The sequence below is a fragment of the Typopeltis vanoorti genome, chromosome 17 (assembly GCF_054136105.1).
Source record: "Typopeltis vanoorti isolate ZY-2024b chromosome 17, IOZ_Tvanoo_1.0, whole genome shotgun sequence".
Classification (NCBI taxonomy): domain Eukaryota; kingdom Metazoa; phylum Arthropoda; class Arachnida; order Uropygi; family Thelyphonidae; genus Typopeltis; species Typopeltis vanoorti.
In genome coordinates, this window is record NC_143565.1 from 20,412,828 (window position 1) to 20,701,185 (window position 288,358).

Genomic DNA, 288,358 nt, shown 5'->3' on the forward strand with positions numbered 1-288,358 from the left:
TCAGGTGCTGTTCTATAAACAGTATGGCAAGATTTCTTAAACGCAAAGTGCCGCCCGGAGCGACCCCCCCCCCCCCATCTAGCTACTACGCCCCTGAACCGACTGTCTTCTTTGGCACTGAACAACCGGCTTCTTTCCACTATTTTGACTACTGTTTAGATTCTGGTGTTTTATGGTGAATCCAGTCTCATTCACAGTGATAAATCGAACACAAAATCTGTTTTATTCTTGTTAAACGCTTCAAGCACTGTTCAGAGATTTTCATCTGTTGTGAGCAAGCGTGGCACCCATCTTGCGAAACTTTTTCATGCAAAATATATCCACACGTTCTTTTAAAATGCCTATAGTCTCACAATTTCACGCAGTTTGACTCACTGGTCATCCAATACAATACTGTGCACTTGATCAATGATTTCTGGTATTGTTACACTTTCTGGACGTCCTTCACGTGGATCATCTTCAAGGCAGGTATGGCCACATTTAAACTCGGTAGCCCATTTCTGAATTGTCGAAAACGAAGGAGAAGAGTGCCCATAAACTTTTATGAACTTCGAATGAATTTCTTTTGGCGTTAAACCTTCTTTTACAAACAATTTTATAACCGTACGATACTCAATTTTATCCATTTCAAGGGATACAGACAACACTGCTTCTGACAGCTGCATAAAACAAACTACTTGATAGAATGACTTGCAATTTCACATGGATTCTTATGACAGATATACCAACTTAAAAAAAAAAACTCTGATAGTGTTGCCACCTATGGTCGAAGAGGAGCACCTTTCAGATCACCCTCGTATGCTAAAAGCTAGTACTTCCCTGGAATAAAGGAACGACAGACACCAAGGTGACTACCAGTTAATATAGTTTAAATATGGAAGCTATGCTTCACGCATGCCACTTTTCTGAGAAACAAAGGGTTTACACTTCTTGGTGAGGTTAGATTATCATTGGCATATACTTGAGAAACGGATAATTTGAATTTTGATAAGATTTTTAAATACAGCTATGCATAATTCACACAGAAATCGGAAAAAGTATTCACTTGGGAAATTATCATTGTTCTGGACTTAATAAAAGAAAGGTTGAAATAACTTGTTTTATTACTTTATTTTTACACAAGTTCCAATCTTCTGTTTTTCTTTAGGAATTGTGTTAGCACATCGTCATCATAAAATGGTCTTTCCTTCAGTTCCATCATCGTCTTTTCAAGCGATTAAACTCAGCCCACACATCCTTTCCTGTGTTGTGTTCCTCTATAATACGTATGCATTCTCTTCATAGCCGAAAAAGAACGCTCGTCTGTAGCGGTAGAGCATGGAATCAACAAGTTCTGCTAACTTATAAATTTTCAGGTTGCATGAATGCAACCTGAAGTTGATTTTCTTGGATGAATTTTAATAGGTGATGCACTGATTTCCTGGCAAATTCTTCAGAAGAAAATAGTACTTTCAGTTCATTTTTCAAGCGAATGTAGTCAAAAACTTTGGTCAAAATTTCTGTTTTAAGTTTTTGAACTTAAAACATAGAAATGCTTTAAGTTTTCTAAAATACCATCAGGAAACGTCTTCGCATACTGACCATATCTTTCACTACAAAGGAGTCGAAAAAATTCAAGTTTCGAAAGTGAAGAGTATTTTTCTTCCATCTCCAGGCACATGCAGTCGACTTTCTTTTATCGAAGAGCATAATCGAAAAGGCACATGCTCTTCTCCGTCTCTTCCGGTCCTTTTCGTCTCTTAGGTCTAGACTCATCAACTGTATGCTTCTCCTTTGATACAGAAACCCAAATATCATCAAATCAATGTCCGCTGCCATTCCTAAGCTGCTTTATAGTGTCATGCACTTTTTCCACAGCAGTACAATATATCATAGGATGAAGTATTATTCATGACATCAGTATAGCCAAATAAAATAGAAAAAATTTATACCAGCAAAATTACTTGAATATCTTGCAAGAAATAAAAAAAGAAAAAACACCACGAGCTTTGATTACAGCATCCATGTCCCATTCCCAAGAATTCTCAACTGTGTTCAGCAAATTCAATGAGTTGATTTCTGTGACGTTTTACTGTGCTTGGTAAACGGGAGGTGAAGTTCCATGTGGCCGGTGCGACAGAGGGTAATTTTTTAGCAACAGAATCTTGCAAAGCATCTATTCTTTTCGATCATTTAGAAAAATATGCCGCCAATGCACTGATTGTTTGGAAAAACAATCTACATTCGAGTGGCTTTGCTTCCAAACTAAAGCTAAAACGTGGGCATAGCAATGTGTAAATATTGCTAAAGGATATGCCTCGATAACTTTCCTCTGTAATCCACAGGGGGACCATCATAAGTTTCGCCGACTAACTTGTGATATTAAATTCAACTCTATTTACATGTTATCATCATTAATGTCTGTAAATCCGATGAACTTTTCGTGTATTTGCCCATTACGGACAAAACGAAAAAGTCGATAACTGCAATTTTGACATGACATCAGATGTTTCATAAAGAATAATAGCCACAAATGGCACAGCGGCAGCAATTTCTTTTTTTATAGCATCTTCAGCCACATCAGATATAGCACTCATAATATCATTTTGTACTGTGGAAGAAGTTCCTTGAAATACAGTCGAACCTTTACATGACTGTCTAAAAGAGAATCATACTCACAGAGCACATTTAAAAATTCTATATAATTTCCTCGATTAGCTGAATCTTCAGACTCATCATGACCTCTGAAAGGAAGCCCTTGCTTAACCAAATAGCATCAATTAATCTTTTTAAAATGTCTCTATTTTTGTTTGCCTGTTCATTATGATGAGTAACTTCAATTTTCTTTGTTTTTCAATGAGAGTCAATTTTGTTTTCCAAACATCTTGAGATTTCAAAATGATTGAACGTGAGTGAGAGTGCTCATGCACTGCTGCTATTAAATGGTTAAGGTCAGAATATCCATGCTTATTCCAAATGCCTTTCTCTCTGGAGAATAAACAAGGCCAACAAAAGAGTCCGACTGCACTTCACATCCAGTTAACCATTCTACTGTACTATATTGTGAAATAGAGAAGTGTCTCATATACTCAGTTTTTGCATCTTTGTGTATGCTCTGTAAACATGAAAGAGGAGGAGGCTTACTTTCTTCGAGTACAGTCATACAATCCGCAAAAGTTCTGGCAGAAAACGGGACATTCAGTAGATCATCAACACAGTTTCCCATTGCAAAAAAAAAGTTCTACATTTAAGGAAAATTATATATTAAAAACTTGTCTATATTATATATAAAAACTTGGCTACTACATCAGTTCACACTTCACGCACACAAAACAGATGAAACTCAGACAACAAAAAACAGCAACTCATGACAAATGACAACGTTCGATTGGATTAGTTGACACAATAACCAATCACAGCCTCTAGGTGCTATTGTCTTGGCACCCAGCCTCACCTTCTCAGCGGTTTAAAACTACTAGAATGCTAAAAATTTAAACTCCTATGCCCTCTTTGCATTAGGGCTATTAACACGAATGGGATGCAATGTTTACGCGTCAAAAAGTGCCCTCTTCATGAAGCATTAGTATATTGGGTTTAATTTTAGGAATCATGTGAAGCCAGGAGACAATTAGGGGTCTTTAATGGGAATAAGTGCAAAAATATAATATCAGTAATACTGATATTTCATGGATGAGCACTGCATGCCTAGCACACCAGGAATATTCTTTGCCTCTGATATATATATATATATATATATATATATTGTTTTTGTTTTTCTGTATTATAGTCTTGCTTTAACTTTTTTTTAGCCTAGTTGTTACAAAACGGACTGCTCCATTACCAAAATAGTTGCTTTTTTTTTTTTAATCCATTTACATCCAAAATCACACTCACGTATTTTTTGAAAATCTCAATGGTATAAATTTGACAGCATAGAGCACTAACACTATTATCTGCTTCTGTCATTAATATTTCAAAAATAACTTAATACAATTTTAGATGTCTGAAAACTGATTCCATGTACCTCCAAAGTACATGGAACAATATGAAAAAAGCCTACGCCATTCCCAACTACTTTTTCTTGCATGGTATTAGTAGAAAATTTTAAAAAAAATAATAATAATAATTGACAGTAACGTACTGTTCAAAGCATCTTTCACACAGATGAAATTTAAATAAAAAATCACCTGAATGTCAGAATGAAAATCAATAATTCTGGTCCTGGAGGTATCTTTCCTATAGTGTTACAGAATTACAACCTTTCTTACTTGTCCAGCATCTCCTCTACAGCATGGAAGCAAGCCTATATATTCAATCCATTCCTAACAAGAAAACTATCACCCAACTGCTCTCAAAAATTGTAGCAAAATTCCTTATCACATTCGGCAACATGAATTTGGGCACTCCTGATTCACAGGAGACCTGTGAACACAAGTAATGGAAATGTCTGGAGAAACTCATAGACACTTTTCACATATTCAAGGACATATGATCAAGTCTGGCACCACCATTCTACCTTCTTATGGATCTGCCTTCTATTTTTGCAACTGGGATCACCAGCTTCCTTTTTGGCATGTTATGAGATGGCTTTTTCTTCTCAGATTTTCCCCATCAATGCTATAGTACCCTAGGGCTCTGTACTTTCATCCACCCTCTTCCTCTGATATACAAATGATCTCTCACTTTAAACTCTGATCTTCAGTGGAACAATGATAACTTTTGCAAATTTTGATCTAACAAAAATGTAGTTTTGTCTTATTTCTTAAAAGAAAGATCACAGATAAGGAGAATATAATTGAGATCACACTCAGATTTAAAACAGGATCAGATATCTCTTTTTGGGTTCACTTACACATTTAGTCTCTAATGACACAAGCACGTCTATTATAGTCTCTTCAGCTTCAAAAAAACCAGATTTTTTTTCTACTCAAAACATTACTTGTCATCTGAACAACTGTCACTGCATAAATCCAAAATCATCTACCTGTTCAAAGCATCTTTCACACAGATGTAATTTAAATTTAAAAAAAAAAAAGTCCACCTTTGGTATGCTGCTCATCCATTTGGAGTAGTGCACCAAAAACTTCCCTAAGTAAATTGAACCAGAAGAAGGCAACACAAATTAAGAAAATTTATTAAAAGTGTTCTTCTTAGAAACTTGCTTCAATCATGTTCTCAGATTCTATTTCTATCTCTCCTATAGTTATTTTCATGATACTGTTCTGCTGAACTAGCCACCATCATTCCATTTAAGATAAGAGCATAGCAACTGCTAATTAAAATCCATTCTATCAAGCTGCTCCCAAACAAACTTTTCTTCATTCTTTTTCATTCCATCTACCCCTGTTCTTCAGAACAGTCCCTCCTCACGTTCTCTTCCCTAAAGACAACAACCAAGAAACACATCAAAGAATTCCTTCTTTATCATAATGCTGCCTACACATGGCATTGACTGATAGTTTTGCAACCTTTTACGTGTGAAGTTGATTAAAAAAAAATAATGTACATATAACCCCCCCCCCACATACATCTACACTCTTCAGAGAGCATAGTAAAAGTCTTATCATCATTGTAAAAGCTTATGTAGTGTAATGAATTTTAACTATGAACATTTTACCTCTCTTGTACTTAATTACAAAGGTATAATTACAGAGTTATAGAGGTAAGAGACAGCAAACTGCAAGTACAAATTATCACAAGTATAGCACCAGAATTTTTAACATTTACAAAATAATGACCTTGTTTTCAGGAATTATTAATAATAACATATGGCATCTACTTAAATAATAAGATTCTGAAGGATTTATGTTGCTTTCTAGTCAGAGAAATACTGTATATTCATATGTCCGAATTCAAGCAAAGGATTCAATAATTTTACAGCTCAGAAATTTAAGTTCCAATTTTTTTTGTAATATAGTGTTGTATGTTAGAGCATAACAGATTATCTTTAAATCATCCCACTCTTGGGAAAGAGGAAGGCAGGCATCCTTCAGTACTGTTAAAAGTAACTTTTGTCTGTGTTACTTTCAACAGGTGAATTGATAAATACTATGAAAATGTGCACTGCTGATGTACAATGAAGAAAATGCTTTAAAATATTAGTTCAAGTACATAGCAAAAATAAAATTTAGACTTCACAAATGCCAAATAAATAATTTTAATACATTACATTATAGCTTACATTTCAGTATTCTGAAGTTTAAGGTATCAATTTTGTATATAAAACAACATTTAACATAAAAACAAATAAAAAAAGATACTGGCATAACTTATGATCATAAACTGAAAACACAGCAGCCATATAAATATATGAACACTATTTAGTGTGGAATTTGTTTACAGAAATGGAAAGTTATACTGTGAATTTTATTTTAGCATTTAAAAAATATTAAATAAAAGTAGCAAACATAAAAATCCATAAATAGGAACAAATTCAATTTTAACGAGAAAGGATGTTACAAAGATGGAATGAACAGCAACTAATTACATAGAGTAAGTTGGGACTTTAGTGCTACTAAGTGAACCCGAAGTCCCAGGTAAGTCATCGTCCTGTATACCAGTGCTCTAGAGAAATATATAAAAAAGAACAATTTAAATATTTATTTAGAGAAAAATATAATTTATAACTACATATGATCCATAAAAATAATAAAATATTTGATTTGGGATAGCTTAATTTTGACACTTAAAGCCATTATGAATAATTCTGACAAACAGTGAACAACTAAAAATATCAAATGCATTTCTGAACAAAAACAGAAAATGTTTTTGTTCAGTTTCACATACTGGAGACATTGCCAAGTATAATTAATGCCTTAAATTTTGAAACAGAACCTCCAGGACAATTAAGTGTTGTATACTTGCTATGCTTCCCTCATCAGTTGTTCACATAGACATTTCCAGGTGAACAACAACTGAGGGAAGCACAATAAGTATAAAACACTTAATTGTCCTGGAGGCTCTGTTTTAAAATTTAAAGTAAGGCATTAATTATACTTAACAAGGAATTGTATGCTTGTTCTTCATTCATATTTTAGCTTGGCATAAGCAAACAAACTGGTTGTGAAACTGGTTCAAACAGGTTTTTTTAATATGCTGGAAACAGTTGAGTTCACCACAAGTTGCCAAATCTTAGTGTACTAAACAATTTCCAAAAAAGTGTATAATGTCTTATACTATAATGAGTCGCTTTCCAGACGTGTTTCAACTTTAATTTATGCAAGGGAATTAAGTTAGAAATCTATTACATAAAGGCTGAGCTCTATTCTCATCAAACGAACATTTATCAAAACAAGTGCAATATATCATGATCACAGGAATTCCTTGTTAATTTAAAAGAAAAAGACAAATCAGCAGATTTATTTTTGAAGGGGAAAAGGATACTTAAACAACAGCATCCTTTCCTCATTTTATTTATATATGAAAATAATTTTCCTAATTTATCATGTACTACATAGAATTATTTTTTGATAATGAGTACTTAAATGGCTGCATTATCGCCAGAAGTTTCTCTCTCTCTCATACCCATCACATTCTTAATCCTGTAATTGAGTCAACTAGGTGTACCTAGTTGATTCAAAGAGAACTATCTTGTTCTCTTAGTGATGGTTATGCTCTTGAAAAACACCACAAGAGACAAATCAGTAATGCTAAATTAAAGAGAGGAGGGTGCTCATAAATTATAAGTATAGTTATTCTTGCATCTGATGTTTAGAAAATTATCAATGTAATGTTTGGAAAGAGCCTCCATAGCTCGGTCGATATGCTACCTTTTGGTCAGAAAGACCTGGGTTCGATTCCCCATCTATAATGTGAGGAACCTTTATCTGGTCTCTTTCGACTAAAGATGAGTTAACCAGTCTCATATGGAGGTGAAGGGTTTTTTCTCACAGTAACCTGGGTTTTTCATCCCTCAAAACAGGAAAAAAACCGGTCCTGTGAACACACACATGGCTGTAGTTATAAATACTTACAGCAAGGAAGGCAACGGGAAACCACCTTACTTCATAATCATCTTCCTGGTATAGGAGCACATTTGCTACCCCACCAGCCTAAGGCTGAAGGGAAAAAATCTTAATATTTTGCAATCTCCAATTTTCTCAGTATTTTATTTGCATACTGCAGAATGATCCGCTATCAAGTTATTTCAGAAAAATGCAGCTTCGGTAAAAGTGAGGTCCTGTTATAAATATATTTTCTGAATCTGTGTGTTTAGGCTTAAGTCCTGGGAGGACATCATGTTGGAGGTTTAACCATCCAACCGGCCAAGACGTATATATACATCCAGGTTACCATGGATGTGAAGTGCATATTAAAATTGTAATACCATTGATATTACATTGAAATATATGATGGATACGAAGTGTAGAGGACTGATGTATTTTATCCATATTGACAGCGACGTGGTTAATGAAGTAATGACAGCATTAAGAAAGGATTAACAACTATTTTAATGATTCCAATAGTTCATTTCAGTCACTGAGACAACTTCAAGGAGTACAGCTAACACTTGTTACACACACACACACACACATATATAAAAGCAACACAATACTAAATGAAGCACATAGAGATTACTCTAGATGGTGTGCCATCTATGGGCATTTGTGGGAGGCCTAGGATGTAAATTGGGAATTCTGAGAATTATTATTTCCTAAATTTTAGGAAGTTTCTTGTAACCATACTTGTTTAAATTAGTTGATTTCTGGGTGCTACTGCAAGTTCCAAAAGGGAAAAAAAGATTGCTTTTGGAATCTGCAGAACCTGCAGCAGCACTCCAAAATCAACCAAATTTAAACAAATATATTATAAGATATTAATATTTTTATTGTAAAATTTTCAGTTAAGTTTCATAGCCACTGTCAATACAGTTATAGGAAAATTCAAAAAATAATATTTTAATTGAAAGCACGTGATATTATGTGCAATATCAGCCACAGGAGAATAGCTCCATCTGCATCAATAGATATTCAAAATAAATTACAATAAATTGATTTTTTTAATTAATTATTTTTAAATTATAAATAATATTTATGTACAATTATGGAACACATGAATGATGAGTATTGGTTAATATAACCTCCCAAAATTGAGAAAGGTTTAGTTAGCTTCACAGCTTTCTTTGTTTGAGTCTTTCTAGAAGAAAGTAACACTTTGGTTTTGTTCCACTGAATTCTGTTTTGTAGATAAAGCATGGCTTGCTAATCTAGATTTCTTGGGTTCGTTAACAGAAATGTATTCTTGATGTTCTCCAGACTAATTTGTGCAGATCCACCATAATTAAGTTTACAAACTGGACAGAAAGCAATGAAATAATGGAAGAATTAAAATAGTTTTTAATCCTGTTTTAGTGCTGTCAATATTCCAAACTACTGAGAAAGTTTGGTTTTTTTTTTGCTTTGCTACAAATTCCAAAATACTGGTAGGAGCCCCCCCCCCCCCAAAAAAAAAAAAAAAAACACAAGTAATGAAAGACACTTCCATGATCCACAAAACAAAGACTCAAAAAACTATCCACACATAAGAAAATTCAAATCAGCAAGATTTTACTGTATTTATAAGTGTAAATCAAAAGGTTCTTGCTAACATTTTTTTAGTTGATATACTGCAGTATTATGAATATTTCAAAACATACAAATGACAAATGAATTGTTAATGTGTTTTCCATAACTTTTCTGACAGGTAGTGCTGTTGCAGTGAAGATTTAATCATAACATTTTTTTCTGTGTGGCCACACCAGAGGAGCAATAATGTGTTGTGTAATTTTTGTAATCTCAAACTTCTACAGTGACCTTCATAACTGTTGACTGTGAATAATGAAGGTGATCTAAAATGTCCTGTACCTAGTAACTGAGGTAGTATCGAACCAGAGTGGCTACATAACTGCCATGCAAATCCCCACACTGCTAAATTATATGAACCACAAATTATTTGCTTTCTGCCATACACATAATTTGATGGTTGAGACCGTGTTCAAAAACTTATGGTAAAATTAGAAAAATAACAAAGGTGATATAATTTTAATGCTTCACCAGAATCATTTGAGCCACTAAAATTATACCATCTTTATGTAATGTTTGGGAAACGGATAAACTGCTCTATACAAAATGAATTTTAAGATGTATAACATATTTAATAACTATGCTTTTTAATATTGCAACAGAACTTTTTTTTGTTATACTAGAATGAAAATACAAGTATGTTATTAATTATATTAATACAACTAACATTTATAAGCATCTCTAGAAATGAAATTAAACATAACTGAATGAAATGTGAGACTTGCTGCATAACTGAAATCACAATGCCCCCCCCCCCCCACTCAAAAAAGGTTTTGTCACGTATTTCTACTTAAGATTTCTACATCTGACATTGACATTTGTGAAACTGCATTTTTTTAGTAGATCTTTAACAGGCCATCTTAAAATGCTGTCATATTTTAAGAAGCAGTGATGCAACAGAAACATTCTTTTCAGATTATCTGATGAGGTTGTTTTCCAACAGATTTTTGTGTTCTTGATGAGAAAGCACGTATTTCATATGTTCACTTCATATAATCTCTGCCAATCAGCATGTTTATCACTGTTATTTGGCATTTACATGCAAAGAATTCTATATATGTTGGGGGGGGGAGACCAAGGACACCATTTTTCCTGGAAAGAAATGAGTATGGTAATGAAATGAAATTTCCTGAAGATATGTGCAATTTTTTTTATGGAATTCAGCTATGGTAAACCTTTGTTGTTAGAATTTGTGTTCTATCATAATAATTTATTTTTATTTATGGATATGGGCTTGAAACCATTTAGCACAAAGTTTGAAGCCATACAATGATATTCTTGGGAAACTAGGTTTAAAGATGAACAAACTATCAGAATGGTGGAATTTTATAAATAGACCTTCCAGCAAATGTGCGTTCTGTAAAAAGAATAAAGAACCATTAGAATACTTGATGATGGGAAGTCAAGAAACAATAATGCCTTACCCACTTAAATTTCTAGAATAAAATTTACGACAATGAACTTTTGTTCATTTTGTTTAGAAATTCATAAAATTGAGGTCTGATATTAATTCTATTAATTATAATAGAAGACAAACTCTGAAAATAGTGGTCTGCCAGATCTCATATGGAAAAGGTATATCAGAAAACAATGTATTGAAGCAAGCAGAAAAAAAAAAAAAAATAGCATCAACCCTTCCAACTCCCACCCTTAAAAACTAAAAAAACACTTCATTATTGATTTTACCAACATCTGGGTCTCAGTACAATTATTAATCATGTGCATCACTTGAAGGTATCAAAAGCTGATTTGTTATTTCTTACTAAACTTTAGCTGGCATCCCCTACATTCTAGGCTGTGAAGTAGAAAGAAAATTTTTCATAATTTCATCTTTGGTTCCTATTTAATTTATTAAAATCATAATTTAGTTTTGAACAGTTGAAGTGAATAACGATAATATCCAACTGACAAATGAAATGCTGCTGAAATGATGTTTACATTATAGGCTAAAAATACACAGTTAATTTGACCTTTAGTTTAATGAAAACAAAAGGAACAACAATTATTATTATTATAAAGACGGTTTTAGGACTATACAAGGTTAGTTATGAGGAATGATTGAGGGAATGTGGGCTGCAGAGTTTGGTAGATGGAAGAAGGAGAGGTGATATGATTGAGACTTTTAAACTGTTGAGAGGTAGTTACAAGGTTGACACTGGGAAGTTCTTTTGCTTGTTCTTTTGTTTTGGAACAGGGGAAGGAGCGATGACAAGGGGAAGTTACAAAAGGAAGTGGTGAGCAAGTGGGTGAGGATGATTTCTTTGCATGGAGGGTGGTTGAACCATGGAATGCATTGTGTGATAGTGGTGATAGCACAAACGGTCAATGAGTTCAAGGAGTGGTATGATAGTCTTTGTGTTTTCTAGGAAGGACCTCCCACGATGAGTCTTTTGACTCCATGGAGGCCTGAATCATAATAATAATAGTTATTATGATTATTACTGTATAGGCACCTCCATGGAGTCTGAAGACTCATCACTTTAGACCCAAACTATCCACACAGTATTTTTCAATACCTCTTCCTGAACCCATTAACAGACAAAGCACTGACAACTGTCTCTCGTAATCCATTCCATTTCTTCACCACTCTCCAAGTGAAAAATCTAGTCCTCACACCAATACTAACTACACTCTTACTTGAATTCTAGGGATGGCCTCTTGTTCTAACCCCCCTGTAGCCAAGTGCTGAAACATTTCTCTTGCATTTACCCTATAAAACCCTTTAAGTAACTTAAATGCTTCTATCACATTCCTTCTTTTTTGCCTATATAGCTCCAGGTTCTGACTACAGAGCACTGCCTACAACTACAGCTCACTTCACTTCAACTATCCTAAGTACATCATACATGCTGTTTCCAAAAGAAAGGTAAGACTTGTGCTTTTTGTCAGGTCAGATATTCCATACTAAAGGTTAGTAAACCTTGCATTTCCTCTATTCTGGCTTAGGATTTCTGCAGGTGCTTACATTGGATATGTAGACAGTAGGTAAATGATGCTGAAGCCTCATTTACCTAGTGCCTACATGCGCACATCATTGTTCTGTGTTCCCTGATAATGTTAATTTGATTCCGCTGAAACATTGGAAGCATCAATTAAAGTTATTAGAATTAATATTCAGTATATGTCCCCATGGGGCTTGTGACTTGTAGGCACGGGCATGGCTAACCCAGGGTCCCAGAGCTAAGTATGATCTATTTCAAAGCTTTTGGTCATACTTTTCTCTAACTCTTCCACTTTCTGCTTCTACTCTCATACTAATATTCTTCCTAATGAAGATTCTTTACTTAAAACTTTCTGTCTGTCTCTTTTCTTGCTTACTAACCTCAGGAGGAGGTCCTCCATTCTCCCTGAAGCTATTAGAGTACTCGAGGGCTAGGGGTGTTTCCTCCTCTTTTAACTAACCACTAATAGTTATAGTAGTGGGCAGCTGCGCTACTTGTATTAACCTCCTGTAGCATACATGTTACAATACTGCGATGTGGAAGGCAAGGGGAAACCACCACATTACATTTCCAAGTAAAAGCAGCAATGGAAGTTAAAATGAAATCAAGATTGGCGATGGAGCCTTCACTGAAGGAGTCATGCCCGGCAGGAGAAGTAACTGGGCTTCTCAGGTCGACAGCCAATGAAATCCTGGTACTTATTCAAAAATGAAGACAAGAAATAAGCTGAATATTGGAACATGGAATGCAAGAACACTGCTAGAACCAGGTAAAATAGAAAATGTGAAAAAAGAAATGGAAAGACTTGAAATACGACGAGATGGGAGGAACAGGATGATTTCTGGCATGGAGAATTTCGGATAATATATTCAGGACAAAAGAAAGATGAGTCAGGTGTTGTAATAATGCTTCATAAAAAAGTTGGAAAGTTAATCACTACAATAATCAACTATAATGACAGAATCATGGCGATAAGCATTCAAAATGAACCAGTAAACCTCAATATTATAATGGTCTACGTGCCAACATCACAACATAATGATGAAAAAATAGAAGAAATTTATGAACAAATAGAAGAAATCTGGAGCAGCTTTAAAGACAGAGACAATACAATAATAATGGGAGATTGGAATGCTATAGTGGGAGAAGAGAGTAATGATAATATTTCAGGAAGATTTGGTCTTGGACGTAGGAAAGCAATTAATAGAATTTTGTACACAAAAACAGTTAGTTATAGCAAATACACTATTTCAAGCTCCAAAAAGAAGAAGAAGATACACCTCGAAAGCACCTGGGGATTCAAATAGATTATATATTGGTCAAGAAAAGATACAGAAACCAAATAAAAAATTGCAAAAGCTATCCAGGTGCCGACATTAGTAGTGACCATAACCTTGTCTTAATGAAAACAGAACTGAAACATAGGAAACAAATCCAAAGATACAAACCAATAAGATGGAACCTTGAAAAATTAAAGAGTAAAGAAATAAAGAGAGGATACCAAGAGGCAACTGATCATAACATTCCAGAAAACATAAATAGTCAGAATAATATTGAAAACCAATGGAATAAGATTAAAGAGTTAATTACAAATTCATCAAATCAATTATTGAAATATGCAGAAAAAGAAAACATTGGATAACAGATGAAATACTTGGCCTTATGGATGAAAGAAGAAAATATAAAAATGCTGTTAAAGAAGAAGATGTGGCCAAATACAAATATCTTAAAAATCAAATTACAAGAAAATGTAGACAAGCTAAAAAAGAATACCTGGAAGAACAGTGTAATAACATAGATGAATTATTTAAAAAAGAAAACATAGAGAAAGCCTATAAAGAAATTAACAAACTGACGTTCAAATTTAATAAGAACAGTAAAAACAATGCCATCAAAGATGAAAATGGAAAATTACTAATAGAATCTGAGGATATATTAATGGAATGGAAGAATTATCTTGAAAATCTCTATAATGACGACGAACTTGATGTTGATATCAGCATAGAAAATCAAAATGAAGATAATTCTAGGACCCCCAATAATGCGAGAAGAATTTGATAAAGCACCGTCCGAAATGAGTAATGGAAAAAGTCCAGGTGTAGACAATATTCCTATAGAACTGCTACAAAATCTAGGTGATGAGGCAAAACCTTACTCTATCAATTAATAGCCCAAATCTATGATAGAGGAGAAATACCAAAGGAGTTTATGAAATCAACCATAATACCAATACCAAAAAAGAATAATGCAAACAAATGCAGCCAATTTAGAACAATAGCTTTAATCCCACATGTTAGCAAAATTCTGCTAAAAATTATTCAAAATAGAATTTATTCAAAAATAGATTGTCTATTGGATGAAGACCAATTTGGATTCAGAAAGAATAAAGGAACAAGAGAGGCAATACTCTGTTTAAGAACAATAATAGAGAGAGGATTAGACCTTAGTAAAAATACTTACATTTGCTTCCTTGATTTAAAGAAAGCGTTTGATAAAGTAAACCAGCAAATACTCCTAAATTGTCTAACTAATATCAGCATAGATTTGAGGGATAGGAAAATAATTTATCAAATTTACAAAAATCAAAATGGACGGATTAAAATCGATGATAAGGAGAAAATAATAAATATCAGGAGTGGAGTAAGACAAGGATGTATACTTCCACCACTTTTATTTAATTTATATATTGAAAAGGCCATTCAGGAAACCAAAGATAAAATAAATAGTGGCATAAAGATAAATGGTGAGCAAGTCATATGTATAAGATTTGCTGATGACATAGCCTTTGTAGCAGAAAACAGAAGAACGTTAAAAACAATGCTAGAATTACTAAATAATAACCTTGAAAAATATAAAATTAAAATTAACACAGATAAGACTAAAATCATTGTTATAGGCAAAATCCCTATCAATACAGAGCATACAGACATCAGCAGGGAACAAATAAAACAAGTGAAAAGCTTTAAATATTTAGGGAAGCCTAATAACAGAAGATGGCAGAAGAACAAGAGAAGACATAAGATCAGGAATAAACAATGAAAAGCACAATTCTCCAAGATGAAAAGCATTTTAACAGGAAACCTCAACCTATGGAGCACTGCACTGTATGGATGTGAAACCTGGATTCTAGGCAGAGAAGATGTGAGAAGATTGGAGGCTTTTGAAATGTGGTGCTGGCATAGCATGAACAAAATAAAATGGACAGAAAAAAAATCAAACCAACAAGTCCTGAGAGAGATAAACGAAACAAGAACTCTAATAAAATCGATCAAAATTAGAAGTGATAGGTGGTTTGGACATATACATCAACATGATGGACTTGTGAAAAGAATAACTGAAGGCAAAATAGAGGGGGAAAGAAGAAGAGGCAGACCAAGGAAAAGCTTTCTTGACGAAGTAAAAACAGCACGGGTTTGAGGAGTTACCAGGAGGTTAAAGAAGAAAGCAAATGACAGAGCAGAATGGAGGAAATTGCTGCTGAGCTATCATAATACCATAATACCAATACCAAAAATCATAATACCAACCAATACCAATATCAGTTGCATCAGTCCCAAGACTGATGCAACTGATGATGATGATATGTTGTAATTTCCTCAAAAATAATAGTTATGAATAGCCAGCACACTGTTGAAAAGCCAGCGTTTCAACAGTGATCCTAAATACTATTTTTTGTAAAAGTTTTTAGCATCAGTATAATTACATAAGCTCTGTATTACTCAACCTTGGTATTTCTAAGCCTGGCTCCCACTGATGAGACCTCAATAAAGGTCGAAACCGGTCTGGGTAGTGGCCCCTTGCCTTTAATGCATAGCATCATACATCTCCTCAAGGAGATGGGCTTTGCATTAAGGGTAAATATTAAGAATAGTGATCTGAGCTTATTCCACCTTTATCACGAGTTGCCTAGACTTGCACTACGTGCAGGCGCAAACTTGACTTATTTGTCTGTTTGCTTACTTGGGAAATGGAGTAAAACCAGGTTTAAAATAGCTTGGCATCTTTAACATATATTATACCCAAGGTAAAAAACTTTCTACACACACATATATATATATACACAAACACATATATATATGAGGATTGTCTGAAAAGTTTAGTAAATTTCCAATAGACGGCAACATAGTTTGTTCATGCATACCAGTGTCAGCATGTATCACCTTTTCATGACCACTAGCAAAATTGTAGCGATGTGCAATGCGTAGTTCTCGTTTGGCAAACATTTAAAATGTCCGTGTCCACATTTTTCATAAAAATGGAGAAAAATGAGTTTCATGCAGTGATAAAATGCTTTTATTTGAAGAATTGGGTAGCCACGCAGATCAATACCAAGTTAGATGCAGTTCATGGGGACTCTGCACAGCATTAAAGGATATTTATTTTTAGATAAATGAGTTTAAACATGGTCGTAAGTCTATCGAAGATGACGAATGCTCCATACATGCGACTGAGGTCATTACGAAGGAAATGATTGACAAAATCCATGGTATCATTATGGAAGACCACCGAGTGAAAGTGCGTATGATTGCTGAGATTTCAATTAACCCATTTAGTTAGGCATCTCAACTGAATGGGTTATCCTGCATGAAAAATTGCATATGAAAAAGCTGTGCGTGTGACTGGTGCCACAATTGTTGACTATTGATCAAAAACACATTTCGAAGCAGTGTTTGACAATGTTTAATCACAATTCACAGGATTTTTTGTGTCGATTTGTGTCTGTAGACAAAACTTGGATCCATCACTACACACCTGAGTTCAATCAGCAGTCAAAATAGTGGACAATGCCCAGTGAACAAGCACCAAAAAAAGCGAAGACCGTTTTGTCAGCTCGGAAGGTGATGGCAACTGTTTTTTGGGATTCCCAGGAATTATCATGAGAGACTATTTGGAAAGGATAAGACAATAACAGGAGTCTATTATTATGCGTCATTGTTGGACCATTTAAAAGAAGAACTGACGGAAAAACGGCCAAGATTGGTGCACAAAAAAGTGCTCTTTCATTAAGACAATGAACCATCCTATGCATTGACCATCACAATGGCAAAATTGCACAAATTGAGGTTTGAACTGGTTCCACATCCACCGTATTCTTGGGACTTGGCCCCATATGACTTCTTGTTCCCAAACTTAAAAATTTGGCTCGGCAGGAAAAAATTTTCTTTGAATGTCATCAAGATTGTCAATAACTATTTTACACAATTTAACAAATCCCACTTTTTAGATGGAATGAAAAAATTGGAAACTCACTAGACCAAATGCGTAGACCTCAACGGAGACTATGTTGAGAAATAAAAGTGATTTTTTCCAAAACAATGTGTTCATTTTTTTACCAAACTTTTCGAACAACCCTCGTGTGTGTATTGTATTTTTCCCTTCAGCCTATTGGCTGGTGGATAGCGAATACGCTACTATACCAGGGAGATGATTGTGAAGCAAGGTAGTTTCCCATTGCCTGCCTAGCCATAAGTATTTATGACTGTAGCCATGTGTATTCACAGGACGGTTTGCCTGTGATGAAAAACTCAACTTACTGGGAGAAAAACCTTACAGCTCCATATGAGACTGGTTAATTCACCTTTAGTCAAAAGAGACCAGATAAAGGCTCCTCACATCACAGACGGGAATCAAACCCAGGTCTTTCAAACCAAAGGGCTTTGTCTATACCAACTGAGCTATTGGAGGCTACACATTTTACCATGTAAGAATTTGGAACCGAAATCCTATGGAATACGTTTGTTACTCTTTATTCCTGGAGGTGTCCTATGTCTGTAGAAGTATATGTTCACGGGGCCGGTTTGCCTGTTCTGGGGGAGAAAATTCCGAGTTTCCAGGTGAAAAAAACCCCTTACCTCCATATAAGACCAGCTAACTCACCTTTAGTTCAAAGAGACCAGATAAAAGTTCCTCACATCACTGACAGGAATCAAACCCAGGTCTTTCCGACCAAAGGGTTTTGTCTATATTGACTGAACTATGGAGGCTCATATGTGTGTGTGTGTGTGTATATAAATATACATAATTACACACTTACACGTATAGTAGTAACACTTCAAACTGACTAATCAATAAAATCAGCATTATAATCGTTTTTTTTTTTTTTTATCAACAATCTTGAACCAATACTACATGCCAACAGAAACTATTGCACTGGATCATACTGAGTAATTACTTATAAATACTTATAAATTCAAAGTATTTTGTAAACATTAGCAGTCCAGTTTGGTATATAAATAAATAAATAATAGATGTGTGTGTACACATGACCGTGCACACACACACACACACACACACACACACACACACACACACACACACACACACACACACACACACACACACAGTGATCAAAATTAAAGTATCCCTGTTTAAGGCCTTGTGGAGCACCATCCACTGATCCAAATGCTGTGAAACTTTGCAGGAATACATTGTGCATCATGTGGAAGAAAAACAAGGAAAAAAAATAGTTCCAAAATTCATCACCACAGGGCATTGCAAACACCAAAATTTGCATATCATGCAACTCGGCAAGTGCCAGGATGGTTCAAAAAGATGGACATAAGATTTTTCCCTTCATTCTGGTTGTTAATACCATCCACAGTGATAGCACTAACCTTGCCCCAATGTGCTTTGCTCGTGAAGCTGTATTACCTAAAGAACTGCAATGCTGTTGCTACACTCCGCGAATTTCATCGCCTGAAAAAATGTCGATGAGGTCCACTATCTCCATGTGCTCTGCAACAAATGATTAGTCATTCTGAAGAAACGAGATCATTGGGAGTTGGACCTGGCAGAGGTTGCAAACCAATCAGTTCACAAGTTAATGAAGTTGATACTACCATTGTGAAGCAAGCCATGAAGAACAGAGTTGGCTCCTGCAATGCATGTGCTGTATAGATATAAAGATATGCCTTACACAAATGTCTGGAAAATTCTACAGAAGAGTCTATCATTTCTACCCATTCAAGGTAACTCTGACACAGGATGCACCTGTAGGACTTTCAAGTCAACCAACATTCGCTTTAACATTCCTTGCTCAAGTGGCGTTGGATGCTGCATGGACGTGGATGATTTTGCGGGAAGATGAGGCTCACTTTCACCTGAATAGAGCTGTACTCACAGCTCTGCTCAGGTGAAAGTGAGTCAACTGCCCACAGTTGCCAGGTATGAACTGTGCAAAACCCCGTGCAATCCAACAAATTCCTTTGCATTCACTCAAAGTTATGTCTGATGTGGGTTTACAGCATCATTTACTGTTGGACCATTCTTCTTTGATGACATTCAACAGTAAGTCCTATTGACCTACTCAGTTACTGCAGAGAAATTGTGATATGATAAACAATTTTGTTGTGCCACAGCAGCACCTGTGCAAGGATTCAGTCATTTTCATACAAGACAGGGGCCCCTCCACACATCAGTCAATCCATACGGAGGTTTTTCGAGAGCATTTCACAGAAAACAGAGTGATCAGCCATGCATTTCTCACTGCATGGCCATCCCATTCACCTGATCTGAACCCCTGTGATGACTTCTGGCTCTGGGAATTTCTCAAAGACAAGGTTTATTGGGATCATCCTGATAGCTTGCCAGTGCTGAAATAAAACATAATGCAGCACGTGCACAACATCAGCCCCCAACAAGCTGTGTTCTGCTTGAACACACTGTACAAAGGAAGCAGTTTGTGGGGTATAGTGGGAAGGGCAACAAATTGAACAGTACAGCCTGTGAATGCATAATGAAAGTGAATAAATATGTGTTATTTATGCTTGTGTCACTTTTCTTTTTCTTTCACACAAAGAAAAATTATTACATCTACATTTGGTACACTATACAGCACCCTTAGTGAATTTTCAACTTTTTTTTTCTTCTCCCCAGATATCGCTTCTGCATGACACATTGTGTGTAATGCAAAGTTTCATAGCATTTTGATCACTGATCACTGATTATGCTCCACAAAGGCATTAAAAACAGGAATACTTTAATTTTGTTCACCCTATATATAGCCAAGAAAAAATGAAATTATAACAAGGGGAAAAAATCTTATAAAGCATTCTTTAAACTAAGAACTAAATTTTGTAGTTAAATAGTTTTCACTTAACAACAAAACTAATGTTCTATGCTCTAAACATCACATAAATAATAATTAGAGCTAGCAGGCTCTTATTAACTGTTTAGATAGAATACTGACTTCAAAGTCAAAATTTCAATTGTTGATATTTCTTGCTGTTTTCATAAGAACTATCATGATTCCTGTGACAAAGGTACATTATTTAAAGCACTGTATCTAGTAGTGGTACTTTTGTAAAAATCCAACAAGTTGGTCAAGAGTTAGAATGCATTTATTAAATTTCAAACTGTTTTTGGCATACATACTCTAGACCAGGTTTTCTCAAACTGGGATTTCTGCAAGAGATCATGATTGGAAAAAAAATAAAATAAAATAAACATCATATAAATAATACATATAAATATATATATGTCATGTAAGATATAAATAAATAAACATATAGTTATAATTTTTATGCAAGGGTACACTGAGACCTGAAAATTATTTCAAGAGGTTCCCCAGGTAAAAAATTTGAGAATGAGTGCTCTAGACATAATTTTCTTTTTCCTAATTTTGTCACAAGAAATGGTCAGATGGAAAAATGCAGAAATTGAATCCAAAACTGAACTATACAGTTAAATATTTTCAGAAAGGTTTTTTAATACACCTTTTTTTTCTTTTCTTTTGCTACTTATATATATGAGAAATATATGATTTCTGCATTAATTCTACCTTGCTATCTTCCTGAGTCTGACTCCCACTGATGAGACCTCAATAAAGGTTGAAACCAGTCTTGGTAGTGACCTTCCCTTAATTCATAGCATTATGCACTTCTGAAAGGAAGTGTACTTTGCATTATGGGATACTAAGGCAACTGATGTGAAATCATCAGGCTCCATATACAGGCAGCCTAGTTGTGAAGATACTTCAGGCACAAACTTTGTTTGCTTACACTTGGTAAAGGATTAAACGAGCATATAACTTTTTGGCAAGTATAAATTCTATTACATATTTACATATTACAAAATTACATATTGCAGTACTCTGCTCTGGCAGAGTACTGCAATATGTAATTTTGATACATTGTAATCTTGTCTGATTAAAACAAAAATTGGAATGGCCAGACAAATTTTTGAAAGGATTCAAAATATCAAATATGAGTAAAATAATCCAGCAGAAATAAAAACTCTTATAGGCATTTACACATTTAACAGTCAATTTTTTCATTACCTAGAGACCCAAGAGTTAATAATCAGTGACCACTAGTGTGGATGCTATCATTCGAGATGCACAGCTGATAACCTAACTTATAATCACCTATCTCTGGACACATGTCAGAGGTAGGTATTATGTTCTATGATCTGCTATCTATTCCTCGCAACTGGATGATTTGTTTCCTCTCTGATTTTCCTACCAATGCAGGAAGGCCCTAGGACTTTCTTTTGCCTATCCACTTTCTCTTATACATAAATGACCTCTCATTCCTCAAATTTTAGCCACAGTTTTGTTGACAACAGCGCATTTCATTCCTTCTACCAATTTATTCAATAGAAAGGCTTATAGGGTGACTGTTATTTTGGAGGAAATTACAATTTATACTGAATGTTAATTACAATACCTTTAACTAATACTCCCAATATTTTGGTAAAGTCAAATTGCTATCATCAGGGAACACAAAACAATGAGATGAACACACAGGCACTAATGCTGGGCAAATGAGGCTGAAGAAAGGAACCAAAGTTGGACCTAGAGTCCTAAATGCTGTCCCCTAGTGGTCTAAATAGGGTCATTTGGCAGTTGGGCCAGATATCTGAGGATATTTTGGGCAGTTTCATATATTCAAATATTTTGAGGTTTGGAAAGTTTCTTTCCAAAGTCTTTCAGGTGAGGTAGATTCAAGGAATAACCTCTCATATTTGTATTTGCTACAGAAGAGTAGAGTGGCCTTCTTCTGGTATATCCTGTGGTAGATATCCAAAGCATGATCAGCAAGTCCAGAGTTGCCATATTGGTGAAACCAGATGTAGTCCATGTGATCAGAAATTCTGATATTGGCAGTCCTGCCTGTTTGGCCGTAGCAGGAGAGCTTGCAACTGCAAGAAACCTGGTAATACCTGGTAAGTCTAGAGAATGTGGCTGGTCTTTGGTGGAGCAGATAAGGAATGCCAATTTTTATGTGGTCTGTAAGTGGTTGCAAGGTGCATTTCTTTAGGATTTTTGTTAATTTTTCAGATATGTTTTGGATATATGGAATGGTGACAGATTTTGTGCAGTCTCTGTTCTAGAGGGGAGGAGTAGGTTGCAATTTTGGGGTTTTAATATTTTTGGATTTGATGGGGATTGTAACTATTGGTTAAGAAAGTGTTGAGAATGTGGTCAAGTTCAATAGTTAGAGGGCACTGTTAGCAGAACTGATTAATTTTGTCCAGTTATATAGGGTTTTTATAATCCCATATTGAGGGAGGGGGAAGGGTAACTGTTGGTCAATTAACTTTCCAAACCTCATCCTCAGATTTTCAGGCCATATGGCCAAGACCACATAATTTAGTCTGGTGGGATGGTGGATGCCATTTAGGACTATAGGCCAACATGGTTGCCTCTCTTCAGCCTCATTTACTCAGTGTTACTGTCTGTGTGCACATATCATTGTTCTGTGCTCCTTGATGATGGGAATTTGATTTTGCTGAAATATCAAAAGAGTTTAACTAAAGTTATTGTAATTAATATTCAATATTGCATTGTAATTTTCTCAAAAATAATAGTTATCCTACTCATTTAGTAAATCACATCGTGCCCAAGTATTCCAAGCACCACAACCAGTGCCTAAATACTGTTCTCCATGCTGCCATTTTTCAATGGAAGAGGACAATCTAGTAAACTTCAATATAACTAAAACATAGTCCTGGTACCTTTCCCACAAAATCTCCATTCATCTCTGTTTACTTTTAATCATAACTAGATCTCTCTTTTTGGGCATTAACCTCCATATTTTCCTAGTACAGCACATCACATCCACTATCTTTTCACTCCTACCACCCCCACACACCTCCAATAAAAAAATAAAAATTGATCTTTTCTGCTAAAGACACTATTTTTCATCTGTCCAGCTGCTACGTCTATACAAATCACAAATTTTATTTTTATATGAATTCTAATGCACACAAAAAACTGCAAAACTTATAGCACATCAGTGCTACATGAGGGCACACAGTAGAGAAGAAGAGGAAACAAGGAGCTCAGTATATTTTTGAACAGCTGGAGAATGTGGTTCTTGGGGGGAAAAGGTATGGAAGAGTGCTCCAAAAAAATGGAATGAAGGAAGAGGATGCAAAATTGGTTTGGTTGGTAGGAAGCTGGAAAATAAACAGATGTTGACCACAGTTTATGGTATGCTTATAAGTTAAAAGGAAAATATAGGAATGGTATTGATTCAGCTGAACAGCACATGAAAGCATATACAGAAGAGGCAGAGAGCAGAAACAGAACATCTGCGAGAAAGTGTCATCAATTAATCAGCTTGTGATATTCATTTTATGGATATCACAAGCATTTTTAAGGAAGGATTTTGGTGTGCCACACTAAATGTGAAATGCAGGCAGCCCTCGGTTTACAACGGTTCAATTTACGCCGATTCACAATAATGGCAGATGTCTGCGCATGCTTTCTTATTGTATTGTGGTCTGACTGAGAAACGACACTAGCAGGCACTCTAGTGTTTGAATGTTTACCGAGCTACTACGACGTATATGTATCAAACCTAGTTTTATTGTTGAATCTACCTAATTGTTCTATTTAATTTTTTTTACATACATACGTATTTAAATTGATAAAGTACATAATTACATACCATGTCTGATAAAAGAAGTGCAGAAAATTTAGCAGAACTTGGTGTTAAGAAGGCGCAGAAATCAATCACACTTGAAAAGAAGATGGAGGTGATTCGAAGAATGGAAGATGGGCAGACACGTACTAATGTCTGTAGAAGTATGAACTTACCTCCATCGACTGATACTACAATTATGAAAAATGCAGATAGAATAAAACAGTCTGTGCAACAATTTACAGCAGTACTAAATGTGAAACATGTAAGTTATAGCAGGGGTAAACTTCATGAAAAACTGGAAAAATTAATATCATAACTGAGAAAGCAAAAACAATTTTTCAGGATCTTAAAAAGACAGATGGAGGGAAAGAAACATTTTTAGGAAGCAAAGGTTGATTCATGAGATTTAAGTCTCGAAGTAAGTGCCATAGTGTCAAAAAATTATGTGGTGAGGCGGCAAGTGCAGATGTTGCAGCAGCAGCTGCTTTTCCTAAAGAATTTCAAGACTGTGTAGAACAAGGAAGTTATCCTCATGATCTCATTTTTAATGTTGATGAGACTGGGCTCTACTGGAAAAAATTGCCATCATGCACCTTCATTTCCTGTGAAGAACGTTCTGTGCCAGGTTTTAAAGCTGCAAAAGATAGATGTGCTTTTGTTGGGTGCAAAATGTCTCCGGAACTTTCAAGCTTAAACCGATGTTGGCATACACAGGCACCATGTGCCTTCAAGAGTCTAAAAGCCATGCTGCCAGTCTATTGGAAATGGAACAAGAAAGCTTGGGTTACACAAGGCATTTTTATAGATTGGTACACAAATTATTTTTGTCCTACCGTGCTTCGGTTCTGTAAAGAAAATGATTGGCCAGCCAAGGCATTGCTTCTCTTGGATAATGCCCCTGGACATCCTCAAAACCTTGCTGAAGTAAGTACACCATTTGATGTCAAGGTTGTTTATTTACATGCCCCCAAACACAACATCGCTTTTGAAACCGATGGATCAGGGGATTATATCAATCTTCAAAGTCTATTACCTCCGTATAACATTTATGTAAATGGTAAGAGTCTTGGACACTTCAGGAAAAACTATTAAAGACTATTGGCGGTCATTCGATATATTTTGAAGGGCATTAACAACATCAAGGCAGCTTGGAATGAAGTGTCAGCAAAGTGTTTAAAAGGAGCATGGTGAAAACTTCTTTCAGCATTTATGCACGACTTCGAGGAATTAGAGCAAGAGGAGAATGTTATTGAAGACGTTACCAAGCTTGCGCGAGAAGTGGGATTGGACGATATTACAACTGAAGATGCGAAAGAAGTCTTAGAGAGCCATGATAAACCGCTTTCCAATGAAGACTTAAAAGAATTAGCCAAACAATTAAGTCAACATCCAAAGGAGGAGAAGAAAATGAAGAAGGTCCTCTGAGAGATATAAAAACGACCGATTTACAGCGTATCCTTGCAAGCATAGAGACATTGGCTGATGAACTCTGCGAAATGGACCACGATTGGGAATGGAGTGCGAACATAAAAAGGAGTGTAATCACATCTATTCGATCATACACTGAACTCCTTAAAGAAAGGAAAAGAAAATCTAGGCAGTTAACACTGGATACTTTTTTAAAAAAAAATGCAGGTGATCCAAAACCAGGAACTGCAACATAGAAATATGTAATATCTTTTCGAAGTTTCATATTTTTTGTATATAATTTTTTGTTTTCATTATTAATAATTTTATTTTAATAAATATATATGTATGTATTATCAAAGCTTTAAATATAATAACGTTACATACTTCATGTGCATATTTTTTGACTGTGCGGAACATAACTTTGTACCTCCCATTAAAATTGGGTTCGTTTTACGCTAATTTGGTTTACACCCGTTTGTTTCAGGAACAGAAGCGAGGTGTAAACTGAGGGCTGCCTGTAGTATTTATTCCAAGAGTCATTCCAACTGGTATCTCTGAGATACCAGTTGGAATGACTCTTGGAATGAAATGGAATGAAAGAATATGGTCTGATTCTACCTTCTGTCTTTTCTACGGGTACTTCCATGGGCACTATTCTACAGACCTGGCATCCATCATTCCTCAAACCTTACAACATGCAAAGTACCAGCTGCTCAACATCCATTCACAGTTGATTTGCAAATGAAATGAAACAGCATCACTTCTGCTTTTTCATTGAGCACAATGTGCTTATATAGGTTTTGCAGTATTTGTGGAACTGATATATTCATATGTTAAACTTATAGCAACTAGTGATGAAGTCAACTGCTCTCAGTATACAAAAGCATGTAATGAATGCAATTTCATATGAAAACTGTTTATATATACTTGGATATAATATGGATGTAAATAATATAATATAATATAGTTTCAAGTCCATGCAAATAAGCCAAAAAAAAAAAAAAACTTTCTACATCTACCTCAGAAGACTAGTATATTACTTATTTGGCAGTGAATACTGTACCAACAATTAGCTTTATGGATTTGAATGCCATGGTAGTCATGGATGTTTGTGAGTGTCTTTAGGTGGTAGATAAATTTCACTGCCTAGTGTGAGTACTATCTTATCTACTGAAGATGGTAGGCTCACACTAAACAATGTGACCCTTGGGGGAAATTATACATTGCAGTCAGGATAGTGTAGGTCTCTTGAAAGCTATTATTGGTATATCCAGACTATTCCACTGGAGGAAAGAATGCTTTTCCATCTCTCTCTTTCTTCCAGCTTCTATAGACCACAGCTCATTAATGCAATGATTCTAATGGCAAGAATTCCCTTCTTACAATATTATATATATATTTATGTGAATCCCACCCATGAAAAGTTGTGAGCCTGTAATACATTAGTATTGCCAGTGAGCAATGGATCAGATGATATGGGAACTATTCTGAAGTTCCATGTTTGACCTCTAGAGCAGTTTCCAGATCTAATCCTTAGCTCACTGGCAATACTAATGTACTCTAATGTATTACAGGCTTACAACTTTTCATGGGTGGGATTCATATAATATAATAGTCTCACAAGGGAATTCTTGCATTCAAAGCATTTCATTAATGAGCTGTTGCATGAAAAATGTGTTAGCCGAAGGATGCTTTTCCTGGTATGGAATGTCACTACTAGTTGGCTTTGTCAAAAATGAAGTGTAATACTGCAGTATTGTAAAGTAACATTCTCTAATGATGAAATTACATGGAAATAAGGTCTTACATATTTAAACAAGATAATGACTTGTCACAAGTCCAGACGCATAAGGACCAGATCTGAAGACAGCAATGTCACATTGGAATTATCGAAACTGGACATTTGTGGAATGAGTTGGAAAGGCATATGATAAAATATTAATGGAGACTTTTTCAGGATTTCATTGAAAGATGTTCTACACTGTTTCAGCAAAGAATATGCCATCATTTGGTGTGATGTACAGGTTTATTAAGATACAGGTTTTATTAAGATACTCAATTTCTGCTGCAAAGATTTCAGATTTACTTCCAAATCTCATATTAATAGAAAACACATAACATATGAGTTATTATATGATGGCACAAATTCCCCATTAAGTATTCTGAGGTTCTTTGTGGCCTGTGCTGAATATTAAAATATTGAGTATCAATATTAGCTCAGTATCATGCTAACTTAAAAAAATTATTGTGATGAGAACCATATTTATATTTGTTACAAGGAATATGAAGACTTAAAGAACAACTCTCAAAGTTCTATTTGCTCATATTCACTCCTTACCATTAGGCATTCTGTAAATTGACACTATGGGATTTCTTCTACACAAGTAACATTTGCAATAAACATATTAACAGTTAACTTGATGTTTTCTTTTGGTTCATCAAGACTGCATGGCATCAGAAGCATAAACAGAATTTCCGACAAAGCCCAGGAAATTTGGGGGACACTACATGCTTATCGAAACTACTCCACCGATGAGGTAGTTTTTCATTTGTTGGTCTGGCTGGCTGAATGGTTATCACATCTGCTCTTCAACCAACAGGTTGCAGATTCGAATCCTGCAGTGCTCATGGATGTTTGTGATTGTCCTAAGGTAGGAGATTAATTTCTTTGCACAGTATGAGACTGCCATCCTGCTTATTGGAAGCCTGAAGTGGCTTGAAAAAGTTTTATGTTTAGTTCTCTAGAGCAAGGTTTCCAGATTGTTAAAAATAAAAAATTAATTAAAAATAGAAAACACCCTTATCCCCTTTATTTTTTATTTTAGTTGAAGATCCAATGTACTGGTTCATGATAGGCATATTTACAGTAATCTTAACACATGCATCAATAAGATGTGAATTTCATCTTTAGGAAGCAGATAAGAAAGACTAGGTTGAATACTATTTTATGGATGTTGCATACTTGGTATGAAACATCCATAAATTACCTATTTTTTAATTCTTTCAGAAGTCCACCCAGTGTAAGGGATTAATGCTGTTTTGGAATGGTCTCTGACCAGACCACATTCATAAAATACTTAAATATTCATACCCTTAATTATTTCTGAATTGTGTCTTTGTGAATGTTCTAGAATTGAGAACACCTAGGAACTAGAAGTCAAAATACTGATGATAAAGCACTTGATTCTTTTTACCTATTGTGATAAACCATTAAATCTTAAAGGTAATAATAAATAAGTAACAAAATACAGGATATCTTTGTCTGAACAACTTTGTGCTTATTGTTCTTAACACTTCAAAATTTGAGATAGTTTACCTTACAAGATTTTGTAAGAGCTATCTCAATTGTTATTTATCATCTATAATGAATGATGATGATGTTCATATTAGGAAATGGTATTAAAACTAATCAAAATCAGATATTAAATTGGATACTTTACTCTATGCAGATGATGCTAAATAAATCTACTGCAAGTCATTTGGACTCAATTTAAATTGAATACTTGCTGTGACGTGTATGAAAATCAGCAATAATAATAAACATAAAATTGGTAGAAAAACAGAAAATATCAACTGCATTGTCAGGGAACCTGAAGAACAGGTTAGCTGTTATTAAAGATGGTAAATGAAATAAGTAAATGGACAGCAGAATAAGCAAGGATGGTGTGGTGAGGAGTCAACTCGAATAAATTTATATTGAACAGGATTGAAATCAGCATAAAGAATGTGTGTGTGTGTGTGTGTGTGTGTGTGTGTGTGTGTGTGTGTGTGTGTGTGTGTGTGTGTGTGTGTGTGTGTGTGTGTGTAACAGAGTTCAAACAAATATTAACACATCAGGCTAGTAAATAGGCATAGCAAATTAGGGGAACAGACTGACCAGAACTTCACATTATTAGTATTTAAGAATGTGTAAGCAAGAGAGGAAAAGTTAATGTTTGACACAATCATGGCAGGAAAAGACCAGTCGAAGAACAGGTTCTAGATGGATTGATGCAGTTAGCATTGCTTTAAATGACTAAAATGTAAGAAGAAAAGGACAAGACCGAAAGTTAGTATACAATAAAAATTTAATCATGTTTAACTATTACAGCATCCTGTAAATCACCTGGAGGTACTTAGAAAATTATGATGATTCTTTCTCCAAGGCAAGCAATGCATGATAAAACCACTCAGTTAAGGAGACAAAATCATCGCTATAATACTACATCAATATTTTTAAAGTTTTTTTATTCAGGTAAAGAATTTTGTTTCATTTAAACTTTGACAGAATAATACTATTTAATTATAATGAGTGTACTGATAATGAATAATAAATAAACTTTATCTACTCAAAGAGAGCAGCATAGTTTACTATCAATGATATACTGTATTACAAAAATTATATGGGCATTCCTATTTTTGTGAATACCACAACAAGGAATAAAGATATAAGAATGCATGCTAAAATGACTCCAGTTGTGTACAATACAGGAAATGTGGATGCAATTTAAAGTTATCACCTAACTTCCAGCAGGGCATTAGTCATCAGATCAATTCATGCAATTGCAACATTAGTATCTCTGAACTTCTAGTTGGATTCTCTCAACTAGAAGTTCAGAGCATCCATAGCTATAGAAGTTTGTGCCAGAATATTACTTTCTCAAAGCTACAGCCTTAGTTTCTATGGAGGAACTGATGTGTACAAAATGAATATTACTCCAAATAATGCCCTGTTTCAACTTATGTGATGCAGAGCTTGCCATGATTGAACAGCAGACTGTCAGCTGTAGTATGGAGTGATGAATTACAATATTCACTTTTAAAATTGGATGGATGTATTTAAGGTATGATGAGTGCCAGAAGAGCATTTATTAGAATGTATCATCACATAGTAAGTGTAGGGGCAGTAATCTTATGATGTGTGTGATCATCGTTTCTCTTGGTTTGGCTTAGAATTCTTTGTTGTGATGCCTAGAAAAATTAATGCCAAATATTATATTGATGCTCCATATTATATGTGATATGTTCGTGATAATGACTCAGTTTCGCATCAAAAATGAAGCATGTAATATGCAAAGGCTGTGCAATAAGGCCTGAAGACATGGGAGTACAAAAGCAAGTCTGGCCAGCACAGAACATCAGCTAAGAGTGACATCGACATGTCCAATTTCACCACATTATGTGAATTCCATTTTGATGCAGGAATGGACCAAAATGAACCTGTTCTTTTATAAACATTTAATATAAGGTCTACTCAGGGGAGTGGCATATTCAATCCTTAGGTAGAGGTTATGGAATACTGAGGTCTGAGAAAATAAAGGGCTGACACATTTAGGTCTCTGTTAATTTTTGCACCATCATGTAGTTTTCTTCAAATATTATTTGCATGAATTATTAATGTAACCTGAATTAGTATTATTTAGGTTACAGTCCAGCTGATTTTATCATCATCTGAAAAAAAAATTAAATTAAAAAATTACAAGTGAATAAAGTTATACATTTTTTTCTTCTTCTTCAATATTACACAAGGAGAAGAAGAGAAAGAAGAACAAGAAATTTTTTTAAATTGTACAAATGCACTTTACTCCTGAAATAAACATTCCTATTCACTTGAGGAATGTGAAGTAAAGCTCCTAAAGTCTACAACTATTCCACAAACATGAGTGGAACAAGTTACACATATTACAGGCTAAGGAGAATATTATTAACATAGTATTTATATTATATACAAACTTCTGACTGTTCACTGTATGAAAAATAAAGTGTTATTCTGTTCATGTTGGACCACCTTTAATTTGCTGCAATAATAGTTATAGCATTTCATGAAATATTATTATTATACGGGCACCTCCATGGAGTCTGAAGACTCATCTTGGGAGACCCAATCTATTGTACCTCTCCTTGAACCCATTAACTGAAAAAGCACTCGCAACTGACTATGACAACTCACTCCACTCATTCACCACTCTCCAAGCAAAAAATCTAGCTCTCACACCCCCTACTGACCACACCTTTATTCAACTTCCAGGGATGACCTCTTGTTCTGGTCCTTCTAGCCAAATGCTGAAACATTTCTCCTGCATCTATCCTATAAAACTCTTTAAGCAATTTAAATGTTTCTATCATATCTCCTCTTTTCCCCCTATCAACAAACTTCTGCAATCCACACACCTTCAATCTATCCTCATAGGGCACATTCAACAGGCCACTTGCCTCTGAATCCTCTCCACTGTTTCAACATCCCCAAGAAACTCAGGGGACCAGACTTGAGCACAATAATCCAGATGTGGGTGTATCAAGGCTTTATAAAGAGGTTGTTAATGTGTTCTTCACTAGCCGAGTAATATTATGTGCTACCTTAGCAATATGTCCTCTAAACTTTAACTCTCTGTATACCACCACCCCTAAATCTCTAGCTCCATCTATTTCCTGGACTACAGTGCCATCAATGTGATAAACGGCTTGTAATCTATTTATCCCAAAGTGCATAACTTTACATTTCTCAACATTAAACTGACACCCATTAACTTTTGTCCATACTGATAGCCTATTTAAATCGTCCTGCAAGCTTCTACATCGCCTTAATTAACTATTACTCGATCTAATTTCACATCATCAGCAAACAACTGAATATTTCCTTTCAGGTTATTTCCTATATCATTTATGTACAAATTAAACAGCAATGGTCCCATAGCACTGAACCTTGTGCACACCACTAGTCACCTGTTTTCACCCCAATTCTGCCTCTCCATATACCACGTTTTGATATCTGTCTAGCAACCACCCTCTTATCCACTTAACCAGTGTCATATTCATCCCCACTTGGTGTAATCTGCATAACAGTGTTCCATATGGTATTCTGTCAAATGGCTTTGCAAAATCCAGCAAAATCATCATGTAACCATTTCCTTTATCCAACTCAACTGTTACTCCATTATAAAAAGTTAGTAAAATACTAAGGCATGACCAACATTTCACAAAGCCATGTTTACCCTCATACAGTATCATATTTTTATGTACCCATTCTTGAATTCTCTTTTTTACCAATGTTTCTAGTATGCCACAACGCCAGAGATACTGATTGGTCCATAATTTGCTACTGTAGTCTTAGAACTTCCCTTATGCAAAGGAATAATTTTGTCCTCTTTCCACTCCCTTGGAACTCTACCAGAGCTGAGAATTAAATTAAACAGCTTAGTCAAAGTCATTACCAGTTCTCTTGCACATTTTTGCACAACCCTAGCTGATATCCCATCTAATCCTGATATCCCATCTAATGGGAAAGGGGTTCGAGTTATATGGTGAGTGGTCGGTGTAATTTAGCGCTCGTGTAAAATTGGTGATTTTTGGTGTTTTTCCTTAGAAAACTGGTTTTATAGTATATTAGAACGATTTTCGTGTTTTTAGAGTATTTTGTGTGTCTTTATAACATATTTTATTGGGGCTGTCACCGCTAGAGGGATTCGTAGTGCGTAGTGTTCGTGAAAGCTCCGGATAAGATAAGTATTATTTTCAGTTATCGTTGATAAATTTATTTAATATTGCACAGTTTTGTTTGCCTTACGTCTCTTAGTGCATCTTTTTGTGTGTTTTTGGTGTGTTATAATTTATAATTTGATAAAATACATTGCAAGTAAGTATGGCTCCAGTACGAAGGAAAATGGCGGCCAGTAATGATGGTTCGCCATCTTTATCAAAGAACAGTAGTATAAAAGAGATGATTCAGTGTACTAGCTGCGAAATGTACGCTTTACGGAGTGCGGTCGGAGTGTGGTTAGATGATAATAAAGGAGTGAATGTGTGTAGAAAATGTAGGAAGAATGAGCAATTGAAGAGTATTTTGGATCGTGAGTGTGATATTTTTGTCAAACTTCAGAATGAAGAAAATAGGGATATGACAAGAAACGGCGAGGTTGTACCAGAGAATTGTGAGAGTGTGAATGTAGAAAGTGTGAATGATAGTATTAATGGTTTTACTGAGAATAAAAAAGATGAGATAGATGCAATGAGTGAGATTGCGTTGTTGAATGGTGCGATACAAGGGGCAAAACAGCAGCTAGAGCGTATGAGCAAAAGTCGACTGAATGAACCAGCCAATAATAAAAAGTATGACAGGAAAAATAGACGTATGAGTGTGAACATGAACAAAATGAAGAATAGAGTACTGTATGGAGACTCGTTAGTATGAGGTGTGATAGTAGAGGATTTGACAAAATCGTACCAACCTGGTGCAACCATAAAGGATGTAACTGAGTCTATTAGAGAGCAAAAGGAAAGGGTGAAAGAAATGATTGCTGTGGCAGGTACGAATGATTTGAAAGGAGACAAAATGGAAATGATACAAGACCTGAATGAATTGTTTGAGGTAGCAAAAGAAAAGAGTGAGAGAGTTAGAATGATTAGTCTTTTGCCACGGTATGACAGTGAAATGTTTAAAAGGAGGGCCATAATTGCGAAAGACTTTATGCGTGGGTTATGTATGACGAGTGGTGTGGAATTTGTGGACTTGTGGAGTGAGTTCGATGGGCGAAAGGATCTATATAAGATGGATGGCTTGCATTTGAATGGTTACGGTGTAAGAAGACTTGAGAAAGTGTTGCTGAATGTGGTGGATGTGCAAATTCAGGGAAACTAGATTTATTTAGGGGGGGAGTAGATATACAGTCCTTAGGGAGGCAGTTGAATGTAAGAATGAATATAATATGCCCGAGCAAATAAGGACAACAAATCAGAGTGGGATAGTTAATATAAGGCATCAAGGTAGGGTTGGGGCTAATGGGGGTCTTAAATTCATGTATACTAATGCTAGGAGTATTAGGAACAAGAAGGAAGAGTTTTTGGCCATGATTGGCACTTCCAGACCACAGGTTATTGGTATTAGTGAAACATGGCTGACTGTAGATGATATAGCTAGTGGGATTGAATGTGATGGGTATAGTGTGTTCAGGAATGACAGGGAGAATAAAATGGGGGGAGGAGTATTGTTGATGATAGTTGATGAGCTGCAGCCAAGGAGAATAGAAGTTGAATTGCAGGATAGAGAAAAGAGCACATTTGAGGCCATTTGGTGTGAGATTGTAGCTAGCAGAACTAAATATACAATTGGGTGCTGCTATAGACCAGGTGATGGAAAAGATGGTGGTGACAGTATGCACAAGCAAACAGAAGAAATGAGTGGAAGGAGGTGATTATTATGGGAGATTTCAACTATGGTCGCATTGATTGGAGTGAGGAGAGGACACACGGGAGGAAGGAATTGGATTTTATGCGGTTATTAAGGGATAACTATCTGCGACAGCATGTAATGGAAAATACTAGTGGTCAGAGAGTGCTTGACCTAGTAACTACATCTGAGGATTTGGCTGTAACACATTGCCACCAATCGGTGAGAGGAATCATAGGGTCTTGACTTGGGAGGTGGCTAAAGGTGTAGAATTTTCAATTAAGACAGGGTACATGTGGAATTATTGGGCTGGAAAGTATGACAAGCTTAGGAGTTTGATTGGGTCAGTGCCATGGCATGTACAACTGCAAGGACTAGAAGTCGATAGTGCATGGGAGGTAGTTAAGAAGTGTTTGCATGAAGCAATGGCTGACTGTATACCTAGAGTCCGAATAATAAATCAACTAGGGGTTAAATGGATGAATAAAACCATTAAGCTTGAGCTGTAAAAAAAAGAAACAACTATGGAGGGAATTTAAGGAGAAAGGTGACCGGCAGGCACACGAACAGTATAAAGCGCAGGCCAGAAGGGTAACGAGTGTGGTAAGAAAAGCAAAAAAGGATTATGAAAGAACATTGGCCATGCAGGCTAAAGAGAATCCTAAACAGTTTTTTAGATATGTAGCAAGTAAAAGGAAAAATGTACATGGCAGAATGATTTTAAAGAATGCCGATGGTAGGGAGGTAACTGAATCAGTTGATATAGTTGAGTTACTGAGTGAGCACTTTGCAAGAATATATCATCCAGGTGGTGACATTGCAGAAACGAATGTACCAGTAGATTTTACGGGAATTGTGGTGAATGAAGTGGAGGTGAGTAGTCTATTGCATAACCTCAATGTCAATACATCTATGGGATTGGATGGTATACCAGCTCATGTTGTATGAGAAGCAGCTAAAGAATTGTCAGTACCCTTGACCATTTTGTTTAATTTGAGTCTTGGGTCTGGGTTAGTCCCGAGGGGGTGGAAAGAGGGGAAAATAGTTCCACTGCATAAATGTGGTTCCAAGACTGCTGTTGTAAATTACTGACCGATTAGCATATCGGGAATCATTGTCAAGGTCTTAGAGAAATTAGTCAAGAAAAGAATACAGGATTGGATAGATGAAAATGGGATATTGCATGGTTTTGTGAAGGGTAGATCATGCCTCAGTAACTTGCTCACGTTTTATAACACAGTGACGGCTGAACTGGATAGGGGTAATGGGTTTACAGTAATACTACTGGACCTTGCCAAGGCTTTTAATAGGATACCACATAGAACCCTAATCAGTAAACTGGAGCAGATGGGTATAGATATAGGGTTGGTAAGATGGATAGGAGGGTAGTTGAAGGAGAGATACCAGAGAGTGGTTCATTCAGGAGTGGAGTCTAAAAGACGCTTGTGACTAGTGGAGTGCCACAGGGCTCTGTTCTTGGACCACTGCTTTTCAATTTGTTCATCAATGATATAGGAAAGGATTTGAGAGGAAGTGTTCACTTGTTTGCTGATGATGCAAAGTTGGGTAGAGCAATTATGAGTGCACAGGATGTCAAAATTTTACAGGATGATTTGGATAGTTTGGAGGACTGGGCTAGGAAAAATGGATGTCAATTTGATGTGCCAAAGTGTAAGGTTATGCACTTTGGGGTGAAAAGAATAGCAGCAGTATATCGCATTGGTGGAACCATACTCCAGGAGATTGATGAGGCCAGGGATTTCGGAGTGTTGGTGGAAAGGGAATTGAAGTTTAGGGGGCACATTGCAAAAGTGACTAAAACAGCTCACCAAATCACTTGGCTTCTGAAAAATACTTTAACATGCAGAGACAAACAAGTTGTTGTTCCTCTGTATCGAGCCTTGATAAGACCCCATCTGGACTACTGTGCCCAGTTATGGGCACCAGGTTTCTTCGTGATGGGGAGGAAGTGGAGAGGATCCAGAGACCAGTGACCAAGATGATAGCAGGTCTGTGGAATGAACCTTATGAGAATAGGTTGAAGATTTGTGGGTTGCAGAAATTGGTCGATAGGCAAAGGAGGGGTGATGTGATTGAGACATTCAAATTACTGAAGGGTTTCTATAAGATTGATCCAAAAGATATTTTTGAAAATATGACTGGTGGTGGGAGGACTAGGGGCCATGAATGGAAGCTGGGCAAGAGCGTGGTTGACAAGGGTGTTAGAGCTAGGTTTTTTACTTGGAGAGTAGTGAATGAGTGGAATAAGCTTCCAGAGTCTGTTGTGGGTGCTACGACCGTGAATGAGTTCAAGGCAAGGTATGATAGATACTGTGTCAATGTTGAATAGTTGTTCTTGACATGATGTTAGGGCCTCCCTCGATGAGTCTGTCGACTCCTTGGAGTTGCCCGGAACAATAATAATAATAATAATCCCACAGCTGTATTTACATTGAGATTCAGCAATATCGTAAGGACCTCTAATTCATTCACCTCTATTCCCGCATTAGTGTCTGTCACAGAGGTTAAAGCAGTAACCTCATAACTCATTACGATTAATCTTCCATGGTCATTCTTCTTCTTACTTGCCACATAATGAAAGACCTCTTTGGGATCTCCTTTGGCCTTCTCGACTAAATTCTTCTCATTATCTGATTTTGCCTTCCTAGCCATGCTGGTCACCTTTTTCTTTATATACCTTCCACAGCATTTTCTTCTTCTACAGCTCGTGCTTAATGATATTACTCATCCATCTAACTCCTACCCGATTAACAATCCTTATCCTAGGTATACAATTTAATACTGCTTCCTCTAGATGACCCTTAACTATATCCCATGCACTACTAACAGCCTTACCCTGTAAGTAAGTATAATTGTGCAAGTATATATATACTATACTACTTATTAGAATCTTGATTGATCAGATAATTAACTGATTTTATTGTCATAACAGAGGGAGGAAATAAAAATAAAACCACGTTTCATTACCCAAGTATCTGGATACCTCATCAGGATTACGGGAAACTGGTACAAAAAATTAACATGAAGGTTGATGTACAATAAAATGCATTAAAAGAACTGTTAACAATATAAACTATGGAAAACTCAAGTCACATATGGCAAATGTTATTTTTGCAATACCTTCCAATGACTGTTAGTATAAAATGCAAAAAAAAAAAAAAAAACTGAGGGAATACATAACATTTGCAACATGAATTGTTGACAGGTTTTTTAATGCAACTCACTGTATATCAAATTGAGCATTTTATATTAGTAGTTAATTTTTTTGTAATCCTGAATAAAGCTACTAAATATTTGGATAATGAAATTCATTAGTCATATTTTTATAATGTTTTGTTTATTATACAATAAACCCAGTTAATTTTTAAAGCCTTTAAGTTCTGTCATATAGAATCACTAAACATCCATACTTATTGCAGATCTGCTAACCTCTAGCAATGTGTGTGTATATATATATATATATATATATATATATATATATGCACACACGCAAGCACGCGCACACACACTTTCAATGTATATTAAACTGATAGAGTGTCAATGTGAAAAAAATGTAGTCTCAAATACTTTCTCCTGCTCTAATCACAGATCTGATGTCATTTTATTATGCACTGTATGCCTACAAACAGTTCAAAATATCAGAATTCAGGTTATACATAAATAATAATAATAATAAAAATAAATAATAATAATTAAAAAAACAAAACCTGGCATGATACAGTTTTTCATTCTCAAATCAGCTTCTTTCAACAGAGAAGCAGATAAATTTAAATTTGATTAGGATAGGATAATCACAGCAATTTAAATATAATGATGGCTATGAAAAAAGAATCATACATATTTAATATCATATTTTCTCTGATAATTCTTGCCTTTCTTTCTACTTTTGTGTCCAAGATTATGCATTTAAAAAATATGTAAAATATACCTCAAACCCACAATCAAAAATGGACAAAACTAAATGAGATCAAATAACTATCTAATACAATGGTTCTTAACATGAGGATGGGGAAATGCAAAAAAAAAAAAAAAAAAAAAACAATCTAGACTGAAATCAGCCTCGCTCACAAACTTAGCTCCACTCAGATAAGAAATGCAGAACTCGTATTATAAAATTTAGCGCCTGTGTTTCCAATGAGTGCTTCCATAGATAGAAGAAAAGCAGCATAGTTTCAAATCCTGTTTAGAATAAGGAATATTTATAAGGATCTTTCAACTGAACCTGAGCTAGCTGGCAGATTTTCCCTCCTATTATGAAACAGACAAATCAGCCAAAGAACACATGCCACTGACAGACTTTGGCTACAGGATTAACTGTTCTAACGAAATACAGGTTTTGTAAAAAGCCAAGTTACTTGACTATAAACAGTCATCTTGCCTTCCTATTAATACTGGATCAGCCTAATACATTAACATAAACAGCACAAAGTGAATGGATATGTTACTTGTTGCTCTCAAAATAGTGACAATATAGGAACGTTAGCAACAACAACAACAACAGGTCAGACACCTACCATGCTTTCTTTTTCTCTGTAAGATAAAACCAAGATTTGGTATATTAAAAAAAAAAAACTGAAATATCTTTCAGCAATTTTAACTTCTTTATCATTACTATGATTTTCTACACTGACAGGAAACTGTAAGTTGAAACACATCATGGTAATGATTATTTTTCTAAGTTTTTTTTGTCATTCATGTTATTATTATTATTATTATGAAGACTGAGATTCTTCCATAGCAATAAATCTTTTTCAAATGAAATAAACAACTTTAAAATTGTTCATTTATTTTAATGATGTAATAAAACTGCTTATTTAATGATAATATACTTTTAATGCAATTTTTCTTCTTTTTTTATTTTTAACTTTTTGTGGGCAGTGCTTTGAATAATGCAACGTTTTTTAAAAATATATTATACTTGACAAGATTGTTTTAATCCTTTACTCCAGTATAAGCAAAGTTTTCTGGTGAAGTATCCACACAACTAGCTTACTTGTATATAGAGGCTGCTGACTTCACATTAATTGCCTCAGTATCCCATAATGCAAAAATATTACAGGAATGGTTACTTACCCAGCCTGGTATCAACCTTTACAACGTTTCATCAGCAGGAGCTAGACCCATGAAGATACTGAGGCTAAATCAATGCAAATGTCACATATTTTCCATATACTAGTAGTAGGTATATCACCATATTATTAAAAATACTTTAAATAGTTATGATGCTTTAATTATAATATTGCCAATGATATGAGAGGAACTAACCACTATCACGAGCTCTCTCCTGGCATAAACTATCATGCAATCATTTAATATTTGATTTTTTAATCAACAACTTGTGCATTTTTAGGTTTAGAAAATTTTTATCATTTCAACATAATTTTCCATAAAAAATCAGAGGATCTTGAAGTTAAAGTTCATGAATGTCATCAATCTGTAAGCATCATGCCACACGCACACACCATTCAATAAAATATAATGAAGATAGAAGGCAGCGATAGAACTAAGTTTTTCTATGTGATACAAAAACAGGGTATATCAAAGTTTTTTATTTTTTGTAACTGACAAAAAAATAATTCAGGATAATCTAGCAAGCACTACATTGCATTCCTATTTATAATAAAGTCATATTAGCATTAAATTTGTATGATTCTTACACAAAACCCTATTATTAAAAAATGTGAGAAATACTGTATAACCATTCTACAATGATGGGTCCATCCCCCCCCCAAGAGACAAGAGACATATATATATATATATATATATATATATATATGTAGAAAGTATTTTACCTTGGGTATAATATATATACCCAAGGTAATATATATATATATATATATATATATAATATATATTAATATTTATTTAAGGACTAGTATTCCTTTTCACCCATAACATATTTTATAAGCCTTCATTTATATGAAAGTGCTTCATCAGATTTTGATTTTTTTTAAAAGAATAATTATTACTTTTTGTGTAATAATTATATAGCAATAATATAGAACATTTATAATTTATTGAATAACAGCAAATAAACATAGTGAGTTTCTAAAATTGCAAACTATAAAGAATCCAACTCCTTCTGAGTTAATTAATAGGAGCAAGAACAGTTCTTTTCATACATGGTTCAGAATGCATCTCTGTATGGGACGTGTCATGCTGTAAAGTCAAGGCAGCTTCAGTAACATATGAGGGTTCATGTACCTCCATACTCTAGAATGAGGAGTAAAGAGTACTGTGAGTGTGAGCTTTATTTAAGATGACGTCATGCAAGTGATTATAAAGAATGACTACTCTACCATTATTAAATATACTGTTGGTAGAACTCTTTTTTTTTTCTAATTTGTAATTTGTTCTGTTACTAATACACAAATAGAAGTTATAAATTCAATTTACACTGATATTTTATAGATCAAATGCCTCTAAAGTTAGTAACTTTTATTAACTTTTTTTTTAATTTCTCAAATAAATGTTGATTACAGAAAATTCAAAACATCAAAGAATGATTCCATTAGTATACTAATGCAATCAATATAATGCTAAATATATACATATATATATATATAAATTATATGCTTTATTTTAGCAGCTGTCTATCAAGGACATTTGAAATTTTGATTTTAAATCCATCCAGAACTTCTTTTTGTTATATATTTCAGTTTCTTTATTATATACTAAAGTGTGTTTGCTGTAGCTGTCATCATTTTCTAACCTCAAAGGGTATACAGAATACTATAATAGATCATACACCTGCTTATATAACTCCAATATTAGCAGATTTTACATTTCAGATTTTTATGGGACTTATTAAATTCATTAATCATCCCACATCATGATCTTCCTCTAGGTCATTTTTAGCTCCATCCTAAAAGATTAGCAAAAAAGTTTTTCTAACCTTTCCTCTCCTTTCCCATTCTGTTTAAGTGACATCACCTTACATTAGCTCTGTTTACACATTTTTGAATGCTAATAATCAAGTTCCTTTCTGACATTTCCATCTTTAATGTGATACTGCCACTGATGCAATCAGTGCACGTCTCTAATTTTCCTCATATCTTTACATTTGTGTTATCTAGACTTTGATCAACTGTTTTATTTCTAACTTAACTTGCCAAAATATATATATATAAATCAAAACTAGTTTTGGACTTTGTCCTGTATACAGGTCATTTCATGTTTTGGCTGATTTCTTTCTTGTTCATTATATCATTTTTTGAATATTTAAATTTGAATAATATAAATTTTATATAAATAATAATAATAATAATAATGAATATAATAATATTTAAATTAAAATTTTAAATGCAAATTCCTTGATGTCGCCAAGTGGCATTTTACTGGAAGTTTGTGTGAAGAAAGCTCCTGTTACAGATAATTTTTTAAAATAATTAACTGTAAATAAGTGTGTGGTTATGAGTAAGAGTTGCAGTAAGTGCACTTGCAGTGTTTCTAGTTTAAGCTTGTTTACAAAATCATTAAACTTAGAGCGGAGTATAGTAACTAGCGAAGGAAAGATGGTACTGGGTTTGTCTTTGCAGAAATTTAATTTTGATTTCAGTCATTTCGTGAAATGTGAAGTGTGCTATATGTATTCGTTCAATTATGTAGATAAATAACTTGATGAGCTGTAACATATCAGTAACTAAAAGTGTTAGTAGCGAGAATATCATGAGGAGAACGAGTGCTCATCTGATAGCAAAGAGGGACAATATAAAAGAGCAGCAAAAAATTGGTAAAAAAAAAGTTTTGAAAAAGTGAATGAGTGATTTGATGAACTTAACAATTAATCGTAGTAAGAATGATGAAAGCAATATAAATGTAGCAGAAGTTGAAAAACAGAGTGCAATTAATGGTAAGATGGCAGGAGGCACTGAAAGCAAACAAGCGCATATGTCTAGTGACAAAATTGAGAGATGCCAAGAAATGATATTCTTGGTTTAATTCTTTATCCGAGTGTAAGAAAACAAAGGTTGTGCATGAAGTAACTTGACAACTAGGCTACTTGTATATAGAGGCTAATGACTTCACATCACTTGGCTTAGTTACTTCAAACAGAAATTTGTTTGCTTACACTTGGATAAAGGATTAAAACAAGAATATAATTTCTTGGCATCTTTAATTTATGGTATAACCAAGTGAAAAAACTTTCAACAAAACTGAGTGTGAATGAAAGCAAAAAAGTGATGCAAGATTTGAAAGCTGGGTTGGTTAAGATGAAGCAAAAGATGAAATGGATGAGGAGTGAAATGAAAAGAATTGGAGATATGTATGGAAGAGTGAAGACAAAAACAAATGATGTCAGTATGAAAGAGAGGTAACGAAAGTCCTGTGAGTATGGGAATTCGATTATTAGAGGTGTGGTAAGCAAACAAGAAGATGTACAAGGTTTGTTTTCCTGGAGGTAAAATGAATAGAGTGATTGAGTGAACAAGGAGCATCGGATATCAGGAGGTTGTTGAGAAGGATAAAAGATAATAATGTGAAAGGAAAGGTAGTCAGTGTATGCACAGGTATAACAGTGATGAAATGAGGCAGAGAGATTGTAAACGATATGATAGTGGAAATGTGTGAAGAGAAAAGAGTGCAGTTTGTTAATGATTGGAATGAGTTTGAAGGAAGAATTGACCTATATAAGAGGATGGACTACATTTGAATGGTTTTGGTGTGAGTCATTTAGAGAGACTGCTGCTGAAAGGTAGAGAAATGAGTGCAGAGAATGAATCTGATCAAGTAAGAAACGATGTGAAAGAGTGGGAGAGTAAGGAAGGAGAGACTGAAGTGGTGGTGGTTATGAATGAAGAATTGGGTAGCATGAGTATAGAAAATCAGAGAAAAGTGTGCAAGACAAACAGGGAAACGGGGAGACTCAGGGTGTTAAGGGGAACACGGCATGAGAAAGATTGATGCTCCAAGAGGATGCGAATGCATGTATAGACAAAAAGGAAAAGGGATGACCTGGGATCAAGGAAAAACAGCTGGATTTGAAGAATGTTCTAAGATGAATAAGGAGAAAAAGAAATGGCTAAGTATGGAGAAATCACATCTAATGAGGTACCAGTGCAGCTTGTTATAGATCCAGGAATGAACTGCTAGAAGTGTAGAAACAAGGCAATGAAATGGTTGCATTGATTGAGTCTGTTCACCGAAGAATTGTTGGAATAAGTGAGACATGGTTGGATGAGGATGACATCCTGACAGGAATAGAGATGGAAGGGTATGATGTGTTTCGTGAAAATAAAAAGGGTAAAACGGGAGGGGGGGTGCTACTGATGATAGAGAAAGAGTTATGTCCATACAAGGTAACGATGCAAGAGGGAATACTTAGTCAGATGTTGTTATAGAGAACATCTGACTAAGAACATCACTACCATCCACCTGGTAACGTGGATGATAGTGACCATGAAATGTATTATCAAATTAGCCAAGCAAAAAAGAAAAGGTTGATCATTGGTGGTTTTGGGTGATTTTAATTATGGCAATATAGACGGATGATGAGATAGCAACTGGAAGTTTCTAGAGTTTATGAGGGACAACTACCTCAGGCAATATGTAATAGAGGGCACACAAGAATTGAGTGTCTTGGATTTGATAATTTCATCAGAAGATGTTATTATAAATGAGGCATCAAATCTCCCTCCAGTTGATGAGCGTGCCCATGAAGTGATAACTGGGTGGTTGTCAGCCAGCTATATGAGGACTTCTGTGAGGACAGAGTATATAAGGCTGGTGATTATGAGAAGCTCAGGAAACAGCTTGCAAGTGTAGCATGGAATAAGAAGTTGGCTGGAAAGGAGATCAATGCTGCTTGGTGATATTCAAGAACTATCTAGTAGAAGCAATGTCTAAATGTATTCCAAGGGTGAGAAAGTTAAATAAGGCAGGTGTGAAATGGATTAATAAGGATATTAAACATGCAAAAGAGAGGAAAAAGGCATTATGGAGGCAACGTAAGAGGTGTGGTAATAATCAGTTCCATGATGATTACAAAGAACTGGCAATGAGGGTGACTTGGTTAGTAAGGGTAGCAAAAGTTCAGTATGAGCAGCAGTAAGCTAATGAAGCCACAAAAAATCTTAGGGAGTTCTTTCAATATACAGCCAGCAAAAAAAAAAGAAAGAAAAAAAGAATGATTATGAAAAGACGACATTGATTGGAGAAAATGGAAAATGGTATAAGAACAGCTGCTGCAGAGGATATACTTGAGATATTTAATGAGTAGTTCATAAAAATAAAAGTCTTTCATTCTTGTGAATGTCATATCATGGAGATTTTGAGAGCAGTTGATGGCAAGGAGGAGGAGAGAGACTAACTGTGAGTAAGAGGTATATGGGGGGAATTGAGCAACCTTGATGTTAATAAGGCTGTGGACTTGATAATATATCACCACATATTTTGAAGGAATGTGCCAGGGAGTTGGCATCTGCCTTGACATATTTGTGTAATATGAGTCTTCCATTGGGTCAAGTTCCAAAGGAGCAGAAGGAAGGCAAGATTGTGCCGGTTCATAAGGGAAGTGACAGAACTCAAGCATCAAATTACAAGCCTATCTGTGTGTCAGTTGTTACAGTTAAAGTGTTGGAGAGGCTGGTGAGAACAAAGTTTCAGAATTGGGTTGACAACAGTGGCATTATCTTTGATGAACAGCATGGATTTGCTAAAGTGAGGTCATGTTTTAGTAATCTACTTACTTATTACAATAAGGTGATGGCTTCGTTGGACAAAGGAGATGGATACACAATAGTACACTTTGATTTTGTAAACGCTTTTGATAGATTATGAACGATAAGTTGATAGTCAAACTAGAGTGGATGGGTCAAATATTAGACTAATGCATTAGATTGAAGATTGGCTATTTGATAAGTATCAGCAAGTTGTGTATGGGGGGTATGGGGGGAACAATATCCCAGAAGAAGAAAATGTGCCTGAGGGGTCTGTTTTAGGGTAATTGCTGTTTAACCTGTATATGGTAATAATATTGGGGAAGTTTTAATGGGGATATTCAGTTGTTTGCAGATGATGCAAAGTTGGGACGAACTATGAGGAGTAGAGCAGATGTTCTGGGTTTAAAAGAAGACTTGAATAGATTGAGTGAGTGTGGGAGTGGGAATATCAATTTAATGTTGCAAAATGTAAGGTTTTAAAAATGGTATGTAGAATTTACATTTGGTGGAGATATATTGTTGGAGGTGGAGAAAATAAGAGTTCCTGGGGAGATGACAGAGAAGGATCTACAATTTAGAAGAGACACATTGCCAAAATTGTGAGGACAACACAACAAATTCCGGGAATGACGTGGAGGACACTGACTTGTAGAAGGAGATTCTTGTTCCATTGTAAGGCCTCAATTAAGCCACATGGACTACTGTGCACAGATTTGGTCCCCAGTTTTCAAAAGGATGAAGAGATGTTGGAAAGGATCCAGAGGCAATTGTCTATGGTAGTTTCTGGATCTTTCTGAAAGGTTGAGAAAATGCAATTTACAGAGTCTAGTGGATTGGAGGAAGGGGGGGGGGTGATATGACAGAGACGTGCAAGTTGGTTATAGGATCAACGTTGAAGAGGTTTCATAAAATGGTGGGAAATCAGAGCAGTAACTAGAGGTCATCCCTGGAAGCTGTATAAATAGGGTGCGAACAAGGGAGTGAGAAGCAAGTTTTTTGCATGGAGAGTTGTAAATGACTGGAATGTCTTCCGTGAGAGTGTGGTGTATGCAGAGAATTTGAATGTGTTTAAGGCAAGGTATGATGAGCTGTGTGTATGACAAAGAGACATCCTAGATGAGTCTTTGACTCCATGGGGTCTTGGGATGATAATCTATATATATATAAAACAAAGTCTATTTTCGATGTTTGCTTATAACTCGAGAACAAATTGACTGAGTTTGATATGTCTTTTTTGGAACATCCAGTAGATACAGGATGTTCCAAAGATCGTTTGTGTGCATTTTCATCAATGTACATCTCCAGATTATGCAGCAGCGATTATTTTTTTTTACCTCCACGGCAATATCTGGCCATTATTTTGTGGTCAGATATTGTTAAATTTTTTATATATTGTTAGAGTCTAAAAAAAGGGGTTTGCCACACATGTGCTCACATATTCATTTGGCTCAAAAATAAAATTAGGAGCCATGAAATCAATTCCATTAGAAATGCTGAGATACCTTCTCTTCAATGTGACAAAGAACTGTTTGATATCATAACAAAACATGTGGTGCACAGTTCATGCAGACCTGTTAATCCAAACTCACTGTACATGAAGTCAAAAGGGATATCCAAGATCATTTATCAATGAAACTCAAACAGGTGAGGATGAATATCTACAATATCAATAGTCAATATCTGGTGTCGAGGCTAGCAGGTGAAAAGACGTACTCTCAGAGAGCTCCTGAAAGATTTGTGATTTTTGTTGATTTTATTAAGTGTTTTCTTAGATTTAATTGTATATTTTTAGTACTTAAACCTCTTTTTACGTGATAGATACGTTCCTAAAAATTACGCATAAAAAAGAACTACTGACTCCATAGAAAAAGTGAAGATTGGTTCCAAAAATATAGACAAAATAATGAAAAAAACAAACATTAAATTTGTAGGATCATAAGATTTTTATTTACATTTCATGGAGACCACACATACATGTAATGAATTTTAATAAATTAAAAAAAAAAACATATTCATTTCAGTTGTTTGCTAAGGATTCTATAAAAAAATTATGTTATTCGCTATCAGTTTCTGACAATAAACACAAAAGCTTTCCTTTTCGTGAGACTGTAATATCACTAGAACTACTAGATATGATATTATCGTCATTGACTTCCACCTCAACTTGTGGAATTCTTCTTGTCATGTCTTGAATAAAAGTACCGCTGGTTGTTTCAGTAGTTTTAGGCATGAACTCAGTTATTAATCGCTGTGTTGATGCTTTAGATAAGTCGCGATATAATTCTCTATATGAAGACATTAACAACTTAAGCTCACGTGAAAACTTCCCAGCACTTTCTTCATTTGGATCGTGTCGGGGCAAAATAATTGCCTAAATTACTGGCCAGTTTAAGACCTTCTTTAATTATACCAGCAGTAAAAGTAGGATTATCTTGATCATTATCATTAACTTCTTCACTTTCAGGAGTCTCAGAAACTCCACTATTTCGTCTTCGCTAAGAGGTTTATCAATTAACAATTCTTCAATATCAGCCAACGCAAGATCATCAAATCCTTCTCCGCCAATTTCACATGCCAAACTTATTATATTGGGGAATTCTGCAGTATGATTGAAGGGAACAGGAGCATTCTCTTTAACACATGCGGGCCAAATAGCTTTCCAGTATGCATTCATAGTTTCTGGTCTCAATTCAGATAATGATAATCGAACCTGATCAATACAATCCATAATTGAAAATTTTTTTGTTTCATCATTATTTTAGCTTGTTCAAAACGTACTGAAATGTTCGCCTGACATAATATGTTTTAAAAGTCGTAATTATACCCTGATCTAGAGGTTGTAGCAATGATGTGGTACTGGGTGGCAGAAAAAAAAAATTGCACATTTGGGTGTTCTATGGCAGGATGACCGGGTGCATTATCAAGAATCAAAAGCACTTTAAATTCGCGACCCTTGTCATTCAAATAGCATCTAACTTCTGGCACAAAATGTTTGTGGAACCACTCAGTGAAAATATCAATGGTCACCCAAGCTTTTTTGTTGGCCATCCAATGAACTGGCAATTTTTGAAAATCTACGCCTTTCATTGGCCGTGGTCTTAATGATCGATTTATGAGCAGTGGTTTTAACAATCTCTTAAAGTGTTCAAAGAAAATAGGAGTGTTATGCGATCCTTCACTGCTTTGAACCCACCAACAGTTTTTTGCATTTTTGATACGTAAGTTCTGTTTGGCATTTTTTTCCAGAAAAGGCCTGTTTCATCCATATTCCAAACTTGTTCATGAGTGTAACCTCCATCTTCAATTATTTTAGCAAGTTTTTGTGGAAATGCTTTAGCAGCTGTTTCATCAGCAGAAGCCGTTTCACCTTCAATTTTTATGTTATGAAGAGCATGTCTTTTAATAAACTTAGCCAGTCAACCATTGCAACCATTGATTGCATGAAATTCATATTTTTTCCTCACTTGAGATGAAGTATCTGGCTGCAGTTTTTTAATCTGTTCATGAAATCTCAATGCTGAGTGCTTGATGGAATTTCCGTCAACTGGCATTCTTTTTTGTACATTATCTTCTATCCACATCACTAAAGCTTTTTTGGCCTTTTCTAGAACAACATCTCTTGTGTATGATGCTAATTTCACCCTCAATTTTGTACCAGAACATACTGCTTTTCTAATAGCCTCTTCATTTTTCTTTATAGATCTAACAGTTGATTCACAGACTCCAAAATGCTTACCCACAGCCATCGCACCTTCCCAAGTTTGAGATCTAATATTTGAATTTTTATATCCAAGGAAACAGCTTTCCTCTTTTTTTTTGGTTATCGGCAACATCATGTGAGGGCTGGATTAAAATCTTCGGTTAATGAAATGAAAGTTTGAAAATTACATATAGCTTACCATTTATTATTTCTTAATTTTATAACGGGATTTTTATTTTGATTTCACTTAAAAAATGCAAATGCAAAAATGCGGTAACTGTGTTGTCTACTCAAACACCAAATTCAAACTGCTAAGAACTGCTTTTTTATGCACAGTTATGTACTGTAATTCGGGTAATTCCCAATAAACGAAATTCGTAAGAATTTAGAATTTCCTTAATTGAAACAAGAATGCAATTCTACAAAATTATCAGAATTTTCTTGAATTACGGATTTTTTCCTAACTTAGACTTTAGGTTGGTCGCGTAAAAGTGAATAAAAATCGAGTAAAAAAAAAAATTTTTTTTTGATATCCAATTCGCATAAAAAGAGGTTTGGGAGTATATTATTGTAGTTTTTTTAGTAGTTATTGTACTAAAGCATTTATAACATAATTTCAGGAATATTATTAGTTTTTACTACTCTTCAAAATGGCACCAAAATCTCATTGTAACAAGGTAGTGACTAAAGCTAAATTTGTTGCTACTGAGGAGAGCATTTGTCCTAAACAAAAGCATTGATGCACTGATGATAATAATTTATCTGAGAATACGTTGACATTAGAAATTACTCGGTTAAAAGAAATTATTAGGAAATTGACCAGGGAATTGGAAAAGGAGGAAAAATGTTTGTCTAAACTTTGACAGGATAAGAAAAAGGATGAGAACAAGAACAGACAGGAAAATACTGAACATGGAAATCAAAATATTAATAACAACAAGGTAAGTCAGTTAATATCTAAGAAAAAAGAGGTAATATGGTATGGTGACTCAATTTTAAAATTTGCGCTTGTCAAGGGATTCATCACTTCTAGTTTCCTGGGAGTGAAAATTAAAAATATGACAAACGTAATTAAAAACCAAAAAAAAAAGAAATGTAAAAGAAATGGTAGTGTTGGTAGGTACTAATAATTTAAGTGGTGACAAACATAGTATGAGAGAAGACATGAAAGGTCTGTTGGAAGAAGCGAAAAAGAAATGTGAAAGAGTAAAAATTGTAGGATTACTACCAAGATATGATAGTACTGAGTTAAGGAGGAGGGAGATGATAGCAAATGATTTCACGCACAGGCTATGTAGAAGACATGGATGTGAGTTTTTAGATGTGTGGGATGTGTTTGATAGCAGAAAAGATTTGTATAAGAATGATGGCGTGCACTTGAATTCATTTGGCATCAGAAACCTGAAGAAATTACTTCTTGGTATGAGACCCAATGTAGAGTCAGGGAAACTAGATCATCAGGGAAAAATGTGTGTGAAAGTTCAGCTATGATATACAAATGTGATAAAGATATGAATGCCTTTGAACATGGTTATGTATGTGGCAAAGGCGTGGAAAAATATGCTTTGGATTCAGACCTTTTAAGTATGTCTGGGGAGGGAAAAGAGAAAATTCTAGAACAAGACCAAATAGATTACATATCTAATTATAAGAATAGGCTAGGTCGTAATTTATTATGTCTATACACAAATGCCAGGAGCATTAGAAACAAAAGAGTTGAGTTTGTTGCTTTATTGAATACGATGTGGCCTAAGATTGTTGGCATTAGTGAAACCTGGCTATCAGATATGGTAAGTGGGATTGAGTGTAACGGATATACTATTTTTAGGAATGACAGAAGAGGAGGAGTGCTACTAATGATATCAGATGACTTAAGTCCAGTTAGGATAGAAATACAAGATAACAATGATGGTAACAATGTCCCATTCAGCGATAAGTTTGAGTCTATCTGGTGTGAAGTGGAGGTTAACAGAATGAAATATGGTGGGATGTTGATACAGACCTGGGGCTCAGTTGCAGGGCATGAAGAAATGCATCGCCAATTTAGACTTATGGATACCAAGCGAATGATCATTATGGGTGACTTTAATTTTTCAAACATTGATTGGGTAGAAGAGAAATCTCATAATAAGAAAGAACAGAAATTTATTGAATTGTTGTGAGACAACTTTCTCAAGCAGCATGTGAAAGAAGGAACTCAAGGTCAAAGAGTGCTGGATTTGCTCGAAGTGTCAGAAGGGATCTCTGTCAGGAATATGGCTATTTTACCACCAATTGGTGACAGTGATCATGCTGTTCCTTCTTGGGAAGTATCTACTTAGAAGAATGCTATCTTTGGTCCCATGGTATCATATCAGTTATTGAATGGAAAAAATGTCAGCAATGCATAGGAATCTTTGAAAAAGTGCTTAAATAAGACGGTATCTCAATGTATCCCTAGTGTTCGAAGAATAAATAGGTTGAGAGTGAAATGGATGTGCAGCCTTATTAAGCAAGAGATCCACAAGAAGATGATGATGTTCTTGATGAAAGAATATGGTGAGAATAAGCGTGAGAGGGGTTATGAAATATATAAAGCTCAGGCCAGAAAAGTAACGAGTATTGTGAGAAAAGCTAAAACGGAGTATGAAAAGAAATTGGCCATGCAAGCTAAAGAAAGAATGAATGTGGAAGAATAACTTTATTGAATGCAGATGATACAAGAGTGTCGGAAGCTAAGAAGATGGTTCAGTTAATGAGTGCTCACTTTGCTAAGATATATCAACCAAGTGTATGTAGCATGTTGCACAGTGCTACTGCTACGTTGGATGAAGAGTTAGAGGTTCATGAAAATGAGGTTGAAGAGCTCTTGCATAACCTGGATAAGAATTTGTCAATAGAGACAGATGGAATATTAGCCCGTTTGCTAAAGGAATGTTCAGCTGAACTGGCTAGGTCTTTCACACATTTGTATAACTTGAGTCTCAGGTCAAGAATGATACCACAGGAATGTATGATAGTTCCATTGCACAAGGGTGATGCAAAAACTGATGTGTCTAACTACCGATTTATTAGTATCTCTGGTGTGGTCGTGAAGATTTTAGAAAAGTTGGTAAGAACTCACATACAGAAATGGGTAGACAAGCGTTCTATACTCTGCAGGGAACAGCATGGGTTTACTAAAGCTAGGTCATGTTTTAGCAATTTCTTCATATTTTATAACAATGTTATGGCCGAGTTGGATAAAGGGAATGGATACACTATGATAATGTTGGATTTTTCTAAGGCATTTGATAGGATACCACACGATAGGCTGTTGCGTAAACTGCCTATCGTGTGGGATTGGAATATAATTGGGATTGAAATATAATCTATTAACTTGGATCAGGAGATGGTTGACAGATAGATATCAAAAAGTGGTATACAGTGGGTGTGAATCTGCCAGATTTAAGGTAACCAGTGGTGTACCTCAGGGTTCAGTCCTTGGGCCATTATTGTTCAATCTGTACATTAATGACATCAAGCAGGATCTATCATCAGATTTGCAATTGTTTGCTGATGATGCAAAGATAGGCAGGGCAATCAGGGCAAATGAAAATGGCTATCAGTTTAATGTTAGTAAGTGTAAAGTTAAGTACTTTGGTGTGATTAGAGTTCCATATTATATTAGTGGGGTTATGCTACAAGAAACTGAAAAGGCAAGGGATCTTGGTGTATTGGTGGATAAGAATTTAAAGTTCAAAGGTCACATAGCAAAAGTTGCAAATACAACTCAGAGGATAATTGCTATGTTGAAATGAACATGTAAGGATAAGAAAGTAATTTTACCTCTTTATAAGGCTTTGATACGACCACACCTGGATTATTGTGCGCAGATTTGGTATCCTGGTTTCCAACAGGATAAAGAAGCTGTGGAAAGGGTGCAAAGAAGAGTTACAAAAATTATATCCAGATTATGGGATTTAGATTATGAGGACAGATTGCGAGTATGCTGATTACAGACTCTGGTTAACAGGAGAAAGAGGGGTGATATGATAGAGGTCTATAAACTTTTGAATGGGTGTTATAGCATTTCAAATGATGAAATTTTTCGTTATATGGAAGATGGGGAGAGAACACGGGAGCATCCATGGAAGTTAATGTTGTTCTCAGTAAAGAAAGGGGTAAGAGCTAGGTTTTTCTCCCAGAGAGAGCAGTGAGTGAGTGGAATAATTTGCCCTTAGGGGTAGTGAGTGCATCTAGTGTAAATGAATTTAAGGGAAGGTATGATAGCTGGGTTGGGTAATTTACAGCCTCCCTCGATGAGTCCTTGATTCCCTGGAGGTCTCAGATGATGATCGTGATGATGATGATAATAATATCATCGATGTGCTCCTTCAGAGAGTGGCTGAATTGCTACCATACATAACAGACCAAGGAACTTTTGAAATTGGTAATTGTCATATAGTGCCTTATAATCCAGTTTTGTTGCCAACCTTTAATGCACACATAAATGTTGAAATTTGCATGAAATCTATCAAATATATATGCAAGTATATCAATAAGGGCTCAGACCAAGCTATGTTTTGTTTGAAAAATGAACATAGTGAAGTAGATCTATACCAAACCAGATGATATATCAGTACCTCTGAAGCCATTTGGCAGATTTTATCTTTTGATATTCATAAGCCATAAACCATCCAACCGTAGTTCATCTCGAAAATGGTCAAAGAGTACAGTTCACAGAAAGTAATGCACTCGGCATAGGGAGTCACTAAGGGACACAACATTAACATCTTTTTTTAAGCTATGCATCGAAGATAATTTTTGTCAAAACACTGACCTATAATGAGGCACCTACATGCTATGCCTGGCATCAAAACAAATTTCGAAGAAGATAGGGTGCCAATGTGGACAGTTATCCTAGTGTGAAAAAGAGTGATGCTCTAGGTTGTGTTTATAGTGCATCCCAGTAATGCTGAATGATTTTATTTAGGAATGCTCTTGATGCGTGTTAAAGGACCAAAATCATTCAGCAACCTAAGAACAGTAAATGGTGTAGTACATCTGACATACCAGAATTCACGTAAGGCTTTGAATTTGATAGAAGATGATCCTCACTGGTCCAATTGTCTCAGCGATGCAATAATTTCAAACTCACTATCATCTTTGTGTCTTTTGTTCGCTGTAATGTTGGTTCACTGTAACATGACTGACCCTCTATCACTATGGTCAACTTACAAAAATCATTTTTTGGAAGATACCTTACACCAAGACATTCTACTCATTCTCAAGCAATGAGGTATTATTGAGATTTGAATCAATTGTTAAGTCAATAAGTGACAAAAGTGTTAAAGATTTCGGTCTTCCAATACCGAACAATCCTTTGCCTCTAGATAGAGATTTAATCCTGGAAACCTCATACAATTTCAGTGAACTATGAGATTTATTAAGTCAGCATGAACAATAACTTGAGATTAACCTGAAGTGTTTTTCTCAATGTTTTAACAAGCTGTGAAAATCAATCAGGGAAACTATTTTTCTTGGATGCTCCAGGTGGCACTGGGAAAACATTTTTATTAAATTGTTATTAGCTAAGTTGAGAAGCCAAGATAAAATTACTCTGACTGTGGCATCCTCAGGTATAGCAGCTACTCTATTGCAAGGTGGTCGAACTGCCCATTCTACTTTCAAAGTACTACCATTTACAAATGTGACTAATGATACACCTATGTGCAATACATCAAAACAAAGTAATTTGTCGAAATTATTACAAAAGGTTTCTTTGATTGCTTGGGATGAATGTACAATGACCCATAAAACATCTGTTAAAGCAGTCAACAGAACAATGAGCGATATCAGATCAGATGATTGAAGAATGGGTGGAATAACTATTTTATTTGCTGGTGATTTTCGACAAACACTGCCCATCGTATCCTGCAGAACCAGGGCAGACGAAGTGAATGTCTAGCATGAGAAATCGTGACTATGGCATAATATAGAGAAGTTTTCTCTCAAAACTAGTGGGAGATCAGGGGAGAACAAGAGGTCATCCCTGGAAGCTGTATAAAGAGGGTGTGAACATGGAAATGAGAAGCAGGTTTTTTTGGGTGGAGAGTTGTGAATGATTGGAATGCCTTGCATGAGAGTATGGTGTCTGTAGAGAATTTGAATGTGTTTAAGGCAAGGTATGATGAGTTGTATGACAAAGGGACCTCCTAGATGAGTCTTTGACTCCATGGGGTCTTGAGATGATAATAATAATAATAATAAATGGTCATCTTTAGTACTGTCATAGTTTTTGACTTTGTATTCTAATTCAAATTTGTTACATAGTAGTTATACAGTTCAGAAGACTTGCAGTGGATTTAATTAGAAATATAACACTGTTTGCATTAAGTAAGGAACTGGTTAAGATTTTGATAGCGGATTTAATGCCATTCTCTTTCACAATGTGATCAATATAAATGATGAATAAGTAGCAACAGCGTATTCCCATGGGTCATACCTGATTTTATGAATCAAACCATTTTCTTAAATATATCCTTGGATTCTGAATGTCAACTTACAACTTAAGTATAGCCTAAGCACTGCTCTATTACAATGTTCTATTTGCACAATGTAATTGGAGCATTTTAAATAGCTCTACTGTTGGCACCTAAATATATGCCTTTTTCAAATCTTCAAACCTTAAATATAGCTTCCTTAAGATTAAACAATTTTTTATTATTAGTCATTTATTCAGAAATCAACAACTGACTAGTTTCATTTACACTAAACTTCTCAAATAAGAACAGTACACATTAAACAACATATAGATTCCTAGTTGTATTCCCATGATTTCTTGGCTATTTATCTTAAAGTAAAAATATGGCCTTGAAAATCCCAGAATGTTTGGAATGTTTGAGAGAAATTCGCAAGAAAGAACATATCAAGGACATTGGGAGGGGGGGGGGAAACACAAACCAGGCCCTACTTATTATACTACTAAAGAAAAACATCAGGTAATTTGAAACCTTGTTGAATCTATACCATGCCACATATGTGCTATAATTTGAGCTAAAGGAGTTCAAATATAGTATTAAATAAAAGTTTCTAATTCAGTGGCCAGTACTGTTAAGGCTTTATTGGCCATATCTGTCAGCATTATCCCAAGTATATAAGGGAAGAGCAGTAGATGTGTACGAGTTATAATATTTCAACTAATCGCAAAAACTCACTTTGCTGAAATGCATTCATTGGCGGCTTTTTTAGCCCATTATTAACACTTTTTTGACGTTTTTCCAATAAATAGCATAATAAATTAAAAGAAAAGGCTCAGCAATGGACTTGTCATTCTTATCATCATCATCACACATAATTACGTGGACTCCTTTGAATGACAAGCCTTGGAAGGACACCCTAAAGAAGGACAGCCAAAAAAAGATATACTGATCATACGATCAGGATCCAGAACAGTTTGAATATTTAAACAGCTTATATCTCAAGGTAAGTTTTATTTCATACTTGAAATAGAAGAAAACAGGACCATTCCTTTTCCACAAATATTAATCTGCATCTGCAGTCAAAAAAAAAAAAAAAAAAAGAGACATATGTAGCATACAGAAAATGAACATGGATACATATTTAGTTGCATTACCGCACCACCAGTATTAAACACATCTTCATCAGTGTATATACATAGGTATATACCAATATCAGGTAATGAGGAAGAAAACCAGGGCCTTGAATAATGAACATGACCTTACCTTATATAAAAAATGTAAGGATCAAAGTTAGATAACTGGGAGAGGGACTCCGTATAGCATTTTAAGAAATGCAGAGAAATGATTAGGCTTCTGACCTTGTCTAACCTCACCTCCTTGTGGTTAGTAGGTTATCTACTTAAATAATGAGCAAATGAGGATAGGCTGCAAATCTGGTGTTTAACCAAGCAAACTTTCTTCTGCTTTGACTTAAACCAAAAGACAACGACAGTACAAGATGAAATGCCATATTGACTATGGTGTCACCTGGTTAAACAAGGTCATGCTGTTTTCATCAAGGAACCAGAGAAAAATGGTGAAAAGTTAGCTAATGGAACAAACTTATCATAGAATTCAAGATAGCCAACAGCAACATAAGTATCAACAGAAAAAAAGTGAAACTAGTAGAACTAGAAGACTAAAACAGGTGAGATTCCGCTAAATAATAAATATAGAATTTTATAGTCAGAAAAAGGAAGAAGTTGATATAGTATTCAACACTAAACATGAAGATAAACTTCTTGATTCAAAGGCAAAGTTCAAGTTAAGCAATTTTTAAAATGGGGAATTGGACAATGAAGCTTATTTGTATCTATGGACCTACGGATGATTCTACTAAGGAAGAACTAATTTTTGGTCATTAGAGAAGGCAGTGGACAAAGAAAATGAAAAAGCTGAATTTGTTGGAGAAAGCTAATCATAATGGTAAGTGCTTAATGTTCCAACAAAAAATATGCAGAAATTCACATAAAGAGGAGAAATGAGAAAAGTCTTACTATATTACTTATTTCCTTTAACACTGAAACCAAGCTGAAAATTGGAATTTCGTGTGGTGGCCAAATTTTTTTTTTATTTAGTTAGTGACATCCACGCGATAACGCGTGATGGCTGCTTGGTGAGGACTCGCATCACGCGATATCGCTTGATTGGCAATGAACATGTTAATTACTCCTTTCCTTACTATGTTACTGTTGATAGTGATATTTTACACTGATTCAAGATATAAATATACAGGATGATTCTAAATTATTGTTGGGGTTTCCATAACCTATAATTTTCAAACCGGAAACAACAAAATAAAACTGCTTACAGAATATGAAAGTGCAACTCAAAATGTTTTATTACCTAAGAATCAATACTGCAAAATGCTAAACAACTTCAACATGCATGCTTTTTTGTGGCATAAGATGTCCACGCAATAATCAGTTTCCTTTCAAGTGTTCTCCATCATTTGTAGTGTAACTGTTTCTATACAATACATGTCAAGAAATTCTCAGACAATAAGAACCTAATGTGGCAATACTCCATCTTGCTGGAACACATTTGGCTGATGATCTTCCAACTGGGGTAACAGACACAGCTGTAGCATATCCAGATAGTTCACTGCTGTCACTGTTTTTTCTACAAAGAAAAAAAGGGCCCAAAACTTCTGAACATGAAAAAAGCACACCAGAAATTCACCTTTGGATTATCTCTTTTGAATACTCAAATGGTGTGAGAGTTTCTGATCCCCATATTTTGTGGTTATGACGATTTACCCTCCCTGATATGCAACTGCTTTCAGAGATGGGATGTTATCAGGGATAACATCCCATCTTTGAAAGTAATTGCCTAGAGATTCAATCATAGAAAACAAGATTTTTCATATTCCTGCATATTTTCATAGATTGTGCCATTTTATTGCTAGTTTTCATGCCAAATGTGTTACAGCATTTATTCAATTTAGTTAAGGTAAGTACTTATACTGAAATTATTTAGGAGTATAACATCATCAATATAAAAAGTTGACATTTTCAATTTTTGATAATCAGGTGTATGCCACACTCCTTTATAAAGTGATCCATATAGACAAAGAATAACAGTGCAGATAGCATGAAATCTTGTTTTACATTGTGATTTTACATCAAACCAGTTTCTTGAACCTTCTTCAATTCTAACTTCTGATTTACAACTTAAATATACATTATATATTCCTTTGTGTAATATCCTAAATACACCATGGTGTTTTGTAGCATTTTGAACAGCTTTCTTTTGTCATATGTCTTTTTCGGATCCACTAAACTTAAATGCAGATTCATATTATGTTCCAATGATTGCTCAACTAGAGTAGAAATACATTCCAATTTTGTCTGAACCCAGATTCTTATCTAAGTTTCTCTTACACAATTTTCTTGGCTTCTTCTGAAGTATACTTGCCTAAAACACTCCATAGGGAAATTTCTCTATAATTCTCACAGTGTTTTATTTCTTTTTTCATAGAAGGATACTGTGAGAGCTCTACTCCAGTCATCTTGAATTCGACTTTCTTATCATGCCTTCTGAATCATGCAGTGTGGTCACTGTAAAACTTATGCTGCATATCTGAGTATTTCTGGTCAGATTACTCCAGCAGCCTTTTTACATTTCAAGTTTCTGATGGCTTTTTTTTTTCTATATCAAGTATTGACAAATAATCCTCTTACTATATTTCTCTTGAATATTTTCTACCAGTCTTCTATAACTTTTTTTATTATTATTACCAATCCCATATACAGCAGGCAGAGGATCTTCTAGCACATCTGTGCTGTGCAACACTGATTATCTAGCAATCTTTAAGTAATTACCCCAAATATCCTGAATATCTCTATCCTCAGTCTTTATGTATGTCACTTTTTTAATTTTTCTATCCTTAAAATAACTTCAGAGCATGCCACCTTTGCTAAATCAATCAGTGATTCCTTCAGTCTGCCAATGAGTCCTTGTTTTCACACTCTTTCATTTTTTCTCTAATAGTATTCTATATTTGAATGCACATTTCACCTCTAAAAGCTGGTTCTTTTTAAAACTTTGTGTGTGTGTGTGTATATATATATACACATTTTTTCCCTTTCTTTTTAATGGTCACTTTCTGTTTCAAATTCCTGCATATTTTTGTGTCTTGAATCAGTGTGAAGATACAGCTCTCGACAGTAACACAACCTGGGAGACTTTTTTATTTCTCATGATTTTCTTCCATGTGAATTTGTGCATGTCTTTATTTTGAAACAAGGTATTAGTAACGATTAATCCATGTTCTCAACAGAAATCCAGCAGATACTATTATTATTGGTTTTAGTCTTTTCTCCATATTTTCTCAAGACATTCTCAAACGATTTCTCAAGAAAATCTCAAAAGGAAGAAGAATCTCAAAAGATTCTTCTTCCTTCCTAAAACAGTAAGATGACCTCCACATATTTAGTAAAGAATGCAACCAAGGTTTCTGATCCAATATCCAGTCTTCACCTTCTTCTGGTATGTTCCATTATTAGGCATCCACCTGGATACTGAATGAATGAGCTGGCAGAAGCTGACTAAAGCTTCAGACTAATGTCCAAGTTCTTTGGAATCTTTGCTCATTCAATATACAGGTAAAATTCAGGTAACCTACTAATTGAGTGTGCCAGGAGAAGGTGAAGATGTGCTGTCAATTTGGGATTTAGCTCACTAAATTGTATACTTCTTGGCTTAAACCAAAATAAAAATGATGGTACAACATGATGGAATTTCATGCTGGATGGAACAGCATGAAATGCCATCATATCGATTGCCCAGTTTCACAAAGCACTTACTGTTTTCTTTATGGAAGCAGAAGTGAACAGTGTAAAGTCAGCTACTGAAATAAATTCAACATTAGCAGAATTCGAGATAGGGACCATCAATGGAAAAGTAGAACTTGAAAAAAATTAGAGAAGTAGCAGGTGAACCTAATTGGTGTTACTAAAACAAAGAAGATAAATGATTCAGGCAATAATGATCAGGGAAGGAAAGAGCAGCTGCAGTATTCAATACTAAACATGAAGATAATCGTGAATGGCAGGGAATTCAGTAGATTGATGCGTGCAAACATCAAAATGGAGAATTGGATAATAAGGGTTATTTGTGTTTGCAGTCCCAGAGAAGTTTTACTAAGGAAGAAATGCAGAAAATTTTAAATCATCAAAGAAGGTAGCTAAGAAGAAAAGGAAATGTTGGTCCTTGTTGGAGGTCTAAGGAGTAGCATAGGAAATGAATACCAGACATATACAAATATTTTGAGAAAATTTGGAGAAAAGATGTATGTACCTGATTTCTGTTCAGAACATAGACAAGTCATCATTAACACTATGAAAAAGTCTCACTGACTATTACTGTACACAGTGATATCTTCATAATGGTTCAGGGACACTAGAGCATACACAGTAGATTTGAAATAGGATGTCATCAGTATTTATTTTTGAGTAGCATAAAATTGAGTATTATATTGAAAAAGAAAAATATGTACATATCTGTACAAATGCTTAAAATGAATCAAAGTCAAGCAACTATCAAAACATAATGGAAAAGTAAAATACACAAATATTATTCGATAAAAAAACGAAACAGCTTGAAAATAAGAATCAAACTTGGAAACTTGGTGACAGACTGAAATAATCACAGACTGATTCAGCCAGAGAGGGATATGGCAAAGTTCTTTGCAAAGATAGAAAAATCAGAACTCCATGGTGGACTCAATAAGTTAAAGATTCAGCCCTGAAAAAGAAGTAAGCTTATTGAAATTTTCTTGCAAGTAAGTCAGCATGTACTCTAATAGTGTATAGAGAAACATAAGAAAGCAAAGAAATGTGTAACAGCAGCTAAACACGAGGCACTGATAAACTTTGGAAGAATAGTAAGCCAAATATCAGAAAGGGTGGCAAAATGTTCTGGAGACTACTGAAAAACCTTAGAAATGGAGAAAACCATACATAAAAGGAATCCTTTATCATCTTGGATTCCTTTTACTTTATGGTTTTCTATGGTTACATAAAAACTGAAGATAAAGATATCCTAGATGTTTGGCATACTTGTTTTGAAAGACTTCAATGAAACAAGAAATAACAGAGGAGTGGTAGAAAACATTCAAGAGAAATCTAATCAGGAGTACATATCAACACTTGAGGTAGAAAAAGCAATCAAACACCTGAAATGTGGGAAGGCAATGCCAAGTAGATGATATTCAACAAGAAATGCTGAAGTATGGAGGTATAAAAGTTTTGCAGTGAATGCACTAGCATAATGCAAAAGACATGATCAGAAAGTTGACCATGGTCAACTTTTCAAATATGAGAATTCCAGAGGAATTTCCATATTGAGAGTATTAAGTAATATTTATGCAAACATACTCGAGAAGATAATAAAGGTGTTTTGTCATACTGAAATAAAAAGAATTGCTATGGGAAGAAATGCCATGACATAACTAAAAAAGATATGGAAAGATAGAAATATTTCTAACACTACCAAATATTTGGAAGGAATTGGATTTTATGCGGTTATTAAGGGATAACTATCTGCGACAGCATGTAATGGAAAATACCAGGGGTCAGAGAGTGCTTGACCTAGTAATTACATCTGAGGATTTGGCTGTAACAAATATGACCACATTGTCACCAATTGGTGAGAGTGATCATAGGGTCTTGACTTGGGAGGTGGCTAAAGGTGTAGAATTTTCAATTAAGACAGGGTACGTGTGGAATTATCGGGCTGGAAAGTATGACAAGCTTAGGAGTTTGATTGGTTCAGTGCCATGGCATGTACAACTGCAAGGACTAGAAGTTGATAGTGCATAGGAGGCAGTTAAGAAGTGTTTGCATGAAGCAATGGCTGACTGTATACCTAGAGTCCGAATAATAAATCAACTAGGGGCTAAATGGATGAATAACACCATTAAGCTTGGGCTGCAAAAAAAGAAACAACTATGGAGGGAATTTAAGGAGAAAGATGACAGGCAGGCACATGAACGGTATAAAGCGCAGGCCAGAAGGGTAACAAGTGTGGTAAGAAAAGCAAAAAAGGATTACGAAAGAACATTGGCCATGCAGGCTAAAGAGAATCCTAAACAGTTTTTTAGATATGTAGCAAGTAAAAGGAAAAAATGTACATGGCAGAATGATTTTAAAGAATGCCGATGGTAGGGAGGTGACTGAATCAGTTGATATAGTTGAGTTACTGAGTGAGCACTTTGCAAGTATATATCATCCAGGTGGTGACATTGCAGAAACAAATAAACCAGTAGATTATACGGGAATTGTGGTGAACGAAGTGGAGGTGAGTAGTCTATTGCATGCATAACCTCCATGTCAATACAACTGTGGGATTGGATGGTATACCAGCTCGTGTCATACGAGAAGCAGCTAAAGAATTGTCAGTACCCTTGACCATTTTGTTTAATTTGAGTCTCGGGTCTGGGTTAGTCCCGAGGGGGTGGAAAGAGGGGAAAATAGTTCCACTGCATAAAGGTGGTTCCAAGACTGCTGTTGTAACTTACCGACTGATTAACATATCAGGAATCATTGTCAAGGTCTTAGAGAAATTAGTCAAGAAAAGAATACGGGATTGGATAGATGAAAATGGGATATTGTATGGGGGACAACATGGTTTTGTGAAGGGTAGATCATGCCTCAGTAACTTGCTCACGTTTTATAACACAGTGACGGCTGAACTGAATAAGGGTAATGGGTTTACAGTGATACTACTGGACCTTGCCAAGGCCTTTGACAGGATACCACATGGAACCCTAATCAGTAAACTGGAGCAGATGGGGATAGATATAGGGTTGGTGAGATGGATAGGAGGGTGGTTGAAGGAGAGATACGAGAGAGAGAGTGGTTTATGCAGGAGTGGAGTCTAAAAGACGGCTTGTGACTAGTGGTGTGCTGCAGGGCTCTGTTCTTGGACCACTGCTTTTCAATTTGTTCATCAATGATATAGGAAAGGATCTGAGAGGAAGTGTTCACTTGTTTGCTGATGATGCAAAGTTGGGTAGAGCAATTGTGAGTGCACAGGATGTCAAAATTTTACAGGATGATTTGGATAGTTTGGAGGACTGGGCTAGGAAAAATGGATGTCAATTTAATGTGCCAAAGTGTAAGGTTATGCACTTTGGGGTGAAAAGAATAGCAGCAGTATATCGCATTGGTGGAACCGTACTCCAGGAGATTGATGAGGCTAGGGATTTGGGAGTGTTGGTGAATAGGGAATTGAAGTTTAGGGGGCACATTGCAAAAGTGATTAAATCAGCTCATCAAATCACTTGGCTTGTGAAAAATACTTTAACATGCAGAGACAAACAAGTTGTTGTTCCTCTGTATCAAGCCTTGATAAGACTCCATCTGGACTACTGTGCCCAGTTATGGGCACCACGGTTTCTTCGTGTGGTTTTCCTGAGTGACGGTCAGGAGTTCTCTCCTTCCGCCACGACAAGGAACAAAGTAAGCAGGATTTCGGTCCTAATTCCCTATTATAGAAAGGAGGGATGCCGTACAGCTGAGAAGGTAACTACTGCATGTTATATCGACCGTGTTCTTGATGAAAAAAGAAAATCTGTGGAGAAGTAGGTGGCCACGTAGTGAATCTCACAACTACTGAATCATAGATCCATTGTGTTTCCTTGGAAGAAACTTGATGTGCTGAAGACGTGAAGGCCCACCTTGATCCGAGAAATCTCAGATATGGTCCACTACAGAAGAATTCGTCCTCGGAAATTACAGACAAGTAAGAGCAGAGACTAGCATAGAAGATCCTTATCAAACGGCATCACAAAATCTTATATTATTTCAAATCTTATGTAGCTGTGATTGTAGTTCAGTTACTGATCTATTGAAAGACTTGAACGAGAGTTGAACTAGGACTTTAGTGCATTTAAGAATAGAAAGGGAATAGGCTTGTCAGTGTTAATAGATAAAAAAATCGTGTGTCTGGTAACTTATGCATGTCATCTATATTTTGTATGAGAGCTGTCTGAAGAATTGAATGTGATTACTATTGTAGCAATAGGACTGTTTAACCCATATTATTCTTGTGAGTTAACGTGTATAAACTAATTGTGTTTGATTAAGGTATTGTGCTCAGACAGATGAGAAGTTTTAGTCAATTGTTAACATTTGCGAGGATATCCTTTTATCGTACGTTTGGAACTTTTGTGTCAGCATAATCACCATTCCCACATAGAATTTATAACCTATCATTTGTGATTTGTTAGTATTGCTTTGTATTGCTTCAGCTTAGTATTGAATTAAGTTTTAACAAATTTTAATATATTATTGTATTGTTCTTATGTGTATAATAAACTTTTGCTCATTGAAAACTCAGTTGTTCTGAAATTGTCATTCAATGCACCGCTTGTAATAACGTACGAATCTAGCCATGGTGGGGCGGGGTAGTTGTGAGTTCAAGGTCACGACTGCATAATTGTTTCACACCTAAACATATTTAAGAAATTTCTTCTTGTTTTGATTTTCTTTCATAAACTAAATGTCCTAAATGGTGCAGCTAAAAAATATAAACGTTTTAGGATACTAAGGGGAGCAAGAGCTTAGATATCTTGTATTTGGGTGATATCACGTATAGTAAGAAATTTGTTACAAACAAGAAAAAAAAATAAACTTGTAAGAGGAATTAACAATTATAGGACAGTAAAAAGGGGACACAACAATGTAATGCTGCTCTTGAGGTCCACTAAGTTGGCTATGTGTCCACAGTAGACAATGTCTTTGAGATGTCCCCCACATCCAAAGTTGCAGGGGTTCAGATCCATTGAGAGTGCTGGCCACGTAAATGTCGGCTGATGATTCTATCCTTGGTAAGATGTGTCTGAAGCAACTGCTTGACAGTGGTGGTGATGTGAGGAGGGGCACCATCTGGCATAAAAACTGTTGAATCCAGGCACTGATGCCATTGAAGTGTTGGAATCACCTGACTGGCTAAGAGAGATGCATATCACTCGCTATTAATAGTACAGATAATAAGACTAGTAGGACTAAGCTACTCAAAGAAGAAAAAAAGGTCCGATAATGAATTCCACTGTAAAAACCACAAACCCTGAAGGTCACCATTTGGTGACCTTCAGGGTTTGTGGTTGCTCAGTTGCTCAAATTCTGCAGCTGTGCATATTCACAGCACCATCCAGATGGAAGTAAGCTTCATCAGTCCAGAAAATGTTCCATGGTCAGTCAATATCCAGTTCTGTCCAAGCAAGAAACTGGACAAATGTTTCTCATGCACCCTGGTGTGGATTAAGAAACTGCCGAAGGTAGAAAATCTTGTAAGGATAACAGTACAGAATTTGCCTCACGACTTTGTGAACCGTGCTTACAGGTTTGTCTAAAGACTATGCAATACGCCATATGCTGCTGCTTCCTACAACATTTGCTATCCTTTCTTCCTTTGATACTGTGGCTATTTACTCCACTGTCTGCCAATCAATGGACTTCCATCTTCTGCCAGGTTTGACATATAAGAAACCTGTCTCTTCAAATTTCCAGATCATTCTGCATAAACCACTTGAAATCATAGGACCTGTTTTTAATCCCTTTAATGTTCTAAACTTTCACAATGTAAAGAGATAGAAGTAGATGGAGAAACAGCGTTGCCAAGTCACGATAAACGTGACTTGGCAACGCTGATCCTTCGGTAATGGCGACATTGTGCTTTAACACATTGTCTGCTTACTGGTAATAAATTGATGTATTGCGCAGTTACCTGTTTTTATAGAAGCTTCTTTCAAGGTATATGTAAATGTGGACATTTGTCATTTTGCATAAATGGTATAGTTGCAGTACTTCACTGCATATCAAGAGTATCATACGCAATTTACATGTATTGCAGTGCTATGTATCGTCCTAGTGGCAACTTTTAGATGCAAAATACAATTCCATTGCCACACATATCATCATGTTAAATACTAAATCGTTTCGCTGAGTAGTTACCCAGTTACAGCCTTTCGAAATGTGAACTTAAATTATGATCACCCTGTAGTATAGACTCACAACCTCTCACACAAAATTGAGAAATCATAGGAACATAACAAAAATCTGTATTTAAGTATTCTAGTTTGAAGTTCTGACAATATTGGAAAAGACATATGACAAAGTGCCAAGAGAAAATGTGTTAAGCATGCTACAAATATATTGTAGAAATGGGACAATATATCAAGCATATTGTCTATATTTGAGATATAAGTCAGTAATTAGAATTAACGAAGATGGTTTAACGTAAAATCAGGTATTAAACAAGGGTGCACATTAATTTTGCTGTTATTCACATGGATATATTATGAAGGAAAGTGGCATTAGGTCTAATATCGAAATTGAAGATACTCAAACTCAGCTCTCTGGCATATGCAGTTCGTGTTATGCTCTTAAATAAATCTAGTATATGTTTGCAGTATTCTTTAACCAACGAACGCACTGAGCGTGTTTGTTAGTATCATTTCTTTATTGTTACTAACGCTGAGCAGATTTCCATAAACTTTTTCATTTTATAATTGTTATAACCATGCTGGATGCATTTATGATTTAGTTTTCTTGCTTACACATAGAGGGTGATTGTTCCCTGTAAGCACGTTGAAGGACACATGTGGTGTAAAAGTAAATGGCTTCAACATCAGGTTGGCAGCAGTGCAAGACATTTGCTGCATTATTTGCAATAGATTCTTCTAGTGAATGAGATGAAGAGTATGTTGAAGAATTCTTTTTTAGATGTATGTGATGACAGCGACAATGAAAAGTGAGCATGATGTAATCATACCAATCAAGCCTGTATACAGCACCATCTCCTAGTTTGGGACAAACTGCAACTGTCTTCATCACATTGGAGAATTCTGATAGTGATGAAAACAGTTGTAGTTTGTCCCTAGGAGATGGTGCTATTTACTGGCTGGATTGGTATGATTATATCATCCTCACTTTTCTTTTATGGAAACACCTGGTATTTCTCAAGATATTCCTGTAAGTAATTGCTTATTGGAACTGTTCAATTATATTCTGATGAAGATATAATGAACATTTTAGTTGAGGAAACGAACAAAGCTATGCAGTTCGTTGCTGCTACTATCAAACGTTTCTCTCGTTTTCATTGGAAACACACACAGACAGCAGTGAAGTGAAGTGAAGGTGTTTTAAGCATTATTACTGCTTCAAGGAATAGTTCAGAAATTAGAAATAAAATGGTATTGGTCTAAAAAAAAGGATAATCAAGACACCATTTTTTCAGAAGTGATGTCTGAATGTAGGTATTCCTTGATAATCAAATTTTTACACTTTGCCGACAAGGATTCTGATTATTCCAATCCAAAACTAAAAAAAAATAGGCTTTTTTTTTTTGATTCTTTCAAAAAGAAGTTCCAGAACAAGATATTTCTGTTGATGACAGCCTTATTTTATACAAAGGTCGACTGGGTTGGTACGTGCTGCTGAAGCACTCGTTTTGGTTTGAAATGCTTTGAACTTTGTGAATCATCTAGTGGGCTAGGTATATGAACTGATAATTTATATGAGTAAAGGCACTCAGGTATACAGTTTACTGCCTAACGCTGCTTTTAGTATACAAATTGTTGTTACCTTAGTATCTTCGCTGCTGAATAAGGGATACTGCATTACCTTAGATAATTATTTCAACAGTCCCAAGCTCGTAGACTACTTAGTTACCAAGAAAACTGATTTTTAAAGGACTGCTAAGACAACCCAAAAAGAAATGCCTGAAGAACTCAAATTAAAGAAGTTGAAGAAAGGAGAAATTAAAGAAAAGAAGAAAGGTGTCTTTCAGTGTGGGAAGGTCGTTGCCTTGAAACAGAAAGTTTGTTTAAAAATACTATTATGATAAATAGTACAATGCTTTTGTGTTACACACAAAGTTAGGTGGTAAGCTTGATTACATGGCTTTTAGGCTAGATCTCATAGACAAGATCATTGAAACCTACCACACCTCGAGGACTAACAAGAAAGGCAGAGGACCAGATAAAGGAAGGAACCCAATCAAGAAGAAAATGTGCCATTTGTTGCAGAAGATTAGTTTTAAAAAAGAAGGTTCGCAAAGAAACACGTATGTGGTGCCCTGATTGCCAGGTAGGGTTGTGTGCTTCACCGTGCTTCAAAATCTACCATACTTACTGCATCAGTATGTATGGTAGATTTAGTTTAGATCAGAACTTACTGCATCAATAAGTATGGTAGATTTAGTTTAGATTAGAACTTACTGCATCAGTAACAGATAACAGATTAATTTGGAGATAAATGGTCAAAAGAAGTTAGTAATAATGTAAAATTTTCAAGTGATATTATCATAGCATCCTGTACAAATTTTGAGGTTACAAATCAGGAATTCAATGATGATGATGAATTCCAAGAGACTCTTTTTTTTTTTTTTGTTCCATAAAACAAGTAAACTGGCTTAAAAAAACCATAAGCAATTGAATGACATAAACATGGCCTCAGTCTAGAATTAAACCTTTTCATACACTCTACAATTTTCCTCCAATTCATTTAAAATTTTATTTTATTCAAACATCACTTTAGGCTGAATTATAATTTTTATTTGAAAATTTATTGCTTTAACTTTTAACAAGTTGAAATGTTCCTATTAAAATTCTTAATAGATTTTCTTTAAAAAATAAATTATTCACTCTTTTTGTTCTGAGTTCAACTTTTGAAAGCAAATTTCTAAAATTAATATTACTTTTCAGATATATTTTGGAAATTATGCAAAATCAAAATCAGTTATTTTTCTCTCTCTCTGTTCTCTTTTTGGATTTATTAGATTTTATATCTTATAGTGATATAAAGAATGCTATTCTCTTTTGTTAAGAAAATCAAGATTTAGAAGTTATAAATGTCAAATATTTAAAAATATTATGAAGAATATTGTCAAGGGTAACTTCATGTATTTCTTACCACAAGAACATGAAATAACCAGGAAAAGTTTCTGCTTACTGTTGGTTTAGTGAACCAAACTCACTAAGGGATGGTAGCCATTATTCCACCTTATTCCTGAAGCAAGAAAAGTCTCTAGTACATGCACATACACCAATGAAAACTTGGAGAAATCAACTGCCTTTCATTAGCTAACAGTTGGTTGCCAGAGAAATGAAAATACAGAAAATAAACATTTTGAAATTACATGGGGAGAGGTTTGCTGTAAATATTTGAATTTATGTAGGATCAGAAAATCAAATGTGAATAAAATCAAAACTAAAAAAAAAATTAAAATAAGTTGGGAAAATATCTGAATTTTGCCACTTTTGATGAAATTACATACCCCGCTTTCCTGAAAGAGGGAAAGTACAATAATTTATTTGTGCTCATAACTTATTAGAACAGTATTACAACACTAAACAAACCAAATTATAAAAGATGTTTATTAACTGGCTTATGTTTTGCTGGATTTCAAACCACTATCTTCAGAGCAAACAACACGTTACAGTTTACATGCAACAATAAGTGACACAATTCAAATTGTAACAGACAAAAGATCTAAAGTTTGGCATCCTTTAATGTTGTAAAATAAAAGGAGTATTACACTTGTGTAGAAGCTGATCTTAGAATAATAGTCTCCCAAATGTTTAGCAGCCAGCCAGACTTATTATGTTTAGGAGAATACTTCATAGCCATTGCTGACTCTAAAAATAATTTTTCTGATCTCTAATGACTTCTATATAGCACACTAGTTTTCTTCCATCTAATCCTGTGTGAAAGGGTGTCCAAAGCATAGTCTGCAAGTCCAGACTTGCCACAATAATGGTAGCAAATGTATTTCTTTATGCTCTCCAACGCAGATGTTAACAGCTCTTACTGTCTGTCCATAGTAGGCTAAGGGAACTTCATACACTACAGGTTAGGCTAGAGCAGTGTTTCTCAAACTTCAGATATCTGTGTACTCTTCATAAATTTTCATTATTACCAAGCACCCCTTATCAAATAATAAATAAATAAATAAAGTATATTTCATTGTAAATGTCTATTTTATTTGAATTTATATATTCATGTAAACAAAAAATATGATTTATTTTTAATAGAACAAAATTTGGAATAGGTTCCTCTTCATTTCCCGTACATGAAAATCCACATTTCAAGTAATTCATATCATACTTATGAAGATTTTTCATCTTCTTCCTAGTTGGTTCTCTAGAGATGTCAGACAACACACCCTTATCAATTTCATTTGATACAGATGTAATATCAACGTTTTCTTGTTGATTACAGCTACTTGTATTTGCTATATTGTTCTGTTTTGTAGGTTTTATAAATCCAATCTTTAACCAATGACCCATACTTAAGAATTTGAAAGCTAAAAAAATTACCATATTTACTCGAATATAACTTGCACTTTTTTCCCAAAATAAAAACTATCATGGTGCAAGATGTATGTGGGGATTTTTGGAAACTAAAGTTTTCAGGCAAAAAACTGCAAATGATGTGACTTACCAAGAAGCTCTTATGCGCTATTACTACTTTAGGCATCGAGAATAGTTTCCTTGTGTGCATCATCAACGTCATCAACCCAAATAGCTTCATCTTCTTTCCCATTATTTCAAGCAAAAATTACCAATAATTTAAGAGACTTGAGATACATAGAGCAGCTATGAAGAAGTGCACATGATTGGTGCAGTATTAACAAAAGATCGTGCAAACCAAAGACAAATTAGCATTTCAACAGTTGAGTTGAAATGCTAATTCTCTTCAACCGAATTCCATAATATCTGAACACATTCACTATATATTTCTTGGTTTTAACACGTTCACGACAGGGTGGTGTCAAGCAAAACCATATGTTGCACTGGCAACATATGGTTTTGCTCGAGTCTATACAGCAGTTTCTGTTGGAGGGGAGATGTGATTCATTAGTTAGTGCCGTTTTTATCCCAGTTGTTGAGAAATATAATGATTCCATGCATTAATGATGCATAGCCAAAAAGTGCCACGTACCCCTGAAGACCTTTTGCATACCCTCGAGGGTATGCGTACCACACTTTGAGAAATACTGGGCTAGAGGATGGAGTTTGTCCTTAGGAGAGTGAATCAAAGTTGCTAATTTGACATGTGGTTTGAATGTGGCATGAAGGTTACTTCATGCCACATTCATTTTATTAGTACTTAAGCTAGCTTTCCAAATGTACCTTGGATATATGGAATAGGAATAGTGGCATTTTGTATGATGTAGTATTTTATCTACTTTGTAGGAGCTTTAGCCATTGGGCCAAGAAAGCTGAAGATAGCTCAGTTCTGTGGAAAGAGCTGCATCATCAGAACAAATAGCCTTAGCTCTTTGTGTAAGTAATTTTAGAATTCCACACTCCTGAGCTGGATGATGATGATGTGATTGGTTATGTAGTCATCTTCCCCCCCCCCCTCTCTCTCTCTGTGTGTGTGTGTGTGTGTGTGTGTGTTGATTTTATACAAATGAAAAAAGATAGCAAATCATTTGAAAGATAAGTGATTAATGTATGAAAAAAAGGAGTTTGATTCTCTTTCTACTGTGAAGTGAATTTTGGGGTGTTGGCTGTTAAGGCAAGTTACAAAAGAATCCAAAGTGTCTTGCCCATAGGGCCAAATGGCAAATATATCATCAATAAAGCATAGCCACACTAAGGGTTTGTAAGTTGTAAGTAGCCGTGGTAAGTATTTTGTTCTCAAAGTGTTCCAATACAAAAGTTAGCTAAAAGAGGAAAGAGTGGGGAAACCCATTACAATACCATCATCTGTTTGTAGATCCATCCTTGCCAAGTAACCTACCTATACATAGTAAATTTGAATAATTCAAAGATATCAGGGAGGAAGTAAGACTTTATTAAATCAAGAGTGTCTGTTAGTGGTGCATTAGTAATCCAAAATTTTTTTATAAAAGTAGAGGAGTTACCAGTACAGGATGGCAAGTGACTTAGCTAACTATTGAACAAGTTTATAAGTAGAACTGTCTATACTATCTACAACAGGATGTAGAGGAATATTAGATTTATGGATTTTAGGTACCCCATAAATCTGGTTGGTTAAAGACAAACTCCATCCTCTAGACATATCCCAGAGTGTATGAAGTCACTTGTGATTTACCCTACTATGGACAGACAGGAAGGTCTGTTATGTTCGCTGCTGCTATTATTATGGCAAATCTGAACTGGCAGACCATGCTTTGGACACCCCTTCACACAGGATTAGATTAAAAAAAAGCCAATGTGGTATATAGAAATTATTACAAGTCAGAAAGATTATTTTTAGAGTCAGCAAAAAGTCAGCGATGGCTATGAAGCATTCTTCTAATCTTGACAAGTATGGCCACATTAATTTCCAAAAGTTTGGGAAACTATTATCCTAAGATCAACACCTACACAACTGCAAACTTCACACCATTAGAGGGTGCCAAATTAGGACTTTAGATCTTGTCTGTTACAATTATGAATTGTTTCACTTACTCATTGTTGTGTGTAAACTGTAATATGTAACTCTGAAAGTGAAGTCCAGCAAAATATAAGCCAGTTAATAAACATGTTTTTATGATTTAGTTTGCTTGGTGTTGTAATACTATTAAAATAAGTTATGAATAATGTCTAACTCCTAAGCCTGTCAACTAGATTTATTTGTACTTTTCCATTTAAACTTTATTTTAAGTGGCATGAAAATAAAAAGGTGTGCACAGCCTTCTCTAAAGCTCATTCTGAATTCTTGTATGTGAAACACTATAAAACTATAGTGCTGGCCTGGTGGGCCGAGTGGTTAGCATATTCAATTTCCAGTCAAAAGGCTGTGATTCGAATCCCGCCGTAGGCATGAATGTTTGTGATCGTCTGTGAAAATAGTGGTGGTGGTCGGCAGTAGATGTCGATAGTGTAGATGATGAAGGTAGTTGCAGTTAGTGAAGTGGTGGAGATGTAGAACTGTAGAGCAGGTACCCTTCCTCAATGAGTCTTTGGACTCCCTGGAGGTGTTATATAATAATAATAAGTATTTTGTATATCTCAATAAAATTAATGATTTTTGAATTAAGGTAAGCTTCCAGCACTTAAAGTAGGGCTCATTTTATTTTTTTTTATAATATGCATCTCTGACTGAAAGTGTATGTTTAATTGCAGGGATAAGAAATAAAGAGTGACATCTTAAAACAGTACTGAATTATACTTGCTGAGTTTTTGCAGGGCTATTATGACAACATTTTTTTTTCCCCACTTGACAATGAAATTGGCCTTTTCAAAGTTTATAAACTTTGTCAAGACTTAACGGATTCAGAGAAGCAATACTTTCCTAAGACTTTTTGGAACTTCCTAAGAACTTATATCTCAACAAGGTCTGTCTTTCAAAAACTTATTAACAGCTTATTTCCCATGGTTTGTAATAAAGAAACATGATAGTTTTGTGAGAGGAAAGACACTTTGAATTCTGATGATACATTGTTTTGGACTGTGACTTAAAATTAATTTTCAAAACTTATACAATGATGATCAGGTAAAAATTTTTTTTGTTTCTTTGAATTATTGCTTATATATACTTCTGGTGAGAACAGTTAATTATAAAATGGAGTTGTTATTTTTAAGAGAATTATGTGAATTATGATTTTTATTATGCAGTGCAGAACCATTATTCTCTGAAATAGCTTGACAAAAATTCTCTATTTGGGCTCATGAACAGGAGAATCAGATTGTGTAAATGTAAATTTATTCAGAGAACTATGTATGATAAATTTACGGCCTTTCATGAGTGAAATTCACATTAAACAAAATAAAGAAAAATTTGGAGCATGAAGCCAATATTAATAGATGTTTACTTAAACACAAAGGAGTCTAAATAAAAAAGAAGAAACCCAGTGGGTGAGGTAGTAAAAGTACACAATTTTTTTTTTTAATACAAATATTATACTCAGTAAATGGTTGATAAGTATTTTGTATATACAACTAACATTGAACAACTGGTGGATAGAACCAATGCTACGAATGCATCTTAGCCAATGTGAATACTTACATCTCAAGATGAAAGTGTTAGCTGACTGGTTCAATGAATTCAGTGAAGACATCATGAACAGCTTCACACACACACCTCAAAGACAAAGCATCACTCCTAAGAGTTATTTAGATAAGGAGAGTTTTTTTTTTCTTTCAGTAACAATTCTGCTAATGAATTAATGAATAAATACCTATGACATGCATGTACGCACACATGTACTAGTACAATGGAGTGGCTATAGATACACTGGAAACTCAACTTAGAGATTAAACAAAGTGCTTTTCCAAGTCACTTCAGCCTTTCAATGAGCAATGATGTATTTATACTGGCCATGAAAGTCATCTACTACTTATATATCTTTTACATTTATCATACAAGTTGAATGCAACATACTAGAGTAGTACCAAATTAAATCTCTCAATGTCAACAATTTGCTATCACAACCTCAGAAAACGAAGGTAGTTGATGTCAATTAATATAAATAATAAATAGGGGAAAAAATCAAGAAAAATTTTTAAATGACCATAGATTATTTCTTATGTGAAAGATATTCACACTTAATAGGAAATCTAAACATCGAAAGAAAATTACAGAAATTAATAGAAATGGATATCTCACCTTCTGTACATATTTAGGATTTACTGTAATATCCTGATCCATCTGCCTAAGCTTCTCATCTAGCTGAATACATTTTTTCATCTGACAAGAAAAATTTGGATAATAACATTATTTATATATAAAGCGCACTGAAATACATGTGAATGTGAGCTTAAAATTTTCTAAAATTAAAAAAAAAAAATTACATAAAAGCATTCACACTAATCCAAGAGAAATCTGAAATAAAAATAAAAATGATCCAATCTTAAATAAAAGATGCTGAAGTCACCATGCAACATTTTAAATTTGGTTACCACACTATCTCAGCACATTTTCTTAAATACAGGTGGCCCCCAGATTACAGACAATCCGACTTACAGTGTTCCGTACATATGAACAAGCTCCCGAGGCTCCCCATAAAGATAATTAATAATTAAATGTATAATTTAACTAGTTTCTTCTACGCATGTAAACAAACCCACATGGCTTAAGCGGTTTGTTGGTGCAGCATCTTTACGCTAGCAGCTAGCTTGTTAATATGATCGCTTACACACAGCATCACTTTTGTCTTAACTTGCATTATGCAATTTTAATATTATGCAAATATGCATAATATTAATGGGGTGCTTAAGGGTGGTCAAAGCTGTATAACTGAGAGGAGACCTCCACATAGCCTTTAAAGGAATGCGGAGAACCGACCAGGGCTTCTGACCTAATGTCCAATCCTCACCTTCTCGTGGTGTACCCTGTTGGGTATCTACTTTGATACTGAACGAACGAGGATGGGCTGGCAATTTGGGATTTAGCCGACCAAATTGTATTCTTATTGGTTAAACCAAAATAAAAAATGATGGTACAACATGACAAAATTTCATGCCGGCTGGGGTGTCGCCCGGTTAAACAAGGCCCCCGTTGTTTTCGCCAGGGAACCAGGGCGAACAGCGAAAAGTCAGCTACTGGAACAAATCTGAAAACAAACCCCAACTCAACATCACCAGAGTTAAAGATCGGTACTATCAACGTAAGAAGCCTGAATGGCAAAGAAATGGAGCTAGCTGAGGAATTAGATAAGTACCAGATCGACATAATAGGGGTGACTGAAACAAAAAAGACCAAAACTGGTGAGATCTTTCTGAGCAATAAATACAAAATGTTATATTCAGGCAATGACAATCAAGGAAAAGAAGGAGTAGCCATAGTATTCAACACAAAATACGAGGCTAATCTTCTTGAATGGCAGTCAGTCTCAAGTAAAGTAATGTGGGCAAATATGAGAATGGGGAACTGGACAATGAGACTTATTTGTGCCTATGGTCCCACAGAAGGTTCTACTAAGGTAGAAGTGGAGGAATTTTTTGACGCTTTAGAAAAAGCAACTGACACAATGAAAAAGGAAAAGTTGGTCCTTGTTGGGGATCTAAATAGTAGAGTAGGAAATGATTGTGAGACATATAAAAATATTTTGGGAAAATTTGGAGAAAAGAGCAAAGCTAATAATAATGGCAAATATCTGTTGGATTTCTGCTCAGGACATGGACTGGTTATTACTAACACCATGTTCCAACATAAAAATGTGCACAAATTCACATGGAGAGAAGAGGCTAGGAATAAGAAAAGTCTCATTGACTATGTTATTGTTGATAGTGATGTTTTCTCCCTGGTGCAGGACACCAGAGTGTACAGAGGATTTGAAATTGGAAGTGATCACTATTTAGTCTTGAGCAGGATAAAATTGAATTTCATATTGAAAAGAATAACATGTAAGAAAGTTTTAAAGCGAATAAAAGTTGAGCAGCTCTCAGATGTGAACTGTAGACTAAAATACAGAAATATTATTGAAAAGAAAATGAAAGAGTTTGAGAAGAGCAACCAAACCTTGGAGATTCAGTGGCAAACTCTGAAGGAAACATTGATTGATTCTGCCAGAGAGGCATGTGGTGAGGTTGTGTGCAAGGATAAAAAAATCAGAACTCCCTGGTGGACACAGGAAGTTAAAGAGGCAGTGAAGGAAAAGAAGATAGCATATCAAAAGTTCCTGGCAAATAAGTCAGCTTTTACTCTTACAGAATACAGAGACAAATGTAAGAAAGCTAAACAGTGTGTAAAACTAGCTAAACAAAAGTCATGGGAGGACTTTGGCAAGAATATAGAAAATAAATATCAAGAAGGTGGCAAAATATTCTGGAGGTTGTTGAAGAAGCTTAGGAATGGAGGAAAGAGTGCTGTAAAAGAAATTAGAGATGATAAAGGTGAAATGAAAACAGGAGAAAAAGATATCCTTGAAGTATGGAGTAATTACTTTGAAAAACTGCTAAATGAAACAAGCAGTGATGACAGCACAGTGATAAAAAACACTGACCAGGCATGCAGTCAGGAATACATATCCATACTTGAAGTAGAAAAAGCCATCAAAGGCTTGAAATGTGGAAAGGCAGGCAGGAGTAGATGATATTCGACCAGAAATGCTGAAGTATGGTGGTATAAGAGTCTTACAGTGGCTGCACTGCATAGTTCAGAAAGCCTGGACAGAGGGACGAATTCCCGATGATTGGAGTAGAGCTCTCACAGTACCCATATATAAAAAGGGAAATAAAACTGAATGTGAGAATTACAGAGGTATTTCCCTACTGAGTGTTCCTGGCAAGATCTATGCAAGTATACTTGAGAAACGGTTGAGAAGAATTGTGGAAGAAAAGCTTGGTGAAGAACAAGCTGGATTCAGGCCAAATACAGGCTGTCAGGATCAGATCTTCACTTTACGACAAATAGTCGAGAAAGCATGGGAATATAACAAAGATCTGTATTTAAGTTTTGTCGATTTGGAAAAGGCATATGACAAGGAGCCAAGAGAGAAGCTATTCAATATGCTGCAGTTATATGGTGTCAATGGGGCATTATATCAAGCAATACTTAGTCTTTATTTGAGTTGTGAGTCAGCAGTTAGAATTGAAGGAAGTACAGGAAGATGGTTTAATGTTAAATCTGGTGTGAGACAAGGATGTACATTATCCCCTCTGTTATTCATTATCTATATGGATCACATTATGAAGGAATGTGGTATTAAACCTGATATCAAAATTGGAGATGTTAATGTCAGCTCTTTGCTTTATGCAGATGATGTTATACTTCTAAATAAATCCGCTACAAGTCTGCAAGATTCTCTGACTAAATTGAATAGCTGTTGTAATAGATATGGTATGAAGGTCAGCAATAAAAAGACAAAGACAATGAAAATAGGCAGAATCATTGAAAATGTCAACTGTGTTGTGAATGGAGAACCTGTGGAACAAGTAAAACATTTCAGCTACTTAGGCACAATTTTTACTGAAGATGGTAAACTAAATATAGAAATAGACAACAGAATCAGCAAAGCTGGTATCGTGGGAAGTCAATTGAATAAATTCATATGGAATAAGAAAGAAATTAGTCGGAACACTAAATTAGCTGTATACAAGACTGTGTTCAAACCAATTTTAACTTATGGATCTGAGAGCTGGGTCAGAAGTAAAACACTTGACCAAAGACTAGAGACCGCAGATATGAGAGTCCTGAGAAAGATTAGAGGCGTGAACAGATGGCATCAATGGCAATATCATATTAAAAATGAGGATATTAGGAAAGAACTTGACATTGTCAGCATCCAGGAATGTGTTAGCAGAGCTAATCTCAGATGGTATGGTCACTTAAATAGAATGGGAGAGGAAAGATTAGCAAAACAAGTGTTCTCTGCCAGGTTGGCAGGAAAACGACATAGAGGAAGACCAAGATATAGGTGGATTGATACGGTACAAAGTGCCTTAGACGATAGAAATATAAGATCTGATAATGTTGGAGTCTTGACATAACAGACTGATTTGGAGGAAAATTGTAGATAGGAAGTTGGTAATGATGTAATTTTTTCATGTAGTACTGTCATATCCTGTACACCCCTTGAGGGTACATGGCAGGAATTTGATGATGATGATGATGATGCATAATATTAAAATGCAAGGGGGAAGGGGGGGGGGAAGCCAGTGCTGATGTAGCTGCAGCAACTGAATTTCCTGAAATGTTGAAGAAAATTATTGAGGATGGGGGATTTTTGCCAGAACAAATATTTAACACAGATGAAAGTGAATTGTTCTGGAAAAAAATGTCTGAAAGAACTCACATCTCGAAAGAAGATGTGAGTTCTTTCTTTCATAAAGCAGTAAAGGACAGACTAATCTTATTGCTTAGGGGTAATGGATCTGGAGATTTTAAGCTCAGGCCTTTGCTTGTTTACCGCTCTGAAAATTCAAGAGCACTTCACCGCATTATCAAAGCAGCTGTTCCCATTATATGGAAGTCAAATTTCAGGGCCTGGGTCACACTTACCATGTTTGAAGATTGGTTCTTGAACTATTTTATTCCTGGTGTGGAATGTTGTTGTTCGGAAAAGAAAATTCCCTTTAAAATTCTGTTTGTGCTGGATAATGCTCCTGGACATTCAACATCTTTAGATGACCTTCACATTAATGTAAAGGTCATATTTTTACCACCCAACACTACATCGTTAATACAGCCAATGGACCAGAGAGTCATATCTGTATTTAAGGCTAATTACTTACGGCATACATTCCCGGAAGTAGTCAGGACTACGGAAGATGATGTGATGACCTTGAGAGCGTTCTGGAAGAATTATAACATCTGTGATGCCATCAAAAGCACTGCTGATTCTTGGGAGGAAGTGAAGCAATCAACAATGAAAGTTGTATGGAACAAACTGTGCCTTCAATTCTGTGATGATTTTCATGGAGTCACAGAAGAAGAAATTGCCAAAGCCAGAAAAGTTGAGGTGGATATTGGGAATGCACTGCAATTGGACATCAATGAAAATGATGTCACTGACTTACTCGAGTCCCATTCACAAGAATTAACCAATGAAAACCTTAGGGAGATAGGAAACAGCTGATAGAAACACAAAACACGAAGAATCAGAAGATTCAGAGCCAAGAAAGTTGACAATTAGCTGAAGCCTTTCATCTCATTGAAGCAGGATTTGCTAAGTTTGAGGACCAAGATACTAACATTAAGTAGTTTATAAAGGTTAACCGTGAAGTTAGTGAGAACATTGCAACAAGGCCATTTATGATGAAAAAAAGAAAAAAGCTGTGCAAACAACCCTAGATACCTTTTTCAAGAAACCGACTTCAGTGGTAAGCTCCTCTCCTCTAGCACCAGAATCTGATACCGATTCAAACCCTGATTCTCCAGCACCATCTCCATCATCATCTTCCGATTAATGTTAGCCTACCTTCTTGCCTCAAAAATGCCCCTTCTAGTAGGCAAACATGATGCAACATTAAGTGAGTGTTAAACTTGAATATTCTTTTTTCAAAATTCTCCTATCTAAACCTTTTGCACGAGTTTGTTTTTATGTTCTGTCTGCTTGTATTCAAAGAAAGAGCACAATAGTTTCTGTAACTTATTATTACAGTTCAGGGATATTATTATTATTACTACAGTATTACACTATATTATTATTGCCACATTCTGTAAGTAATGATTTGGCTCGGTGGGCTAAAGTGGAAATAATAGCACATTTTTGTGGGGGATAATGATGGGAGGAAGCATGAAGGTATCTGTCAGTATGAGTAGGCTTTCTAAAAATTGAGATTTTAATGCTCTCAGCACATCTGGTAAGTTTGAGGTCTAAAAAGGGAAGGCAGTCATCTGATTCCAGTTCGAGGGTGAAAGAGATTTTTTCATGGCACTTGTTTAGAAATAAATAGAGGTTATTGACGCCATCTTCCCAGATGAGGAAAATATCATCAATATAGCGGTACCAGACTCTTGGTTTAAAGTGAAAGGAGTTAATAGCTTTTCCTTCAAATTCGTTGAGAAATATATCCGCAAGAATCGGAGAGAGTGGGCTGCCCATAGCCAGACCTGAATTTTGTAAGTAGATCTTGTTATAATATTTGAAGTATCCTGACTTTATGCAATGGAAGAGAAGAGCAAAGAGTTTTTTTGATAATTATTATTATCATTATCCCCCACAAAAATGTGGTATTATTTCCACTTTAGCCCACCGAGCCAAATCATTACTTACAGAAGAAACAGAAATTGAAAATGAACTCCGTTTTCTTAAAAAAACGTTTATTAACAATGGTTTCTCTCCAAAGAAAATTGACAAATTTCTTTCCCCCAGGCACTCAACTACTTCTGAAGATCCCTCTTCCCCAAGAGCCTTCATCTCCTTGCCTTACATCAGCTCTCTTTCACCAAAACTGGCAAAGATTCTCAAGAAATTCAACTTCAGAACGTGCTTCACTATGCTTCCAAAACTTCGTTCATTACTTTGCAAACATAAACAGAAACATCTTCCTACTCAGTTTCCAGGAGTATACAAGATTTTGTGTGATTGCGGAAAGCCATACTATGGACAGACTGCTAAATCCATCCTTCTACGTTTGGATGAACACCGTAGAGATATCTCCTATAACAGGACTAGAGCTAGCGCTCTCTCTAGCCACGTTCTCTTTTCAGCTAACTCAGACGAAGGCCGCCAGCACATTGTAAACTGGACTCAAACTGCTAACATCCATGTGTGCTACGATGAACTCGAAAGAAAGATTGTTGAATCTAGGGAAATTTCTCTAGATTCCTCTCATATCAACAACAGCCTGAGTTACAATCTCTCTGACGCACACGTTGCTTCTGTTCAGTACTGGCGCACTCGCGCGTAGTATTCGTTTGTTTGGAACTCATACTTGCATTTTTTTCAAACACGCTACTGTTTTTTATACTTGTTCTGTTAGTACAATTTTAAGTCTCTGTAATTTTTTTATATAATTCTTTGATTATGATACCTGAGGATGTTCATGTAACGAAACTAGTAAACTAGTAGTATCTTGTTAAATATATCTTGTCATCTTTTCTCTCGGTAATAGTCATTAAACCTTTTTTTATAATATTCCAACCGAGTAAAAATGAATTTTGAAAATATATATATATATATATATATATATATATGAAAATAAGTTTTTTTAACTTGGGTAATGTATATTAGGGTTACCAAGTAATTTTATAAACTTGGTTATTTTACTCCTAATCCCAAGTAAGCAAACAGTTAAGTTTGCGTCTGAACGCAGTTCAAGTCTAAAGGTGGTGCAACCAGGGCAATTCATTGTGAAGGTGGGTAAAGCTCATCTCACTAAGAGATGTATACTGCAATACATTATGGGTGGGTCACTACCCAGACCGGTTTCAAACTTTTTTGAGGTCTCCTCAGTGAGTAGCTAGACCCTAAATACCAAGATTTTAGTAATACAGAGCCTTATTAATTTTACCTATACAAGTTGCTACAAGGTGTTTTTATTTTGAATAAGAATCTCTGGAGGAGATATAGATGTAAATAAGTTTTTTTTAACTTGGGTAATGTATATTAGGGTTACCAAGTAATTTTATAAACTTGGTTATTTTACTCCTAATCCCAAGTAAGCAAACAGTTAAGTTTGCGCCTGAACATAGTTCAAGTCAAAAGGTGGATAGAAATTTTTATTACCCAAGTTAAATTTTTTTTTAACATTACCCAAGTAAAAAAAAACTTATTTACATCTATATCTCCTCCAGAGATTCTTATTCAAAATAAAAACACCTTGTAGCAACTTGTATAGGTAAAGTTGATAAGGCTCTGTATTACTAAAACCTTGGTATTTAGGGTCTAGCTACTAACTGAGGAGACCTCAAAAAAGGTTGAAACCAGTCTGGGTAGTGACCCAACCCATAATGTATTGCAGTATACATCTCTTAGTGAGATGTGCTTTACATTATGGAAAATACTAAGAATAGTGATCAGAGCTTTACCCACCTTTACAATGAGTTGCCCTGGTGTTGCACCACCTTTAGACTTGAACTATGTTCAGGCGCAAACTTAACTGTTTGCTTACTTGGGATTAGGAGTAAAATAACCAAGTTTATAAAATTACTTGGTAACCCTAATATATATATATTTCCTCCCCCCATTTTATGTGTTTGCCTCTCTGTGAAATTTTCATGATCTGGCTTTCTATTCTACATTGCAAATGTCAGAGACATCTGGAGAATCAAAGACACCTGAAAACAAATCTATCATATGTTATTTTTAATATATTTAGTAGTATTCTTACCTCTTCTTCCAACTTTCTAAACATAATATTGCTGTTGTACTTTTCTGGATTGTCAAGGAAAACAACCATCCCATCTTTCTGATTAATGGAAGCAAAAATTTCTCCATCTTCAATCTACATAAAAAATAAAAGTAATCTTCAATTACAAAATAATAATACATGTAAATCAACTCTTATCTTACATAAACTTCTCATGTACAATAAAGAATGCTGCTCCTCATCTTTTTATTATTATTATTTTATGGCATCTCCATAGATTCCAGAGACTCATCATGGGAGACCCAATTCACTATCCATTCAGCATCAGAGAACTCACAACCAATTCTAGCAATCCATTCCACTCACTCACCACTCTCCAACACAAAAAATCTGGTTCACACATCCTACTAAACACAACTTCCACGGATGGTCCCTAGTTCTCTGACTATTTGTCATATACTGAAAAATTTCACTGGCCATCAGTTTTATAAAACCCCTTTAATATCTTAAAAGTTTCTATCATATCCCCTCTTTTCTGCCTATCAAATAACCTCTGTAACTCACAAACATTCAACCTATCCTTGTAGGGAATATTTCCACAGATATGTCATGATCTTGGTCACTCATCTCTGAATCCTCTCAACCACCTCCTCCCCAGGGTGACCAAATCTGTGTGCAGTAGTCAAGATATGGCCGAATCATAGCCTTATAAAGAGGGATAATACTTCTTCATCTTTACTTGTTTGTGTGTTTTTCAACATCCAAGTAATTCTTTGAGCTAGTACCAACTTTTGCAATATGCTCTCTGAACTTCAACTCTTTGTCCACCATTATCCAAGTTCCTAGCCTCATCAATTTCCTGCAGCCCAATACCATCAATATGATATACCATATACAACCTTTTCAACCCGAAGTGCATAACCTTACATTTTGCAACATTAAATTGATAACCATTGCCCTTTGCCCACACTGCCAATTCATTTAAATGATCCTGCAAGATAATCTACATCAGCTTTATCGACTATTGCTCTCCCCAGTTTGTATCATCAGCAAGCAACTGAATATCCCCTCTTCAATCTTTCCCCATGTCATTGATATACAAATTAAAGATTGGTGGCCCTAGTAATGAAATCTAAGGTATTCGACTAGTTACCATCATTCTCCTAGATTCCACTCCACCATATACTACTCTCTGTCTGTCAACCCCCCCCCCATCAATGCTACTAGCCTCATATCCATTCCTATTTGCTCCAGTTTTTGTAATACTTTTCTATGTAGTATTCTGTCAAATGTCTTTGCAAAGTCCAGCAATATTATGGTGTAACTATTCGCATTATCCAATTCTGCTGTCACTTTATTATAAAATGTGAATAAATTACTAACACAAGACCTACCCTTTACAAAGCCATGCTGCCCACTATAGAGTATCTCATCCCTATCTACCCACTGTTGAATTTTAACTTTCACCAACTTTTCCAATACTTGAACAACCATTCCCGATATATTAATTGGTTTGTCATTTGCAATTTCTGTCTTGGAGCCACCTTTATGCTATCTAACCCTCTTTCCACTCCCTTGGAACTCTGCCAGAGCTGAGACTGAACAACTTCATCAGAGGCAATGCCAATTCTCTTGCACATTCATGTAGTACACAGGCTGATATGCCATCCAGTCCCATTGCTCTGTTCACATTCATATTTTTTAATATGCTGAACACCTCCTGTTCATCTACCTCAATGTTGATATGCATCTCTGTAACATCAGCAACTATAAAATCACCACCTGAACGATACAACTTTGCAAAATGATCACTCAGCAACTCAACTATTTCTTTTGGTTCTGTCACCTTCCTACCATAAGCATTGCTTAAATTCATTCTACCATAGTCATTTTTCCTCTTATTTGCTACATAACAAAAATCCACTTTTGGATTTACTTGGGCCTATTTGGCTAAGTCTCTCTCATAGTATTATTTGGCCTTCCTTACCATACTAGTTACCCTTCTTGCTTGCACTTTGTACTGTTGATCACTTATATTTGCAACACTTTCTTTATATTTCCTCTACAATGTTTTCTTTTTTTGCAGTTCTTGCTTCATATCTCTGCTCATCCACTTAATTCCAACCTGCTTTATCCTCCTGACCTTGGGTATACAGTTTGATACTACAACTCTCAAGCAATCTCTGACCACTTGGCATGCACTACTGACAGCCTTTCTGCATAGCTTCTCAAACCACTTCGAATATGAATCCTGAGTCACTCATAATCACCAGCCTTATAGTGTGTATTATATATAGTTTGGAAACTTCCAAGAACAAGAACGCATGGTCACTCCCCCAAATTGGAGGCAGAGCCTACCTTGGTTATGGACACATCTTCTGATGCTATTATCAGATCCAACACCCACAATCCCCTTGTTTCCTCTATAACATGTTGTTTCAATGTACTTTTCCCTCAGCAACTATAAATCCCACTTCCATCTTGCCACACCTCCTTTCCTCTCCAATCAATGTCCCCATAGTTAAAGTCTCCTATAATAATTGTTCGGCCTGCACTCATTGTGCTAATCTGCCAATACATGGCATCTACATCTTCATGTGGAATCCCTGGTCTATAGCAGCACCAACAACATATTTTGTCCTATTTGCCTCTATCTCACGCCAGACAGCCTCAAATGAATCATCTCCCTCAGACCAAAAATCCTCTTTAACTTCTAATTTTGTCGGTTTTAATTCTGCAGCTATCATCAGCAATACCCCACCTCCTGTCCTGTTCCTTCTATCCTCCCTGAAAATAAAATACCCTTTACATTGTATCCCTGTAACTATATTATTTTCAGTCAACCAGGTCTCATTGATTCCTATAAGTTTTGGCCAAATCGAGCTTACCAATGCCAAATATCCTGATACTTCTTGCATTCGTGTGCATGCATTTTAACATCCCTTTATACCCACAGTTACCCTTGTGTAATACAGGGTGTCCCATAAGTCCTGAAATATTTCAATAATTCATAAAAATCAGTATATTAGAATGTGGTTTGCACAGAAATGAATTGCAAGGAGGGGAATTTGGGGGGGGGGGGCAGGGAGAAAAAATTTAGTTCAAATGAGAGTTCTATAAAATGCAGGATGTGCCACTAGCAGCTCATAAGAATGTGTGCAAATTCCCAGTCATTGGGGGGAAGGGGGGGACAGAATTAGTTTTGTGAAAAGAAAAATTTGTTGCTGTGATGCTTACATCAGTGGATAAGACAATGTTAGTGAAATTGTTTTATGTTAGTGGAGAATCTGTAGCGGAAGCTTTACGAAAGTTTTGAACGCAGAAAGGTCAAGGTCCTATCACTCCTGCCAGACTAGTCTTTAATACGACGTTTCAAGGAAACTGGAAATGTGTCAGATTGCCTTCGCACCGGCAGACCAGTGTTATCCGAAGCCCATACCAGCACTGTGGTATCTCAAATGAATGCTCTAGTGGCGCAATCAACAAGCAGTGTAAGCAGTGCACAGGAAGCTGCAAGAATCAGGCATAGCAAAAATGTCCATATTCCGCATTCTTCGTGGTATGTTAAACTTGTATCCATACAAGCTGCAATCTCTTCACCAGCCATTACCAAGTGATACCCCTAAGAGGGAGAAATTCACAACATGGACTTTGACAAAAGTCGCAGAAGATCCACAATGGCTGTACAACATCTTCTGGACAGGTGAAGCACATTTTTCATAGCATGGGACAGTTAATACACATATACAATGTATGCATATTAATATATCAAATTCACTCCATACATCAATAACCTGAACAAAATTTCGCATGTACTATCTTCTCATTGACCATCATGGCCCTTCTCAGTTCTGTCCTATCAAGGTGAAAGACTCACAATCTTTACTTTCTTACTCTTCATTTTTGCTTTCACTAACAACTTTTCATACCTCCTATATCTTATAGGAGAAATGAAAGAAAGTGTCTAAAGAGTGACTTAAATCTAAACAGTGGCAGACAATTAATTTCTTCTTCTGAAATGATATAAGTGAACAAATCAGAAACTTCACCAAGCCAAGATCGATTACCTCCCCTTTTCTTCCTGACTTAGAAACTACTTAATCTGCTATCCAAAGCTCAGGAGTCAATCTGAAACAACCCAGAATTTAGGTGTAAACACCAACTTTTATTTCATTTTTCAAAGAAAAGAAGTGGAGGATAGACTTCAGCAGCACATGCAATTCAAGATGATAAAACTAATGATAAAAAGCTAGTTCTTCAGATCACCTTCCAGGTATCTAATGAAAAGCACTAAAAATACAAAGCATATGTATACCAGTACTGTGAATAGCACAGCAATAAAGGAATGTAATGCATGTAGGTGAATTATAGTTCACCTAAACCATAACAGGTCATTCAGCATTTGACAAACATCACACGAAATACTAATAGACCAAGCCTGGATCAGCTCATAAAAGTTACTACTTGTTTATTGTAAATGCTGCAAATCTGAACTCTGCATAAAGTATGGATGTTGTAAAAGCCTGTTCTTGAAGAACCTTGTATAGCTTCTTGAATTCATAAAACATTTAAAAAAACAAAAAAACAAATTGTGTTCTGCTTAGTACTGGAGAAAGAGTATTTAGAGCCTTGTTAACATTAATGCATCACAAATCATTCACTTTAAGGCAAGTCTTTGAGAAATCTTGGGAATATGCCAAGAATGTCTACACACGTTTTGTGGACTTGGAGAAGGCATACGACCAGGTTCCTCGGGATAAGCTTTGGCAAGTAGTACAGGAGTATGGAGTAGATGGCCAACCATTAGCTGCCATCAAGTCCCTGTAATGAAAGTCCACAGAGTTTTTGTGTCAGGGTAAATAGCACAAAGTCTGAACCTTTCATGGTCTCCGTTGGTCTCTGCCAAGGGCGTGTTCAGTCACCCCTCCTTTTCATAATATTTATGAACTGGATTGATAGACACAGCCGAGGCAGTGAATGTGTCAGAATTGGAAGATGTAGCATTGGACATCTGCTTTCTACAGATGACCTAGTTATGCTTAGCTCTGCCACAGATGACCTCCAGCAGATCATGGATAGGTTTGTAACTGTTTGTGCAGAAGCCAGGATGAAGATCACTGTGGCCAAAACAGAAACATTTGTGGTCTCAAGACAACCATCCCAGTGCACTCTACATGTGAGTGGAGTCCCACTGAGGCAGGTGGAGAAGTTTAAATACCTTGGGTCCATATTCACGAGTGATGGAAAGTGGGACGTAGAGCTAGACACTCAAATTGGATCAGCAAGTGCAATATTGCGGGAGCTTGGCCGTTCGGTAGTATTGAAGCAGGAGTTAAGCCAGAAGGCAAAGCTGGCTGTCTTCAATACAGTCTATCTCCATCCTTACCTATGCTCATGACAGCTGGGTAATGACCGAAAAAATGAGGACACGAATCTAAGTGGCTGAAATGAGGTTCCTTCGAGGGGTTGCAGGGCTGACAAGACTCGATAGGGTCAGAATCTCTGCAATTCGGGAAACCCTCAATACTCAAACGCTGCTTCTCTGTGTTGAGAGATAACAGTTACGATGGTATGGGCACCTGGTCAGAATGCTACAAGAGAGGCTCCCCCAGCAGGCTCTCTTTGCCAAGCCAAAGGGTGGGAGGCCATGTGGAAGGCCAAGGACTCGCTGGATAGACTATATCCAAAACCTTGGGTGGACATGTCTGAGAGTCCCACCAGAACACCTGAGCTTGGTGGCGGAGGATCGTGACCATTGGAAGTCTCTCTTGCAGCTGCTGCCCCCCACAATCCAATTAGGAAAGGGGGGGCCTTGAAGATGGATGGAAATCAAGAAGATTAAGAAATTGTAGTTTTTTTTTAACTGGCACCATTTGCAATGCACAACTTACTTGAAAGACAAAAGTATTCCTATCCCATTTTTATTTTTCTTAATATGAATTCTATGGGGTGTAAATTTTTATTTTTCTAACTTCACACTGAAAACAGTACTAATTATTATGGTGCCACATGTAGGACTAGAAGAGACCTAAGCCCCAACAGTGTTCTGTACTATCCAAGTCCAGACTTGGGGTTTCAAGAGGTCATTCTCTGGAAAGTCCTCCATGCTGCCAGTGTGCCCTACAAGGCACACAAAAAGAGTATCTTGAAATCAGCCTGAGAGAGAGACATAACTGCTGACACCATACACCTTTAAAGAATACAGTTGCAGAGGCAAATTTCAGTACAACCTAGTGATCTTCCTGAAGGTGTCATACCAAGTCTTAATTTTCAAAATGGTAGGCTGCTTTCTCATGATGGAGGATAGTGAGTAGTCACACAGCACTCTCAACTTGAATGCCAATAACAACTCATCTCCTCTCTTTACTACAAAGTCAGGCTTCTTCAATCCAATGTTAGTCCTATAGAGGGGTTCTACTGCTGTTATTCAACCAGTTCTCTATAATCTTTCAATATTGCTTTGTGTTTTCTGACATGCACTTCATGTGTGCAATAACACTGGATAACATGATATACTCTATACTCTCATAGCCTGCTCTACAATTCTTGTCATCACTTCTTCCCTGAGTTGTATGATCTTGAATTGATAGAATCTTGTTTGATTAAAAAATTGATTCACCCACACACCTCTGTTCTAGTGCCACGAATATTGAACTCTGAGAGATATCTGAACATTCTGGAAAATATAATGCTTCCTACTTTGTAACATTTCTACAGAACTGAGCATTGTCCCTTTCAGCAAGACAATGCATCATGTCATAAGGCTGCTGCTGTAACTGCTTGGTTAGTGGACATGAAGGTCACCACACTTGACTGGCCTCCATAGAGCTGTGATCTCTACCCTACTGAACTTCTGTGGGATGAACTGGAGCACAAGGTGAGGCCAAGGGAAGTCCTTTCCACAACAGTCCAGGACGTCATTACATGCCTACAGGAAGAATGGTCAAAAATTCCCACTGATCACTATTATACATTTGTGCAAAGTATGCCTCCATATTGCTGCAGTCACTGCAGTAAAAGGAGGCCCTAGATCTTATTAAGGTGGGTGTCATGGCTGTTTGTTCCTCACATTATGGTGTCCATTGACTTCTTTCCAAGCAGTGTAGATTGGAAGGAGGAAAGGGCACATGGAAAAATGGAAATGGAATTTATACAGTCAGAGCTTCTTAATCTGTGGGTCACGACCCCATTTGGGGTCGCAAAAAATTTGGCAACAGTAAAAGGGTTCTGAACGTGCAACGACCAAAAATTAATTCAAAATCAAACACATAATTTCTGGCAGCGCTCACCCATGTTGCATCAAGCTACTTCACTGCAGCCTTGGTTCTGAACACACAACATGCGCACTTTGCACTCATGCCATCAAACCACACAACACCAACGAACGCTGCCAGAAACACCTCAGCTCAGATTCGAGACTATTGTATTGTAATTCTTTATGCAAATGGTAAAATTATATGTATACCAAAGAGTTGTTTTAAAATAAATTTCTTTATAATTTATTATCAGTAAATGCTTGATTTGTATACCTATTTTTATACATATATACCCAGAGTCAGGTGAAATTTTCTTGGCGAAATGGGGTTGCGAATGGGAAAAGAAAACTTTAAGCAGCTCTGTATACAGTTAGGGATAATTACCTGAAACAGTGGCAAACCAGCCCATAAACACACACAGATCTACAGTCATAAAATCCACACTTAATCCCTCATTAGGAGGGCTCAACCAGTCTTAAGGGACAGTTGAGGAAGGGGGGACCCCCACACAAAATAATAACCTGAAACAGTACATGATGGAGGGGATCAAGGGTTTGAGAGTGTTGGATCTGGTAACAGCATCAGAAGATCTATCTACAGCTACAGTAGCAACTCTACTTCCAGTCAGGGAAAGTGACTATGCAGTCTTGTCCTGGGAGGTTGCTCAATGTGGAATTTTCAGTCAAGAAAGGGTTTATACAGAGCTACAAAGCTAGCAATTATGATAAACTTAGGAGGCAACTTGGAGCAGTGCCATGGCATAAGAAGATACATGGAATAAATGTCATTAATGCATGGGAAGCAGTCAGGGATTGTTGGAGTGAGGCAGTATCTATGGTAAGAGGGTTCAAATCAGATTTTGAGAAAAAAAATTAGCTAAACAGGCAAAAGTAAATAAAAAAGTTTTTTTGTTGTTGTTGTTATGTAGCAAGTAAGAGAAAGAAGGATTATGGAAAGATAACTTTACTCAGTGCTAATGGTAGGAAGGAAAGTTACAGAAGCAGAAGAAATGGTTCAGTTACTAAGTGATCAGTCTGCAAAGGTATATCATCCAGGTGGTGACTTTGCAGTTACTGATGTGAGAACTGAGGTAGATGAACTGGAAGTATTCAGTATATTGAAAAATGTCAATGTGAATACAGCAGTAGGCCTGGACAGTGAAATGGTTATACTGTGATACTGCTGGACTTTGTAAAAGCATTTAACAGAATACCATATGGAAACCATTACATAAGTTGGATAAATGCGAATGAATGTGAAGTTGGTGGAATGGATAGGAGAGTGGCTGATAGACAAACATCAGAGGGTGGTGTATGGTGGAGTGGAATCAAGGCAAATGATGGTGACTAGTGGAGTGCACCAGGGTTGTACTACTGTTTAATTTATGCATTAATGATATTAGCAGAAGATTTCAGGGGAATATTCAGTTGTTTGCTAATGATGCACAACTGGGGAAGGGCAATAGTTGATAAAGGTGATACAGATATCTTGTAGGATGACTTAAATAAATTGGCAGTGTGGGCAAAGGACAATGGGTATCGGTATAATGCTGTAAAATGTAAGGTAATGCACTATCGGATGAAAGTTATATACTTCGTATCATATTGATGGCAGCAGATTACAAAATTGGTGAGGCTAAGGATCCGTGAGTGATGGTGGATAGAGATTTGAAATTCAGAGGACATATTGCAAGAGTTGGCAAAATAGCTGAGAGGATTTCTTGGATATTGAAGAACACATTGACAAATAAAAATAAGAAGGTTATTATCCCTCTTTATAAGGCTATGATTTGACCATATATTAACTATTGTGCACAGATTTGGTCACCTGCATTTCTAGGGAATTGGAAGGTGATGGAGAGGATTCAGAGATGAGTGACCATGCTAGTGATAGGTCTGTGAAATGTACACTATAAGGAGGATGATGATTTATGGTTTTAATGGTAAAGGACAGCAAAGGTCATACCGCACCATATCAAATGTTATATCAGTATACAAGGTAAGATAATCACAAACATCCATGCCTGCAGCAGGATTCAAACACACATGTTGGTCGTAGAGTGGGTATGCTAACCACTCAGCAACCAGGCCAGCTCCCTATTCGGACAGATTAAAGGTGTGTGCATCGTAAATTTAAGCTGACAGGCAGAGGAGATATGATAGAAACTTATAAGTTAATAAAGGGATTACAGTTATAATATTGAGACACAAAATAAAATTATCAATTGGAATTCTTTCTTTTAAGGTTACAAAGTGGTCAGCATTCATATTTAAGAATTTATGGAGACACAACAACAACATCATCATCAAATTCCTCAGGGTGTACAGGATACGATAGTACTACATGAAAAATTTACATCATTACTAACTTCCTAATCACAATTTTCTTCCAAATCAGTCTGCTAAATATCAAGACTCCAATATTATCAGGCCTTATATTTCTGTCTTCAAAGGCACTTTTTACTGTATCAATCCACCTATATCTTGGTCTTCATCTGAGTCTTTTTCCTGACAACCTGGCAGAAAACACTTGTTTTGCTAATCTTTCCTCTCCCACTCTGCTTAAGTGACCATACCACTTGAGATTAGCTCTGCTAATACATTCCTGGATGCCGACAATATCAAGTTCTTTCCTAATATCCTTGTTTTTAATATGATATTGCCATTGATGTCATCTGTTCATGACCTTAATCTTTCTCAGGACAATCATATCTGTGGCCTCTAGTCTTTGGTCAAGTGTTTTACTTCTGACTTAGCTCTCAGATCCATAAGTTAAAACTGGTTTGAACACTATCTTGTATACAGCTAATTTAGTGTGCCGACTAATTTCTCTCTTCTTCCATATGAATTTATTCAATTGACTGCCTACCATACCAGCTTTGTTGATTCTCTTGTCTATTTCCATATTTAATTTACCATCTTCAGTAAAAATCATGCCTAAATAGCTGAAATGTTTTACTTGTTCTATAAGTTCTCCATTCACAATGCAGTTGATATTTTAAATGTTTCTGCCTATTTTCATCGTCTTTGTCTTTTTAATGCTGACCTTCATACCATATATATTACATTAGTTATTCAAATTAGTCAGGGAATCTTGCAGATTTGTAGCAGATTTATTTAGAAGTATAGCATCGTCCACATAAAACAAAGAACTGATATTAACATCTCCAATTTTGATATAATGTTTAATACCACTTTCCTTCATAATGTGATCCATATACATAATGAATAACAGAGGGTATAATGTATATCCTTGTCTGACACCAGATTTAACATTAAACCATCTTCCTGTACTTCCTGTAATTCTAACTGCTGACTTACAACTCAAATAAAGACTAAGTATTGCTTGATATAGTGCTCCATTAACACCATATAACTATAATGTTTGGAATAGCTTCTCTCTTGCACCTTGTCATATGCCTTTTCCAGATCTATAAAACTTAAATAAAGATCTTTGTTATATTCCCATGATTTCTCAACTATTTGTCGTAAAGTGAAAATCTGATCCTGACAGCCTGAATCCAGCTTGTTCTTTACCAAGCTTCTCTTCCACAATCCTTCTCAACTGTTTCTCAAGTATACTTGCATATATCTTACCAGAAATCAGTAATGAAATGCCTCTGTAATTCTCACGTTCAGTTTTATTTCCCTTTTTATATATGTGTACTATGAGAGCTCTACTCCAATCATCTGGAATTCATCCGTCTGTCCCGCCCTTCAGAACAATGCAGTGCAGCCACTGTACGACTTTTATACCTCCATACTTGAGCATTTCTGGTCGAATATCATCTACTCCTGCTGCCTTTCCACATTTCAAGCTTTTGATGGATTTTTCTACATCAAGTATGGATATGTATTCCTGACTGCATGCCTGGTCAGTGTTTTTTACCACTGTGCTATCATCGCTGCTTGTTTCATTTAGCAGTTTTTCAAAGAATTACTCCATACTTCAAGGATATCTTTTTCTCAGATTTTCATGTCACTTTTATCATCTCTAATTTTACAGCACTCCTTCTTCCATTTCTGAGCTTCTTCAACAACCTCCAGAATATCTTGCCACCTTCTTGGTATTTATTTTCTATGTTCTTGCCAAAGTCCTCCCATGACTTTTGTTTAGCTAGTTTTATGCAGTGTTTAGCTTTCTTACATTTGTCTCTGTATTCTATAAGAGTACAAGCTGACTTATTTGCCAGGAACTTTTGATATGTCTTCTTCTTTTCCTTCACTGCCTCTTTAACTTCCTGTGTCCACCTTGGAGTTCTGATTTTTCTATCCTTGCACACAACCTCACCACATGCCTCTCTGGCTGAATCAATCAGGGTTTTCTTTAGGGCTTGCCACTGGATCTCCAAAGTTTGGTTCCTGCTCTCAAACTCGTTCATTTTTTCTTGAATAATATTTGTGTATATTAGTCTACAGTTCACATCTGAGAGTCGCTCAACTTTTATTCTCTTTAAAACTTTCTTACATGTTGTTCTTTTCAATATGAAATTCAATTTTATCCTGCTCAAGACTAAATGGTGATCACTTCTAATTTCATATCCTCTGTACACTATGTCCTGCACCAGTGGAAAAACATCACTATCAAATAACATAGTCAATGAGACTTTTCTTATTCCTTGCCTCTTCTCTGCATGTGAAGTTGTGCACATTTTTATGTTGAAACATGGTGTTAGTAATAACCAGTCCATGTCCCGAGCAGAAATCCAACAGGTATTTGCCATTATTATTAGCTTTGCTCTTTTCTCCAAATTTTCTCAAAATATTTTTGTATGTTTGACAATCATTTGTCAAACCTACTCTGCTATTTAGATCCCCAAACAAGGACTAACTTTTCCTTTTTCATTGTGTCAGTTGCTTTCAGTAAAGCCTCAAAAAATTCCTCCACTTCTACCTTAGTAGAACCTTCTATGGGAACACAGGCACAAATAAGTCTTATTGTCCAGTTCCCCATTCTCATATTTGCCCACATCACTCTACTTGAGACTGCCTGCCATTCAAGAAGATTAGCCTCGCATTTAGTTGAATACTATGGCTACTCCTTCTTTTCCTTGATTGTTATTGCCTGAATATAACATTTCGTATTTATTGCTCAGAAAGATCTTAGGATTGATGCAGTGGAAATGTTTCAGCATTTGGCTGAAACGCTGAAACGCTGATTTTGTCTTTTTTGTTTCAGTCACTCCTATTATGTCGATCTGGTACTTATCCAATTCCTCCGCTAGCTCCATTTCTTTGCCATTCAGGCTCCTTATGTTGATAGTACCGATCTTGAAGTCTGGTGATGTTGAGTTGGAGTAAGTTTTAGGATTTGTTCCAGTAGCTGACTTTTTGCAGTTTGCCCTGGTTCCCTGGAAAAAACAACGAGGACCTTGTTTAACCAGGCGACACCCCAGCCGGCATGAAATTCTGTCATGTTGTACCATCATTTGAAATTTTGGTTTAAGCTAATAAGAATACAATTTGGTCAGTTAATCCCAAATTGCCAGCACATCCCGGTCCATTCAGTATCTAGGTAGATATCTAACAGAGTGCACCACGAGACGGTGAGGATTCGACATTGGGTCAGAAGCCCTGGTCAGTTCTCCGCATTACTTTGAACGCTATGTGGAGATCTCCTCTCAATTATTATAGCTTTGACCCTTTAGCACCCCGGAGGCACAACACACGTGTTAAAATAATTACTTTACTTAATATTAGGAAAGTAACATTCAACGTTTTAACCTCTGTATTGAGGTCATCATCAGGAAAATACATATGTATAAAGATCCAACCTACATGCTACTGCACTTTACAAAGGTAAAATGAATCTAACTGCTTAATAATCTTTTACCTAGCCTGACCTCTTGTGGAAATGTTAAATTAATAATATTAAATTAAAAATATATATCAATAGATTTTTAACACGTTCGCTGCCAACTACGAGTATACTCGTATTTCGTATATGAGCTACCCAAGCCAGCTACGAGTATACTTGTATGACGCTTACCACCGGCAGCGAGATTACCGTACTGACCTTGAAGAAGTGAAAATGCTTGGCTTGAGGAGCTAGCAGCAAAACCGTGTATGCTCATAGAAGGTATGTGCTCTGCACAAGCCAACTACGAGTATACTCGTATTACGCTTACCACTGGCATCGAGATTACTGTACTGACCTTGACGACGTGAAATTGCTCGGCATACGGGAACGAAGTAGCATGACAGCGAACATGTTAAAAAATTTAAATTAAAAAAACTGATAAGTATAAAAATAAATTAAAAATTAAAATCAAATTAAAATTAACACATAAAAAATTTTTAAACAATAAATTAAAAACAGAACTATATTAAACATTTCTAAAGTCCTCTCATATTGAAATTTTCTTCCGGTTGCTATAAGGGTTGCAGATGGGCCCTTCACATTCTTGGAATGATTAATCCATCATTTTTGTTCAGGTTTGGATAGTGCTTTAGCATTTCACAAGCTTCTTTGAATTTTCTCTTAAACCAGGTTTTGGTGCAGTGTAGGGCTTAGTGCCTTTCCACTCAATTTTATGGTATGTTTGGAGTGATTGGTCTGATAGGCCTGTTTTACCATAATAGAGGTATTTAATGTGTCATTTGTATTCGTCTTTTCTGATTAGGATCATGCATCCTGTTTCCCCTATGTAGGGTAGGTTATATGTACATTGGATTTTGTAAACCACTGGCTGCGCCAGGTATGGAAGAGAATCTTTGGAAGAATTGAGTAAATTTTTTAATTTTGTCAGAGGTTTGAAAATAGTCTTGATGTTGTATTTATGTAGTGGTCTGTCTATTTATCTAGTGTTTCTGAAATGCCTCTAACATAGGGTATGGCTATGGCATTCTTGTAATCTTTTTTTTTTAGTGGTATTTTTGTGGAGGATCCTAGTGAACTGTTTTTTTTTATTGTAGCCATTTTTTTGCAAATGAACAGTTAATGATTTCAAATTCTTGGTTTAGAGCTTGTTCATTTGAGCAAATTGTTAATGCTCAGTGTTTGAGGGTGCTTATGACTCCTAGTCTTTGTTTTGGGTAGTGGTATGAATTTTTGTGTATGTATTAGTCCATGTGTGTAAGTTTGCAGTAGACAGAGAAGGAGAGAGCCTGAGGGAAGACGTGTGTGTCTAGAACAGGAAGAGAGTTATTTTTTTTTATTTCAATGGTGAATTGGATACAGCTGTGTTGTTTGTTCGGGTGGCTAAGGAATGTATTTAATGTTTCACGGCCATGAGGCCAAATGGAGAAAATATCATCGACATATCTGAGGGAGACTTTGGACTGGCCAAATCTAGAGCTCATTGCTCAAAGTCTTCCATATAAAAGTTAGCTATTGCGGAGAGAAAGTGGTGAGCCCATGGCCGTACCTTCTTTTTTGTAGGTAAAAATTGTTTTGACACACGAAATACCTGGAGCAGAGTACGTGGGCATAGAGGGCCACGATGTCGGCAGAAATGTGTTCTGCAGGAGAATAATGGTATCATTGATAGGAATTAGTGAAAAGGGCAGTTATGTCAAAGCTGACTAATAAATCTTGGTCATTGAGTGTGATGTTTTTAATTTTGTTTATAAAATGTGTATTTTTTATGTAGGAAGGAGGACCTACCAACTCCTTGAGGGTGGCAGCTAATTTCTTGGCTAATTAAGTGATAATTAGGGCTGTCGAGTCCTTCAACTATCAGACATGGTGGTGTGTTTGTTTTCTGTATTTTTGGCAGGCCATAAATTCTGGGAGTGCGGGCATAATAAGGTATTAGTTTTTTGGTTATTTCTTCTGGCCACGTGATCACAGATTTGATTGATTCTGTTGTTTTCTTTTTTGATGCATTTTGTGGGGTTGTAGTTCACCGTTTGGTACGTGTTGTGGATGTATACCAAATGTTTCATTTTTTTTTCGAGGTATGCTGTCTGATCATAGCATTACCTTTATCTGCTTTCGTGATTATGATGTCTTCGTTATCCTTTAAGCATTTGACGGCCAATTTTTTTGCTTTGGTTAAGTTGCAACATAGTTTTTTATTTGAATTTAATATGTATGATGTTTCCATTCGTATTTTGTCCACAAAATTGGAGGGGAGGGATCTTAGACCTCTTTCAATGTGATAAATGAAATCTAATTTGTTAACCGACCTTGGTACAATGGTGTAGTTCAGACCTTTTTCCAGCAGTGAAAGTTCTCCTTAGTTAAGGTTGTACCTCGATTAGTTAATAACTTGGCCATTTTCTGTTGCTGGTTGGTTGCTCCTTGTATTGTCGGTTTGTAATTGGCTATTCTTCTGAATATGGCGTCCTGATCATCTGTTGCTTTCTTGTTGTTTTAAGGCTTGGAACTTTGCTATTAGTTTTTCTTTGTTCTTAAGTAATATGTGCTTAACCGAGTTGTCTGTAATCTTGTTTACAATATTCCAAATATTCAATGCTCTCTCCTTCTCTGTCTACCTCAAACCTACACACACAGGCCAATACATATACAAAAATTCATACCACCACCCAACAGAAAAACAAGGAGTCATAAGCACCCTCAAACACTGAGCATTAACAATTTGCTCAAATGAACAAGCTCTAAACCAAGAATTTGAAATCATTAACCATACATTTGTAAAAAATGGCTACAATAAAAAAAAAGTTCACTAGATCTTCCACAAAAATACCACTAAAAACAAAAAAGATTACAAGAATGCCATAGCCATACCCTATGTTAGAGGCATTTCAGAAATAGACAGAACATTACATAAATATAACATCAAGACTACTTTCAAATCCCCAACAAAATAAAAAATTTACTCAATTCTTTCAAAGATCCTCTTCCATACCTGGCCCACCCAGTGGTTTACAAAATCCAACATACATGTAGCCTACCCTACATAGGGAAACAGGATGCACGATCCTAATAAAAAAAAACGAATACAAACGACACATTAAATACCTCTATTATGGTAAAACAGGCCTATCAGACCATGCACTCCAAACATACGATAGAATTGAGTGAAAAGGCACCAAGTCCCTACACCGCACCAAAACCTGGTTTTAGAGAAAATTCAAAGAAGCCTGTGAAATGCTAAAACACTATCCAAACCTGAACAAAAATGATGGATTAATCATTCCAAGAATGTGGAGGACCCATCTGCAACCCTTATAGCAACCAGAACAAGCCAAAAGTAAATCTCAATACGAGAGGACTCTAGAAATGTTTAATATAGTTCTGTTTTTAATTTTTTTTTTAATTTTGTGTTTATTTTTATTTATTTTTAATTTTTAATTTATTTTTATACGTATCAGTTTTTTTAAATTTAAAATTTTTAATTTAATATTATTAATTTAGTTTTCCCACAGGAGGTCAAGCTAGGTAAGAGATTAATAAGAGTGTGATTAGCAAGTGTATGCAGACTGGTTTTACTTGTAGAGTGGTGAATGAGTGGAATGGATTGCCAGAGGTGGTTATGAGCACCCCAACAGGAAATAAATTTAAGGAGATGTACGATAGGTACGAATGGTGTGGATCTCCCACAATGTCTTTTGACTCAAGAGTACCCATATAAATTATAACAATAACTAATATCATCATGCTTTTCAATGATTTAGGTCTAGAGTGGCCTGTTCCAACTTAGAAGTCATCATTGAATCCCTTTAGAGGACATCCTGGTTTTCTTTTTCCTAATGATCAATAAATAATATACATTTGGTAAACAGAAGTAGATCAATTAAATATTGCAAGATAGGCAGAGGTATATGTTGAAACTCTGCAGCAGTAAAGCCATCTGGTCCCACAGCTGATGAACTAGCTGAATGTCTTCACTTCCAGCTACTTCATCAGCTGGAAGTGAAGACATTATTTCATCAAAAGAAGATAGATGGAAAAATTCTACTTCTGGAATGGACTCTGAAATAAAAGGAAGAGCTAAATCAGATAGGTATGGTGGCAGAATGGAAAAGACATTCCTCCTCCTTTTGCATCTCACTTGGAGGAGGAACTCTACCCAGTATTCCTCTAGTATAAACACTTGTACTCTTCTTATATAATGTCTTCATTTGGACATAAAGACACTTTCTGCTTTTCCACATGGATCTAACAAATGATGCAGGATGATACTCTACTAACCAGGAAGGAGGATCTTACCAGCAAAATTCCGTCTTCAAATAATGATTCAACTTTGATGTAATAGATACTTAACTGAATGACAATTTAATAATATTCTTTAAATCCTCTGAATGTACTGAGGAAATTCGATACTTCGAGTAAATTCGAGGAAATTGGACTAAGGTAATTCGATAATTGGATGTTGTAGGAACATTGCAAATTGCAGAATGTTCCTCTCTAGTAATCCATCATGCTCTTGTACATTCAATATAAACTTCAGCATTAACAGCATTGGTATGTTTCGCATGGAGGTGAGTGCCAAGACCAATAGAAATCGTTAAGGTTCTCTGATATTCTGAATGACCAAAATATTTTGATAAGTGGGTGTTATAGGAAGATTTAAAGTTGCAGAAGGGTTCACAGAGGCAAAAGAATGTTTTGCTCACATATGCATACTCAGGCCTGCTGGAGCAGTAAAAGTCTTACTGCAAGTGGGACAAATATAGCCATTACAATTCACGTATAGCATTGGTGGTTGGCAGGAATTTTCAAGCGGTGACTGACTTCAATGTCAAAAACAATATCACAGCCAAATGAAATTGTTTCAGAAGTAGGTAGTTCTGTACTTCTATCAATGTCCATTCCTACTGACCACAAACCATCTTGCAGTGTAGTCGTATGCATAACATACAACATCAGAGATTAAAAAAAGAAAAGAAAAAGAATCTCTTGAAGTCCAAAGGAAACTCTCAAAGAGGTCTAAAGCCCAAGTTCCCAACCTGTGGGTCGTGACAACCCCCAAGGGGATCACAAAATGTTTTCTTTGGGTTGTCGTAGTTATTTTTAGCTACAATTATTTTTATAGGAAATTTCACCACGAAGGTTTCTAACACGTATTTATTTTAATATGACTACACTGCAATATTCCAGTAGTGGTTGTAATACTGATTTTTGATAAATAAAGGGACGTGACTTAAGATCCACCACAGCAGATACTTAAAGAATATCAAAAGAACACCCACCATGTTCATATTAAACATTTTATATCATTTTAATTATTTGCTATGGCAGGCATTTAATATTTTTTCAAATTTCTATTGTGGCAGACCTTGATTCACTCCCTAAAAATAAAGTTATAAAAATTATACAAAATATACAAATGCAGTGTTATCATTATAATAAAATTTTATGTTACAAATAGTAAACTGAAATAAAAATATTCACTATGATCCAAAATTCAATATCAAAATTCATTTTTAATTAGGGTCTCGATGTTTGAATAACAGACTGTCAAATAAAGGTGAGTTGCTCTCTTAATGCAATTGAAGATTACCCCCATATGTTTTGCTGATGCTGCTTTGTTTGCAATGATATAATTCAATAATGTCAGTGATGGGCTGCCTAATGCAAACTGGCATAAACTTAGTTCACCTCATTCTCTGCTTCACTGAATGTAGCCAGCATTCCCGATGAAGTACAGGTTGAATTTTTGAATTTGCAGAACAGTTTCTCAGCATGTAATTTGTTTTATGAAAATTTTACTGACTCGATTCTGGTGTGCTTTTGTATCAGTCATATCCAAATGTCGAGTTTTACTTCAATTTGCCTCTACTGTCTCTGCAAGAGTGGATTTTCAATGCTTCTTTATATCAAAACAAAGGCAAGAAACAGACTGAATGTTGAGGATGACATGAGATTGGCTTTAACAAACACTCAGCCGTGAATCTTGAAGCTGGTTGCCCAGATGCAAGTACAACCATCACATTAAATATTAGGTTAAAATTATATTCTTAAAAATTAAAAATGCTTTTTTATGTAAATGTGGCAGGGGTTGCAGGTTACTTGGCTATTATAAAAGGGGGTTGCAACTCAAAAAAGGTTGGGAAACACTAGTCTAAAGGAAGCTTTGAAGTATCTGCAATACTTAAAAAGACATAAGTATTGCAAATATCCAGCTAGTGTACAATGGTTCGGTGTTGATTCACTTTGATTTTATGTTTATTCAAACAGTAGTCAGGTAGACAAAGTCCAAAACTCAAGAGGGTTACGAGAATGAATTAGACATCCTCTTAACCAATGATCTTGCACCAGGCAATAAAATTCACCAACCACAAGCCATCTATGAAACATTCGTACCAATGGTGGAATTTGAATCCACATCCTGTTGCTGGAGGATGAGTATACTATTCAGTCCAGCACATATGATCTCCCGTTGGAAACTATATTTCATATTTGTGACTCAAGAGGTATAACATGTTCTCATGTTGAAGATCAAGCTTCCCTTTTCATTTATGTAAATAGACTTAGTGACTTTTTTTACCTTGATTACATGAAATGCCATCAGATCAGTGAATTAAGTTTCACTGATCTGATGGCATTTCAGATCTTTATAGAACCTCGATCAAGGTACAAAATCCTAGAGCCTTTGTCAACTTCTCTCCCTCCTCCCTCATTTTCAGGTGTATTTAAAGATTATAAGGGTCCAATGTACTTAATATTCCATGACCTGTCTCCCTAATCAATAACTGTTTTACAAATGGGGTATTATTTGTCAGGTCTCTAACATTTATATATATTAATCTTCTCAAGTGCTCGAAATTGCATCAACCTGCCTGCATCTTGTTCTTCCTCTAAGTCCTTTTCATGTTATTAGCTTACAGTACTTGATGAGATAATCTTTAATATTTTATTCTGTTTAAGTGACCATAACATCTGAGATAAGCTTCTTCTTCTTCTCTTGCAAAAGAAATCTCAGCTCACCTACTCTTACCCCCAGTAATACACAAATCACCAGACATAATTAGATCTCTTTGCTCAGACTTACCTCCGGTCTTTCTCTTGGCATAAACACATCACATCAACAGTTCCTTGGTATTTAAAAAACTAGGCATCCTCTTTTGTTCAAGATGCTGTTTTACATCCTACCATCTTCTAACTTCATACAAATTCCAAATCCACCCATGCTTAAAATACTGCTCACATGTTTGGAAGGTACACATAAAACTTCTCTAAAAATTCATGGTACTGAAGAAATTCAGCTCATGGATGATCCCTCTCTTACAGATCCACTTCAACCACCATCTCACAGACACTATGGTTCAGTGTCGATTCACTTTGATTTTACTATTCAAATAGTAGTTAGGTAGACAAAGTCCAAAACTCAAGAGGGTTAAGAGAATGAATTAGACATCCTCTTATCCAATGATCTTGCACCAGGCAATAAAATTCATCTACCACAAGCCATCTATGAACATCCATACCAATGGTGGGATTTGAATCCACAGCCTGTTGTTAGAGGATGAGTATACTATTCAGTCCAGCATATATGATCTCCTGTTGGAAACTATATTTGATATTTGTGACTCGAGAGGTGTAACATGTTCTCATGTTGAAGATCAAGCTTCCCTTTTCATTTATGTAAATAGACTTAGTGACTTTTTTGACCTTGATTACATACACAATTTAGTACTGAATTAGGTTTCACTGATCTGATGGCATTTCAGATCTGTGTTTAATCTATACGTACTTCAATGGTCATTGCTCCATTGAAATGGCAACTATTATTACCTTCTCTTTTTGTTGCATCTGTTCATACAAGAAGAGCAGCAGTTGCCCAACATTCCTTCACTGTGGAACTGTAAACACACCAAACATGCTTCTCCTCTTCCTCTTTTATTCCATATATCCCTATCCTCTTGGAACAACTCTTTTGAAAAAAAAAAAAAAAAAAATTCAATAAATTTCTATCTTAGTCCTCACCTACACCTCATACATGCACTGACATGCTAATAGGTCCTTCAATCTCTCAAGAATGGGATCAATACAATAATAATAATAAAGCTACATCAATCCACCTAGATCTTGAGACCAGGTGGCAGGATAGTATGAAAAGATCAGTCTTTTCTACTATCCTGCCACTTGTTTGCATTTCATTTAAATGATCATACTTCCTAAGTCAGCCTTGCGCACATTCCTGAATGCTAACAATGTCAAGGTTCTTCCTAATATCTCCATTTTTTAGTATGATTCTGTCATTAATGCCATCTGTTCATCCCCCTAATTTTTCTCAGAACTCTCATAAATTAAGCATCTAGTCTTTGAACAAATGTTTTATTTCTAACCTAGCTCCCAGATCAATAAGTTAAAATTGTTTTGAACAATATCTTGTATAAATCTAGTTTAGTGTTTTTCACTAATTTCTCTTGTATTCCAAATAAATTTATTCGACTGGCTCCCCACCATACCAGCTTTGATTATTTAATTTTTGATCTTCACTAAAATAATGTCTAAATAGCTGAAATATTTTGGAGATGTATCCATGCCCATGTCTATTTTTACTTTTAGCTTTTTATTACCAATTTTCATGTTAAATAATATCAAAACTAGGTTAAAGAATCCTGAAGACATCCAATAGATTTATTTAGGAATATAACATCATATGCATAAAGTAGTTCACACTGAATAATATAAGCATAAACACAAGAAAGATATTTAATTAATCAAATATTTCGGTCCGGAAATAGCAGACCATCTTCAGTGGAACTACAAGAACAGTTTTAAAAAAAAATTTTTTTTTTTAAATTTAAAAAAAAAATACAAGATGGAATACTAACAATAGATAATTTAAAAATAGAACAAGCCGCGTGATGTTATATCACTAAGTATTAAAGGGAATATTTTTAAGCAGAGACATGATTGAAATAAAGATATTAATATCTTGGTATTCTTCTGTTCAATTTTTGACACTTCATAAATCTCAAATCCACATGATCTATTGTTAGTATTCCACCTTGCATTTTTTTTTTAAAAAACTGTTCTTGTAGTGCCACTGAAGATGGTCTGCTATTTCCAGACCGAAATATTTGGTTAATTAAATATCTTTCTTGTGTTTACGTGCTTATATTATTCAGTCTTTATATCACAAGTATCCTTAAAACATCATATAAAGTAGTTCAGATTAACATCTCTAAGTTTTTCAGGTTTAATGCCATTTTCCTTTTCAACATAATCCATATAGATGAAAAATAACAGTGGTAATAGTGTCCGCCCTTGGCTTACAACCTGATTTTACATCAAATCATCTTTCTCTACCTCCTGCAATTCAAACTGCTTATTTACAACTTAAATACAAACTATGTACTGTTCTACATAATGTCCAAATTATGTTAAAGAAGATCTGAATAACACCCATTTAAATGTGGATCTCCTTGCTATTCCCAAGTGGGGTGAGGATAAACAATAAATTTTAATGCCAACAAACAAAATTATACATTTCTGTCCCATTTCCTGGAAGAAAGACCATGCTTTTCTCCTTTAATTTTGATAATATTCTGCTCATCAACCACGATCAGTTTACTCTTCTGGGGTTGATCTTCACATCTAGCCTCTTCTGGCACAAAATACATCTTGTTCATAGTCTCTGCAGCCTCCAAATATCTTGGTATTCTTCTGTTCAATTTCTGACACTTCATAAATCTCAAATCAACATGACCTTTGAAATACAGTTCTCACATTTGGGGTAGTGCACCTAAAAACCTCACTCAAGATGCTTGATTGTATTCAGAAGAGAAATATTCATTTATTAGATGGCTGTGCTCTCAATGACTCCTTCCAATTGCTTTATCTCACAGATGCTCTATTGAGGCATTGTGTCTTTTCTATAAGTTCCATGCATGCTGCTCCACTGACCTGATCACCACCATTCCTCCACTTTCCTATAATTACGTATGAGCACAAGGAGCTACTGGTCAACTCCCATATACAGTTTAGCTCCAAACTCATCCACCTAATATTCCATATACCACTGTTCTTTGGAACAGCTTTCCCATTACTGTTTTCTATTACAATCCAGGGCTCTTCAAGAAGAACATCAACAAATTCATATCTTCATTCTAACCACTTGCTCACTTATGGCAATGTTGTGTCAACAAGTCTTGATACCTCTTGTGTGTAGGGCTATTATATTATATAAGTATTAAGAGATATTCATAAATCTCATTTGCATATGAAATAAAATATACTTTCATATATGATTCTCCTGTATGTATCAAAGATAACAGTTTTTGAAAAAATAATGTATTAATTTGTGTGAATCTGTTCTTAAATAGTTTAGTGAAATTCTATATTTCAGTTGATTTTCTTGTAGGAAAAAAAAAAAGGTGAACTTTGTACTGTGAAAATAGAAGAATGTCAGTAATTAAGAAAAAGGATCACGATTTAATTTTTAAGACAACATTAAGCTTGCAATATATAAAATAAATAATAATGACACCTGCCAGAAAAATCAAGCATTAATATCATATAGGAATATTTAAAGTCTTACCATGTGAAGAATATACTTTTCTGCCTCTTTGGGTCCAGAAAGCTGAACTCTGTTTGCCATATCACTCAATGATAAAGTTAAAAATGTCTGAAAGCAAAGAAAAAACTATTGATCCTATTTTGCTGGAAGAAATGTAACATTGTGATAAGCTAAAGATACAGGCAGTTAGTGCAAAACTTCTGTGAGATTTGGCAAATAACCTAAATATATTTCCTCCATCACAGCATTAATGTTTTAAGGTGCTTTATGGTAGTTTGTTATAGTGAGTGAGTTCACAATAACAGTATATAAGAATTCAGTCTTAGTTTATGAATTATTTCACGAGCCTGAATTCTTACCAAAGCACAAAAAAGGAGATGGAAAAAAACAAAACAAAAAAAAAGCATGACTTGCCTTCAGCTTGCAACATATGATTGTAATGCAAAGCAAAATGAAGTCATGGTAAAGTATGACTTCATACTTTATCATGACCTTCACAACTGGTTGTGAAGTCATACTTTATCGTCATCATCATCATCAAATTCCTGATGTGTGTAAGGGGGGAAAATACAATATCATGATAATACTTACTAAATAGCTTAAGGAAATTACAACATACAATAGAATACACATTAAAATAAATTTTAATACACTTCCAATATTTCGGCAACGTCAGGTGCCATTATCATAGGAACTTAAATATATTTAGGAAATTTAAATATATATAATTTTTAATAAAGAAATTTAAATATATTCAGGAACTTAGATAATGGCAACGTGACATTGCCGAAATATTGGAAGTGTATTAAAATTTATTTCAATGTATATTCTATTGTACGTTGTAATTTCCTTAAGCTATTTAATAAGAATGTATAGCCAACGTCTAAGCCTTTCCATGAGAATATCATGACAATAGATGAATATCAATACTAACTTCCTATCAGCAATTTTCCTGAAAATTAATCTGTTATCTGTCAAGACTCCAGCATTGTAACTTACATTTTGGTCTTCCAAGGCACTTCTAATTATCAATCCACCTCTATCTTGTCTTTCCCCTTCCATCCTGGCAACAAATACCTGCTTTGCTAACCTATCTTCTCCACTTCTGTTTAAATCATCACACCCTCCCCTCAGAAATAACTCTGCTCACATGCTTGTGAATGCTAAAATTTCAGGTTCCTTTCTAATATTCTCATTTTTAATATGATTCTGTTGTTGATGCAATCTGTTTGCTCCTGTAATCTTTCTCAGAACTCTCACATCTGTGGTCTAAAGTCTTTGATGAAGTGTTTTATTTCTAACCTAGTTCTCAGTTCCATAAGTTAAAACTGGTTTGAATAGTGTACTGTATACAGCTAGTTTAGTGTTTTACTAATTTCTCTTTTATTCCATATAAATTTATTCAAATGACTTTCTACACTAACCACAGAACTTACTTTTAACAGAGTTAAAACAATGATATTTCCATTATTGATATATGAATGTGAAAGCTGGATCATTAAAAAGAAAGGCAGAAAGTGAACTGATTCATTTGAATTATGGACATGGAGGAGACTATTAGGAATCACATGGATTGCAAGAATGACTAATAAGAAGATTTTGGAGAATATAAAGACAGAATGCTCATTGGTGGGAATGATCATTAAACAGAAATTAATGTACTTTGGACATATTATGCAGGCAGATAAATAATTGGAAAAGACAATTATCTTGATGCTTATGGGGGTGCTTAAGGGTCAAAGCTGTATAACTGAGAGGAGACCTCCACATAGCCTTTAAAGGAATGCGGAGAACCGACCAGGGCTTCTGACCTAATGTCCAATCCTCACCTTCTCGTGGTGCACCCTGTTGGGTATCTACTTTGATACTGAACGAACGAGGATGGGCTGGCAATTTGGGATTTAGCCGACCAAATTGTATTCTTATTGGTTAAACCAAAATAAAAAATGATGGTACAACATGACAAAATTTCATGCCGGCTGGGGTGTCACCCGGTTAAACAAGGCCCCCGTTGTTTTCGCCAGGGAACCAGGGCGAACAGCGAAAAGTCAGCTACTGGAACAAATCTGAAAACAAACCCCAACTCAACATCACCAGAGTTAAAGATCGGTACTATCAACGTAAGAAGCCTGAATGGCAAAGAAATGGAGCTAGCTGAGGAATTAGATAAGTACCAGATCGACATAATAGGGGTGACTGAAACAAAAAAGACCAAAACTGGTGAGATCTTTCTGAGCAATAAATACAAAATGTTATATTCAGGCAATAACAATCAAGGAAAAGAAGGAGTAGCCATAGTATTCAACACAAAATACGAGGCTAATCTTCTTGAATGGCAGTCAGTCTCAAGTAGAGTAATGTGGGCAAATATGAGAATGGGGAACTGGACAATGAGACTTATTTGTGCCTATGGTCCCACAGAAGGTTCTACTAAGGTAGAAGTGGAGGAATTTTTTGAGGCTTTAGAAAAAGCAACTGACACAATGTAAAAGGAAAAGTTGGTCCTTGTTGGGGATCTAAATAGTAGAGTAGGAAATGATTGTGAGACATACAAAAATATTTTGGGAAAATTTGGAGAAAAGAGCAAAGCTAATAATAATGGCAAATATCTGTTGGATTTCTGCTCAGGACATGGACTGGTTATTACTAACACCATGTTCCAACATAAAAATGTGCACAAATTCACATGGAGAGAAGAGGCTAGGAATAAGAAAAGTCTCATTGACTATGTTATTGTTGATAGTGATGTTTTCTCCCTGGTGCAGGACATCAGAGTGTACAGAGGATTTGAAATTGGAAGTGATCACTATTTAGTCTTGAGCAGGATAAAATTGAATTTCATATTGAAAAGAATAACATGTAAGAAAGTTTTAAAGCGAATAAAAGTTGAGCAGCTCTCAGATGTAAACTGTAGACTAAAATACAGAAATATTATTGAAAAGAAAATGAAAGAGTTTGAGAACAGGAATCAAACCTTGGAGATTCAGTGGCAAACTCTGAAGGAAACATTGATTGATTCTGCCAGAGAGGCATGTGGTGAGGTTGTGTGCAAAGATAAAAAAATCAGAACTCCCTGGTGGACATAGGAAGTTAAAGAGGCAGTGAAGGAAAAGAAGAAAGCATATCAAAAGTTCCTGGCAAATAAGTCAGCTTTTACTCTTACAGAATACAGAGACAAATGTAAGAAAGCTAAACAGTGTGTAAAACTAGCTAAACAAAAGTCATGGGAGGACTTTGGCAAGAATATAGAAAATAAATATCAAGAAGGTGGCAAAATATTCTGGAGGTTGTTGAAGAAGCTTAGGAATGGAGGAAAGAGTGCTGTAAAAGGAATTAGAGATGATAAAGGTGAAATGAAAACAGGAGAAAAAGATATCCTTGAAGTATGGAGTAATTACTTTGAAAAACTGCTAAATGAAACAAGCAGTGATGACAGCACGGTGATAAAAAACACTGACCAGGCATGCAGTCAGGAATACATATCCATACTTGAAGTAGAAAAAGCCATCAAAGGCTTGAAATGTGGAAAGGCAGCAGGAGTAGATGATATTCGACCAGAAATGCTGAAGTATGGTGGTATAAGAGTCTTACAGTGGCTGCACTGCATAGTTCAGAAAGCCTGGACAGAGGGACGAATTCCCGATGATTGGAGTAGAGCTCTGATAGTACCCATATATAAAAAGGGAAATAAAACTGAATGTGAGAATTACAGAGGTATTTCCCTACTGAGTGTTCCTGGCAAGATCTATGCAAGTATACTTGAGAAACGGTTGAGAAGAATTGTGGAAGAAAAGCTTGGTGAAGAACAAGCTGGATTCAGGCCAAATAGAGGCTGTCAGGATCAGATCTTCACTTTACGACAAATAGTCGAGAAAGCATGGGAATACAACAAAGATCTGTATTTAAGTTTTGTCGATTTGGAAAAGGCATATGACAAGGTGCCAAGAGAGAAGCTATTCAATACGCTGCAGTTATATGGTGTCAATGGGGCATTATATCAAGCAATACTTAGTCTTTATTTGAGTTGTGAGTCAGCAGTTAGAATTGAAGGAAGTACAGGAAGATGGTTTAATGTTAAATCTGGTGTGAGACAAGGATGTACATTATCCCCTCTGTTATTCATTATCTATATGGATCACATTATGAAGGAATGTGGTATTAAACCTGATATCAAAATTGGAGATGTTAATATCAGCTCTTTGCTTTATGCGGATGATGTTATACTTCTAAATAAATCCGCTACAAGTCTGCAAGATTCTCTGACTAAATTGAATAGCTGTTGTAATAGATATGGTATGAAGGTCAGCAATAAAAAGACAAAGACAATGAAAATAGGCAGAATCATTGAAAATGTCAACTGTGTTGTGAATGGAGAACCTGTGGAACAAGTAAAACATTTCAGCTACTTAGGCACAATTTTTACTGAAGATGGTAAACTAAATATAGAAATAGACAACAGAATCAGCAAAGCTGGTATCGTGGGAAGTCAATTGAATAAATTCATATGGAATAAGAAAGAAATTAGTTGGAACACTAAATTAGCTGTATACAAGACTGTGTTCAAACCAATTTTAACTTATGGATCTGAGAGCTGGGTCAGAAGTAAAACACTTGACCAAAGACTAGAGACCGCAGATATGAGAGTCCTGAGAAAGATTAGAGGCGTGAACAGATGGCATGAATGGCAATATCATATTAAAAATGAGGATATTAGGAAAGAACTTGACATTGTCAGCATCCAGGAATGTGTTAGCAGAGCTAATCTCAGATGGTATGGTCACTTAAATAGAATGGGAGAGGAAAGATTAGCAAAACAAGTGTTCTCTGCCAGGTTGGCAGGAAAACGACCCAGAGGAAGACCAAGATATAGGTGGATTGATACGGTACAAAGTGCCTTAGATGATAGAAATATAAGATCTGATGATGTTGGAGTCTTGACAAGTAACAGACTGATTTGGAGGAAAATTGTAGATAGGAAGTTAGTAATGATGTAATTTTTTCATGTAGTACTGTCATATCCTGTACACCCCTTGAGGGTACATGGCAGGAATTTGATGATGATGATGATGATGAATTATCTTGATTATGTTGCAACGGTGAAGAAGATAGCGAAAGAGTTGAATGGGCAACATAAAGAACTTGCCAACTAAATCTTACATATGCTGAAGGAAAAGACAAGAGACCAAGAAAGATGGAGTCTGTCTGTTTCCATATTTAATTTACAATCCTCTAAAAATTGTGCCTAAATAGCTTAAATATTTAACTTGTTCAATAGGTACTCCATTCAGAATATAGTTAAGTTTTCTATGCTTCTCTATTTTCATAGTTTGATCTTTTTTATTGCTGATTTTCATAACAAATTTAATATGGAAATAGACAACAGAATTATTGAATTATTCAATTTAGTTAGGCAATCCTGCATACTTGTACTGGATTTATTTAGGAGTAAGAAATACTTGCATAAAGTAAAGAGCTTAGATTAACATACCCAATTTTGTGATATTCAAGAACAAAAATAAGCAAATGATGCAACTATCCTTTATCATGTGACTACCAAAGGGAAACATAAACTTACTCAAAAAGGAGAAGAAAGGAAGGGATCTCAGAATTCTCAAGTTTGTGAGAAGGAGAAATCCATCACTAAAAGTTTCTACTTGGCAAGTATGGTCATTTCTCACCAGATTGTAGAAAGAGAATGAAAGAAAATGATTCCTTAAAGATCGAAGTCTCTAGAGACAATGCTTCAAAAGAAGTTTGTTGCTAACATAATCCAGGTAAATAAAGGTTTATTAGATATACATAATATAATATAAGTCATTCAGCTAAATTCAAAGGAATTTTTGAATCACAGCCATGTGTTAGAAGACTTATTAATATCTATATTTCATTTCCTTGTTTTTCCCTTAGAGTTAATCATCAATTCCTAGTATCTCCTGGTACTGCTGATACATCAGTCCAAGTTATTCTGGGATCTGATTTTCTCCAAGCAGAAGCTGTTTAAGCTCTTTTCTTCATTGACATAATACATGTATCTAAATAAAAATCAACAGCTAATGTGCTTGTTTTCTATACAAAAGAAATCCTAAGCTTGTTTTCTATATAAAGAAACAAATCCTAAATGACGTAATGTATTCATTTTAACCTTCTTTATGTGTACAGAGAAGCAAACACACCCTAGGCTAATAAAAACGTAAATAAAAAGTTGCTGAATGGAAATTTTCCAAAGTTTTCTTAGGAATGCTATCTGTGATATGTTTCACGCACAATTTGAAAGAAATTTCATTGAAATTGGTGCGTTTGAATGTAGTAGTAAGGCTTTAAAGGTGCCTGAGGGCTTAACTGTGTACAGGGGTGTATATGCACCCCGATATTCTCCATACAAAAACCAGGTTTTGTAAGCAGCTGTGTTAGTATTTTTCCATAGTTTGTTTTGCATTTACTTTCCTGTTGCCTGAAATATATATTTTTTGCTTTGCTACCATATTCGCTTTGGAACTATGTATGATTCTTGTATGAGCATGTATATTTTTCTTCATTTTTAGTTATTTTTTGTTCAGCTTACTAGTGTACACTGTAGCGTAATTTCATTATCTCTAAAATGATTTGATGCAGTTTCAGTTCAGTCTTTGCTTGTATTTCAAAGAAGAAAGATATGTTTTTTATTGAATTAGTGGTAAGCGTTTATGGTTTTCATATTTGATATTGTCTTGCGAATTATGAATTATTATCTGCTGTTTATTGCTGTTTTTCTTCATTACTGCTTATTTTACTACTACTCATTGCTACTAAGTTTGTTTTGTGATATGTTTATTTTTTTGTTGTAGTTTTTATAGAATTTTTTTTTTTCTGTGGATATTTTAGATAATTATGATAGGAAGAAAAAGACACCATACCAGTTCCAAGTTGAGAGATCTTTTAGAGGAAGTGTTGTCAGTTGCTTCATCAGATATGCCAAGCGATGATGATTCAGATGTGGAATTAGAAAACGATATTTTTGATGGCAATTTCTCAGCTTTTGACAATGTTGCTGAAGAATATATACCACAATAAGACGAAGAACTTCTTCTCCTCTTAGTTCTCGCATTACATTAAATGCAGAATCTATAGCTGCTGTGGACGCTTCGGCTGCTGGTTCTTCTGCTGAGAATATCCTGGAAAATGTTGTTGTGTATCTGAATACAAACTCAAAAATGAACAGAAGATGGACCAATGTTCCTCCTAATGTACATAAGGTTCCTGCCTTTCAGGTATTTCGAGAAAGAGAAGGAATTGCTGCAGCAATACTAACTCAAAATCTATGCTCCGCAAAGGACTGTTTCAAACAAATAATTCCCGAAACAATTATAAATGTGATTGTGTGTGAAACTAACAGAAAAGCCAGAGATCATTATGATACATCCAGAAATCCACAGCAATACAAACAACCTCATATTCGGTATGATACTGATGCTGATGAAATCTATACTATGATTGGAATTCTTATGCCAAAGTTTTTTCTTTACATTTTGCATTAAAAATGCATGGGGTGTAATTACACCCCTGTACATGGTTAACATTAAAATATTTGTACACAGAGAGAAGGTTAAACAAGACACAAAAAGTATCATCATCAAATTCCTGGAATTTACCCTCAAGAGGAGTACAGAAAGCTGTGATAGTATTACATGTAATACAATATTGAGTTTACATTATTAGAGAAAATAAGCTTGAATACCAAAATATGAATCAAATAAAAATTGAAACCTTTATTAGTTGTTGCTAGGTTGGCTGAGTAGATAACATCTCCACTTTTCCAAACTAGAAGACAGAAGTGGCTTGAAAATGTTCTTTGTTTAGCCTCTAGATCTAGTAGGATTCTCAGATTATCTAATACTTGACTAAAGCACAGTGCTATAAGTTTTTCACTTTTTTTTGTGAGTATAATTCTCTCTCTCTCTCACACACACACACACACACACACAAAAAAAAACTTGCTTGCATTACATTAAAACTTAACATTCACTGAGCAATTTGGGGTTTAAGCTAATTATGATTGCTATCTCAAACAGGTCATCAAAGGTTTGTTGCTATGAAACTTGTTTTAAAGATTATTTTAACCTGTACTACTTTTAAAGAATTCCACTGAGTATGACTTTATTTTAACATATGTTACATTGTAGAAGCATTATATTCATTCATTCATTGTAAAATATAGAACAATCTGATGTGCTTGTTTGAAGTTAGCCTTTAATTCAATATTCAAAATTCCTTTTTTTTTGTTGTTGTTTTTTAAATATTAAGTTACTGGAATTGTCAATGTTTCGAATTATGAGACAATTATTGAGATGTATCTGTCAGTAATCTCAACAGCACAGTATTTTGAAAAACATATGACATATCTGAATATTAAAACAAAAACTATCCCTCACTGAAATAACCATTACTTAAATTATTATACATTAATCTGTTATTCCTCAAGGAAGGTAGTTATGAAGGTATAAGATACATGTACGAGGGTTGTTTGAAAAGTTTGGTAAATTTCCAATAGACTGAGACACAATTCGTTCATTCATTCCAGTGTTGGCACGTATCATTTTTTTCGTGACCCCTGGCAAAATTTTAGCCACATGTGATGAGTAGTTATCGTTTGGCAAACATTTAAAATTGTTTGATGGTGTTGGCATTTTTCATAAAAATAGTGAAAAATTAGTTCATGCAGTGATAAAACACTTTTATTTGAAGAAGTGGACGGCCACGCAGATCAAAGCCAAGTTAGATGCAGTTCATGGGGACTCTGCACCAGCATCAAAGACTAGTTATTTTTGGATAAATGAGTTTAAACATGTTTGTAAGTCCATCGAAGATGAAGTGCACTCCAAATGCCTGACTGAGGTCATTATACAAAGGAAATGATCGACAAAATCCATGGTATCATTATGGAAGACTGCCGAGTAAAGCGCATGAGATTGCTGAGATTGTAGGCATCTCAATTGAACGAGTGTATAATATCCTGCACGAAAAATTGCATATGAAAAAGCTATGTGCATGATGGGTGCCACAAAAAACACATTCAAAAAGACATTTCAACACAGTGTTTAATCACAATTCACAGGATTTTTTGCGTCGATTTGTGACTGCAGACAAAACTTGGATCCACCACTACACACCTGAGTCCAAGCAGTGAAAACAGTGGACAATGCCCAGTGAAAGAGCACCAAAAAAAGCGAAGACCATTTCATCAGCTGGGAAAGTGATGGCCACTGTTTTTTGGGATTCACAAGGAATTATCATGATAGACTATTTGGAAAAGGGTAAGACAATAACAGGAGTCTATTATCCGTCATTGTTGGACCATTTAAAAGAAGAACTAAAGAAAAAACAGCCAAGATTGGCAAACAAAAAATTGCTCTTTCATCAAGACAATGTACTGTCCCACACATCGGAAAATTGCAAGAATTGAGGTTTGAATTATTTCCACATCCACCGTATTCTCTGGACTTGGCCCAGTGTGACTACTTCTTGTTCCCAAACTTAAAAATTTGGCTCAGTGGGAAAAAATTTTCTTTGAACGAGGATGTCATCAAGGCTGTCAATGACTATTTTGTACAATTTGACAAATCCTACTTTTTAGATAGGATGAAAAAATTGGAAACTCGTTGGACCAAATGTGTAGACCTCTATGGAGACTATGTTGAGAAATAAAGGTGATTTTTTCCAAAAAAAAAAAAAAAATGTGTTTAACTTTTTTTTTCACAATTTTACAAACATTATAAAAGATATAAAATATGTGTAAAAAGTGAAGATGTGTAATTATCATGAAGGCAGCAAAAATGTTCTGGAAGCTGTTAAAAAAAAAAAAAAAAAAAAAGGGAGGAAAAAAAAAACCTAACAAATGAAAGAAAGAGTCAGCAAAAGAAATCAAAGGTGCTAAATTTAGGTGATTTAAAATCTGAAAAAACACCTGTCCTGAATGGCTGGAGTAATTATTTTGAATGATTATTAACTTGAATTTTGAAGAATATGACAATCATTTTTTATTTTTGGACATTTTTATGGGCTAATGCTCAAAATATTGTTAATGAATTAACTTATCCCATCAACAAGTTGCAGACGTATGAATGCGTCCAGAGTTCTGATTGGTTTATTCAGAATCAGCCATTAATGATGTCAATCAATAGAGTTAACAAAGGCTAGTGACTGGAGGAAGCCTATTCGCAGAGACAAAGTACTGGTAGTTTTGCCACAGCAACAGCGAGTCTCTCAATTCTTCCCCCCCCCCCTTCCCGTGTATAAGATGAACTCACCAATTTTTGGTCTAAAAATTTTAGAAAAAAGAATCGTCATATACGTGGAAAAATACGAAAAAAAGAGTCAGTGGTGCTTTAAAATAGTGTTTTTCAAAGTGTAGGTCATTACCCATTAGTTGATTGCAACTTACATCTCCCTTCTTTGTCAAAGTTTTAATCACTGCTTTCCAAAAGAGAAATTTCGAATACTGAAGAAAAACTTTTGGATAAAAGATTCCCTTGTCTCCTCAGAAATTACTTTTTTCTATATGACTTGAATTCATGCATGAAAGATAGTAAACCTACAGTGTATTAGTACCATATGCATGCTAAGAAATTTTTTCAGTATTTTTTATTTTATTTTGTAATTAAAATTTTTTTTTTGTATACTCCAAAAACCTTGTTATAGAGGGAGGGAAAAAAAAACTTTTTCAGGTCATTACAGACCTCCCTCCAATAAGCAGGGCAGCAGGTCTCACACCATGTGATGAAATGCATCATCCACCTAAAGACATTCTCAAAACTTCCATGCTTACAGTGAAATTTGAATCCACAATCTGTTAGCTGGAGAGCAAGTATGCTAACCATATAGCCAATGAGACTGGCTAAATAACTGAGATAAATCTGGTATCTAAATAAAATAATGAACTTCTGCAGTTAAGTTCTTTATGTACTGAAAAATAATTACAAGACATTAAGTTTGTATCATTTTGAATAAAGATTCAAAAAGAATTTCCAATGCTACACAGAAATACTACTGCCATGTAACGTTGTGTGAATATAAGCATTTTCAATGCTGAGTCAAAAAAGCAAAAGCAACAGGCTTAACAGCATGTCTGATATGCATGTAACATTTTCTAAATGTTTCCAACTAGAATGACTACCAATTATTTTTTTAGTGTTTCTTTCTGGTGCTAGTTAATTAAAAGTCCAAGTGCTCATAGCAGGGATTCAAACCCACAAATAAATCTGATGATTAATAAATTCATTTGTAAGGCTGATGGCTGAGTTGTTAGCTTATCTGCTCTCAAACCAACATGCTATAGGTTTGAATGGCCTTTTCTTCAATTAATATGAAAAAACACAACAGATAAGTAATACTATTTCAGGGGTGGCCAGCTATGTGTCCTTTTGGAGCCAAAATAATTCCAGTAAGACTTAAAAGAGCCGGAACCTTTGACTAATGCGATGGTACGGGAGTGAGTGTGCACATGGTGAGGTTGTAACGAGCTTGTAAGAACTGCTTTGACTAATTACACACTAATTTTAAGGAGCTTACTAAGAAAATGGATACAAGGAAGGCCTCTACTAGTAAATAAGTAACTAAAATTATTATGTTTCGACTTTAAAATTATTCTAATTGTTCAAAGTAAACATCATTTAATGTGTTTCGAATTATATTGCAGTAATTTTAATTAACTCTGTTTTTTTTGTTCCTCTTTTTTGTTGTTTCCTCTTCTCTTTTTGTTTATTTTTTCCTGGTAGATCAAGAAGAGCCGCGAGACGAGAGCTGCATGCGGCTCAAGCCACGTCGTGGCCATCCCTGTACTATTTATTTAAGGTTATATATTCTAGCCTGAATATTACAAGCCATCATCAGTGACAACAATAGTTAATTACAAAGCAAAACGTGAACATTGGACTGATTTGAAAAAGTAAGAACTGCGTAAGGTTTATTGTAAGAGTTTTTCTAATCAATCCATTGTTCGCATTCTACTTTGCAATTAACCACTGTTGACACTGATGATGGCCTGTAATATTCGGGCTGGAATATATAGCCTTAAATAAATAGTAGTATTTATCCATTGTGTTTTTTCATGTTAATTGAAGAAATTTCTCATGGTACAAATATCTCTTAAACAACATATGAACTTTTGTGATTGTCTTTAGGTGCGAGATGAATTTCACTGCCCAATGTGAGAGACCCCCCCCCCTCCTCCCAAACATACACACTTAGTGGAGGCCTCATGGTTTGAAAAAGTTTACATTTGGATCTAGAGCAGAGTTTCCAGACTATGTAATAAATAAACAAACATGCAAAAAAACTATATATAAAATTAATAAAAATATGACAAAAAATTTCTTAGCTCACCCATAGTATGAATGTACTAAAGGTTTACGATAAACCTTTTCTGGATGGGAGCTATATAAAAAAATGACATTAACCTTACATTTGTATATATTATATAAAAAAAAATGAGTCACTGTGTAGAATATATTTCTTATGATAGGTTTGAATTTAAAAAAAAAAAATAAAAAAAAAAGGATAAACATGCCCTGAAAAGAACAAAATGAAGATATTAGTCTTTACAAATCGCAGATTAATCTGAAAGAAAATTGTTGATAGGAGACTAGTGATAACATAAGCTTTATTATGTAATACTATCATGGTATGCCACATGCCATGATAGTATTACATCAAAATCAAATTCAAATAAGTTATGAAAAGGATTAACAGAAATTAAGTTGATTATGAAAAAAAACATAATGAAGGCATTCAAAATACAATAAATTATTCATACCTTTGTTAGCCTTTGTATATTCTTTTTGTAGAGATGTGCTAAACACTGCTTGACTAGACCCATATTATTATCCTAGCAAGAGAAAAGAAAATTATAAAATAAGCTGAAACAATTCTATCACAAAAGCATAATAATAATTCTAAGATTATATAATTGGGTAACACTGACAAGGGAAAGGAATGGGTAACTATTTAACACTAAACATGAACATAAACTTTTGACAGGCAAACAATTTCTTGTACAATGATAAGGGTATATTTCAAAATGAGGAACTGGACAATGAAACTTCTTATTTGCGCTATTATGGTCTTACAGAATGTTCTGCTAAGGAAGAAGTGGAAGAATTTTTTGAAGCATTAAAGAAGGTAGACAACCAAAAAAAGAAAGAAAAAGCTGGTGGTCCTTGTTAGAGATTTGAATAGCAGAGTAGGAAATAAATCCCAGACTTACAGAAAAGTTTTAGCAAAATTTAAAGAAAAGGGAAAAGATGATAATAATAATAATGGTAAGTACCTGCTGGATTTCTGTTCAGGACATGAACCTAGTCATCATTAACAACATGTTCCAAAATAAAATGAGTACAAATTCACACAGGGAGAAGACACAAGATATAGAAAAAGACTTATTAACTATGTTATTGTAGCTAGATGTTTGTGCTGGTTCAGGAAAAAAATATATAGGGAATCTGAAATACAAAGTGGTTACTATGCAGTTGTAAGAAGAATAAAAATGAATATCATAACAAAGAAAAATGCGTATGACAACTTTAAAATAAGAATCAAAGTTGAGCAGCTTTTAGAGGTCAATTGGATACTCAAATATACAATATTATTAAAGAAAACAATGAAAGTTTGGAGACTAGACAGTACTGAAAAGAAGAAATCATATTGAAAGTATCTTACAAATAAAGCAGCAGATGGCTTGAAGGAATATATAGAAAAATGTAACATGAAACAATGTGTAAAAGTGACTAAATAAAAGTCAGGGAAGACTGGCAAGAATACAGAAGAAAATAGGATGAAGGTGGAAAAAAAAAGTTCTGGAAGCTATTTAAAAAACTTAGAAATGGATGAAAATGAACTGTAAAAGGAATCAGGGATGGCAAAGGGGTCACATAACCTGAAGATATTCTTCCTTTTCATATCTGGAGTAAACAGTTGGAGAGAGTGCTAAATAAAATAAGCAGCAACTGGACAGTGATGGCAAATATTCAAGAGGATGTAGTCAGGAGTACAGGTAACCCTTGTATAACATGGATGTTAGGTTCCATAGAAATGTGTTATATAAATCGTGTTATGCAAGACTCAGATCACATAGAAAAAGTAAGGTTACGTTCCGAAATCTTTTTTTTTAATTATATAAACAACGAAATATACAACTAAAATATATGTTTATTTCATTCAGGTAATTCATGTAAGTTAAGAAAACATATAAACTATGAAACAAATACATAGTATAAAATTATAAAATTACAAATTGTACATAAACTTCGTTGCACATAATGCATAAATGTTTTAAGCAAAATAAAATAAAGTGCATAATTTAATCGTAATCACTGTCTTCAAAAACAACATTTCGTAGATGTTCTTTATTTATGAGTGGCCAGACGGTGTCATCACTTGAAATCTCTTGGACGTCTTTTGTATAATTCTCATTGCATACTTCGGCTAGCTTAGTTATCAAGAAGTCAGTAATAAGACCTTGCTTACCACTAAGCTGCAATTTTTTATTAAGTTCATAATATGGAGCTAAACAAATATCCAATTGTCTTGTAAATTTTCCAGTGCGCTCCATTGAAGGTTTATTATCTGTAAAATACCTTCCTAACTTTCTTGCCAAGTTCAATCCTTCTACTAATTTCTTTAACCTGAATTCTTTTAACAGATTCATCACAATCAGAATAAAAAAATAAATTTTTACGTAAAAAAACATTACATATGTATGTAACTCACCAGAAAATAAAGTGCTCAGCTTGAGATTAACACTTTTAATGCACTTTCCTGGCAGAAATGAAGACAATTTTCAACAATAAACACTTTATACAATAAACAATTGACGTACATGCATGCTAAAGGGTATTTCCCCTAATGTAAATTTGCTACTTATAACTACATGTGCGACACAGGCAGACACAAATTTAACGAAGATAAAATTTGATTTTTAAGTCGTACGATGAAAAATATATGAAAAGATAAAGATTACTACAATTTATAGAGTGCATTATATCGAAACCGCGTTGTATAAGTACTGCGTTATACGAGGGTTACCTGTATATATATATATGTGTGTGTGTGTGTGTGTGTGTGTGTGTGTAGTAAGTTTTAACTTGGGTATATATTATGTATTCAAGATACCAAGTGATTTTATATGAACTTGGTTTTTAATCCTGTTTCCCAAGAAAGCAAACAAGAAAGTCAAGTTTGTGCCTGCAAGTACTGCAAGTCTAAGGGCAACTGATCCCTAAGGTAGTGCCAGTCGAGGCAACTCTTTATCACTCTTAGCATTTCAGGTCTGGCTCCAACCGATGAGACCTCAACAAAGGTCGAAACCGGTATGGGTAGTGACCATTGCCTTTAATGTTTAGCATCATACATCTCCGCAAGGGGATGTGCTTTACATTAGAGGAAAAATACTAAGAATAGTGATCAGAACTTTATCCACCTTTACCACGAGTTGCGTCGACTGGCACTACCTTAGGGATTAGTTGCCTTAGACTTGCAGTACTTGCAGGCCCAAACTTGACTTTGTTTGCTTTCTTGGGAAACAGGATTAAAAACCAAGTTCATATAAAATCACTTGGTATCTTGAATACATAATATATATATATGTGATTATATGCTTCAACTCGGTTGTTGTGATACATTTTTAAAAATAGATTTAATGACTTAAAAACCGAGATTACTTATAAAGATTTAATAAGATTAATACAACTAGTTTCGGCTTATAATAGCCTTCATCAGGTATTCTTAAATACAGGTAAAAAATCGCCACATAATTGATACAAAAAAAAAAAAAAAAAAAAAAACATTACTCCTACATTACCAAACTTAACTGTGGGTACAAGATAAAAGATCAGCATTTTTTTTGTGTACCAATTATGTGTGGCGATTTTTTACCTGTATTTTCAAGTTTTTAGATACTTCAATGTTTATTACTATTCTCTTCCTTTAAGAATACCTGATGAAGGTTATTATAAGCCGAAACTAGTTGTATTAATCTTATTAAATCTTTATAAGTAATCTTAGTTTTTAAGTCATTAAATCTATTTTTAAAAAAAAATATATGTATATATATATATCAATGTTTAAGTTTAAACCAGTGGTTTAAACATGCCATATAATGAATGTGCGAGTTCGCCTGCCACCTCAAACGCAAACAAGAAGCCATAAAATTCAACCAAGGATTGAAACACTTGTGTGAGTTGAGCCAGTCAGTAATGAGAAGTTCCATTGGAACGATAAATGACACCCTGTTGTGAATGTGTTAAAACTAATAGTGAATGTTGTTATGACAGTTTCAGATGTTATGGAATTCGATTGAAGAGAATTAGCATTTCAACTCAACATTTGTCAGTTGCTTTTGTCTTTGGGTCGCGCGATCTTTTGTTAATACCGCACCAAAACGTCTTTATAGCTGCTGTATTGTGTAAAACAAAATTCAGCTTGTACGTATTGTAACAATTAAAAAAAAAAACTTGAATAATTTATAAGCGTATAAAAGGATATCACCTGTAAATTGTTGACGTGCCAGCAAAATTCACAGACGTGCCATAGGTTCGCCGTCTAGGGTTTACTGTATAAAGTGTTTATTGTTGAAAATTGTCTTCGTTTTCTGCCAGGAAAGCGTATTTAAAATCATAAGTGTGTTATTCTCAAGCAGAGCAGTTTATTTTCTGGTGAGTTACATACATATGTAATGTTGTTTTTTTTTAATGTAAAAGTTTATTTTTATTGTAATGGCCACTGCAACGAAAGGGAAAAAACCAACATTGAAGAGGAAATTCATTTCTCTCGACGAAAAAATTAAAATAATATTGGATCAGCTGAAAATTGGAGAAAAACCAGGAGTTGTTGCAAGGACTCTGAATTTAAATGAATCAACAATTCGAACAATCAAACAAAATGAACATAAAATCTGAGAAAGTGTTATTGCTGGGTCAACGGTAAGTGCAAAGCGTGTTGCTCGCGTTCGCGATATTCTAATAGAAAAAATGGAGAAATCTCTAATGATTTGGATAGAAGATTACACTCAAAAGAAAATTCCTTTGGATGGACACCTTATTAAGCAAAAAAGCTCTCAAAGTTATAAACATTTAAAAGAACTTAATCAAGATTCTTCAGAAGAAATCTCTCAGCATGGATTTTCTGCCAGTAAGGGTTGGTTCAAAAACTTTAAAAAGGGGTTTTCTTTGTATAATCTTAAAATCCAGGGAGATTCAGCATCAGCATATGTTGAAGCTGCCTGGAAATACCCAGCAGAACTTTTAAAAATCATTAAGAAGGTGGTTACAGTGCAGACCAGGTGTTCAATGTAGATGAATCTGGGTTATATTGGAAAAAAATGCCAAAAAGCACCTATATTTCGAAAAATGAAAGATCAGCTCCTGGATTAAGATTCCAAAGATAGAATTACTCTACTTTGGAATAATGTAGTAATGCATCAGGTGATTACATGACAAAACCAATGTTTATTAACTGATCTGCAAATCCTCGTGCGATGAAAGGGCTCGACAAGTCCATCCTACCTGTTTATTGATGGGCCAACAAAAAGGCATGGGTTACAGCTAGCATGTTTGAAAATTGGCTTTTCAAGTGTTTTGTACCCAATGTAGAAAGTTACACAAAGAAAAAGAATATGGACTTCAAAATTCTACTAATTTTAGATAACGCACCACGCCACCCAACAAATTTAAGCCATCCGAATATTAAAATAACTTTTTTGCTGCCTAATACTACTTCACTTATTCAACCACTCGACCAAGGAATAATATCAACATTTAAGTCATATTATATTCGGCGAACATTTCAATTAATTTTGGAAAAAATGGAATCTAATCCAAACATGACGCTGCCTGAAGCATGGAAAAAGTTTTCAATATTGAATTGTGTAAAAATTATTTCTCTGTCCATTAAGGAATTACAACGCTCTACGCTGAATGCTTGCTGGAAAAAAATATGGCCTGAAGCCGTAATGGAACAAAATTTCGTACCTCCGGTGGATGCCAAGCTACGTCGTATAATAAACGTCACACACATTTCTGATGGAGAGGGCTATTGCGATATGGTTGAAAATGAAATTAGTGAATTAATTGATGGAGAAACAGATTTAAAAAAGGAGGAACTGGTACAATTAATAGATGCCGTCGAACCAAATGGCAGGGCAAGTTCTGCCGAAGATTCTGATTGTGATGAATCCGTTAAAGAATTCAGTTTAAAGAAGTTAGCAGAAGGATTGGACTTGGCAAGAAAGTTAGGAAGTTATTTTATGGATAATGATCCCTCAATGGAGCGCTCGGGAAAATTCACGAGACAATTGGATATTTGTTTAGCGCCATATTATGAACTTAATAAAAAATTGCAACATAGTGGAAAGCAAAGTCTTATTACTGACTTCTTGATGACTAAACCAGCTGAAGTATGCAATGAGAATTATACAAATGATGTCCAAGAGATTTCAAGTGGTGACGACCTCCAACCACTTAAAGAACATCCATGAAATGTTATTTCTGAAGACTGTGATGACGATTAAAATATGCGCTTTATTTTATTGTGTCTAACACATTTATGCATTATATGCAATGAAATTTGTGTACAATTTGTAATTTTTAGAATTTTAACTACGTATTTGTCATAGTTTATGTTTTCTTAACTTACCTGAATTAAATAAAAATATTGTTTTTGTTGGATATGTCGTTGTTTATCATCATCATCAAATTCCTGACATTTACCCTCAAGAGGTGTACATAGAATATGATAGTACTACATGAAAAATTTACATCATTACTAACTTCCTACCTACAATTTTCTGCCAATTCAATCTGTTACCTGTCAAAGCTATAACATTGTCAGATCTTATATTTATATATCTATCTTTTAAGGCACTTAAATATCAATAACACACAATATTAAATGATGGAACAACATGATTGTAGTTTATATAATCTGAAAAAAAAAAAAAAAAAAAAAAACGATTTCGGAACCTAACCCTACTTTTTCTATGTGATCTATGTCTCGTATAACGCGATTTATATAACACAGCATTTCTATGGAACCTAACATCCGTGTTATACGAGGGTTACCTGTGTGTGTGTGTGTGTGTGTGTGTGTGTGTGTGTGTGTGTGTGTGTGTGTGTGTGTGTGTGTGTGTGTGTGTGTAGGGAAAAAAATCCTTAGACTGTCCATGGCACAAAATGTACTATAGCTTTGCAAATAACTTTTCATTGGTAGGAACAACATGAAAAAATAAACAAACATATCATATTAAAAATGGAGATATTAAACAGTAACTTGATATAATTAGCTCTCAAAAATGTGAGGATAATCTTGTGTTTGGGGTTTGATACAAGAATGGCAGTCCCCAGAGAAGACAAAGATCCCAGTGGTCTATTTCAGTCTGGCTTTCTAGTGCTTTAGAAGACTGAAACAAAACATGACAATACTGTAGACCTCACAAATAACAAATTTATTTGGATACATCAACAGGAAACTAGAAATAATATAAATTGGATAATACATTAATATCATGTGCCTTTGAAAGGATATACAAGAAGGGACCATATCATAAAATGATGACGATGATGAAAATGAAAAAGTTTATTACTATCATTATTAGACTTCCGAGGCCTGTGTAGCTCAGTGGAAGTGGCGCTTGGTCGCTTGAAGTCAGACTTAAGTTCGAGTCTAGTCGCTGACTGGAGGAACTTTTTCTAAGCCTTTCTTCGACCGATTCCTGAGTTAGTCAATCTCTGGCATGGGCAAGCGGGTTTTTCCTTCCGGAAACTCGGGTTTTTTATCCTGTAAACTCAAGAAAATCGACGGTAGTACTCACATTATTTCAGACAGGAATATATCTTGTTAGGGTTAGGTACCATCTCTCGGTGTCTGCTATAATTAGTGATAGACATGGGCCAGCTATCTCTGGCTACCGGTGGAGATTGAACTGCCCACTCAGCCTCCAAAAGCTAGATAGAGTATAAAGGCCTCGCTGCCTACTCCCTATAAGGGAATAAAAGGTGTTAGCTGATTTTATTTTTTATTAGACTTCCAAGAAGTCAAGGACTCATAGAGAGAAGCTATAGAACACTCATGCCAGCTGCCATACCTTTTCTTAAACTCATTCACACTAGATGCACTCACTACTTCAACAAGCAAACTTTTCCACTCACTCATGGCTTCATGAGAGAAAAATGTAGCTCTTACCCCCTTCTTAACTGCACACACATACACACTTAACTTTCATGGATGCTCCCTTGTCCTCTCCCCACCTTCCATACTTCCATATAATGAAAATTTTATCAACCAATATCCTATAATGTCCTATAAAAAGTTTATAGATCTCTATCAAATCATCCCTCTTTCTTCAGTCTACCAATGTCTGCAGTCCACATACTCTCAATCTATTCTTGTAATCTACATTTCATAATCCTGATACTATCTTTGTAACTCTTCATTGCAGCATTTCCATAGCTTCTTTATCCCTTTGGAATACAGGAGACCAAATCTCCACATAGTAGTCCTGATGCGGTTGTATCATGGCCTTATTAAAGAGACAAAATGATTTCCACATCCTTACATGTCAATGTTTGTTTCAACATCTCAATTATCCCCTGAATTGTATTTACAATTTTTGTAATGTGACCTTGAACTGCAGCTTTCTATCAACCATAACTGCAAGATCTCTAGCCTCATCAGTTACTCCAAGCATAATCCTACCAATACAATATGCTGTTGAATATTGCTTGTAGAGTATCTGATGAGTTCCATTAAGATAAATCACATTTTTATTATTAAGTGACTTATGTATTAAGCAATCTTAATAAAAAAAAAAAAAAAACTGGAAAGAAATAAGGTTTTAATAAAACACAATTTTCCACCCCATTTACTGTAATGTAATACTCCATCGCAGAATTTATTTAAATTAAATTCACTTGTCTGTGTTTGTTCTTCACAAAGAGAATAAAAATTGCATAATTCATTTTGTAAAATGTTCTTGTTAAAATGAATTGCAACTTTAGTTTATGTTATATGTTTTGCTAACTTCAGCAGCAGTTACGTAATGGTGGCAAAAATATGGACTTGGAAGAATATATTATTATTATACAGGTATCTCCATGGAATCAGAAGACTCATTGTGGAAGATTATTCACACACACCATTATTCATTCATTCACACAATTATTCACACAACACCTATCATGCCTTCTCCTTAAACTCATTCATTGATAAAGTACCCATAAGCACCTCTGACAACTCATTCCACCCATTTACCATCCTCCAAGCAAAAAAAATCTAGTCCTAACATCCTTGCTAAACACACTTTTACACCACTTCTACTGGTGACTGCTTGTTCTCTCCCTTCTTGCCATGTAATGAAAAAAAAAAGTCTTCAGCATCAATGCTTCTACATGTCTCCTTTTTTTTTTTTTGCCTATCAGCTAATTTTTGAAGCCTAAGACTATCAATCTATTTTAATATAGAGCATTCTACAGACCTGCTACAATCTTTGCCACTCTTTATCCCCACGGGCACAGTAATTCAGATTTGGTCTTATTAAAATTCTTTCTTTTAACCCTCTTTGCCCATTCTAGAGAGGATAGAGAAGTTCCAAAGACTGAAACAACAAGAAAGCAACAGACAATCTGGACGCCATGCCTAGAGAAGCAGCCAATCACAAACAAACAAAGTAAAAAGCAAGAACCACCAACAGACCACAAGGCCAAGTTATCAACACTTCCAGCTACAACCTTAACGATGGAGAACTCTTGCTTCTGCAAAAAGGTTTAAACTATGCTATTGCACCAAGGTCAGTAAACAAACTAGACTTCATATACCACACTGAAAGAGGTCTAAAATCCCTCTCCTACAATATAGCTAATAAAATACTGATGGAAACATCAACATACTAAAAACAGCTAAGTTGCAATTTAACTAAAGCAGAAAAACAGCTCTTAAATCTCTAAGAAATAACCAAGGCAATGCTACCGTTGTTCTTGAATGGACAAGCATACCTTGGGTAAAACAAACAAACAAAAACAATTGGTATCTGACCGCAACATGTACCAATTGGCTAACTAACTAAAATCCTACAAACTGCATCAAAAAGAAAACAACAAAATTAATTGTTGGTGTTCATATGGCCAGATGAAACAATTAAAAAGCTATTACTGCATTATGTCTGCACTCCCAGAATTTATGGCCTGCCTAAAATACACAAATCAAACACACCACAATGACAGGTCCATTATCACTTAGCCAAAAAATGAGCAGCTACTCTCAAGAAGTTGGTAGGTCATTCACTCTCCTACATAAAAAATACACAAAATTTCAAAAATATCAAAAACATCATGCTCAACAACAAAGATTTATTAGTCAGCTTTGATATAACTGCTCTTTTCACTAATATCCTGATCGATGATACTATTCTTCTCATACAGAACATATTTCCTCCCAATATCACAGTCCTCTTTGCCCATGTACTTCTCTTCGAGTATTTCGTGTGGCAAAATAATTTCTACCTGAAAAATGAAGGTACGGCCATGGGCTCACCACTTTCGCTGCCTATAGCTAACTTTTATATGGAAGACTTCAAGCAATGTAGATTCAGCAAGCCTAAAGCCCAAAGTCTGGCTCAGATATGTTGATGATATTTTTGCCATTTGGCCCCACGGTTGCAAAACATTAAATACATTCCTCAGCTGCCTGAACAAACAACACAAAGTATCCAATTTACCATCAAGATCGAAAACAATAACTCTCTTCCTTTTTTAGATACATTTGGACAATCGTAATAATAACTATAAAGAGTCAAATAGTCAGTTAAATCATGATTTATACTTAGCAAAGACTGAAGTGAAATTGGAATATATCATTCATATGACAAATTTAAAATGCAATATTGATTAGCAGTCTCTTACTGATGGATGACACCCTGCTGTTACTAATAGTGGCAGTACAGTGTCATTTCTTGTAAGAAATTTTAATTAGCCAGCAAAGGTTGGTCAATTGGTAGAGTCTCTGCTACTAATGGCTCATGCAAAAAAATTAAGCAAGTTTGAGCACGGTTAGTAGTTGGAAGTGGTTCAATCATTCGATGCTGTTGGCACACTCTCCCTCAATGTGTCTTTGGACTCCCTGGAGGTGTCACAATAATAATAATAATAATTACAGTATGAAAATCATATTTTCACACTAATACCTTTTAGATAAATTCCTAATCCTGTTTTTTTTTTTTTTTTTTTGCTTGTAACTAATCTAGTAAACATTTTCTATTATTTGATACATTTTTGTTTGAAACAAAAACATTTAAAAGTTCCAATTTTACTAAAACATAAAAATATGTTTTCAGATGCACAGCTGACTCTCACTACAGTAAACACTATAACAAAGTATTGAAAAGTCCTGACACAATCCCTACAGGTACAGTGCTATGATAAAAAAGAAATTCACTATTGCATACTATCTATTATAAGAAACTATTCCTGTGGTTCCTATAACTGTACTATAGTGTGAGTTGACTGTAAATAAAATACATAGGTTGACATGGAGGAAAAAACTACATTAAAAATATCTATAAACAATACAGCACAACAATTTTCTTTTACCCTGTTAAATGTTTCAGTATGTTTATTAATTATAGTTCGAACTTCATCAGGACTATTAGTAGCATATGCAGTCGCCAAATCATGGTATGCTTGGCTTAAAGGCTAGGGAAAAACAAAATAATGGAACTGAATATTCAGTTATGCACAATTATTTCATACTTTTTTTGAAATTAAATCTAATTAACAGAAAATGTAGGACTATACAGAATATATGGAAATAAACTAAAAATACATTCAAATAGTTTTTATCTTATACATATATGCATAATGGCTAATAAAAGCTTAGTCAACTGCTATAAAACTTGAGATTTATCTGGTAATAAATTAACTAGACAATAATTAAACAGCATCCTTTTCAGTTATATCATCCAGTTACTGTAGCAATTTCTATATCAATCCAGTACTTTAAAAACAGCCGAATTTCTTTTAAAATCTGAAAACAAGAATCTAATTTCATCTTCATCAAATTCCTGACATGTAACCTCAAGGAATGTACAGAATATGATAATACTACATGCAAAATTAACATCATTACTAACTTCCTATCTACAATTTTCCTCCAAATCAGTCTGTTACTTGTCAAGACTCCAACATTATCAGATCTTATATTTCTATTGTCTAAGGCACTTTGTACTGCATCCATCCACCTATATCTTGGTATTCCTCTGAGTCGTTTTCCTGTCAACCTGGCAGAGAAGACTTGTTTTGCTAATCTTTCCTCACCCATTCTGTTTAAGTGACCATACCACCTGAGATTAGCTCTCTAATGCATTCCTGGATGCTGACAATGTCAAGTTCTATCCTAATATCCTTGTTTTTAATATGATATTGCCATTGATGCCACCTGTTCATGCCTCTAATCTTTCTCAGGACTCTCATATCTGCGGTCTCTAATCTTTGGTCAAGTGTTTTACTTCTGACCCAGCTCTCAGATCCATAAGTTAAAACTGGTTTGAACACTGTCTTCTATACAGCTAATTTAGTGATCCGACTAATTTCTCTCTTATTCCATATGAATTTATTCAATTGACTGCCTACCATACCAGCTTTGTTGATTCTGTTGTCTATTTTCATATTTAATTTACCATCTTCATAAAAATCATGCTTAAATAGCTGAAATGTTTTACTTGTTCTATAAGTTCTCCATTCACAATGCAGTTGATAGTTTAAATGTTTCTGCCTATTTTCATTGTCTTTGTCTTTTTAATGCTGACCTTCATACCATATCTATTAAAACAGCCATTCAATTTAGTCAGGGAATCTTGCAGACTTGTAGTGGATTTATTTAGAAGTATAACATCATCTGCATAAAGCAAAGAGCTGAAGCTGACATTAACATCTCCAATTCTGATATCATGTTTAATACCACTTTCCTTCATAATGTGATCCATGTAAATAATGAATAACAGAGGAGATAATATACATTCTTGTCTTACACCAGATTTAACATTAAACCATCTTCCTGTACTTCCTTCAATTCTAACTGCTGACTTACAACTCAAATAAAGACTAAGTACTGCTTGATATAATGCCCCATTGACACTATATAACTGTATCGTATTGAACAGCTTCTCTCTTGGCACCTTGTCATATGCCTTTTCCAGATCGACAAAACTTAAATACAGATCTTTGTTATATTCCCATGCTTTCTCAACTATTTGTCGTAAAGTGAAGATCTGATCCTGACAGCCTCTATTTGGCCTGAATCCAGCTTGTTCCTCACCAATTCAACAATTCTTCTCAACTGTTTCTCAAGTATACTTGCATAGATCTTGCCAGGAACACTCAGTAGGGAAATACCTGTGTAATTCTCACATTCAGTTTTATTTCCCTTTTTATATACGGGTACTATTAGAGCTCTACTCAATCATCGGGAATTCGTCCCTCTGTCCAAGCTTTCTGAACTATGCAGTGCAGGCACTGTAAGACATTTATACCACCATACGTCAGCATTTCTGATCGAATATCATCTACTCCTGCTGCCTTTCCACATTTCAAGCCTTTGATGGCTTTTTCTACTTGAATGATAGATATGTATTCCTGACTGTATGCCTGTTGAGTGTTTTGTACCACTGTTTTCATGTCACCCTTATCATCTGTAATTCCTTTTACAGCACTCTTTCCTCCATTTCTAAACTTCTTCAACAACCTCCAGAATATCTTACCACCTTCTTGATATTTATTTTCTATGTTCTTGCCAAAGTCCTCCCATGACTTTTTTGTTTTGTTTTTTTCTTTAACTAGTTTTACAGTGTTTAGCTTTCTTTCATTTGTCTCTGTATTCTCTAAGAGCACATGCTGACTTATTTGGCAGGAACTTTTGATATGATTTCTTCTTTTCCTTCACTGTCTCTTTAACTTCCTGTGTCTACCATGGAGTTCTGATTTTTCTATCCTTGCAGACAACCTCACCATATGCCTCTCTGGCTGAATAAATCAGGATTTTCTTCAAGGCTTGCCACTGAATCTCAAAGGTTTGGTTCCTATTCTCAAACTCTTTCATTTTTTCTTCAATAATCTTCGTGTATTTTAGTCTACAGTTCACATCTGAGAGCTGCTCAACTTTTATTCGCCTTAAAACTTTCTTACATGTTATTCTTTTCAATATGAAATTCAATTTTATCCTGCTCAATACTAAATAGTGATCGCTTCCAATTTCAAATCCTCTGTACAGTCTGGTGTCCTGCACCAGGGAGAAAAAAATCACTATCAACAATAATATTGTCAATGAGACTTTTCTTATTCCTTGCCTCTTCCCTCCATGTGAATTTGTGCACATTTTTATGTTGGAACATGGTGTTAGTAATAACCAGTCCATGTCTTGAGCAGAAATACAACAGGAATTTGCCATTATTATTAGCTTTGCTCTTTTCTCCAAATTTTCCAAAATATTTTTGTATGTCTGACAATCATTTCCTACTCAGCTATTTAGATCCCCAACAAGGACCAATTTTTCCTTTTTCATTGTGTCAGTTGCTTTTTCTAAAGCATCAAAAAATTCCTCCTTAGTAGAACCTTCTGTGGGACCATAGGCACAAATAAGTCTCATTGTCCAATTCCCCATTCTCATATTTGCCCACATCACTCTACTTGAGACTGCCTGCCATTCAAGAAGATTAGCCCCATATTTTGCGTTGAATACTATGGCTACTCCTTCTTTTACTTGATTGTCATTTCCTAAATATAACATTTTGTATTTATTGCTCAGAAAGATCTCACCAGTTTTTGTCTTGTTTGTTTCAGTCACCCCTATCATGTCGATCTGGTACTTATCTAATTCTTCAGCTAGCTACATTTCTTTGTCATTCAGGCTTCTTATGTTAATAGTACTGATCTTTAACTCTGGGGGTGTTGAGTTGGGGTGTGTTTTAGGATTTGTTCCAGTAGCTGACTTTTCGCTGTTCACCCTCCTGGCGAAAACAACGGGGGCCTTGTTTAACCGGGCGATGCCCCAGCCGGCATGAAATTTTGTCATGTTGTACCATTATTTTCTATATTGGTTTAAGCCAATAAGAATACAATTTGGTTAGCTATATCCCAAATTGCCAGCCCATCCTCGTTCGTTCAGTATCCAGGTAGATACCCAACAGGGCGCACCACGATAAGGTGAGGATTGGACATTAGGTCAGAAGCCCTGGTCGGTTCTCTGCATTCCTTTATAGGCTATGTGGAGGTCTTCTCTCAGGTATACAGCTTTGACTCTTAAGCACCCCAAATCTAATTTCAATCTTGTGCAATCAAGGTCAAGCTTTACTGTTCAATCATATATGAAATAATAATTCATAATTTTATATTGTATTCTATTATGATATTATATTTGGACAAATTTTTTTGCCCAAATGTAACAGAAATACTTTTTTTTTAAAGCCTAACTTCCATATGTATGAAATATCAATAAAATATCACAGTAAAACATTTAAAAAAAATTAATTATTACCTTTATAAACCTTCCCACTACTTGAGATGTATATTTTGGTAGGTTTGGAACCTGAAAAGAAATTATTTGCTATGCATTATCTACAGTAATCTTTGCATTTACACATAACAAATAGCTCCTAAAATGTGTTTATCATAACAAAATGGGAGTTTAACAGAGTTTTCCCAGAAATAATATACATAACAAAATGGTTTTGTTATGACAAACTGTTTCTGTCATCCTTCAAGAAAAGAGAGAGAGAGAGGGAAAGAGAGAGAACACATTTAAAATTACCTTACCTGTACATCCAAGCATATAAGGTGGCCTAATGATAGCCATGTATTGTATATTAAATTGGAAAGATGCATCAGGAATGGTTCAGGAAGCATAATGCAATCCTTCACATTCCTCAGACATCTACACAGCCACAGCATCTATTATTGAATGAATGGGCCAGAATGCTATAAAAGATCTTATAATTAATGGCAGGAAATTTAACAGGTGTCTTGAAGTAGCATAGTAGTGTCTGTAGCTAACTAAACTGCTTTATCTGTTTCTCTCATCTGAACAGCATTATATTCTGATGATTCAATTATATATATATTTTTTTTCATTATTTTTTTTTTAATTTTAAATAAGATAACAAAAGAGAAAAACATTATTGTACTATCAAAAATTTTGGTTGTATGATGATGATGATGATAAATACTGCTTAAGAATTAATTTTTTTTCCATTTCATAATGTAGTTTCTCAAAGTATAGTACACATACCCCCAATGGATATGCGAATGGTCAGTAGGGGTCAATAATTAAAAAATCTAAAGGAAGTTTTAAACAAAACATGTCTCCTAGAATGTATCAACTGACCTCTGTTAAGGTCATGCCTGGTTGACAGCATGACTGCATTCCATCCAAGCAGTTCGAACTGTTTGTATTAAAAGTTTATATTCAAATAGTTCGAATTGCATACTCAGAACTGTCTGCTGAATTTCATTTGTCTCATTAAACTTTTTTATTACTGAAAATTTAAATTTTTATAATTTTCGTCTGTATACATATTGGATTCTTATAACTAAAAATGTATTCAATAATTAGAAAAAAAAATTTCACGTTTGCAATTTACTATAACGTAAATGTTAAAAATAAATTACTTTAGAATTATTCATGTTTGAATGAAACATCATCTTCTCCCTGAGAAGTTATAATAATAACTTTTCCTGAGAGGGTACACCAGGGACATGAAAATTTTAAAAAGGGTACACAATTACTGAAAGTTTGAGTAACACTGGCATAATGTAATGTATTACTTAGTATTTCACCTATAACTCCTGGCAACATAATAAAGATGACTACAGCACACTGTTCATCTCTGAATACTAACTAAAGTCACAGATATATATATGTTTTCTGATTTTTAAAATGTTTGAAGATATGTGAGCTAGTTGGTAAATGATATTTTCTAACTTTTGTAGAACACATAACTTTAATCTCAATGTTATGACTACATTTTTGAAGGAAATATCACAAAGATAAATTGCAAAAGAGTAAAATACCCAGGATATACACTCATTAAAAATTTATCTTTAATGGGATTTAAAAAAAAAACACTTCACTTTTCTTGATTCATCTTCGGGATAAAACACTAGAAATCAAGTAAAAATAAATTCTAAAGACTCCTAATATTTCTAAATGATTCCATCAAAAAATAAAGTTCACCCTCAAAATGGAGAAAAAGAGAATGAATCCCCTTTTTCACTGATAAGAAGAAACAGTTTAAACTTTCTCTACAACCAATCGTGACATCTAAAGACCAAAAGTGAACCTTTTTCAAGCCATTTCAGACCATCTAAAAACATTCACAACACTCTGAAAGTGGCGGGATTCGAAATCACTGGACAGCGGATCACTATCCAGGTTGGAAATGTAAGAAATAAAATATAAAAAATGCAAATGAGATTGTAGGAGTGGAGGGATTCCATCCTTAACAGACAACACCTCTACACATTATTCAACTAATTTCAACCAAATGCGGAATATTTCTGTTTCTGACATTGCTCGAAGTACTCTGAAATTTCAGCCCAGGCTGACTATATGCATTAGTCAGCCTGGGGTGAAATAATGGGTTAGTGCATGTCCCTCTCTAGGATAAACCTCTACAATTCTAATTTCAATCAATACTGGAATATAGTAAGCTGTTTCTTACAATGTAAGAAACAACTTACTATATTCAGCCTAAGTGAACTAAAAGGAATATTTAGAGGATTGTGGTATAGGTGGATGGGGGGGAGGGGGTCTCCTCCTCCTCTGCAGACCTCTACAGGACAAATAGTTCAACCATTTTTAACCGAATTTGGAATGTAGATGTTTCTTATGTTAAAATCATCTAACATATCACAACTGGACCTAAATAGAAATGACCAGTTATTTGTTGACAGTTTTACCAACTTCATTTTAGAAAAATAACTGGTAACTTATTAAAAAAAAGCATCTGATATTTAAAAATGTAAGCCAAGAAGTGAGAAGATAGGTATTTAGAATCAACTGCTTGGCTGATATTATTATTGTAATTATTGTGCTCATCAATCCTTTCTGTAATTTGAGTAGTACTATAATGAGAGCACCACAGCAATACCACAAATTCTTCAAAATAATGATAGTAAAGTAGCCATTTTTAACCTGTAGCCAATTACTAGCTTTTCAATATACCAAGTCCTTGACTTGCATGGATTTGTAGACAAGTGGTTGTGATATTTCAACTTAGGACTAGCAATACCATATATCAAGTACAACTTTGTGAACGTAATAGATGGTTAAAATATGAACCAAAAGGTTCCAGTTTGGCATAGGTAAGATATTAAAATGAAGAATATTATTGATCCAATCATATTTTATAGCCAAATATAGGAAGAAACTTAAAGGTTTTGAAAATTTACCACAGCTTATGAGAATATAATCTTCAGTATCAGAATTACTTCACTTTGCAATACTTAAAAGTCACTTCGATGGTGAAAACTATATTCTCGTAACCTCTCTGGTAAATTTTCAAAACTTTCTTTCTATATCTGGCTATAAAATATGACTGAATCTTAATAGCATGCATTTTAATATAATAGATAGCTTTCCTAGCAAGTTGATAGTCATCACCAGTTTCTATCTTGAGCGCAAGTTGTCTCGTTAGTAAACCTAGGTAGGTATTTATAGTAAACAAAATAAAAGCCTTGAACTATGTGTTTAGAAACATAAAAGTCGTGCAGTGAGAATACATGTATTCATAATGATAAGGTGAGGTACATTATAACTATGGACTAAAAGTAGAAATTATTAAATGACCTGAAAAAAGTAATAATTTCGCAAACATTACATGTGCTTACGAAATGAATGAATTGACTATTAGACGTATTATAAACAAAAGCCTGTTATAGCTTTAATTACCCTTTGAAACAAACATATGGATTTTGTCAAAAATGCATTGTATTTAAGCACCATTCAACTTGAGCAGAAGCATTTGAAACAAATTAACCATGTAAGTCAAAGATTTGCTGTGCTTGGCTAACTTCTATACATACAAGACTTTTTTTTTTTTTGAGACAGAGAAGATCAAAGCATACTATGGAGAGTACCCATCATCACTTATGCAAAAATCTGGTATAATCAAAGCATTACACTACCAGGCTCTAAACCTATTACATGATGAGAATAAGCAAAACTCAGACCTCACCTTTATAGACTACTATTATTACAGGCAAGATTTAAAAAAAAAAACAAGAAAAATCTTGTCTAAAGTATAATAGGCAAAAAAATCATCTTTACATCAATCAGAAAACTACAATCATTAGTGCAATCTCCAGACTTTCAAAATATACTTTAACTGCTGAAAAGTCTACATAGGAGAAATTGGCTGATCCATAGAAATCTGAAGGACACAATTACAATAGCATGCATTATCATATGACATGTGACATTACTGATATACTTTTTAGTATGGAATTTTTAGATTTGACATGGCATGCCTCCACCTCTATAATTCAATCAATATTAATGATGCCCTTTGGTTGCAAAGATCTGGGTTCAAATACCATCTAGGATGCAAAAAAACTTTTATCAGTGCTTTTCATGTGATGGCAAATGTTAGGTTATAATGCAGGTAACATGGTCTTCCTCCCAGACACTCAGGTTTTTATCCTGCAAAACAAGCAAACTGGCAGAAGAGAACATGCAATTCACAAACATACAAGACAATGCAAACAAGATTAACCTATCTACACTGTCTGCTATCATAAGCAATAATCCTAGATGCCAGGTTACTTGGCTGTAACAGGCTATTGGGCCTAATATGCAAAGGAGATGATGATGGTAATGATATGGCAAGGTTTAAAACACATACATCCACATGGTCTTGAAATGGACTGGGAAAACATTCACATTCCATTCAGAATAGACTATTATTATGAGAGCATCTAAAAAGATCTGCAGAGGTCATGTCATCCCATCAAGTATCAGAACCAACTGATCAAACCATGATATTTGGAAAGCCCTAATAAAACATTGCAGGATAGCAGCGAAAAGTGATAGGCAATGAAAAACCATATTTGTAAAATCTACAACTGAATCATGAGATTTGCATGAGTGATATTTATTAATGATGCATTAAGTGTGTCTATCAATTATAACAATTTGGAAAGTCTACTGCAAGGAAAGAAAAATGAGTTTGTGTGTTAAGTTATTCTTATGTGTAAATTTTTACTAATAATTTTTCTATACATTATACATTAGTCCTGTATTTATTTTACTTGTATATCAATTTCTAATTATATTACATTTTATATGTAACATATATATATATATATATATATTACACTATAATACATTACATTTCTTGCCAAAAAGTGTAATGTAGAAAACAGTATTATAAGCTTTAAGAAATATGAGTTATATGAATCACATTATTAAATAATGTGATATTAAACCTTATGTTAAAATATATTATTATTATTGCAATGTGACAACTCCAAAGAATCCAAGTACCCATAATGGGAGGGTACTCTACTTAGCTACATACATCTCACTGTCTCCCCTACTACTTAATTTTCTAATTACAACACAATGACACTACTGACATCTGTCGCCCACCACCAATAACCGTATCTTTTGTCTGTAAACTGCATGTGTTCTCATGGCTGATCTGCAGGATGAAAAACCTGAATTTCCAGGAGAAAAAAAACCATGCTACCTCCATATGAGATCAGCTAACTCACCTTCAACTGAAAAAGTATAAAGATTCCTCTCATCATAAAAATTGAACTTAAGTCTTTTCCAATTGAAGGACACAATGTTCTGGTGTTTTTCCAATTGCACTACAGAGGTGCTTATTGATTATTATTATTAATAATATTATATATGGATGGTATCCATTAAATTATAAATCTGCTACAAATCTTAAAGGCTAACTAAATTAAATAAGTACTTGTAACAATTTGGTATGAAAGTAAGCAATAAAAGATCAAAATTATGTAAATAGAAAATATCAATTGCATTCTCCATAACAAACTCAGGTTGAACAAATATCATATTTCTGCTAATAGTCTTGCTGTCTCCTCTACTACTTAATTTTCTAATTACAACATCTGCTGCCCACCACCAATAACAGCATCAAAAATAACAATCAATAAATAAAAAATACAAGCAAATCTGGTATGCTGGGAAACCAGCTGAAAATATTTATACAGAAGACCAAAATACCAAAACAGTACTCATGTCATCTGCAGCTCATATCTGTCATCTCCAGTCTTTAATCAGCTAGTTCATTCCAGCTGTCAAATACATGTGTTAAAATTGATGTGACTACTGTTTTGGTATTTTAAGAAGATTGGTGAAAAACATGTGATGCAATTGTAAATGAAACAAATATATCTGTTTTTCCAAATTCTGACTGAAATTTGAAGAAAATACCTGCTGCCAAGTGGACTCCACACCAGTTGACAGCAACTGCAAGAGGACCGAAGAACTGTTGTTTCAATTAGGAGGATATATTTTATTATTTTTTATAATACAAAGGTGAATATTTTTTGAAAATTGTTGCTGTAGACAAAATATAGAAATGAGATTTTGAACCAGAACTAAAAAATAAATCCTTGTAATGGAAAAACCCAACCTCCTCCTCATTTAAAACATTTTGGTGTCAACACTGACAGTTAAGTTAATGATGGCAATGGTTTACAACAACACGGAAGTGATAACAACAAAACACTTGCAGGAAGGATGACAGCAGCACAGTATGGGAAATTTCTGCAAGATATTTTGCACCTGAAAAATGCAGCAAAAGACCTAACATATTCATGGCCTTCATTCTGCATGGCAATGTGCTTTTTCACTTCCATACAGTTCTGATGTGAGATGTCCAGAATTTAATCTGTTCTCTAAGTTATAAGAACCACTCAATGGGAAATGCTTCACTCTGACTGACAAGCTTTCTGCTGAAGTGACTCAACTTATTAAAAAATGTCAACAAAAAAAAAAGTTTGTTAACAGAAATGCAAGCCTTATCTAAACATTGGGTAGCACAATAAAACAGAATTGAGATTGTATGGAAGGCCTGTAAGCATATGTTTTTCAAATAAATGTTTATCTTAACAATACAAATACAGTGCATAGAACTTTTGAGATGATCACTGTATTGACCTTCTAAATTCATTTTAAAATCTTCCTGTTACTTTTATTTAACTACACTTTAACACATAACCTGCTTTTTCTACATTTTCAATATATTCTCTAAAAGTATATACTTTTTATGTTTTATTTTTTCTTTTTGTGGACTGTTTTTTAACTTCATGCATCAACCATGGAGTTTCTATGATTCTATCTTTACACATGATTTCACCAACATGTTACCTAGTAAATCAACATTTTCTTAAGATTTTGCCACCCAGTGTCTAAAGTTCAGTTGTTATTTTTTAACCCCTTCTCTTTTTCTACAATATATGTTTATTTACATCTAGAAGTCTGAGAATTGTTTAACTTTGAATATTTTTTAAAAACTTTAAACAGACACTTTTTTTTTTCAATGTTTTCTTGTTCTTATCCTACTCAACAGTGGTGGTCACTTCTTATTTCATATCCCAGACACATTGTTGTATCTTAAACCAATTCAAATCAAACTCACTACTGCAACCTTGATGATAAGCGAAACAGTCTGTTATAGTGCAAGGTTCGCTCAGTATAGTGAATTTAGGAAAAAACGTGTATTATTCCTATTCCATTCCTATGAAACATAGGAAATCATGGGAAATAACAAAAGAGACAGTGGAAATAGAACAAAGGAAATCATGGAAAATTATACGCTGATGATAGAACATAAAGGATTAGCAGAAACCAAAAATAACACAAAACAACATGCAAAAGTACAAATGCAAACAATAATAGAAGACATACATCAAAAAGTATGAAATTATAAAAATTAAGAAATAATGTTTAATTTGAATGTTATATTAATGCCACTTATTTGAAATATTCAGAAATAAACATGTGCAGTCTTAACCAATTAAATCAACTTAGCAATCAGTCAACTTTATAACTGGTCACCACCAGTTACAAAGCAGGAAAGCACACAAGAGTAATGAGCATTAGTCTGCTTATGGGGAGAGGAAAAGTTGAATGGCAAAGCTGGTGAGAACATGTTAGCTTCCTTACTAGACAGAGACTCAATAATGATCAGCTGGCATAAATTCACAGTTCTCTCGGAACTTTAAAGAGAAATATAAGTTTAATTAAAGTCATGAAGTTTGCTGATGATGCAAAATAGGCAGAGCAATCAGATATGCTACTGATACATGACACTTACAGAATGATTTGAATAACCTGGAACAGTGGGCAAATGATAATAGCCGTCAATTCAGTATTAGTAAGTGTAAATGCACTTTGATCTGATGAGATTTCCAACAGCATGTTATATTGGTGGGATTATGCTACAAGAAATTGATGAAGCTAGAGATCTTGGAGTTATGGTGGATAGGAAATTGTTATCAACTGAGTTATATTTGCAGTTTTTGCAACTTGACCTTTGACTTCAATTTCCTATCCACCATAACTCCAAGATCTCTAGTTTCATCAATTTCTTGTAGCATACGTTGAAACAAACACTGACATGTAAGGATAAGGAAGTCAATTTGCTTTTTTACAAGACCTTGATATGACTGCAACTGCATTACTATGCACAGATATGGTCTCTTGAGTTTGAAGGAAATAAAAGCTGTAGAAAGGAGCAAAGAAGAGTAACAAAGATGATATCAGGATTATGGTATACAGATTATGAGAAGAGATTGAGAGTATACAGACTGCAGACACTGGTAAACGGGAGAAAGAGTGGCAATATGATAAGACATCTATAAACTTCTGAAAGGGTGTCATAGGTTATCAACTGATGAAATTTTTCGTTATGGAAGGTGGGGAGAGGACAAGGGGGCATAAGTGGAAGTTAAGTTTGTGTGTGGTAAGGAAATGGGTGAGAGCTAGATTTTTCTCATACAAACCAGTGAGTCAGTGGAACAATTTGCCTGTTGAAGTAGTGAGTGCATCCAGAGAGATCTATAGTTTCCCTCAATGAGTCCTTGATACCCTTGAGCTCTCTGATGATGATAATAATAATAATAAAACAAAAACTATTTCGATTTAATTTTTTTTTTAAATTTTTGAGCTAAACTTTTGATTTCAATGGCACAGTCTGCAGATATTTAGTTCATTATGAAGATTTGTACATGACTAATTTAATGAAATGCAAAAACATTTCAAAATTTAAACACTACTTCTGCATTTTCATTTTCATAATTTTATACTCTTTTAGTTCTTTCTTACATGTTTCATTCCATTATTGTTTCATTTGTACTTTTTAATGTTGTTTTGTGTTTTATATTTGGTTCCAGAAACTTTGGTATTTCCCATGATTTCCTTTGTTTCTTTCCCCTACCACCACTATTTTCTTTGTTAATGCACTGAAATCATACATAAACAAACAAACAAACAAACATTCTTCTGTTGTCAATATACAATTTCCAGCCATTTCTAGTCTTCTGAATGCAATGTTTTGTGTAAATTCAGTTTTCCCATCAATCATGGTCTTGAACTTTTACTGTATAGCGAACACCATTGGTTTTATGGGGCTTGGACTTTACAGTGTGGTTCATTATAGTGCATCATTTTGTTATAGTGCTGTTTGCTATAGATATCATTATTAACAATAACATAAGTTATAAGATTTTTTTTCTTGTTTTGTAAGCGTTCTGTACACATCTATGTGAATCTTTGCATATTTTTATGTTTGAATATGGTGTTAGCAATGACTACTCGGTGTCCTAAGTAAAAATCTAGCTGGTACTTGCCATTAGTAATAATCCTGTTTTCAATTCATATTTTTGGCAATATTTTATATATGTGGAAATGATTTGTTACTCACATGTTTAATTGTTCAATAGGAACTAATCTCCTCCCACCTTCTTTACAATAGTTATCCTGTACTTGAAAATTTTCTATACTTCTTCTCTACTACAATCTTAATGAAATGTAACTTCAGTTTCCCATTCTGAAATTGACTCCTATTTAATGATTTTATCTTCATGTTTAGTGCTATATGCTATACTCCTTCCTTCTGTTCCTGATTTCCTCTAGTGCCTGGGTAAATCATCTTATACATTGGACAAAAAAAAAAAAAAAAAGCTAAACTACTTCAGTATTCAGTCTTCTTATACATATTATTTTAGAAGGATTTCAGTTCATAATCTCAGTAACACCAATTATTTGGATATAGTACCTCCTTATTTTTCAGCTAGATCCACTTCTTTTCCTGATATGTCTAAGTTAATGGTGATGTCTGCATTCAGTTCTAAGGAAGATGAAGTTCATTAACAGACTTTTCACTTATCACTCCAATTTCCTAATAAAAATCAGTGGGAAAGGTTGTATAAATAGAAATTCTCCAGCTGTCATGATATCTGATTACGTTATACCGTCATAATGCAGTTTCTACCAATACAGCTGAATTTGACCGAATAATTCTCAAATTTACAGCCAACCCTTGTTTGTTCAGCATCCAAATGGATACCTAATAAAAGGTGCACCATTGGAAGGTGGGAGTTCTCTGCATTCCTTATAGGCCTTTTGGTTAGTCCTCAAATGACTTGTTTCCTATCTCCATGGATTTTAATGATTAAAATTCTAAAATAGGTTACTAACATGGTTCAGAGACGTTGCCTATATTTGCTAACCAGATCAAACTTAGCATCATATCTAGATGATTAGTTTATTGACACTGTTCACTAGTTTATCTGGCTTACTTTGCATTATCCATTTGCTTCATTTAAAAGTATTATAGTTTTCAATATTAAAGAAAGTAAATATATAAATAGCTTTTAACAGAGAATACTTTGCTTTGTAAATAATAATACAAGTTTTAAGCTCACCTTGCCCTGTAATATAAGAGCTACTAGAATATACTTCTTATAAGCTTCTAACATAATGTGACTTACTGCCATACTTGGGGTTGTAATTGCCTAAACAAAAAAGCATATATACATTAAATCAAATATTAAAATTAATTTCCTCATTCCTAGAATATGTCCTCAAAGGATCAATAAGAGAACAGTTTGATACATTAAGATTTCATTAGTAATTTCCAATCTATAATTCTCTTTCAAACTAACCTATTATTTATTAAGTCTAACTAATAATAAACAAACTGGGAACCATTTTTTTCTAATTAAAGATGTAAATAATAAAAAATAACAACAAACTCATTGAAACTGGTTTAGATTTCCTGCATTTAGCCATTATTTTTTCTACTTTAGGTCAAATTCAGCTTTAAACAATGTTCTGTTGCTGCTGCTGGTTTATTGAATATCATGAGAGGAAGTTCAGTTTGGATTAACTAATTTTTATCTCTGAAAACCCCCAATTCACATTCTAGACAAAATATACCAGTCTATACAACCAAAAGGAGTCATTCTGTAAACTGCACTACAGAGAAATATGTCACATTTGGGGCAAAAGAGAAACAACTGAGCGTTTAAGACTTGCTTTTTTGTTTTCAAACGCCTTTATTTTGTCTCCAATAATATTTATACATTTGAATCTACAGTTCACATTTGAAAGTTTTCAATTTTGATTCTTGTCAAAACCTCCGTACACATTTTTCTTTTCAATGTCATGATCAAGCTACTGATTCCGGTAAGCATCAATATAGTGATCACTTCTTATTTTAGTCCCTATGCACTTTACTATCTTTGTCCCAAATGAAGATATCACTATCAACAATAAAGACCTTTCTGGTCTAGTCCATATCCTTAGAGAAATTTAACAGGCACATCTCAGTAACACCAAATGTGTTGATATAATACTTCTCTAATTCTTCTGCTAGCTCTGCTTCTTTTCCATTAATGCTTCTTATGTCGATGGTGCCTATCTTTATTCTTCTGAGAGTGAAGTTATTCCAGTAGCTGATGCTTCACTGTTAGTCCTGGTTTCCTAATGAAAACAGCAAGTGGACTTGAGTAACTAGGCAACAACCCGGCTATCATGACATGTTTCTTCTATATCATCATATTTGTGTGGTTTAAAGAATGTAATTTTTCCAGCATAGTATCAAAAATATTTTAAGCATTCAAAGGGCATACAAACTGGACAGTGAAAAAGGGACACTGGCTCAGAACTCCAAATAGTTCTTTCATTCCTTATAGGTTATGTTGAAGTCCTCTGCAGATTATCTAGCTTGATCCTTAAATGACCCTCTCCACATAAAGTAAAACATACAGCAAATGACAAATGGGTTGAAAAATCAGGAAAATATAACAAACCTCTGTTTAAGTTTTTTTTTTTTTTTTTTTCCATATCCAAACCCAAGTGGTACAACATGATTTACAACAAATTAGGATACATTACAATGAGATCAGCTTAGATTTGGTAGGTGAATTATACAGGGAATAATAATTAAACATGAAAAAAAGGAAACTATACATAACTTATATACAATTAATATGGTCAGGTGTTCCTCCAGTATCTTGCACAATCAACTGCTCTTTCTGTGCAGGATATAAGGTCCTCTTTTGTGCAAGGTGATGGAAGAAAGGGACAAGAAAGAAGGTGTTCCATGGATTGTCCCACACTCACAATTATCTGGGCCAGTGAGGTAGCCCCCATTTGATGAGGTTTTGTTTGCAGTGTCCTGTCGTTTGAAGTCTGTTGAGGGTTTTCCAAGTATTCCAGTCCAAGTGGGCACCACGTGGAAGATGTTCAGCCGTTGGAATACCAGTATTATTTTCAGGATATAGTGCAAGCCATCGTTAAAGTCTTGTCTCTGGAAGGTTTTTAGGTGGTTCAATAGTTGCCAGGAAGCTATGTCGGGATCTTAGTCTTTGGGGCACTGTGGTCTGGCCGAATAGTGGCTGCTTCTTTCATCAGCTGAGAATGCAGATCTTCGAATTGAAGGAGTGCAATACTAGCCAAAGTATACAGGTCTTTTAGTGGTGTTGGTTTTGGGCAACCTGTAATTAAGCGGCAGCTTTCATTCAATGCTGGATAAGTTTTTCAGCATGGCAGGATCTGGACCATACTGGGCAGGTGTATTCAGCAGAAGAATAGCAAAGGGCCAAGGCAGAAGATCTCAGTGTGCTAGGGTATGCACTTTGGAGGAGTTTAAGTTTAGTGAAACTCAAAAAGAGTAAATTGTTACACAATAAAATAAACATTATACAGGACAATACAGAGCATGCACTTATGCTGAAAATTAGTAGAAGTGTTTTATGTTAAATCAGGTATAAATAAGGATGTACACTACTTCTATTATTTACAGTCACAGCTTGAAAACTTTTGTGCTGGCTCACCCAGACAGACAAATGTGTCACTAATCAGGTTCCAGCCTGAGTGGAGCACCATCATTGCCTAATATTATTAGGTAACATCATCAATTTACAAATTTAAGTTGCATCAACACTAAACATTGTGCTTAAATAGCTGAAATATTTTATTGGATCTATACATTTTTCAGTAAGAATACAGCTAATATTTTATATATTCCTGCTGAATTTTGTAGGCTAATCATCATTATAAAATTTCTGTTATGTATCCTCAGGGAGTATACAAGATATGACAGTGCTCCATGAAAACGTTACATTGTTACTCACTTCCTATCAACAATTGTCTTCCAAATTAACTCCTAACAAGACATCAATATTATCAGATATTATATTTTGGTTGTCAAAAGCAGTTCTCACTGTATTACTCCACTTAAATCTTAGTCTTCCTCTGAATCATTTTCCTCCTTATTCTGGCAACAAACACTTGTTTTGCTAACCTCTCCTCTCCTGTTTAAATAATAGAATAATATCGCCTGAGATTAGCTTTACTAACATATTCCTGAATGCTAACAATGTAAAGTTCTTTCCTAATCTTCTCATTTTAATATGATACTGCCATTGATGCCATTCATTCACTCCCTTAATCTTTCTCAGAACTCTCATATCTGTTTGTCTACGGTCTTTGACCGAGAGTTATTTCTAACCCAGCTCAAATTCATACATCTAAATTGATTTGAACACCGTATTATCTACAGTTAGTGTTTTCACTAATTTCGTTCTTATTCCATATAAAGTTACTGACTTCACTTCCTACCATACTAGATTTGCTAATTCTGTTGTCTATTTTCATAGACAACAGAATTTCATTTAATTTGCCATTTTTACTGAAATTTGTGCCTAAATAGCTGAAATGTTTTACTTTTTTTTACTTTTTTCTATAGATTTTCCATTCAGGATGTAGTTGATGTTTTCAATATTTCTGTTGTTTTGATGTGTGTTCTGCCAATTTTCATTTTTTTTTTTTTTTGCTGATTTTTGTACCAAATTTATTACATCAGTTATTTAATATAGTCAGGAATTCCTGAAAACTTTTTTGGATTTATTTAGGAGTATTACATCATCTGCAAAAAATAAAGAACTGAGATTAACATCTCTAATACTGATATAAGGTTTTAATACCACTTTTCTTCATAATGTGATCCATGTAAACAATGAATAACAGCAAAGATAACATGCACCCTTATTTCAACTTACAACTCAAATATAGCTTATGTGTATTGCTCAATATAATGTGCCATTTACACCATATAATTATAATATTTTGAATTCTCTTGGCACATTGTCATATGCCTTTTCCAGATTCTACAAATCTTAAAATACAGATCATTGTTATATTCCTGTGATTTTTCAACTTTTTGTCTTAAAGTGAAAATGTGATCCTGACAACCTGTATTGGCCTGAGCCCAGCTTTCCAAGTTTCTCTTCCATAATTATTCTTAGCATTTTCTCAAGTGTACATGCATAAATCTTATCAGGAATGCTCAGGAAATTAACGTCAAAATGGAGACACCAGTTGGATCATCGACTACAAGCAAGTCAAACTGGTGCAAAAATCAAGTGACTCCACTAGTAGCCAGCATGGAAACCAGTATGCAAGCACTGCATAGGAAATGTGCAAGACCTTTGCAGTCAAATATATGCCTCACAGAACTTTGTATATCCATTTCACCAATATCCATGACCTGAACTCCAACCTTAATAGTGTCCAATACCACCTTCAGTCTACCAAACCTCGACTACTTTTTCTGGCAGAAACTGAAATCTCACCTCCCTCCAGCACTACTTTTCTCAACCTTCCAAACTGCTCACTCTTTAACAACTTTTGTCCCAAGGAGTGTTTGTGCATACATCCGTTCTGACATAGCTTGCCAGAGACCACCAAACCTAGAATCACCCAACTTTGATCTTCTTTGGTTGAAAATATCCCTTCCCCACTCAGTCAAATTCATTTGCTGTCTCTATCGCTCCCCCAACACAACCAACTATTCCAAGCTCTTTAATTTCTTCTCCTTAAAAATTGATTTTCTCCATTCCTACTTTCCCAACAGTGAAATTATCTTCCTAGGAGATTTTTAATGTCCACAACACCAGCTGGCTTTCCTCCTCCAGTTGTACAGATCTTGCAGGCAGAAATGCTGAAACATTTGCCATCACTAACGACCTTACACAATTTGTTCAGATGCCAACCAGAATACCAGATAACCCGAACCACTAGATCTCTTCCTTACCAATGACCCCTCCAAATACACAGTGAAAGTAGTTAGCTCCCTGGATAATCCTGACCACAATCTAGTGCTCATCTCCTCCCCGTGTTGTTGCACCAAAGCACAGACACTCCCATACAAGAGTAGTTTGACATTATAACAGTGCCAAGTGGGACAGCCTTCGCAACTCCTATGCCACATTCCCATGGTTGGCATAGGAGTTGTGACTATTGCTTCTGGCCTTCCAGCCCAAACATATGCACTGAACTTATTATCCAAGTAATCCTCACCAGCATGGAAACATAGATTCCACACACTACTCTGAACTGCCATTCCCTAACTAAATCCTGGTTCTCCAAAAGATGTGCCAAGGCTGTACAAATGGAACACCAGACATACCGTAACTGGTTGAAATCAAGAACTCCATCCTCCTTTAGAGCTTATACTGAAGCCCGGAATAGATGCAAAAAAACAATCAATGCTTCCAAAACAGGGTTCGAAAGAGCAAAAAACAGGTCTCTCACCAAAGCAATTGGTCATAACTTCTACCCAACACTACCCCCCCCCCCTTATTATACCCATATGGCTCTATTGCATCATCACCCACAGGAAAAGCCAATCTTTTGGCTTCACACTTTGCTTCCAATACATGCATAACTGACGACAGTAAATGACCACCACCATTCCAGACACCCAACATACAATGCCCCCTATATCCTTTTGTCAGGATGAGATCAAAAAAATACTGTCCAAATTAGACACAAAAAAGTCTCCTGGCCCTGATGGCATTCCCTCAATTGTGGAAAGTTTGCACACCAGAACTGACTCCTATCCTATTTCACCTATATAAACTCTCTTACTCCACGAACCAGAAATTAGCCTATAATCAATCCATTCCCAAGAAGGGTGATAAGTCACTGCTGTCCGACTACTATCCTATCTCGCTTGCCTCAGTCCTGTCTAAAGTAATAGAAAAAATCATCAATTTCCCAACTCCCACACTACCTTGAAGACATACCCCTAATAAACGACTGCCAGTATCGATTCCATCGCTGCTGATCAACAGGAGATCACAAAGTCACCCATCTCTGGACAAATGCCATGGAGAAGTTTGGTGAATCTCAAATGGATATCACCAAAGTCTTTGACAGGGTCTGCCACAAAGGCTTACTAAGCAAACTACCATCATTTGGTCTATCCCAGGACTTCTGTAGTTGAATTGCCAGCTTTCTGTCTGGAACCATCCACTCACCATTCAATGAATGCTGGGGTTCCCACACGATGAGAGGACAAAACCCTCTTCCTGCTATATATCAATGACTTGCTTCAGTTAACCTCCAACCAATACAGAGTTTTGCAGATGACAGCACACTCCTCGCTTTCATTTGATAAACCCTACCCTACACAACTCACCTCAACCTACAGAGCATAAACCACCACCACCACCCTTAATTCCAATCTCCAAGTCATCCTCCAATGGGGGTTCGGATAACCTCATCAATTTCAATGCTAATAAAACCCAGTTCTGTCCTATTTCCCTTTCTTTCATGCCTACATGATGATCAGAATACATTATGAAAATTATGGATACAACTACCGTGTTAGAGTAAAACTTTAGTTTAATATAAACCAAAATATATATTCGACATTTCGACACCTTCACATTAAGGTCATGTCATCTTCTGGAGTATACGTATATACACAAAGAAACAAGCTGCACTACAATCTACATGGCATGCTAAAGTTAAACCGTTAAAACTATTTGCCTGACCTCTAATGCAAAAAAAAAAACCTCACTACATCAAAGCTAGAGTCCTGTTGTTATTATTATTATCTATTAGGTTACACAGTTAAATTAAGCTGGAGAGTAACATGCCCATACAGAAAATAATAGATAAATAAATAAACAGAAAATAAATTACTTATATAAGTACATATAAACTGCAACTGGTATAGATAGTGGCCAATAAAAAATGCTTAGAGTCCTAAAGTCAGGGTTTGGTGGAAACTAAGTGGGCTGAATGTGTGACATCCAAATTCTTGGGATTTTTAAGCCCCCATTATTATTAAGATTAGGGTGGTTAATCAAAATTTCACAGGCTTCTTTAAATTTCCAATCATACCACGTTTTTGTATGATGCAAAGAACAAGTACTTTTTCAATCAATTCGATGTAGGGTGTTAAGAGCGTGATCTGAGAGGCCTGTTTCATCAAAATTATTGTATTTAATGTGTCATTTTTTTTTTTTTTTGGTTAAACTATAAATTACATATTTAGTTTAATCCTTTATCCAAGTGTAAGCAAACAAAGTTTGCACCTAAGTATCTTCAGGACTAGGGCAACTCATGGCAAAGGTAGACTGAGTTCTGATCACTTTCCTCAGTATCTTTAGGGAAGATTCTTCCCTAAAACTTCCAATATTTCTCTAATCCAGAGTAATTTAATAATAAGGTGTGACACCTTTTGGCAACTGGCATATGGAAATATGACTTCTGCATTGCTTCAACCTTGGTATCACCTCTGGGTCTGGCTCCTACTGAAGAGACCTCAATAAAGGTTGAAACTGGTCTGGGTAGTGACCCTTCCCATAATGCATAGCATTATACATGTCTGCAAGGCAATGTGCTTTGGGATACTAAGGAAAGTGATCAGAACACAAACTTTATTTGTTTACACTTGGATAAAGGATTAAACTAAAATAATTTACAGTCTGACCAAGTGATAAAAAAAATTTCCAACAAGTTTCTTTTCCTCCTCCTTCATCCCTGCTGCACTGTGGAACAGTCTCCCCCCCCCCTGCTGTGTTTTTCCCAAGGAATACAGTTTACAGTCATTTAAATCAAATGTAAACAAGTTCCTCCTTTCCCAACCACTACCCATACACGGGTAGTGGTTGGGAAAAGGAGGAACTAATGTACTATAGGTTGATCAACCAACTTTTTGTATATGGGCACAACATAAAACAATAATAAAAAATATTTAGGTTTTATTTTCCTTTTTAATGATGGATTCTATGAAGGATCTAGCCCAATCATCTGGAATTTGACCGTCTGATCAGGCATTCTGAATCATGCAATTAATAAAAAAATATGTAGAAAAATCACACAAGAAAACAAAGCATTTTGGTTGTATAAAGATTATCTGTTATGAGATTTACTTATATGCCTAAAAAGAAAGCTCTTTAATATATGTATTATTCCAGTGTTTACCTATGTAAGTAAGACATGGGCAACAACTGAAAAAAAAAACAGGCACACAAGTTGTATGTGGTCTAGAGAGCCTTGGAGAGAGGAGAATGCTCCAAATAACAAGAAAAAGTTAGAATAAGAAATACTAGAATTAGAGATATGACTGGAGTAGAAGATACTGTGAAGTGTTATAAAGCAAGTAAATGGAGATGGAGTGGCCATGTTAGTAGATATGACAAAAGGTGGACAAAATTAAGCACTGAGTGGATACGAAGAGAAGGAAAAGTCACCATAGAACGATATGGAGGGATGATCTACAAAGGTTTGACATGAGATAGTGGACACTGGTTAAAGACAGAACTGGAATGTTAAGGGGAATGCCTATATTCTGCAGTGAATGGAAAGAGGCTAAAGAAAAAGAAGCTACCGCCATCATAAAACTTTTATACTACAATATTGGGGCATTTCTCCTTTCCACGTTTCATGGTTTTCATGGCTTTTTCTATGTTGGTAGAAGGCATTCAAATAAACAGAAATGCATATCAAATATCAATTATTGATATGTATTCCTGCTTATTTCTTGAATGTTTTCTACCAATGTGCTGTCATTGCTTGTTTCATTTAGCAATCTTTCAAAATAATTACTCATGTCATCTAGAATATCATCCATTCATGTCACCTTTATCATCTCTGATTCCTCTTATACAGTACTCTTTTCTTCTATTTTTAAATTTTTTGGTCTTACTGACAGTTTTGATATATTTTTTTCTGTGCTCTTCAGTCTTCCCATGACTTTTATTTAGCTAGTTTTATACAGTGTTTCACTTTCATGCATTTTACTCTAAGCACAAACTGACTTACTTGTGAGGAACTTTCAATATGCTTTCTTCTTTTCTTTGATTGCCTCTTTAACTTCCTAAGCCCACCAAGGAATTCTAATTTTTCTATTCCTACAGACAATCTCCATATCCCTTTCTCTCTCTCTGGCTGAATTTATTAATATTTTCTTCAGGATCTGCCATTGAATCTCCAAGGTTTGGTTCTTGTTTTCAAACTGTTTCATTTTTTCCTGAATAGCATTTGTGCATTGAGTCTATAGTTCACCTCTGCAAGCTGCTCAACTTCGATTTGTTTTAAATCTTTCTTACATAATTTTCTTTTCAATACAATATTCAATATTATCCTGCTCAAATCTAAATGATAATCCTTTCTGATTCCAAATTCTCTGTACAGACTTGTGTCCTCAATGAGCATGATGATATCACTAATCAATTATAAAACTGTCAGTGAGACTTTCCTATTTTTTAATGTCTTCTCTCCATATCAATTCATGCACATCTTTATGTTGGAACATAAAGGAACTGTTACAAATAACTGGTCTATGTTATTATATGGCCTAGTTATTACTAACAGTTATTAACAAGGCCAGAGGAAGCTCTGCTCCCAGTTTGTCCTTTCAACACCCTATTTTGTAGTCTATCTTTTTCAATGAATATTTAGGCTTAGATGCTGGTTTATAATCATAATTAAATTTAACTGAATGAATACAGCACAAAGAAATAATTAATAACAGGTTTAATCATTCTGATATTTTGTCTCTGACACAGACATCAACAGGAATACAATATTGAAATTGTAATAACATACACAACAATAAATGGAAGAAATTTGACTATTTTAAGCCAAAATTCCTGAGGGGTATTCTCTATGGATGCTGTTGACTAGCCTTAGCTGTTGGAAGGGAGGTATAAGAAACATGTTTGTTTCTTATGCCCACGTGTTTGTGTTAAACTTCCCAAATCTTGGGAAGTTTAACACAAACATGTTTATTTAGATTAATCTATTTTTTTTAATCTGCTGCTGATTCTAAAAAAAAAGAGTCCTTCAAGAGAAAGTATTTGCTTGTAGTTGTAGTGATGAAGCACAGCTAATACAAACTTGAAAAAAGGTATCTAAGCATAGTCAGCTAGACCTATGTTCGTCTGTTGACAGATCTCCCAGTTTGACTATAATATGATAAGATGCAAGAACAAAAAGCCTTGTAAACACTTGGAAGAGGGGAGAGGGGATCCTAAGGAGAGTGGAGAAGGGAAGCTGCTTCAAATTAGGTTTGAAAGCAGTGCAGAGATTATATTTCTTTAAAGGTTTTTTTTTATTATTTTTTTTTAGATGCCTCAGATATAGGGAATAGTAATAACATTACTGTAGTGTATACATTGAGAGAGATGTAAGGGACAGGTAAATTATTGATCTTTTTAGAACTATAAGCATTAGACAGGAAGGTCTGGCAAAACAATGAAGAACCATAGTCTAACTTACTGAAAACAATTGGAAAAAACTAAATTAAAGATAGGAACAACATCATAAACAAGCTGACAGGCACAAATTGGGATTATAATGCCTCAACTCTTAGAACAACAGCCCTTGCTCTTCCCTGTTGAAGAGTACTGTTCACCAGTTTGAAGCCAGTCACCACACAACTTGTGCAGACACACAGCTTAAAATACCAATGAGAACCATTGCTAGTACCTTACAATCTACTCCTCTCCCATGGTTACCTGTTCTTTCCCACATCACTCCTTCATGCTTCAGAAGAGAAGAAGCTATCATCAAAGAAATGAAGAAAATCAGAAGTAACATGCATCTACCTATTCATCAAGATATCTCTTCAACTCCTGTGCAGACTATGCAACATATCACTGATGATTGCCCCCATATACTCATTTCCTGGAGGCTTCAGGAATTTGCATTTACTCCCAGACAGTATCAACCATACTGTCAGTCTGTGCATAGTTTTGTCAATAATTTCTTGTATTTCCCCCATACACTAAATAAATAATAAATACTTTTTTGGGGTTTAAGTTAATGCAAAATATATATAACAATTTGGTTACATAAATCTCAAACTGTGCAGATTCATTTGTTTGATATTCAGATAGATATCAAATAACAGAGTGCACACTAACAAGAATATAAGAATTGGATAATTTGCATTCTTTACATTCATTACAGGCTATGTGGAGGTCTCCCTCAACTTATATAGCTTTGGCTAGTGTGTAATCCTAGTGGGTTTATATAAAATTTTGACCCCATGGGCATCATAAATAAAAGATTTTTTTGTCCTGCTGCCAAAATGACTATATTCATATTAACAGTTAACTGTTAAAATGAAATAAGTTAAAAAATTAAAGAAGAAACACTAGTTAAAAAAAAAAAAAGAGAGAAAGAAAGAAAGGAATCATACTCACCACTTCAAAGAAATAAAGTGCTCGGTCATAATTCTTGAGGCCAGTGTATATCATTCCCCCATAATAATAGTACAATAAAAAGTGTTTAGCGTCATAGTGACCACCCTATTTTAGACATACATAAACAGAAATAAATGCCACACATTTTTTATACACTTAATATATTTTAAAAATTTAAGCTATTATAGTAAAACAATACTAAAAATAAAACAAAATTGAATTATTTTAAAAGATTTACCCAAGCATACTTAAGAAAAGGTTGAGAAGAATTGTGGAAGAAAAGCTTGGTGAAGAACAAGTTGGATTCTGGTCAAATAGAGGCTGTCAGAATCAGATTTTCACTTTACAACAGATAGTTGAGAAATCATGGGAATATAACAAAGATCTGTATTTAAGTTTTGTAGATCTGGAAAAGGCATATGACAGGGTGCCAAGAGAGAAGCTATTCAATACGCTACAGTTATATGGTGTCAATGGGCCATTATATCAAACAATACTTAGTCTTTATTTGAGTTGTAAGTCGACAGTTAGAATTGAAGGAAGTACAGAAAGATGGTTTAATGTTAAATCTGGTGTCAGACAAGGATGTACATTATCCCTTCTGTTATTCATTATCTATATGGATCACATTATGAAGAAAAGTGGTATTAAACATGATATAAGAATTGGAAATGTTAATGTCAGCTCTTTGCTTTATGTGGACAATGTTATACTTCTAAATAAATCCGCTACAAGTTTGCGAGATTCCCTGACTAAATTGAATAACTGTTGTAATAGATATGGTATGAAGGTCAGCATTAAAAAGACAAAGACAATGAAAATAGGTAGAATTGTTGAAAATGTCAACTGTGTTGTGAACGGAGAACCTGTGGAACAAGTAAAACATTACAGCTACTTAGGCACGATTTTTACTGAAGATGGTAAATTAAATATGGAAATAGACAACCTAATCAACAGAATCAACAAAGCTGGTATGGTAGGAAGTCAATTGAATAAATTCATATGGAATAAGAGAGAAATTAGTTGGAACACTAAATTAGCTGTATACAAGATAGTGTTCAAACCAGTTTTAACTTATGGATCTGAGAGCTGGGTCAGAAGTAAAACACTTGACCAAAGACTAGAGACCGCAGATATGAGAGTCCTGAGAAAGATTAGAGGCATGAACAGATGGCATCAATGGCAATATCATATTAAAAACGAGGATATTAGGAAAGAACTTGACATTGTTGGCATCCAGGAATGCATTAGCAGAGCTAATCTCAGGTGGTATGGTCACTTAAACAGAATGGGCGAGAAAAGATTAGCAAAAGAAGTGTTCTCTGCCAGGTTGGCAGGAAAACGACCCAGAGGAAGACCAAGATATAGGTGGATTGATACAGTACAATGTGCCTTAGACGATAGAAATATAAGATCTGATAATGCTGGAGTCTTGACACGTAACAGACTGATTTGGAGGAAAATTGTAGATAGGAGGTTAGTAATGATGTAAATTTTTCATGTAGTACTATCATATCCTGTACATCCCTTTAGGGTACATGTCAGGAATTTGATGATGATGATTATTTTAAAAATTAAGTATTTTTACATTTGAGTTCATTAATTATTAAATGTAATGAAAAGCATCAGAAAATTGCTGACATGCACCCTCACAGCTGGGGTATACAGGATATTATGTTAGTATTACAAACATAATATCCTGTTAAATCCTAATATCCTGATGAAAAAAGTTACATCATTACCAACTTCTTATCAACAATTTTCTTCCAAATTAATCTATTATCAGTGAAGACCAGATCTTATATTTTTGTCTTCTACAGAACTTTATACTGTATCAATCCACTGAGAACTTTATACTGTATCAATCCACTGAGATAAGTGGATTTAAAATTCTGTTTAAATCCACTGGTCTTCCTCTGGTTCTTTTTTTTCTCTATCATCCTGGCAAAAAAAAAAAAAAAAAAACACTTGTTTTGCTAACCTCTGATCTTTCTACCACCTAATATAATTTTTAATATGTTACTGCCATTGATGTCACTCTTTAATCTTTCTCAGAATTTCTTTCAAACTCGGAGTTCTCAGATCCATAAGTTAAAACTGGTTCAAACACTGTCTTGCATATTGCTACTTTAGTGTTTTGACTATTTCTGTTTTATTCCATATAAATTGATTCAGTTCATTTCCTATCATACCAGCTTTGCTAATTCTGTTTTCATATTTAATTTACCACCTTTACTGAAAATTGTGAATAATTAGCTGAAATGTTTTACTTTTTTTTTTTTATAGATTCTAGATTAGGGATGCAACTGATGTCTTCAATATTTCTTCCTATTTTCATTCCTTTTGTCTTTTTATTGTTGATTTCTGTAACAAATTCATTACATCGGTTATTTAATACAGTCAAGAATTCCTGAAGACCTGTATTGGATTGGATAAGAAGTATTCAATGAAGGAGGACGTGAAGGAGTTGTTGGATGAAACGAAAAGTAAGAGTGAGAAGGTGAAGAATGTAAGTCTCTTATGACAGAGACGAATTGAGGAGGAAGGTGTTGATAACAAACAAATCAATATGCAGGTTGTGCAGAAGGAATGATATAGAGTTTGATTGATAGAAAGAAGGATTTGTATAAAGCTGACAGACTACATCTAAATGGTTTTGATGTTAGGTGTCTAAAGTGAGATCTTATATTTTTAGATCTCACTTTAGATCTAAAGTAAGAGATAAAAATTCTCTGAGCATGCTGAAGTGCAACAGTTCTCTGAGCATGCTGAAGTGCAAATTCAGGAAAACTTAAGAAATTAGGGTGGATGCAAGTGAATGTGTGTGCGTGTGAAGGAACCCATGAGTGTGAAAATGACCAACAAGTATTAGTCTCTCAAGCTAAAATATTGAATAGGGTAATCAATTCAGGAAGTAAAGGTGGTTGGGGGGGTGCCTAAAAATGTAAAGGATGCTACAGTTTCTATATACTAATTCCAGAAGTATGAGGAACAAGACAGAAGACGGAAAAGTTTATGGCATTGATTAGTGCACCCTCACCAAAAGTTACAGGCATTAGTGAGACTTGTTCCTATATATATATATTGTTGTTGTTCCGGGAAACTCCAAGGAGTCGACAGACTCGTCGAGGGAGGCCCTAACATCATGTCAAGAACTACTATTCAACATTCACACAGTATCTATCATACCTTGCCTTGAACTCATTCATGGTAGTAGCACCCACAATAGACTCTGGAAGCTTATTCCACTCATTTACCACTCTCCAAGTAAAGAACCTAGCTCTAACACCCTTGTCAACCACGCTCTTGCCCAGCTTCTATGCATGGCCCCTAGTCCTCCCACCACCAGTCATATTTTCAAAAATATCTTCTGGATCAATCTTATAAAAACCCTTCAGTAATTTGAATGTCTCAATCATATCACCCCTCCTTCGCCTATCGTCCAATTTCTGCAACCCACAAATCTTCAACCTATTCTCATAAGGTTCATTCCACAGACCTGCTATCATCTTGGTCACTCGTCTCTGGACCTTCTTCACTTCCTCCCCATCACGAAGAAACCCTGGTGCCCATAACTGGGCACAGAAGTCCAGATGGGTTCTTATCAAGGCTCGATATAGAGGAACAACAACTTGTTCGTCTCTGCATGTTAAAGTATTTTTCAGAAGCCAAGTGATTTGGTGAGCTGTTTTAGTTACTTTTGCAATGTGCCCCCTAAACTTCAATTCCCTATCCACCAACACTCCCAAATCCCTGGCCTCATCAATCTCCTGGAGTATGGTTCCACCAATGCAATATACTGCTGCTATTCTTTTCATCCCAAAGTGCATAACCTTACACTTTGCCACATTAAATTGACATCCATTTTTCCTAGCCCAGTCCTCCAAACTATCCAAATCATCCTGTAAAATTTTGACATCCTGTGCACTCACAATTGCTCTACCCAACTTTGCATCATCAGCAAACAAGTGAACACTTCCTCTCAGATCCTTTCCAATATCATTGATGAACAAATTGAAAAGCAGTGGTCCAAGAACAGAGCCCTGTGGCACTCCACTAGTCACAAGATGTCTTTTAGACTCCACTCCTGAATAAACCACTCTTTGATATCTCTCCTTCAACCACCCTCCTATCCATCTCACCAACCCTATATCTATACCCATCTGCTCCAGTTTACTGATTAGGGTTCTATGTGGTATCCTATCAAAGGCCTTGGCAAGGTCCAATAGTATCACTGTAAACCCATTACCCCTATCCAGTTCAGCCGTTACTGTGTTATAAAACATGAGCAAGTTACTGAGGCATGATCTACCCTTCACAAAACCATGTTGTCCCCCATACAATATTCCATTTTCATCTATCCAATCCTGTATTCTTTTCTTGACTAATTTCTCTAAGACCTTGACAATAATTCCTGATATGCTAATCGGTCGGTAATTTACAACAGCAGTCTTGGAACCACCTTTATGCAGTGGAACTATTTTCCCCTCTTTCCACCCGCTCGGGACTAACCCAGACCCGAGACTCAAATTAAACAAAATGGTCAAGAGTACTGACAATTCTTTAGCTGCTTCTCGTACAACACGAGCTGGTATACCATCCAATCCCACAGATGTATTGACATTGAGGTTATGCAATAGACTACTCACCTCCACTTCATTAACCACAATTCCCGTATAATCTACTGGTTTATTCGTTTCTGCAATGTCACCACCTGGATGATATACTCTTGCAAAGTGCTCACTCAGTAACTCAACTATCTCAACTGATTCAGTTACCTCCCTACCATCGGCATTCTTTAAAATCAATCTGCCATGTACATTTTTCCTTTTACTTGCTACATATCTAAAAAACTGTTTAGGATTCTCTTTAGCCTGCATGGCCAATGTTCTTTCGTAATCCTTTTTTGCTTTTCTTACCACACTCGTCACCCTTCTGGCCTGCGCTTTATACCGTTCATGTGCCTGCCGGTCACCCTTCTCCTTAAATTCCCTCCATAGTTGTTTCTTTTTTTGCAGCTCAAGCTTAATGGTGTTATTCATCCATTTAACCCCTACTTGATTTATTATTCGGACTCTAGGTATACAGTCAGCCATTGCTTCATGCAAGCACTTCTTAACTACCTCCCATGCACTATCAACTTCTAGTCCTTGCAGTTGTACATGCCATGGCACTGAACCAATCAAACTCCTAAGCTTGTCATACTTTCCAGCCCGATAATTCCACATCTACCCTGTCTTAATTGAAAATTCTACACCTTTAGCCACCTCCCAAGTTAAGACCCTATGATCGCTCTCACCGATTGGTGGCAATGTGGTCATATTTGTTACAGCCAAATCCTCAGATGTAATTACTAAGTCAAGCACTCTCTGACCCCTAGTATTTTCCATTACATGCTGTCGCAGATAGTTATCCCTTAATAACCGCATAAAATCCAGTTCCTTCCTTCCGTGTGTCCTCTCCTCACTCCAATCAATGCGACCATAGTTGAAATCTCCCATAATAATCACCCTCCTTCCACCCATTTCTTCTAATTGCTTGTGCATACTGTCACCACCATCTTTTCCATCACCTGGTCTATAGCAGCACCCAATTGTATATTTAGTTCTGCTAGCCACAATCTCACACCAAATGGCCTCAAATGTGCTCTTTTCTCTATCCTGCAATTCAACTTCTATTCTCCTTGGCTGGAGCTCATCAGCTATCATAAACAATACTCCTCCCCCCATTTTATTCTCTCTGTCATTCCTGAACACACTATACCCATCACATTCAATCCCACTAGTTATATCATCTACAGTCAGCCATGTTTCACTAATACCTATAACCTGTGGTCTGGAAGTGCCAACCATGGCCAAAAACTCTTCCTTCTTGTTCCTAATACTCCTAGTATTAGTGTACATGAATTTAAGACCCCCATTAGCCCCAACCCTACCTTGATGCCTTATATTAACTATCCCACTCATATTTGTTGTCCTTATTTGCTCTGGCATATTATATTCATTCTTACATTCAACTGCCTCCATAAGGACTGTATATCTACTCCCCCCCTTAACAAATCTAGTTTCCCTGAATTTGCACATCCACTACATTCAGCAACACTTTCTCAAGTCTTCTTACACCGTAACCATTCAAATGCAAGCCATCCATCTTATATAGATCCTTTCGCCCATCAAACTCACTCCACAAATTCCACACCACTCGTCATACATAACCCACGCATAAAGTCATTCGCAATTATGGCCCTCCTTTTAAACATTTCACTGTCACACCGTGGCAAAAGACTAATCATTCTAACTCTCTCACTCTTTTCTTTTGCTACCTCAAACAATTCATTCAGGTCTTCTATCATTTCTATTTTATCTCCTTTCAAATCATTCGTACCTGCCACAACAATCATTTCTTTCACCCTTTCCTTTTGCTCTCTAATAGACTCAGTTACGTCCTTTATGGTCGCACCAGGTTGGTACGATTTTGTCAAATCCTCTACTAACACACCTCGTACTAACGAGTCTCCATACAGCACTCTATCCTTCATTTTGTTCATGTTCACATTCATACGTCTATTTTTCCTGTCACACCTTTTATTATTGGTTGGTTCATTCAGTCTACTTTTGTTCATGCACTCTAGCTGCTGTTTTGCTCTTTCTATCGCACTATTCAACAACGCGATCTCACTCAATGCATCTATCTCATCTTTTTTATTCTCTGAGAAACCATTTATACTATCATTCACACTTTCTACATTCACACTCTCACAATTTTCATGTACAACCTTGCCGTTTCTTGTCATATCCCTATTTCCTTCATTCTGAAGGTTGACAAAAATATCACACTCACGATCCGAAATACACTTCAATTCCTCATTCTCCCTACATTTTCTACACACATTCAATCCTTTATTATCATCTAACCACACTCCGACCGCACTCCGCAAAGCGTATATTTCACAGCTAGTACACTGATATATATATATGGCTAACAACAGATGATGATGTTAGGATAGAATGTGAAGGGTTTAGTACTATATTTTCATGGAAGACAGAGAAAATAGGGTGGGAGAAGGATAGTGCTGATGATAGCAGATGAATTGCAACCAAAAAGAATAGGAGATATGTAGGAGGGTGGTTGTTCATTTGAAGCAGTCTGGTTTAGATCAAGACAAAATATACAGTTGGTTGCTGCTATATGCCACGAAGTTCCAGGAATGATTTGGAAAACATTCATCAGCAAATTAGTAGAATTAGTGCAGGTCAAGTGATTATTATAGGGGACTTCAACTATGGAGACATAGATTGGAAGAAAGAGAATGATGGCATGGAAGGAAGAAAATGGAATTTATACACCTATTGAGAGATAATTACTTGAATCAGCATGTGATGGAGGGGGAAATTGAGGTGCAAGAGTATTGAACCTGGTCACAGGATCAGAAGAGCTATCCATAACTAATTTGAGATACTTGCATAAATCTTACCAGGAACACTCAGTAGGGGAAATACCTCTGTAATTCTGACAGTTTTATTTTCCTTTTTTTATATGGGTACTATGAGAGCTCTACTCCAAACATCTGGAATTCATCCCTCTGTCCAGGCGTTCTGAACTATGCAGTGCAGCCACTGCAAGACTTTTATACCCCATACTTGAACATTTCTGGCTGAATATCATCTACTTCCACTGCCTTTTCACATTTCAGGCTATTGATAGCTTATTTCTACTTCAAGTATGGATATGTATACCTGATTGCATGCCTGCTGAGTGGTTTTTACTACTGTGCTGTCACTGCTTGTTTCATTTAGCAATTTTTCGAAGTAATTACTCCATATATCAAGGATATCTTTTTCGCAGCAGCGAATTCTCCATGCTTGCTATGCTTACTGCGCAAACTCATTAATTGAGAAAGAAGTAATATTTATTTGTTAATAAATATATGCATTTATAAGCCTTCCATTTAGGCTTTTGTTTTTGTAGACAGAAGACGTCTTAAGCTTGCACAGCAAATAATTGAGCTTTGCGTTGTGTATCGAAGGCTGATGCTTGCTCGTCTAGTCAAAGCTACCTTGGCTTGCTCGGTTATAGGAGCTTCCAGGTCCTCGCAGCAGCAGCACTGTGATTTCATGCGTGCGCATAGCCATTTCACGTCATCTAACTCTGTTGCTTAAACACAGGCCACACGCAGTCAACGTAGCTCTAGCCAGTGAGCTTCAGCCAGCCTTTAAGTGTGCGTGTTGCTTGAAAATTACAATCAACTTTTTATGATGATGTTATTGACCAGTTCATAAAAAAGAACCGTAGGGTAGAATTTGTATTCAAGTAGCTAAATTGAAAAAGATAGAATATCATTTGTAAAATAAATGTTGTATTTGTATGATTAAATGTACATAAATTTCTAAATATATAGTTTTAAATGGTCAATAATTCATTATTCTGCTAATCAGAATTCAATCACACCTCTCACTCCCTGAATGATAACAAGAGCAAGTGTGTTATCATTCAGGGAGATAACACCTGAATGATAACCTGAATGATATCAAGACCAGCATTCGCCCCTGCTTTTTCTACAGATATCCTTGATAAATGTATCATCTCTAATTCCTTTTACAGCATTCTTTCCTTCCTCCATTTCTGAGCTTACTGAAGAGCCTCCAGAATATCATGCCACTTCTTCATATTTATTTTCTATGTTCTTACCCAAGTCTTGCCATGACTTTTGTTTAGCTAGTTTAGCACAGTGTTTAGCTTTCTTACACACTTGTCTCTGTATTCTCTAAGAGCAAAAGCTAACTTATTTGCCAGGAACTTTTGATATGCTTTCTTCGTTTCCTTCACTGCCTCTCTAACTTCCTGTGTCCACCATGGAGTTCTGATTTTTCTATCCTTGCAGACAACCTCACCACATGCCTCTCTGGCTGAATCAATCTGTTTTCTTCAGGGATTGCCACTGAATCTCCAAGGTTTGGTTCCTGTTCTCAAACTCTTTAATTTTTTTCTTGATAATATTTGTGTATTTTAGTCTACAGTTCATATCTGAGAGCTGCTCAGATGTGAACTTTTATTCGTGTTAAAACTTTCTTACATGTTCTTCATTTCAATATGAAATTCAATTTTATCCTGCTCAAGACTAAATAGTTATCACTTCCAATTTCAAATCCTCTGTACACTCTAGTTTCCTACAATATGAATGATAACATAGTCAATGAGACTGTTCTTATTCCTTGCATCTTCTATGTGAATTTGTACAAGTAAATGTTATTAACCTAACGTCCTGAGCAGAAATCTAACAGGTATTTGCATTATTAGTATCTTTGATCTTTTCTCCAAATTTTCCCAAAATATTTCTATATGTCTGATAATCATTTCCTATTCTGCTATTTAGATCTCCAACAAGGACCAACTTTTCGTTTTTTTCATCGTGTCAGTTGCTTTCTCTAACACTTCCTCAAAAAATTCTTCCACTCTACCTTCTGTGGGACCATAGGCACAAATAAGTCTCCTTGTCCAGTTCCCCATTCTGATATTTTCCCACATCATTCTACTTGATATTGCCTGCTATTCAAGAAGATTAGCCTCGTATTTAGTGTTGCATACTATAGCCACTCCTTCTTTTCCCTGATTGTTATTGCCCAAATATAACATTTTGTATTTATTGCTTAGAAAGATCTCACAAGCTTTTGTCTTTTTTTGTTTCAGTCAACCCTATTATGTCGATCTAGTACTCGAAAAAGGCGCTAGGGTCTTTGCTGCCCGCACATGCAATTTCTATCTAAGCGCCCCTGTAACGATCCGAGCGTGTGTGGTTCTTTTACGATAATAAAAATTTAAATTATTTGAAATTTCTTAAATAAATTTTGACAGAACAGCCACACGTTGGTTCGCTAAATGTAAAGAACCGGGGGTGTTGACTAGGCAGGATAATCGTTAAAAATCCGAATATTCAAAAAATTCTCAAAAGTTAAAGGAAATTTTGATAAAGCCACTTCACTTTAATCGTTGAATATAATGATACAGGTATTATAGTCTTCTTACCGACCTGAATTGCTAACAAAATTAAAATGAATTTTAATTAAAGTTAAAATTTATTTGAACTAAAGTTTAAAAAATTCTTGCATTTTACAAGTTTCTAAATTCTTAGTAACTTGTAAAAAATTTTTTAATAATTTTTATAAGTGGAACTATCTTTTAGGAAAATAAAAGAAACTCAAAATAGATGAGAAAATAAGAAAAGAATTCAGAAATAATTAGAACATTTAATATAAGTATTCAAAAAATAACATCTTTACAGAATAACAGAAAATAAATTGAATTACATAAATATACTTGCAATGTTTTTAATTAAAATTTTAGGGTTTTTGATTTCATATTCACAAAATTAGAAATAATGGTCTTACCGTCTAATTCCGCATATATATCATTTTCAATTGCTATTAATGCCAAACTAACAAGCCTTTTTTTGTGACATACTTGTACTTAAGTAGGTTTTAATCAATTTCAACTTGGAAATGGAACGTTCACCGCTCGTTACACTAACAGGTAAGGTTAATAGTATTCTTAAAGCAATTGAAAAGTTAGGGAAAGATAAATTATTGGACACGATAAAATTAAGACCATCGAAAGGGTTTTGAATATTTAAATTATCCTTTCGAAAAATATCCTGAAAAGCACATAACTCGTCTTTATTGTCACTGTCTTTCAAGAGAATCTCTAAATATCTCAATTTTTTCATAAATCTTCGTTATTAATTTGTAGTAATCTATACAAGAAATTGAAATTACCATAATATGTTTTTAGTTGTTCAAAACGTTCTATTACGAACACATTGTCACGTCTAGAAGTGTATAAAACACACTCACTCTAAAATTATCTTCTGGTGATTGTGACTTTTTGTCATGATGCTCGGAGTCAATATGTCGACATAAGAATTCATTGTCTAACTTCCGTACCAGTTTTAAATTCTTGTTCTCCATCCACCTCTTCACTCAGTTCTTTTGCCGTTTTTAGAACTTCTTTAAAATTTGTATCTGATATATACTCTTGTAAGAATATTTTTAAGTTTTTGATAGATTCTAAAGCAAGTGCAACGTTCATATTTTTGTCTCGAAGCATTTTACTCGCAGGGTTTATTCTGTTAAGTAAATCATGCCAAGTTATAAGAGAGCAAATAAATTTGTAGTCCTTTATTTTAGCACATAATGTTTGTGCTTCATGCTGAGTTTCTTTATTAAAAATTTCATTATTTAAAATTTCAAAAAGTGCATCGTAAATTTCTCCTAACTGATATCGTAGAGGGCAGATTGCATTAATTATACTTTCCTATCGCGTTTCTGATGGCTGTTTCAATGTTAATTTTTTTACAAACTTTAAAAGGATTGCCCAACATTTGTAAGAGAATGAAAAGAAATTGTATATTTCTTGAATAATTGCAAAGAAACTAATTGTATCTGCATTCACTTTGGCTGCATCGTTAATGATTAAATTTAGAGTATGAGCAGCAAATGGCATGTAAAAAGCTTGAGGAGTTTTGTTCAAAAGCAAATTTTGGAGCCCATATTTTTACCCTTTCATATTTGCCCCATTGTCATATCCTTGACCTCATGTCTTCAATGAGAATGTTCCATTTTTCCAGTTGTTCCATTATTGTTGCACATAAACCACGTCCTGTGGAATCTGATATATCTGCAAAACCTAAAAAGTTTTCCCTGATCTTGACAATTCCATTGTCACAGGAAACAAAGCGAATAATAATGGTCATTTGTTCTGTTTTACTTGCATCAGGTGTGCAGTCTAAAATTATGGAATAATATTTAGATTTTCGAATTGATAATAAAATTAAGTAGCCCAATCTCTGATTGCGCTACTTAATTTTGGTGCGGGAAATGTACAGAAATGTGAAGACAAGTGTTCGGACCTGTTCGGGACAGACAGAAAGCTTTCAAGTAACAGTTGGCTTGCATCAAGGGTCAGCATTAAGTCCGTTTCTGTTTAATATTGTGATGGAGGTGGTAACAGAGGAGGTGAGAGAAGATGCACCTTGGACAATGTTGTATGCAGATGACATCTTGCTGTGTGTAGATTCAAGAGAAGAAGCGGAAACTAAACTGGAAAGATGGAGAAAAGTACTGGAAGAGAGAGGTATGAGACTCAGCAGAAGTAAGACAGAGTATATGAGTTGCGCAGTGGGCGGTGGCCAGGAGACAGATCTGGAGCTGGAAGGAAATGTCATCAGGAAGGTGAGAGACTTTAGATACTTAGGTTCAACAGTAGAAGACGATGGAGGAGCTGAGAAGGAAGTGGGATGCAGGATACAAGCGGGTTGGAGGAACTGGAGGGAGATGGCTGCAGTGTTATGCGATAAGAGTGTGCCGATCAATCTGAAAGGCAAAATTTATAGGACAGTAGTGAGGCCAGCTATGACATATGCTATAGAAACTGTGGCCCTGAGGAAAAATAACATTAGCAGGATGGAAGTAGCAGATGTGAGAATGCTTAGGTGGATGTGCAGTGTGACCAGAAAGGATCATCTGAGAAATAACTATGTCAGGGGAACAGTAAAAGTTATGAACTTAGGAGCGAAAATACAGGAGGCAAGGTTGAGATGGTTTGGTCATGTGATGAGGAGGGAGGACGAATATGTGGGAAGAAGGGTCATGCAGATGGATGTGCAAGGAAGACGGAAGCATGGGCGGCCAAAGAAGAGATGGAGGGAGCTGGTAGAAGAGGACTTGAAAATGAAGAACTTGGATGTGGTGACAGCCCAAGACAGGAAGGTGTGGAGGAGACTCATAACAAACAGTGATCCCACTTAAGTGGGAGAAGCTGCAGAAGAAGAAGAAAGATCTTCCTGTACTTCCTTCAATTCTAACTGCTGACTTACAACTCAAATAAAGACTAAGTATTGCTTGATATAATGCCCCATTGACACCATATAACTGCAGCGTATTGAATAGCTTCTCTCTTGGCACCTTGTCATATGCCTTTTGCAGATGGACAAAACTTAAATACAGATCTTTGTTATATTCCCATGCTTTCTCGACTATTTGTCGTAAAATGAAGATCTGATCCTGACAGCCTCTATTTGGTCTGAATCCAGCTTGTTCTTCACCAAGCTTTTCTTCCACAATTCTTCTCAATCGTTTCTCAAGTATACTTGCATAGATCTTGCTAGGAACACTCAGTAGGGAAATACCTCTGTAATTCTCACATGCAGTTTTATTTCCCTTTTTATATATGGGTACTATGAGAGCTCTACTCCAATCATCGGGACGTCCCTCTGTCCAGGCTTTCTGAACTATGCAGTGCAGCCACTGTAACACTCTTATACCACCATACTTCAGCATTTCTGGTCGAATATCATCTACTCCTGCTGCCTTTCCACATTTCAAGCCTTTGATGGCTTTTTCTACTTCTAGTATGGATATGTATTCCTGACTGCATGCCTGGTCAGTGTTTTTTAATACTGTATTTTCATCACTGCTTGTTTCATTTAGCAATTTTTCGAAGTAATTACTCCATACTTCAAGGATATGTTTTTTTCCTGTTTTCATGTCACCTTTATCATCTCTAATTCCTTTTACAGCACTCTTTCTTCCATTTCTGAGCTTTTTCAACAACCTCCAGAATATCTTGCTATTTATTTTCTATGTTCTTACCAAATTCTTCCCATGACTTTTGTTTAGCAAGTTTTACACTGTGTTTAGTTTACTTACATTTATCTCTGTATTCTCTAAGAGCACAAGCTGACTTATTTGTCAGGAACTTTTGATATGCTTTCTTCTTTTCTTTCACTGCCTCTTTAATTTCCTGTGTCCACCATGGAGTTCTGATTTTTTTATCCTTACAGATAACCTCACCACATGCCTCTCTGGCAGAATCAATCAATGTTTTCTTCAGAGTTTGCCACTGAATCTCCAAGGTTTGATTCCTGTTCTCAAACTCTTTCATTTTTTCTTCAATAATCTTTGTGTATTTTAGTCTACAGTTCACATCTGAGAGCTACTCAACTTTTATTCGCTTTAAAACTTTCTTACATGTTATTCTTTTCAATATGAAATTCAATTTTATCCTGCTCAAGACTAAATAGTGATCACTTCCAATTTCAAATCCTCTGTACGCTCTGGTGTCCTGCACCAGGGAGAAAACATCACTATCAACAATAACATAGTCAATGAGACTTTTCTTATTCCTTGCCTCTTCTCTCCATGTGAATTTGTGCACATTTTTATGTTGGAACATGGTGTTAGTAATAATCAGTCCATGTCCTGAGCAGAAATCCAACAGATATTTGCCATTATTATTAGCTTTGCTCTTTTCTCTAAATTTTCCCAAAATATTTTTGTATGTCTCACAATCATTTCCTACTCTGCTATTTAGATCCCCAACAAGGACCAACTTTTCCTTTTTCATTGTGTCAGTTGCTTTTTCTAAAGCGTCAAAAAATTCCTCCACTTCTACCTTAGTAGAACCTTCTGTGGGACCATAGGCACAAATAAGTCTCATTGTCCAGTTCCCCATTCTCATATTTGCCCACATTACTCTACTTGAGACTGACTGCCATTCAAGAAGATTAGCCTCGTATTTTGTGTTGAATACTATGGCTACTCCTTCTTTTCCTTGATTATCATTGCCTGAATATAACATTTTGTATTTATTGCTCAGAAAGATCTCACCAGTTTTGGTCTTTTTTTGTTTCAGTCACCCCTATTATGTCGATCTGGTACTTATCTAATTCCTCAGCTAGCTCAATTTCTTTTCCATTCAGGCTTCTTACGTTGATAGTACCGATCTTTAACTCTGGTGATGTTGAGTTGGGGTTTATTTTCAGATTTGTTCCAGTAGCTGACTTTTCGCTGTTTGCCCTGGTTCCTTGGCGAAAACAACGGAGGCCTTGTTTAACCGGGCGACGTCCCAGCCAGCATGAAATTTTGTCATATTGTACCATCATTCTATATTTTGGTTTAACCAATAAGAATACAATTTGGTTGGCTAAATCCCAAATTGCCAGCCCATCCTCGTCCGTTCAGTATCCAAGTAGATTCCCAACAGGGTGCACACGAGAAGGTGAGGATTGGACATTAGGTCAGAAGCCCTGGTCGGTTCTCTGCATTCCTTTAAAGGCTATGTGGAGGTCTCCTCTCTGTTATACAGCTTTGACCCTTAAGCACCCCCAGTTTGAAAGAACAACTTAAATGTAAATACAACTTAAATGTCAATTATGTACTGCAATTTTCCTGTGCTTCTCAGTTTTAAACTTCGGTGTTTTTATTGCTGTTTCCTATTTTTAGAAGACACCTGAAGAAGGCTGTCAAAAGCCGAAACTAGTAATGTTTTATATCATTAAAGCCTTACAATTATTCTTGGTTTTAGTCATTAAATCTCTTTATAAAAATAATATATATATATATATTATTGAAATTAGGATTTACTCGGGATGTATACATTTATAAAAATAAAGTTAACTGACTAGAACCTGAGAAAGTACAACAAAAACCTTTGATACATCACGATTAGTTTCATCGGTGCTCCGACTTCTTCAGGTTAGAAATAAAAAACATAAGATATAAAAATAACAAGGTAAAAAACATGGACTTTCCAGTTTAATAAAAAGTAGAATAGTAACAGTCATATTTGAATAGGTTACCGCGTGTTACCGTTGGCATGAGTTGAATGTGTGCGAAAGCTAATTTTAGAGCGCCAGTACTGGATTACTGTGTTATGGGAATCAGGCAAATTGTAGCTTAGATTGTTGTTCAAATGACAAGGGTCCAGAACTTTTTCTTTTGATTTGATAATTCTTCTTTCGAATTCATCTTTGCATATATATAAATTAGTAGTACGTTCCCAGTCAACTTGATGTGGCTGTTCTTCAAGGTTAGAGTTTGCCGAGAAGAGGACATGACTGGAAAGTATATATATATATATATATATATATAAACAAGTTGCTCTCTAGCCCAATTTAATTTTGTAACCTAATACAATAATAATAGGACTAGCTTTGATGTAGTAGTTTTTTTTTTCCTCACCAGAGGTCAGGCCAATATTGTAACGGTCGGTCAGTAACTTCAGCAAACCATGTATATTGTAGTGCAGCTTGTTTCTTTGTATATATGTGTATGCTCCAGATGATGACCTTGATATTAAGGTCGAAACGTCGAGCGTTCATTTTGATTTATATTAAACTAAAGTTTTGCTCTAACACAGTAGTTGTCTCCATAATTTTTCATAATGTAGGTTTAGCAGAAATAGGGGACATAATGGATGATAAATCCTGCTGAACGTGCCTATGGAAATATCTGTACAAGAGATGAAACTGTGACCAAAGAGTTGTGAGAAGTGGGAGAGGGGATTATCAATCAACTGAATTGCTGTCTTCTGAATATTAAGAATTTTTAAGAGGGGTTTAGGTGCACCACCAAAATCTGACAGTATTCCAAGGTTGAGCAGATTTTGGATTTGTACAGAGTAAATAGCTAGACAAATGAAAAGTAAGGTCTCTTGAGATAAAAAAAAGCATGCATGCTTTTTTTTGGAAAACAAGAATATAGAGGTGATATGATTATGCCAGGAGAGGCTAAAAAGAAGTCAGTCTGAACATTGAAGTTGAGCATTATCAAAGGTAAGGGGGAAGATTTAAGATTTTTATTTCAAGAAAAAAAAAAAAAAAGACAAACTCTGTTTAAGAAGCATTGAGGTTATTATGTTGTTATTGTCCCATTGAAGGATAATCAGTGTTTAATCTTGAAGTTTGGGACATTTGAGCATGTCGAGGTTTGTCATATGAGTAGGATCAGTGGAGAGTATTATTATTAGCAAAACTGTGGATGCGATCTGACACCAGTGAGAGAAGGTCATTTATGTATGAGGAAGAGATGGGTGAAATAACAAAGCACTGAGGAATATTTACATCATTCTCTGAACAAATTTAGGTATAGGCTTTTTTATGTCCTGTTCCTGCTCTGCAGATAAAGTTGATCTTTCCATCTTAATCTTCGATGTTCACAGTCTCTTCTTCCTGTAGGTTTATATTCTAGGGCTAATTTAGGAATCCTATTGTTATTCATTCTTCTATGTGGTGTAACCAATTCTGTAGGTATTCTTCTATTTCTTGTATGATGTTTTTTGTACCTAATCATTCTCTTATTTGTGTTTTTCTTTTTATCTAATCTAGTGAGTCCCAGGAGAGGTGTAAGGAACTTCATCTGTGCTGCTTCCAATCTTTGTCTGTTTCTTTGTTTTGGAATCAAAGTTTCACTTTCAAATTTGAGAGATGTTTTAGAGGTCATATTATGTAATCTTAATTGAGTTTCTATAGTCATGTGTTTTCCAAAATTTCTTTTAATTATGCCATTCATTCTATGTAAATTTGTAGTCCTCCTCCTTCCATTAGGAGGAATACTCACATCAGATGATAAATCTGGAGAGAGAACACCCTTTCTCATTACACACTGAACAAATCCAAGACAAAACTGGCCACTTAATTACAAAGGATGGAAAGCAGACCATAAGATGCCAATTTTCTGAGAAATCCAAGAGATACAGCACAGTTTTCTCCAAATATTTCCGTAACAGGTGTCCATAGGTGACTGATGTACACAAAAAGATCTGCTGTGGATCTTGATTGGTGAAATCCATACTGGTGACCATACTGAATGCTATTATTATTATTTATATAGGCACTCCATGGAGTGAAAAGCCTCATTGCAGTAGGCCCACTCTATTCATTAACACAATACCTATCATGCATTTCCTTAAACTTTTCACTGTTGGGGCACTCACAACCACCGCTGGCAATCCATTCCACTCATTCACCACACTCCAAGTAAAGAACCTAGTATGCACATCCTTACTAACCACTCTTAGGTAACTTCCAAGTGTACCCCTTGTTTTTCCCCACCTCCCTATGTATTGAAAAATTTCTTCTGTGTCAATCTTATAGAATCCCTTTAATAAAAAAGTTTCTATCATATCTCCTTTCCTCTGCCTGTCAGCTAAACTCTGCACCACAAGCGCATGCACGTTCAATGTATCCTGATAGGGAACATTCCACAGACTTCTCAATACCATGGTCACTCATCTCTGAATCCTCTCCACCACCTCCCAATCCCCAAAAAATGCAGGTGACCAAATCTGTGCACAGTAGTCAACAAGTGGCTGAATCATAGCCTTGTAAAGAGGAATAATAACTTCTTATCTTTACTTATCGATGTGTTCTTCAGCATTCAAGTAATCCTCTGAGCTATTCTGCCAACTCTTGAAATATGTCCTCTGAATTTCAAATCTCTACTCACCATTGGCAGCATGCACAAAATCCTTTGTGCATACTGCCAATTTATTTAAATCATCCTGTAAGATATCTACATCACCTTTATTAACTATTGCCTTCCCTAGTTTTGCATCATCGACAAACAACTGAATATCCCCTTTCAAATCTTTTGCTATATCATTAACATACAAATTAAATAGTGGTCCTAATACAGAGCCCTACGGCACTCCACTAGTCACCCTCATTTGCTTTGACTCCACTCCACCATACATCACCCTATAATGTCTTCTATCAGCCACCCACCTATCCATGTTACCAGTCTCATATCCATTCCCATTTGTTCCAACTTATTGTAATAGTTTTCCATGCAGTATTCTGTCAAATGTCTTTGCAAAATCCAGAAGTATCATGATATAGCTGAAATTTCCTTTATCCAAATTCTGCTGTCACCTTATTATAAAATGTGAATAAATTACTGAGGCAGGAACTATTTTTTTACAAAGCTATGCTGCCCCCTATAGATCATATTCATGAATTCATATCATAATGTCCATGACCTTCTCAATTACTTAGATAACACTAAGATTTGATGATTTTTCTCCAGGGGGGGGGGGAAGGCTTCAGGCTTCTGGTTCAAGTTTTTACTAACATTTGAAACAGAAGCCCTTTTGGTAACCAAGGTTGTTTAAGTTTCTTCTTCTTCTGTCTTTCATGCAGAAAGTCACAGGAGATATGTGATGCAGTGTTCAATATAAAGGAGGAGATCTGCCTTCATCATCTATGCAGGAATTGAATGAGAAGAATAATACCAGGAGATTAGGTTTATTATTATTATTTGTCACCTCCAGGGAGTCCAAAGACTCATCGAGGGAGGGCATCTACTCTACACCCCTGTCTCCACTACTTCACAATCCACCAACTGACAGCAATTACACCAACGCCATCTATCGCCGACCACCGCCACTGGTATTTCCACAGACCATCATAAACATCCATGCCCACGGCAGGATTTGAACCCGCTGCCTTTTGGTTGGGGAGCAGATACGCTAACCACTCGGCCAGTCAGGCTGGCATTATTTTAGGTAATGTTGCAATACTGCCAACTGGGTGAGGAAGAGAAGTGCAAGTACAGAAAAACAGGGGTTGCACTCAACAGCTTCTGCAGGGGACCAGAAGACATGAGTGTCAGTGGCACGGGTGGTGAGTTTTCTAGATTTAGCCTTTCAGAATCAGACTCAGCTCCGATGGTGTTGCGAGTGTTGCAAGATTTCATATAAGCTGTGAATATAGCTGGAGTTTTTGTTGCAAGCCACATACAATAAGCTGCTGTTGTTCTTTTCTTGATCTGCCCTGACACAATTTTTGGAAAACCATGGCTTGAATATTAATTTTGAGCAGAGGGAAATGAAGGCCTTCATTCCAACATGGATAATTTCTGTAACAAGATTCCAACAAGTAATGGATCTGGAGAATGGAAAAAGTAGTCTGACCACAGAAAGGTGAAAAAAAGTCTTGGAGATCATCCCACTTAACACTATTGTAGTGCCAAAGGATATGATACTGAGAATGGTCAAGGGAAGGACATTCTACTAGAGATTAAACTTTGGTGATATTGTGATCTAAATTACCAAGAGCAGTATATCTTGAGAGAGAACAGGATAAAAAAAAATCCTGTGTTGAGTAAGTGGAGAGGATTTTCTGAAATTCTGGATGGGAGATTAACATTTGCTTTAGGTCACTGCTTATAGTAAATACCTCAACTTATCTTCCAGATTGGTCAGTGGAATTTAAAAAAAAAAAAAAAGAAGAAAAGGGGAGCCAGTTAGAGTTTTGAGCATTAAAGTTACTATTAGGAGGTAGATTGCAGGAAATCAAGCTTCAAAGATAAGAAATCATAAAAAGTCAGAATTTTCAGAACTGCACGGGGGGGGGGGGGGGTAGAAACAGCAGATAGAAGATACGGGATGATGCAAAATGCACAGGTACTACTCCTAGTGGAAAGAATCATACAGAATGTAGTTTGGACAGTTACAATAAGCTGTGGTTATCACAATAATTCTAAGTTCGGTGAAATCAGGAGATCACATTGGATGATCTGCAAGTGATTGGTGCACATCATTTAGGTTGGTGTTTATACCTTTAATGTTAGTGATTATTAGAGTTTTTAAATTTTTTGAGGAGGCTTGTTTTTCATTTTTGTAGATGGGATGATATGTATATATACAGCATTATTTATAATTCGGAAAGTGATTAATGCTTATTTAATGATTAATTAACTATCGAATGATTGATAAATGGATATCATTTATATATATATACTATTTGCTTTTTTTTTCTTGTAAAAACCTATCAAAGACATCGTTAGTGCACTGAAAGGTTACACAGAAGTCAAAACAGAGTGGCAAAGAGTTTAGATAAGTAACAGCCATTAAATAATTTCTTTATGTCTTCACTTTATGGCTTCATTGAGTTCTTGGATATTACATTTAAGCAGATGTTAGTAAATAAATTCGAAATGATATCAAAGAGTATTACAAATAACAGAGGAGACTATATAAATATTTTTTTTTTTACAATTAAAGTGTAATTTGGAAAATATTAAAAATAAAATGCTAACCTTCTAGTTTGGGAATAAAACTTGCAAAGTTTAAAGAATCAGACTTACCTCTTTACTAATATCTGTAATATCTGTGTCAAGGAATGGCAGAGAAGGCTTCAAACATTTTGCTAATAAGCAAAGCTAAAAAGGAAATTAAATAAATGCTGTAAAATTCAAATTTTTGCCTGATGTCTTTACATACTGCACTAAACAATGTTAGCTTAATAATTGTTTATAAAATATGCTAGCCTTTATTGTTAAAGAAGCTATCTTCAAACGATAAGTACAGAAAAAGTATTGCTTAAGCTATGCTGTCCAGCTGCCATTGATGTATCTATCTGTTAATAACATCTATTTTATATTAATAAACATGTTATCTATTAATAACATGGTTGTAGAGTCCATAATTTGTGTAAAATGAATACTGATCACCGTGTAACACCAAAGAAAAGGATCCAGTCACTACACAATATATCCACGAAAATTATCCCCCTTTTCATAACAACTCCAAAACAACTTCCTTGATTTTAATCTGAAATTGTAATCTAACCAGAGCATATAATTCATCACATTCTTGATGAACTGTCAACTCTGGTTTATTTTTGAATTCGTCTGTCAGATGTAATGCAATGTAATGAAGAAATAATTAATGAAAAGGGAATAAATCAACTACAATTTTGTATGAACAAAGAATTAAGAATAAATAATATATTCATTGTGCATAAAATCACATGGGAGATTACAAGAGCAAAAATCTATTAACAATTGCATTATAACTAATAGAGAAATAATACCAGAAAAAATTATTGATGTAAACGTTCTATGTTAGTATTTTAAAAGATAAAACTAGAAAAGACATCAATTTAGTTCAAGAATCCTGGAGACTTGCACTAGATGTGTTTAGGAGTACAACATCATCTGCATAAAGCAAAGAGTTTGATATCTCCAATTCTAATATCAGGCCTAATACCTAGATGATGAATAAGAGTGGTGATAATGTGCATCCTTCTCTCAACCCTGATTTTACATCAAACTATCTCTCTGTATTTTTTCAATTCTAACTGCTGACTGACAACTTAAATATAGACAATGTATTGCTCTATATAATGTTCCATTTAGCCCATATAATTGTAGTGTCTTGAAAAGCTTTTCTCTGGGCAACTTGTTGTATGTCTTTTCCAGATCAACAAAACGTAAGTACAGATCTTTGTCATATTCCAATGATTTCTCAACTATTTGTTGTAGTGAAAATTTGATCTTGACAACCTCTATTTGGCCTGAACCCAGCTTGTTCTTCTCAAAGTTTTCTTCCACAATTTTTCTCAACCTCATTTCAAGTATGCTTCCATAAATCTTATCTGGAACACCTAGAGAAATTCCTCTGCAATTCTCATATTCAGCATTATTCCCTTTTTTGCAGATGGGAACAATGAGAGGTCCCATCACTGCATAATACAGTGATGGATAATACACTGCATGCATAATGGTGTGTAGCCACTGCAAAACTTTTATACTGCCCTACTTAAACATTTCTGGTCAAATATAATCTATTCCAGCTGCCATTCCACATTTCAAGTTTTATAATGGCTTTTCTACCTCAAGTATGATATATACACTTCTCTTTATACACTATTCCTCTTGAAAATTTTCTAGTATGGTTTGTCACTGACTGTTTCATTTAAGAGTCTTTAAAAGTAATTACTCCAGACATCTAGGATATTCTTATCTTCAGTTTTCATATCACCTTTATGATCTTTGATTTGTTTTACAGTACTCTTTCCTCCATTTCTAAGCTTTTTCAATAGCCTTCATTACATTTTGCCACCTTCTTGATATTTATTTCCTATGCTTTTACCAAAGTCTTCCCATGACTTTGTTTAGCTACTTTTACGCATAGCTTAGCTCTCTTACAATTTTTCTCTATATTCCTTTAGAGCATCTGCTACCTTATTTGCTAGGAACTTTTGATACACTTTCTTCTTTTCCACAACTGCTTCTTTAACTTCCTGTGTCACCAGAGGGTTCTTATTTTTTTTTTATCCTTGCAGACAACTTCACAACATTCTTCCATAGCTAAATCAATCAACGTCTTCTCTAGAGTTTGCCACTGAGACTCCAAGGTTTGGTTCTTATTTTCAATATGTTTCATTTTTTCTTCAATAATGTTTGTATAGTCAAGTCTACAGTTGACCTATTGAAGTTTAGAGAGGATATTGCAAAGGTAACCAAAGTCAGATTATGTGGTTGTTGAAGAACAAACAACAAGAAGGAATACCCTGTGCTCTTCACCTCTTCTTCTATCTCTTCTGTCCTTCCTAAAAATAGTATAACTTTACATTCATTCGATTTCAAGAATGTAAAGAGTACATCTGACTTTGATAGCCATGTTTTACTAATGCCAATAATTTTATGCCAAAACATATCCACCAAGGCAACAAACTCTACCCATGTGTTTCTAAATGCTCCTGGCATTTGTGTATTGTAAAAAAAAAAGTTACCTAATGGTTTTTTTGTATAATTACACCTGCAATCGGGGTGCTTAAGGGTCGAAGCTATATAACTGAGAGGAGACCTCCACATAGCCTTTAAAGAAATACGGAGAACTAAACAGGGCTTCTGACCTAATATCCAATCCTCACCCTCTCGTGATGCACCCTGTTAAGTATCTACCTGGATACTGAACGAACGAGGATGGGCTGGCAATTTGGGATTTAGCTGACCAAATTGTACTCTTATTGACTTAAACCAAAGTAGAGAATAATGGTACAACATGACAGAATTTCATGGCAGCTAGGGAGTCGCCCGGTTAAACAAGGCCCCCGTTGTTTTCACGAGGGAACCAGTGCAAACAACGAAAATTCAGCTACTGGATCAAATCCTAAAACTCACCCCAACTCAACATCACCAGAGTTCAAGATAGATACTATCAACATAAGAAGCCTGAATGGCAAAGAAATGTCCAAAACTAAATATGAGGATAATCTTCTTGAATGGCAGGCAATCTCAAGTAAAATGATTTGGGCAGATATGAGAATGGGGAACTGGACAATGAAAGTTATTTGTGCATATGTCCCACAGAAGGTTCTACTAAGGTAGAAGTGGAGGAATTTTTTGAGGCTTTAGAGAAAGCAACTGAGACGATGAAAAAGGAAAAGTTGGTCCTTGTTGGGGATCTAAATATCAGAGTAGGAAATGATTGTCAGACATACAAAAATATATCGGGGAATTTTGGAGAAAAGAAAAAAGCTAATAATAATGGCAAATACCTGTTGGATTTCTGCTCAGGACATGGACTGATTATTACTAACACCATGTTCCAAAATAAAAATGTATAGAAATTCACATGGAGAGAAGAGGCAAGGAATAAGAACAGTCTCATTGACTATGTTATTGTTGATAGTGATGTTTTCTTCCTGGTGCAGGACACCGGACTGTACAGAGGATTTGAAATTGGAAGTGATCACCATTTAGTCTTGAGAAGGATAAAACTGAATTTCATATTGAAAATAAGAACACGTAAGAAAGTTTTAAAGCGAATAAAAGTTGAGCAGCTCTCAGATGTGAACTGTAGACTAAAATACACAAACATGATTGAAGAAAAAAAAATGAGAGAGTTTGAGAAGAGCAACCAAACCTTGGAGATTCAGTCGCAAGTCCTGAAGAAAATACTGATTGATTCAGCCAGAGAGGAATGTGGTGAGGCTGCAAAAATCAGAACTCCATGGTGGACACAGGAAATTAAAGAGGCAGTGAAAGAAAAGAAGAAAGCATATCAAAAGTTCCTGACAAATAAGTCAGCTTGTGCTTTTAGAGAATACAGAGATAAATGTAAGAAAGCTAAACACAGTGTAAAACTTGCTAAACAAAAGTCATGGGAAGACTTTGGTAAGAACATAGAAAATAAATAGCAAGATATTCTGGAGGTTGTTGAAAAAGCTCAGAAATGGAAGAAAGAGTGCTGTAAAAGGAATTAGAGATGATAAAGGTGACATGAAAACAGGAAAAAAACATATCCTTGAAGTATGGAGTAATTACTTCGAAAAATTGCTAAATGAAACAAGCAGTGATGAAAATACAGTGGTAAAAAACACTGACCAGGCATGCAGTCAGGAATACATATCCATACTTGAAGTAGAAAAAGCCACCAAAATCCTGAAATGTGAAAAGCATGAGTAGATGATATTCGACCAGAAATGCTCGAGTATGGTGGTATAAGAGTGTTACAGTGGCTGCACTGCATAGTTCAGAAGGCCTGGAGAGAGGGGTGAATTCCAGATGATTGGAGTAGAGCTCTCATAGTACCCATATATAAAAAGTAAAATAAAACTGAATGCGAGAATTACAGAGGTATTTCTCTACTGAATGTTCCTGGAAAGATATATGCAAGTTTTCTTGAGAAACGGTTGAGAAGGATTGTGGAAGAGAAGCTTGGTGAAGAACATGCTGGATTCTGGTCAAATAGAGGCTGTCAGGATCAGATTTTCACTTTACGACAGATAGTCGAGAAATCATGGGAATATAACAAAGATCTATATTTAAGTTTTGTAGATCTGGAAAAGGCATATGACAGGGTGCCAAGAGAGAAGCTATTTGAAACGCTGCAGTTATATGGTGTCAATGGGGCATTATATCAAGCAATACTTAGTCTTTATTTGAGTTGTAAGTCGGCAGTTAGAATTGAAGGAAGTACAGGAAGATGGTTTAATGTTAAATCTGGTGTCAGACAAGGATGTACATTATCCCCTCTGTTATTCATTATCTATATGGATCACATTATGAAGAAAAGTGGTATTAAACATGATATCAAAATTGGCGATGTTTATGTCAGCTCTTTGCTTTATGCAGACGATGTTATAATTCTAAATAAATCCGCTACAAGTTTGCAAGATTCCCTGACTGATTTGAATAACTGTTGTAATATATATGGTATGAAGGTCAGCAACAAAAAGACAAAGACAATGAAAATAGGCAGAAGCGACAATGAAAATAGGCAGAAGCATTGAAAATATCAACTGCACTGTGAATGGAGAACCTATAGAAAAAATAAAACATTTCAGTTACTTAGGCATGATTTTTAGTGAAGATGGTAAATTAAATATGGAAACAGACAACAGAATCAACAAAGCTGGTATGGTAGGAAATCAACTGAATAAATTTATATGGAATAAGAGAGAAATTAGTTAACACACTAAATTATATATTATCGTGTATAATGCGAAAAATTTATGGTAAAAAATACTACTTAAAGTTAGGGGTTCGCATTATATGCAGATCCTAAAAAAATATAACATCTTATGAGAATTGCACACACACAATATATACTACCTAATGCCTATGCAAACCAAATCTACTTGACCCACTCGCATTCGGCGACCAAGCATGCATCGTATTTGCGCATGCGCTCCCCGTCGCCAAATGATAAAGCACAGTGAGATAGATAGAGCACAGTTAGGTATATCGGTTTAACCACAGTTCGTTTTAAATATTATTCGTTAAACAAACCTAGCCTGAAAATGAGTCAACAGAAACGTAAACATTCATCTTTTGAAGCAGGATTTAAATTGCATGTCGTGCGGTTTGCAGAAGAACATAATAACAGCGTTGCTATGAGAGAATTTGGTGTAGCAGAGAGTAATATTAGACTTTGGCGTAAGCATAAAGACAGTCTTGAAAAAATCCCCAAAATGAAACGTGCCCGTTGTGGAGATATAGCATCCTTTCCAGAACTCGAAGAACTAAATGAATGAATTTTGACGCAATGACAAAATGGCATTATAGTAACAAGAAATGCAATTCGTTTTCGAGCTCTACAACTCAAGAATGGTAAATTCAAGGACACACCAGGTATTTCATCTTTTCTTGCTTCGCCTGGGTGGTGCAACAGATTTATGGAATGCAAAGCATTAACATTACGACACCGAACAAAAATTGCGCAGAAGTTACCAAAGCAGCTTGAAGAAAAAGTGCAGTCCTTCCATAAATTTATCATAAAATTACGGAAGTGTCACAGATATGAACTTTCCCAAATTGGCAATATGGATGAGACGCCCATGTACTTTGATATGCCTGGGAATCGAACAGTAAACTCAGTTGGTGAAAAGGGTGTCTTCATAAAAACAACGGGACATGAAAAAACGCATTTTACCATTGTTCTAGCATGCATGGCAGACGGAACCAAATTAAAGCCAACAGTGATATTTAAAAGGAAGAAAATTCCGAAGCATACGAAATTTCCACCAGGTGTAATTGTTCACACCAATCAGAAAGGTTGGATGGATGAAGAAGGTGTACAATTGTGGCTGGATCAAGTATGGAACATAAGTCCAGGTAGCTTACGTCAACAAAGCATGCTAGTCTGGGATATGTTCCAGGCGCATTTAACAGAGGCAAGCAAAGAGAAAGCACGTGAGCTACGTACAGGCCTAGCACTCGTACCAGGTGGTCTAACTTCCGTTTTGCAGCCGCTTGATGTCAGCTTGAATAAGCCATTTAAAGATCACTTACGTGAAAATTGGACAGAATGGATGTCATCTGGTTTGGTGAAGATAACAAAGGGTGGGAATTTTCAAAAACCTGAGATCACCCTAGTCACCATCTGGGTTAAAGAAGCATGGGATTCGATACCATCTGAAATGATTCAACGCTCATTTCTTAAATGTGGAATAAGTAATTCAACGGATGGATCCGAAGATCACGTCATATACGAAAGCGAGGATGACACACAACAAATTGGAGAGCATGAAGATGATGACGACAACTGCTACACTGATGATGCAATCCCTACAGATGAATTTATAAATGAAATGTTTGACGACTCAAAAGATGAAGAAGAAGAATCTAAAGGATTTTGACATTTTGTTTTAAAATAAATATTTCTTTCGTTAATTCGTATTGTATTATTTATAATGTTATGGAACAAGATTATCAGATTGCATTATACGTGGTGAACATGGCATTTTAGGGCTAGTTTTCAAACAAAATTTCCAGTTCGTATTATACGCGATAATATACAGTAGCTGTATACAAGACAGTGTTCAAACCAATTTTCACTTATGGATCTGAGAGCTGGGTCAGAAGTAAAACACTCGACTAGAGACAGCAGATATGAGAGTCCTGAGAAAGATTAGGGGCATGAACAGATGGCATCAATGGCAATATCATATTAAAAATGAGGATAATGGGAAAGAACTTGACATTATCAGCATCCAGGAATGCATTAGAAGAGCTGATCTCAGGTGGTATGGTCACTTAAAGGATTAGCAAAATAAGTGTTCTCTGCCAGGTTGGCAGGAAAAAGACCCACAGGAAGACCAAGATATAGGTGGATTGATATAGTAAAAAGTGCCTTAGAAGATAGAAATATAAAATCTGATAATGTTGGAGTGTTGACAGGTAACAGACTGATTTGGAAGAAAATTGTAGATAGGAAGTTAGTAATGATGTAATTGCTCATGTAGTACTATCATATCCTGTACACTCCTTGAGAGTATATATCAGGAATTTGATGATTATGATGATGACATCTGCAATCTGCTTGGCTTTGGTTGGGCAACCTTCTCTTTTCTGTCCACAGCACAGTCATAAAAGTTTGAATTCAAAGTGTAAATTTCCACACCCACCTTCACCAGATAAAACCATGCTGAATGACCATATTATTGTCACATTTGCATACTATAGCGCAATCTAGTTTTCCTGACTCTCTGCATCAGGTCTCAATCCAATGAATAATATGTTCGGGTTCCTGATACCAACTCCATTCAAGTGCAAGTTGTCCCTCTTTTACGAACCCTTTCTCTACCATCAAACTCACTCTACACATTAAAAAAAAACTCACATTTCTTCTACAAAGCCTCAGCATCAAAGCAATGAATCATAGGCTTCCTTCTTAACTCAATTCAGTCATTATCTCAGTAATAAGATAATAATTTTTAATTCTGCTTTTCTTTCTCACTTCTTTCAATAATCCTTTCATATCCGCTCTCATATAATGTTTATCACTAATAAAATCATTAGTTCCAACAATCACTGCTATCTCCTTTACTTTTTGGTTTTGTCATTACATTTGCCATATCTTTAAGTTTTGCTCACAGGAAGCTCGAAGCAGTGACTCCTTCAGTAACTGCAAATTTCACGATCAAATCACACTGTACCATATTACTTCTTTTTTTGTAATATTTTGCCTTACCTCACTGTTATTATACTTATCCACTCTTACCTTACCTGCTTCAACATTTTCCTGCTTCTTATTTGTTGATTTTTCTTGTCCCATTTGAGTTACTTTAATTGTTTCTTAACATTTTTAATTCTCTCACTGATTGTCTAATAATTTGTTTGAATCTGAATATTTCAAACATCAAGTTATCCTCACCGATATCTTCAACAATGGTGCTGCAATGCATCTGCTCAGATGGACAAAGGTTCCCATCTCCAGTAGCTTTGTTAACTTGTACTCTGCTTTTATAGGTATTTGCCATTTCTTTATTATATTACAATTATACAATTATTAAATGCACTAAATAGAATAAATCCACTAAAAACTACAACAATATACTAAAAATATACAAATCAATTTATGAAAACTCAATAAATCAGGAAAAAAAAATCATAAATCTTACAGGAGCTTCATAAAAAGATGACTGCAGATAAAACAGCCTTGAACTAGCATGATTATCATACCTTTTCTCAACATTCAGTCAAATCCAACACCTAATCGACAGCCTTGACCCTTTTGGAATCACGCTTGAATAAGCAAGTCACCTTCAGTCTGTGGAGATATCCTTTGCATGATAATTATTTCAATTAATTTTAATGTGCTACTTAACAGGGAAACTGGTCTGTTATTAGCTGAGTTATCACTCAATTTTCCAAGGTTTCATGCAAGCATTTCCTACCTCTCTCTCTACATTTCTGGGACTCTTCAAATGCAAAATATATTAGCCACAAACCAAAGCAAGTCATGGGATTTGTCACCCAAATAGTGCAGGAAATGAGGAAATTCCCATATTTTCTAACAGCCTTTCTCATCTCGAGGACTTACTTTCTTATCACTTACAGTAAATAGCAACATCTTTAAGTAACTCTGATTACCAGATTTATGAAACTTATAAAGAGCATCCTTTTCTGGTCTGGTCTCTTTCAACTAAAGGCGAGTCAGTCAGTCTCATATGGAGGTGAAGTTTTTTTTTTCAGAAACTCAAGTTTTTCGTCTCTCAGAACAGGAAAACCGGCCCCATGAATACACACACACACTTCTACATACAAAAAATACCTTCCTGCCCCCCCCCACACACACCCACCGTCACACTCTATGGCAAAGTCAATTGGGGTTGCACGTAAAGTCACATCGTGTAGAAAGGCCAACCGCAAATAGATGGCATAATACATAAGAGGAAGAAAAATAATGAACAGCATTCTTTTCATTTCCTGTCTATCTTCTGAAATCTACTCCTTGGCATTATTAGTTACTCAATCCAATGTGGGATTATCCAGAGGTACCATTACCTGCTAATATCCAAAATGATTCCATATTTATTCTAAATGGGACAGTGACTTTGCTAGCAGTATTGAAATATTCCTGTCAAATGTTACTATAAGCCTGATAAAAGAATATCTTTCAAACATAAAACAAAAAGTCTCTTTAAAATACAAATATGCATTATTTCAATAAATGAGTTAATCGGTACATTACCTGACAGAGATCGGCATGTATTGAAGTTAGTTGTGACGGGAATAACTGTATTTTGCTAATAGCTCTACAGAGTAGTTCTATACCTCGCAAAGGCTATAATCAAAAAGAACGATGAGAAGAAAAATATTTGCAATTGAATGCACAAATGATTTTTTCTCAATACATTATATAGTGTTTTACTGATATATAATAGAGGTGGTAAGAAAAAGAAAAACAAAGTTTTTCTTGAAAACTTTTATTTTATGAAATTAATTTAAGTGATTCTAATATTTGAGGTGCCTAGATGAATGTCTGCAATCCAAAAAAATCCATCATGCAGGGATTTTTTTAATATACATTTTTCATAAGTTTGGAATAATTCATGAATTTATCAATAATGTTAAAATGTTAAATTATTGTCACTACTGCCCCTTTGTAGCTGTTGTGACTCTAAAAGCATGTTAATAATGGTCTAAACCTGTTTGAAGATGTCCGAACCTGTCATGCATCAAGAAATATAAAACAAACTTGATCTGTTAGTCACTTGCACTCAGACATTTTTGAATCTCTTGTTTCTTTAATTTATCACTAAGTTACATTTACAAAGATACAAAGTTAGACACTATAAAACAATTTTGTTATGTATGTAGTTTACTTAAAGTGTTCAAGTAAGCTGCAAACATCACTTGTGCAGAAGGACTGCATAATTTCTTTGGGTATGAAATAGGGGACCATGATAAAAAAAAGTAATTTCTGCACATCTTGTCACATTAATATGACTTGATGAAATAAGGAAAAAGTATGATCTATTATTTAGGCAGGTCTATTATAAAATGCTACTGATTTGAATATCACCAAAAGAGCATGTAACAAATTTCTACTTCCATTTAACCATATATCTGGAGTATTTATGAAAATCTTGATCCAAACAAAATCTGTCACGAGACAAGTGACTCACTCTTTTCTGATTGATCGTCTGCTTCTGATGTGGAGAGGAAGTAATCATCACAAACTTGGATATAACTAAACAGAAAGAATTTAACAATTATGTTAGCAATTTGTATTAATGGAAACAGCAATGTCAACTATTTCGATTTTATCTTCAATGATGGAATTTAGCTTTGTGAAAGAAAATTTCTGGTTTCAGAAAAGAAATTTTTCTTTTGGAAAAATATCTGTTTTAGAAAACAGAAATTTTTCCAAAATACTTTGATGTGTCCCCTTTTGAGACAAAGGATGGAATTTGTTTCTGCTGGGATAAAGACTGGCACTTGTTTTTTTTCAAAACAAGCTTAAAAGGCAATCTTGTTACATAACAGTAATGAGAATACTTCCATACCTCTTGCACATGCAATGATAGAATCATGGCAAGTATATATGGCCTTTCCAAAAAAGATTTTATGCCAGGAAAAGAGGACATAAAACAGTACTTGTTAACCCCAAGAAAACATTTCTGCCTCTATGGTATATTACAGTGTTTTATGATAAACTTTTTAAAAGAAATTAGAAAAAAACAGAACTGCACTTCATTACCCAATTGGAAAGTTTCCAAAAAAATTTCAAACTTCAAGAAAGTATATTTTATTTGACATCAAATTAGGAAAAGAAACCATTCAAGATATTACTGAAGAGTTCCTAGGCAACAATAAAGCTGAAACTATAAACTGGATGATCAACTTATAAAATAGCACAAGATGTGATTCAGATTGTCACTAACGATTCACTTCATTCTCACCTAGACGTCTTTCAAGAAATTTTTGGTGCACTTCAGTGAAGAGAATGAAGGTAATGAAAAAGTGAGGCATGAAGCAAATATTACAGAACATGGAATGGAATGCTGGCAAGATGAGATTTACTAGCTGTTTCTTCAAAGAGAGACAACGTACAAAGAAATTTCAAGAGAGAAAAAAGTACTTATAAGCACACTTAAATTTGTGCATAATTTTAATCTTTTTATTTTCTTACTTGATTTAAATATAGCAATATAAGCAAGTACTTAAATTTTGGCCTTATATTGATTTTATAAAATATATTTTTAAATTCCATTTTTTTTTTTAAATTTTAATCTGAAAAATAAATTCCTATAATCATGTTTACTATTTTTATCCTCATTACTAAACAACAATTAGCAGTCTGTGTTTTGCCACATTTGTTTCATTTTTAAATTCTACTTCACCAAATATATAGACTTCACCTATTTTGATTCTAGTTACACAATTTTTGTTGACTAGTGTTGGAAACTGAAAAAAAGACATGAAATAAACAATTTAAATATACCAGTATTTCAGTCTACTATCTTAGATCACCCCATTACAATTACGAGATCAAGTCAAGATCTCCTAATTGTAATGGGGGGCTTAAACGCAAATGTAGGCAAAGACTGGGATACCTGGCCAAGAGTAACTGGAAAGTTCGGGTATGGAAAAAGCAATGAACGTGGCGAAAGACTGCTAAACTTCTGCTCAAATAATAGACTAACAATAACCAACACTCTCTTTAAACATCCAAAACCCCAAAGAAAATGGACCCAAGAATATGATAGACTATATTATTGTAAACCAAAGATGAAAATCAAGTATCCTAAACTGCAGATCCTTCTCTGCAGATTGTGAATCAGACCATAAGCTAGTATTAGCAAACCTAAGAATAAAGTTAAAATCTGGAAGCACTTTTAGAGTCAAAAGGAGACTGAATGTAAAAAAACTACAAGACGACAATATTCTAAGAAAATATCAACTAGAACTAGATAAAAACCTGAAGGAACTACCAAAACAGAATATAAACATTGAAGAACATTGGTGCAAATTAAAGGAAATAATATTAAATTCAGCAGAAAAAACAATAGGTTACACAGAAAGAGAAAGTAAAAAGGATTGGATCTCAAATGAAGTAAAAAGGTTAAGCGATCAAAGGAAAAGCTTGAAACTAAAACAGAATTATAACAGAAATGAATATAATAGATTAACCAGAGAAATTAGAAAACTAGTTAAAAGAGACAAGAATAACTGGTTAGAAGAAAAATGCAAAATGGCAGAAAAGCTATCAAAAGAAAATAACCTTCATGGATTATATAAACAAATAGACCAAATTAGTAAGACATGGACAACAAAAAGTATAATGATCAAAAACAAAGAGGGACAACTAATTAAAGAATGGCTCGATGGGAAGAATACTTCAAAGATTTATATAATAAAAACAGCTCCCAGGATATTATGATTCCAGCCACTGAAATGGAAGAAGAAATAAAGAAGAAAAAAATTATTTCTTTACCAAAGAAATAATAGCACACAGCATAAAAAAACTCAAAACTGGGAAAGCACCTGGCATTGATCGAATACATGCCGAATTCTTAAAAGCAACAACTTTTGGAACCATTAAAAACATTATCTGAAAGGATCTACAAAAGCGAAGCAGTGCCTACTGATTGGACCAAATCAGTCATAACTCCTATATACAAAAAAGGAGATAAAACAGAATGCAATAATTACAGAGGCATTAGCCTCCTCAGTATTCCAAGTAAGGTTTTTACAAAAGTACTCCAAAAACAAATTAAGCTATATATAGAACTGGCACTAGGAGAAGATCAAGCCAGTTTCAGACCAGGGCAAAGCACAACTGATCAACTATTCACCTTAAGACAGCTAATAGAAAAGACACTAAAGTACAACCAAAGTTGCTACATAAATTTCATAGACTTGAGTCAGGCATTTTGATTCAATCCATAGAAGAGAACTATAGAAAACTATGGAAGAATTTGGAATTCCCAACAAAACCATAAGAATAATAAAGAATCTGTATGAGAAATCTGAAAGTGCAATACGAATGGAGGACATCTTAACCAACTGGTTCCACACAGAGAGTGGAGTAAGAGAGGGATGCAATCGGTCACCAGACCTGTTCAATCTTACAATGGAAGAAGCAACCAATACATAAACAATGAAGACTCCGGAATCAAAATAAATGGAAAAAATGTGACAAATTTAAAATTTATAAACAACGTTGCATTACTTGCAAGCACAAAAGAAAATCTACAGCGAATTTCTGATAAAATAAAGGAGGAGTGTATAAAATTTGGATTAAACATAAATATAGACAAAACAAAAATTATGCAAATAGGAAAAAGAAGCACCAATTTGAAAATTGAAATTGATAGTAAGAATCTAGAGCAGGTAGAAAATCTCACCTACCTTGGAGGAGTTATTGAGTACAATGGTGAAATTATAAAAGATATAAACAGACAAATCAGTCAAGCATCCCAAACGTTTGGACGACTTAATAAAATATGGAATTCTAAGACATCAAACAAGTAACAAAAGTAAGAATCTGTGAAACAATGGTCCTCCCAATACTCCTCTATGGAAGTGAATGCTGGAATTCCAAAAAGGCTGAAGAGAAAAAATTATTAGTTACTGAAATGGGTTGGCTAAGAAGATTACTTGGAGTATCTCTGCTGGATCGACTAAGAAACGAAGACATAAGGAAACGACTAAAACAAGAAATAACAATAATAGACAAAATCCAAGAAAGAAGACTGTGATGGTTTGGCCATTTGATCAGAATGGGAACAGATCGGACTCTCCAGGGACAGACAGAAGTGGAAAGAGTTCATTTGGCCTCATCATCATCCACATAGATGATGGAAGAGAGAAGAAGAAGAAGATCTTAGAACATTGCTAAGGTCATCTTGTTTAAAAATTAATAATCAAGACTAAAGCACACATAGCATTACAAGCGAAATAGAATACTAACAATTCGGAAGAAGAAGTTAAGTCACAAATTCATACATGAATGGTTATCTGAAAAATACACAACTATAGCAAGGTTCTTTGGACAGTAATTTGCATACTATTTTCTACCTAGTGGATTCTTGTTTGTTAACAGATCCTTAAATTCCATTTAAGGATGTGTTTAGATTGCAAATGTCCACGTCTTTCATATTTTGGACAGAACTGGCAGATCCACAGTTATGTGTATGACAAGATAGATATCAACACTACATTTGCTACTTGGAATTAGAAAATCATCACTTGTGGACCATGAAGACTAGAGTCAGCTGTAACAAGATAGATTGTACTAAATAAAAGCAATTCTTATTTGAAAAATTGTTTAGGAATACTGTGATGCTTTAATTTACATATCTGAATGTAAATCAAAAAAGACTTTTAAAGCTTTCACAAATGGAAGCAGGGAGGACTGCCCACAGACCAAAAAAGAAACAACTGCATCATCTGTTGATGAAGATGATGCAGAAAAGAGGCTCCAGTGGCCAACGTGTACAAAGAGTGGATTGTTAAGAAGTGGAAGAAGGTCATATTCTCAGATGAGAGCCATTTCTTTGTCAAAGAAGAGTGAGTACCCTATGTTTGCAAATTAGCAACTGAGAAGACTTCTCTAGTCCACTTTCAAAAAAAAAGTCCTGGGGTTGTTTTACACGTGACAGTATGATGAAAAGTGACCAATACATAAAAATATTAGAGAAAAGGGTAGTCCCACCGATCCAGAAGACAAAGAACTCACCTTCCAACAGGATCTCGCTACATGACACATTTAAAAAAAAAAAAAAAAAAAGTGAAAGAGTTCCTCAAAAATCACAACATCCAATTGCTTCAGTGGCAATTGGATGTTAACTCTCCTGACCTGACATTAGCCCAATAGAAAATTTGTGGGAAAAAGTGAAAAACAGACTTGGAACTCTTTCCATGAGAGTCCATGTGTAAGTGAATTAATGAACTTATTAGGAACAGAGGATTATTAGGTATAAAACACATATATATTATTAAGTAAAGTCAGAGTTTAATTTTTGTACTTATTTTCTTGCAAAATTAAAATTTCTCTTTAAAATGTAAGTATTCAGATTAATTTGTTTGCTACTGTACCTACTTTATAATCCATATCTGCATTGTAATAACACTGAATTACGGTTGCCTATATATGTATAAGATGAAGGTGAAGAAGAAACATGCATAATTGGAGGGTGGGGAAAGGACGAGAGGGCATCCTTGGAAGCTGAGAATGAAGGCAGCCAAGAAGGGTGTGAGGGCTAGATTTTTCTCTCAGAGGGTGATGCGTGATTGGAATGGATTGCCATTAGAAGTTGTGAGTGCAACCAGCGTGAATGAATTCAAGAATAAGTATGATAGCTGGTGTTTGTAGTATGTGGCCTCCCTCGATGAGTTTCTGACTCCCTGGAGGTCTCTCTTAATAATAACAATGAAGGTGACGTGAAAACTGAAGATACTGATATCCTAGATGTCAGGAGTAATTACTTTGAAAGAGTGCTAAATGAAACCAGAAGTGTCAGCATTATGGTAGAAAACTCCCAACACAAATGCAGTCAAGAAAATGTGTATTCTTCTTGAATACATTATACATGTTTCTTGAATAATTTATTCAAGAAACATGTATAATGTTTCTTGAATAAATATAACTCTTATAATATAACTCTTTTTTTCCCAAATTTTCCCAAGACATTTCTCTGTCTGGGATCAACTTTTCTTTTTTTCTTTATATCAGCTGCCCTTTCTAATAACTCAAAAAATTCCTTCATTTCTTCCCCGGTCCTCACAAGGACCACAGGCCCAAATTGTCTGACTTTCACCTGCACTATATTACTTCAAACTGATTAGGAAAATAAAATAATACAGTAGTCCCCCCTTGTTCTTGCTTAAAGGAACACAGTAGTTCCCACTTGTTCTTGCTTATCTGCTGGGGATATGTTTCAAGACACCCTGCAGATACCTGAAACTGTGGATATTACCGAACCCTATATAGACTATGTTTTTCTTTTTCCTATACATACCTGTGATAAAGTTTAATTTATAAATTAAGCTTAGTACAAGATTAACAACAATAACTAATAATAAAATAGGACAATTATAACAACATATTGTAATAAAAGTTATATGAATGTGAATGGAATCTTAGTAACCTCAGCATACGTTTTTTTATTACTTATTAATTTAAGAAGTGAGAACTTTCACCTTTTTCACTTAAAAGGAAGCACTTTACGGCTTCTCTCTGGCATATCCGAAGTGTCAACTTCACTACTCTTGCACTTTGGGACCATTATTAACTAAAATAAGGGTTACTTGAAGACAAGCACTGCAATACCACGACAAATGATCTGATAACCAAGAACTACTCAGAATGGCGTATGCCATTTAAATCTTATGAATTGTCTATTACTAAAAGAAAGAGCCATATATTTCGGCGATGTAAAATTACATAGGCAAAGTGGATATTAAAGATCCAACATCATTTCAAAGCCAAATGTTTGTAGAATCTATGAAAGTTTCATAAGTTGATCTGATGGCTTACGAGAATACAATTCTCAGCATCCCTTAGCTACTTAAGTAGAGCAAGCTAAGACAACCAGAGATGCCGAGCTCGTAAGATCTCACGTCAACTTACAAAACTTTCATACTTTCTACAAATCTGGCTTTGAAATAATGTTGGATCTAATATCCACTTTGCCAATGTAATTATAAATTGTTTATTTCTGGAATTTTCCATTTTCCATTTAATATTTTTGGACCGGGTTGGCCATGAATAACTGAAACCGCAGATAGCAAATCCTCAGATGGGGGGAACTACAGTAGCCACAATATTCAACAACAAACATGAAGATATAATCCTTGAATATTATTGAGAATTATAGCTATTTCGTTCTTTTCCTGATTTCCAGTGCCTGAATAAATCATCTCATTATTTAGAAGTAATTGGTGTTTCATTGATACTTCTTATGCTGATAGGTGTGTTCGTTTTCGATTTTGATAAGATCATTTCAGTTTACTTTTCAGTGTACTCTTTGGTTCCCTGACCAAAACAACAGAGTTTGTTGAACCAAGTAACAGTAGCTACATGTATATATAAAAGAATGGTGCAGTGAATTTCAAGCAATGACCTTCCAAAGCTGGAATAGTTTTCAAGCAATCATGTGGTTTTAATTTGGCTAATGGATGAACACAGCTTGCATTTCCTTGAACAGTCTTCAGAGAAGAATTAGCATTCATAAAGAATTTCCACTTGTTCTTGCAGAAATACTGCAGTCACTAATCTGCACTGTATGGCTACTAAAACTGATCTTTGTAGTTTTATAAAACAATGGTGTCTAAATTTGACAGTCTGTCTGAAGTATGAGAGCCCACTATTATATGTTGATGTTTATAAGATTCTGTGTTCTAGGCTTAAGAATCTTGTATCTCCCTTGAATTCTAATATCTCCCTTGAAGGTAAGATTCTTAATTTCTTCATCAGTATGGGTTGAAGAGGAATAGCTAGTGCTGAAACAGTTTAGGAGTACAGCATTTTCAATAAAATTCTCTTCTGATGACATTCATTTCTTATTCTATTGGTTTATCTTTGCAACAAAAACTAGAAACTATGACTATGAAAAGACTTTTGTCAAAATGCAGCTACAATCCCAAATCTTCAGTGTGTGTGATGATATCTTTCTATAAACTTTTGACTGGTACTAATGAAGAAATTGATAGAATCAAGATCCTTTATGCCTAAAAGATTTCATAAAGAATAATCAAGTTTTAGGTCAGTTAACACCTACATATAACATTTCAAAGCTGGCTTCATGTTAATCTTATAACAATGCAGTAATGTAACAAGTGAAAACTAATATCTGTTTCATTGAACAAAAATGACTTTTATAAAGCAGTGAATGATAAATTAAACTGCATTTTTTAAAAAAATTTATACAATTATTTTATACATTAAAACCTATCAATAATACAAAACCAGATGTTTATGTTTTGTTGATGCCCACAGATTAAAAATTAATGAAATAGAAATAATTTGGAATCCTGATTCAAGCGAAGATGCTAAATGATATATTAGTGTAATTTGCAATATACAAGTAGTAGTAACAGATCATGACCTGTGTGTGTGTGTGTGTGTGTAAACACACACATACAAGATACTAAACTTGCTTCGTATGAAGCAAGTATTTAATCAATAACTCAGAAAATCTTTATGTTATAAAAATAATCCATGATTTATTTAGATTGTTTTATATTTGCTCTTTTTTTTTATTACTTTTTCTGTTCTGCTGATTTAATCATAATAAAAAGTATTTCAGAAATACTGCAGTTATATTTTTTTCTTTAGAGAATACTAACTTTTATTATTCCAAGAAAATTAATAAATTTAATTAGTTACCACATGCAATTCACTTGTTTTGTTTAAGAGTTTTGATGTAAACGAATTTATGCAATGTGCTGTCTGTGAGATGTATACCTTGCGAAGAGCGGTGGGAGTTCGGTTAGAAAGTGATAGTGGAGTTAATATGTGCAGAAAGTGTAAAGAGAATGAGGATTTCAAGCGTGTTTCGTGTGGCGAGAGTGATATCGTTAACGATAGTCAGAATGTAGAAAATGGCGATGTGCTAGAGAATTGCGTGGTAGTGCCAGATAGGTGTGAGAGTGTCGTTGAAAGTGTAAATGAAGGTAGAAATACGGAACGAATGGATGATTTGATTGATAATGAAAATGGTGAGATAAATGCGAGTAGTGAAATTGCCCGTTTGAACGGTGCGATACACAGAACTAAAAGGCAACTGGAAGGTGTGGAAAAATGTGTGCTGAACGTACCGACAAATAACCGGCGAAAGTCTGTGACGGCAAATAATAGAATGTTCGTAAACGTCAATAAAATGAAGGAGCGAGTGCTGTATGGGGATTTGCTATTAAGAGGTGTAATAGTTGAGAGTTTAACTATTACACCTCTTAGAGAGTCGTACCAGCAGGGTGCGAACATAAAGGACGTCAGCGAATCTATTCGACTGCAAAAACAGAGGGTGAAAGAGATGATAATTGTGGCAGGAACAAATGATTTGAAAGAGGACAAAATGGAAATGATAGAGGATGTGAGGGAATTATTTGAGGTAGCAAAAGAGAAAAGTGAGAGAGTTAGGATGGTGAGTATCTTACCGCGGTATGACAGCGAAGTGTTTAGAAGGAGGGCCATAATTGCCAATGAATTTATGCGTTGGTTATGCATGGAGAGTGGTGTGGAATTTGTGGATGTGTGGAATGAGTTCGATGGGCGAAAGGACTTATATAAGATGGATGGGTTACATTTGAATGGAGATGGTGTACGGAAACTTGAAAAAGTGTTGATGAATGATGTGGAATTGGATGTACAGACTCAGGGAAACTAGATTTATTAAGAGGGGGGGAGTAGATATGAAGACTTTAGGGAGGCAGTTGAGTGTATGAATGAGTATATTATGCCCGAGCGAGTACGAAGGGCAACAAATCAGAATGGGATAGTTAGTATACGGCATCAAAGTAGGGATGGGACAAATGGGCTTCTGCAATTCATGTGCACTAATGCCAGGAGTATTAGGAACAAGAAGGAAGAGTTTTTGGCCATGGTTGGCACTTCCAGGCCACAGGTTGTTGGTATTAGTGAAACATGGCTGACAGAAGATGATTAAGCTAGTGGGATTGAATGCAACGGGTATAGCGTGTTCAGGAGTGACAGGGTGAATAAAATGGGGGAGGGAGTGTTATTGATGATAGCTGATGAGCTGCAGCCAAGGAGTAGAGAAGTTGAACTGCAGGATAGAGAAAAGAGCACATTTGAGGCTGTTCAGTGTGAGATAGAATCTAGCAGAACAAAATATACAATTGGGTGCTGCTATAGACCAGGTGATGGAATAGATGGTGGGGATAGTATGTATAGGCAAATAGAAGAAATGAGTGGAAGGAGGGTAATTATTATTATGGGTGATTTCAATTATGGTAACATTGACTGGAAAGAGGAGAGGGCACATGGGAGGAAGGAACTGGATTTTATGCGGTTATTAAGGGACAACTATCTATGGCAACATGTAGTGGAAAATACCAGGGGGCGGAGAGTGCTGGACCTTGTAATTGCAACTGAGAATGTGGCTGTAACGAATATGACCATGTTGCCACCAATTGGTGAGAGTGATCATAAGGTCATGACTTGGGAGGTGGCTAAAGGAGTGGAATTTACAATTAAGACGGGGTACATGTAGAATTACCGGGCTGGTAAGTATGACAAGCTTAGGTGTGTGCTTGGCTCAGTGCCATGGCATGTAAAACTGCAAGGGCTGGATGTTGATAGTGCATGCGAGGTGGTTAAGAACTGTTTGCAGGAGGCAATGGTTGACTGTATACCAAGAGTCCGAATAATAAATCAAGTAGGGGTTAAATGGATGAATAACACTATTAAGCTTGAGCTGCAAAAAAAGAAACAATTGTGGAGGGAATTTAAGGAGAAAGGTGACCATCAGGCGCAGGAACAGTATAAAGCTCAGGCCAGGATGGTAACAAGGGTGGTAAGAAAAGCAAAAGCAGATTACGAAAGAAAATTGGCCATGCAGGCTAAAGAGAATCCCAAACAGTTTTTTTAATATGTTGCAAGAAAAAGGAAAAATGCTCATAATAGAATGATCTTAAAAAATGCTGAGGGTAGGGAGGTAACTGAATCAGTCGATATTGTGGAATTACTGAGCGAGCACTTTGCAAGAGTATATCATCCAAGTGGTGACTTTGCAGGAATGGAAGAACCAACAGCTTATTCTGGAATTGTGATGAATGAAGTAGAGGTAACTAGTCTATTACAGAACCTCAATGTCAATACATCTGTGGGATTGGATGGTATACCAGCTCGTGTCGTACGTGAAGCGGCTAAAGAATTGTCAGTGCCCTTGACCATTTTGTTTAATTTGAGCCTTGGGTCTGGGTCAGTCCCAAGGGAGTGGAAAGAGGGGAAAATAGTTCCGCTGTACAAAGGTGATTCCAAGGCTACTGTTGAAAATTACCAGCCAATCAGCATAACAGGAATCATTATCAAGGTCTTAGAGAAAATAGTCAAGAGGAAAATACGAGATTGGATAGAAGAAAATGGGATACTGTATCGGAGACAGCATGGTTTTGTGAAGGGTAGGTCATGCCTCAGTAACTTGCTCACGTATTATAACACAGTGACGGCTGAACTGGATAAGGGTAATGGGTTTACAGTGATTCTACTGGACCTTGCTAAGGCCTTTGACAGGATACTAATGGAATTCTAATCAGTAAATTGCAGCATATGGGGATGGACATAGGGTTGGTGAGATGGATAGGAGGGTGGTTGAAGGAGAGATATCAGAGAGGTTTACTCAGGAGTAGAGTCCACAAGACGGCCTGTGACTAGTGGTGTGCCACAAGGATCTGTTCTTGGACCACTGCTGTTTAATTTGTTCATTAATGATATAGGAAAGGATCTGAGAGGAACAGTTCATTTGTTTGCAGATGAAGTCTTGTACTACAGTATAAAAGTTGCCTTTACACCAGTGCAAAAAGTCTCCATGATGATACAGCCTAATGGAGACTTACCATCAAACAGCCTCATTCTCTGTTTTGAAGAGACCAAGAGTCCACAATATTTTCTTCCATGTGGTATCTGTCCAATGTAGCAGATACCACATGGAAGAAAATGTTGTGGACTCTTGGTCTCTTCAAAACAGAGAATGAGGCTGTTTGATGGTAAGTCTCCATTAGGGGCTGTATCATCATGGAGACTTTTTGCACTGGTGTAAAGGCAACTTTTATACTGTAGTACAAGACTTATCAGTGACTTTTTTTTTTTATCATCATCAATTTCCTGCCATGTACCCTCAAGGGATGTAAAGGATATGATATTTTCACTATATAATTTAAGGAAATTACAACGTACTAGGATATACATTAAAATAAATTTTAATATATTTCAATATTTCGGCAACGTCACGTTGCCATTTTCAAGAACTTAAGTACAAGACACATGCACACAGGCACAACAAAACAGTAAGTGAGGAAGAAGCACGAAGCTATTATTTCTCCTAAAGTCCTGATGGTGCCCTCTAGCGGGCAATGTTGGTATTCTTGGGCGAATGGGCTGAAGGTCTTCTGATGTAGGTTTCCCAAATTTGAGGAAGTCTCATGCAGCCAAATTTGTTGAGGTTTGGATCATTTCTTAGGGCTGAAGCTGATTCCATGAAAAGCCTTTCATATCTGTATTCGCTATGGTGTATTATCCTGGCTTTCTTCCACCGTATTCTATGGCAGGTATTCAGTGCATGGTCAGCAAGACCAGAGTGGCTGTATTGGTGGAAATGGATGTAGTCCTTGTGTTCTGAAATTCTGATATTTGCTGTCCTGCCTGTTTGGCCAGGTAGGTCTGGGGGGGGGTCTATAGTAGAGCGGATAAGGGATGCCAATTTTTTATATGGTCTGTAAAAAGAAGTTATGTTTTTTTAGGATTTTTGTGATTTTTTCTGCTAGAGGGTATCATCAGGACTTTAGGAGAAATAATAGCTTCCTACTTCTTCCTCACTTACTGTTTTGTTGTGTCTGCGTGCACGTGTCTTGTACTTAAGTTCTTGAAAATGGCAACATGATGTTGCCGAAATATTGAAATATATTAAAATTTATTTTAATGTATATCCTAGTATGTTGTAATTTCCTTAAATTATATAGTGAAAATGCATAACCAACGTCTAAGCCTTTCCACGAGAAAGAAGGATATGATAGTACTACATGCAAAATTTACATCATTACTAACTTCCTATCTACAATTTTCCTCCAAATCAGTCTCTTACTTGTCAAGATTCCAACATTATCAGATCTTATATTTCTATTGTCTAAGGCACTTTGTACCGTATCAATCTACCTATATCTTGGTCTTCCTCTGAGTCGTTTTCCTGCCAACCTGGCAGAGAACACGTGTTTTGCTAATCTTTCCTCGTCCATTCTCTTTAAGTGACCATACCACTTGAGATCAGCTCTGCTAATGCATCCCTGGATGCGTTATTCCTGGATTTTTTTTATTTTTATTATAAGGCAAATAAATTGCACATTTGCAGTTTTCTTGCTCCTGTATATTTTCTAGAATATGTAAAGGCCTTTGTAAGATGCTATTGATGACTTTAAGATTGTAGGCTATTCTTTAGAAGTACCTCCCTGAAATAAGGCATTTCCTGTGGAATGCCTTATTTCAGGGATAATATGCTATGTTGTCCAACTCAGTGTAACAAAAACCAAGGCCCTATTATAAACCAACTTTGGTCAGCATACATTAAGACCCACAAAGTTGTGAATTAGGCTACGACAGATTATACAATGTTATGCAACAGAAGAGTCAGATGTCTAACAGCTCGACATGATGTTCATCAAAGTTTATGTTTATTCACTTTATTTCAAGTTTGTTTACTTTATTAATAGAAGTTTTTTTTTTCAAATTTATAATTTAACTCTGATCTGAAGAAGTATGAGATAAGGAATACGAAACTAGTTGACTGAACATTGTCTTCTTCATAACTAGCATCAGGAAACCTCAATTCAGATACCTCACATTGTACCAAGAACAGCTTAGGTTATAGCTCATCAGGTCTTTCACCAGAAAAAGTCCTAAACAGCATGAATACAATAAATCTTCTGGTACTGATGGTATTCCCCCAATTATGTTCCAGAATACATCATCATCAAATTCCTGACATGTACCCTCAAGAGATGTACAGGATATGATAGTACTACAAGAAAAATTTACGTCATTACTAACTTCCTATCTACAATTTTCCTCCAAATCAGTCTGTTACTTGTCAAGACTCCAATATTATCATTAGTATATCTTATATTTCTATCATCTAAGGCACACTGTACCGTATCAATCCACCTATATCTTCGGTCTTCCTCTGGGTCGTTTTCCTGCAACCTGGCAGAGAACACTTGTTTTGCTAATCTTTCCTTGCCCATTCTGTTTAAGTGACCATACCACCTGAAATTACCTCTGCTAATGCATTCCTGGATGATGACAATGTCAAGTTCTTTCCTAATATCCTCATTTTTAATATGATATTGCCATTGATGCCATCTGTTCATGCCTCTAATCTTTCCCAGGACTCTCATATCTGCGGTCTCTGGTCTTTGGTCAGGTGTTTTACTTCTGATCCAGCTCTCAGATCCGTAAGTTAAAACTGGTTTGAACACTGTCTTGTATACAGCTAATTTAGTGTTCCGACTAATTTCTCTCTTATTCCATATGAATTTATTCAATTGACTTCCTACCATACCAGCTTTGTTGATTCTGTTGATTAGGTTGTCTATTTCCTTATTTAATTTACCATCTTCAGCAAAAATCATGCCTAAGTAGCTGTAATGTTTTACTTGTTCCACAGGTTCCCCGTTCACAACACAGTTGACATTTTCAACAATTCTACCTATTTTCATTGTCTTGTATGTATTCCAGACTGTATGCCTGTTGAGTGTTTTGTACCAATGTGCTCTCTGCTTGTTTCATTTAGCAATTTTTCAAAGTAATTACTCCATACTTCAAGGATATCTTTTTCTCCTGTTTTCATGTCACCTTTATCATCTCTAACTCCTTTTAAAGCACTCTTTCTTCCATTTCTAAGCTTCAACAACCTCCAGAATATCTTACCACCTTCTTGATATTTATTTTCTATGTTCTTGCCAAAGTCCTCCCATGACTTTTGTTTAGCTAGTTTTACACAGCGTTTCGCTTTCTTACATTTGTCTCTATATTCTCTAAGAGCAAAAGCTGACTTATTTGACAGGAACTTTTGGTATGCTTTCTTCTTTTCCTTCACCTCTTTAACTTTCTGTGTCCATCAGGGAGTTCTGATTTTTCTATCCTTGAGACTACCTCACCACGTGCATCTCTGGTTAATCAATCAGGGTTTTCTTCAAGGCTTGCCACTGAATCTCCAAGATTTGGTTCTTGTTCTCAAACTCTTTCATTTTTTATTCAATAATCTTTGTGTATTTTAGTCTACAGTTCACATCTGAGAGCTGCTCAACTTTTATTCGCTTTAAAACTTTCTTACATGTTATTCTTTTCAATATGAAATTCAATTTTATCCTGCTCAACACTAAATAGTGATCACTTCCAATTTCAAATCCTCTGTACACTCTGGTGTCCTGCACCAAGGAGAAAACACCCCTATCAACAATAACATAATCAATGGGACTTTTCTTATTCCTTGCCTCTTCTCTCCATGTGAATTTATGCACATTTTTATGTTGGAACATGGTGTTAGTAATAACCAGTCCATGTCCTGAGCAGAAATCCAACAGGTATTTGCCATTATTATTAGCTTTGCTCTTTTCTCCAAGTTTTCCCAAAATATTTTTGTATGTCTGACAATCATTTCCTACTCTGCTATTCAGATCCCCAACAATGACCAACTTTTCCTTTTTCATTGTGTCAGTTGCTTTTTCTAAAGCATCAAAAAATTCCTCCACTTCTACCTTAGTAGAACCTTCTGTGGGATCATAGGCACAAATAAGTCTCATTGTCCAGTTCCCCATTCTCATATTTGCCCACATCACTCTACTTGAGACTGCCTGCCATTCATGAAGATTAGCCTCGTATTTAGTGTTGAATAATATGGCTACTCCTTCTTTTCCTTGATTCATTGCCTGAATATAACATTTTGTATTATTGCTCAGAAAGATCTCACCAGTTTTTGTCTTTTTTGTTTCAGTCACCCCTATTATGTCGATCTGGTACTTATCTAATTCCTCAGCTAGCTCCGTTTCTTTGCCATTCAGGCTTCTTATGTTGATAGTACCGATCTTTAACTCTGGTGATGTTGCATTGGGGTGTGTTTTCAGATTTGTTCCAGTAGCTGACTTTTTGCTGTTGGTCCTGGTTCCCTGGCGAAAACAACGGGGGCCTTGTTTAACCAAGCGACGCCCGAGCCGGCATGAAATTTTGTCATATTGTACCATCATTTTTTATTTTGGTTTAACCAATAAGAATACAATTTGGTCTGCTAAATCCCAAATTGCCAGCCCATCCTTGTTCGTTCAGTATCCAGGTAGATAACCAACAGGGTGCACCACGAGAAGGTGAGGATTGGACATTAGGTCAGAGGCCCTGGTCGGTTCTCCGCCTTCCTTTAAAGGCTATGTGGAGGTCTCCTCTCAGTTATATGGTTTTTATCCTTAAGTACCCCCTCCAGAATACATATCCACCCTATACTGTCTTTACAGCTCTTGTAGCTTAGATATCTAGCAACTGTCTTATAGCACTGAAGTAAACTTACTTATATTTAGTCAATGCTATAAAAAAGAGAAAAGGTCAGCAATCAAATCCTCATCCTCATCTGAGCTCTATCTAAAATAATGGAGAAAGTCATCTACAATAATTTTACACCACCTAAAGGTCAAACCAATTAATTAGTGACCACTTATATTGCTCTCTTTCTCTACTATTGATCCACAGCAGATCACCTAGCTACCATCACCTTCCTTTGGATACAAGCAATGGAGGGTTTGGAGAAACTCATGTAGCAAATGTACATTTCCAGGACATCTGACCAGGTTTGCTCTTCAAACTACCATTTTATATTTTGGCTGACTTCCTGTAATTAACCAAAGAGGAAACTGGGATTTCCTCTCTGGTTATTCACTATATATGAAGATGAATGCCTTCCTCTATTTAGATTTCTTCATCAAAGACATAATCCATAAAAATGAGGTAAAAGTACATAATCCAGTACTGTAAACTTACGCTCTTCCTCCTATATGTCAATGACCTCAAATTCTATATGGTCTTGCAAAACATACTATCACTTCTGAACACAAGGTCTGGAAAAAGAGATAAGTCCTACATAAAAGCAGCTTATGTATAGAGTGATTATACAGAGAGGCAAAGTATTGCTATATCATCCTGAACTCAATGGATATAAAGGATTAAGGATATCATTGCCCACAAAGTGACTATACTATCATATACTATGTGAAATAATATTCCACAACACTGCCTATTACTTTTTTTTTTTTCCTGGCATTATGGCTTTAGTATATTTTTCCTGACATATTTGGCTTTAATTTAACTGCTGCATGTTAATTCACATTTTTACCCTCAACATTAGATTATTACATTATTTTTACGTTTGTTTGTGTCTGTATTCCAGTTTATTCAATTCAATGTCAATTCATACCAAGCACATGCAACTGATATTTCGATGCTAATTTTATAATGAACAATTTAATCACACACGCTACCCATTCTTTAATCTTTTCATTTAATATGTGTGTGTCTACACAGTGTATATACTACAAAGAAATTGCACTTTTGTTTATTAGAAACTGACGTCACACACATATATATACCGCAAAGAAAAAGAATTTGAGGTAAATTGAAAATATTCATTCAGTTCTAATAAAAGAATTTCAGTAATACTTCAGAGAAAGTATTATACTGGAAAACTAACACTATAATAGTCAGAGGAGGAAAGAATAGAAATTAGGATGATCAAGCCAATGAGTGTTACAATGTCAGACACTGTCAATGTCAGCTTAGAATTAATTAAAGTGGAAGATGTGTTTCATGAATCAGAAAAACTTATCAGATTGCAAGCTGAATTGCCTACAGAGGAAGTGACATTCTTAGTACAGCTGATGAAGATGATGATGATGAAAAAAGTCAAGAGTGATGAGAAGACAGATGAAATCATCAGATCATCAGGAATTCTAGTTGGTTCTTGTAATATGAATAAGATCTTTGCTGATATCAAAGGTTACAGCACCTCTTCCAACTAAATTAATAGAAGTCAACTAAGACTCATGTACACTGGTGTCATATAAGAAAATAACTTCAGTGATGGGATGAATGGAAATTTTACACTCTTTATTTAAACGAGGTATAAATCAGTCTTTGGGAGTCAGGATTTTGCCAAAATCTGTTGAATCCTGGTAGTCAATATTAACATTTTTAAAAAAAAATTATATTATATTTATAACAGACATTTTGCAGCAAACCAAACATACCTGTTGCCTTTCCACTAAGCTCTGAGTGAATAAATGGCAGAGTTCTGCAACTGAAATAATTAAAATATGTTTCATGAAACTAGATCAAAATTAAATTAGCATGATACAAAATATAACAACTAGTAAGACAGAATTTAAGCAGGAACCATAATATTAGTAATAAATTATTTATAATGACATTTCATTAGCTGATATCATTAGAGCACTAAAACAAATATCAAACTACTAAAAATAATTATAAAAGCATGCAAATTGGAGTGGATGATATCAAACAGCAAGAATATTACCTAAAGGTAAATATCATATTAAATAATTATTCTTGATTTTGTTTCAGATAACCATTCCTGTATTGCTAAAATAAGGAATAAAAGAAAACTTCACAAGACTGTTTAAAAAATTAAAATGGTGAAGAAACAAGGTCATTTGTTTTGACAGAATCACATGGTTAGCCAAGTCAGATTTATCATGCCAAAGAAATCAAATATAATCCACATGTACCTTTCTCGTTTCAGCAGCAAAGTCCAGTTTGTCTGTGACAATTCAGACTGTGAGAATAAGAACATTGAAAAAACACTGGAGAAACCATGAATGAATTTAATATTTAAGCAGTTTTTCTTCTAAAATTAGATAAAACATAGATCACATCTGATTTCAACACAGGAAGTCTGGCATAGCCGATCATTTTCTCTATAGACCAGCGATCCAATGGAAATAAATGACAGTACTTCATAGTGATTTTTTCAAATTTGAGAGATTGCTTTTTTGTTTTTTTAAAAAAAGATCTTGTAAAGCATACCTTCATTGCTAGTTAGAGAGATAGCTGATTATATCTTCCTCTACAAGCCATGTGATCCAGTTTAAAATAAATGAGAGCATTTCATAGTAATTCTTTCCAATATGAGAGAATATTTCCATACCCACACCACAGCAAATTCCAGTTTCAAATCCCATCTTGGGCATGGATGTTTGAGAACATCTTTTTTAAGTGATAAATGAATTCTGTCACTTGGTGTGAAACTGCCAACCTGCTTATCAGATGCCTAAAATAGCTTGAAAAAATGTTCCATGTGTGGTCTTCAAAACAGAGTTTCTGGATTGTTTAATCCCAAGCAACTCATGGTCCTAATACTAATGTATTATAGACTTACAATTCAGATTCTCATTAAAAATGAATCCTCCCTTCTACGTGTTAGGCCTACTGGCCTGTTAGAGAGCTATCTTAAGCCCTTCTAAGTTGTACCCATCCCAAGGATAAGATGACTAGCCCTATGCCTCCCGGTATATTCTATGGCTATAGCTGTGTGTTCACGTGGCCAGTTTGCCTGCTTGCGGGAGGAAAAACTCCAGATAAACTGGGGAGAAAAACCCTGCTGTCCATGCCCAAGTCCGGCTAACTTGGCTATAACTGAGAAAGATCCTTAAGCTCCTCACCGAACCCAGGTTCGATTCCCAGGACACTCCTTTCCCTGGCATAGCCACTAGGCTAACCACGCAGACTAAAAATGAATCCTAATATAAATAATTCTATGAATATTTCAAGTATTTTTTTTTAATATCTTAACCACACATGAAAGGTCACAAGACCTATAACAGATCAGTGCTATATGTGGGCAAGAGGACAAGAAGAAAGCAGGAATCTATTTTTATTTTATTTTTTTACTTTTTTTTTTTGAACTGAAGGCTATATTCTTTGGGGAAGGCAGAGTGGGAGGGAGGCAGAGAAGTTGGTTTGATGAGGCTTAAGATGGACTGTAAAAAAGGTATTGTTAGCAACATCCATGAAAGCTTCTGTAGAAGAGGCACAAGATGGAAACTGAATGCCTAGGGAGAGAGAAGGATCATTAATTAACCAAATTGCCCTCTTCTGGATGGCAACTCTTAGAGAGAATTTTGGTGCATAACCCCAATATCTGAGCAATATTCCATAGATTAGGTAGATTTGGGACTTGAAATGAGGGGTTCTATGTCTAGTAGATCTAGCCAGCTGGCCAGACCTAACCTATCAGACTTATGGGGAAGAATATAATTTAGATGGTATTTTAAATGAATGTAAGCAGACCAACCAGTCTGCCTATAATAATAAAGGTCACATCAGTTCTTAATAAGATAGGAAAGTGGAGAATATTTATCTTTTGGAGAGGCTGTCAATGAATTTAATTTCTGGCAGAAAGAAACTTCAAGGTTTTGAATAAAGTACATTTGCTCTATGAAAGAAAAAGCTAAGCTATTTTTGGAAGTGGAGTAGACCCTTTTTTTAATGACTAGGCTTAACCATTTCAATTTAATAAAGTTAATAAACGTTAAAGATACCAAGCTATTCTAAATATAAATAAACCTGGTTTTAATCCATTTCCCAAGTTAGCAAACAGACAAATAAGTCAAGTTTGCGCCTGCAAGTAGGGGTGACCCCGTACATAGTGCAAGTCTAGGCAACTCATGGTAAAGGTGGAATAAGTTCTGATCACTATTCTTAATATTTACCTTTAATGCAAAGCATATCTCCTGGAGGAGATGTATGATGCTATGTATTAAAGGCAAGGGGCCACTACCCGGTTTCGACCTTTATTGAGGTCTCGTCAGTGAGAGCCAGGCTTAGAAATACTAAGATTTAAGTAATACAGCACTTATAAGTATTTTACCAAAACAAGTTACCATCTTACTTAACTGTAATAACTATAATATACGTTAAAGATACCAAACCAGGTTTATTTATATTTAAAATAGCTTGGTATCTTTAATGTATATTATACCCAAGGTAAAAAACTTTCTATAAGGTTAATAAAGAACGAAGAATAAAAAAAACTTATTACATACACAGAAAGCCAGCAAAAATAGGGTTGTTACATTAAAATGTGCTCAGATGAGTAAAGCAGAAAACTGTGAGCCAGTCACACAGCTTTTTTTTCTTTTTTTAAAGTCTAAAGATGGTGCCCTGGTGTTGCACCATCTTTAGACTTGAACTACGTTCAGGTGCAAACTTAACTGTTTGCTTACTTGGGTTTAGGAGTTTATAAAATTACTTGGTAACCCTAATATATACATTATTCCCAAGGTAAAAAAAAAACTTATTTACATATATATATATGGTTACCAAGTAATTTTAAAAACTTGGTTATTTTACTCCTAATCCCAAGTAAGCAAACAGTTAAGTTTGCACCTGAACGTAGTTAAAGTCTAAAGGTGGTGCAACACCAGGGCAATTCATTGTAAAGGTGGGTAAAGCTATGATCACTATTCTTAGTATTTTCCATAATGTAAAGCACATCTCTCTAAGAGATGTATATTGCAATACATTATGGGTGGGGTCACTACCCAGACCGGTTTCAAGCTTTTTTGAGGTCTCCTCAGTGAGTAGCTAGACCCTAAATACTAAGGTTTTAGTAATACAGAGCCTTATCAACTTTACCTATACAAGTTGCTACAAGGTGCTTTTATTTTGAATAAGAATCTCTGGAGGAGATATAGCTGTAAATAAGTTTTTTTTACCTTGGGAATAATGTATATTAGAGTTACCAAGTAATTTTATAAACTTTGTTATTTTACTCCTAATCCCAAGTAAACAAACAATTAAGTTTGCGCCTGAACGTAAGGTGTTGCACCACCTTTAGGCTTGAACTACATTCAGGCGCAAACTTAACTGTTTGCTTACTTGGGATTAGGAGTAAAATAACCAAGTTTATAAAATTACTTGGTAACCCTAATATACATTATTCCCAAGGTAAAAAAACTTATTTATATATATATATATATATATATATATATATATATAGAACATAGAGAACATTATAAAAATATAGAACATTATAAGAATAATAATAATAATCAGCAATCATCTTAGGATAATATGAGGCCAGAAGTAATGAAATCTAATTTTAAAAATAGTGATTTCTAGAATATACAAAAAATTGTTTATCATAATTTCACCCACAGAAGATGCAATAAACATCTGAATACAATAATTATGCTGTTCTTCGGCAAATTGGCTTTGGCTAAGAGAAGCTTTTGGAAACCAGTCAAGACCTTTCCTATACAATATAAATTTATACAAAGGGGATATAAAAGAAACAATTCAGCCTAAAAGAACCTTGCAATATACACACTGAGACAGTACTTTAATTTTATGCTAATCTCAATAGTATGGAATCATTCTGTATTGTGAGCTGACAGAATAACATTATCAGTAATGACTATGAAAAATTTGTAGAAATATTCTGGTTCCTTACATGAATCTGGTGCAAATCGGGCTTGTTCTCCATTACAACCTGTAATGAATTCTTGCACTTGAGCATAAAGGATTTCATAATCAGGAATGCTTGGCAAATTAAATTTTACACATCTGGGGAGAAAAAATATAATTTTTAAATGTAATGAATAAAGATAATCTAAAACAAAAGAACACGTACTTTAATAAATGTATTTTTAAACTGTTTTTATCACATAACTTAAAAAACTACATAATTACAAAATTGCAAGAACTCCAATGGAATGCTCCTGGAGATCAAGGGTAGCCAACACATCATCCAGATGTGCTGCATTTTTCATTAAAACTTCTGTGCTTTTGTTAATGAAATCACACAGCTGCTCAAAGTTACCTGAAATAAAAACATTCGTGTGATTAAAAATGACATGCACAATATCTGTAAAACACTCTAAAAATCTAAAAAACTTGAGTTTTAAAAAAATAATCTAAAATATCACATGAATGGTTTTTAATAAGCAATTTCTTTATACATCTTTAGCAGCTAAACTTACAATCATATTTTTTCTCTGTGCATAAATAAATGACATTTCACAATGAATTTTACAGTTTTTTTTTTTTTACTCTACTGTAATCTACTAAGCAATTTTTCAATTATTCTTTAGAATGAAAAAAAAATTCAAAAATATTACAGAAAATACAGAAAGCCAAGTAGTGTTTAAGGAACATAGAAAGACAAGTAAATAGGCAGCAAGTCTTCTGAATTGATGGATTCAGAAGAGTCATCACGAGATAACTATATTGACACACTAACCATTATTCACATGATACCTCTCCTTAAACTCATTCATAGACCCATTCACCACCCTTCAAGAAAAAAAACCCAGTCTCAACACCCTTGTTAACCATGCTCTTACACAATTTTCGAGGGTAACCCGTTGTTCTTACCCTTCCTATACTGTACCGAAAAGGCATATGCTTCTATCATATCTGCTCTCTCATGCCTATCAGCTACTTTTGAAACCTACAGACTGTCAATCTATTCTCATAGGAAGCATTCTACAGACAAGCCACAATCTTTGTCACTCACCTCTGAATCTTCTCCACCACTTCTACATCACCAATGAATCCACATGACCAGATCTGTGTGCAGCAGTCTAGATGTGGCCTTATTGATGCCTTATAAAGTGGAACAATAACGTCTCTATCCCTGTAAATTATATATTTAGTTTAATCCTTTATCCAAGTGTAAGCAAACAAAGTTTGTGCCTGAAGTATCTTCAGGACTGGGGCAAGAAGGTCAAAAAAGCTCAATAAAGGTCAAAACCAGTCTGGGTAGTGACCCTTTCCATAATGCATAGTATTATACATGTCCGCAAGGAGATGTGCTTTGCATTATGGGATACCAAGGCAAGTGATGAGAAGTCAGTCCACCTTTGCCACGCATTGCCCCAGTCCTGAAGATACTTCAGGCACAAACTTTGTTTGCTTACACTTGGATAAAGGATTAAACTAAATATATAATTTATAGTCTAACCAAGTGAAAAAACTTCCAACTTCTCTATCCATGCTTGTCAGTGTGTTCTTCAACAACCATGTAATTTGATGTGCTGTTTTGGCCACCTTCACAATATGCTCTTTAAACTTCAATTCTTTATCCATAATCATCCCCAAGACCCCTGCCTGGTCTTTTGCAACACTTAGGTCTAAAAAAAAAAATGGAACTCTGTGCAAAGGGGATGATAAGACACCAAGATTTTCTACAAGGATTAACATGGATTCTGTCATGGGCAAGTTGTGTTTTAACCATTTATTTACATATTACAACAGGATGAGAAATGTATTGGAAAGTGAGATGGTGATGAGGGGAAGCATATACAGCAGTATATCTACATTTGCATAGGCCTATGACAGATTGCACATGACAAAGTTGGTATTTAAATTTGAAAAGATGGAGATGAATAACAGATTAGTGACTTCAATAGGAAATTGCTGTCGAATGTTAACAGCAAACTATGCAGATACTTGGAGAACTCTTCAGGGAGTAGTATCCCAGAAGAGGAAAGTCATTAATAGTGAGTACTGAAGGGGTCAGTTTTAGAGCCATTTCTGTTTAACTTATATATTAATGATAGCGAAAGAAGTTTAAAAATGGGCACGCAGTTATCTGTAAATTCTGCAAATTCGGGAAGTGCTACTAGAAGAAATGTGAATGTTATGGCTCTCCAGAAGGATTTGAAAAGACTGTATGTGGGTACTGTATGAATGATACTGTCATTTCCATGTTGCAAAGTATAATGATTTAAAATATGGAAGGCAAGGATAGGATGCTTTTGTATTTAGTTGGCTGTGACGTATTTAAGGAGATGGAGAAGATTAGAGACCTAGCGGTGATGGTAGACAAGGATCTGAAATTTAGGAGCCAAACTCATTCATAATAATGATGAGGACAGTGACATGTAGAAATTAAAAGGTTATAGTTTCACTAGCCTTGATCAGCCCATATATGGACTACTGCATAAATCTGGTCACTAGGTGTTGGAGGAAATAAGTTTTGCAAAAAAGTCCAGCAAAGAATGTTTAAGGTGGTGTCAGGTTTCTGGAATGTTGGATATGACAGACTGAAGAATTCCATCTGAAGAGTCCAGTGAATAGAAAGAAAATGGTTGATATGACTGAGGCATGTAAGTTGGATAAGTATCTGGATCAGATCAATGTAGAAGGAATTTTCATACAGAAGGAGATGGAAAAGAACAAGCCAATCCTGAGTTATATAACATGTGAGCAAGAAAGTCAGTTTTTTTGCTTACAGATTTGCAGGAGAGTGGAATGTATTGCTTGAGCATATGCAAATTGTAAAAACAGTAAACAAGTTTAAAGTACAATTTGATAAGCATTTTATTTGATGGTAAGGACCTCCCACAATGAGTCTTTTGACTCTATGGAAGTATGGTGATAATAATACATGGATCCACTTCTTAGTTACATTCATCAAATTCCAGTTACATACTCTAAATACCAGTCAAGCTATTAAAATATGGCAAGCAATCACTATTAATCAAAATTCATGAGTGTTTGTCAGAGGTATGGGAAACTGAGTCTATGCCTACTGAATGGGATACTGCTATTATCTTCCCTATCCATAAGGAAAATGACAAATCTCTGTACCAAAATTATAGAGGAATATCACTGTTAGCAGTGACTTACAAAATATTTGCAAGGATACTGGCAGCTAGATTGCAACCTTTTATAGAAGAAATGCTGGGTGACTATCATTGTGGCTTTAGATATGGTAGATCAACAATAGGCCAGATTTTTACAGTATGAACTATAATGAAAAAATGCTACAAGTTTAATATTAATCTGCGCCATTTGTTTGTGGACTTTAAACAAACCTATGTAACATTAATAGAGATAAGCTATTTAAAATCGAGGAATTCCAAATTCCAGCCAAATTGATAACATTAGTTAAAATGAAACTCAGAAATATCATATGTAGAGTACAAATACAGGGTGAACTCACACCAGAGCTCAGGATAATCAAAGGATTATGACAAGGAGACCAACTATCAACAATGCTTTTCAACCTATGCCCTGAAAGGGTAATATGAAATGTAATCATAAACAGAGGTGGAACTATTATGAATAGAAGTCTACAACTTTTGGCTTTTGCAGATGATGTGGACTGTATTGGAAGGACTGAGAGAAGTCTCAGAGAAGGTTATAGACAAATGAGGGAGGAGGCAAAGAAAATGGGACTGCAAACAAATTAAACTGAAACAAAATACTTAATTATTGCCAGAGATAAATAAAAATTTGGAAACAACCATGTAGATGATGTAGATCATCTGTAGATGAAGAAACTTTTAAACTAGTACAGCAGTTCACATATTTGGGTTCAGTAATAACAGAAAGTAATGATGTGTCAGTTGAAATTACTTACAGAATAGCTGCAGCAAATAGAGCTTATTATAGTATTCAACTACTATTAAAATCTAATTTGATTTCAATAAAAAGTAAAATCCAGCTATACAAAGTAATCTTCAAACCTGTACTTTTGTACAGCCGTGAAACATGGACAATGATCTGGAGAGATCAAATATGATTTTAAGGTATTAAGAAAGTTCTTTGGCCCAATTAATGAGAATGGACTTTGGAGAGTGAGGAACAACAAAGAAATAATGAAGTGGATGTTATTACTGAAATAAAGGCACAAAGACTGAGATGGCTAGGACATGTTAAGCGAATAAGAGATAACAGAGCTGTAAAAATGGTCTTCATATTTGGACTGGGTGGATCTAAACTCAGAGGACGACCAAAAAGGAGATGGCTTGATGATATGGAGGATGATTTAAAGAAAATGGAAGTCTACCCTGAAACAGGCCCAGGTCCTAAATGGACTGTAATGCCCAGGAGAAGTGGTAGTAGTAGCATCTCTCAACTTCCAGTCATTAAATTTCTTTAATAATAATAATGTGTGTGTGCATGCATGCATGTGTGTGTGGACATTCCCAAACTGTCCAGGAATGAGAGGGAAGAGAAGTAAAATGAAATGTTATGACCAACAGCCTTTGTAAAAAAACTTAGTTGGCAGAGTGAAACAAGAATTGAAAGTGGAATGAGAAATAGATCTTTCTATATCTATGATCAAGTGTAAATGCATGAACTAGAAAAATGAAAACAACAATCTGAGAAAATAGAAGGGTTGTTTATTTTTATCTTTTTAAAAAGTTATAACACATGTTTAAGAAAAGATAACCTACTGATGTCTGATCAACTGGGGGGGCGGTTGTAGCCATGACAATGTGATGAAAATTGATCCAAACATAAGTAACAGATAGAATGATGGAGGAGGAAAAACAAATTAACTAAGGATTTAAAGTCAGTGACAAATCATTTATTATTATTATACAGGTATCTTCATGGAGTCAGAAGACTGCACAGTGGGAGATCCATTTATTCACACAACACCGATCATACTTCTCCTTAAACTGTCACTGATGAACCACCTCTGGCAACCCATTCCACCCATTCACTATCCTCCATGCAAAAAACCTAGTCCAAACACCCTTGCTAACCACACTCTTATACAACTTCCACTGGTGACCCCCTTGTTCTCTCCCTTCTTGCCATGTACTGAAAAGTCTTCAATGTCAATACTATACAACTCCTTTTAATAACTTATATGCTTCTATCATGTCTCCTCTTTTCGTCTATCAGCTAATTTTTGAAGCCTACAGACCATCAATCTATTCTCATAGGAAGCATTCCACAGACCTCCCACAATCCTTGCCACTCACCTCTGGATCCTCTCTATAACTTCATCACCATGGAATCCCTGAATCCAGGTTTGTGTGCAATAATCCACATGTGGCCTTATTACAGTCTTATATAGGGAAAATAACCTCTTCATCCCAGTTTGTTAGTGTGTTCTTCAACAACCACATAATCTGATGTGGTTACCTTCTCAATATGTCCTCTAAACTTCAACTTCCTGTTGAAGCCAGGGACTTGGGTGTGATTGTGGAATTACACCTAAGTCTCTATCTTCATCAGTTTACTGCAATTCAGTTCCATCGATACAGCACACAACTTCTGATCTCTTCCTAAAGTGCACCTTATACTTGACCACATTGAACTGGCAGCCATTTACTTTGCCCATAATGCTAGTCTATTTAAGTCTTCCAGAATCTCTGCATCACCCTTATTTACCATTGCACTTCCCAGTTTAGCATTGTCAGCAAATAACTGGATATTTCATGTCAAATCATTTCGTATATCATTGATATATAAATTAAACAACAGATGACTAAGTATTGAGCCCTGTGGTACACCACTGGTCACTTGCCTTCTCCTGGACTCAACTCCATAAACCACTCTCTTGATATCTATCCATCAGCCACTCTCTAATCCAAATCACCAGATTCATATCCACTACTTTCTAAAATTCATCCTTCCATTGTCATTCTACTTTAACTTGCCACATAGCAAAAGAACTTGTTACAGTTTCTTTTGGCTTCATCAGCTAGCTTTTTCTCTTAATTAACTTTGGACTTCCTTCTTGCCTGCACCTCATACTGCTCATGGGCATGCTGATCAACTTTTTCTTTATAATCCCTTCACAACCTTTTCTTTATATGCAACTCCTGCTTAATGAAGCTATTCATCCGTCTAACTCCTATCTGATTTTATCCTTCTAAACTCTAGGTATAAATTCAGATACTGCTTTCAAAAAACAATGCACAAACAACATCTCCCCCTCTAAATTCTTATGCCATTGTTCTAATGAAAGCTGTCTACTCAGCTTGTCATAATCACCTGCTTTGTAATTCCACATATATCCCTTCTTAACAGAAAATTCTACATGTCTGGCAATCTCCCAGAGTCAAGGCTACATGATCATTTTCTCCAAGTGGAGGCAGTGTAGCTATATTGATTGGTGTTCTCCAATGCAATGATCATATCTAACACCCTTGAACCTCATCTTCCCTTGATTATATGTTGTCTCAGGTACTTATCTCTCAGTGGCTGTATAAATTCCATTTCCTTCCCTGCCTGTGACCATTCTTACTCCCAATTTATGTCCCTATAGTTGAAATTCCCCATAATAATTACTTGGCCTATACTCATCATGCTAATTTGTGAGTGCAAGTCATTTCTATTCTCCTGTATACCCTCTGGATTATAGCAGCAACCAATTACATATTTAGTTCTGTTAGCCTCCATTTCACACTAGATAGCCACTAACACCTATAACTTTTGGTCAAGTTGTGATAACCAATGCCAAAAACTCCTCAACCTTATTTTGAATACTTCTGGCATTAGTACACAAACTACAATACCTCCTTCATCCCACAACTTCCCTTATACCATGTGTTACTTAGCCAACTAAAGTTAACTTGGAGTGCTATATTGCATCATGTGATTATTCTACAACTTATTAACCTTACCTTCAGGTTGCCTGGACTCTCACTCAACTGCATCCTCCTTAAAATTTCTAGTTTCCCTGACTTTGTACTTCTGAACTCTCACTGCACCAACTGGTCACTTGCCTTTTCACTGAACAACACTTTTTCAAGACTCCTGACACCAAAATCCATTTAGATGCAAGCCATCCACCTTATATAATTCCTTCCTTCCTTCTATCAAACTCACTCCAAAAATCCACACCATTCCTTTTGCAGTGATTCATTATTGATCATCTCTCCATCTCAGTTCACCTTTATCATACCACGACAAAGAGACACAACTTTTACTTACTCACTGTTCTTTTTTGCATGCACTAGCAGCTCTTTCATGTCTTCTCACATACTAAACTTATTATCTGCTAAATCATTTGTATTTAGGAGAAAGGTTCCAAAGTTCCAAGCCCAACATACAAAATTTGTGCCAATTTTAAAATGTCATGCATGGCAGATAGAATCATCAATGGAGAGCTCAGTGTACCAGTTACAACTCTCTAGCTGCGTCATTCAGTTGGAGGCACTCATTTGATAGCATGCGGCATGCCAAGTGGTTGTAACATTAAAAACTGAGTACCGCACTGTGATAAAGTTGTTCACCAAATAAGGGCTTTTTCCAAGTGCTATCAAACAGCAATTGAATGGGGAAGCTTCATATTCCACCAAGAAGGAATGAGCTAAACAGTTTTGCCTAGGAAGAGAGAGAAAGCATTGAAGATGATCCTTGTGATGTGCTTGATGTCCTTGCCTGTGGAAGTGATAATTGAGGAAAATGTCTCTCTTGTTGAAGAGGAACTGCTCAATGACAGATGGCTGAAGATCAAAGAAATCTCAGCAAGTTGGAACTTTCTATAACAACCATCTTTCGCATCATTCACAAGAAGCCTCACATGATGGTCAGTACAATGTGGGTACCCCGACTTCTCTCTTCAATTCAGAAGGAGCATCATGTGACCTGTTCTTTTTTTAGAGCTTTGCCAAGGGAATCAGAGTGAAGTGCTGGAATCCATTGTCACCAGGGATGAAACCATAGTCCTTTATTATGATCCTCTTTCCAAAAGGGAATCCATGGAGTGGCACAAACCAGGCAGAAGGACTGCCTAGAAAAACCAATGTCACTCGGTCCACCAAGAAGATCATGGCGACAACCTTTTGAGATTGCCAGGGAATTCTCTTGATTGACTTCAAGGAAAGAAATACCACTGTGAAAATGCAGAATATTATGCTTCACTCCTGCACAAACTACACGACATCAGAAAGGAGAAGAGACGAGGAATGCTGAGTCATGGTGTTTGCCTGTTTCACGACAATGCTTCAGTCCATATGGCTATTGTTGAGAAGGCTGCAGTGAAGTACTGTGGCTTCCAGGAGATGGAACACCTACCCTACAGCCCAGATCTAGCATCCGGTGACCACTACCTCTTCTTGAAACTGAAGAAAGACCTTAAAGGAAGAAAATTTGCAGATGACAATGAGGTGAAAGATACAGTTTTAGGCAATTCTGCAGACAAAAGTAGACTATTTTTTCAAGGGAATAGAAATGTTAATTCAAAGATGTGAAAAGTGTATTGAAGTAAAGGGAAATTATGTTGAAAAGTGACACAGTTGTTTTCTTTCTATCACAGCTAAAAGTTAGTCAAGCTGGATACTTATGGAACCACTCATTGGTAGGAGAGAGGGAGTCATCCACTTTGACACAATGACTACAGAGAATTTTGGCCAACCAATCATAAAGAGTGAAAGGCAAACTCATGCAGTTTATCTTTCACTTTTCCAGACATTTTCAGACATTTGAGTGGATTTCTCCAATTTTTATGACCATGTTACATAGATGTAAAAGTTATTTTCTATGGGCACAAAAACAGAACTATGTGAATTGGTGGTATTACAAAAAAAAAGAGAGAGAGAAAGCAATACCATACAGCCTTAAAATCACAGTAAGGTAACCTTACTGATGATAGCAGTAATGTCACATACATAACTTTAGTTGCAACAGCTACATCAATTACACTGATGAGTTGAAACAATAATTTTTTTTTTAATAGTGGACACAGAAAGGATTTTAAAATATGCATTCTTTTTTTTTTTTAAATTCTAATTGTTAATCAACAGAAATGAATTTCTTGCTGACCATTTTTAACTCCTTTCAAGAATATTACTGGTTGAAGGATGTAAGTTTCACTATCAAATAAGATACTAAGAAAATAAATATATACCCTAATAGTCCCAATGATGAAATGCAAATGAGAATTTTAAAGGTCAAGAGCTAACTACTTCGCAGACATTTCAATAATAATGCATACATTTTTTTGTCATAGATGCATCTAATCTGAATAACAGGGTAGAATCAGTTTCATGATATGCCAACTTATTTTCTATGAGCATAAAAACAAAACTATGTGAATTGGTGGTATTACAAAAAAAAAAAAAAAAGAGAGACAGAGAGAGAAAGCAATACCATGCAGCCTTAAAATCACAGTAATATAACCTTACTGATGACAGCAGTAATGCCACATTACTTAACTTCAGTTGCAACAGCTACATCAATTACACTGATAAGTTGAAACAATAATATTTTTAAATAGTGGACACAGAAAGGATTTTAAAATATGATTACTTTTTTTTTTTTAATTCTAATTGTTAATCAACAGAAACGAATTTCTTGCTGACCATTTTTAACTTCTTTCAAGAATATTACTGGTTGAAGGATGCAAGTTCACTATCAAATAAGATACTAAGAAAATAAATATATACCCTAATAGTCCCAGTCCCAATGATGAAATGCAAACTAGAATTTTAAAGGTCAAGAGCTAACTACTTCACAGACATTTCAATAACAATGTACATATTTTTTTGTCATAGATGAGTCTAATCTGAATAACAGGGTAGAATCAGTTTCATGATATGCCAACTTATTTTCTATGAGCATAAAAACAGAACTATGTGAATTGGTGGCATTACAAAAAAAAGAGAGAGAGAGAAAGAAAGCAATACCATACAGCCTTCAAGTCACAGTAAGGTAACCTTACTGATGACAGCAGTAATGTCACATTACTTAACTTCAGTTGCAACAGCTGGTCAACAGATAGAACATCATCTTGCCATTGGCAGATGATTAGCACTAGAAACTCTAAAACTAAGTAATTAGCTAGATAAGTTAATTTGTTTAGGATTAGGGTTGGAAAAGAGTGGGTGCCCGCAGAGAGAGAGAAATACAAACAGTTTGATTAAGGGTGAGGTAAATATGGAAGTGGTGTCCACAGATTTAACAATAAATAGCGTAAAAGAGGATGAAAATATGGCAGCTGAGATGGATAGCTTTGACTGAATGAATGAGTGTCAGATCAGAATAGGATGTTTGGAGAGAGAAACAGACTTGATGAAGAAGGAAGTGGAAAATATAAGGAATGAATTGACAGAGGATGACTGAAGAGGTTTGAAAGGAGATTTAGTTAATGTGAGTAGAACAAGTGCAAAAGTGAGAGAAAGTCAAGAGAATGAAAGACAAGAGAAAGAGAGGAATTTGGAAAAGTTTAAGAGCAAATGAGGGATGAGAGAAAGAGAGTGGAAGAACAAGGTGAAAAGTGATAGATGCCAGTTTAAGAGGAATTAATGAAGCTATGAGGAGCATAATGTATGGAGAATATTATACAGTAGTGCTTAACTGGGAAAAATACTGTGTGTTACAATGGCAATGAAGAGAGAGGTCAAGTGCAAATAGGATAGTTAAAACGAATACTGTGACAGGCCATGTTAACCGAATAGTAAAAGATTTGGCAGCAATGTTAGATACTACCCAGTAAAAAAAAAAAAGTATGAATGAGAAGAAATTAGTGAGTCTGTTGCCTTGATATAATATTTCAGTGTTGACAAGACAAGCAGTGATAATGAATGATATGATAGCAAGAATACAAGAATCAATAGAGAGCAAGTTTTGGAGAGTTTTCTGAGCAACTGTGATAGAACAGAAAAAGTAGGATTGTCAGGGTAGATAGCAGTGGGAATGATCGTGTATGCAGGTTGTGGTGTGTATGATGGAAGGTTATATAACATATTACACATCAGAGATGAGACTGGGATAGCAATAATAAATATGACACTAATGAGAGTACTGATAATGCATATGTATGAATGCCAAAGGTAATAAAGGGAATAAGTTTGTGGCCTTTATAAACACAGTCTGTCCAAAGATTACTGATATCAGTAAAACATGGTTATCAGAAGATGATGCCCTGCCATGAATAGAAGTTTAAAGTGTATTTCAGAAGGATAGGAGTAAATGATGGAAGAAGTAAAATAATGCCTATAATAATAGATGAATTTTACCCCCTCTCAGAGCAGTGAACCAAGAAAAGGCACAACTCGTACTGATGGCTTTGAGAGCATTTAGTTAAGTTAGAAGTAGGATAGACAAGATACTGAGTTGGAAGTTGCTACAGACTAATAAATACAGAGGATAATCAGGGGGAAATGATTAGGCAAATTAATTTTGGACATACAAAGAAACAACATTATGAGAGATTTCAACTATGATAATAAAGATAGAAGAGGAAATAACATATTTTCCTCCTCAACAGCTTAATGAACCATTCAGGTCTAATACTGCCATCACCAAGTATCTCTATCTGTCTCTGTTCTAGGCTGCATCTAGTGTAAAGTGTTCATCCAGCTGTTTTAGGATTTACATTACCACATCCATCCATCATGTTTAGGATTTCCTGTAGGTGCTTTCTTGTTAAGAAATAACATACAACATTAGAATTATTTCCAGGTCTCCAATGTGTCACAAGATTCATTGTCGATACTCATCACCTAGACAAACACAATGACGAATGATAACAGTATCTTTGCTTTGGACAAAAGCATAACTGGCAGAACAACAGATTGAAAAGACCTAAGTTTGATTCTCATCATGACAAGAGAAATCTTTATGTGATTTTTTTTTCAACTGAAGGTGTGTTAGCTGATCTCTTACAAAGGCAGAAGGTTTTTTCCTGCTGTAAACTCGGGTTTTTCATCCTGCACATGGACAAATCTGCTATAAAAACACATGCAATTTACAAACAAAAAAAAAAAAAAAAAATTGGTTGCAGTGATAGACAATAGATGGCACTGTGCGTAGTAGGAGGATTAAGTAGGTGAGACAGTGAGTTGTGTGTTGCAGTAGAGTGCCCTCCCATGATGAGTCCTTGGAGATGTTGCAGAATAATAATATCTTAGGTAGCATGTGGTGGAAAGAAAACAGAGACAGAGAGGTTGCAGCAGCAGAAGATAAGATGTCATCCTTGTCTGCATGTAGTGAGTATGATTATGCAGTCAACTTGGAAGACAAGCAGGCAGGTAGGCAGATTAGATTGTGCCCTGAGGAAAACAATTAAATATCACCCATGATGGATTATAAGATAAAAATAAGAAAATCTCCAACTGCTATTTTGTTTTGATTACAAGAGAAACATTAATGCAAAATAATTACATAATAATATTAATTAAATGTTTGCCTTAGCGAGTTACTATCTGAGTAGGAGTTTAAATTAATTTAAATTAATGTTTAAATTTTTTTTTTTTTCTTAATAATGATTCCACGAATTAATGATGCATAGCCGAAAATTGCCACGTACCTCCTGAAGACCCTTCATGTACCCCTGGCAATATGCATACCACACTTTGAGAAATGCTGATCTAATAAGTGGGTTCTAAAATATTTAGTTTTAGTATGCATGACTACAATTTTTTTATTACTAAAATATAATATGTACATAAACTAAACTAAATGCCATAGCTGCTCCTATGCTACACCCTATCGACAGTACAGCAGGTAGGTCTCAAGGAAAAAGAAATTTATATGAAATTACAAGCAGATGATTATAACTGACAAGAAAATAACTTGAAGCAATATGGAAAAAAAAGGTCAGTGGTGAATGTTACTTAAAAATATTTGTTTATAGCAATGACAAATCGTATGCCTCAGGTGAAAGAAAGACAGTGTTTAGAGATGAAAGGGAAATTAAACAATTACAAACGAAAAAGAAGTTATGGAAAACAGAGAGAGGTGGAAAGTAGGTGAAACTATATTAGCACAGAGGAAATAATTGCAGACAAATGACTGTTGGAGTAAGCAGTCAGATAATTCCATGCAGATTACAAATCAGAACTGTTTAATTATCACTTTATCAAGTAATCTGGTCACCTTTTATTACAAAGATGGCCAAATTACTAGTTACCCTGTAATAAAAGGTCAAGTAACAAGAGTAGTTGACTGGGGGAATGCGTGTATTATAATTTTTTGGGAGAGTTTTGCATTTGATAGAAGCCAAATGAAAAGTTGATAATTAAGTTGCCGGCCTGGTTGGCCGAGTGGTTAGCATCTGCAGCCAAAAAGGCTGCAGGTTTGAATCTCACCATGGCCATGGATGTCTGTGATTGTCTGTGAAAATCTGTGGTGGGTGGTAGATGGCATTGGTGTAGATGATAATAGTGGTAGCTAGAGGTGGTGTAGAGTAGGTGCCCTCCCTCAATGAGTCTTTGGACTCCCTGGAGGTGTCATGTAATAGTAATAATAATAATAATAATGTAAGTTGCAAGAAATGGCTTTAGATATCAAATTGGCGAATTTGCAATTAGCTGTCTGAAAGATATCAAACAGCTAATGGGCAGTGTAGTGTATGTGGGGACCAGTATCAAGGAGAAGGAAGATTATAAGTTAGAGTTCTATAAGGCTTGGTACTCAGACTATTACTATTCCACCTTTATGTCAATGATATTGTCACTCGATTGCACAGAAATATTAGTTATTTGCAGATAGGTGATGGAGGGATGAATTCAAAACCTTTCAGTGACAGATTTTGAACTTTGGGATCCATGAGTGGCCAGTATATACTCTTCTGGTGGAACTATACTGTAAGGGGGCAAAGGATTATGATATGATGATGGATTCAAATTTGAAATTCAGGAAGCATATTGCAAAGGATGTCAAATACAATTCCAGAGAATTGCTACATAGTAGTGTAGTGGGTTTGGAACACACCAGGTTGGTTGCCTTGTCCTCCTCTCCCCCAAACCCAGATTTCATGTGTAAATTTTCTTTAGCAACAATAGGTGAATTTCAAAATATTATTGTACACTGTTGTTATATAAAATTCATTCATACATTTTTTATGAATTTATGTCATAGTTGGGAGAGGAGCTAATAGGTTTAATCCACTGATTTTAATAATTTAGCTTATTTACTACAACACGAATCGCCATATTATAATAATATCTCCCTTTATAATAGTTAATTTTCATTAAAATAGATATAGCAATATTTTGCAGCATCTGCACAGATGCTCTCTTCATCATTGGCATCTATGCCATCCTTGTATTGCACTATGTGTTCGTATGCACACTGTCAAAACAGTGTAGATAAGTGTTTGATATCAAAGGGTTATATAATAACGTTACTGCTAGATGGGTGAAGCAAAAATGCTTTTCATATTCCCCTTTGTCTGTGATATGAAAATTTGAGGATGGGATCGGCACAACTTATGAAACAAGTTAATCAAAGTTTGGATTTTGATTATTTATTGGTGAGCAAAAGATTGAAGATAATGAAATTATTTTTATTGTGTTCTCATGCAACTCATTCACTGATCAGGCACAAAATGTCCTTATTTTCTTCTTACCCCCACTCTAATTGCAGGTAACTTTTGTAATTCAACATTTAAAGATGTCTTCAATTATGACATTGCTGTAATTTAATACGTACAACACTTTCTTTCTTATTCAAATTCATTCCTAATTTCGTGTTCAAGGACCTAATAATGTCAAAATGGAATATCGCTAGATAATGCTTATTTATGGATTATATATTTAAAGATGGAAATAGTAATGAGCTTAGCTATCAAGCATTAAAGAAATTTTATGTTATTATTGTAGGAGTTATATTATTCCCACCTTGAGATGATAAATTTCGTACATTATTAACAAACTGCTCCAACGGTGTCGCCATTTTGTTTGGAGGAGTGGCTTATATGATGACGTAACTAAGGATTTTCCAATAGCTATTTCTCTCATATCATTGATTGAAGTCCAAGGTCAACGACGCCACCGGTTTCCAACATGTGGTCAAGGTGATGCTGTATTTTCAAATAACTTCTAGTAAAGATTATTTTGATTTAAATAATCTAATTCAAATGAGGCTTAAGAAATCAAGTACATAAAAGTCTCACGATATTGTAGCTAATATGACATTTACCTTGACATATGCTAATAAAAGAAAATAAATTCAGGCTGAAACGTGACAACTCTGAGGTAGCAGAAAGAAGTGTAAGTAATGATATGAGAAGAGCAGCAAGGATAGTTGGTTGGAAGACCAATGTAAGAATATTGAGAAATATTATGGCGAATATAAGAAGAGAGAAGTATATAAGTTGATCAGAAATATCAACAGAAAATGGCAGCCCAGACTTACAGCCATCAAGGATGAAAGAGGCGTGACCTTAATGGACATTCAAGAAGTTTTACAGAGATGGACAAAATACTGCAGTATTTTGATCACAAAATGATCAAAATACTATAACACAAGTGACCAATGAGTTAAAGGAAATATCACCAACAACCACAGATTTTGAGAACAATATCTTGGAAGATGAAGTAAGAAAGGCAATAATGAAATTAAAAAAACAACAGAAGTCCTGGAAATGATGGCATAACGGGAGAAATGAAAAAAAATGGAGGTGATACCCTTGTACAAGTAATACACAAACTCTTCAACGAAGTACGGAAGATGGGACGTACTCCGGAAGAATGGGAAAAGTCACTACTGATAATCGTACATAAAAAAGGAAATGCTTTGGAATGCAAAAATTACAGAAACATTGGGCTGATAAGCCACCTGTGTAAGGCTTTGATTATTACACTAAATGAAAGAAACGGCTCAATTAATTATCCTTGGATATCCTCGTCAGAACATCAGGGTGAGGTCTGTTGTAGATGCTGCACAACCAAAAATATCCAAAGACATGATATGAAACTACATGAAAATATCAGGCAGGAATATATATTGGATGCAGACATGAAAGCAGAGTTGATGATGATGAGGCAAGAGATGAACTTCATGCGAAATGAAGTGAAAAGAATTCCTGACATACATGGAAGAGTGAAAAAGAGTAGAAGGAAAGATAGCCATGCGAAAGATATATCGAATGATTCGAGAATGGCTCTCTATGAATTCCATTATTAGAGGTGTGGTGAATGAGAAGATGCATAAGGTTTGTTTTCCTGATGGTCGAATGGAGAGAGTGATTTAAACCTTGGACATGAGGAATAAGAGAGCACAAGAGTTGGTGGTTATAGTAGGAACAAATGATTTGGATGGGAACAAGGAAAATGCGAGATTGGATATAAGGAGATTATTAAGGAGAGTAAAAGATAACAGTGTGGTAGGAAAGGTAGTCAGTGTGTTGCCAAGGTATGATAGTGATGAATTGAGGACGCGAGCAAAAATTATGAATGATATGTTAGCACGATTATGCGAGGAGAATATAGTGCATTTTGTGAATGTGTGGGAGGAATTTGAGGGACGGATGGAATATACAATTCCATGTATATGTAGCTCAGTGGATGTGGCGTTCGCCAACCACGGCGCTGGCCGCACAAAGGAAGACTTGGTTTCGAGTCTAGTCGGCGACTAGAGGAAATTTTTCTAAGCCTTTTTTCGACCGGTTCCCGAGTTAGTCGATCTCTGGCACGGGCAAGCAGGTTTTTCCTCCCGGAAACTCGCGTTTTTCGTCCTGTAAACTCAAAAAAATCGACCGTAGAACCCACATTATTTCAGACATTAAATATATTGTGTTAGGGTTAGGGACCACGAGATGGCGGCACATTTGAGCCGTCTCTCTTCGCTGAGCACCGCTTAATTAGTGATAGCCTTGGGCCATCTATCTCTGATTGGTACCAGTGGAGATTGAACTGCCCACTCAGTCTCCAAAAGTTAGATAGGGCTGAATGGCCTCGCCTACTCCCCGTATACGGGAATAAAAAGGCGTTAGCTGATTTTTTTTTTATGTATACTGTATAAAGAAGATGGACTGCATTTAAATGGTTTTGGCGTGAGTCGGCTGGAGAGATTGTTACTGCAGGAGAGGTAATGACTGTAATGAATAGATCTCGGGTAGTGCGAAGTGATATGAAAGAGCAAAAAAAGCAGGGTAGAGAGACGTACTTGCTCACTTGCAAATGCGGAGGTGCATATTATGAATGAAGTAAATGAGAGAGTAGAGATGGCCTGGGATGGGTGGGGAGAGTTTAGGTGTGAGAAAAGTTGTAAAATTGGTAGTGATATACAGGAAGTGACTGGGGAAGGTGTTGAAGAGTCACATCATAAGAGTGACATCTGTACGACTTGTAGAAGCAGTAATGATTTCTTATGTTTGTTCATTAATGCTACAAGTATTTGAAATAAGGGGAACGAAATTGTTGTTTTGCATGTGTTTATTAGCCCCGAAATTGTTGGTATAAGTGAGACCTGGTTAGATGACGATGACACCTGAAAGGATTAGAGATGAACGGATATGATATTTTCCATGAAGATAGGGAAGAAAGAGTGTTAATGGTAGCAGATGAGTTATGCTCATGTAAGGTGGATTTGCAAGATGTAAATAGTGGCCACGGTTTTGAGGCAGTATTGTATGAAGTGGAAGTAAAAAGGATGGAATATTTAGTTGGGTGTTGCCATAGACCTGGTAATATGGAGGGTAATGAGAAGGAAAAGTATAGGCAAATTGGCCTAGCTAGCAAGAAACGGGTGATCATTATTGGTGACTTTAATTATGGTAATATAGACTGGAAGCAAGAGACTGCATGTGGGATAAAGAAAATGAATTTTGGAGTTTTTGAAAGACAATTACCTTAGGCAGCATGTAACAGCGGGTACACGAGGATCAAGAGTGTTGGATTTCATCATCTTATCAGATAATGTTATTATAAATGAGGTGTCAAATCTTCCACCGGTTAGTGAGAGTGGCTACGAAGTGATCACTTGCAGGGTGACCACTTATGCAAGGACGTCTGTTAGAATGGGATATATGTGGAATTATAAGACTAGTAATTATGAAAATCTCAGGAAACAATAAATTGGAAAGAGGAACTGGATGGAAAGGATATCAATGCTGCTTGGGCCATACTCAAGAACTATTTGGTGGAGGCAATATCAGAGTGTATTCCAAAGGTTAAAAGGGTAAATAGAATAGGTATAAAATGGATGAAACAAGAGATATGGTATGCAATCTGGAAGAAGATGGTATTATGGAAGAAACACAAATTGAGTATTTATAACAACCAGTTGCATGAGAAGTACAAAGAGCAGGCAAGGAAAGTGACTAGCTTGATAAGGGTAGCAAAAATGCAGTATGAGCAGCAGTTAGCTAAAGCAGCCAAAAAAATCCTAAGGAGTTTTTTCGATATGTAGCCAGTAGAAGAATGAATGATATTATGATATGATGGGACTGATTGGTGAAAACAAAGGAATGATAACCGCTTCGGAGTATATAGTTGAGATATTTAGTGAGCAATTTCATTCTTGTGAATGTGACATCATGCAGAAATTGAAAGCAATGGGGAGGAAGAGGAACTGTTACTAAGTAAACAGGAGATATATGAGGAATTGAATTGACTTGATGCAAATAAGGTTGTGGGACTTGAATCTATTTCACCACGTGTTTTGAGGGAATGTGCCAGAGAATTAACAACAGTTTTTGCATATCTTTTCAACATATTGTCCCTCACTGGGTCAAGTTCCAAAAGAGTGGAAAGAGGGTAAAATTGTTTCAATTCATAAGGGAGGTGATGAGAGAAATGCTTTGAATTATAGACCAGTCTGTGTGCCTGGAGTTGTGGTTAAGGTATTAGAGACGTTAGTTAGGACTAAGATTCAGAAGAAAGGGAGTGAGGAGCCTTTTTGCATGCAGAGTGGTGTGCGCAGAAATAGTGAATATATTTAAGGCGCGATATGATAAACTGTGTGTATCACAGTTGACCTTCCACAATGAGTCTTTGAATCCATGGAAGTTTTTATAATAATAATAATAATAATAATAATAATAATAATAATAATAATAATATTTATTGATATGATATCTTGTTTTGACTGTGTATCAATTATGTGAATAAAATAATAATAAACAGTCAGATTGAAAAATATCTGGCAGATGAACAAGCAGGGTTCAAAAAGATAGGAGTACCATACAACCGATATTAACCCTTCGACTCATCGCAGCAAAGGCAGAAGAAAGAATAAAAAAGTATTTACATGCTATATGGACTTTCGAAAAAGCCTTCGACAGCATTGAACAAAACATCATCTGGGCTATTTCTGAATCATACAGTATCAGTGCAGTTTAATTCGCCTATTGAAATAAAACAACACGAATGCACAGACAGCTGTCAAGATAGGAGGCAGATGTGGAGCCTTGTTCGTCATTAATAGAGGCACAAGACAGTGAGATCCAATATCACCGAGTATCTTCATTTCATAGCTGTAGAGACGGACGGACAGAATCACAAATGAGGACATAGAAATCTCCATCCGTGGAATAAGACTCAACCGCCTGTGCTTTGCAGATGACATTGTTTTACTTAAAGAAGACGAAATGAAACTTGAGCAAATGATACATAATCTAACTAGAGAAGGGAACATGTACGTATTGAGGATGATTATGGAATAGACAAAAACATCGGTTTTTGGCGAAAGAGAGATTAGAAAAAAGATTATTGTAGAGCGAAAAGAACTTGAGAATGTGAAACAGTTTACCTATCTTGGAAGTTGTGTAATAGATGACCTAAACTGTAAAAATGAAATTAAAATTAGGACTTCAAAGGTCTTAAGAGCGTTATAATCCATGGACAAAATTTGGAAGAATAGAAATATCAGCTTAGAAACCAAACTAAGCGTTTTCTTGAGACATGCACGTTTAGCAGTATGTTATATGGTTGCGAAACTTGGATAATGATAAAGGAATCGAAGAGAAGAATACTGGATTTTGAAAGAAAGTGTTATAAAATTCTAAAAACAAGGAAAATTAAAATTATTTCTTACAAATTCTACATATTTGTAGAAAATGTCAAATGACAGAAAGTTAAAGTCATTGGTGTTTGGCCTAATGAGCAGAAGAAATATCAGAGGTCGTCCTAATCGTCAGTGGGCCGACGATATTAAAGACTGGTTTTGGGAAACTCTTCAAGATTTAAGTCATGCGGCAATGAACAGACGTCACTGGGACAATATAGTCAACATGGCAACAGACGCCTACGGCCGCTGAACCCATGGTTTGTGATGATAATGATGATGCTAATATCATATTCTCCTGCTTAAAGGAAACTGCGAGAACTAAAATTTCAGAATTCGAATTTGAACTCAAATAAAATTTAAATCCATCCAATTTGTCTTTACCATATACGAAATTTTTGGGTAGAAAACGAGTTCCTCAGTATCAAAGTAATACACCACTTCTACAATCATATTCTGTGATGATTACCGGTACTTTTATTACTTGTTTGATTTGATTGAATATTTGATTATTCTCTCTTTGTCATATATCCTGTCATATATTCTGGCATATATCAGACAAGAAAAATCGATTTACATCTTTTACGATTTTAAGCATTTAAATAAAATTTCACCGTACTACATTGTGCACTGCCAAATGTCAAAGGGTTGTGTGCAGAGGAGTTGTCGCTGACAAGGAGGGTTTCCATTGTCCCAGATGATGCAACCATGATCAAAACTATTAATAACGACGTTGATGTACTACTGCTGCCAATATGAATATAAAGTATTCGCTATGTACGCAGCGAAGTGGTAACACCAGTGTAACACTTATAAATGTGAGGTTTTGCACTTTGGATCGGATAACATTTGCATCACATTAATGGTTGAGTATTACAGGAAGTAAAGCGAGGGACGTTGGAATATTCGTAGACAGCGAGATGCAGTTCAAATGACATATTGCAAAAGCGATGAAAAAGAATCAAAGGAAATGCGACGCCATTATAGTAAGAAGAACAATGAATAAGAGAAATAAGATGGTGGTCATTCCTCAGTACATGGCTTTAAAACCCATTATTTTTGTCTTTTTTATATTCATCCTCAATACATATATGTTCCCTTCTCTAGTTAGATTATGTATCATTTGCTCAAATTTCATTTCGTCTTCTTTAAGTAAAACAATTTCATCTGCAAAGCACAAGTGATTGAGTCTTATTCCATGGTTGGAGATTCCTGTGTCCTCATTTGTGATTCTTTCCATCAATCTCTCATTATGCAGTAGTTCAGACCACATCTGAACTACTGCACATGTTTGGCTATTGGATTTCTTGGAAAACCTTCACAGGCTGATGACAAAAGTAGATATAATATAGGCTATAAAGACTGACAGAAGGAATACATATCACAAGGCTTGGTAAATAGGTATATGATGGGTGTATAGACCAGATATATAAATTGTTAAGAGGAGATTACCAGATGGATATCCAAGATATCTTTGAAAGGATTGAAAAAACGGAAAGCAATCAGAACAACTGGCTGGTTATTCTTGGAAATTAAATTATGTAAAGCTGTTTTGCGTCAATTTAAGACGAAGTGTGACAGGTATTATAACTGTTAAACTGCTTCTTACTATTATCACCCTGGATGAATCTTGACTCCAAAACTGTTCATATAATAAATAAAATAAATCTGCTAATGCGTTGTTTTATTCCCAAAAGGAAGTAAACTAGATCATTAAGTCCTATCTAACTTTTTGAACTGCGGGTAAGTCGACCTTCGCCATTAGCCAATTAGAGATAGTTGGCGAAAAAGCTTTCTATGATTTTAATAGCCATACGGGAAAGAGAATACAGTAGAAAAGGGCTGTCGTATCATGGTTCCAAATACTGAAAATTATCTTTTGAAATAGTATGAGTTCTTCAGTAAAATTTCTGGAGTTGTGGTTTTAAAAACCCGAGTTTCTGGGGAAGAAATACATGAATACATTCCGGTACCAGAGATCGAATAACTCATGAACCTTTAAAAGAAGTAGAAAAAATTTAATCAGTCTGGAATCGAAGGTCTAGTGGTCTTTCTTCAGGCAACCTAGCGCTATGTGTGTACAAACGTAATTTTCACAGAGCCACACAGTTCAGACTGTAGTGTAATAGCAATAGTATGATCGTGCTAAGTACTTTGGGCAGAGCAATTGCAATTTCGATGGTTCTGATATAAGAGTAATTAGTAGGGAATTCAAGATATCATTCAGGCGACAGTTTCTCTACATTAACGTAAAATGACACGATACCGCCGATTTCTTAAATATACCGTTTGATTCTAATTAAAACGATTGCCCAGTATAAAATGAAAAGTTCGGTGAGAAAATTTTCATTATAAACAGAACTATGAAAGAAACTTTGCTCCTCGATGATACCATTCTTTTCCGAATTTATGTTCAAGTAGTTTATTTATATACTGGTGAGCAGTTCAATAAATTGCTGTTAAATTTGTATTGATACTGTATTTAGATGTCGAAGAGAACCAGTATGATCGTTTCATAGAGCTTGATTTAGAACAATATTTGATGCCTGTTTTTGCATACACACATGCTTACTGATAGAAGGGAAGAGTTAACTAACGTCAAAGTGAGTAGAATTTGATAAATAGAATAATTCAGAAACCTTAATATCTATCTTGTTTAAGGAATTAATATAAACAATGTTTTCCGAGCTTCATGTTTAAGAAATGTGTGCAGAAAAACTAGATGAATAGTTTCAAAGTCACTAAAAACACATATTTTTTAAGATGTGTTTTTTAGTGAATTTGAAAATATTAGTGAAAAAATTTCATAATATTTTATTCGCGTATGAACAGTAGGCAAGGCTTTTAAACCCTATCTAGCTTTTGGAGACTGAGTGGGCAGTTCAATCTCCAAAGGTAGCCAATCAGAGATAACTGGCCCATGCCTATCACTATATATAGGCGGCCACCGATAAAGAGACCGGCAAATAAGTGCTGCCACCTCTTGCTATCCTAACTCTAACATGATATGTTACGGTCTGGAATAATGTGGGTTCTACAGTCGATTTTCTTGAGTTTACGGGATGAAAAAATCGAGTTTCTGGGAGAAAAAAATACGCCTGCCTGTGCCAGAGATTAACTCGGGAACCGGTCAAAGAAAGGTTTAGAAAATGTTCCTCCAGTCCGCCACTAGACTAGAAGTTATGTCTATCTTCGTGCGGCCAAGCCCACTTCCACTGAGTTATACCTTGTATTGTAGTTCTTTTATTTTAATTTTAATAGATTTATTTCTGCTTTTACTTGTCTCTTTCTTCTGCCTGAGTAGTATAGGCTAATTAACTATTTAAGATCTTCTTGTTTTCTCTTTTGCTGGTTCTTTATTCTACTTCCTATTCGGATAACTGCCTTTTTGATATTTAATTCCAACGTTTCCCATGCGCTGATTGCATTTTCATGGTTTTCAGCTTCTGTTATTATATTTTCTACTTCTGTATTAAATTCACTTTCCTCTTTTAGAGATTTTCTTTGAATTTCCATAATGGAATATTCCGATTAATAGAATTTTTGGTTTTTCTTTTTTGGAATACTGAAGTTTAGCCTCTACCATGTGGTGATCACTCAATACTACTGAAGTATGTTTAACGCACTTTACAGTTATTCCTAGATGGATTATAAGGTAAATTCAGTTTATTCTAGATACCTTGTCTGGAGCGAAGTTGGTGAATTCTTTTTTCATGTGATATGAAAACCTGAAACCATCAGTAAGTGCACAGTCTTTAAAGATATTAATGTATTCCTTTTGTGGTACTTCAGTTATATTCTCATGGTCTTTTAGCTTATTTTCTATGAAGGTCATGTCGCCTTGTACTATGTCAGTGCAATGTTTTTTTTGTTTTTTTTTTATACAATAAATGATATTTCACGTGTTTCCAAAATGTTTTTTTCTGCATGTTTTGTTGGTCCATATACATCAATAAATGTACATAGTTTGTTTACTACTACTACTACATCTGTTTCTAAAACTCTATTCCTTATGGATACCTCATGAAAAAATGAATGAATGTCTACATTGCATTTTATTAGAGTTATCAGTCCATCACTATTATTTGCAAATTCGTAGATTAAGATATAATGGGCAGTTATTCTTTTTTCAAAATTTTGTATACGTTCTATACAGCAAATTTTTCTTTCTTGTAGCATTATAAGTCCTCGTGGGCTCACTTTAGTAAGTACGGGCATGGCAAACCCGAGGTACCTGTTGCTGGACCATGCCTTACTCCATGTAATATACATCTGTTAAAATATATGTAGACCGGATCTCCCCTTTTTCCTTTCCTTTTTTCTTTTCTTCTTGCTCCTTCCCCCCCAATGCTATTAGAGTATTCGGGAGCTAGGGGTGAATCTTTCCTATTTTGCTATTTCATCTTATGTGGAAAGGGACTCTACAACCCTACCACTTTCTTCTTTCAGTGACTTCACTCCAAAATGCTACTATGATTGTGCCTAATAACGCATCTCATGCTGCATCGGCCGTCGTGCAGAATAATCAGAGCCGAGTTCAGGGCTTAGGCAAAGGGTCCTGTTCGAGAAGTGTATTACAGTCTCCATCAAAAGTCAGTGATACTGTGAATGAGCAACACAGAATGTATAAGATTAATCTTAGAAAGGAATTTTACATAGGCACATGGAATATCCGGGGTTTACAGATGGGTACTCTTGAGATTGTCTGTAAAGAGATGGATAGGTATAAAATTGACATCTTGGGAATCACAGAGACCAGATGGAATGCAGAAGGTCACTATACCTATCTTACCATTCAAAAGACTGGATGGTAAGATAGTTATTTACTCAGGCGGTGGCTCAAAACATCATGGGGTAGCTGCGATACTGCAGACAGCTCAGGCAAGAAGCCTTCTTGGTTATAACCCCATTAATGATAGGATACTCTCTATTAGACTTAAGGCTCAGCCTACCTATGTATCAATTGTGGTAGCTTATGCACCCATGGACAGGCTTGAAGAAGTGAGTTAATAATTGTATGAAAACTTACAAACTGTTTTGGACTGCCTACCAAGGAGAGACATACCGTACATCTTAGGGGACTTAAATGCAAAAGTGGGAAAGAGTATGAGAGTCAGGCTAGAGTGTGGCATGTTTGGTATGGGTGAACTGTTGGAATTTTCCCGTGCTAACAGATTAGTTATTACCAATACCTGCTTCCAGAAACATCCACAACTGACCTCTACTTGGACATCTAACAATGATAGGTCAAGGCACCAGATTGATTACATCCTGGCTCTCCAGCGATGGAAGGCAAGCATCTCTGATGTGCATACTTGTCCTGGAGCAGATTGTGATACAGGACTAGTATGACTAAGACTCTGAAAACTTCCAGGTCAGGCGCATCCCACTATATTGGATGTTAGAATAATTCCGAGTGGATTCACAGAAGAAACATCAACTCGGTTGGATGATTTTTTGAGACCAATGAGAAAACTCTGGAGAAATGCTTTGGGAAGCAATCAAGATGATAATACAGGATACAGCGAAGAAGAATCTCAGCCCAATAAGAAAACCAAGAGACCCGTGGATATCAGTTTCAACATGGGAACTAATAAAAAGACGACGAAAACAAATAGACACAGGGACCGAAGAATACAAAAGATTACATAGAGAAATCAGAAGAGCCATCAAGCGGGAAAAGGAAAAGTTCTATATTAATAAATGTGAAGAAATAGAGTTCCAGATGAGAAGGCATAATTATAAAAGGATGATTTATTTAGTTCGTGACTTAAATTACAAGTTTAAGCCTAAATTGAATGTCATCAAAGACAGGAATGGATCATTACTAACCGAAGAATTGGAAATCACAAACAGATGGAACGAATGCTGTGAGGTACTGTACAGCAGAGTGGATAAAGAAATTGTGGAGTCCTCCCACCAATAAAATTTTGATTTGTAACCTCCTTCACTTAGGCATGAAGTTGAAAGAGCAGTTAAGCAGATTAAGAGCAATAAGGCCACAGGGGATGGAGGTATAAGAGTGTTTCATAGATTGATTACAAGGATATGGGAGACAGGATCATGACCTAGAGACTGGAAGAAATCAGTTTTCATACCACTACTTAAGAAAGGTGATATGAAGGCATGCAAGAATTATAGAACTATTAGTTTGATATCTCATGCAAGCAAAATTTTATTAAAGATCACGCTAAATAGGATTGAGGCCAAAGTTGAGGCAGAGATGCCCGAGGAACAAGCAGGTTTTAGGAAAGATAGGGGAACCAGAGATCAGATCCTTAGCCTTAGACAGAGCATATAAAAAATATAAAGAAATCAGACTCCCTCTGGTAATGTGTTTCTTAGACTACTCTAAAGCGTTTGACTGTGTTGAGCATGTGAAACTGTGGGAAGTAATGAAAAGAATGGGTTTTCCTCAACACACTATCAGGTTGATAGCCAACTTGTATAAGGAACAAGAAGCCACAGTAAGAACAGGTGTTGGATTGACTGACTGGCTTCAAGTTGGAAAAGGAGTTAGACAAGGATGTTTACTTTCTCCTCACTTGTTTAGTATATATGCAGAGGACATCATGCGTGAAACATTGGATGAGCTCAGGACAGGAATTAGGATAGGAGGTAGATTGATCAGTAATCTGAGGTACGCTGATGACCCAGAACACCTTTGTATCGAAGTAAGGATGCATCGAAGGTACTCAAACTTGCTGACTTCCTCAATTCTAGCAAGACAAAGATCATGGTTCTCAAAGGTAAAACAAACAGAGAAGCTCTTGAGAAACAACTGTATATTAATGGAGAAAGAATTGAGGAAGTCAACAAGTTTGAGTACCTTCGATGCATCATTAATGTGAAGAATTGCTGTTCAGAAGATGTCAGAAAAACGTTAGGAATGGCTAAAACAACAGCCAGAGACCTGTCTAACATCTGGAAGGATGGATCTATCTCCATGGGAACAAAGATGATGATTTTGGATGCAGTTGTTTTCAATCAGCAACTTATGGATGCGAGACTTGGAACCTAAGGAAGTCAGATAAGAAACGTATATCTACTTTTGATATGTGGTGTTACAGAAGGCTGTTGAGGATATCATAGACTGGAAGGCGTACAAATGAATGGGTGTTAGAAAATATCAGTAGAACTTTAAGGATCCTTAAGGATATTGACGGAAGAAAGTTAAAATATTTTTGACACGTAGAAAGGATGGAAGGAGGACTCCTCAGAATAGTAATAGAAGGTATAAAGTTCCTGGAAAAAGAGGCAGGGGTATACCATCAATGAGATGGATGGATGTTGTGTGCAGAGTGACTGATCTTCAGAGAGTTGAGGCTGCCAGAAAAGCAAACAACAGGACTACATGGCGAGACCTGGTGTGGAACATCACCGTGCATCGGAGTGACCATACGGCATCTGTAGCTGACCAGTGAACATTCTCTTTAATTTCTTGCTCTTTTGATATTTGGAGTGACTTTTATTTTCATTCTTCTCTGTTTTGGGTTACAAAGGCCACTCGTTATCACTGGTGATATATGCTTTATTCCTCTTTGCATTTTATTGTTACCACTAGTTTCAGGAACACCCTTTGTTTCTTCATTTTTCTCAGTTTGAATTATTTCAATTTCTGTTCGTTTACAGTCTGTTTATACTTTCTATACTTTGTTTTTTAATACTTTCGTCTGTTTTCTACTTTTTTTCAGTCTGTTGTTAAGATTATGCTTCCAAGTATTTTTTATTTTCTTTCTTGATACTTGCTTGATTTTTAGTGGTTGTTTCAGGTTCTTTTGTGGCATCATCTTCCGGAGTACCTGGACACTTTTTATCATCTTTGCTTCAATTTTCTCTTCAGTTGTGTTTGTGACTTTATTGCTGTGTCCTTATCTTGTTCATCATCATACAGTTTTTCTGTTTCATTCGTTTCCTGATCATCCACTTTCCTCCTTAAAACAGAGAAATGTGTACTTCTGGTACAATTATCAGCCATATGTCCGATGGGAAGGTAATTCTTGCATTTTGGTTCCACACGCTCCTTCTCAGATAACCAATTTTCTTATGCCTAAAGCAGGAAGGTGGTCTTCCTGGAATCGCGATTATCTTCTTTACACGGATAACATAAGGAATTTCCTCAATATTTATTCCTTCGTTTAATTATAGAATAACTTTCTTTTTATTGTTGAGAACATGTGCCCAATGGTCATTTTTAGTCGTAGCGATATTGTCTATAAACTCTATTTTACTATATTTTTCAAATGTGATGCTATCAATTTGTTTGACACCTGCGGTGGCATCCAGTGCACGATAATTTCTGCTTTCCTGGGAAAGTTTCTCTCTTTAATGTGTTATCCATATCTGTGAACCTTTCCTTAAAAGCCAATTGTTTAAAGGATAGAAAAATGACAAAATTATATATCAAGTCACCAAGGTACAATACCTCACTGTCTTTTAATTCCTTTTCCAAGGCTTTTATTATATCTTCCTCTGTATAAAGACGAGATAGTTATTTTGAAATGTTGCACTTCTACTGAGCTACGCAGATTATGGGTATTATAAAAGAAAGAAAATGCTAAAAGGCTTTCACACGAGAAAGAAGTAGATTTTTCGAACAACGAGTGATGGGTGCATTAAATAAATTGCCAAAGATGTGAGAATGTAAGTAGTAAATTAGTTTATTTATGATATACTGTAATATTGTTTAAAAAAGTAATCAGCTAACGTCTTTTTATTCCCGTATATAGGAGTAGGCGAGGCCGTTTTCCCTATCTAACTTTTGGAGACTGAGTAGGCAGTTCAATCTCCACTGGTACCCAATCAGAGATATCTGGCCCAAGGCTATCACTAATTAAGCAGCACGCAGTAAAGAGACACGGCTCAACAGTTATATTTAAAGTCTGCAATAATGTGGGTTCTATGGTCGATTTTCTTGAATTTGCGGGACGAAAACCCCTAGTTTCCAGGAGAAAAAAACCCGCTTACCCATGCCAGAGATCGATTAACTCGGGAACCGGTCAAAGAAAGGCTTAGAAAAATTTCTTCTAGTCGCCGACTAGATTCGAAAAAGTCTTCCTTCGTGCGGTCAAGCGCCTTGGTGTGCAAACGCCACATTCACTGAGCTACACTCATCCATGCGTGCATTTTCGCGCACATGATTGCTCACTACTTCATAGCTACGGACTTCGTCATGGTCATTAGTCAAAGCTCCGTCTGAGGTCATTTCTAGCCGCCAAAAGAGAAAGCGAAGACAATCACTTTAAAACGAGACGATGCATGATTTTCCCTTTATTATAATTATTCTGAAGGCTTTTCCAAAGAGTCAAGGACTCTGGATCTCACACCAAAAACATCTTTGCTTCATGGAGGACCTGTAATAATAATAATAAGAAGAAGAAGAAGAAGCTTGCTAAATGAAATGAGATGTCCAAAATAAATAATTGAATATATCCGCTAATGCCTTTCAGTCATTTATCAATATCATGAGGTTAAGATTATTGGGTTTTATATGAAATGAATTAAAACCACAGACACTTTCCTTATGCATGCTTTTTTTAATGTAAATTCCATCCATTAAAATTTGCATTCATATAGCGCAACAGGTTTATAGTTTTTGTTTAGGCTAAATATTATATGTCCTATGTATTGCTCTAGATACTGAATAAACGATAAATACTAGATACTCATTAAGCTATTCAGGACTTCAATAAGAAATATCATCTTTTTTTGTAGGAATTCACAGCATTCTTAATTTTGTTAATCTCCCATATATTTCACCATTCTAATTGGAGTATAAAAGTATTAATACATTTTCTTGGATTAAGTTTTATATAGGCATGCCAGAGGTCCCGAATTTTACGTCGAATTTTGTTGTCCCATATTGTACTTGTGCGGACAGCCTAATGTCTTGCATTTTAATAAAAAGATAAAATTATAAATATTACGTTAAGCAATTATAATTTTCAATATTATTTTCGAATAATCCAACTTGAATTGATTTGTAAACCCTAAAAAGCTTTTAGGGCTATTTTATTAATTCGCTCGAATTGTTATGGCGGCGACGGTCCCTTTCATTGGTCGCTTTTTATTCAGTATAAGCATTTTATTTATAATCGTGTACAGATATATTGCATTTGCTTATTTTAAGAGTTTTTATTTGGCCATTGTGCGGTGCGGTATCGGTACAGTACGTGGATGTTATTTCAGTAATTATTAAAATATAATATCTCGCCTTTTTTGAATGTGCGATATTTGGTTAATACATAAAATATATAATGATAGGTAAATTAGTTTTTGTTTCTTTACTTAAACACTTGACAATGCCTAAACGAAAGTGCGTTTTTTAACGATGATTATTTGAAAGAATGGAATTTTATTGCAAAAAGAAAACATAACGAAAGTTGAATGCAAAATCTGTAGACGAACTTTTAGTATTGCACTTGGGGGACGATCGGATATTACACAACGCATTAACACATTAACTCAGAAAGGGAAATTGCGTAATTCAAGTTCCAGTTCCAAAAGTATTGATACTTATTTTGTAAAACCAATTACCAGCAATGAAAGAAAAGTTATTGCTGCCGAAATAACAATAGCATTTTATGGCATAAAGCATCATCATTCCTTTAATTCTAATGATTGTGCAGCAAATTTGTTCCTATGATATTTTTGAACTCCCAAATCGTCACAAAATTTTCGATTTCCAGAACAAAATCAACTTAGTTATAAAAAAGTATTAGCTCCGGACAGTGTAGAAAAAAAATTAAAAGTGATGTAGAAGAATTACTATGTTACGGTATCTCGATTTATGCAAGTAATCACAAAGCTGAAAAATATTTTCCCTTGATAATTCAATATTTTACTAGGGATGATGGTTTACAATGGTTCTCTGGTATCCGAGAGATACCAAAAGGAAACCTGAAAGAAAATGGAGAAGAAAGGCCCAAGACAGGAACAGCTGGACTCTTTACAACCTGTAGTCATGGAGAAATCCTGACTGAAATCACAGGTCCATCAAGGTAATCAAGATAAATGGTTTACAAGTAAAATTATTACGTTTTACGTCTTTACAAAACGAAATGTCAGATACAATATCAAATTTCTCTCGAAACTTTAAAACATCATTCAATAGATGTCGTAAAATGCATTGCATTTTTGGACATAATGCAAATACGAATTTTGGAGAACTACTTCGTCAAGGAACAAATAAAGTCTTTGCAAAAGTTAAATACACACTCCTCCTGTAATGAAAATTTGGAAGGAAGTGTATATCCAGCACATATATTGCATAATTGCATGCAAACTGCAGCTGATGTATTATCAGTTGATAATACATCAGCTGCGGGCAGTTGTAAAACTGTTTAAGTATTTTAGTATCTACACAGTTCGGACAGAACAACTTCAAGAGTTCTTTGAATTTCTTAACTCAGAATATCATTCATTGTTATCTTATTCTAAAACTAGCTGGCTCTCATTACGAAATGCAATGGAAAGAATTATACATATATTTGAGGCCTTAAATCGTTCTTTAATAAAACCGCCAAACATTTTGGTAGACTTCTTTAACAATCCATTAAGTAAAGCGCATTTATACGCTTTACTTAATGCGTAGTATTATTATATATAGCATGCGATGTAATAATGTTAATAAAAAAATTTGAAAATTGAAGGGAAAAAATAAGCGTTATAGAAGTACTCAGTGTCTTACAAGAAACTTTAGAATTAACGAAAGCAAGAGCTGTTGAAAACTTTTTTCCATCCAATTTGAAGACAGTTCTTAATGAAATTGAAATTTCAAAAACAATGAAAGATAATATTTAAAAAAAAAACCAACTAACGCCTTTTATTCCCTAATAGGGAGTAGGCGAGGCCTTTATACCCTATCTAGCTTTTGGAGACTGAGTGGGCAGTTCAATCTCCACCGGTAGCCAATCAGAGATAGCTGGCCCATGTCTATCCCTAATTATAGCAGCCGCCGATGAAGAGGCTGGCAAACAAGTGCTACCATCTCTTGGTACCTAACCCTAACAAGATATGTCACTGTCTGAAATAATGTGGGTACTACGGTCGATTTTCTTGAGTTTTACGGGACGAAAAACCCGAGATTCCGGGAGGAAAAACCCGCTTGTCTGTGCCAGAGATCGACTAACTCGGGAACCGGTCGAAGATAGGCTTAGAAAAAGTTCCTTCAGTCAGCGACTTGACTAGAACCTAGGTCTAACGTCAAGCGGTGAAGCACAGAGGACGCAATCAAGTAGAAAATTTTTTCTACTTTATTTTCTACTTTTTACTTTCTGTGCTGTCATGGCGCATCGGGGTCCCCTTCGTGGTGGATGAGCGGAATGGTCGGTGGCACTACTTTGTAGGCCTCCCGGCTACGTCCATGGATCCCGCTAACCAACGACAGCTGCGGTCCTCCATTCATATTGGGGGTTGGATAGTTCTGGTGGCCCATTCCGTAAAAAATGCCGCTATGTAAAGCATCATGTCTAAAGAGAGAAGAATGAAAGTCCGGGTAGTCTCATTATGCCCGGAACGGTGGTGTCAGGGTGATATAGAAGGCCCTGAGGTGTCGTCAATCCTTGACTGCCATAAAGAAATTCAATGCAGAAATTGCTTGAATATTGCTACTTGGAATGTAAGAGGATTGAATAAATGTGGGAAATTAGCTATTATGATGAGAGAGATGGAGAAATTGAATATTAGTATACTAGGAATAAATGAAACGTTTTGGATAGGATCATCAGATTTTGAGTCAAAACTTCCAAAAGGCAACATATATAAAATATATATGTCAGGTGGTGAAATATCAAGAAGTGGTGTAGCGTTTATTGTAGAGAAGAAAACTAATACAAACATTAGCCACATAATCAAAAAATCAATCAATGGCGCGTAATGGTAATTCTAGTGAAATCTAAACCTAGAGATATGCTGATCATTCATATATATGCTCCTACAGAACAGAATGAGGAAGCAGAAATAGCTCTCATGTATGATGAAATAGAATGATGTATAAAGGAAGTCGGAGGCAAGAAACATCGAGTTATTTGTGCTAAGGGTACCTGCAACGCAAAAGTTGGATCAGAGAGAACATCTACACGTGGGTCCATTTGGACTTAAAATTCAGAATGAGAGAGGACAAAAGATGATCGATTTCTGTAACAAGCACAGTCTCATCATAACTAACACTTATTTTGAGCAAAAACTAACAGCATGAAACATATGGGAAAGTCCGGTGGAAGATACAAAAATCAATTAGACTATATTATAGTCAATAAACGTTACTTCAATGAAATACGGAACTCAAAGGTGATGCTAAGTGCTGACTGTGGATCTGATCCTAGACTGGTCTTAATGAAGATGAATTTCGCCTTTTAAATTTCATTGAAAACAATGAAATTTAAAAGAAGTAGACCCCTAAAATGGGATCTGCAAATGGTACAAAATCCGATAGTATAATCAAAATTTAATGAAACTATTTCAGAACTGTTGTCTGCACAGTTGCAGAACGAAAATGAACCCTCTCAGTGGAATAGACTACAAGCAGCTATCATACCATCTGCTAAAAACCACATCAATAAATAAAAAGAAAGAAAGAAAAACCATGCATAACACAAGAAGTAATCACCCTTCTCGATGAAAGAAAAACATGGAGAAGAGGAACAAATGATGAAGAGAAAGATTAAGATATAAAACATTAGATAAAAGAGTCAAACAGTTATGACGAAAATTGAAAGAAAACTGGATAAATAGGCAGTGTACCGAGATAGAATTACAAAATAGGAACAAAACCAGAGAAGCATTCCTGAAAGTGAAAGAACTTAATGGAAAAGCAAGACGTACATAGTCTAATAACATCAAAGACAAAAATGGAAGCATACGCACTGATAAGGAAAGATAAATGGAAGATGGGTGGAGTACTTATCAGATCTCTATGATGATGATAATGGTAACGTGTTAGATGATTCACGACACCTTAAGTTAAACGTAACAACAAATACCACTCTACCCAAGAGAAAGGAGGTAGCACACGTAATTAAGAATCTTCCTAATAATAAATCCCCTGGGTGTGATAATATTCTGGCTGAACTGCTGAAAGCTTTGACTGGCAATAATAACAACTATTTAGTGGATCCATTCAGGATATCTATAAAACAATAAAATTACCTGCAGTTTTTACAACATCTATTTGCATGCCAATTCCAAAGAAAAACAATGCACAAGATTGCGAGGATTACAGAACTGTGAGCCTAATATCCCATGCACCTAAAATTATTTTAACCATTGTTAACAAACAAATTGAAAGAGCCTTAAGCAGTGAATTGAGTAAACAACAGAAAGGCTTCAGAAGAGGAATGAGAACCATTAATGCTATCCTGGAACTAACAATAATAATAGAAAGATCACTTGAAAGAAATAGGAACATTTACATATGCTTCATAGACTTTCAGAAGGATTTTGACCTGGTAAAACATAATAAAATGTTCAATATATTAGATAAATTAAACATAGAAGATCATGTACTTAAGATTATAAAAATGATTTACACCAAGCAGAAAATGCAGCTGTTTAACGATGAGACTTCTGTAGTGAAAATAAAAAGAGGAGTTAGACAAGGTTGTATCCTTTCACTAAATCTATTTAATATCTATAGTGAGACAGTGATGAAGAAGATTGAAAAACAAAAAATAGGAATTAGTATCAATGGTATAAAATACAACAATTTTGGATATGCTGACGATACCATTCTAATAGCAGAAAACAGAAACAAATTAATCAAATTAATGCAGCTACTAATTGAAGAAGTAACGAATTTGAATTAGATATATATGCTAAAAAGACCAAATTTATGAAAATCTCAAAAGAAAGCAGATCCGAGCCAGAAATATTCATAAACAATATGAAAATTGAACATACAACGGAATTCAAACATTTAGGCACCTACTTTACTGCAGATGGAAAGCAAGATAAAGAAGTAAAAATAAGAACAGCCATAGCTAAAGATGTATTCTGGAAAAATTAAGGTCTGCTCAGAAGTTCTGTAGGTATCGAGACAAAGAAAAGAATGATAAGAACATTAGTGTGGCCAATTTTCACATATGGAAGTGAGACTTGGATATTCAAGAAGAGAGTAAGGCAATAGATAATAGCCTTTCAAAGGGGGTGCTATAGTAGAGCTCTCAAAATCCCATGGACAGAACATGTGACAAATACAGATGTAGTGCAGAGAATGAGAACACGGAGATCTTTATTACAGGAAATGATCCAGAGAAAGATGAGATTGGCAGGACATGTACTGAGAGGTTACTAACAGTTTTAGAAGGAAAAATATATGGGAAAAGGATCAAGAGGTAAAAAACGAAGGACATGGCTTGAAGATATAAGATCATGGACAGGATCACATGGCTATGCAGAAACAAATAGGAAAGTCACCAACAGAGAAAACTGAAAGGACATGATGCTGCACCCACCCTCTCATTGAGGAAGCTACATGAAGAAGAAGAAGATAATTTTTATGGCACATGTTACAATTATATGCAAAAATGGATTACTCCGTTGGAGCACTTTAATAAGTTTATGTGGATGGCTTTAAAAGAAATTCCATATTGGGAAGAAACTGAGAGTACCTGTACGTATTTAAAAACTAAGAACATCGACATCAACGACATAGAATTATTTGATCAAGTAATACTTCTCACAGAAATTTTTGAAGAAGAAAACGAGAATGAGGTGTGGTGCAAGAAATCTCTCCATGAAAAACTGATGGGTATATTAAAATAAATTAAATTTATATAACAGTATTCTGAGTTGCTTAAATTTTGCAAATACTTGTTCAACATTCCTTCTCACAACGCTCATATTGAAAGAATTTTTTTGCTAATGTCAATTCCATAGACAGGTGAGAGAAGTAAGATGAACGTAATAACACTGGAAGCAATTTTACAGTGTTTAGTTAACACCAATATCTCTTGTGAATATTTCTATAAACCTGTAATAGACAACCAGTTTTGTTAGAGAATACTAAATGTAGTGCTAAATAAAACCCTGACGCCTCCGTATCGCTATTGGAAGAACGATGGTACGTTGCGCCATTCGATTGGAAAAGGCCTAAGTTCGATTCTTGTTATGATGGGAGAAATCTTTATATGGACTTTTTCAATCGAAGGTGAGTTAGCCGATCTCAGGTAGCAGGGTTTTTTTCTCTCGCGGAAACTCGGGTTTTTCATCCCGCATACAGACAAATCGGCCTTCGGAACTCTCGCAATTTACAGACAAAAAATACTAGCTGTGGTGGTGGTGGTGATGGGCAATAGATGGCGCTGATGTAGATGATTGGTAGTGGATGATCGGTGTAGTGGTGGAGACGGGGAGTTATACAATAGGTGTCTTCCCGCGATGAGTCTTCGGACTCCTTGGAGGTGTCACGAATAATAATAATAATAATAATAATAATAATAATAATAATAATAATAATAATAATAATAATAATGACTGAACTGCACCTAATAATTATAAATGTTCCTAAATTATGTCATTTAATAAAATTGTTTTAAGGTTTGGAGTCGGCTTTTTTTTTATTTTTTTTTTTTAACACCGATGTTACCTATCTGGTTTTCCAAATTCTGGCAATCCTATAATAGAACTAGATAAAAAGACAGATGAAAGACGGAAAGAAATAGCAAAAATTGGTGTTTGAGGAAGTTAGCCTGCAAAGAGCGGAAGAGAAGTTGGAGATAATTGATTAATTAAAAGCAAGTTGTCAATCTCATTTTTTATTTATATAAATAAACGTAGCCTTTAGAATTAAGTTAATACGCCCTCTATATCTTGTACTCTACAAATGATCACTTGCTCTGACTGGTTAGTCTGCTACTATTAGGAGTTTGGTGGTAGCAGTGGATATATTTCCTTTAAATCGCTTTTAGTTTTTCAAGTTGCTAAAATTATGCAGGCTTACGAATCTCCTGAAAGGTTAGTAAACTTTGATAGTATATTCACTTTGACAATAAATTAATGTTATATGATCACTGGTGTAAAGATAATTTTCGTTCATTTACATAGTTTGTTAAAAATACATCCGAGATATTTTCAATCTTTGGGTGAATTTCTAGGTAACGACTCTGGTTTCACATGTTGAATGCGGTTTAGCCGAGAGAAAGACTATCCCTAAATATTCCTTCAATCTTTTTTTGGAATAAGCAGTTATTACTTTCAAAATCAAATCGATCCATTGAAGTCGGTTGTGTTTGAGGCTATTTTCAATAACAAGCGGTAATACTGTGCTATCAGAAATAGACTGCGATCGATGATATTGCTTAAAATCAGCAAGGCGCGTTTTTATTTTGTTGTGGTGCTCCATATGAAGTGTTAAAAAAATTACACAGGTGATATTTTGCCCTCTGGAGTAAAATCGTGCAGATCAAGTTGATATCATATCTGGTTTAATGGGTAAAATCAGCACTGGCTACTTATAAGAAAAATTGTTTTTGGTCTTTTGAGCAGTTCCTAGATATGTATGCGCTTTATCAATAAATACAACTCGCACATGCAAGCAGATAATTAATATATTAGTTTTCTGCATAGTTAAGAAGTGACTGCATGTAATAGTATTTTCTCATCTCTTTTAAAATTTCAGGTGGATAATTAGAAATCAGTGTAACAAAATTGTTCTTAAAATTTTGAAGAAGCCAATGTTTATTTTCTTGTGATGCAATTGGCTTCATCCCCAATATTATCACCAGTCAATATTTAGTTTGTACTAATAACTATTCACTTTCTGCTGACTAGTAACTCGAAAGTATTTTGAGTTAGCAGAAAGCCCAGTGACCATGAAACATGAGTACTGTAATACTTCTTACTCTTCTACTTGTGTTCCTGTTAAACTACCATATCTGTCATCTTGCACAAATAAAAACAAAGGCACCTGCTGTGCTCTTCTCTGCTGTATATTGTTTCTTTATGGTGGTCTTTCAGTTCTTTTCAGAGTAAGAACTAGTGTAATGTCTGAGCAAAGGAATTGTTTGCCTTTTCCATGCAGTTAGGCTAGTAGTGCAGCAGTCTGAATGTGACTTCACTAACTGGAAAGATCATGTTATCTCACTTAGAACTATTAACTGTGATCTTGTTGGTCTTGTTGCGTCGATCACTCATTTTGGTATTTTGTGAAGCTGATGATAATATATATAAGTAAAATAATTCTGATTAACAAATCGGAGATAATAAAGGGAACAGTATTAGTATGTGGATATCAGCATGCATGCACAACACGGGTAAAAAAGACTGAAGTGAGGAACAAGTGATATTTACAGTCCATCCTAAAGGAAATCACGTAATGAATATAGTTAAGCATTCTTAGTCATTGTGCTTAAGGTTCTGAGAATAGCTCCCAAATCTCTGCTAGGTTTCCCATCAGTATTTGTTGAGATTAGACTGAATTAGAGGTTAGAGCCTTTTCAATTTATTTGCTTCTATGATATAATGTAGCTTCTTCATATATCCTGGTTTGTCCAGGATATATGGATTATGCCAAAGTCATCCTGAACTACATTATGCTCATAAATTGGCTGTCTTATTAAGAGACTACTTCATATACTGCTTGGACTTGATCACCAGTTAGCCAATTAAAACTGTCTGTGGACTTCTTAAACATAACTGAAGTCAACAGATAAAATATTCCATATCAGATTTAAGGAAGAATATAGAAGGTAAATATCAGGAAGTGGAAAAAGCTTGATATCAGACAACTTAAGTCCAGTCAGGATAGAAATGCAAAACAATGGTAGCAATGCCCCATGTAGCAGTGATTTTGAGGCTATCTGGTGTGAAGTGGAGGCTGACAGAATGAAATATATGGTGTGATGTTGATAAAAACCTGATGGTTCAGTTGCAGGGGACAAAGAATTTGGTACACATAAGGCTAAATTGGCGATTGCCAATTTAGCCTTATGTGTACCAAATGAGTGATCATTATGGATGACCTTAATTATCCAAACATTGATTGGGTAAAAGAGAAATCTCATGATAAGAATGAATTATTGAATTGTTACAAGACCACTTTCTCAAGCATCATGTGAAAGAAGCAACTAGAGGTCAAAGAGGAGTGTTAGATTTGTTCATAGCATCAGAAGAAGCCCTGTTATGAATGGCTATTTTACCACCAATTGGTAACAGTGATCATGCTATGCTTTCTTGGGAATCATCTAATATATTGATGTTCCCATTAGAACAGGTTATGTGCTGAACTACAAAGCTGGAAATTATGAATTTAGAATACCATCTTTGGTCCCATGGTATCAGTCATTGAATGGAAAAAATGTCAGCAATGCATGGGAATCTTTGATACAGAGTTTAAATGAGGTGGTATCTGATTGTGTCCCTAGTGTTCGAAGAATAAATAGGTTAGGAGTGAAATGGATGTGCATCCTCATTAAGCAAGAGATCTACAAGAAGATTATTGTAAGAATAAGAGTGATAGGAGTTATGAAATATATAAAGCACAGGCCAGAAAAGTAATGAGTATTGTGCAGAAAGCTAAATCAGAATATGAAAAGAAATAGGCTATGTAGGTGAAGGGCAATCCAAAAGAATTTTATCATTATACTCCAAGCAAAATAAAGAATGAATGTGGGATAATAGCTTTAATGATCGCAGATGGTAATCAAATGTCAGAAGCTAATGAGATTGTTTAATTAATGAGTGACCACTGTGCTAAGATATTATAATTATTATTCGGGCCTCCATGGAGTCAAAAGATTCATCGTAGAAGGTCCCTCCTAGGAAGCACAAAGTCTATCAAGACTCATAGTGGGAGTCCCTCCTAGGAAACACAGTCTATCATACCACTCCTTAAACTCATTGACCATTCTCGCTCTCACCACTATCAGGCAATGCATTCCATGGTTCAACCACCCTCCATGCAAAGAAACCACTCCTCACCCTCTTGCTCACAGTTTCCTTTCGTAACTTCCATCCATGGTCCCTTGTCATCACTCCTTCCCGCTTTTCAACCAAGTGAAAGAACTCCCCACCTCTCAATAGTTTAAGTCTCAATCATATCACCTCTCCTTCTTCTATCCACCAAACTCTGTAGTCCATATTCCCTCAGCCGATCTTCATAACTAACATTATACAGTCCTGAAACCATCTTTGTTATTCGTCTTTGTTCCCTTTCCACAGTTAATTTATTCCCTTCAAATCCTGGGGACCAAATCTGAGAATAATAGTCCAAGTGTGGTCTGATCAGGGTCTTATACAACGGAATGATAACTCTTATCTCTGCAGGTCAGCATCCTTCTCATTATTGCAGCAATCCTCTGTGTTACCTTCACCACCTTTGCAATATGTCCCCTGAATTTCAGGTTTCTATCACTCATCAACCCCAGATCTCTTGTCTCCCCTACTTCCTCCAGTAGAGTATGCAGTGTCCCATCGATGTGTCCCAAACCTCAAGAGACCTTACATTTTGCTGCATTAAACTGACACACCCCATTCATTTGCCCATCTATCTAGCTTATTCAAATCCTCTTGCAGGGCTACCACATCTGCACTATTACTAATAACCCTTCCTAGCTTTGCATCATCTGCAAACAACCAAATATCCCCTTGCAGTCCATGGACAATGTCATTGATATAAGGGTTAAACAATGTAGGTCCCAGTACTGAGCCCTTTGGAACCCCACTTGTAACCTTCTGCCTCTTTGATATTGCTCCACCATACACAACTCTCTGATACCTATCGGACAGCCAATCCTGAATCCAGTTGACCAATCTGACATCCAGACCCATGTGCTGCAACTTGAATATCAGCTTGTCATGTGGCACCCTGACAAATGCCTTTGCTAAGTCTAGGAAAATGGCAGTATATGCCTTTCCCTCATCTAATGCTCTTGTATCTTTATCATAAAAGGCTAGCATATTGCTAAAACAAGAGCGCCCCTTCACAAATCCATGTTGACTCTCAATGATAGCATTACCCTCATCTGCCCAATGCTGTATATGGTCCCTCACTACTTTCTCCAAGAAAGTAGTGAGGGACCATACTAACTACTGATGACACACAAACTGGCCTATAATTAGACACTTCCAGTCTGCTACCACACTTATGCAATGGCACTATCTTACCTTCCTTCCATTCCCTGGGAACCTTTTCCATAGCCAGACTTTCATTGAAAAGCTAGGTCAAAGGAGCTGTCAGTTCTTTAGCACATTCTCTCAAATACTATCCAGTCCCATAGCTTTACTGACATCCAGAGTGTATTCCAAATACTCAGTATTTGGAATACACTCTCCTCCTGCACCTCTAAACCTTGAACCCTCCCTATCCCTCTAGTATTAAAATTTACTCCTCCAGGATGAAATACTCCAGTAAAGTGTTCATTGAACAATTCCACTATCTCCCATAACAATCATTCTTCTTGCACCTGCCAAGCTCAACTGTCTAAACATCTCCTGGTCCTCACCCTCTGTGCTCCTTGGTTTGTAGCAACACCCCACTAAATATCCTGTCTTGCCCATCTCTACCTCTCACCATATGCTTTCAAAATCATTATTGTCACTGCCTTCCAAAGCCTCCACTCTTAGAGGACATAAGTTGTCACTTATCATAAGCAGTACTCCACCACCACGCTTTCCCTTCCTATCCTGCCGAAAAATGCTGTACCCTGCTACTTCTATTCCTGTTATTATATCCTCTTTTGTCAACCACATCTCAGTGATCCCAATAATCTTTGGCCAGGCTGATGTTATCAGTGCCACCAATTCCTCTCCTTTATTTTGAATGCTAGTGGCATTAGTGAAAAGCAGGGGTTGCCAAACTTCTTTGACCGTCGACCCCTTCAACAGTTTCTTCACTTTTTATCGACCCCTTCTATTTTACTATTACGTAATCATAATAGGACAAGCAAAAAAGACACTTATGTGAGTTTTTAGATTGTTTATTTTATAGTTAGTGTTTATTGTATGTATAATATAGTATATATTATTATATTGGCTTAACTTCAAAGGGATACTTTTGATGTCCTTCTTAATATTACATATTTGATAGGAGGGATAAATAATATATAAAATTTTATTTTGAAGTCCTTAAGCAAATGTAATAAGTCTAAATAATATATCTATAATAAATTCATCCGTTTTATTGGGAAATGCATCATTTCGGCCTACTAACTATTTTCATGACCTTGCTCCATCTTACAGGTCCTATTTATGTCACTGTTCCCACAATTCACTCTTAATTGCATTGTCATTCAGGATGTAGGTAATCCAAGTTAACTGAATTAAATATTACCTGTACAATGATGTCTTACATTTTTCTGTCGACTCCCTGAGCCCGAATCGACCCTTAACAATGTTATATCGACCACTTTGGCGACCTCCGGTGTAAAGCATAAAAATGTCACTCTTTCTATACCCAACAATATCCCCTCTAGACTCCACTGGGCTCAACGTTACCTGATGTTGTCCCCGCTTCTCTCAAGTATCCATTTCCACTAGGGGCCACCCCTGCTACCATCCACCCTGAGCATTCTAGTTTCCATGCATTGACACACCGACTCGTTCAGAACAGCAATCACTCCAGATGCCTACGTCCTTCCTCATTCAAATGTAAGCATTTCTCGCATACAATTCCTTTTTGTCCTCAAACGCTCCCCAAGCATCCACATATTCCTATCCTCTCTTCTGACACGTTCTAGCTATTATGTTATTCAGTATTACTGCTCTTCTGCTCAGCTCGTCACTATCATACCTAGGCAACATACACACTATCTTTCCTCTCTGCGTCTTCTTTCATACAACCTCAAGCAAGAATCTCATATCTCTCGCTGTCCAATTTACATTACCTCTCAAGTCATTTGTTCCTACCATCACAATCATCTCATCCACCCTTTCACCCCTCTTAATTGCCATAGCCAGATTTCTATCGTTCCTCCAGGCAAACACTCTTCATGCATCCTGTCTTGCACACCATGGATCATTGAGTCCTCATACATTACACTTCTTACCAACCTGTTCCTCGACTGCTCATACATGCATTCCTCACTCTCTCTCTCTCTCTCTCTAACACTCTCTCTGTGTTTCCCTACTTACCTGCCTTCCTGACATCACTCTATCCCTGGTTCCAGTGCTACCTTGCATTCTTCTCATTCCCTCTCTTCTACTGTTCCTATTCTCTCCTCTTCTATCATTCCCATCTCTCTCTCATTCCCTCTCTTCTACTGTTCCTATTCTCTCCTCTTCTACCATTCTCATAACTCCCTCTCATTCCCTCTCTTCTACTGTTCCTATTCTCTCCTTTTCTATCATTCCCATCTCTCTCTCATTCCCTCTCTTCTACTGTTCCTATTCTCTCCTCTTCTATCATTCCCATCTCTCTCTCATTCCCTCTCTTCTACTGTTCCTATTCTCTCCTCTTCTATCATTCCCATTTCTCTCTCATTCCCTCTCTTCTACTGTTCCTATTCTCTTCTTTTCTATCATTCCCATCTCTCTCTCATTCCCTCTCTTCTACTGCTCCTATTCTCTCCTCTTCTACCATTCTCATAACTCCCTCTCATTCTCTCTCTTCTACTGTTCCTATTCTCTCCTCTTCAATCATTCCATAGACATTCCACCTGCAAGTCAGCCACTCTTATTTGCCATTCATCCTCCCAATCGAGACCATCTCCAAAAACTTCACAAACCACACTCCCTGTTTTCATTATTTTATTCATATTCTCTTGCTATTCTCGTCCTCTGTCATACCACTCATCTCTTCATCTCTCTTTCTCTCTCTCTACATGGAGAATTTCCAACTTCTGACTCAATAAGGTCAGTTATAGTCATCTATAACTCACCAAGTTCCTCCCATTGCTTGAATTTTGCGCATATATGTATTTCCCCTTTTCTCACCTGCCACATATACAACTGCCGGGACGCATACATTCCACAAGTCCCGCATGCTACAAAATCCCGTATTATATCACGCAAAATGGAGTCCTTAAATGGGGGAGGACTTGGTGATATGCCATTTGTAATTTTAACTGCAGCTGCCGTCATTATTTAAAATAGTGTCGAGGAACTATTACAACTAAACGCTAAATAAGTATAAGGGAGTATAACTATATAAGTAAAAGTACAAATAAAGCATTTAAGTATACTAAATATAAATGATATAAAACTAAATCATGAAGAACTGGTTATCATTGTCCTCTCTTCCACGGTCATGCATCTGATTCTGAACCCCGTCTTCTCGGTAACCAAAATACACAATATAGCAACAACAACTAACTCCAAAAACGACCATTGAAGGACACTCGTATTCCAGAAAAACAACATAGCACAAATCTCGACAAAAGTCAGACTATTCACCAATCAAAAAGCACTTTTTTCAGCACAGCTCAAATTCTCTGCCACATTCTCCCTAGCACCCTCTCCAGGTGTATGTAACATAGTGCATTGGATGAGCATGCTTGCTAAAGGAATGTTCAACTGAATTGGCTAGGCCTTTCACATTTGTATAACCTGAGTCTCATCTCAGGAATGGAAGGAATGTGTGATAGTTGCATTATACAAGGGTGGTGCAAAAACTGATGTCTAAGTTCCGACCTATCTGTATCTCTGGTGTGGTAGTGAAGATTTTAGAGAAGTTGGTAAGAACTGACATGCAGAAATGGGTGGACAGACAAGCTATACTTTTGCAAGGAACAGTATGGGTTTAGTTTACTGACGGGAGGTTAGCTTTTAGCAGTTTGCTCATATTTTATAGCAATGTTACAGCCGAGTTGGATAAAGGGAATGGATTACACTATAATCGATTTTGCTAAGGTATTTGATAGGATATTACACGAAAGACTGTTGCATATGGAATTGGAATATAAACTCTTGACTTGGATCAGTTGATAGACGGATATCAAAAGGTGGTATATGGTGAGTGTGAATCTGCCAGATTTAAGGTGACCAGTGGTGTACCTATGGCCATTGTTGTTCAGTCTATACATTGATGACATTAGGAAAGGTCTAAGGAGATGTGCAGTTGTTTGCTGTTGATGCAAAGTAGGTAGGCAATCTCTGCTTAATGATGGATAGGAATTTGAAGTTCATTGATCACATAACAAAAGTCACAAATACATCTCAGAGGATAATTGAGATGTCGAAGTGAACCTTGACATATAAGGATATGGAAGTCCATTTTGCTTCTTTATAAGGCCTTGATAAGAGTTCACCAGGATTATTGGGCACAGATTTGGTCTCCCTGGTTCAAAGGGGATAAAGAAGCTCTGGGAAGGGTGCTAAGAATATACTGGGATTATGGGATTTAAATTATGAGAACAGATTGTGACAATGTGGATTACAGACTGTTTAACAGGAGAAAGGGGGGGTACAGACTGTTTAACAGGAGAAAGAGGGGGGGGTATTATAGAGGCCTATAAACTTCTGAATGGGTGTTACAGGTGTTGTGTCCCATTTTACGATTTTTATTCTATTTTATAATTTCCGCTTACCTATTTTCTTCTATTATCTACGCTCGAGATATCACCAAAACTTATACTAATATCTCAGTTATTTCTCCCCTTAGTACCCCTAATATTTGTATTTATACTGCGCCTTTTGGGATATTTAGTTTGAGATATCATATACAAAAACAAGGAGAAAGAACTAAAATATGTCTGAAAGTGAAACAATGTTGCAGTCGTGACACTTTATCTCGTTTCTTAACACATTAATTTCCCGCGTGATTAGGTTCGTAATTTTTCAAGTGGTGCATCGGACAGCAATTTCAGACAACTGTTTTATCATTGGACAAAAGGTTTATTAAAAACTTTAACATGGTACAATTCAATTTTTGTTATTACTCAATTCAATGCTATACTAAATACTTACAAACTAACATTAACTTATTACAAGTAATTAGGCTATGATCCAATAATGGGTATTACGATCATGCCGCCATACACATTCATCACATAAATTCATTTGACACGGACATATAAGATTAATTCACACTATTTAACTATCCAAACTTAAGTAGATTAACTAAACCATTTACTGCACTAACACACAACTATGACATTTTAACTTTCCAATACATTACAATAGACATGCAAAATTCTCAGGACACTTAATTTTTCACATAACAATAACACTAGCTAGCTTACTTTTAATATATTCTGTCAGATACTAAAGTCCTAGTATAAATTTTCTTTGGTCACTTCAACAGTTCCGTATTAGAATAATGATACTTATCACAGACAAATTTTAGTTAACATTAGATATATTTTACAGTACCTTTCTTGGGTTTTTCATATGGACCTTGACCTTCTTCTGATTGAACTATCTTGATATAACCTCACCGATAATCTGCTTCTCCTATGTTCCTTTTGGAATTGAACTAGACTTACGCTGGCTTAACTTTTCGTAACTCCGAACACACTTTGAATCATCTATATATCAGCTGTGCAGCTCGCCACGTGGACATCGATTTCTCTACCTCTTTCCGTTTTTCGTAGTTGTCACTGGTTGGAACACAAAGAATATGCTTTCTTTTCCTCGACTATATGGCATTCTTCGCTTCTTACATAGGAAATCCGGAATCGAAATCCCGCTCACTTTTGTTTCCATGTTGTGATGAAAGAGATATAACCCCAATCTCCACTCAGAAAAACACCGTGAACTCCCTACGAAAGAGCGCGCGAAGGACTCTCCTGGAAAGGAATCAAAACCCAAACCAAAAAAAAGCCTCTTGGGGGGGGGGTTTCCAACCCTTTTATACTTGCTCTCCTAACGGCACCCTCTTTAACTTCTTTTCTCCGCCCCCTACTTGTTTTTACTTCACCGACCAATAAGGGTGGCGTTTTTCTGCCAAACATCCTTTGATCGGCGAGCCCGTAACGAGATCTCAATCCAGGAATTGACCCTAAGCGATTTTCTGTTGTTTTTCTTGTGCTAGCCTCTAACTTAATCCCTTCCAAAATTTTTCTACGAATTTACTTAATAACTTAATCTCTAGCCTCTCACATACCATTTTTTATGACTAATCCTTTTCTGTCTTATTTATTTAACTTTTCTCATTTAAATAATATCACAATATTAATATATTCTTTCTTTTGTTGGTTAGTTTAACAAAACCTTTATATTTTATATATTTTATTGGATGCAAGAATCTTTTTTCTTTTAATTAATTCAACTATTATCTTTTATGCAGGGTTTTTAATTTATTTTATTTATTCTTCATGTTACACCATGATAGCTGAGAATTCTACATTCTTAAGATATCAGGTGTAACAAAGGTCCCCCCTTTCAACAAAAAATTTCTTTAAGAGAAATTTTTCCTTTTTTTTTTTTCGAAGTGTTCCTTTTCTCTTATATACGGTTCTTTCTGGGGATGAACTTTCCATTCTCTCTAGGCCTTAGGTCATATCTAGATTGGACATACTTTTTTCTTCTGTCACTGGTTGTGCATCCTTCTCTTATCTCTGTCGAACTTAATATGTATTTCATGTTACTCTGTGCCTATCCTTCTGAATACATTTTACTACACTACTATCTTGTAATGTATTGGACCTAATTCCATTTTCATTTGAATTATTCACAAATCTTGCACAATCTGTGAGTATGTGTGCAGCCTTCATAGCAAGAGGTAAATCCCAAACTAATAACTCACTTATTGCCCTTCTAAGCTTGAATATAAAACATAAGAAGTCGGCATAAATAAACTGCCGCTTAGATTGTACATTTACTTCACGTCTCCTGTTCATGTTCCACCTTGAGTATTTAAAGTAACCTCTAGATCTTTCCAGTCTCTCAATTAAGTTCACAGTGATTTTTTCCTGACTACTTTCCCCTAATTTCCTTTCCTCTACACTTTGATTATCTACTACTTTGACGTTAGTTATGAGGTAAGTCTCCATCTGGCTGTTGTCTTCGGATGTTGAAATTAATGAAAAATCAGTCTGGTTATCAATACATTCTTCATTATCCCTCTTAGACTGTACGCTTTGTACGATGTTAGTCTCATTCTTCATCCTGCCTTGGTGTGATTCCCTAACCTTCCTTCCCTTATTATTTCTCTCTTTACCTGACCACTTTCTTCTCATAAGGAACATTTCATTACAAGAGAAGTTGCATGAGAAATTATACTTCTCTAGAAATCTTATTCCCAAGATGATTTGTGAGCTTGGGCGAGATGTCCTGGGGAGGACCAACAACTCCTGCCAAACATACATATTAAACTCAGGTAAGTATATTTTCACTCTAACCTTCTTATTTACATAAACATTTGAGGTCGATATCCCCGATAATCTGATCGGTCTCTTTAATTTAGAAATGCCTCGCCATACACGGGGTTTTATTCCTTGAAAATAATGTTCCGTTATGACAGAGGCCTGGGAACCCATATCTAGCAATATATCACAATGCAAACCTTGTATCTTACCCTTAATTATCATTTTCAACTTTCTTTGTTGTTCATGATTTCTTTGCCTATCTTCATAATTATGAGGAGTTTGCCCAAACTTCGACTCATTTCTATTATTTTTCATGGAGGGTCTCCTATTACTAAAACAGTTACGAGCTAGGTGCCCTTGTTACAATTAAAGCATCTAGGAGGCTCCCTTCTGTCTCCATTATTTCTCTGTGTTTGGGGTAGAGACACTTCGGATTTCCTTTCTGTCACTGCCGCCAACTTTTGCATTATATCATCCAGACGGTTCAACATAGGCTGTTGAAATGTTTCTACTTCTAGTCTGATTAATTTATTAATCTTTTCTGATTGAGGGATAGATGATTTCGAAGTCTTATCTGTGACTGCCGCCAGCTGTTTCAGTACAGCATCAAGACGGTTCATCATCGGCTGTTGTAATCGTTCGACCTCTTGTCTTACCATCTCATTAGTCCTCTCTGTCTGAGATATATCTGATTTAGAGGATCTTTCCATTACTGCCGCCAGCTGCTTCAGTGCAGCATCAAGACGGTCTATTAAGGGCTGTTGTAACTGTTCCACTTCTTGTTTTATTATAGAACGTACGTCTGTCTGTTAGTCCTACTTGTTTATGGAAGCTTAATTCATTTTCAGTTACTTGATTAACGTTGACTGACTTTTCTCTTTCTCCCTCACTATCCTTTTGATCATTAGTAGTCTTGCTCTCTTTATTATGTTCTTGCCCCTTTTCAGAATTGCCCTTCTCTTCAACTATGTTTATTGACTCATGAACATGTGCGGGACGGAGGTCTCCTAGCAATTGTTCGCATTCCTTTACAGCATCGTAACATTCTCTTAAATTGGATAATCTCTTATCGAATGCGGTTTCCTTCAACTCAGGTTTGACTCCCTGTCTGAATTGTTGAAAAATGGCCCATTCCAAGTGAGGTTTCTCTTCACTACGGACACTTAGGGTACTAGCTATCGTCAGTAACCTGTTATGGAACTCAGCCACACTTTCCTTTTCCTTCTGAGAGCACCTCTGGAACTTCCATAAGTTAGGTCCTAAGTTTCCCAGTTTTGAGAACTCAGAAATTAGGATTGTCTTAAATCGGGAGTAATCCAGGGTTTCCTTGAGAATGGGGGAAGAATACAGGAAAGCTTTAGCCTTTCCCACCAGTTTACTTCGGAGTAGGACTAGCAACTGAAAATCAGTCCATCCTCCAACTCTTCTAAGCTCTTCTATGTAACTAAAAAAATTTAGGACGTCATCAGACTCCTCGCCCGAAAATTGTGGGAACACCTGCTGTGGGTTAATGTAGCGAAAAAATTCGCTGTTATCCATGCCGATATTACTGGAGGGTTCAGTCATACTTGCATCCAATTTACACTAATTTACTCATTAAATTTCTCAACAAAACTAACTAAACTTCTACCTCTCAGTTGTCTGATCTGCTACCAAAACCAACTTGTTGTGAATAGCTTGTAATTAAGATTTAATTAGCTAAACTACATCCTGTCGACTGGTCCATTTATGTTGTGACCTATTCTTCTTATTCTGTTCTATTAACTTTCTTATACTTTATATCCTACCGGCTGCGCCATTTTTCATTATATGGAAGATGGGGAGAGAACAGGGACATCCATGAAAATTAAGTTTGTTCACAGTCAAGAAAGGGGATTAGAGCTTGGTTTTTCTCTCAGAGCAATGAGTGAGTGCAATGATAGACTTTTTAGACTTCAAGGATAGTGAGTGCATCTAGTGTGAATGAATTTAAGGGAAGATATGACATCTGGTTTGGGTGATTTATAGTCTCTTGAGTCCTTGACTCCCTAGAGATCTCAGATAATAACTTCTAAGTGTTCCAGATAAGATTTATGTAAGCATACTTCAAAATAGGCTTGGAAAAATTGTGGAAGAAAAACTTTGAAAAGAACAAGCCGGATTCATGCCAAACAGAAGTTGTCAAGATCAGATTTTCACTTTACGACAAACATTTGAGAAATCAATGGAATTTGACAAGGATCTCTACTTAAGTTTTGTAGATTTGGCAAGGGCTGGAAAGGCTTTAAAAAACACTACAGTTATATATAGAGTAAATGGAAATTATGCACGGCAATACATAGTCTATAATTAAATTGTAAGTCAGCAGTTGGAATTGGAAAAAAAAAATACAGGAAGATGGTTGTAAAATCAGGTGTTAGACCAGGATATGTGTTATTTCCACTCTTATTTATTATCTGTACTAATCACATAATGAAAGAAAGTGGCATTTAACCTGATATTAGAATTGGAGATATCAAACTTGGCTCTTATCTTTTATGCAGATGGTATACTCCTAAACACATCTAGTGCACATCTCCAGGATTCTCTGACTAAATTGAATAATAGCTGTAACAAATTTGGCAAGAAAATCAGCAATAAAAAGACCAAACTTATGAAAATAGGCAGGAACATAGAAAACTAGCTGCATTCTGAGTGGAGAGCCTAGAGAACGAGTAAAATAGTTTAGCTATTTAGGCATAGTTTTTACTGAAGATGACAAGTTAAAACTGGAAATAAACAGAATAAGCAAAGGCTGTATGGTATGAACCAGCTGAATAAATTTATATGGAATAAGAGAGAAATTAGCCAAAACACCAAACTAACAGTATACAAGACAGTCTTCAAACCAGTTTTGAGTTATGGATCTGAGAGTTGGTTAGCAAATAAAACACTTGATCAAAGATTTGATACCACTGATATGAGTTCTTAGAAAAATTAGGGTCCTGAATAGATAGTATCAATGAAAGAATCATATTAAAAATGAAGACATTGGGAAGGAAGTTGATATTATTTCCATTCAAGAATGTGTGATCAGAGCTAATCTAAGATGGTATGGTGACTTAAATAGAATGGGAGAGGAGAGAAGTTAAAAAGACCCAAAGGAAGACTAAGGTCTAGGTGAATTGATTCAACCCAGAAATTCCTTAGAAGAACGAAATGTTAAATATGACAGTATTGGTGTGCCGACAAGTAATAGGCTAATTTGTAGGAAAATTGTTGATAGGAGATTAATAATAATGTAAACTTAATCGTGTAGTGCTGTCACAGTAACCTGGGGATACATATCAGGAATTGATGATGCCATCATAGTATATGGGTTATCCAGAATCAGCAGATCTAATTGGCAGTTGTTGCACATTGTGGGTGATTATCAATTCCTTCACATACACCCTAGCCAAACATTTAGCTAAAATGCTCTTCATGGTATTACATTACACTACTAGTACCAACTCACATATCAAAAATTCTGCCTACTTTAAATCTCACATACAAAATCTTACCTTGATGCTGTGGCTAGTTTTTATATTTCCATCTTTTCTTTTTTTTTTTTTTTTTTAATAAGTATGTCTCTTTATACTCCAGAATTAATCCAAGCCCAATTTATTTTTATTATTATATGAGTATCTCCATGGAGTTGAGACTCGGGAGATCTGTCCTACCATTAACACAATATCTATCATACCTCTCCTTAAGCTTATTCTCTGTTGGGGCACTCACAGCTACCTCTGGCAGTCCATTCCAATTATTCACCACACTACAAGCAAGGAATCTAGTTTGTACACCATTAGTAACCACACTCTTATACAACTTCCAGGGGTGTCCCTTTGTTCTCCCTCGATTAATGTATTGATAAGTTTGTGTCAATCTTATTGAATCCCTTTAGTAACAACTTTCTAACACATCCCCTCTCTTCTGCCTGTGAACTAAATTTTGGCAACACACACACCTTCAATTTGTTCTCTAGGGAACATGCCACAGACCTGTCACCGACTTGTGGTCACTCATCTCTGAATCCTCTCCATTACTTCCTATCTCAAATAATTGCAGATGTCCAAATCTGTGCACAGTAGTCAACATCATTTTACAACCGTTCACCAACACTGCTAGTTCAAATCACCCTACAGGATATCTACATTACCTTTATCAATTATTGCCTTCCCCAGTTTTGTATCAACAAAACAACTGAATATCCCCCTTAATTCTTCTCCTTTGTCATTAATATATAAATTATTAGTGATCCTAGTACAGATCCTTGGGGTACTTGATTTCACTCCACCAAATACAATACTGATGTCTCTCAGCCATCCATCCTTATCTGTGTTACCAGCCTCATATCCATTCCCATTTGCTCCAACTTATGTAATAGTTTTCTATGCAGTATTCTGTCATGCCTTTGCAAAGTCCTGCAGTATCATGGTGTAGCCATTTCCTTTATCCATTTCTGCTGTCACTTTATTACAAAACCTTTGTAAAGAAAGGCTTAGGTGTTGTTCATTATCCATAATATAGCTTAGGTATAACTAATGCCAAGAGGAATAAATACATTTATTAAGCTCACTAATATTTTGCTGGTTTTCTTCCGAGTATCATCAGAGCACAATAACTGATAGGCACACAGCACCAAACCAAGTAATATAGAAACAATTTAAATTATAATTGACACCTAATGTGTCCTTATGTGGCACCCTATTGGTCAGATAACTACATAGTTGATTCAGAAGTGAATTCCAGAGGTGATTGTTTCCCATATGTTTAATAAATTAATTCAGCCATCCTTATTGAGGCTGGGAAAGCTTCATAATTGATGCTGATTCTTAGAATAAACTCTCAGACCTGTATTGACTTCTATGTGATGATGTTTTTCTCTATCTGATCCTACGTGTGGTATCCAGAGCATCATCTGCTTGGTAGATAATGCTCTGAATACTACTTCATGTAGGATCAGATGGAAAAAACATTTTCATCACATAGAAGTTATTACAGGTCTGAGAGGCTATTCTAAGGGTGAAGTGCTTTCCCAACCTCAACAGGTATGGTTGCATTAATTTACTAACGATCTGGAAGACTGTCAATTTTAAGACCTAATAGCCAGATATCTGAATTTACTTTGTGGTTACCTGACCCATAGAGGGCACCACATAAGCACATTAGATGTCAGTTATCATTGTGCTCTAATGATGCTAGGTTTCTATCATATACCCTCTCCTCTGCCTATCAGCTAAACTTGGCAACCCACACACTCTTAATACACTATCTCTCCTCATAGGGAACATTCCACAGACAGACCTGTCACCAGTTTGGTCACTCATTTCTAAATCCTCTCCTCCACCACCCAATTCCCCCAAGAAACACAGTGACGAAATCTGTGCACAGCAGTCAACAGGTGGCCAAATTATTATTATTAGGCACCTCCAGGGAGTCCAAAGATTCATTGAGAGAGGGCACTGCTCCACAACTCTGCCTCTGCTGCTCAATCCACCAACTGACTGCAACTACACTAATGCCATCTACCACTGACCACCACCACCACTAGTAAAGACAATGACAAACATCCATGCCCACAGCGAGATTCGAACCCACAGCCTTTTGGCTAGTGGATATGCTAACCACTTGGCCGGCCAGCAGGCTGGCCTGCTCATAATAGCCAAATCATAGCCTTATAAAGAGGGATAATAACCTCCTTGTCTCTACTTGCCTGCTATCTCTTGCAATATGTCTTCTGAATTTCAAATCTCTATCCGCCAGATCCCATGCCTCATCAATTTCCTGTTATCTAGTACCATCAACATGATATGAAGTATTGTTATTATACAAGTATCTCCATGGAGTCAGAAGACTTATTGTGGGAGATCCATTTATTGACACACTAGCCATCATTCACATAATACCTATCATACTTCTCCTTAAACTCATTCATCCATAACCAACTTTGGCAACCCATTCACCACCCTCTAAGCAAAAAACTTAAGTCTTAACACACCTGCTAACCACATGCTTGCATAACTTCGACTGGTGACTCCTTGTTCTCTCCTTTCTTGCCATGTGCTGAAAAGTCTTCAGTTTCAGTCCTATAAAATTCCTTTAATAGCTTAAATGCATCTATCATGTCTTTCGTTTACCAGCTATTTTTTAGAATCTTACAGGCCATCAGTCTATTCTCGTAGCATATCACAGACCTGCACAATATTTGTCTTTCATCTCTGGATCCTCTCCACAACTTCATCACCACGGAATCCAAGAGTCCAGATCTGTGTGCAGTAGTCTCCAGATGTGGACTTATTAAAGCCTTCTGTAGGGGATACAGTAATCTCTCTGTCCCTGCTTTTTAGTATGCTCTTTGACAAACATGTAATCTGTTTTGCTGTTTTGGTTACTTTTGCAATATGCCCTCTAAACTTCAACTCCCTGTCCATAATCACATCCGAGTCCCTGGTCTCATCAGTTTCCTGCTGTTCAGTTCCATCGATATAGTACACTATGTAACCCTTTAATCCCATAGTACAGTGGTTCTCAAACTTTTTACCTCTGAGCCCCACCTTACAAGAGAAAACACTGTCAGCCCCCCCCCCCCAGTTTTATTTATCAAAATAGAAATCATACTAAGTTTGACGTTTTATTCAGTTTATTTTGTGTTTTCTACATACTATTTAACAGTTTTTGACACAAAATAATTAAAGTATCAAAATATTAGACCTAATGTCATTAAGTTGCTGCTTTCAGCTGTGCATGTATGGTGCTGCCTGGAAGAGGATGCGGCTGCTGCCCAACTATCAACACTGTCTCTGTCGAGTGAAGAAAATAATTATTAGTTATTTTGAAATTCATGATAATTAAAACCTGTATCATCAAAAGTTTTTCTTTATGTATTTTTATTTGTTGTTATTATTTTTAAAACTGATTTAGGGCAGTTTTAATTTTGATCTGTAGGAAAGTATGCCATACTCCCCTGGGGGTTGTGCCCCACAGTTTGAGAGCCCCTGCCATAGTGCATTACGTTACATTTTGCAGCATTAAATTCACAACCTTTGTCCACACTGCTAATTTATTTGTCATCTTGCATATCTGTCACCTTTTAATCAACTATTGCCCTTCCCAGTTTTGCATCATCAGCAAACAACTGAATATCTCTCAGATCTTCTGTATCATTAATGTACAAATTAGAGTAGTGGAGCTAGTACAGAGCCCTGGAGCACGTCACTATTATCCTCATTTTCCTTGATTCCACTCCATCATATCCTACCCTCTGATGTCTATCAGCCACTCCCTTATTCATGCACCAACCTCGTATCCATTCTCATTTGGTCTAACTTATTTTCCATGTGGTATTCTGTCAAATGCCTTTTGCAAGTTCCAGCAGTATCATAGTGTAGCCATTTCCTTTATCCAATTATTATCTTATTATAAAAGGTGAATTGAGGCAGGACCTGCCTTTTACAAAGCCATGCTGTCCCCCTATACAGTATCATATTTCTAGCTACCCATTCCTGAAACTTACTGTTACCAACTTTTCCAATACTTTAACCACTACTCCAGAGATAGTAATTGGTCTGTAATTTGCAGCTTCTGTCTTGGAGCCACCTTTGTGCAATCCAACTAACTATCTATCTTCTTTCCATGTCAGAGCTGAGACTTAGATTAAACCACTTTGTCAAAGGCACTGTCAGTTAACTTGCACATTTTCATAGCACATGAGCTGACATACTGTTCAGGCCCACTGCTGAATTCATATTGATATTTTTCAGTATACTGAGTACCTGCAGTTTATCTACCTCAATTCTCACATCAGTCTATCATGTCAGTAATTGAAAGTCACCACTTGGATGATTATACCCTTGCAAAGTGATCACTTCTTCATCATCATCAATTTCCTGCCATGTACGCTCAAGAGGTTTACAGGATATGATAGTACTACATGAAAAAAAATTACATCATTACTAACTTCCTATCTACAATTTTCCTCCAAATCAGTCTGTTACTTGTCAAGACTCCAACATTATCAGATCTTATATTTCTATTGTCTAAGGCACTTTGAACCGTATCAATCCACCTATATCTTGGTCTTCCTCTGGATCGTTTTCCTGCCAACCTGGCAGAGAACACTTGTTTTGCTAATCTTTTCTCTCCCATTCTATTTAAGTGACCATACCACCTGAGATTCGCTCTGCTAATGCATTCCTGGATGCTGACAATGTCAGGTTCTTTCCTAATATCCTCATTTTTAATATGATATTGCCATTGATGCCATCTGTTCACGCCTCTAATCTTTCTCAGGACTCTCATATCTGCGGTCTCGAGTCTTTGGTCAAGTGTTTTACTTCTGACCCAGCTCTCAGATCCATAAGTTAAAATTGGTTTGAACACTGTCTTGTATACAGCTAATTTAGTGTTCCGACTAATTTCTCTCTTATTTCATATGAATTTATTCAATTGACTTCCCACCATACCAGCTTTGCTGATTCTATTGTCTATTTCTATATTCAATCTACCATCTTCACTAAAAATCGTGCCTAAGTAGCTGAAATGTTTTACTTGTTCCACAGGTTCTCCATTCACAACACAGTTGACATTTTCAATGATTCTGCCTATTTTCATTGTCTTTGTCTTTTTAATGCTGACCTTCATACCATATCTATTACAACAGTTATTCAATTTAGTCAGGGAATCTTGCAAACTTGTAGCAGATTTATTTAGAAGTATAACATTGTCCACATAAAGCAAAGAGCTGACATTGACATCTCCAATTCTTATATCATGTTTAATACCACTTTTCTTCATAATGTGATCCATATAGATAATGAATAACAGAAGGGATAATGTACATCCTTGTCTGACACCAGATTTAACATTAAACCATCTTCCTGTACTTCCTTCAATTCTAACTGCTGACTTACAACTCAAATAAAGACTATGTATTGCTTGATATAATGCCCCATTGACACCATATAACTGTAGCGTATTGAATAGCTTCTCTCTTAGCGCCTTGTCATATCATATGCCTTTTCCAAATCGACAAAACTTAAATACAGATCTTTGTTATATTCCCATGCTTTCTCGACTATTTGTCGTAAAGTGAAGATCTGATCCTGACAGCCTCTATTTGGCCTGAATCCAGCTTGTTCTTCACCAAACTTTTCTTCCACAATTCTTCTCAATCGTTTCTCAAGTATACTTGCATAGATCTTGCCAGGAACACTTTGTAGGGAAATACCTCTGTAATTCTCACATTGTTTTATTTCCCTTTTTATATACGAGTATTATGAGAGCTCTACTCCAATCATCGGGAATTAGTCTCTCTGTCCAGGCTTTCTGAACTATGCAGTAGAGCCACTGTAAGACTTTTATACCACCATACTTCAGCATTTCTGGTCGAATATCATCCACTCCTGCTGCCTTTCCACATTTTAAGCCTTTGATGGCTTTTTCTACTTCAAGTATGGATATGTATTCCTGACTACATGTGTGTTCAGTATTTTTTACCACTGTGCTGTCATCACTGCTTCTTTCATTTAGCAGTTTTTCAAAGTAATTACTCCATACTTCAAGGATATCCTTTTCTTCAGTTTTCTTGTCACCTTTATCATCTCTAACTCCTTTTATAGCACTCTTTCCTCCGTTCCTAAGCTTCTTCAACAACCTCCAGAATATTTTGCCACCTTCTTGATATTTATTTTCTATATTCTTGCCAAAGTCCTCCCATGACTTTTGTTTAGCTAGTTTTACAGTGTTTAGCATTCTTGCATTTGTCTCTGTATTCTCTAAGAGCACAAGCTGACTTATTTGCCAGGAACTTTTGATATGCTTTCTTCTTTTCCTTCACTGCCTCTTTAACTTCCTGTGTCCACCATGTAGTTCTAATTTTTCTATCCTTGCAGACAGCTTCACCACATGCCTCTCTAGCTGAGTCAATCAGGGCTTTCTTCAAGGCTTGCCACTGAATCTCCAAGGTCTGATTCCTGTTCTCAAACTCTTTCATTTTTTCTTCAACAATCTTTGTGTATTTTAGTCTACAGTTCACATCTGAGAGCTGCTCAACTTTTATTCGCTTTAACACTTTCTTACATGTTATTCTTTTCAATATGAAATTCAATTTTATCCTGCCCAAGACTAAATAGTGATCACTTCCAATTTCAAATCCTCTGTACACTCAGGTGTCCTGCACCAGGGAGAAAACCTCACTATCTACAATAACATAGTCAATGAGACTTTTCTTATTCCTTGCCTCTTCTCTCCATGTGAATTTGTGCACATTTTTATGTTGGAACATGGTGTTAGTAATAACCAGTCCATGTCCTGAGCAGAAATCCAACAGATATTTGCCATTATTATTAGCTTTGCTCTTTTCTCCAAATTTTCCCAAAATATTTTTGTATGTCTCACAATCATTTCCTACTCTGCTATTTAGATCCCCAACAAGGACCAACTTTTCCTTTTTCATTGTGTCAATTGCTTTTTCTAAAGCCTCAAAAGCTTCTACCTTAGTAGAACCTTCTGTGGGACCATAGGCACAAATAAGTCTCATTGTCCAGTTCCCCATTCTCATATTTGCCCACAGTACTCTACTTGAGACTGACTGCCATTCGAGAAGATTAGCCCCGTATTTTGTGTTGAATACTATGGCTACTCCTTCTTTTCCTTGATTGTCATTGCCTGAATATAACATTTTGTATTTATTGCTCAGAAAGATCTTACCAGTTTTTGTCTTTTTTGTTTCAGTCACCCCTATTATGTCGATCTGGTACTTATCTAATTCCTCAGCTAGCTCCATTTCTTTGCCATTGAGGCTTTTTATGTTGATAGTACCGATCTTTAACGCTGGTGATGTTGAGTTGGGGTGTGTTTTCAGATTTGTTCCAGTAGCTGACTTTTCGCTGTTTGCCCAGGTTCCCTGGCGAAAACAACGGGGGCCTTGTTTAACCGACGCCCCAGCCGGCATGAAATTTTGTCATGTTGTACATCATTTTTTATTTTGGTTTAATCAATAAGAATACAATTTGGTCGGCTAAATCCCAAATTGCCAACCCATCCTCGTTCGTTCAGTATCAAAGTAGATACCCAACAGGGTGTACCACGAGAAGGTGAGGATTGGACATTAGGTCAGAAGCCCTGGTCGGTTCTCCGCATTCCTTTAAAGGCTATGTGGAGGTCTCCTCTCAATTATACAGCTTTGACCCTTAAGCACCCCTGTGATCACTTCTTAACTGAACTATTTCTTCTGCTTCTGTCACTTTCTAACCATCAGTACTGAGTAAAGTTATCTTTGTGTAAGCATTTTTTTCTTACTTGTTACATAGCAAAAAAATTTCTGGAGTTACTTCGGTATAAGCTAATTTTCTCTCAAAATCTGATTTAACATTCTTTACTATACTCTTTACCTTTTCTTTCTTGTGCTTTATATTTGTCACACGTATGCTGATCACCTTTTTTTATATTCCTTTCATAAAGCTGTTTTACAGCTCATGCTTTATATTGCTACTCATCCATATAATCCCTATTAGGTTTATCCTCCTGATCCTGGGTATGCAGTCTGATACTGCCTTGCTCAAACAATTCCTGACCACTTTCCATGCAGTAATGACATTCATTCTGTGTAGCTTTTTTTTATACCATAACACTGCTCCCTGAGTTAGCATAATTGCCAGCTTTGTAGTTCTACATAAACCTTTCCTTGACTGAAAATTCTATGTGTTGAACAATCCCCCAGGACAAGACTGCATGGTCACTTTCCCTGATTGGAGGTAGAGTTGCTACTGTAGTTATAAATAGATCTTCTGGTGCTATACCATAAAGATTGAAAAAAGTTTCATCAAATTCAGTAGTATTGGCTTAGAAGCAATGGCTACCTTCAGCACAAAAATGCCATATTATTGAACTTTTATTATAAGATTCCTGATTGGAATTTGCATTTTGTCTTCTATTAGTATATTTTAGGCTCTTTACTACATATAGAGCAACCATTGAATACTGTTCCCAGAGTAGGGGCCCCACCCCATAAAACTCAAAATGCTTGACTCAATACAGAGGAGAGCAATTAGACTTATTAATGACCCATCTCTTACCAGCTCTCTCCCTCCACTTTCACATAGACGTTTGGTTTCTGCAATATGTATATTCTACAAATATTTCCATGGGAAATGTTCATCTGAAATAACATCAATAATTCTTCCACTCAGTACTAAGCTTGTAGGAACACTTGCAGCTCTGCTCAAACAAACAGAACAAGTTTCATTTCCTCCTTCATCCCTGCAATTGCTGCACTGTGGAACAGTCTCCCACCTGCTGTGTTTTCCCAAGGAATACAATTTACAGTCATTTAAATCAAATGTAAACAAGTTCCTCCTTTCCCAACCAACCTCTTGTGTAGGCACAACATAAAAAAAAAAATGTTCAGATCTGTTGAGATCCTTATCAGTAGATGAGCAAGAAATGATGCATGGTGAACAATAGTCACAATATCTATAGACTAGACTATCTTGTTGTGAAAGTATTTATTATTATTCCTTTGGTTTGCTGTTAAGATATAGCTTAATAAATTGTTTCAATTTGAACCAAGGAAGGCTGCTTCATGTCTGGAGTCAGATAATCATTTGATCATCACAAAGCTTTCTTTCAAACCAACAAATAGATGGATTGAAAACAGAAATTTACTGGATATGACAGCTACATATGGCTTAGCAGCATATATCGTGATACCACTTGGCTGTAACTGAGCAGGTCACTGGACCTGGCGGGTGGATGTCCTTTGGGTGAATGCAAATGAATTTGTTGTATTGCATGCAGGTTTTGCATATCCCATACCCAGCATTGTGGGTGTTCGCAGCTCCATTCAGGCAAAATTGATTATCATCCACTACAAAATCATCTATGGCCACACAGTTCCCAGCTTCACTCAAGCAAGGAATGTTAAAGTGAATATCAGTTGATTTTCAAAGTCTTGCAAGCACAACTCCTGCGTCAGGATTATCTTGAATGAGTAGAAAGGCAGAATCTTTTGTAGAATTTTCCTTACAGTTGTGTAAAGCACATCTCTGTCAGTAATTGTCCATTATTCATCCCTGTGTCTCGATACAGCACTTGCACTGCAGGAACCAATGCTGTTATTCATGACTGACTCCACAATGGCAGTAGCAACTTCATTCACTTGTGAGCTGATTGGTTTGTGACCTGCCATGCCTGATCCCACCCCCCCAATGATCCCATGTCTTCAAAACAACTAATCGTTCATTGCAGAGCACATGGAGATAGTGGTCCTCAGACATTTCAGGCAACGAATTCACAGAGTGCTGGAACAGCATTGCATTTATTTAGGTAGGTATAGAGCTTCATGAGCAAAGCACATTAGGGCAAGGTTAGTGCCATCACTGTGGATGGTATTAACAAGAATGAAGGGAAAAGTCCCATGTCCATCTTTTTAAATCCTCCTGACACCAACAAGGTTGTGTGATGTGCAAATTCCATACATTTGGTATTTACAACTCCTCCTGATGATGGATTTTGGAACTTTTCTCCTCTTCCTCCTCAGATATAGCTTCTGCATGATGTGATGTATTCTGGTAAAATTTTTACAGCATTTGGATCACTGGATGGTGCTCCACAATGCCTTAAACAGGGAGTACCTTAATTTTTATCACCTTGTATTTTACCTAGGATATTTAGAGGAAGTCCTCTGCAATTCTTATATTTGGTTTTATTTTATGTTTTATAGCTAGGGACTATGAGAGCTCTACTCCAATCATCTAGTATTTGACCTTTTGACCAGGCCTTCTGAATTATGTTACATGACCACCTGTAAAACTTTTTGTACCTCTATATTTGACTTCTGTTCAAATAGCTACTGCAGCTGCCTTATCACATTTCAGGCTTTTGATGGCTTTTTTGCTTCAAGTATTGATATGTACTCCTGTCTGCATTCCTTTTGATGTTGAAACATATTAGTGATGACCAGGGCATTTCTTGAACAGAAATCTAGCAGGCACTTACCATTGCATTGTTATTTTCCCAAAACATTTCTGTATACTTTGGATTCATTCCTACTGTTGTTTTGATCTCCAGCAAGAACCAACTTTTCTATTTTTCTTTGGAGAACTTTTGACAAGAAGAAGCAAGCAAAAGTTGATAGTGGCAGTTAGAATGAATGATTTGGTTGAGAAACAAGGAGGGTGTGAGGATGAATATCAGAAGGTTGATGAGGAGAGTAAAATACAAGTGTGGTAGGAAAGGTGGTGTGATCCCAGATGCATTTAGGTACCAAAGCAAAATCATGGCCTTTAGCCAACGCATTAGTTTCGGTTAGCCAATACACCGGTCCTGAAACTAGCGTATTGGCTAAAGGCCATGATTTTTTTGCATAACATCAAATGCAATCTGTTGGGACTTTCAAGCGAAGATGCTAATAAACTATGCTTGGATGTTGCTGCTTTACTCCTTAAAAGCATATTACTTCCATGTAATTTTAGTGTTGAAACCCATGTGCTGTTTTCATTAAGACAAAAGAACAATATATCTATTTCGAAAGTGGATAAAGGAAAAGCTTTAGTGGTAATGGATAACATCTAATGGATAATGGGGTGAACTTGATTAAGACATTTCAGCTGATAAAGAGTTATTTCATATCAATGAGGATGAGGTTTTTCATAGAAAAAAGGAGAGATGGGGAGGAAAATAAGCCATTCCTCTCATGTGTCAAGGACTCAAAGGGGAAGGCTATAATTATCCAAACCAGATGTCATGCCTTTCCTCAAACTCATTCACACTAGATTCACTTACTACTTCTACAGAAAACTATTCTACTCACTCGCTGCTTTATGAGAGAAAAATCTAGTTCTTACTCCTTAACTTCCATGGATGCCTTTCTCTCCCTGCCTTCCATATAACAAAATTTCATCAAACAATATCCTTTAACACACTCACTCAGAATTTTATACACCTCTGTCATATCACCTCTTACCTTATTAACAATTTAATATAATTTTTGTAGCTGCTCTTTGCACTATTTCCACAGTTTCTTTATCCTCTTGGAACACAGATTACTGTGTGCAGATTTGGTCCCCCAAGTTGAATACATTGAAGAACTTATGAAGACATTGTAAAGAGCCAAAATTACTTCCTTATCCTTATGTTTAGGTTCTCATCAACATCACAATTATCTTCGGGGTTGTATTTGCGATTTTTGCTAAGTGACCTTTGAACTTCAAATTCCTATATGCTATTATGCCAAGATCTCTTGCCTCATCAGTTCTTTATAGCATAATTCAACCAGTATAACATGCTGTTGGAAATCTAATCATGTCCAAGTGCACATACTAACTAACATTGAATTCAATGCTAGTTAGTATTGAATTTACACTTATTAACATTGAATTCGCATCCATTTTTATTTGGCCAAATTTCTAGTGTATTCAAATAATTTTGTAAGTGCTAGATATCAGTAGCATTCCTGATTGCCATGCATATGTGCATCATCATCAAACAATTGAATGTCTCCTGTTAGATCCTTATGTCATTAATGTATAGATTGAACAACAATAGTCCAATTACTGGAGTACACCATATAACACTTTGATACCTGTCTGTCAACCATCCACTTATCTAAGTTAAGGATTTATATTCGAAAACCACATTCTCTAGTTTATGCAATAGCCTTTCATGTGGTATCCTATCAAATGTCTTCCTTAGCAAAATCCAACAGTATCATAGTGTATCCTCCTAACTCAGCCATAATATTGTTATAAAATGTTAGAAATTCTTAGCAGATTGCTAAAACATTACTCCTCTTTAATAAATCCATGCTGTTCCTTGCACAGTATAGCTTGTCTGTTTATCCATTTCTATATGCAAGTTCTTACTAGCTTTAAAATCTTTGCCACCACACAGGTCGGTAGTTACACATCGGTTTTTGCACCACCCTTGTATAATGGAGCTATCATACATTCTTTCCATTCCTGTGGTATCTTTCCTGAGCTGAGACAAGTTATACTGGTGTGTCAAAAGCCTAACCACTATGGCTGAACATGCCTAGTATATGTGCCGATATTCCATCTGGGTCTATTACTGAATTCTTATCCAGGTTATGCAACAGCTTGTCATCCTGATTCTCATGCACCTCTAACTCTTCATCCAATGTAGTAATAGCACTACGCATCATGTTACGTATACCTAGTTGATATATCTTAGCAAGAACAATCTCATCAACTTCTGACACAAGTGCCTTCTGTATTCAGTAACATTATTTTTCGACATTCATTCTTTTTTACTTAAAAGATGAAAAGCAATTATTCTAAGAATAATTATCCTAACAACAATAGGTTGTTGGGGCATTATATTATACTTATATTATAAAACTTCTACCTATAACTTTTGGCAAGGTTCTTTAGTTTTTTACTTTTACCAGTAATATCCAGATGGCCAGGTCAGACATTTTGTGGAATGACATTTACCTCTAACCTTTCCTGACAAATGCATCGCATCAACAAGTTCCTTAATTTCTTAAAAATCTGTTTAGTTAACTATGAGTTCTGTATCTGACTTAACTGTTCTCATGTTTGAGATGGTTCAACAGAAACCTCTAAAAATTCTTGATGTGGCACACTTTATGCTAGAAGGAAAAACTAAGCAACAAGGAATAAAATAATTTATTAATTAAATATTTTACTTACCAAAGTTTCACTACTGCAAGCTAGTATGGTCTGAGTGCATGTAGTATCCTGTCAAATGTCTTCCTTAGCAACAGTATCATGAAGAGCAAAAAAGGTAATGTGCTACTTATGGTAATATTTCAGTAGTCATTTCCAAGGCAGTATACCAAAATTTGTTCAAAACTCTAATCCATCGGTCCTGTTGCAATATATAGGGTAGGAGTTGGCAATTCGTGATTTCCCATATAACTGAGAAATTTTCTGCAGCTCTACAGAAATTTAAAAAAAAAAAAATGAACTAATGAAAAGAATTGGATAGTCAGTCTTTGTATTTTGATTAAAAATTTACTTCAAGGTATACATAATCAGTGAAGCATAATCAGAAATAATTGCAGGATGATTTTCAAAAATATAACTAATACAAAATTATTTTCATATTAATGTAATGAAAGATATATATGATAATTTGCTGAAACTGTCTCCAGCCTCATTTTCTACATATAAAAAAGCCAACATCTTAAAAAAGAGAAACCAATTTAGATCACTTTTAAAAGACCAAATGTGAAAACACTTGCAAGAGATGTTGGTGTTGATTGCAACTTCTACTCATTCTAATTTTCTCCCTTTCTACAGCTTATAGTTCAACATTGCCAGAAGGCAGTTAACCTCCTGGTGTTATACTTCTGCTGAAACTCCTACATAAATGGGCAAGGCAAATCTTGTATCATACTTGGTACTTCACTGAATACTTTCCATAATTTCACCAGTGAGAATCTTAAACCTGGGTACCAAAAAATCTGGTCACAGTAGTGTCCCTATTTGCTCTACCTTGCTTTACACTTGTATATTTTACAAGCATTGTATACCACAGCTTGGAAATTCTTGAAAACAAAATTGAAATTCTTCAAAACAAAAGAGAATGGCAAATCAGTTTCATTGAACTATACAGTATTCCCCAAACTTTCAGTACCCATTTTAAAATTTTAGTAACACTGGTGTACCTCATTTCAGGCAATGGCAATTTGGAAGAAGTTATATTTCATTCAAACACAAATAATTATAAACATTTTTTTTTTTAATGATTAAATGCATTTTTAGTTAACTTCAGTATATGCATTAGATTCAGTGAAGTTCCTACTGCATGGTTCGAAGTGTTTGAATTTAAAGTTTTAATGATAACAGATTGAACCACATGGCTGAAATGAGATTGCGCTGTCAACCAGACATAACCTTAGTTTGTTCAAAACTTTAGATTTTTTTCAGTTCTTGAGAAATTAATTAGATAATAGACCTGCACTTATCTGCATGAATGCAATAACAAAAATATGAAAGTATATAAAAAAAGGTACAATTTATCAAATCTTCTAAAAGCACTAAATTAATAATTTTTAAAAATGTCTTCAGTGGAATGCCGATACCATACAAGCTGCATGTTAATTTATCCAGATTAAATCTAAGGAGTTTATTCATTGCAGTGAAAGAAAATGGCAGTCCCCACATTTCAACATTGCCAGAAGGCAGTTAACCTCCTGGTGTCATACTTCTGCTGAAACTTTATCCAAAATAACTTATTTTGAAGATAAATTATATTTTAGTGTGAAATAGTTTAGTTGCATAATAACATATGCTATTAAAACACATTTTTATTGGGTAAGTTCTTTAAATTTGAACTTGGTAAAAATTTCTTTAGTAATTTTATATTTTTCCTGTCTTTTTTTTAGTGGAAACTTTAATTATACAGAAGTGGCAGTAATCCGTGAAATATATGATGGAGAGAATTCCCACGAAGACTTTGAAAATAAGTTAGAAAGTGCCCTAGAAGCAAAATGTCCTGTCATAATTATTGAACCAACAAAGCTTGGTGAAGAAACTGCACGATGGATAGCTATTGGTAACTGCCTTCATAAAACAGCTGTTTTGTCAGGCTTTGGATCAATAGTTTCGGCACTTGTTTGGCCTGACAGACTCTATATATGTTTTCCATTTGGTGCTGTAAGCTTATTTTGTACCGGTCTATATACTGTATCATGGCAGTTTGATCCTTGCTGTAAATATCAGGTGGAAACCAATCAAAGGAACTTGGTGAAAATTCCTTTGCAAAGCCTAATAACAGCAAGTTCTCCTGTGGTGCTCATGCGCAAGGATGATACAAGGAGGAAGATTTTACACACAACATTAACTCTATTAGCATGTGCCCTTTGTGCATGGAGAGTGTACAGGTCTTTCAATCACTAGTGTAGGTTTTTAAGAGATTCCAAATGCCACACTGGATATATCACCTGTAAATTATCAAGCAGAATTGGGGTATTAATACCTTTTTGATGTGGTAACCTCCATAATTTCTGCCGTTCAGCATGAATACATTCTGCCATTTGGAGGTGTTGTAGTTTCACAAGTTGACTTGAATGTCATTCATACATTTTAATAACCATCGAGTTAATATATTTGTATGGCTAGATACAGGGAAAAAAAAAAGCTTTCTAATTGGAGTTCTGTTTTCTTTGGTATTGTCATTAAAGTAGCAGTTGTGTGAACATGTATTCTTTATATTCATTCAGTTGTAAATTTATAGTTACTGCAAATATGATTAAAAGTAATATTTAATTGTTAACAGGTAGCTATATGTATAAATAACTGATCTTTTCATTTCGTATGGAAGTTTCTTGATTATTTTGGATAAACTGACTACAATCATAATTGAGTGCCAAATCCAATGATATCAATTATCCATGTACAGTTGATACCACTTAATGATTTATTTCATAACATTTGACAATAATAATACACTGATAACACAAGTTAAAAAAATAGTGTCACAGTATTGGATTCTTAAGTATTCTGCAAATGAGCAGGTTCTTCTCTTAGTAGCAAAAACTTTCTTTACACTCTCTTCTGTTCTGAGCCTTCTCTTCCAAGGTTGTGTACCTGTCTCCATTCAGCATGTCATCTAGCATTGTTTTCCTTACTCTTCCTCTGGGTCTTTTTCTGTCTATTTTTCCTTCGATGGCATCCCTCAGAATATATCCGATCCAATTTCCCTTTCTTCTTTTTAACCTCTTTAACAGACTTCTTTCTTCTTCTACTCTTTTTAAGACCTCTTCATTAGTTATTTTATCTGTCCATTTGATTTTTTCCATCCTTTTCCAAATTACATCTCAAAGCTTTCCAAAATCTTAATTTTTTTCTTTCTTCAGTGTTCAAGTTTCAGTTGCATAGAGGGCAACACTCCACACATAACATTTTATTAGTTTTTACTTTAGGTTTCTGTCCATTTTACTTCTAAATAAATTCCATTTTCTATTAAAGGCATCTCTTTCCATCACTATTCTTGCTTTTATGTCACTTTTACATCTTCCATCACTGCTAATCATGCTTCCTAGATATTTAAACATCTTTACTTGATTCATTTTTCCCCATTTATTCTGATATCCATATTTGCCTCTTTCCTTGCTACTTTCATTACCTTTGTTTTTCTTATGTTAATTTTCATTCCATAATTGATACAGGACTCCAGTAATCTGTTCAACAGATGTAGTCCTGTTTCAGTATTTGATAATAATGCCTTATCATCTGCATATCGCATTGCAACAGTCTTTATTCCTTCTGAATTCTCCAGTACTTCTTTTAACACTGCTTCAGAATATATGTTAAACGAAATTGGTGACAGAGAACAGTCTTGTCTTACTCCTCGTCCAGTGATACTTGGTTCTGTTGTACCATATATGTCTCTCACCATAGCAGTTTGTCCCATGTATAGTGAAATAAATAACCTTCTGTCTTTCCAATCTATACCAATCTTTTCCATTACTTCCACCATCTTATCCCATTTTACAAAGTCAAAATCTATATAACAGATATTAACTTCTTTGTTCACTCCAGACTTCTTTCACTTACTATTCTTAACAGTCCAATCGCATCTCTTGTTCTCCTACCCTTCCTGAAACCAAACTGATCTTCTCCAAGAAATTCTTCCACCTTAGATGCAATTCTCTGTGTTAGAATTCTTATAAGTATTTTTGATGTATGGGAAATGAGGCTTATTGTTCTAAAATCCTTGCAGTTCACTGCATTACTTTTCTTTGGTATATGTATAAATATTAAAGTCATAAAATCTTTTGGTAATTCTCCTTTGTTATAAATTCAATTTATTATTTTGGTTATTTCTTCAGTTCCTTTCTTCTGAAGTTGTTTCAGGAATTCTGCAGGTATTTCATCTATTCCTTCTACCTTCTACTTCTGTCTTCAAACTCTCTGGGCCTAGATCATCTTCATTTACCTTCTTTATATCTTCTAATGGCAACTCATTTGGTCTATTTTGTCTGTTTCTTTTTCTTCACTGTATTCTCTCCATCTCATTAGGATTTTATCTTCTTCAGTTATGATTTTCCCATTCTTATTTCCTATGCCTCTAACTCAAATTCCATTTCTCTTTGGATTCATGCTTGCTTTTTCTTACAAAAGATCATACCTTCCCACTCTCTCATAATTTTCCGTTTCTTCAAATTGTTTTTTAAGCCAATCTTCTCTACTTCTTTCTGCTTCCCTTCTTAATTTGTCATTCACAGTTCTATATTGTATTTTCCCTTCTGATGTGTCTTTATTTTTCCATTTTCTTCTTTCTTCCATTAGAGAAATCATCTCATTAGTTATCCAAGGTTTCTTTTTATTCTTTTAGCTCTTACATATCCAATTTCTTCTTTATTTTCTCTTGTTCCCATTTCTTTTCTGGACCTTCAGTTTTTACAAAACTTGTTTCCTCTAATTCTTTCTCCAATCAATTTCCAAATTCTTGGTATTTTTAAATTTTTTTTCCCTTTTCATAGCTTCTTTTATCTTTAGTTTCACATTTATTTCTATGAATAGTAAGTTGTGGTCAGAGTAAATATCAGCTCCAGGATACGTGCTTGCATTTTTTACGCTATTCTTGTTCTTTGCTTTACTATAATGTAATCAATTTGATACGTTTCCATATTTCCTGGTTTTTTCCATGTGTATATTCATCTCGTAGATTTTTTTGTGATCGGCCATTTGGTGAGAACTCGCGCGATGCGAGTTCTCACCAAATGGCCGATCACGCGTTATCGCGTGGACGTCGTTAACTAAATAAAAAAAAAAGTTGGCCACCGCACGAAATTCCAATTTTCAGCTTGGCAATGAACGATATCACGCGATGTGAGTTCTCACCAAACGGCCGATCATGCGTTATTGCGTGGACGTCGCTAACTAAATAAAAAAAATTTGGCCACCACACGAAATTCCAATTTTCAGCTTGGCAATGAAAGTGTTAAACCAAGTATTCATAATTATTAGCTTATTTTCTTTACAGAATTCCACTAACCTTTCTCTCTCTCTCTCTCATTTCTATTACCTAGTCCGTATCTTCCTCCTACACTCCCATCCTCTTCTCCCCCAACTCCATTCCAGTCTCCCATTATAATCATGTAGTCTTTGCTTTTTTCTTCCTTAATTAGTTTTCTTGTAGTTGTTTGCATTTCCTCATCTGAATGGTCACTTGTTGGCATATATAGCTTCATTATTGTTAGGTTCACTGGTTCAGCCTTCAATTTTACCACCATAATCCTGTCATTCAGACATTTTATGCTAATAATGCTCTTTGCTGTTCTTTTATTAAAAACAAATGCACCTCCTTTTTCCTTTTTATCTCCACCTGAGTAAATTATTCTTACTTCATCACTATAAAAATCACTTATTCCTTCTTATCTGACTTCACAGAGCCCTATGATATCAATTTTTCCTTTGTCCATTTCTTGTTTGAGATTTTCTAATTTTCCACATCTGTTCATTGTTCTCACATTCCATATTGCAATTTTGATTCTCTGGCAATCTTTCATTTTCAGTTTGTTTTATAGCTTATTTTAAGTCATTTTTGGAGGTTTGATCGGGAGAAACATCAGCACTTGAAGCATCCTTATTTTCCGATATTGTATCCGTTCCAATATGCAGCTTCTTTTCCTCTCTGTGCCAAGAGACACCACCTTGGTTTGCTGGGTTGGTAGCTGCCTCCTTATAAGTTCTATCCATTGCTACTAACATTTCCTAGGGATATTAGTAGAGTTATTTCCCATTGCCTTCTCCACCGCAGTGCTCCAAGTACTAGTAGAGCTGCTGCCTTCTACCAGCTAGAGTAGAAGTTGGGAAAAGGAGAGACACCCTCGGGCCTCGAGTACTCTAATACCCTGGGGGTCGAAGTAGCCAAGTGAGACCATATAGGATAGAATATAGAAGGAACCTGACACAAATAAGTGGAAGCAACGTCAGGCTCAGCTCGAGACCCCGTGGACACTAACCATGTACTGCCAAGACAGGAGCTCCTGAGTATTGGGTTATCACAATTAAATTCTTTATATACAATTTTTAATCTAGTCTACTTATTTGTTGTATGATTGTATGCCCACTTCCAGCAGTGCAGCAATATGTGTGAATAGATATGAATTACTAATACAGGATGACCAAGATAAACAGTTTATAATCCAGTGTTCACCACGTATCATAAATGTAGAATGCAGTAAAAGCACTGTTACTGAGGTTGAAATAATGGAAAAATCATATTAGTCAATTAAGTCATTACTTTTAATGACTTCTTGGTATCTCATCTGTGTAGTGGCTCTTCTCATAATGAATAGCATTGTACACATTCAAAAAAGGATGTGTCTTTGCATTATTGGATACTAAGACAATTAATTTGAAGTCATTAGCCTCTATATACAAGTAGCCTAGTTGTGAAGGTTCTTCACTTGCAAACTTTTCTTGCACTCCAATAAAAGATTAAACAAGACAGTGGTGCACCCAGAGAGGGAGGGGGCCAAGGGGCCCTAGCACCCCCAAAGAAAAAGGAAAAAAAAAACACTTGCAAAAACCTTTTCCTAATTAAAATTCATTTTCTTTATTTATGTTGTGTCATGTCTTCTATTTCTATACTATTTATGAATTAGCGATCATCTGCAATGATCGCTAATTCATAAGTATGCTTATGAATTAGCACCTATGACATGCTTAGTGGGTATTCTCAAATCATCTACTCAACTCAGCCCTCTCCAATATTAAATCCTGAGTGCACCACTGAAACAAGAATATAATTTCTTGGAAAGTTTAATTTATTATTAACATACTCCTCCCTTCCCATTTGCTGATACTTGTGGTCAAAACATCAATATTCTTCTGTCATTTTCACAAAATACTGCTTGACTTTATTTTCTTTTACCTGTAGAGGGGGAAATTCACATATCAGATTATATTTATTAACAAGACACTTGAATCTGTTAAGTTATATACAAAAAAAAGATGCATACAAATACAAAAAGGGTATGATTCCAGTGTGTTGTTTGATATCGTTCGTAATTAATTTTGACTGTCCTGTCATAAAATTAATTTATATTGATTACTATTCCCTCCCATTATTTCTATAGTTCTGTGCAATAGCAGCAGAAAATTTATTTTTGGAGATTATATGGCAATCTTTAGACCTAGGTAACCAGTGTTATAGGTATATTTCTAATAGGATAAATGATACAGATAAATAAAGTGTTCTAATGTCATGAACTTAGAACTTTGGGACAGTGATTTTTGCATTGAATGTAAATAAATTTCTCATTTACAGTAGACAATTGTTGCAAGGTTTTCCACTTGGTTGTGTTATAAATTAAAGGTCAAGAAATTATATTCTTGGTTTATCGAGTTGCCCAGTCGTGAAGTTACTTCATGCACAAACTTTGTTTTGCTTACACTCGGATAAAGGATTAAACCAAGAATATAATTTCTTAGCATCTTTAATTTATAATATAACCAGGTGGAAAAACTTGCAACATCTATCTCTAAATCCAGAGTATTTTAGTAATAAGTGTGAGATGCCTTGTGGCTACTTGCATATGGAAATATGTCTTCTGCATTACTTCAGCCTTCAACAGTTAACTAAAGTAAATTCTTCTGATGCGGAAACATCAGAGATGGGGGTAATGAGTTTTCTTTCACAGTATAAACACAAATCATGAACAAGACCTAACAAAAAATACAATGAATAAATCTACTGAAAGAACAGTTAATTATCCATAAGTTTGAAATATTGATATCAAGTGTGGTACTTGGATAATAGTATCAATACCTGATACTGTTATACTAGTAGAATGAGCAAACTAGTTAAAAAAAAAAAAAAAAAAAGGGGGGGGGTGATCAAATAATTATGAAGTGGGTTTTTGAACCTATGTATGCACAAGTTCTTAATCTTTTTATTTCCACACATTTTTGCTTCTAAAAACAAGTATTGATGTAAAAAGATACATTTGCCTTAATATTAAATTATTTTTTTGACTTCAGTAATTAAATATGTGATATTTAAATTCCAAGATTAGTCACTAACTGGATTCGCTTTGAGTTGTGAACAGTTTTGGATATTTTAATGACCAGCTTGTAATTAATTTCTTGTTGACTTTTATGCTCTATATTTCCCCAGGAATGACTGTTTCACCTACTTTTTTTTATATATACTGCATAGTCTTATAATGAATCTTCCAAACACTGTCTTGTGTTTCCAGCTGTAAATTAGGATTATAGCAGGTGAATATCATGCGAGTTGAATTTGCAGATTTTTTTTGTCTTGGGTAGGACAAAATCACATTAGGAGAAAGGTATATGTTACACGCCTCTCCTAATGTGAGAGGTGTGTAACATGTAAACAACACAATTATACAATTGAAACTTTTGTGTACTGATTCTAACTTTGATCTGAATTTTTTTTTATTTTTTTAATAAAAATTTAACATAAAGGAGTAGAATCCCAGACAAAAATAGTGCATGGAAAATCTCTCAGTAGTGCAGTTTACTCCTCACAAATTTCAGAACACACAATACAGAATATAAGAAAATAGTGCAGTCATTCGTATTAATGCAATGGTTTAAATTTTTTAGAAGAAATCTTTAGATATATCCCCCCCCCCCGTGTGTTTGATGGGGAGGATATGTATATTATATTCAACCCTGCACATTAAATAATTACACACAAGAGACCGTATGTCACTTGTTCGCAATGGCTGGGAAGAAAAGAACCTGTTATATTTTTCAAGCTGGGGATCATTGTCCTTGACAATAGGTATGCAAAAAGTTGCAAAGCACAGGTAGATGGAATTGAAAGAGGATGGCGGAAAGTTGATTCAATGTTTGAATGTGAATAGTTGTTAATCATACATATCCTGTGTTTTAAGGTTATATATGGTTAACTTATGGGGAGGAAAAGGGATGGAAACGTGTTGGTAGCCTCATAATTTTATGAAGTTTATTTTATGTAGAAGGTAGTATATCGTTATGTGAAATTGAAGAACGCATATATAATCAGTGGTGAGCTATAAGGGGCTCGCGCGAACCCTTTGTTAATTTTTTCTCAAATTTGCGAGCACCTTGTTCTTGTAGAACTAGAAAATACCACCGTGGAATGTATACATGCTACTATAATTGCTTCTTTAAATTCATATGGATTTTCTGATAACTATATAAAAAATCATTTCATTGCATTTTGTTCTGGTGGAGCTAGAGTAATGTTAGGAAACAAATTGTGCTCAAACTTCTACAAAAAATTTCCCAACGTTGTGATTTGCCATTGCGCTCATCGTTTACGCTTAGTATTAGACGATTCGATAAAAAAACATTAAAGAAATCATATTGAAATATTTATGGATAAATTATGTTTTTTATCATCAATCACCAAAAGATCAACGAAAATTATATACGATTGCAAAAGATCTTGGTATCGAAATTTTAAAGATCGGCCGTGTGTTTGGACCAGAATGGACAGCTTGCAGTTTACAAACGGCTCTTGCTTTTGTGGAGAAATTACCCAACTTTATGCAAGCATTTTGCATCGAACAATAAATATAAGGGCTTTTTAAACCGACTTCTCAATTTGGAATTTTTAGATGATCTAGCATTAATGATTGATATCCTACAGGAATTATCATATCTGTCAGAAGCTCTACTCTACAAAGTCGCAATATAAGTATTATAAGGGCTAAGTTAGACTTTTTATTATTATTTATTTTTTATTTTTTTGCTCGACGATGCGAGCCCTTTGTTAAAATTTCCATAGCTCACCACTGTTTATAATCATATCGAACACTTTTCACCAGTGGCAAATTAAATATTCTATGTACTTTATTTATTATGGATAATGCAGAAGTGACGAAAGCTAAAATTTAACACCCAGTATATGGTGAAACTCGAAGTATCATGTTTCAGAAATGCTTTTCGAAGTTATCGAAGCATAATGGTATTTCCTGATTATTTTTATTGGGTTTGCTAATAAAAAATAAAAAAAACTGCTTTACTCCCAGAGCTTATCTGATTGGGTTTCTTCCTTAACATACTGTATTGCGAAATTCAGTGGTATCAGTCCAACTAAATGAGTAACCGAAATCAGGTTTTTATGCAATAACGTTGACAACAGCAATTTGAAGTGAAGTTCTTCACTAAACATACGAAACATGCTTAAATTGCAAACATGAGTCGTGGTTAGGATACTGACTAATCTTTTTGTAAAATATAGCATAAAATAGGATTTTGTATACGATAGAAACACGATAGAATAAAAAAAAAATCACTAATTAAACTAAATACAGAAACACTAAAAATAGTAGTCGTAACAATCGCGAAGGGTGAGTAAGCAAGTCGACATCTTATGTGACTAGCAGAGTGAATACGTTTACATCTAAGTGCTCCGTCTTGCCAGAATGCCTACATGCGAATTTGTTAACTCGGTGATATGATATTGATTTAATACCTATATCGGATATTCATTTTCCCAGATAGCAAGGTATGTCAAAGCGTGAATTCCGAACATTTCGAAATGTGCGATTACTCCAGTTGTAATTCGAGTGCACTAGCATATATTGCAGCGTACCGGAAGTGATGAACTATGGCTGAAATAGTTCGTTACTTTACGATAATGGCATAGTCGAAAAAGTTTCCTGTCAAATAATTCGGAAGCTATTCTCATTTGTTTTATTTGGATTCTTGCCTCTTATATTCAAATATAAACTGCATTTCCCTCCACTGCGTTGGTTAATAATTTCTAAATTTATATCAGTTAAAATTTATCCCAAAACAAGCTATCTATATACTAATATTTTAGTGTAGTAAAGGGCAAACTAAGCACAACGTTCTAGGAGTTCTAACTTGCAAATTTAAACGTTGTTGGCATTGCGCTGATCTGAATAGAGCGTGACTGAATGTGTTACGGTAGTCTCACATAATAGCACTTATTATAGAACACCTGCGTTGGTCTTCCGCGCTAAGAAGCGAGTCACGTTTCCGTGCGTGAAGTGTAGCATGTAACTCTGTTTACATTTTTATTTTTATATCTGGAGTACAATAGTACACAAACACTTAAGAGTGAAAATTATGAATTGTCGATTGAAGAACAGGTGATGCTTTTCCACTTAAATGTTTTTGAGGTCTTCGATAACTAGAAAAGATTGGAATGGCATATTTTAGTCAAACATGTTTGAAATTAGTGTTTTTTTTTTTTTTATGTGGGATAGTAAAATATTCTGTGGAATATATTTTACTATCCCACATTCTGTTGTCATCATGCCATTGAGTTGAACCTGATGTAAATGTTATGGGTTCACTCTGGTTATACATTACTTGGCTATCCATGGAATGGAAACTACGACATATTACACTTCGTAAATTATGCATCTCCTGAAGAAAATGCGATGTGCGCGTTGCTAGAAAACGTGAATATTAAGCCTTCGTTCTTTGTTTGAATACTGTAGTTGTGTGTTGGAAATAAAAGTTTGCTTCTATTCTTGGAAAGAACCGGAAGCAAACTTTTCATTGTTTACTGGAAGTAGAAAAAACACTGGAGAGTGCTTTTTCCTCCAAGTTTGAAGTTGACGTCAGAAGCATCGTATCATGTCGCCATATCTTGACAAGAAATCATGACACGAAGCGACGCTTCTAAAGTATAACAGTTACGCTAAACATGTAAATTTTCTTCTGTGTAGTTGAAAAAAAAAAATTAATGAAACGATGCTAAAAATGCACGGTTAAAAATACTATATACTGAAGTTTTTTTTTTTTTTTGGGGGGGGGGGGGGGTCCTCGTTTGTTTTCGATTCAAGATTTATCAAGTAACTAGCGCGTTTTCTGGTCGGTAGAAAAATTGTGCTTGACAAAAATATAAAACAAAAATCTTCACGAGTGTGCTATTTGTAGGTAGAGAGCAATTCATGTCATTAACTTCCCATAATGTAAATGCATTATTGGAACTCGCTACCCAGACCAGTTTTAATCTATGAAATACCTTATTCGAAAGTCCTGGGCATTCTACAACTTCAGCTTTGCTGTTAGACCCAAGCGGCTTGCATGCTGAACCCAAGTTCAAACTATTGGCCAGTAACTGCTCTGGGAGCAGACTACCCCGAAAGTCAGAACTAGACCCACTCATATACTGAAAGCTAATTCAATATTTGCAGAGGAAATATTGAAATAGTTCATCACCATATTATATTCCTTTGAATAAGAAATTACTTTTAGAAAATTGTGAAGTTAGTTCATGGGCAGACGTTACTGGCGATTAGCTAAAAAAAATAATGAAAAGAATATTTGTCGAGTATAATTAAAAATGGGCCACAGTGTTGGTGTCAAGTATTTCAAGGAGGAGGGGGAACCCTTTTTATTTCCAAGACAAGGCAAAGTGTACTCGAATTCTCTTTGTTTTTTGGCATTTAAAATGCTTTGACTTCTTCCAGATACTCAGTTTAAATATATTGTTAGGGTGGTGTGTGCAGTAATGTAGATAAGGAACCTGCTCAATGAGAATTCAGTTTGAATCATAAAGGGTCCAGCTGATGGTGTTTTGCAGCAGACCCACTCAGTGGACAATGGATTTATAGCTGAAATAAAGGAATCCAAGGTGGGTGAATATGGATAGTAAACGACTTGGTTAGGAAAGAAAATAGAATAAGAACATTGCATATTCTTATTCTACATTGCGTATTGAAGCTGGAAAATAAAATTAAGGATTTAATGAATGGTGTGAGAAGAGTATTTTTGGTGTATGGCAAAGTAGACGGGAAGTATACACTATCTACTGATAATTGTCTGGATATCCCCTGTTATTTGAAGTTATGGAACATTTCAGGTTTGTTAACATGAAAACCAGTGTACAGATAGGAAGCAGCACATTTCATTGTAGCAATTGAATACGGTGGTATGACATGACCTCGGTGTCATTGTGGGCTGTCACATTGATAGCATGTCCATACGTGCCATTGCCACTCATATGGAACATCCAAAATCAATGGTTGGTGCTGTGATCAACAAATGAAGGTTCTGGCATCACTAGTATAGGAAAACCCAGGACAGCCACCGAAAATGACTGACAGGGACAGGAAGGCATTAAGAAGGGTGGCACGCAAAAGCCAGCTACAGTTGGCACAGGCCATCTGTGATTACTTCCAGAGTGCTAGTCATACCATGGTGAGTGCAAATATCATACAAAAAGAACTCCATTTACTGAGTTTCCACAGAAGACCAACAATGAACAAGACTGTTCATCTGGCCTGGTGCAAAACAGCATGAACTGGACAATTGACCAGTGGAAAACGGTACTCTGAAGTGATGAATCAAGGTTCACTTGTTTCCAGTCGGATGGCAGGGTATGGAGGCAGACACTATCAGCAATAAAGCAGGTTGCCCTCCTGTTCGAAATTCCTCACCTTCAGCAGCACAGGAAGGCACGCGACCTACATTCATGACCAAAACATATGCAGAGGCGGCACGAAATTAGATTCCTTCAATTCAATTAAGTAAGACAAACAAGCTCTAACTTAACATCAGTTCTAACAGCCTCTCTTGCTACCATGCTGCAGA

General features: G+C 35.5%; 2 protein-coding genes across 2 annotated transcripts; one reads left to right on the top strand and one right to left on the bottom strand.

The window, feature by feature from the left end:
- Positions 1 to 6,326: 6,326 nt before the first annotated feature.
- CSN3 (COP9 signalosome subunit 3) lies at positions 6,327 to 224,589 on the bottom strand. Its single transcript, XM_090407666.1, has 15 exons — positions 224,535 to 224,589; positions 209,905 to 210,034; positions 209,666 to 209,778; positions 205,443 to 205,492; positions 186,664 to 186,756; positions 177,042 to 177,116; positions 156,124 to 156,228; positions 145,036 to 145,125; positions 134,609 to 134,659; positions 130,672 to 130,773; positions 119,853 to 119,924; positions 107,087 to 107,173; positions 83,453 to 83,566; positions 75,342 to 75,422; positions 6,327 to 6,543 (listed from the first exon to the last, which is right to left on the bottom strand). Exons 1-15 carry the CDS (start codon positions 224,587 to 224,589, stop codon positions 6,463 to 6,465), a joined length of 1,299 nt encoding a protein of 432 aa, XP_090263792.1. The 3' UTR covers positions 6,327 to 6,462.
- Positions 224,590 to 246,473: 21,884 nt separating this feature from the next.
- On the top strand, positions 246,474 to 277,088 carry Pmi (Transmembrane protein Pmi). Its single transcript, XM_090407299.1, has 2 exons — positions 246,474 to 246,597; positions 276,199 to 277,088. The coding sequence occupies exons 1-2, from the start codon at positions 246,572 to 246,574 to the stop codon at positions 276,710 to 276,712; spliced, it is 540 nt and encodes a 179-aa protein (XP_090263425.1). The 5' UTR covers positions 246,474 to 246,571; the 3' UTR covers positions 276,713 to 277,088.
- Positions 277,089 to 288,358: the final 11,270 nt, after the last annotated feature.

Coding starts and splice junctions, on each gene's coding strand:
- CSN3 (XM_090407666.1), bottom strand. CDS start 224,589: ATGGCGACACCGTTGGAGCAGTTTGTTAATAATGTACGAAATTTATCA. Junction 210,035..224,534: donor ACGAAATTTATCATCTCAAG/GTGGGAATAATA, acceptor TTTTTATTTCAG/GTAACTTTGAGCAGCTGTGT. Junction 119,925..130,671: donor ATACTGAAACATTTAACAGG/GTAAAAGAAAAT, acceptor TTCTCTTGCTAG/GATAATAATATGGGTCTAGT.
- Pmi (XM_090407299.1), top strand. CDS start 246,572: ATGCAGGCTTACGAATCTCCTGAAAG. Junction 246,598..276,198: donor GCTTACGAATCTCCTGAAAG/GTTAGTAAACTT, acceptor TCTTTTTTTTAG/TGGAAACTTTAATTATACAG.